The 288,358-nt window shown below is 38.1% G+C and overlaps 1 non-coding gene and 1 pseudogene across 1 annotated transcript; both read right to left on the bottom strand.

Annotated features, from left to right (window-relative positions):
• Positions 1-16,852: 16,852 nt before the first annotated feature.
• Positions 16,853-16,980, bottom strand: LOC136377983 (U6atac minor spliceosomal RNA). Its single transcript, XR_010746576.1, has one exon. It is a non-coding gene; the product is annotated as a U6atac minor spliceosomal RNA (small nuclear RNA).
• Positions 16,981-82,243: 65,263 nt separating this feature from the next.
• On the bottom strand, positions 82,244-82,341 carry LOC136377732 (small nucleolar RNA U3; annotated as a pseudogene).
• Between the last annotated feature and the right edge of the window lie 206,017 nt (positions 82,342-288,358).

Here is a 288,358-nt window from a genome sequence, read left to right as displayed (position 1 = left end):
CTCTCATCGTTGGACCCTGCAAAACGCCAACAAGCCTTGAGTACCAGCAAGACTAAAGCCAATTATAGGACCTTGCCATAGAATCCCATCAACTGCAAATCCCTACCTAAGGGTTACACAGGGGCAGAGCCTGGGGTACAGAGTCACCGACCAGGAAGAGGGAGAGAAAAGAAAAAGGAAGAAGTTAACCTCTCAAAATCAAGAAAAATCCACAGACTTTACAACTTGTTCCACTAATTGTTTTGTTGTTGTTGTTTGTTTCTTCTATCTTATTGCCTTTATTATTATTATTTCTATTTCCCCCACCTAGGTCCTTCTATTCTCTGCCCATCTTATGCTTCCCTTTTCTTGAACTACACTACCCATGATTGTTACATTTTATTTCTCTTCTTCATCCTCACCCTCCTTTAAGGTTATACTCCAAAACACTTAACTCTCACTCTCTCCTCTTTTATTTTTTTTTGTTTTCCTTTATTTTGTTTTTTTCTCTTCCTTTTTTTTTTCCTTCGTTTTTCTCTTTTTCTTATTTTTTCCTTTCTATTCGTTTTTTCTTTTCTCGTTTAACTTTTCCTCCCATTTAATCCTCAATCATGAACAAATTAGTTAATTTGGGACTCAAGGGGTTTTTTTGGTTTTATTTTTCTTTTTCGCTTTTGCTTTTGTTTTTTTTTTGTTGTTGTTTATTTGTTTATTTTTGTGGCAGTTTGGGTACTTTTTACGTTGCTTTTTAAGTCACTAGCATTCTTCCCAACCCAAGGTCTCCATTGTATTTAGTCTTCGCTCTACTTAATACAACAGATTTTTACTTATTATTTTTATTTTTTCTTCTTTATTATTCTTTTTTTTCCTCCTTTTTTCTGGTTCCCTCTTATCCCTCTCATTATATCTCTTAGACGACCATCACTTACAAGCAAATCATCTTATGCTTGTCTAAGATTTTATTCCTTTTTTTTTTTTTTTTTTGCATTTAGTAGGTCCCTACTCCCCTTTTTTTGCCCCTTGAACTCTTCACCCCAAATCAGGCCCTCCATGATAGGCAGTTTTTGTTCCATTTAGCATAATATAATTCACAGGTTATCACGATATTTCCCTGAGGAGGGGATAGGAGGGAAAGAGAAGAAAGAAAAAAGGGGGAAATAATAAATTATTACTGCTTTGTTGTTTTTTTTGTGGGGCGTTTTACCTTTTTTTTTTTTTTTTAGTTTTTACTCTTTATTAATTCTAATTAGTGATATCAACAAGACCACCCTCAGATGCCAATAAGAAAGAGGAAATCAAATATTATGAATACAAAAGAAAGAGAGGTAACACAAAGAGATGTGGAAAAATCTATGGAGAAAAGACTTAACATATTGGAAGCCTTGGAGCTAAATGACAGAGAATTTAAAATAGAAATCTTAAAAATACTCAGAGATATACAAGAAAACACAGAAAGGCAATTTAGGGAGATCAGAAAACAACTCAATGAACACAAAGAATATATTACCAAGGAAATTGAAACTATAAAAACAAATCAAACAGAAATGAAAAACTCAATTCATGAGCTGAAAAACGACGTAACAAGCTTAGCTATCAGAACAGCCCAGACTGAAGATAGGATTAGTGAAATAGAAGACAAACAACTTGAGGCACAACAGAGAGAAGAAGAAAGAGACTCAAAAATAATAAAAAACGAGAAAGCCCTACAGGAATTGTCTGACTCCATCAGAAAGAATAACATAAGAATAATAGGTATATCAGAGGGAGAAGGGAAAGAAAATGGAATGGAGAATATACTAAAACAAATAACAGACGAGAACTTCCCAAGCCTGTGGAAAGAACTAAAGCCTCAAATTCAAGAAGCAAACAGAACACCGAGTTTTCTTAACCCCAACAAACCCACTCCAAGGCACATCATAATGAAGATGACACAAACCAATGACAAAGAAAAAATTCTCAAGGCAGCCAGGGAAAAGAAGAGTACAACATATAAAGGAAGGCCTATTAGATTATCATCAGATTTCTCAGCAGAAACGTGACAAGCTGAGAGTGGACCCCAATATTTAAAGCCCTGAAAGAGAGGAACTTTCAGCCACGAATACTATACCCATCAAAGCTATCCTTCAAGTATGAAGGAGATATAAAAACATTCACAAATACAGAAAAGATGAGAGAATTTATCAGCAGAAAGCCCCCACTCCAGGAAATACTAAAGGGGGTTTTCCAAACAGATTCAAAGAACAAAAGAAAACAACATCACAAGTAACAGCTCCAAGAAGAACACAATAAAACCAAACTTAAACTGTGACAACAAAGGAAAAAAAGGGGGGAGAGGATGGAGATTAACAGTAGCAAAGGACGATGAAGTGCAGAAATACGCATAAGATAGGGTACTACAATGAATATGGTAGGTACCCTTTTCATTACTTAATGGTAACCACCCTAGAAAAAACCACCACAAAAACACTTGACTTAAAAAAGGTAGCAACAGAGGAAAGAAGTATGGAACACAAACAAACAAAAACAAATGATAGAAAAACAAAAGAGAAGAATCAAACAAGATATAAAACTAACAGAAAGCAATTTATAAAATGGCAGTAGGGAACCCACAAGTGTCAATAATTACACTAAATGTAAATGGATTAAACTTACCAATAAAAAGACACAGAGTAGCAGAATGGATTAAAAAAGAAAATCCAACTATATGCTGCCTACAAGAAACACATCTAAGCAACAAGGATAAAAACAAATTCAAAGTGAAAGGCTGGAAAACAATACTCCAAGCAAACAACACCCAAAAAAAAGCAGGGGTAGCAATACTCATATCTAATAATGCTGACTACAAGACAGAAAAAGTACTCAGAAACAAAAATGGTCATTTCATAATGATTAAGGGGAAGCTGAATCAAGAAGACATAACAATCCTTAATATATATGCACCAAACCAAGGAGCACCAAAATATATAAGACAGCTACTTATTGACCTTAAAACAAAAACTAACAAAAATACAATCATACTTGGAGACCTCAATACACCGCTGACGGCCCTAGATCGGCCATCCAAACAAAGAATCAATAGAGATATAGTGGCCTTAAATGAAATACTAGAACACCTGGATATGATAGACATCTACAGGACACTTCATCCCAAAGCGACAGAGTATACATTTTTCTCTAGTGTACATGGAACATTCTCAAGAATTGACCATATGTTGGGCCACAAAGACAATATCAGCAAATTTAGGAAAATTGAAATTGTACCAAGCATATTTTCTCATCATAAAGCCTTGAAACTAGAATTCAACTGCAAAAAAGAGGGGGAAAAACCCACAAAAATGTGGAAACTAAACAACATACTTCTAAAAAATGAATGGGTCAAAGAAGAAATAAGCGCAGAGATCAAAAGATATATACAGACAAATGAAAATGAGAATACGACATATCAGAATCTCTGGGATGCAGCAAAAGCAGTAATAAGAGCAAAGTTCATATCACTTCAGGCCTATATGAACAAACAAGAGAGAGCCGAAGTAAACCACTTAACTTCAAACCTTAAGGAACTAGAAAAAGAAGAACAAAGACAACCCAAAACCAGCCGAAGAAAGGAGATAATAAAAATCAGAGCAGAAATAAATGAAATAAAGAACAGAAAAACTATAGAAAAAATCAATAAAACAAGGAGCTGGTTCTTTGAAAAAATCAATAGAATTGACAAACCCTTGGCAAGACTCACCAAGGAAAAAAGGCACAGGACTCAAATAAATAAAATCCAAAATGAAAGAGGAGAGATCACCACAGACATCATAGATATACAAAGAATTATTGTAGAATACTATGAAAAATTATATGCCACCAAATACAACAATCTAGAAGAAATGGATAAATTCCTAGAACAATACAACCTTCCTAGACTGAGTCATGAAGAAGCAGAAAGCCTAAACAGACCAATCAGCAGGGAGGAAATAGAAAAAACTATTAAAAACCTCCCCAAAAATAAAAGTCCAGGCCCAGATGGTTATACTAGTGAATTCTATCAAACATTCAAAGAAGACTTGGTTCCTTTTCTACTCAAAGTCTTCCAAAAAATTGAAGAAGAAGCAATACTTCCAAACACATTTTATGAGGCCAACATAACCCTCATACCAAAACCTGGCAAGGATGGCACAAAGAAAGAAAACTACAGACCAATATCTCTAATGAATACAGATACTAAAATACTAAACAAAATACTGGCAAACCGAATACAACAACATATTAAAAAAATAATACATCATGATCAAGTGGGATTCATCCCAGAATCTCAAGGATGGTTCAACTAACGCAAAACGGTTAACGTAATACACTATATTAACAAAACAAAGAACAAAAACCACATGATCTTATCAATAGATGCAGAAAAGGCTTTCGATAAAATACAACACAATTTTATGTTTAAGACTCTCAACAAAATGGGTATAGAAGGAAAATATCTCAACATGATAAAGGCCATATATGATAAACCATCAGCCAACATCATATTAAACGGCATAAAACTGAGGACTTTCTACCTTAAATCAGGAACAAGACAGGGTTGTCCACTCTCTCCACTCTTATTTAACGTGGTGCTAGAAGTTCTGGCCAGAGCAATCAGACAAGACAAAGAAATAAAAGGCATCCATATCGGAAAAGAAGAAGTAAAGGTATCACTTTTTGCTGATGATATGATCCTATACATCGAAAACCCGAAGGACTCCACAAAAAGATTATTAGAAACAATAAACCAATACAGTAAGGTCGCAGGATACAAAATTAACATACAAAAGTCCATAGCCTTTCTATATGCCAACAATGAAATATTAGAAAACGAACTCAAAAAAATAATCCCCTTCACGATTGCAACAAAAAAAATAAAATACCTAGGAATAAACATAACAAAGAATGTAAAGGACCTTTATAATGAAAATTACAAAGCATTGTTAAGGGAAATCGAAAAAGATACAATGAGATGGAAAAATATTCCTTGTTCTTGGATAGGAAGAATAAATATAATCAAAATGGCCATATTACCCAAAGCAATATACAAATTTAATGCAATTCCCATCAAAATTCCTATGACATTTTTTAAAGAAATGGAACAAAAAATCATCAGATTTATATGGTACAATAAAAAAACCCGAATAGCCAAAACAATCCCAAGGAAAAAGAATGAAGCTGGGGGCATTACAATACCTGACTTTAAACTATATTATAGGGCCACGATAATCAAAACAGCATGGTATTGGCAGAAAAATAGACACTCAGACCAATGGAACCGAATAGAAAGCCCAGAAATAAAACCACATATATATGGTCAAATAATCTTTGATAAAGGGGCCAACAACACACAATGGAGAAAAGAAAGCCTCTTCAACAAATGGTGTTGGGAAAACTGGAAAGCCACATGCAAAAGAATAAAACTCGACTACAGCCTGTCCCCGTGTACTAAAATTAATTCAAAATGGATCAAAGACCTAAATATAAGACCTGAAACAATAAAGTACATAGAAGAAGACATAGGTACTAAACTCATGGACCTGGGTTTTAAAGAACGTTTTATGAACTTGACTCCAATGGCAAGAGAAGTGAAGGCAAAGATAAATGAATGGGACTACATCAGAATAAAAAGTTTTTGCTCAGCAAGAGAAACTGATAACAAAATAAACAGACAGCCAACTAAATGGGAAATGATATTTTCAAACAACAGCTCAGATAAGGGCCTAATATTCAAAATTTACAAAGAACTCATAAAACTCAACAACAAACAAACAAACAATCCAATAAAAAAATGGGAAGAGGACATGAACAGACACTTCTCCCAGGGAGAGATACAAATGTCTAACAGCTATATGAAAAGATGCTCAGCTTCATTAGTTATTAGGGAAATGCAAATCAAAACTACAATGAGATACCACCTCACCCCTTTTAGATTAGCTATTATCAACAACACGGGTAATAGCAAATGTTGGAGAGGCTGTGGAGAAAAAGGAACCCTCATTCACTGTTGGTGGGACTGTAAAGTAGTACAACCATTATGGAGGAAAGTATGGTGGTTCCTCAAAAAACTGCAAATAGAACTACCTTATGACCCAGCAATTCCTCTACTGGGTATATACCCCAAAACCTCAGAAACATTGATACGTAAAGACACATGTAGCCCCATGTTCATTGCAGCACTGTTCACAGTGGCCAAGACATGGAAACAACCAAAAAGCCCTTCAATGGAAGACTGGATAAAGAAGATGTGGCACATATACACTATGGAATACTACTCAGCCATAAGAAATGATGACATCAGATCATTTACAGCAAAATGGTGGGATCTTGATAACATTATAAGGAGTGAAATAAGTAAATCAGAAAAAAACAAAAACTACATGATTCCATACATTGGTGGAACATAAAAACGAGACTAAGAGACATGGACAAGAGTGTGGTGGTTACCAGGGGTGGGGGGAGGGACGACATGGGAGTGAGGGAGGGAGAGTATTAGGGGGAGGGGGAGGGGCACAGAGAACTAGATAGAGGGTGACGGAGGACAATCGGACTTTGGGCGAGGTGTATGCAACATAATTTAATGACAAAATAACCTAGACATGTTTTCTTTGAATATATGTACCCTGATTTATTAATGTCATCCCATTACCATTAATAAAAATTTATTTAAAAAAAAAGTCTGTATTACCCAAAGCAATTTATAAATTCAATGCAATACCGATTAAAATACCAATGACTTACTTCCAAGATATAGAACACATATTCCGAAAATTTATATGGAACCAAAAAAGAACACGAATAGCCTCAGCAATCTTAAAAAGGAAGAATAAAGTGGGAGGTATCACACTTCCGGATATCAAGTTATAATATAAGGCCATTGTACTCAAAACAGCCTGGTACTGGCATAAGAACAGGCACATAGATCAATGGAACAGAACTGAGAACCCAGAAATAAACCCACACTTTTATGGACAATTGATATTTGATAAAGGTGGTAAGAGCATACAATGGAGTAAAGACAGCCTCTTCAACAAATGGTGTTGGGAAGATTGGACAGCTACCTGCAAAAAAATGAAACTCGACCACCAGCTTACACCATTCACAAAAATTAACTCAAAATGGATAAAAGACTTAAATGTAAGCCGTAAAACCATAAGGATCTTAGAAGAAAACAGGCAGTAAGCTCTCTGACATCTCTCGCAGCAATATATATGCCGATTTGTCTCCACAGGCAAGTGAAATAGAAGACAGGATAAACAAATGGGACTTTATGAAACTAAAAAAGCTTTTGCATAGCTAAAGACAATAAGAACAGAATAAAAAGACATACTACACAGTGGGAGAATATATTTGACAATGCATCTGATAAGGGGTTAATAACCGAAATTTATAAAGAACTTGTAAAACTTAATACCAGGAAGACAAACAATCCAATCAAATCTGGGTAAAAGAAATGAATAGACACTTCTCCAAAGAGGACATACAGATGGCCAATAGGCATATGAAAAAATGCTCAACATCACTAATTATTAGAGAAATGCAAATTAAAACCACAATGAGATATCACCTTACACCAGTCAGAATGGCGCTGATCAATAAAACAACACAGAATAAGTGCTGATGAGGATGTGGAGAAAAGGGAACCCTCCTGCACTGCTGGTGGGAATGCAGACTGCTTCAGTCTCTGTGGAAAACAGTATGGAGATTACTCAGGAAATTAAAAATCGAACGGCCTTTTGACCCAGCTATACCACCGTTAGGAATACATCCCAAGAACACTATAGCACTGTTCCAAAAGAAGAAATGCACCTCCATGTTTATGGCAATATTGTTCACAATAACAAAGATCTATAAAGAGCCCAAGTGTCCGTCAGAGGATGAGTGATTTAAAAAGCTTTGGTATATATATACTTTGGTATATATATACTATGGAATACTACTCAGCCATAAGAAATGATGACATCGGATCTTTTACAACAACATGGATGGACCTTGATAACATTATACTGAGCGAAATAAGTAAATCAGAAAAAACTAAGAACTATATGATTCCATACATAGGTGGGACATACAAATGAGACTCAGAGTCATGGACAACAGTGCTGGGGTTACAGGGTGGGAGGGAGGAGAGGGAGGGGTTAGGGGAGAGGAGGGGCACAAAGAAAACCAGTTAGAAGGTGACGGAAGACAATTTTATCAATGTCACCTCATCAAAATTAAAAAAAAAATGTGTCTCATGGCTAATTCAGGCAGTTAGAAGAATAGTATAAGGATGCTAATTCTGCTTCTCAGGCCACATCCTGCAAAAGGGGCCTCAAACAAATTGGTGATTTAGCTCCTCTGATTTTGCCAATTGGATTTAAAAATAAAATAGCTCAGGAATGCCCTGAAATGGAACTAACAATACATGAGCATAAATTTAAAGGACTTTTAGATACTGGAGCTGTTGTATCTGTTATTGCTAAGCTACATTGGCCTCCTTCCTGTCCCACTCATGCAGCAGCCATAGAATTACAAGGTATAGGGCAGAGTAAATCCCCTCAACAAAGTTCTAGTTTTATACATTGGGAAGATTAAGAAGGTCATTCTGGATCTTTTAAGCTTTATGTGCTCCCTTGATGGCAGTTAATTTGTAGGGTAGAGATGTTTTGAAAAATATGGGAGCATCGCTTGTCAGTCCTAATGGTACTCAGATGCTTGATTGGGGATTTTTGCCCATCAAGTGACTAGGGAAAGAACAGTGAGGAATTCTCACCCCCATAGAAGTGGCACCCAATACCAAAAGGTGTAGATTAGGATATCAAAATTTAGCATAGGGCCTTAGTAGCTCCTGCTACCTCAATAATGCATTGTGCAGACCCAATTACTTGGAAATCAGATAATCCTATATGGGTAAACCAATGGCCCCTTTCTCAGGAGAAACTTAGGGCAGCTGCTCAATTGGTACAAGAGCAGCTACAGCTTGGGCACATTGAACCATCTAATAGCCCATGGAATACACTTCCATATTTTGATCTTGTTGCCCCCTAGATTATCAAGGGGCATAGGCGACCCTTACAGCTTATCGGTTTTGAGCCTCAAAATTATTGTTGTTCCTTTTTTCAAAGGATCAACAACAATGGCTTTGGGAAACTTCCACTAAATGGCAAATCGCTCTTGCAAATCAATGGACAACTTTATACTGAAACTGTCAACTTAAAATCAGCTCAAAGTCTATAATTATATGCCATTACCATGGCTTTTCAGCATTTGCCATATTCCCCCTTTCATCTATATACAGACAGCGAATATTTACTTATGGTGTTTCTACTATAAAGACTGCTGTCTTAGGGACAAATGCTGATGAAATATTTCAGCAGTTCCTCCTTCTTCAAAGACTTGTATGTCAACATAGAGCTCCATGTTTTATAGGACATACTTGAGCTCACTCCATGCTCCCTGGAGCTTTAGCACAAGGAAATGCCCTTTTTTTTTTTTCTTTTCTTTTCTTTTTTTTTTGTATTTTTCTGAAGCTGGAAACGAGGAGGCAGACAGACTCCCGCATGCGCCTGACCAAGATCCACCTGGCACGCCTACCGGGGGGGATGCTCTGGCCATCTGGGGTGTTGTTCTGTTGCAACCAGAGCCATTCCAGTGCCTGAGGTAGAGGCCACAGAGCCATCCTCAGCGACCGGGCCAACTTTGCTCCAATGGAGCCTTGGCTGCGGGAGGGTTAGAGAGAGAAAGAGAGGAAGGAGAGGGGGAGGGGTGGAGAAGCAGATGGGCACTTCTCCTGTGTGCCCTGGCCGGGAATCAAACCTGGGACTCCTGTTTGCCAGGCCAATGCTCCACCACTGAGCCAACCGTCCAGGGCCTAGGAATGCCCTTCTTGATCAAGCTACCCAAAAGAAAATTATTTGGAGCAACCATGACAGATCAAGCAATTCAGTCTTATACTATTCATCACCAGAACACTGCAGCCCTGTGTAAACAGTTTCAACTTTCTTGGGAAGCAATACAGCAGATTGGGAAATCCTGTCCAAGGGGTTCTATACTACAATCTGCCCCTTCATTTGGAGTTAACCCTCAAGGACCCCTACCAGGACAACTTTGGCAAGTGGATGTTACTCATATACTTTCATTTGGTAAGCAGTTTTATGTCCACATTACAGTGGATACATATTCTGGATTTAGAGTAACCTCTGTCAGAACAGGAGAGGCTGCTAAGCATGTTATAGTTCATTGTCTGTATGCATGGTTCTATTATTGGATTTCCTAAACTGGTTAAACTGACAATGCTCCTGCATATGGAGCAAAAGCGTTTACTGTATTTTGTCAAACCTTTCAAATTATGTGTATTTCTTACAATCTTTAGAGTCAAGGTATTATTAAAGTGTACCCAGAAAATATTTTAAGGTTAATTTAAAAAAAATTAAAAAGGGGTAGTCATATCCTGGAACTCCTATGGGTCTACCATATCATGCTTTTTACTTAAAAAAAATTTAAATTTCTTTTGAATGCTGATGAACAGGAGACATCAAATCTTTTTCTCCTGCAAACTACTACCTTCTTTATTTGATCCATTTAATAACACTCTTTTTTTCTTTTTCCAAATAGCTCCAGATATACAGAAAAGATTTATATAGGCAGATGGGGATCCTCAAACCCCTCAGCGAGATCTTCTGAGCATGGCTATTAAGATACCAAGAAGCAGAAAAAGCCCAATAGAGATCAGGGGAACTACCAGCTTTTAGGATATGTCCTTAAAGGCTCCAATGCCCCAAAGGGGTCTCTTAGGATGCCATCTGGGCCCTGCTTTAATAGTGGAAAGGAAGGTCATTGAGCTAAAGCCTGCCAGACTTACATGCCTCTGCTGTGAGGAAAAAGGGACACCGAAGGTAGGCTTCCCCCTCGCTCCTCTAAGGGAGGGTTCAGTCTCTTCCAGCCCTGCTCCAGCCACCTATGACCTAACCTTGCACAGAATGCTGGGATTTGCCACTGAAAGCTGAAGGTGCCCAGGGCTGTCAGCCCCATCTATGACACTGTGGACGAGCCTAGGGTATTTCTTCCAAGAAGCAGGTAAACTGATCTCATTTGCACAAGGGCCACTTAACTATGTCTTGCCTGCATAGTCAGGTTTTTTATTCTTTTCTCGAAGATCTCTGTTGTGGGTGTTGACAATCCTATTTTCTGCTGCCTAGGGGAATATATAGTGTTTTCTTTATTCCTCCTACCTCAATGTCCCACTCATTTCAGGCTGGGACCTACTCCTAATTTAGAGCTCTCTTTCCCCCTTTTGCTAACTTCTATTATGAATCTACCTTTGCCACCCAGCTTAGTGTATCCCAAGGTTCTCTTTACCAAGCCACAGAAGCAGAGCTCCTGGGAAAAGCAACCTGGTCTCATCTCTCCAGGCAGAGGAGAACATAAGCTCCATCTCCACACATGCTGCAGATGGCCTTTCCAGTCTACCTGAATCATTACCAGGTAGAGGCAGCGGTCATTGGGACTTGGCCATGAGCTGCAAAGTATAGAATTTTGACAACAATTCCAGTGCCATGCGGACTTTTCTTGGATGTGGACTTTTTCTGGATTCCTGCTCCTTGTGACAGCTCCTAACAGACTGAACTGGTGTTGGGTTGCATTTTTCAGGGATTTGGCATGTTGTTGGGGCCAACTTGGACTTGGTGAACATGATAAGGACAGTACTCTTTTATGGATTCTTGCTGTATTGGCCAAGATTTTGCTTAAAGGCTTTAATCACTGTAAAAAAAAAAAGAAGACTGGATAAAGATGTGGCACATATACACCATGGTATACTATTCAGCCATAAGAAATGATGACATCGTATTACTTACAACAAAAGGGTGGGATCTTGATAACATTATATGGAGTGAAATAAGTAAATCAGAAAAAAACAAGAACTGTAGGATTCCATACATTGGTGGGACATAAAAGCGAGACTAAGAGACATAGACAAGAGTGTGGTGGTTACGGGGGGGGGGCAGGGGAAGGGAAGGAGGGAGAGGGGGAGGGGGAGGGGCACAAAGAAAACTAGATAGAAGGTAACGAAGGACAATCTGACTTTGGGTGATGGGTATGCAACAGAATTGAATGACAAGATAACCTAAACATGTTTTTTTTGAATATATGTACCCTGATTTATTGATGTCACCCCATTAAAATTAATAACAATTTATTTATTTAAAAAATTTCCTACTATGAATGTATTACTGTCAGTCTCTCTCTTTATGTTCATCAAGATCAGCTGTATATATTTAGGTGCTTCCATGCAGCGTGCATAAATGGTTTCAGGGTTATATCCTCTTGTTGGATTGATCCCTTTATCATTACATAATGATTTTCTTTGTCTCTTATTATGGTCTTTGTTTTAATGTTAATGTTTCTTAATATAAGTATTGCTACCTCAGCTTTCCCCCCCATTTTCATTTGAATGAAATATCTTTTTCCAACCCTTTACTTTCAGTCTATATATGTGTAAGAGATCTAAAGATGGTCTCTTATAGATAGTATATGTATGTTCTTTTTCTCATTCATTAAGCTACCCATGTCTTTTGATTGGAGCATTTAATCCATTTTCATTTAAAGTGATTATTGATACATACATAGTTATTTCCACTTCATTGTTCATATTTAGGTTCTTTTTTCTTCTAAAAAAGTTTTTATAAAACATGTATTTTTATACTGGTTTAGTTGTGATAAACTCCTTTACCTTTCTTTTGGCTGGGAATCTCTTTCTCCTTTAATTTTAAATTATAGCCTTGCAGGGCAGAGTAGTATTGGTTGTAGGTCCTTGCTTTTTATGACTTTGAATATTTTGTGTCAATCCCTTTTGGCTTGCTAAGTTTCTGTTGATAAATCAACTGACAGTCTTATAGGAGCTCCCTTGTTATTAACTAACTGCTTTTGTCTTGCTGATTTTAAGAGTATCTTTACCTTTGGCATTTTAATTATGATGTATCTTAGTGCGGGCTTCTTTTGGTTCATTTTGTTTGAGACTCTGCTATCCTGGACTTGTATGTCTATATCTTTTGTCAGGTTATAAAAGTTTCTAGCCATTATTTCTTCAGGTAGGTATTCAATCTTGTGCTCTATCTCCTCTTCTGTTAGTACTCCTATAACACAAATGTTAATATGTTGTCCCAGAGATCCCTTAAACTATTCTAATATTTTTATTCTTTTTCTTTCTTTTTGCTGTTCTGATTCATTCTTTTTTCTGCTACCATGTTTTTCTAATCATTGGTTTAATTCTCTGCTTCATCTAATCTGCTGTTGATTCTTTCTAGTGTATTCTACATATCAGTTAGTGTGTTCTTCATTTCTTACTGGTTCTTTTTTATGGTTTGTATGTACTTTTTTATGCTACTCTCTCTTATTGAAGTTTCCACTGGTTCATTTATTTCTTCCCCTAGTTCACTAAGCATCTTTATAACCAGTGTTTTAAACTCAGCATCTGGTACATTGCTTGTCTCCATTTTATTTAGTTCTTTCTCTGGAGTTATCTCCTGTTCTTTCATTTGGGACATGTTTGTCTACTCATTTTGGCTGCCTTTACATTTGTTTTTATATTTTAAGTAGATCTACTATATCTCCCATTTTTGACAGGGTGGCCTTATGTAGAAGGTGCCTCTAGGGCCCAGTATTGCAGTCTCCCTGATCACCTGAGCCAGATGTTCCAGGAGTGCCCCTTGTGTGGACTGTGTTTGCTCTTGTGCTGTAGTTGAGTATTGACTGTTGTTGGCATATCAGTGGTTAGGATTGACTCTCAGATTGACTATAAGGATTGACCTAGACCACAGCATATAAGCTGCTGTGCAGAGGCTGACTCCACAAAGCTGAATTTGCCCCAGTGGGCTCTGGTTCCTGTTGAGACCATCATTTGGGTGTGCTGCTTGTGTAGCTAATCAGGCAGTGATCTGTTGTGGCCTTAAGTTGGCTATCAGTTTTGTTGGTTTGGGGGCCTCTTTAGAGAGACTCCAGTGCAGGCCAAGGTCAGCCACTGACTGTGACAGACATGGAGCTACCTGGCAAGAGTGTTGAGCCTGGAGACATGGGGGAGGAGCCATACTGCAAACCAAGGTCTGCTGCCACCAGTACCATGCCTGGGGCTTCTTAGCAAAAGGCACCAGCCACTTTGAGGCCTGCCGCAACCTGAGAGTTGCCCATAAGGCTAAACCACTGAAAAAATGCCTCTGTTTTTTTGTGAATTGGGTGAGGCAGGATATCAAGAAGTCACCAGGGTGAGGTGAGTGGTGTTTACCAGGTCAATGCAGATTCAGATTTGGTGACAGTACTGAGCCTGGGGGCACTAAAAAAAAGGCATAGGATACACTAAGGCCAGCCACTGCCTGACTGGGGCATGAGGACCTTTGAAAGTTTATTTTTAAGAAAGACTTAAAACTTTTAAGAAACAGTTGGTGTAGGCCAAATCTGGTTATCTGTCTCTGAAAGATCTCTGGAGGTGTAAGTTGAGTAGTGAGTTAACAGTCTCTGACTGGAGTGATCAGGGCGGTGCAAGTGGTGTTCACAGGCTAATGTAGATTCAGATTTGGTTGTAGGCGGGCAGGGCTAAGTATAGAAAGAAGCCCCTACTACATCAGTTCTATTGGAGAGGGCTCAACATAGGGAAAATGGTGGTTATCCCTCCAGCTCTTGCCCTGAAGCCACACAACTCAGATTCTCCTTGTATGTCTCTGGTACCTCCTGAGCTACTGTCCCTTTGCTTGAGCCCAGAGTGAGTGACTGGGAGTGAGTTTGTGTGAGACCCTTTAAGGGGATGCTCAGTTTCCAGCAGCCTTGCATCTCACCTAGTCAGATGGAATCCTTTCTGATTTTCACAGTGAGATCTTGTGGGAGCTCTTTTTCTGACATTGGTGGTCCCAGCTGGGGAAACTGTTATGTGCCTGGGACCACTTCCTCCTCAGTGGAGACCTCTGCAACTGAAATATCTTTCCCAGTTCTCAACCAACACACACGGTTGTGGGACCAGCTGGTTTCACGTCTCTGCCTCTCATACCAGTCTCAATGTGACTTCTTCTTTATATTCTTAGTTATAGGACTTCTGTTCCACTAGAACTTGATAGAAACTTAGGAAGTAGAAATTACTCTCTTCTGTGTATTAAATAGTCTGACAGTAGTTTGAAAATAATACTAAGCCTCTAAGAAGTAAGTGATTTATATTCTTTATATTCTTAGTTATAGGACTTCTGTTCCAATAGCCTTCAGATGGTTCTCCAGGTTGGTTGTTCTATAATTTAGTTGTAATTTTCCTGTGGTTATAGAAGAAAGTAATCACAGCATTTACTTTCACTGCCATCTTGGCTGGACTCTCAAATCACACACTTTAAATTTATGTAGTTTATTGTAAGATAGTTATCTCTCAATACATTTTTTTAATTAAAACAAAACAAAGACATTTTCAGACAAAAACTGAGATAATTCATTGCCAGCAGATGTGTGCTACTAGAAATGGTAAAGGAAGTTTTTCAGGTAGGAGAAAAATAATACCAGATGGGAAATTTGGACCTTCACAAAAGAGTAATAAACAAACAAAAAAATGATAAGTATTTAAACAAATACAACAGATTTGTTTCTTATTTAAAAATATAAAAAAATAATTGCTTAAAATAAAAACAATTACAATATAGTACATGTGTAGAAGTAAAATATGTATGTGATAATTGCACGAAGGATGAAAAGAAAGTAAAAATGTACTTTTGTAAGGTTCTTACCATATATGTGAAATAGTATATATTTTAAGGTAGACTTTCATAATGTAAAGAACTAAATTTGAAAGCCTAGAGAAATGACTCAAACAAATAACCCAATGTGTTATAGTTATTACTACAAGTACAAAATTTATTTTAAAAACTACTCAATCCAAAGGAAAAGAAGAAGAAAAGAAACAAAGAATATAGGAGATAAATAGAAAATTTTCAAAATAGTATATTTATACTCAAATAGACTGATAATTACATTAAATGTAAATTTTCTACACATTTCAATGAAAAGGCAGAGAATGTCAGATTGGCTAAGAAGACAAGATCCGACTTTATGCTGTCTATAAGAAACATACTTTAAATACAATGACATTTAGAGACTAAATATAAACAGAAGAAATAATATACTATGCTAATATTAATAAAAAAAACTGGAGTAGCTAAATAATCTTAAGAAAGTAGACTTCAGGACTAGGAAAACTATCAGAAATACAAAAGAGTATTTCTTAATGATAAATGGATGACTTTATCAAGAGCATATAAAAATTCTAGTAAATGCCAACTGCCAACTATAAACTAGATTCCATCCCAATTAACCTATTCTAGGGCAACATTTAAACAATTATTACCTCTCCAGTAGCACCAATTTTTCTTATTTACTTGAATTTTTACATTAGTATACAAAAATCTGTCATTTGTACTGTTAAAAAAATTATTCTCTTGACCCAAGATCCTCCTTCAGCTAACTCACAACTCCTGTTTTTCTTTATATAAAATTTTATTAAATGTTATTTATACTTGTTCTTTCTAAACTTTTTCAATTTATGTATAGTTGACATATATTATTTGTTATTTTCAAATGTATAGTATGATTTGACATTTAAATACCATACAATGTGATCACCCCTATAATTCTAGTAACCATCTGTCACTGTGCAAACTTAGCACAATATTATCGACTTTGTTCCCCTTCACCTTTGTCACCCACGCCCCATCCCTACCCCTCTGGCAACCATCCCTTTGGTCTGTTTCACGAGTCTGTTTTTGTTTTGTTTGTTGGCTTGTTTGTTTTGTTTTAGATTACATATATAAGTGAAGCCACACAGTATTTGTCTTTCTTTGTCTGACTTATTTCACTTAGCATAAAAATATGGCATTTATATATCACAAAGTAGGCATCAATGTCTTAACCATATGCGTATTGTCAGGCCCAATGGACTCTTCCACCCTTGCCAAGGAGGAGTGCTGAGCTTCTCTCCTCATACAACACTCTTCAATTCTTTTTTTTTTAACCTTCTTGATAGATCAGAAAATGTATTGTTGAATGAAAACAGTTCCAGCTCATAGATTCTATGCTGTAGTTCTCCTTTTCCCATTTTGACCCAATCTGCTTGGTCCTGGGCTTTCTTCCATTTTGGCAAGATGTTCCTGAGGCAGGAAGACTTACCACAGGTTTTTTCTGAGTGTGGCCCAAGTATCAGGAAATAGACATCAGTTTCCAGTAAAAGCCCTGAAGCAGATGGGGGTCTTCCACTTATCACACCCGGCTATTCTGGAGTCTGTCTCAAGAGAGATGTTAACAGTCCACTCAACCAAGTGAAGAATTCAGGGGCCATACTGTTTAACAGTCTTTACTATGCTCCCAGATGCCCAGTTTTGTCAACCAGTCAAAGGCCCACCACATATCTCTTTACCTGTATGCCTTCCAGCTGATCCTGGCTGCCCTGTGGTCCAGGAAGAAGGAGCCTAGCTTAGTCCGAAAACTTTATCACTACTTTTTACACATTCTGAGCCATCTGGGCTTAGAGATGCAACGTCAGAATTCCAGTCACTCTTACATCTACTTCCATCAGACTTTTGCCTAACAACTCTACTAAAACTATTTTGTCAAAGTCACCAATGATCCTCATTAAATCTAATAGTCAATTCTCAGGCCTTACTGACTTCTTCTAACAATAGGACTTGACAGAAGTGATCACACCCTTTTCCTTTATAAGCTTTCTTTTCTTGACTTTCAAGAGTCCATACTCTCTTGATTTTGTTCCTGCCTCCTTCTCAGTCTTGTTTCCTTTTCTGGTTTGTTCCTGGCTTTGTAATATTAGAGTACTCTTGGAGTCAGGCCTTAGTCCTCTTCTCTTTCACATCTACACTCCTTTCCTTACCGAGTCTTGCAGTTTTAAATGCCATATATATGTTTGCTAGTAACTTGTAAATCTATATCTCTAACCTAAATTTCTCACTTGTTCCAGGGACTTATATACAGTATTTACCTATTCCTCATCTCTAACCAGATGTTTAATGAAATCTCAAACTTAACATGTAAAAACCTGAAAAACATATTCTCTCTCCCAGTCTTTTCTGTGTTAGTAGTGACACCTCTGTTCTTTCTAATGCTTTCCTCAAAACATTGATGTCCTCCTTTACATCATTCTTTCTGTTACATGTTACTGCCAATCTGGCAGCAAATTCTTTCAGGTCTACTTCCAAAATATATCTAGAAGCCAACCATATCCTCCAATCTCTACTGCTAACACTTTGTCTAAGTCACAATTCTCTCTCACCTAGATTATTGCAATAGCTTCTAACTGATCTCACTGAATTCACCCATAACTCCTTTCCATCTAGTTTTGACATCAGCAACCAAAATGATTTTTTAAATATCTAATTTATTTTACTTTTATTTTCTCAGAACTTACCACTAGATCCCCATATTACTTAGAATAAAGCCAGTAAGTCACTTTTACTTTAAAAATCTCTACTTTGGGCTCTGCTTCTAGGGCAAAAAAAGAAATAAATAAATAAGGTAAGCCAAATAATATCTGTAAGGTACTAAAAGAAAAAAAAGCTGTCAATATTATATACCAACTATAAAAACTGTAGAATTATATACCAGCATAGGGAGATATTAAATTTAAGAGAGGGTGATATCAGTATGCATTATACCAGCATAAGACATTTCTCATTTTGTCACACCCATTAACAAAAGTTCAGCTTAGGGAGCTGTGTGATCTAGCTCCATACATCATGTGACCCAGGAAAGTCTTATCCACCTTTACCTGTGGGCAGATAGACCTGGGTCCTGGCTATGGACCCTGTAGTAGCCCATGAACTGCCTCTTCTTGGTCATAATCTGAGAGCTCTTGGTAAATACTGACTTAAGACAATTATTCATGGAGCAAAGAACCTTTGTCCAGGTTTAGAAAAAATTTTCCACCCCAACTGGAGGAAAAAAAAGTTAGAATGCACTAGAGAGGGTAAGAAGAACAGAATGAATTTTCCTCCATGACCCCTCACCAAATTGACACAGTATAGTTGATTTATCTCACAGGTAAAGGGGAGAGCATGGGAGTGAGCACCCTACTTCCCCAGCTGTGCCTGCCAAATGGGCTCCCTTTTCTTTTGCCCCACCCAGATATTTAATCAGAAGCCCTATAATTGGGAAAGTGGAAAGAGGTCAGAGGAGTGGCAAATAGAATACTTGGAGGACATTAAAGGGATATAGATCCTAATTGCCTTGAGGATTACTACAAAGCGCTTGCCCACAAGCTGCTGGGAGCGCCTCACCACAGATCAACTCCAATTGGTTCATGGGCACACACAGGGCTCTGCATACCTCACCGCCCCTCCCCCACATGGTGGCCAGCTCTGTATGTGCTCCTGACAGTGGTGTGAACAGGTTGTGGCAAACTGCCGATGAGCACACACAGAAATCTGGGAATCTGAAGGCCAGGGAGAAATCTCACACTTGAGTTTTAGGGTCACGTGTGGGAAAACAAAAGAAAGGCTGTGAGCAGGGTTCCTCTACATTGTGGGATCCAGAGAAAACCTACGAGTTTTAAAATTCTGCCACAAGAGGGAGCAAGAAGTATGGGCACATGTACTTATCCGTCTGAGAGAGCCTCAAAAATCTTGCAGGGCTAATGGAAGGAGTTCTCTCCCAAGTGCAGTTGGAAAGGTGCAGGTGACTGAGAACACATCTATGCGAAACTTCAGGGTAACATGGCACCACCAAAGAATCACAACAATTTTCTGGTAACTGAACCCAAAGACAAGGAGCTTTATAATTTACATGACAAGAATTCAAAACAGCTGTTTTAAGGAAACTCAATGAGCTACAAGAAAGCACAGAAAGACAACTCAATAGGAAATCAGGAAAACAATACATGAACCAATTGAGAAGTTTAACAAAGATATAGAAATTATAAAAAAGAACCCAGCAGAGATTGTGGAGCTGAAGTTTTCTCAAACTGTTCTAAAAAATTGAACAGGAGAGAATACTTCCAAGCTCATTTTATGAGGCTAGCACTATGCTGATACCAAAATCAGATAAGGACAGTACAAAAAAGTACACTAAATTCTAATGTCCCTGATAAATATAGATACACAAATTCTTAACAAAATATTAGGAAACCAAATTCAACAATACATTGAAAGGATTATGTACCATAATCAAGCAGGATTAATTCCAAAGATGCAAAGATGTTTCAACATATGCAAATAAAAGTGATATATCACATTTATAGAATGGAATATAAAAATTTTATAATTATCTTAATGCATACAGAAAAAGCATTTCACAAAAAAACTACATTCTTTCATGATTAAAATATCACTCAACAAATTGCCTATAAAAGAAATATAACCCAACATAATAAGGGCCATATATGAAAAGCTTACAATTAACGTTATATGCAATGGTGAAAGGCTGAAAGCTTTCCTTCTAGGATCAGAAACAAGACAAAGCTGCCCACACCCACCACTTTGCATTCTGGCTAATAATGGAAATCCCAGCCAGAGCATCAGGGGTAGAAAACAGAATAAAAAGTATTCAAATTGGATATAAAGATGTAAAATTGTCTTTATTTGCTGTTGATATAATGTTTATTTTATATAAAAAATCCTAAAAACTCCACCAAAAACTGTTAGAATTAATTAACAAGTTCAGTAAAGTTGCATGATACAAAATCATCCTAAAGAAATCATTGCATTTCTATACTCTAACAATAAAATATCTGAAAAGATTTTTTTTGCCTCTCTTTCCCTTTTCTCTGCTTCTGAGATTCCAAGTACATATGTATTGATATGTGTGATGTACTACAGGTGTTCAAAGCTGTTCTTTTTTCTTCAGATTACATAATTTCTTTTTTTTTTTTTTAAATAAATTTTTTTTAATGGTAATGGGATGACATTAATAAATCAGGGTACATATATTCAAAGAAAACATGTCTAGGTTATTTTGTCATTAAATTATGTTGCATACCCCTCGCCCAAAGTCAGATTGTCCTTCGACACCCTCTATCTAGTTCTCTGTGCCCCTCCCACTCCCCCTAACTCTCCCCCTGTCCTCCCTCCCCCCACCCCTGGTAACCACCACACTCTTGTCCATGTCTCTTAGTCTCATTTTTATGTTCCACCAATGTATGAAATCATGTAGTTCTTGTTTTTTTCTGATTTACTTATTTCACTCCTTATAATGTTATCAAGATCCCACCATTTTGCTGTAAATGATCTGATGTCATCATTTCTTATGGCTGAGTAGTATTCCATAGTGTATATGTGCCACATCTTCTTTATCCAGTCTTCTATTGAAGGGCTTTTTGGTTGTTTCCATGTCTTGGCCACTGTGAACAGTGCTGCAATGAACATGGGGCTACATGTGTCTTCACGTATCAATGTTTCTGAGGTTTTGGGGTATATACCCAGTAGAGGGATTGCTGGGTCATAAGGTAGTTCTATTTGCAGTTTTTTGAGGAACCACCATACTTTCCTCCATAATGGTTGTACTACTTTACAGTCCCACCAACAGTGAATGAGGGTTCCTTTTTCTCCACAGCCTCTCCAACATTTGCTATTACCCGTCTTGTTGATAATAGCTAATCTAACAGGGGTGAGGTGGTATCTCATTGTAGTTTTGATTTGCATTTCCCTAATAACTAATGAAGCTGAGCATCTTTTCATATATCTGTTGGCCATTTGTATCTCTTCCTGGGAGAAGTGTCTATTCATGTCCTCTTCCCATTTTTTTATTGGATTGTTTGTTTGTTTGTTGTTGAGTTTTATGAGTTCTTTGTAAATTTTGGATATTAGGCCCTTATCTGAGCTGTTGTTTGAAAATATCATTTCCCATTTAGTTGGCTGTCTGTTTATTTTTATATCAGTTTCTCTTGCTGAGCAAAAACTTTTTATTCTGATGTAGTCCCATTCATTTATCTTTGCCTTCACTTCTCTTGCCATTGGAGTCAAGTTCATAAAATGTTCTTTAAAACCCAGGTCCATGAGTTTAGTACCTATGTCTTCTTCTATGTACTTTATTGTTTCAGATCTTATATTTAGGTCTTTGATCCATTTTGAATTAATTTTAGTACACGGGGACAGGCTGTAGTCGAGTTTTATTCTTTTGCATGTGGCTTTCCAGTTTTCCCAACACCATTTGTTGAAGAGGCTTTCTTTTCTCCATTGTGTGTTGTTGGCCCCTTTATCAAAGATTATTTGACCATATATATGTGGTTTTATTTCTGGGCTTTCTATTCGGTTCCATTGGTCTGAGTGTCTATTTTTCTGCCAATACCATGCTGTTTTGATTATCGTGGCCCTATAATATAGTTTAAAGTCAGGTATTGTAATGCCCCCAGCTTCATTCTTTTTCCTTAGGATTGTTTTGGCTATTTGGGGTTTTTTATTGTACCATATAAATCTGATGATTTTTTGTTCCATTTCTTTAAAAAATGTCATAGGAATTTTGATGGGAATTGCATTAAATTTGTATATTGCTTTGGGTAATATGGCCATTTTGATTATATTTATTCTTCCTATCCAAGAACAAGGAATATTTTTCCATCTCATTGTATCTTTTTCGATTTCCCTTAACAATGCTTTGTAATTTTCATTATATAGGTCCTTTACATTCTTTGTTATGTTTATTCCTAGGTATTTTATTTTTTTTGTTGCAATCGTGAAGGGGATTATTTTTTTGAGTTCGTTTTCTAATATTTCATTGTTGGCATAGAGAAAGGCTATGGACTTCTGTATGTTAATTTTGTATCCTGCGACCTTACTGTATTGGTTTATTGTTTCTAATAATCTTTTTGTGGAGTCCTTCGGGTTTTCGATGTATAGGATCATATCATCAGCAAAAAGTGATACCTTTACTTCTTCTTTTCCGATATGGATGCCTTTTATTTCTTTGTCTTGTCTGATTGCTCTGGCCAGAACTTCTAGCACCACGTTAAATAAGAGTGGAGAGAGTGGACAACCCTGTCTTGTTCCTGATTTAAGGTAGAAAGTCCTCAGTTTTATGCCGTTTAAAATGATGTTGGCTGATGGTTTATCATATATGGCCTTTATCATGTTGAAATATTTTCCTTCTATACCCATTTTGTTGAGAGTCTTAAACATAAAATTGTGTTGTATTTTATCAAAAGCCTTTTCTGCATCTATTGATAAGATCATGTGGTTTTTGTTCTTTTTTTTGTTGATATGGTGTATTACGTTAACCGTTTTGCGTATGTTGAACCATCCTTGAGATTCTGGGATGAATCCCACTTGATCATGATGTACTATTTTTTTAATATGTTGTTGTATTCGGTTTGCCAGTATTTTGTTTAGAATTTTAGCATCTGTATTCATTAGAGATATTGGTCAGTAGTTTTTCTTTGTGCCATCCTTGCCAGGTTTTGGTATGAGGGTTATGTTGGCCTCATAAAATGTGTTTGGAAGTATTGCTTCTTCTTCAATTTTTTGGAAGACTTTGAGTAGAATAGGAACCAAGTCTTCTTTGAATGTTTGATAGAATTCACTAGTATAACCGTCTGGGCATGGACTTTTATTTTGGGGGAGGTTTTTAATAGTTTTTTCTATTTCCTCCCTGCTGATTGGTCTGTTTAGGCTTTCTGCTTCTTCATGACTCAGTCTAGAAAGGTTGTATTGTTCTAGGAATTTATCCATTTCTTCTAGATTGTTGTATTTGGTGGCATATAATTTTTCATAGTATTCTACAATAATTCTTTGTATATCTATGATGTCTGTGGTGATCTCTCCTCTTTCATTTTGGATTTTATTTATTTGAGTCCTGTGCCTTTTTTCCTTGGTGAGTCTTGCCAAGGGTTTGTCAATTTTGTTGATCTTTTCAAAGAACCAGCTCCTTGTTTTATTGATTTTTTCTATAGTTTTTCTGTTCTCTATTTCATTTATTTCTGCTCTGATTTTTATTATCTCCTTTCTTCAACTGGTTTTGGGTTGTCTTTTTTCTTCTTTTTCTAGTTCCTTAAGGTGTGAAGTTAAGTGGTTTACTTGGGCTCTCTCTTGTTTGTTCATATAAGCCTGAAGTGATATGAACTTTCCTCTTATTACTGCTTTTGCTGCATCCCAGAGATTCTGATATGTCGTATTTTCATTTTCATTTGTCTGTATATATCTTTTGATCTCTGCGCTTATTTCTTCTTTGACCCATTCATTTTTTAGAAGTATGTTGTTTAGTTTCCACATTTTTGTGGGTTTTTCCCCCTCTTTTCTGCAGTTGAATTCTAGTTTCAAGGCTTTATGATCAGAAAATATGCTTGGTACAATTTCAATTTTTCTAAATTTGCTGATATTGTCTTTGTGGCCCAACATATGGTCAATTCTTGAGAATGTTCCATGTACACTAGAGAAAAATGTATACTCTGTCGCTTTGGGATGAAGTGTCCTGTAGATGTCTATCATATCCAGGTGTTCTAGTATTTCATTTAAGGCCACTATCTCTTTATTGATTCTCTGTTTGGATGACCGATCTAGAGCCATGAGTGGAGTATTGAGGTCTCCAAGTATGATTGTATTTTTGTTAGTTTTTGTTTTAAGGTCAATAAGTAGCTGTCTTATATATTTTGGTGCTCCTTGGTTTGGTGCATATATATTAAGGATTGTTATGTCTTCTTGATTCAGCTTCCCCTTAATCATTATGAAATGACCATTTTTGTCTCTGAGTACTTTTTCTGTCTTGTAGTCAGCATTATTAGATATGAGTATTGCTACCCCTGCTTTTTTTTGGGTGTTGTTTGCTTGGAGTATTGTTTTCCAGCCTTTCACTTTGAATTTGTTTTAATCCTTGTTGCTTAGATGTGTTTCTTGTAGGCAGCATATAGTTGGATTTTTTTTTTTAATCCATTCTGCTACTCTGTGTCTTTTTATTGGTAAGTTTAATCCATTTACATTTAGTGTAATTATTGACACTTGTGGGTTCCCTACTGCCATTTTATAAATTGCTTTCTGTTAGTTTTGTATCTAGTTTGATTCTACTCTTTTGTTTTTCTATCATTTGTTTTTGTTTGTTTGTGTTCCATACTTCTTTCCTCTGTTGCTACCTTTTTTAAGTCAAGTGTTTTTGTGGTGGTTTTTTCTAGGGTGGTTACCATTAAGTAATGAAAAGGGTACCTACCATATTCATTGTAGTACCCTATCTTATAAGTATTTCTGCACTTCATCGTCCTTTGCTACTGTTAATCTCCATCCTCTCCCCCCTTTTTTTCCTTTGTTGTCACAGTTTAAGTTTGGTTTTATTGTGTTCTTGGTGGAGCTGTTACTTGTGGTGTTGTTTTCTTTTGTTCTTTGAATCTGGTTGGAAAATCCCCTTTAGTATTTCCTGGAGTGGGGGCTTTCTGTTGATAAATTCTCTCATCTTTTCTGTATTTGTGAATGTTTTTATATCTCCTTCATACTTGAAGGATAGCTTTGATGGGTATAGTATTCTTGGCTGAAAGTTCCTCTCTTTCAGGGCTTTAAATATTGGGGTCCACTCTCTTCTAGCTTGTAGAGTTTCTGCTGAGAAATCTGATGATAATCTAATAGGCCTTCCTTTATATGTTGTACTCTTCTTTTCCCTGGCTGCCTTGAGAATTTTTTCTTTGTCATTGGTTTGTTTCATCTTCATTATGATATGTCTTGGAGTGGGTTTGTTGGGGTTAAGAAAACTTGGTGTTCTGTTTGTTTCTTGAATTTGAGGCTTTAGTTCTTTCCACAGGCTTGGGAAGTTCTTGTCTATTATTTGTTTGAGTATATTCTCCATTCCATTTTCTTTCTCTTCTCCCTCTGATATACCTATTATTCTTATGTTATTCTTTCTGATGGAGTCAGACAATTCCTGTAGGGCTTTCTCGTTTTTTATTACTTTTGAGTCTCTTTCTTCTTCTCTCTGTTGTGCCTCAAGTTGTTTGTCTTCTATTTCACTAATCCTATCTTCAATCTGGGCTGTTCTGCTAGCTAAGCTTGTTACCTCGTTTTTCAGCTCGTGAATTGAGTTTTTCATTTCTGTTTGATTTGTTTTTATAGTTTCAATTTCCTTGGTAATATATTCTTTGTGTTCATTGAGTTGTTTTCTGATCTCCCTAAATTGCCTTTCTGTGTTTTCTTGTATATCTCTGAGTATTTTTAAGATTTCTATTTTAAATTCTCTGTCATTTAGCTCCAAGGCTTCCAATATATTAAGTCTTTTCTCCAGAGATTTTTCCACATCTATTTGTGTTACCTCTCTTTCTTTGTATCCATAATATTTGATTTCCTCTTTCTTATTGGCATCTGAGGGTGGTCTTGTTGATATCACTAATTAGAATTAATAAAGAGTAAAAACTAAAAAAAAAAAAAAAAAGTAAAACACCCCACACACAAAAAAAAAACAGTAATAATTTATTATTTCCCCCTTTTTTCTTTCTTCTCTTTCCCTCCTATCCCCTCCTCAGGGAAATATCGTGATAACCTGTGAATTATATTATGCTAAATGGAACAAAAACTGCCTATCATGGAGGGCCTGATTTGGGGTGAAGAGTTCAAGGGGCAAAAAAATGAGAGTAGGGACCTACTAAATGCAAAAAAAAAAAAAAAAAAGGAAGAAAATCTTAGACAAGCATAAGATGATTTGCTTGTGAGTGATGGTCAACTAAGAGATATAATGAGAGGGATAAGAGGGAACCAGAAAAAAGGACCAAAAAAGGAATAATAAAGAAGAAAAAATAAAAATAATAAGTAAAAATCTGTTATATTAAGTGGAGCGAAGGCTAAATACAATGGAGACCTTGGGTTGGGAGGACCCAAAATGCCACAAAAATAAACAAACAAGAAAAAAACAAAAACAAAAGCGAAAAAGAAAAATAAAGCCAAAAAAACCTTGAGTCCCAAATTAACTAATTTGTTCATGATTGAGGATTAAATGGGAGGAAAGTAAAACGAGAAAAGAAAAAACGAATAGAAAGGAAAAAATAAGAAAAAGAGAAAAACGAAGGAAGAAATAAAAAAGGAAGAGAAAAAAACAAGATAAAGCAAAACAAAAAAAACAAAAGAGGAGAGAGTGAGAGTTAAGTGTTTTGGAGTATAACCTTAAAGGAGGGTGAGGATGAAGAAGAGAAATAAAATGTAACACTTATGGGTAGTGTAGTTCAAGAAAAGGGAAGCATAAGATGGGCAGAGAATAGAAGGACCGAGGTGGAGGAAATAAAGGCAATAAGATAGAAGAAACAAACAACAACAACAAAACAATTAGTGGAACAAGTTGTAAAGTCTGTGGATTTTTCTTGATTTTGAGATGTTAACTTCTTCCTTTTTCTTTTCTCTCCCTCTTCCTGGTCGGTGACTCTGTACCCCAGGCTCTGCCCCTGTGTCACACTTAGGTAGGGATTTGCAGTTGATGGGATTCTATGGCAATGTCATATAATTGGCTTTAGTCTTTCTGGTAGTCAAGGCTTGTTGGCGTTTGCAGGGTCCAACGATGAGAGAGTTTGCTTTCCTTGATTCTCTCTCCTAGTCCCCCCTTCCTGAATTAGCAGCTGGTGATCCAGCTATAAGGCTGCAACTGCTTCTGCCTGGGGAGTAAGAGGCTCAAAGAGTTGGGAAATCCCCACTCTATCCCCACTCAGTGCAAGGCTTTGGGAAAGGCTCTGGCAGTCAGGGCCTCCAGTGTAATCAGGCGGGGGTGGGAGTCAATTGTTTTCAAGGTGACTGTTCAGCGCCTAGCATTCAGTTGGACCTCTCAACCCAGGCTTTCCACACTTTGTAGCCTGTTTTGGCTGGGAAGAAGAGGCACTAGTCTCTGCTTGCGATTAGTGTAGTATAGATCTTATTATCTGCCAAGTCCTTCTTGTTAGCGTTTATCCCTGAATATGGAGGCTCTATCAATCAGAAGTTGCCCCCGCCCCTTTAGTGAGAGGCACTAAAAAATATCACGCCTGTTGTCTTGGGTCGCTGAACTGAGAGAGATCTTATCAATTAGAACCGAGGGTGCGCAGATTTCACGGGTTAAGCTAATTTCAGTGATTGGGTCGCAGCTGTGCTCCCGAAGGTATTTCAGGCTGCCTGCATGCGCCCCTCCCCCAACGCTTGATTGTTAGCTTGAATGGCTGGGTGAGGTGCCCCGCCCACGGAGAGAATCTCCCAAGTAGGGAATACCGCCCTGGGGCCTCTCCTGCTCCCCCCGCTGCTGGCGGCTGGGGTGCACCGGGCGCAGGATGATGGGGCACCCTGGGTGTGCGGGCCAGCAGGGCGCTCTGGGCGCGTGGAATGCCCAGGGTACACGCGTGAATGGGGTGCTCTGGGCACCGGTGGCTGGCGACTCTCACTCGCAGTGCGCGGGCCGCTGGGAACGTTAGCGGTGCTCGCTCTGCAACTGGACTGGGCGCGCGCCAGCAGCTGCTCGCCGCTCCGGAGTGTGGGCGGTGTTCGCTCTGCAACCGGACCGGGCGCGCGCCTGCGGCTGCTCGCGGCTGCTGCTCGCGGCTCCCGAGTGTGGGCTGACTCACCACAGGCGCACTTCCTCGCGGCTTGAATGAACGTCCCTGCGGTAGCTTCCTCCACACCCTCGTCTCTCAGATTCAAGTGATAACAGTCCTTTCGCTTTCAGTTTGTGTGGAACTCTGGAATGCTCCGAGGATAAATTTTCCTGTGTCTAGTTGATAAATTTGTTGTGATTTTGGGGAGATCTGTCGGACGCGCTGCTCACGGCGCCATTTCCGTGACTTCACTCCAGATTACATAATTTCTATTACTATATCTTCAAGTTTAGTTTCTTATATCCACTATCTCTAATTTACCATTGAGACCAGCTAATGACTATTTTATTTTGGTAATTATAATTTTTTTATTTAGAAAATTAAATTTAACATTTTGGTTATTATAATTTTTTATTTTAACATTTCCATTTGGTTCTCTTTTTATAGCCTCAATTTCTTTATTGAGATTCCCTATCTTCAAGTCATATCATATTTTCCTTTAAAGTTATTTATGCATAGTGTAAAGCTAGTAGCCATGGCCACCATCACAGCCGCCTAGCCCATGGAGGTTCGCATTAGATTCAACAGACGGTAATGAAACAATGGAGCCAATAACTGGTGGGCCATTAGCTTTAATCCTAGCTTGCACCTGGCGGGTAAGCAATACACATAGTGGGAAAACATTTCCCTTTCCATTCAGGGCTCCCAAAGCCACTGACTTATCCAAGTTTCCTAGAATCAAAGGTTTGTACTTCACCAGCCTTATTCACATCTGTTTCCCATCTCCTTCTCTCTGCACAAACTGGCTTCTTCCTCAGCATTCCACCATCTTGGCTGCCTTGCCTCTCCTTTCCTCCACGTGGCCTTTATCTGCTCTCCTACAGCATGGGCTTCTCCTAGAATGTAATCACTCTTCCCCGGAACAACGTGATCTCTCTTCCTTTTAAAATCTTTTGGCATGAAAGCCCTCCCCCAACATACATCAATACAATCATGCCCATCCCAAGCAAGAAGGGCAACTAATATCATCACTTGGGTGACAGGCTTCCACGTGGGCAGCGCCATCTTTAACAAAGTGGGCATAATATATTTTATCTGCCCAACACATAGTTTCATTTAATTCTTTTAGTCTATTTATAAAAGCAGCTTTGAAGTCTTTGCTGCTAAATTCTACATCGGAGTCAGTTTCTATTGATTACTTTTCCCCTCTGACTATGATCATATTTCCCGTTTCATTGCATGTCCAGTAATTTTTATGTTAGAAATTAGACATTTTATAGAAAATATTGTAGCAACCCTGGATTCTGATATATTGTTTAATATATTGCCTAGATTTAATACTGTCTCTCCTCTGCAATGTGTAACTGCTAATGTCTCTGCTCATTTTTTTTTTTTACCCTTTGTTGATTATTTTATTCTGACTTTCTGGTAGTCACACGTTTGTGCATACTTAGTGGTTAGCCAAAAATTGGCCACAGGTTGTGTCCAAACACTCCTGGCCTGTAAAGCTACTACTCTCGGTCAGTGGGGCTGGGAGTGGCTTGGACACTTCAGGCATTTCCTGCTTCACTTTTCCTTTCCATGGACTCTTTGAGTTTCATGAACACAGTCACAGCATCTCAGTCAGCCTGGGATGTATAGACAGTTTGTCTAATACTTCTTTGGTGCTCTCATTTCCAGTATCTCTATATATTTTTGGCTGACCAGACCACACCTTAGTCTAGCAGAGCTATGGATTTTTCCTATTTGCTTCTTACCAAGTTTGCTACTTACACTAACAATAACTTTGGGCATGAATTTTTGCTCTCTGTCCCCAATCAAACCAGTCCCCTCTGACTGCGAAGCTGCTGGAATTCACAGCTAGCTCTATTGTAGAAAAACTACAATTCTCATCCAACTGAGCTTCAGGAGATGGGAACAGCCCCAAGCAAGAAGGCTGCAAACTCCCACTGTTCTTACTCAGAGAACTAGGAGTATTTTGTGAATACAAGCTTCTTAATTTGTTGTTTGCCTTTCCAGAGCCCTAAGTGATTATTATTATTATAATTATTATTATTACTATATTTTGACATTTTTGGACCAAAAGGTTTCTAATCTTTTCACTCACAGTAGTTGGAAAAAAATTTTTTTACTACTACTTTTGGTTAAATCAATATTCGGCATATATGTACTGTAAATACATAAATGATTTTTATCTCTGAAGTAGATAGTAAACTATGCTTATTTTATTGTTCACTTTAGTTTTTCCTGAAGTTAAAAATAGTTCATTATTTCTTAAAATTTTATTTATTGATTTTAGAGAGGAAAAACAAGAGAGACAGACAGACAGACAGAAACATCAATCTGTTCATGTATGTGCCCTGACCAGGGACTTAACCCGGTAACCTCTGAGCATGGGTACAATGGTCTAACCAACCAAGCTATTTATCCAGGAAAAAATTGTTCATTATTTTATATGCCTAGATTAAATCTTCCCAGGCCATCATCTCAATGGAGTTTTACTATGATCAAACATATTGGATAAACTATCACTTTTTTCTCTGGAGATACCCTTATTAGTCTTTCATTCTTCTATGACAGTCTTGACTATTTTTCTTGGGTCTGTTATACATCCATTATTATTTCCTTTGTCTCATCCAAGAATTTCTTTTTTTTTCTTTTGACAGTGTTGGGGGCATTGTTTTCTGGGTAAAATTTGTCTTGGAGGCCATGTGAAACAGTGACCTAAAACATGAATTCTGGAGTTAGACACCCTGAGTTCAGATTTTAGCTCTGTATTATTAGAAGTGCCACCTTGGAGATACTGTCTAACTATACCTCAATATTCCCACCTGTAAAATGGTGGTAAAAAGAACATACTACCTCATCCAGTTGTCCAGAAGATCAAATAAGCAAACATAAATGTCAACTACTATCATCTTGGTGGAGCAGGTTTGGGTAGAGCATGTGGAGTTTTTGAGAAATGTGTAGAAGTATAATTTCTCAGACTTTAAATAGCTAATAATTCTACTAACACTTATTTATCTGGTTTGGCATAGAATTTTAGGATGAAAATTATTTGTCCTCAGAATGTTAAAGTCATTATACCTCCCAGCATTGCTGTTGCTAAGTCTGATGATATTCTAATTGCCATTCCTTTGTGTTACTTTGGGATTTTGGGGAAAGATTTTAAAATATTTTAGTCTTACTATTTTGAAATTTTAACTGATGTGCCTTGGAGTATTCTTATTTTATTAATTGTGATAGTTATTCCATTGACCTATTACTCCAAGAATGTGTGTGTGTGTGTGTGTGTGTGTGTGTTGGTGAGAAAAAGAGAGATGGACAGACTGGGATAGACAGGAAGGGAGACAGATGAGAAGCATCAACTCATAGTTGAGGCATCTTAGTTGTTTACTGATTGCTTCTCATATGTGCCTGACCGGGGGCTACAACTGAGCCAGTGACCTCTTGCTCAAGCCAGAAACCATGGGGTCATATCTATGATCCCACACTCAAGCCAGTGACCCCGCACTCAAGCTGGCAAGCCTGTGCTTGAGCAGGAGAAGCCCACTCTCCAAGCAGGCAACCTCAGGGTTTTGAACCTGGGTCCTCAGTGTCCCAGACCAACACTCTATCCACTGCACCACCATCTGGTTTTAGTGATGCACCATCTAGTCTCAATACTTAGGCTTGTATTAGTTCTTTGATAACATTGGGGAGCAAATTTTTTGTTGCATCCACAAAAACACTTGTTCTTACCTAATTCGAGTGGGCTGATCTCAAATCTGGCATTAGTTTTTTTCTGTAAGCTACAGATTTTTTGCAATTCAAGATTATGTTTTCATCTTATTATAAATTTTCAACATTTAGTTTAACATATTGAAGTAGAATGTCTTCTTGGGCATCATCTTTGTGAAAATATAATAATTTATATAATGCAGTAAATACACTCATACAATAAAAGATATGATTACATCAGAATTTGTCTACAATTTCAAAATAGAACATATTAAAACACTTATTTTAATCATATTAAAATAAACACTTTAACACTTATTTTAATCATAAAACTTATTTTAAATCTATTCAGGCAAAAATTTGTGTTTATAGCTCTTATGTTTGTGTACTTGTTGAGGACAATCTCGTTTGATGCTCTAGCAGTAATCTGCTCATCACTAACAGCTCCAAGATTTTTGGGAAACTTATCAAAGTGACTGTTCAAGAAGTGAATCTTAATGCTCATGTTACATCCAATGTCACAGAAAGCCAACAGCATCCTTTGAACCAGAAGTTCATAGATTTCTGCTTTTCTGTTGCCAAGGAAGTTCTTTGTAACTGCCACAAAAGACTGTCATGCAGCTTTCTCCTCCTTATTCATCTTCCTGGCAAATTCTTTGTCAAGTATGAGGGTTCGAATTTGAGGTCCATTGAATACACCTGCTTTTTCTTTTCTAAAGACAAGGCAGGAAAAGCAGAAATAATGTTTAAAGCGTTCACTTTCTCTATTCAAAGCCTGAACAAACTGCTTCATTAAGCCAAGTTTGATATGAAGTGGGGGAAAAATGATCTTGTCTCGATTAACTATAGGTTCATTCACAATATTTTGTATCCCTACTTCCAGAGCTTCACATTTCGGCCACTCCTTTTGTGTTCAGTGTTTCTCCCAAGCTCAGCTGTCCCACAAACACAGAAACATACTAAAGGAAATTTACCATTTTAAGATCCACACAAATGATCCAGTTATGCTCCTTATACTTCAGAAAGTCGAGGACAATTTTTATGTCATTCTTACTAAGTCATTCAATTCAGGTTGGCTAAACTGCTAAGGGGTTAATGACTGCTTGACACTAGAAGAAGGCCCTTCAGATTCTACAACTATTTCCTCATGCATCTTATCAAAATACACTTGATCACCATGTTCACTTTCTTTGTCCTTAGAAGAAATAAAACCATTGAAAACTGGAACCAGGAGTGTCTCAGAGTGTGCGATAGGTCATATTGCTGAAGAAATATTAGGATATGTGATCATATGTCATTTTTTCTTGCTGATGCCCTTTGTATGGATCAGACAGAAATAACAGCCACTGCTGTGGTCCTTAGGTTCATGCCAAACCATGGGAATACCAAAAGGCATTTCTTTGCATTTTCCTTTTATCCAGTCATGAAGCATTTCCTCACAATGATGACACACAAGGTGAGGAGCCCAATTATTGTCTTGATCGCCAAGGGGAACTTGAAAATAGGCAATATATGCACGTGTCACAAATGATAAAATATTGCACCTTTGACGTTGAAGTGTGTAACAGCCACATATATAACAGAAGGTGTCAGGACTATTCTAACATTTACACCTACTCAAAGAAGCCATGATTCAATCTTAAAACAAAATAAGAGATGTTTTTTATCAGATAATAACTTGTTACATTTAAAAACAACTACAATTATGTAAAAGTGATGTTTGTAAAACATTAATTGCCTTGTGGTTATGTTCAATCCAAGAGTTGTTGCCCTTTAACTCCAATTTAAAAACCAATGCATGCCATTAAGTGTAACAAAAATAAATTAAAATTGCATAAAAGCTAGAGCATGTACCAAAAAACGGATTTCAGATTTGGAATCAGTGATGCAGAAATATATAGAAAGAGTTCAAAAACCTCATGCAACATAAAATGAAAAAAAAAATTGTTCCCAATGTAATTGCTTTCCCTGTTCTTTTTTTCTGTTCAGGCTTCATGCAATTTGTATTACTTGGAGATTCAGTCCAGAGATTGAGATTCTGATTAGTTATCTTTCTACTCTTATTGTCTCAATGAAAAAAAAAATTGCCCATTTATGGGAAAGTTCTCTTTCAACCTTTCTTTTTCCCCCTACTTTTTATTTATTTATTAAATCAGTTTTTAAATTTTTCTTTATTTTTTTGAATTTATTGGGATAACATTGGTTAATAAAATCATCTAGGTTTTAAGTGTACAATTCTATAATACATCTTCTATATATTGCATTGTTCACCACCCCAAGTCAAGTCTTCTTCCATCACTATTTATCCCCCCTTTACCTTTTTCTATCTCTCCCCCATCCTCATTTTTTAATTTTTCAATTACAGTTGACATACTTTATTATATTATTTTCAGGGGTATACCCCAGTGATTAGACATTACATAACTTACTAAGTGATCATCCCAATAAATCTCTTACTCACCTGATGCCATATATAGTTATTACACTATTATTGACTATATTCCCTATGCTGTACTTTACATTCCCATGATTATTTTATATCATCCAATTGGTACTTCTTAATTCCTTCACCACTTATATCCATCTCCCCAAATGCCTCCTGTTGGGCAGATAAAATATATTATGCTCACTTTGTTAAAGATGGTGCTGCCCACATAGAAGCCCATCACCCAGTATTGGTCAAATAAGTTTGTAAATATGATATATATGTTTGCTTGCTTATAGTTTGCATTGGGTATGTGGGACAGGCTGTAAATAGGCAGGGATGTTATAGCCTAAGGCTTAGTTTTAAGACTAAGCCTTTCCCATCCTTTTTGTTGTAGGGTGGTGCACTCTTATGAGGAATCCCATTATGCCTCAGATAAGTAAATTTGTATCAGAGACTTCCTTGTTTGTATATTGGATTAAAGGTTTTGAATCTACTCTATAAAATGGGGCAGACCAGGAACTTGCTCTCTCTCGGTTCTTGAGATTAGCATTAGAGAGGAGAGCAGAGAAAGGCCATGTGGAGGAGGCCAGGAGAAGCAGCCAAGATGGTGGAGTGCTGAGTGAGAAACCAATTTGTGCAGAGTTTGTGCAGGGAGAAGGAAGGAGATGGGGAACAGGTGAATAAGTCTGGTGAGCTTGGAATCTTTGATTCTAGGAAACTCAGATAAGTCAGTAGCTTTGTGAGCACTGAATAAGTAGGTTTTGGAGCCCAGTGTGTGTTTTTACTTGCCCGCTGGGTGCAAGCTAGGATTAAAGATGATGGCCCACCAGTTCCTGGCTCCATTATTTTATTACTGTCTGTCTGAATCTAATGTAAACCTGCATATGCCAGGCAGCTGTGATGGTGGCCATGGCCATTGGCTTTACATTTGGTGTAGTCGGTGGGATTTGACACAGATCAGTATGGAGCCACCACCACCTTTGAGCGGTGGAGTAGAGGACTGGTTGCTGTTATGGTTCCCCATGGCTGTTCTTTTGGGGGCTGTAGGCTGGCTGACTTTTACAGCTATGTAAGAGGAAACCAAGAGTTCTGTGGAAGAGGCTGCTTGGGACCTGCAAACTGAGCAGTGGAAAGAGCTGGAGCAAACATGGGAGAAAGAGATGCCAACCCTGGAGCTGGATCAAGCACTGGAGGAGGCTGACCAGGTTTGTGAAATTCACCTGGAAATGGAGCAAGTGCTGGAGGAGGATTCACAGGTTCATGAGTTGCAGATTTTCCTGGAGGTTGTGGAGAGCCAGCAGTGGCAGGAGGCCAGGGCTGAGGCCAGGGTCAGGGCTGCAAGGCCCGCAGAGCAGAAGGTGGCAGTGGCCCGGGGCTTAAGCCTGACAGCAGGAGCTGATGTTTTCAGTTCCTCTTTGAAGGATGAGGAGAATCAGGCTGGAGTTGCAATCTGCAGTCACCAGATGGTGAGAGCCCAGCAGCAAGGAGTATCTACTATGCCCCTGGTAGGTCTGCAATTTTGGGATATAGAGGTGGGTGCCATCATGCTCTCCAGAGAAGAGATGGAAATGCTGACTGCCATTGCCACATGCTCCTCTTTGGGACTGTGTAAGACCTGCCAGGATGGCAGGGATAAAGGGGGTGGCTGAGGTACCATATGCATGTACTGATTCCTGGACTATGACTAGAGTGGGCACTGGCTCCTTTGTTTGATGGACTTATGGATTTTGGACAATGTGAAATACCCTGATGGGGGTGGAAGGCGGCTTTGCTGGAAGCACTCCCCTGCCCTGAGAAGCTTTTCTCGTGGCTAGAGAGAAGTCCGAGGACATTTTGCACTTTTGGCAAAGTGCTCAGGGACTGGTGAAGTGTACCTTTGTAATTGTTGAAATTGTATGATTTGTCATGTTGTTGTAATTTGTATAATGTGCCTCATTTCCTTTCACAGGGATGCCAGTGGTGTAGATAGTGGATAGTAAAGTGAGCATAGGGGTGGATTGTTGGGCAGATAAAATATATTATGCTCATTTTGTTAAAGATGGTGCTGCCCACATAGAAGCCCATTGCCAAGTGTTAGTCAAATAAGTTTGTAAATATGATATATATATTTGCTTGCTTATAGTTTGCATTGGGTGTAGGGGACAGGCTGTAAGCAGGTAGGGATGCTATAGCCTAAGGCTTAGTTTTAAGACTAAGCTTTTCCCACCCTTTTTGATGTAGGGTGGTACAGTCTCATAAGGAATTTCATTATACCTCAGATAAGTGACTTTGTATCAGAGACTTCCTTGTTTGTATATTGGATTAAAGGTTTTGAATCTACACTATAAAATGGGGCAGATCAGGAGCTTACTCTCTCTTGGTTTCTGAGATTAGCATTAGAGAGAAGGGCAGAGAAAGGCCACGTGGAGGAGGCCAGCAGAAGCAGCCAAGATAGTGGAGTGCTGAGTGAGAAGCCAGTTTGTGCAGAGTTTGTGCAAAGCGAAGGAGATGGGGAACAGGTGAATAAGTCTGGTGAGCTAGGAACCTTTGATTCTAGGAATCTTGGATAAGTCAGTAGCTTTGGGAGCACTGAATGAGTGAGTTTTGGAGCCCAGTGTGTGTTTTTACTTGCCCGCTGGGTGCAAGCTAGGATTAAAGATGATGGCCCACCAGTTCCTGGCTCCATTGTTTCATTACCATCTGTCCAAATCTAATGCAAACCTGCATGGGCCAGGCAGCTGTGATGGTGGCTGTGGCCATTGGCTTTACACCTCCCTTCTGGTAGCTGTCAAAACGTTTTCTGTATCTATGAATCTGCTTCTGTTCTGTATGTTTACTTTGTATTTTAGATTCAAATGTTGACAGAAATATATTTATTGTCATTTTATTGTTCATATTTTTTATATTTTTATGAATTCTTCTTAAAGAGTACCCTTTAACATTTAATATAACACTGGTTTGGTGATGATGAACTCCTTTAGCTATTCCTTATTTGGGAAGCTCTTTTTCTGTCCTTCAATTCTAAATGATGGCATTGCTGGGTAGAGTAATCTTGGTTGTAGGTCCTTACTTTTCATCACTTTGAAGATTTCTTGACAATCCCTTTTGGCATGCAGTGTTTCTGTTGAGAAACTAGTTGACAGTCTTATGGGAACCCCCTCTAGGTAACTAACTTAACTGCTTTTCTCTTGCTGCTTTTAAGATTCTCTCTTTGTATTTAATGTTTTATATTTTAATTTTGATGAGTCTTGTGTGGGCCTTTTTGTGTTCATCTCATTTGGGACACTCTGCACTCCTTTACCAAATTAGGGATGTTCCCTGTCATTATTGTTTTAAATAGGTTTTCATATTCTTGCTCTCTCTTCTCCTTCCAGCACCCCATGATGCAAATGTTGGTACACTTGAAATTGTCCCAGAGGCTCTTTACACTAGTCTCCTCTATGCTGAAATTCTCATTAAGTTCATTTTCTCTTCCTCTAAGTTCATTGAGCAGCCTTATAACCAGTGTTTTGAATTCTGCCTCTAGTAGATTGTTTGTCTCTGTTTTATTCAATTCTTTAATTCTTTTTATGGAGTTTTGTTCTTTTTTTCCCATTTGGTATGTGTTTCTTTGTCTCCTCACTTTGGCCACCTCCCTGTGTTTGTTTCTATGTATTAGTTAGAACTGCTATGTCTCCCAGGGTTGGTAGAGTGAACTCATGTAGTAGGTGTTCTGTCGTGTCCAGTAGTACAGCCTCCCCAGTACCTGAGCTAGGCACTCAATGCCCCATTGTGTGGGCTCTGTACACTCTCCTTTTATAGTCTTTTTTCTTTCTTTTTTTAAGAGAGAAAGGGCGGGGGGAGGAAAAGAGATGAGAAGCATCAACTCTTAGTTGTTGCACTTTAGTTGTTCACTCATTGTGTCTCATAAGTGCCTTGACTGGGGGCTCTAGCCAAGCCAGTGATCCCTTGCTCAAGCCAGTGACCTTGAGCTCAAGTGGACAACCTTGAGATTTCAAACCTGGGCCCTCAGCATCCCAGGTTGACACTTTATCCAATGTGCTATCACCAGTCAGACTTATTTGAGTCTTGATTACTGTTAATACATCAATGGGAGGGATTTACCCCCATGCCAATCAGTTTCAAAGGCTTCTATGAATATGACCACTGACCTCAACCATCATGGAGGATCAGCTGTGCAGGGGCCAACCCCATAGAGTAGGACCAGTTTCAGTAGGGCTCTGTTGCCTGCTGAATTTTCCCTTTGAGTGTGTCACTTGTGGAGGTGGTTGGGTGGCAGTGCTTCAACATGGTCAGAAACTGTCCACTGGGTGCACTGGCTATGGGGTCTCTCAGTAGGTGCAGATCCAAGTCAGTCATTGCCTGTGTTCGGCCCAGGCCACCGACTATTATCTACAAAGTGATATGCAAATTGCTGGTACTTGTGTTGAGTTTGGAGATGCCCAGGCAAGGTCAAACTGTGAACCAAGGCTGGCTGCTGCTAGTACCAGTTCTGGGTCCACTTAGCAAGAGGTACAGGGTTTGCTGAGGCCAGATTCTAATTGTTTGAGTGATTTTAGGAAAATCAGAAGGCTGAGCCAATGTAAAGCCAGGAGCCGAGGCCAGGGCCACCATCAAAGCAGCCCGGACCATGCAGGTTCGCATTGGATTCAGACAGTCGGTAAAGAAACCATGGAGCCAAAAACTGGTGGGCCATAGTCTTTAATCTAGTTTGCACCCGGCGGGCAAGTAAAAATACACACTGGGCTCCAAAACCCAGTCACATTCAGTGCTCACAAAGCTACTGATTTATCCGAGTTTCCTAGAATCAAAGGTTTCTAGCTCACCAACCTTATTCTCCTCAGTTCCCCATCTCCTTCCTTATCCCAGATACAAACTCTGTACAAACTGGCATCTCACTCAGCACTCCGCCATCTTGGCTGCTTTTCCTGGCCTTCTCCACGTGGCCTCCTCCCGCTGCTGGCTCTATTCTCTCTGCTCTCTCATGCTAACCTCAGGAACCAAGAGCCCAAGCTCCCACTTCGTCCCCATTTTATAGTGTAGCAATCCAAACTCTTAATCCAATATACAAAACAGGGAAGTCTCTAATACAAAGTCACTTCTCTGAGGCATGATTGGATTGTACCGCCCTACATCAAAAAGGGTGGGAAAGGCTTAATCCCAAAACCAAGCCCCAGGCTACAACAATCCTGCCTGCCCCCAACACACATTAATATCACCTGGGCGACAGCCTCCTTGTGTCATCTTTAACAAAGTGAGCATAATACATTTTGCCAAGATATGCCATTTGTATGGAAAAGCCCCTGGACATGGCTTGGGTGGGCCCAAATGTTGGGTGGGGTACTGCCTCAGGGAATCATCAGGTCAGGACAGCATTGTGAATCAAATTTGATGGAGACTCAGATATAGCATTCTTCTGCTGACTCCAAGGGGAAAGGGTTCATCAAAGGATCAATGGCTTCTGCCAGCACTTCTGTCTGGGAGAAAGCTGCTCTTTCAGCCCTTGTCCTGATGCCAGACAATTTGGTTCCTTCTGGTCTGTCTCTTGTGCATTTCAAGCTGCTTCCCCAGCACTGGAGCTCAGAGGGAGTAAGTCTGAGTAAGTCCATGTGTGGGCCCTGTAAGAGAAACTTCCTGGGGTTCCAGCAGTCCTCTATCTCACTCAGCCTTAATATCCACTGGTTTTTACAGCCAGAAATTATAGGGACTTCTCTTCCTGGAACTGCAACCCTGATATGGGGGCCTGGTGTGAGGCTGGGACCCCTCACTTCTCAGGGGCCATTTCTTAAGCCAAGATATCTCTCCTGATTTTTATTCACCACACATGGGTGTGGGACCAGCCTGTTCTACATCTCTGCCTCCCTATCTGTCTTGATGTGGCTTCTTCTTTAATTTTCTAGTTGTATGACTTCCATTCAGCCAGAATTCAAATGGTTCTGAAGGACGGTTGTCCTGTAATTTAGTTGTAATTTTTATGTTGTTGTGGCAGGATGCAAGTATGATTACCTACATCACCATCTTGACTGGAAGGTTCTTCTAATCTTTTTATTGAATTATTTTTAGGTTTCTGCTATCATGCCTTTTATCTACAAGAGCTCTTTTTAAATTTTCTTTTTTTCAAATGCAACTTTCTGTTTTGTTTCATAGATACAATATCTCTTACCTTTTTGATGTGTAAATACTTTTATATTCTCTTGCTTCATGAATTATCTGTGTTTTTTTCTAAGTTTTTTTTTCCTATTGGCTTTGTATGTGGTCTCTAAAATTGGAGGCTTTCTCAAATATTTGGTGATACTTAGTTCTCCTTTGTCACATATCAGTGAAGTACAAAAATTCAAAGAAGATACGACTTGATGATTGAAGAGCAGGAAGACTTTATTATGTGATCTCAAAGAATCAATATAGATCTTTTCATTGAGGCTGATCAATCAATGTCATAATAGTTAGCTTAGCTAAGATATGCTAGGATAGCTGCAGTAATAAGTAAAAATTTTAAAATCTTAATGGCGTAACACAATAAATATTTACCAAGTCTACTATATGATCAGTGATGTTAGGTGATGAGGTTGGTTCTGGGTATAAAATTACTCCAAATCATCTTATGACACCACTATTTCATTATAATATTTCAAGTGTTTGTCACAGCAGGAAAAAAAGAAAACATGGAAAAGTTTGAATTGGCTCTTAAATGTTTCCACCCAGAAGAACCAGCAATAGTTAAAAGCTACACTAATGTTTACCACACTGACTGAGTCACTCCCTTAACAGTTTTATTCTTGGTTTCCTCATTCCTCCATAGCAGATTATTCAGAAACTAAACATCCACTTACATACTTACATAAGTATTGGGAAGTAAGTTGCTTCCTTTTTTCTGACTAAATTAAAGAGAACTCAAGTAAAGCCTGATGTAAACAAACAAAAAAGTGTTCCTCTACCTACTAAACTTCCTGCAGAAGTTAGGAAGCAACACAAAGCCTTCATTTTCTTTTTTTTTCCATTATCTGGTGTCTTCCTAAAGCCACTCTTGATCTTATCATAGCAACAATTAAGAGATGAAACCAGGGGGAAATAAAGGTGCAACAAAAAAGCTGGCACTCTGTCCTCCACCCTCTGCGTGTGTGCCCACTGGTGTGCCTTGTATCCTCCAGGGCCTGGACTAATTATATTGTTGGATAGACTTTTTATGAAGTCAGAAAAAGATGACCATAAGAGGCACTGTCAATGATTGCAAGGAATAAGTAATTTTATTATATTAGCAATTGATATAAAAATACACTTATTAAAAATCAATCAAGGGTGACGTCAGAGAAATGGCACCATAAGGAGCGATACTGATAAATCTCCCCAAAAATTCAACAAGATCTTCAATCAGAGACAGAAAAATCTATCCTTGGAGCCTCCAGCAGTTCCACACTAAATTCAAAGGCAGAGGCAGCAGCAACCCCATAGCTGGATCATCAGGCTGCTAATTCAGAAGGAAAGACTAGGAGAGAGGCTCCAGGAAAACGAACTCTCTCATTGTCGGAGCCTGCAAATGCTAATGAGCCTCGACTGCCAACGGGACCGAAGCCCAATATATGACATCACCATAGAGACTTATCAACTGCAAACCTCTACCTAAACATGCCACAGGGGCAGAACCCAGGGTACAGAGTCAGCAACCAGGAAGAGGGAAAGAAAAGAAAGAGCAAGAAGATAACCTCTCAAAATCAAGAATAATCCACAGACTTTATAACCTATCCCATTTTATTATATTTGTTTGTTTCTCTTATCTTCTTGTCTTGATTATTTTCTTCCTTTTTCAATTTGGTCATTTAATTCTCTGCCGGTCTTACTCTCTCCTCTCCTTGAAGTACACTACCCATAAGTGTTACATTGCTCATTACCTTTCCTTTCTTCTTCCTTTCTCTCTATGAGGGTTGCACTACAAAACCCTTCACTCTCTCTCTCTCTCCTTTTGTTCTTTTTTCTTCTTTTTGTGTTTTCCTCTTTCTTTTTTTCTCCCTCTATATTCATTTCTTCTTTTCTCCTTTACTTTTCCTCTCATTCAATCCTCAGTCATGAACAAATTATTTTATGTGAGACACAAATTTTTCTTTCTGGCACTTTGGGGGTTATTTAATTTGCTTTTTTAACTCACTAGCAGTGCTCCCAACCCTGGCTCTCCATTTCATCTAGTTTTTGCTCCACTAAATACAATAGTAATTTTTTTAATTTTTTTTCATTTTTCCTGTTACCCTCTTATTTCTCTCATTATATCTCTTCTTAGTTAATCATCACCTAAAAGCAAATCATTTTATTCTTGACCCAATTTTTTTCCTTTTTTGAATTTTGTGGGTCCATACCCCCCTTTTTTGTCCCTTTATCACTTCTCCCCAACTCAGGCCCTCCATTATAGGTAGTTTTTGTTCTATTTAGCACAATATAATTCAAAGTTCACCAGAAGATTTTCTCAAGAAGGAGGGGAAAAGAGAGGAGTGAAAAAAAAAAAACACAAGAAATAATAATTTTTTTTAAATTTTTTAATTTTTTACATTTTTAAACTTTTTATTCTTTATTAGTTCTCATTAGTACTATCAACAAAACCACCCTCAGATGCCATTAAGAAAAAGGAAATAGAATATCATGGATACCAAATACAGAGAGGTAGTACAGATAAATGAGGAAAAATCTATGGAGAAAAAATTTAATATATTGGAAATCTTGGAGCTAAAAATTTAAAATAGAAATCCTAAGAATACTCAGAGATATACAAGAAAACACAGAAAGGCAATTTAGGGAGCTCAGAAAACAACTCAATGAACACAAAGAATATATAACTAAGGAAATTGAAACTATAAAAACAAATCAAACAGAGATAAAAAACTTAAATCACGAGCTGAAAAACGAGGTAACAAACTTAGCTAACAGAACAGGCCAGATAGAAGGTAGGATTAGTGAAATAGAAGACAAGGAACTTCAGGCACAACAGAGAGAAGAAGAAAGAGACTAGGCCTGACCTGTGGCGGTGCAGTGGGATAAAGCATCGACCTGGAACACTGAGGTCGCTGGTTCGAAACCTTGGGCTTCCTGGTCAAGGCACATATGGGAGTCGAAGCTTCCTGCTCCTCCCCCTTCTCTCTCTCTCTATCTCTCCCTCTCTCTCCTCTCTCTCTAAAAAATCAATAAATAAAATATTAAAAAAAAAAGAGACTAAAAAATTTAAAAAAATAAGAAAGCCATAGAGAAATTGTCTGACTCCATCAAAAAGAATAACATAAGAATAATAGGTATATCAAAGGGAGAAGAGAGAGAAAATGGAATGGAGAACATATTCAAACAAATAATAGATGAGAACTTCCCAAGCTTGTGGAAAGAACTAAAGCCTGAAATTCAGTAAGCAAACAGAACATGGAGTTTTCTTAACCCCAACAAACCTACTCCAAGGCACATCATAATAAAATTGGCACAAACCAATGACAAAGAAAAAATTCTCAAGGCAGCCAGTGAAAAGAAAAATACAACATATAAAGGAAGGCCCATTAGATTATCATCTGATTTCTCAACAGAAACTCTACAAGCTAGAAGAGAGTGGACCCCAATATTTAAAGTCCTGAAAGAGAGGAACTTTCAGCCATGAATACTATACCCATCAAAGTTATCCTTTAAATACAAAGGAGAAATAAAAACATTCACAGGTACAGAAAAGATGAGGGAATTTGTCATCAGAAAACCCCCACTTCAAGCATTACTAAAGGGGGTTTTCCAACCAGATACAAAGAACCAAACAAAACAAAACTACAAGTAAAAGCTCCATCAAGAAAACAATAAAACCAAATTTAAACTGTGACAACAAAAACAAACAAACAAAAAAGGGGAGAGGATGGAAATTAACAGTAGCAAAGGATGGTGGAGTACAGAAGTACTCACAAGATAGTGCATTACAATGAACAGGGTAGAAACTCTTTTCATTACTTAATGGTAACCACCATTGAAAAAAAACAACCACAGAAGCACATGATTTAAAAAAGATAGCAACAGAGGAAAGAAGTATGGAATACAACCAAAAAAACCCAAACAAAGGATAGAAAAACAAAAGAGAAGAATCAAACAAGATACAAAACTGACAGAAAGCAATGTATAAAATGGCAATAGGGAACTCATAAGTGTCAATAATTACACTAAATGTAAACAGATTAAACTCACCAATAAAAGGGCACAGAGTAGCAGAATGGATTAAAAAAGAAAATCCAACTGTATGCCGCCTACAAGAAACTCATCTAAGCAACAAAAATAAAAACAAATTCAAAGTGAAAGGCTGAAAAACAATACTCCAAGCAAATAACATCCAAAAAAAAAGCAGGCATAGCAATACTCATATCTGATAATGCCGACTACAAGACAGCAAAAGTACTCAGAGATAAAAATGGCCATTTCATAATGATGAAGGGGACACTGAATCAAGAAGACATAGCAATTCTTAATATATATGCACCAAACCAAGGAGCACCAAAATATATAAGACAGCTACTTATTGACCTTAAAACAAAAACTGACAAAAATACAATCATACTTGGAGGCCTCAATACACTGCTTATGGCTCTAGATTGGTCATCCAAACAAAGAATCAATAAAGATATATTGGCCTTAAACAAAACACTAGAGCACATGGATATGATAGACATCTATGGGACACTTCATCCCAAAGCGACAGAGTATACATTTTTCTACAGTGTACATGAATCATTCTCAAGAATTGACAATATGTTGGGCCACAAAAACAACATCAGCAAATTCAGAAAAAACGAAGTTGTACCAAGCATATTTTCTCATCATAAAGCCTTGAAACTAGAATTCAACTGCGCCTGACCTGTGGTGGCGCAGTGGATAAAGCATCGACTTGAAATGTAGAATTCAACTGCAAAAAAGAGGAAAAATATCCCGCAAAAATGTGGAAACTAAACAATATACTTTTAAAAAATGAATGGGTCAAAGAAGAAATAAGTGCAGAGATCAAAAGATATATACAGACTAATAAAAATGACAATACGACATATCAGAATCTGTGGGATGCAGCAAAAGCAGTGATAAGAGGGAAGTTCATATCACTTCAGGCATATATGAACAAACAAGAGAGAGCCCAAGTGAACCACTTAACTTCACACCTTAAGGAACTAGGAAAAGAAGAACAAAGACAACCCAAAACCAGCCGAAGAAAGGAGATAATAAAAATCAGAGCAGAAATAAATGAAATAGAGAACAGAAAAACTATACAAAAAATTAATAGAACAAGGAGCTGGTTCTTTGAAAAGATCAACAAAATTGACAAACCCTTGGCAAGACTTACCAAGGAAAAAAGAGAAAGAACTCATATAAACAAAATCCAAAAACAAGAGGAGAAATCACCACGGACACCGTAGATATACAAAGAATTATTGTAGAATACTATGAAAAACTTTATGCCACTAAATTCAACAACCTAGAAGAAATCAATAAATTCCTAGAACAATACAACCTTCCTAGACTGAGTCAAGAGGAAGCAGAAAGCCTAAACAGGCCTATTAGTAGAAAAGAAATAGAAAAAAACATTAAAAACCTCCCCCTAAATAAAAGTCCAGGCCCTGATGGCTATACCAGCGAATTTTATCAAACATTCAAAGAAGACTTGGTTCCTATTCTACTGAAAGTCTTCCAAAAAATTGAAGAAGAAGCAATACTTCCAAACACATTTTATGAGGCCAACATAACCCTCATACCAAAACCAGGCAAGGATGGCACAAAAAAAGAAAACTACAGACCAATATCTCTAATGAATACAGATGCTAAAATACTAAACAAAATACTAGCAAATCGAATACAACAACATATTAAAAAGATAATACATCATGATCAAGTGGGAATCATCCCAGAATCTCAAGGATGGTTCAACATATGTAAAACGGTTAACGTAATACATCATATCAACAAAACAAAGAACAAAAATCACATGATCTTATCAATAGACGCAGAAAAGGCTTTTGATAAAATACAACACAATTTTATGTTTAAGACTCTCAACAAAATGGGTATAGAAGGAAAATATCTCAACATGATAAAGGCCATATATGATAAGCCATAAGCTAACATTATATTAAATGGCACAAAACTGAAGGCTTTCCCCCCTTAAATCAGGAACAAGACAGGGTTGTCCACTCTCTCCACTCTTATTTAATGTGGTACTAGAGGTTCTAGCCAGAGCAATCAGACAAGACAAAGAAATAAAAGGCATCCATATCGGAAAAGAAGAAGTAAAGGTATCACTTTTTGCAGATGATATGATCCTATACATCGAAAACCCCAAAGAATCCACAAAAAGACTACTAGAAACAATAAGCCAATACAGTATAATAGCGTTTCTATATGCCAAGAATGAAACAATTGAGAACGAACTCAAAAGAATAATCCCCTTCACGATTGCAACAAAAAAAAATAAAATACTTAGGAATAAACATAACAAAGAATGTAAAGGACTTATATAATGAAAACTATAAACCATTGTTAAGGGAAATCGAAAAAGATATAATGAGATGGAAGAATACACCTTGTTCTTGGTTAGGAAGAATAAATATAATCAAGATGGCCATATTATCCAAAGCAATATACAAATTTAATGCAATTCTCATCAAAATTCCAATGACATTTTTTAAAGAAATGGAAAAAAAAATCATCAGATTTATATGAAAATATAAAAAACCCCGAATAGCCAAAGCAATCCTAAAGAAAAAGAATAAAGCTGGCGGCATTACAATACCTGACTTCAAACTATATTATAGGGCCACGACAATCAAAACAGCATGGTATTAGCAGAAAAATAGACACTCAGACCAATGGAACAGAATAGAAAACCCAGAAATAAAACCACATATATATAGTCAAATAATTTTTGATAAAGGGGCCAACAACACACAATGGAGAAAAGAAAGCCTCTTCAATAAATGGTGCTGGGAAAACTGGAAAGCTGCATGCAAAAGAATGAAACTGGACTACAGTCTGTCCCCCTGTACTAAAATTAACTCAAAATGGATCAAAGATCTAAACATAAGACCTGAAACAATTAAGTACATAGAAGAAGACATAGGTACTCAACTCATGGACCTGGGTTTTAAAGAGCATTTTATGAATTTGACTCCAATGGCAAGAGAAGTGAAGGCAAAAATTAATGAATGGGACTACATCAGACTAAGAAGTTTTTGCTCAGCAAGAGAATCTGATAACAAAATAAGCGGACAGCCAACTAAATGGGAAATGATATTTTCAAACAACAACTCAGACAAGGGCCTAATATCCAAAATATACAAAGAACTCATAAAACTCAACAACAAACAAACAAACAATCCAATAAAAAAATGGGAAGAGGACATGAACAGACACTTCTCTTAGGAAGAAATACAAATGGCCAACAGATATATTGAAAGATGCTCATCTTCGTTAGTTATTAGAGAAATGCAAATCAAAACTGCAATGAGATACCACCTCTCACCTGTTAGATTAGCTATTATTAACAAGACAGGTAATAGCAAATGTTGGAGAGGCTGTGGAGAAAAAGGAACCCTCATTCACTGTTGGTGGGAATGTAAAGTAGTACTACCATTATGGAAGAAAGCATGGTGGTTCCTCAAAAAACTGAAAATAGAATTACCTTATGACCCAGCAATCCCTCTACTTGGTATATACCCCAAAAAGTCAGAAACATTGATACGTAAAGACACATGCAGCCCCATGTTCATTGCAGCATTATTCACAGTGGCCAGCACATGGAAACAACCAAAAAGCCCATCAATAGATGACTGGATAAAGAAGATGTGGCACATATACACTATGGAATACTACTCAGCCATAAGAAATGATGACATCAGATCATTTACAGCAAAATGGTGGGATCTTGATAACATTATACGAAGTGAAATAAGTAAATAAGAAAAAACCAGGAACTGCATTATACCATACATAGGTGGGACATAAAAGTGAAACTAAGAGACATTGATAAGAGTGTGGTGGTTACGGGGGGAGGGGGGAGAGGGAGAGAGAAAGGGGGAGGGCGAGGGGCATAAAGAAAACTAGATAGAAGGTGACAGAGGACAGTCTGACTTTGGGTGATGGGTATGCAACATAAGTGAACGACAAGATAACCTGGAATTGTTATCTTTGAATATATGTATCCTGATTTATTGATGTTGCCCCATTAAAAATAAAATTATTAAAAAAAAAAGAATAATGAAATGATCATGATTGATTTATACCAGTTAAGGTTCATAGTCCCCTTACTCCTAAGGGGACTGCTGAGAAACCCACCATCCTTAAAAAACACATAGTTTCTTAGAAGAGGATTAACCCATTCATGGCTGTCTTTGCAAGGAAAAAAGGAATGGCAACTTAGTAGGCAATCAACAGTGTTTCCAGGTCATCCACCAGCTATTAGTATAACCTTGGGCAAGCTATCCAATCTATTTGAGCCATCGTGTTTCAATCTGTAAAATTTAGATGATGATATTACCTCAAAATCTTCGGTATGCATGCAATAACATGACATATATTTTTAAAAACCTACTTACCAAATGTCAAGCTTGATTTTGGTGCTCCAATAATTTTGACTATTTCAGTTCAGTCATGGTTTTGAGATTCTTCTTTAGATATGTTCCAGTTGTTAAAGGTTCCTTTAAGCACAACAACCCAACTTCAATCTCAGTCCATATGTTGGGTATCTGCCTAACAGCCCAGACAGTAGGATGGTCAGTGTCCACCTACTCTTGCTTCTCAACATGCTTCTCTGTCCCCTGGAGAGGTGCCTCCAGGAAGACAGGCCAGCAGAGTATAAATTGATACCTATAGGGAAGACATTTTACCCCCCAAATTCATTGCCTCTGTTGCCCAAATTCTTCCTTTAACAATTTATTAATGTATTACTTTTCAATTGATGAAAGCATTTAGAAGTGAACCAGTGAGATGTAAGAACCACAGGATAGATACGACACATATTCCAAGTATGCCATTTTTACTAAGAGATTTGAAGTGGGTGCAGTGTAGAGTTAAATAATAAGATATATACTCAAATCAAGTTTAATGAAAGTAATTTTTATTTTAATACCAACATAAACATGAGATGAAGAAGAACACAAAACTTTTACAGATTTTACAAATAATGTGCAAGACGTGATAATGTCCATTAAGAATGGCTGATTAACCACCATCTTCTTTCTGCCTTTAGGGTCACTGCTGTAGGAAAGATTTGGAAGCATCATGCTTCAGATTAAATATACTTTCTGGACTGTTTAAAATGCAAATACTAGGAATCTATACTGAGTTTAGCAGAGATCTTTTCTCTTTGAATATCAGGAGTGATGGGGAAGCATGCTGGCAATAGACACCTGTAGGAGGGGTAGCAATCCCTAAAGAGCTAGGAAAAAATGTCTCAAGTGAGGGGCAGAAGGAAGAGTAGCCACTATTTTCTCTAGGGCCACTCTAGTAGCTTCAGTAATATCTCACATTAATAAAGCAATAGAGAGTAGAAGCTAAGAATATGGACAAATGCTTTTTGCTGTGCCATTTACAATTTTTATCAACCTGGCCAATGTAATCTAAGCCTTAATTCTCTCTATTTCCCAGTGGACACAATGTACCTTCATTATTGTGTTTAATGTGATAATAAAATTAAGGAAGTTGATGTAGGCAAAGTACTTAGTATAGTTCCTGACATAAAGTGTTTAATAAATGTGATATAACCTATAAGCCTACTTAAGCAACTCAAAAGCCCCCCCCCAAATTTTGTAATTATTGAAATTAATATCTATGAATGGTGCTTCTATAATCACTGAAATTTATTTCTCCCTCATCAGGGGACATGCCTAGTTGTAATAACCCTAACACCAGCAGCATATTTTGTGCAAGGAATTATCCTAACTGAGCAGTTCATTCTTATCCTTGGTCATTTAACTAATTACTCTTGGTAACCTGCTTCAAAACAGAAGGAGATAAGATGATTCCTTTGCTAGTTGGGTGGTATAACTAAGTGAACTGGATATAAACAACGATAACTCAGACATAGACCTTCTTTTAAACAAATTACCTTCTAGGAGGGGAAATGAGATATCTCAGTAATCACCAATGCAAGATAGAAAGTGCTAATGCCTCAGGTTACAAATAAACTACCATGCGAGTTATAAAGAAACTTCATATTGTCCCCACTCAAAGCCAGATTAGTTACCAAAGAAGGGTATCAAAACTTAATGGATGAATGCTTTAGTCAAACTCATTTGCTTTACAAGTAAGGCTGCTGTCTTGAAATTTTAATTTTTGAACAAGAAACCTCCCATCTTAATTTTTCATGGGGCCCTGCAAATTATATAGCTGATCTCCAATCAGAGCCACAGGGTCAGGAAAGTGGGCTGGAATCAGGTTGGGCTTCAAGGTCTGTCAGATTATAAGTGACAAGGTCGTTGTTCTCCTTGGTTCCTCCAAGTCTGCCTACAATTCTTGCTATCTTCAACTAATTACCTCGCCTTTACTATAGTTGTCTTTTGGATTTTGCTTAAGTAAGGCTTTTGATTGCTGACTTCTCAATGGCCTGTTGCCTCATCGTGTCTTTGCCTGTCATCTACTGTGTATCTACTTCTTTAGCTTATAGTAAAATTGCTTAAAAGAGATATATTTGGTCAACTGTGATCAGATCCCTGTTGGGCAAAGCTTTTATTTGCTCACTCAGAATCTGCTGGCTTGAACTTACCTCCCACCCAGTTTATCCACTTCGGAAACTTCAAGCAGAATTGGAATTTTAGGTGGAAATCCCCATAGAAGGGACTGTGGATGTCATGGGTGATCTATGACATCGCCTATTTGGTGAAGGAAGTTCACACTTTCTGATGACCTTTAAAGATCAATATGGAATGCACACATGCATATGGGTAGAGAACACTGCAAAGGTAGTCTAAGCGTGGAGACAGGAAAGCACAGCCTTGGGCAACAGGGTGACTGGAGCCAAGGGTCTAGGGGTGGCAGAGGGCCTTGACCACACTACTAAGGAACCTGCAGTATTTGAATGACAGAATGAATAGGACCTATAGTAAAAAAAAAAAAAAAAAAAAAAAGTTAACTTGATTTATATTTCACTGCCCCTGGATAAAGTCTCTCCAAAGCATAGACTTATCCCCTGGTGAGGAAGCTCACCAGGATGAGGGGTCCCCTGGCCCTGCTTCTCCTAGCTTCCCCCTCAATGTGAAGAACACAAGTCACCCGCCAGCTGAGGGGACAAAGGTGCAGTTTGGCTGCCTCTTCTCTAGACATTGAAGTAGACAAGCCCACAACACTGGGAGCCTTCTAAGCATGTCCCCAAGGGTTTCAGGGCCTCTTTGTTGATGTCTTGTCTGGCAGCTAACTGCAAGCAAGGGTCCAAGATGACTGGTGTTGGTGTTTGTAAAGCCAGCAGGCAGGGCCGGGGCCACTAACACAGCAGCCCGGCCCATGCAGGTTCGCATTAGATTCGGACAGTCGGTAAAGAAACCATGGAGCCAAAAACTGGTGGGCCATAGCCTTTAATCCTACCTTGCACCCGGCGGGCAAGTAAAAATACACACTGGGCTCCAAAACCCAGTCACACTCAGTGCTCACAAAGCTACTGATTTATCCGAGTTTCCTAGAATCAAAGGTTTCTAGCTCACCAGCCTTATTTCCCTCAGTTCCCCATCTTCCTTATCCCAGATACAAACTCTGTACAAACTGGCATCTCACTCAGCACTCCACCATCTTGGCTGCTTTTCCTGGCCTCCTCCACGTGGCCGCCTTCCGCTGCTGGCTCTACTTTCTCTGCTCTCTCATGCTAATCTCAGGAACCAAGAGCCCAAACTCTCGTTCCGTCCCCATTTTATAGTGTAGAAATCCAAACCCTTAATCCAATATACATATCAGGGAAGTCTCTAATACAAAGTCACTTCTCTGAGGCATGATTGGATTGTACCACCCCACATCAAGACGGGTGGGAGAGGCTTAGTCCCAAAACCAAGCCCCAGGCTACAATGATCCTGTCTGCCTCCAACACACATTAATATCACCTGGGCGATGGCATCTTTAACAAAGTGAGCATAATACATTTTATCCGCCCAACAGTGTTATAGCATCTGGGGTTCTCCAATTCTCTTAGCTTTATTCCCACTCAACAACCTGTCAAAACACTTTGCTGAAGCAGGAAAAAGTCTCCTGAATTTCAGCCTGTTTCTGCTCCTTCAGACATTTTCATGTGTGAGGAGGCACAGTGAGGGAACCAAATTGTGCAGTTCAGTTCTACACAGAGCTGCTGGGCTGGATCCCAGGCTGTGCGGGTAAGACCTGCCCCTTTTCCTACGGCTGTTACAGTCTGAGTGAGGACAACCACGATACTCACAACAATTATTAACACATGGTATAGTAAACTATGTACTGGTCACTGCTGTCATTGTGATGCAGGTGGGGTCCAGGGAGCAAGGGCCCATAAACCCACTGTGGGTTCTTGGCTTCCCAGAGGAAAAAATTCAAATGCTGGCCAGCATACAGTTTAAAGTGAAAGTGAGTTTATTAGTGAAGCAGTGAGGCAGAGAGTAGCCACTCCACAGGAAGATCAGTCCCTGTTTAGTGGAATTGTTTCCCTTATCGAGGTTTATTTAATCAGGGGATAGGGCATTCAATAAGGGGGATGGATATTCAGGATCTTTCTAGCAAAGGGGTAGAGATTTCTCAGAAGAGCTCCAGTCAGCAATTTTCTGTCCATATAAGAGCTTTCTGTGTCAGATCACAGTAATGTAGGATCTTTCTTTTAGCATGCTAATGCATTTCAACAAGCATTTCATATGATGAAACTAGGGGTTACCATAAGGTAAAATAGTGCCATGTTGGATCAAATTGGTCTCTGATTTTAAGCCATAAATCTGTATGGGGAGAGGATCTCACTTCCTTGTTGATGGTTCCTGTAGCTTTGATTGATTGCAGCTCTTTTGACATATATCCTATCTCAGTTATATATATATATATATATATATATATATATATATATATATATATATATATATATATATATATATATAATTCATTTAATCCTCACAACAGCTCTATGAGGTGCTATCATGATCTCCATTTCACAGATGAAAACCACTGCATTATTATACATTAATGATAAAAGCTAAACCACAGATATAAAAAGTGCTCTGAAAGCAAAGATAAGTCTTTGAATAATTACAAATTTGGTGGCTAAATTTATAATTTCAAGAAGTAAGTAACAACTAAGTGTAGGCTTGAAGGATCAAAAGGTTTTTCAGGCTACGAAGGACAAGGGATTATTCCAGGTGAAGGGAACAGCACAAGCAAAGACACAGAGTAACAGAATATATTCCTTCCAGACCAGGAACGTCTATAGTGCACAGGGGCTAGTCACGAGGAAGAGGTGGCAGGGGTGAAGAGATTGGGAATACAGCTTGAGGTTGTGCCTAGGAATTTGAATTGTCCTAAGGTATATCATAAAGTATTAGATATTGGAAGCAGAGTGGCATGAGCAGTTGTTTTCAAGAGAAAACTTCAACATAAGAAGAGAGTGTTGAAAAAGTGGGGCTGGAGGCAAGGAAGTAAAGAAAAAGGAAGAGGCAGTAAGGGCTTCAATGGTTTGAACTGGTGCAGTGAGAAAACAGACATAGCATATGGTCCCAGGGTAACATTGAGGGAGGTAATGAGCACCACAGAAGCACAAGGAAGACGGAATTCAAACTGATTCGGACCAAGGGTAGGCTCCGTGATGAAACAGGGATGGAGAAAAGTCAATGAACATCAGAAAGAGAGAAATTAAAATCAGTGTCTTTTTATGTTGATATCTACAAGAGAATCCTAATCAAAATATCAGCTTTGGCTGATGGGACAGGAAAATGGGAAGTGGTGAAAAGCAGAGGCCAGAATGAGGCCAAGGGATGAGGAAATGGGAGAGGTGGAATGTGAAGGGATGAGGTTAAAACTCGGTGAGTGCCGCAGGGTAAGCCCGAGCTGCTGCGGAGTGCAAGGGATGGCCTGAGGGGGGCGCTCACCCAGCCCCTCAACTCCTCCCCGCCACTGCCACTCAGACCGCTGTGCGTCCTCAAGGGCAGCAAGAGTAAGGAAGGAAAAGAAATGGGGACATAAAATAATAATTTTTTGGTGCTTTGGGACAAAGCAAGTAGAAAAGATCTCTCCACTCAGTAAAAAGTCAGCTAGCGTCCCCTTTTATATTACTTCTCCAATCTCAGCATTATTCTTTCTTTATTATTATAAGATGATAATGAAGAAAGGAGATAAAGAAAGAAGAAAATGAGGGAAGGCTTTTCATTTTTATTGTAATTGCATGTGGCTGATACACGGTGCATGTTTAAGGGACAAAGTTTAAAATAATAAACGTATTAAAGGAAATATTTAAAAACATAACACAGGTGTAAAGCCAGCAGGCAGGGCCAGGGCCACTATCACAGCCGCCTGGCCCATGCAGGTTCGCATTGGATTCGGACAGTCGGTAAAGAAACAGCGGAGCCAAAAACTGATGGGCCATAGCCTTTAATCCTACCTTGCACCCGGCGGGCAAGTAAAAATACACACTGGGCTCCAAAACCCAGTCACACTCAGTGCTCACAAAGCCACTGACTTATCCGAGTTTCCTAGAATCAAAGGTTTCTAGCTCACCAGCCTTCTTCTCCTCAGTTCCCCATCTGCATCCTTATCCCAGATACAAACTCTACACAAACTGGCATCTCACTCAGCACTCCGCCATCTTGGCTGCTTCTCCTGGCCTCCTCCACGTGGCCTCCTTTAGCTGCTGGCTCTACTCTCTCCGCTCTCTCATGCTAACCTCAGGAACCAAGAGCCCAAACTCTCGTTCCGTCCCCATTTTATAGTGTAGAAATCCAAACCCTTAATCCAATATACATAACAGGGAAGTCTCTAATACAAAGTCACTTCTCTGAGGCATGATTGGATTGTACCACCCCACATCAAGACGGGTGGGAGAGGCTTAATCCCAAAACCAAGCCCCAGGCTACAATGATCCTGTCTGCCTCCAACACACATTAATATCACCTGGGCGATGGCATCTTTAACAAAGTGAGCATAATACATTTTATCCGCCCAACAACAGGTATCCACAATCTTTATGAAAGTTTGCTTTATTCCTTCACTTTTATAAGAGCCCTACATTAGTACAGTGGTACCTTGACACACGAGTTTAATTTGTTTCATGGCTGAGCTCGTGACTCAATTTGCTCTTGTGTCAAATCAAATTTCCCCATTTAAATTAATGGGAATGAAATTAATCTATTCCAGCCCCCCAAAACCACACACATTTTTTGTTTTATATGCTTTTAAATAAGAAAATGTACTTTATAAATAACAAATACATACATACATATACACACACACTGTTGGGCAGATAAAATGTATTATGCTCACTTTGTTAAAGAGGCCGTTGCCCAGGTGATATTAATGTGTGTTGAGAATCCTTGTAGCCTGGGGCTTGGTTTTGGGATTAAGCCTTTCCCACCCATGTTTGATGTGGGTTGGTACAATCCTATCATGCCTCAGAGGGTGACTTTGTATTAGAGACTTCCCTATTTTGTATATTGGATTAAGGGTTTGGATTTCTACACTATAAAATGGGGACGGAGCGGGAGCTTGCTTTCTTGGTTCCTGGGATGATTAGCATGAGAGAGCAGAGGGAGCAGAGCAGAGAGCAGAAAGAGGCCATGTGGCCAGGAGAAGTAGCCAAGATGGCAGAGTATTGAGTGAGAGGCCAGTTTGTGCAGTTTGATGCTGGAGAAGGAAGGAGATGGGGAACTGAGGAGAATAAGGCTGGTGAGCTAGAAACCTTTGATTCTAGGAAACTCGGATAAGTCAGTGGCTTTGTGAGCACTGAATGTGAGTGGGTTTTGGAGCCCAGTGTATGTTTTTACTTGCCCACCAGGTGCAAGCTAGAATTAAAGAAAATGGCCTATCAGTTTTTGGCTCCGTTGTTTCTTTACTGACTGTCCGAATCCAATGCGAACCTGCATGAGCCGGGCTGCTGTGATAGTGGCCCTGGCCGTGGCTACTGGCTTTACACACACACACACACACACAAACACACACACATATATATATATATACTGATATATATATATATATACATAATAAAAGAGAATGTAAAGAAATAAACTGGTTTTTACAGTGTATTTACCTTCAAGGTCAGGTGAAGATGCTGGAGGAGGGGAAGGAGACATTAGCATAACAGTGGCCCTTCTCAAGTAGAAAGATAATTAGCAATATCACAGACAGCTGCCCAGCACCATTTTTAACATTAAAAGAGAGCAAACTCAAAAACACAAATTTTACAAACTCATTTTCTCAACATTTCACCCCTTTTGCTCACTTTGCAATTCACACCACAGACATTCCTGTGCAAGGAATTAGGCACATCACACAAACAAATTATAGCAATGGCATAAGTCATACAATTTCAACCAGACCTGCTCCCCCCTCCATCAGGGTCTCTCATATTGTCCAAAAGCCTCATGTCCATCCAACAAAGGAGCTGGTACCCCCTGTCGTCACAGTCCAAGATCAGTCCACAAACATGGGCCTCAGGCCTCCCCCCTCATCCCTGCCATCCTGGCAGCTCTTAAGATGCTGCCCCAAGGGGAAGCATGTGGCAATGGTGGCCAACATTTCCACCTCTGCTCCAGAGAGCATGCTGCCATCCACCCCTGTGTCCCATAATCTTAGCAAAACTACCAGGGGCTTAGTAGGTACTCTTTGCTGCTGGAATTTTACCTTCTGGAGTCTGCAGATGGCAACTTCAGCCCCAGTCTCCTCATCCTCAGAAGAGGAGCTGGAAACGGCTGCTTCTGCCAACTCAGAGCCACTCCACTGACATGGCTCCATCTTAGGCTCCTGGCTCTCCACAACTTTCAGAGATAACTGCAATTCACAAACCTGTAATTCCTTCTCCAGAGACTGCTCCATTTCCAGGTGCAACTTGTGAACCCAGTCGGCCTCTTTCTCCAGTGCTTGCTTCAGTTCCAGGATCTGCATCTCTTTCTCCCTTGTCCATTCCAACTCCTCCTGCTCCTCAGTTTGTAGGCCTCAGGCAGCCTTTTGCACAGAGCTCTTGGTTTCCTCTTTCAGGGCTGTAAAAATCAGCCCACCCACAGTCCCCAAAAGGACAACCATGGGGAACTATAACAACAACCAGTCCTCTACCCCACCTCTCAAGAGTGGTGGTGACTCCATACCAATCTGATCTGAATCCTGCCACAAACTATGCCAAATGTATGGCCAGTAGTCACAATCATCATGGCCATACACATGCAGGTTCCCATTAGATTCAGGCAAATTATAAAGAAACAGTGGAGCCAAAAAATGGTGGGCCATTCCTTTATTCAAGATTTGTACTGGCCAATGAGCAAATACACACAGGGCTCCCAAAGCCAGGAGAATCTTCTCTGGTTTTTCCTAGAAACAAAGGCACTCACCAGTCTCAGTCACCTCTGGTTCCCCATCTGCACACATTCTCCCTTCTCCTCTCTGCACAGACTGGCTTCTCCTTCAGCACCCTGCCATCTTGGCTTCTCTCTTTCCCTGCCATCTTGGCTCCTTCTTCAGCACTCGGCATGCTCTTTGCTTTTACTCTGCCATCATGGCTTCTACTCTTCCCCTTCTTCTTCCTCTTTTAAAAAAATTTTTGGTGCCAAAACCTCTCCTCCAGCCAACATTAGCATAACAATGGCCTTACCAAGCAGAAAGGAAATCCAAAATTTGCAATCAAATGCCCTGCTCTGAGGGCAAGCACACATATGGCTGCCCAGCACCATTTTAAACAATAAAAGTGAGCAAACTAAAAAACACAAATTTTACAAACTCATGTGCCCAACACTCATGATTCAAATATCCACTCATGACTTAAAGCAAAAAATCCCATGAGTGACTGCTCATCTCTCAAATTGCTCATGATTTAAAGTGCCTGTGTGTCAAGTTACCACTGTACTGGTTTTTGCTAACTCAAAGAAATCCGGAGGTGATTTTTGCTTTAATAAAAAAAGGTGAAAACCCAGAATAGTGTTAAGCATTTGCTTTGCCACGAGCCCTCCAACAGGCAGCACATGGGAACTACACTCAGCATCTTAGCAGCAAATTGCCCTAGTTTTGACCTGTGACTGGGAGCATCAGCCCTTTCTCTTGGTTTATTTTGTGCATCCATTAGCAAGATGTGCCCGAGGGTAATTGCTTCTTTATTTTACACCACTTTGGCTTATGAAAGTTTTCATAGGAAGGCTCTACTTTCCAATAGTGCAGACAACTTAAGTTCCCTACCTTCTTAAGCAGAAAACATATACATTAACCAAGAAATAAGAAATATATACTATATATATATAATATTTCTGGTAAATATCCTGATAAATGGAGGGTTTTCAATATTTTAACTTTTCTTGATCACTCAGCTTATGACTATGAAGTCAAATGGTTTTATCCTATAATGATGCCTATTGTTATGATATGGAGAATTCTGGAACACAGAAGGCTCAGTAACACTGGCCAGGCTAAAAGCCTGTACTGCTAGAGGTCTTGAGTTTTTTTTTAAATTACACATTCTGTCTTTGCCTTCCTATTAGCTTTCACTGTTGATAGCACAGCATGATGGGAAGAAGTATGGTGCAGCTGGAAAATGCATGTTGTAAGAGACTCTAGGCTCCAGAGAGAAGGGGAGCTGGCAAAAATATCAAGAAGTTGTTGACAGCCGTACTAGTCCATTGCCTGTTCTGCCTCTTCCCTAGCTCTGAAAGAACCAGAGGAATTAAATTCCTTTTCAGCTTTGATTTTCTTCATGCCCACAGAAGACTACAGTGTGCAAAGCACAAAGTCAGCAGGTCTGAGTTACAAGAAGCTGGGACACCCTGTTCTATAAACATCTGTTCTGAGACCAAAATAACCCATGTCTTTAGTGACCAAATTTTAACAACTATAAACTGCTTTCTGCTTTTAGTATGGAGTCACTAACAAAATTCTAATTTTTCAGGTTCTACTGTTTAAAAAAATTAAAAATAAAAATGACATAAATGTATTATATCTAATTAAAAAGATGAACTGTTAAGCAAAATAGAGATAGACTAAGCTCATACACAGAAAGCAGGCTGACAGCTATGAGGAGGGTGCTGGGCAAGGGAGGTGCAGGGATTGAGCAAAAAGGACAAAAAAATAAACTCATGGACATGGACAACAGTGTGGTGACTGCTGTGGTGGAGGAGGGTATGGGGTTATAAATGATGATGAATGAAGACTTGCAGGGGTGAAGACAGAATACGGTGTACAGAGACGTTGTAGGATTGGGCACCTGTAACCTGTATAATTATGTTAACTGATGTCAACCTAATAAATTAAATATATATAAACAACATAAATGTATTATAAAAAACACAAATATATATATAAAGAAGAAATTAAAAGTCATCTATAATCTCATTACCCAATGAAAACCACTAATATGTTATGAACATCCTTCTATATACACATATATTTTTCTTATATTTTGCAGTTGTGTACTCTAACAATTTTGCTACATTTTTTTCTTACCAATATTTTGTGTATACATTAACACAATGAATATGATTTTTACATTATTCTTTTTTTTTTACAGTGACAGAGAGAGAGTCAGAGAGAGGGATAGATAGGGACAGACAGACAGGAACAAAGAGAGATGAGAAGTATCAATCATTAGTTTTTTGTTGCGACACCTTAATTGTTCATTGATTGCTTTCTCATATGTGCCTTGACCATGGGGCTGCAGCAGACCGAGTAACCCCTTGCTCAAGCCAACGACCTTGGGTCCAAGCTGGTGAGCTTTGCTCAAACCAGATGAGCCCACACCCAAGCTGGCAACCTCAAGGTCTCAAACCTGGGTCCTCCGCATCCCAATTCAATGCTCCATTCACTGTGCCACTGCCCAGTCAGGCTACATTATTCTTGTTAATTATATAACATTCTCTTACATGCATGTCAAAAGTGATTATTTTAATCTGATTGTATTCGTTTATACTTTTCTCATCTTTTTTTTTTGACAGAGACAGAGAGAAAGTCAGAGAGAGGGACAGACAGACAGGAAAGGAGAGAGGATGAGAAGCATCAATTTTTTGTTGTGGCACCTTAGTTGTTCACTGATTGCTTTCTCATAGGTGACTTGACCAAGAGGCTACAGCAGAGCAAGTGACAATTTGCTCAAGCCAGCAACCCTGGGCTTCAAGCCAGTGACCTTTGGGCTCAAGCTAGTGACCATGGAGTCACGTCTATGATCTCATGCTCAAGCCAGCAACCCCACACTCCAGCTGGTGAGCCCATGCTCAAGCTGGCAACCTTGGGGTTTTGAACCTGGGACCTCTGCATCCCAGTCCAACATTCTATCCATGCCTGGTCAGTCTACACTTATCTTATGTTTGATTTTTTTTTCTTCTAATTTTGGAGAGAGGAGAGAAAGAAGGGGGGTGGTAAGTAATAGGAAGCTTCAACTCATAGTAGTTGCTTCTTGTATGTGCCTTGACTGAATAAGTCCAGGGTTTTGAACCAGTGACCTTGGCATTTCAAGTCAATGCTTTATAACTTAGTGCTCCACAGAAAATCTGTGCTTTTATTTGCCCAGGTCAACAGGACCTATATGTTTTATACATGAGTCAGTGCTTCCCTCTCCTTAGGAATGTCCAGTCTCACATTGACCTAGCTTGTGATATTCTCCTCCCCAGACCTCCCACCATCTGCCACTTTCCAACATTCTTCTAATTTCTTCCCACAGAATATGTTTACATTCAGTTACCTAGTTCTTTTAGGAAGGGCAGCTTGCTAATGAGATCATAGGTCTAATTTATATAAGGCCTGACAGAGAGGCAAGCCTTTCTTTCCCAGGCCTAATCTTTTTCAATCATCTCACAAATACATGCTCTGGAGAAAGAAAGAATAGAAAAGAAGAGAGGGGGAAAGAGGAGGACAAAAAGAAAAGCTGGCTAGTTCACAATAAATCCTATGGTGGGATTTAAATAATTTAACAACCGGTTTCCTGCCCTAATGACCATTTCAGGTATAAAAAACCAATATACTGAAAGGTATTTTATTATTTCATGCATTTAATACTTAAATAAGAACAATAAAAGAGGTAGACAAAACTATATTGTTATAAGAAAGTTATAAAATACTAATAAAAATATTAAATAATACCTAAAAAAAACAATAAAACTGTTATTTAAGATATTTCCATACTGCTTTTTTTTTTAATAAATTTTTATTAATGTTAATGGGATGACATTAATAATTCAGGGTACATATATTCAAAGAAAACATGTCTAGGTTATCTTCTCATTAAATTATGTTGCATACCCCTCGCCCAGAGTCAGATTGTCCTCTGTCACCCTCTATCTAGTTTTCTCTGTGCCCCTCCCCCACCCCCTTCCCCTCTCCCTCCCTCCCTCCTGTGTCCTCCCTCCCCCCACCCCTGGTAACCACCACACTCTTGTCCATGTCTCTAAGTCCATACTGCTTTTTGATTGGCATCTTCTCTTGCGATATTTTTCACCTATGGATGGAGTGAGTATTACTATAGGCACTTAGAATACACTCTTGCACAGATGAACATTAAAAAAGAGTAAGGACCACTTTCCCTCTGGTCCCTTTGATCCCGCCTCTGCCTCTGTCCCGTTGCTCAGTTCACATTGTTCATTGGATTCCTCAAATGAGTGAGGTCATATGATATTTTTCTTTCTCTGCCTGACTTATTTCACTCAGCACAATAGTTTCCAGGTCCATCCATGTTGTCGCAAAAGGTAAGATTTCCTTCTTTTTCATGGCTGCGTAGTATTCCATTGTGTATATGTACCACTGCTTTTTAATCCACTTGTCCACGGACAAACGCTTGGTTTATTTCTAGATCCTGGCTATTGTAAACAATGCTGCAATAAACATGGGGGTACATTTCTTCTTTTGAATCAGTGATTTGATATTCATAGGATATATTCCTAAAAGTGGAATAGCTGGGTCAAGGGGCAGTTCCATTTTTAAGTTTTTGAGCAGTCAGAGGGAAAGTGAAAGAGAAGATGGGATCAGAGAGGGGAAAGAGGTTAGTGAAATTATATATACATAACACAGCATTATAGAGAACAGGACAGTAAATCCTGGAGGAAAGGGGAAAAGGCATTGGGACAAGGGGGCAAAGGGAGGCCCAAGGGGAACACAGGGGTGGGGGGAGATATATTCGATGGTACACTTGAATCTATGTAAACACAATAAATTAAAATCATTAAAAAAACAGCTATCAAACACTGCCCCCCCCAAAAAAAAATAAGGAATGTAAATTTGTAATTTCCACATTGGGCAGCTGCCCAGGCAACCACCTTAAAGAGAACCCTGATTATCAGTGCCATTTTAACAACTGGTTCACCAAACTCAACAAAAAAATTAGGTATTGGTTCTACCAAACTGGTATGAACCTGCTGAATCCCACCACTGTGTAAACCTATTGCCACTATGAGAGGGAACATAAAGACCAGGCCTACTGTACTCAACCTCTAATACCAGCTTAATTTTATACAAAATTCACCTCTATCTTTAGTCAAGTCTTTAATTTGAGGAAAATGGAGAGCATAAAAACACTGTAATGTTAGGTGTTGGCAATTCACTGATGTGTCAGGATTGATGCCAGTGGGTAAGGAGAGGTACTAGAGAAGGCTATACAACATTTTCACATGGTGAACAGACAGGTAAAGATGAGTTACTAATAACTCCTCTACACATAAATTGCTGGATCTGTAAAATTGAGTGATATACAGGAAGCATTCAATAAATACAGTGTTGGATTCATAACACTTGATAAATTCTTAGAATGGATATTGATTGAATGTAATGATTGCTACTATGGCAAAGGTATAAGTGACCATTGAATAACACGTTTTTTGGGGGAGGGAGTTTGTGTGTGTGTTTTTTTCTTTTTATTTAGATGATTAAATTTAATAGGGTGACATTAATAACATGGGTTTGAACAGTGTGGATCCACTTACACACAGGTGTTTCTCAATAAATACTGTAAACGTATTTTCTCTTTTTTATAATTTTCTTAATATTATTTTCTTTATCTTACTTTATTGTAAGAATACAGTATATGTGTGTTCATTGACTTTTTATGATATCAGTAAGGCTTTTGGTCAACAGTAGGTTATTAGTATTTAATTTTGGGGGGAGCCAAAGTTATACATGGATTTTTAACTGTGCAAGGGGTTGATGTTCCTAACCCCAGTGTTTTCAAGGGTTAACTGTATTTCAAACTATTCCACAGTATAATGAAACAAAGAAACAGAAAACAAACAACAATTACTGTTATGATTCCACATTCTTTAACCATTTGTTAAATATGGGTTGTCTCAGGGAAGGCATGTCCAAGCATTCTGATTATTAGAAAAAAACAATCTCTCTTTAAAAATAAATGAACATTCTCTTACTTATGTTGGTGTAAATTAGTCCTATAAAACATGGTCAGTTCTTGGTGGATCACAGTGTGTGCTCAACAAATATTTGTTGAATAAATGAATATATTTAAGATTTTATATTTTGGAAGACAAAGCCATGATCTACTTTTGATTCCATATTATTATGGTTTTCTCTACCTAAAACAGAGATAAAGAGGAGTAGGCAGCCATGGGAACTCTCTGCAGACTGCATCTGGCAGCAGGTCAATTAAAGCAGCTACAAATATTTGACATACAATTCATCATAATTACAAAAGGTAGTTATTGATGAGATAGTGTAGGTATATAAACTATGCCATATTCAAGACAGGCATATATGTAGTTTTTTCCTCCTGAGGCTTAAAATGACTGATTCACAAAACAAACTTTAAAAGTCCATTCCTCACAAGATGGCAACAGAGTAGGCAGTCGTACCAACTTCCACCTCCCAGAACCAAAGTGGATTACAACTTAAATTTAAGAACAATCATCTGGAAAAACCAATTTTGGACTAAATTAAGAGGACTCTTTAACCAAAGATCACCAAGGAAGCCACACTGAGACTGGTAGGAAAAGCAGAAACACGGAGATGGCTGTCCGGCTTCCAGGAGCAAATGGCAGCCCAGAGGGACTTGCGTGGTGGGAAAAGAGTTTAGCAGAGAGGGGAGGGTCCTGGGCTGCAGGAATGAAGCCACAGCCTGCAGCCCCAGAGCCTAGAAGAGGCATACAGACAGTATTTTGCTGCAAAATAAGCCAGGACACTGTTTGCGAGAAAGAGACAGATTTCTCAGGCCCAAGATTCTTTGTAAAGTGACCGCATAGAAAACCTCTTTCACAACCATTCACCGGAGCTCCAGGGGTTAAGGAAAGATGAGAGGACCAAAGTAGTAGAAAGAGAGTGTAATCTAGGAGGGACAGGGAGAAACTTTGAGAGACAGCCACTCTAACCACTGAGCTGAGTCACTCCCCAAATTTAAAGTGAATATTTACCCTGGAATTAACAATACCAGCAAAGAGAAGCAGGTCACCAGCCAAACAGAAGCTCTCCTGCTGCACTCAGAGCAGAGTCTCGTAGAAGTAGGAAACCATCAAGGATACAGTATTAAGTGCTAAGGTCTGAGCTACATGGTCCAACCCACACTGCTAAGTGCTCATCCGAGGGTGGGCAGCAGCAGGATGCATAAGCGTGGTCTTGTCAGTGGGGGCAGAAGTTGGAGGCTGGCTGTGGCTACGGCCTGGGCATGAGCACAGTCCAGCCCACAGAGGTGGAAGCTGGGGCCGGCTGCAACTGAGACCCAGCACCAGCGCAGTCCCACCTGGCGGAGGCAGAAACTGAGGGCAGCAGCAGTAGCAGAAGGGGGGCATAAAAGCAGTCTGACCAGTGGCTGAGAACTGGGCAACTGAGAGCAGTCCTGTATGCAGTCCCATAAGCAGGGGCAAGGCAAAAGCCAGGGAAATGGCTGAGATCTGTGGGTGAGCACAGGAGTGCAGCAGGGTTGAGGCTTGTGGCCCAGACGTGCAGTCCCACCCCATGGGTACATTGCAAGGCCTGGCTGGCCAAGGCTTGCAGCCCAGGCACACAAACACAGTTCTGCCCATGGAGGCGAGGCAGACGCTGCAGCAACCACTGCAGCGGGCCGGCTCCAGCAATGCCTGAGGCAGCAGCAGAAGGGGTGGTGGGCCTGCAGACAGACCACACCTAGGGACAACAGAGGCCACACCCATCAGACACCTGTGGCCACACCCTTCCTATACATAGACAAAATGGGAAGGCAGAGAAATGCAACCCAAATGAATCAAGAGAAATCCCCAGAAAAAGATTTGAATGAGTCAGAAATAACCAAATTACTGGAGACAGTGTTTAAAATAATGATTGTTAGGATGCTCAAAGATCTTAGAGCAACAATGGATGGACATAATGAGCATAATGAGAGATAGCAAGTATAAAAAAAGGACATTGAAATAATAAAAAAGAATCAGTCAGAAATGACAAATACAACATCAGAAATGAAGACCATACTTGAAGAAATTAAAAATAGGATGGATGAAGCTAAGGATTGAATCAGCAAGTTAGAGGAGAAGATAAATGAAAGTATGGAAGTAGAGCAGCAAAAATAAAAGAGGCTCAAAAAGTCTGAGGAAACTCTAAGAGAGCTCTGTGACAACATGAAGAGAAATAATATCTGCATCATAGGGTTTCTGAAGGAGAAGAGAAAGAACAATGGATAGAGAACCTGATTGAAGAAATCACAGATAAAAACTTTCCTAAATTGACAAAGAAAAAGTCACACAAGTTCAAGAAGCACAGAGAGTTCCATTAAGGATGAACCCAAAAAGGCAACACCAAGACACATCATAATTAAAATACAAAAATTAAGAAATAAAAAAATACTAAAAGCTGTAAGAGGAAAGCAGTCTATTACCTACAGAGGAGCCCCCATAAAGGTTACATCTGACTTCTCAACAGAAACATCAGAGGCCAGACGGAAATGGCAAGAAATATTCAAAGTGATGCAATACAAGAGCCTACAACCAAGACTTCTCTATCTAGCAAGGCTACCATTTAAAATTGAAGGAGAATAAAAAGCTTCCTAGACAGAAAAAAAAAAAAAATCAAGGAATTCATTACAACCAAACCAATGCTACAAGAAATGTTAAGGGGCTTGCTGTAAACAGAAAAGGGGGGGGATCTAGTAAAAGAGAAATATAGATTTAAAAAATAAAATGGCAATAAACAACTATATATTAATAACCTTAAATGTAACTTAATTAAATGCACCAATCAAAAGACATAAGGTAGCTGTGTGGATAAAACAATAGGACCCATACAAGAGACCCAACTCAAAACAAATGATACACGTAGACTGAAGGTAAAGTGATGGAAAACAATATTTCAGGCAAATGAAAATGAAAATAAAGCTGGGATAGCAATATGTATATCAGACAAAATAGACTTTAAAACAAAGTTGATAGTAAGGGATAAAGAAGGTCACTACATAATGATAAAGGGAACAGTCTAACAGGAAGATATATCCATTATAAATATCTATGAATGTAATATAGGAGCACCTAAATACATAAAGCAGATTTTGATGGGCATAAAGAACAAGATCAACAGCAATACTATAACAGTAGGAGATTTTAATACCGTACTAACACCACAGGATCAATCCTCAAGAAAAAAAAATTAGCTAAGAAACAGCAGAGTTAAAGAACACACTAGATCAACTGGATTTAATAGATTTCTTCAGAACATTTCACCCTAAAGCAGCAGAATATACATTCTTTTCAATGTTCATGGTACATTCCCTAGGATAGATCACATGCTAGGACACAAAATGAGTCTCAACAAATCTAAAAAGATTGAAATCATATCAAGCATCTTTTTGGATCATAATGACATGAAACTAGAAATCAACTACAATGGAAAAACTGAAAAACACTCAAACACTTGGAAACTAAATAGTATGTTATTAAATAACAAATGGGTTAACAATGAGATCAAGAAAGAAATAAAAAATTTTCTTGAAACAAATGAAAATAAACATACAACAACTCAAAATTTATGGGACACAGCAAAAGCAATCCTGAGAGGGAAGTTCATAGCACTACAGGCATACCTTAAGAAGCTAGAAAAAGCTCAAATAAACAATTGAACCCTTCATCTAAAAGAACTTGGAAAAGAATAGCAAGTAAAACCCAGAAGTAGAAGGAAGAAAAAAATAAAGATCAGAGAGAAAATAAGTAACATAGAGACTAAAAGAACAATACAGAGGATCAATGAAACCAAGAGCTGGTTCTTTGAAAAAGTAAACAAAATTGATGAACCTTTAACCAGACTCACTAAGAAAAAAAGAGAGAAGAGTCAAATAAATAAAATTAGAAATGAGAGAGGAGAAGTAACAACTGACACATTAGAAATACAAAGGTTTGTAAGAAAATACTATTAAGAACTATAGCCATAAAATTAGACCTAGGTGAAATGGAACATTTTATGTTTCCTTGAAACATAAAATCTTTTAAAAATCAATGTAGAAGAATCAGAAAACCTAAACAGAATGATTTCATCAAATGAGATTGAAACGGTTATCAAAAAACTTTCAACAGACTAAAGCCCTGGGCCAGATGGCATCACCAGCGAATTTTACCAAATATTCAAAGAAGAACTAACACCTATCCTTCTCAAGCTATTTCAAAAAATTCAAGAGGAGAGAAGACTTCCAAACTCCTTTTATGAGGCAAGCATAATACTGATTTCAAAATCAAGCAAAGACACTACAAAGAAAGAAAACTATAGACCAAAATCCCTGATGAGCTTAGATGCTAAAATTTTCAACAAAATGTTAGCAAACCGGATCCAGCAATACATGAAAAAAAAATCATACATCAAGATCAGGTGGGATTTATTCTAGGGAGACAAGGCTGGTACAATATCTGCAAATCAATCAATGTGATTCAACACATAAACAAAAGCAAAAGGATAAAAATAACATGATAATATCAATGGATATAGAAAAATATTTGATAAAATCCAGCACGTGTTTATAATCAAAACTCTCAGCAAAGTGGGGATACAGGTATAATACCTCAACATGATAAAGGCTATCTATGACAAACCCAAAGGCAACATCATAATCAATGGGCAAAAATTAAAAGCAATCTCCTTAAGATCAGAAACAAGGCAGGGGTGCCCCCTTTCACCACTCTTATTCAACATAGTTCTGGAAGTCCTAGCCATAGCAATCAGACAAGAAGAAGAAAGAAAAGGCATCCAAACTGGAAAAGTAGAAGTAAAACTATCATTATTTGCTGATGATATGATACTATACATAGAAAACCCTAAAATCTCAGTCAAAAAACTACTGGATCTAATAAATGAATTCAATAAGGTAGCAGGCTATAAAATCAATATTCAGAAATCAGTGGCATTTTTGTATACCAATGAACTAATTGAAAGAGAAATTAAGAAAACAATCCCTTTCACTATTGCAACAAAAAAAATAAAGTACCTAGGAGTAAACTTAACCAAAAAGATTAAAGACTCGTACTCAGAAAATTTTAAAGTATTGTTAAAAGAAATCAAGGAAGATACAAACAAATAAAAGCATATGCCATGTTCATGGATAGGTAGAATAAACATCATTAAAATGTTTATATTATCCAAAGCAATCTATAAATTCAATGCAGTTCCTTTTAAAATACCAATGACATACTTTAGACATATAGAACAAATATTCTAAAAATTTATATGGAACCAAAAAAGAACATAAATAGCCTCAGTAATCCTGAAAAAGAAGAATAAAGTGGGGGTATCACACTTCCTGATATCAAGTTATACTACAAGGCCGTTGTACTCAAAACAGCTTGGTACTGGCATAAGAACAGGCATATAGATCAATGAAACAAAACAGAAAACCCAGAAATAAACCTGTACCTATATGGACAATTGATATTTGAAAAAGGAGATAAGAGCATACAGTGGAGTAAAGACAGTCTCTTTGACAAATGGTTTTGGGGAAATTGACATATACTTGCAAAAAAATAAAACTGAATCACCAACTTACATCATTCACAGAAGTAAACTCAAAATGGATAAAAGACTTAAATGTAAGTGGTGAAACCATAAACAGCTTGGAAGAAAACATGGGCAGTAAACTCTCCAATATCTCTCATAGAAATATTTTTGTGATTTATCTCCACAGGCAAGTAAAAGAAAGGACAGGATGAACAAATGGAATTATATGAAAATAAAAAAACTTTGCACAGCAGAAGGCACTATTAACAAATAAAAAGACAACCTACACAATGGGAGAATATATTTACCAATACGTCTGATAAGGTTAATAACCAAAATTTATAAAGAACTTGTAAAACTCAACACCAGGAAGATAAATAATCCAATCAAAAATGGGCAAAAAAAATGAATAAATACTTCTCCAAAGAGGACATACAGGTGGCCAATAGGCATATGAAAAAATGTTCAGCATCACTAATTATTAAAGAAATGCAAATTAAAACCACAATGAGATACCACCTCATAGCAGACAGAATGACGCACATTAACAAAACAATACAGAATAAGTGCTGGTGAGGATGTAAAGAAAAAGAAACCCTCATGCATTGCTGGTGGGGTGCAGCCACTGTGGAAAACAGCATGGAGATTCCTCAAAAAATTAAAAATCGAACTGCCCTTTGACCCAGCTATCCCTCTTTTAGGAATATATCCTATGAATACCAAGTTACTGATTCAAAAAAAGAAATCTACCCCCATGATTGTGGCAGCATTGTTTACAATAGCCAAGATCTGGAAACAGCCCAAGTGACCATCAGTGGTCAAGTGGATTAAAAAGCAGTGGTACATATACACAATGGAATACTATGCAGCCATGAGGAAGAAGGAAAACTTATCTTTTGGGGCAACATGGATGGACCTGGAAACTATTATGTTAAGTGAAATAAGCCAGGCAGAGAAAGAAAAATACTATATGACCTCACTCATTTGAGTAATCCAAGGAACAATGAGAACTGAGGAATGGAATTGAGACAGAGGAGGGATCAAAGGGAACAGAGGAAAAGTGGTCAGAGAGAAAGTAGAAGAGAAGATGGGATCAGAGAAAGGAAAGAGATTAATGAAATTATATATATATAATTATATATATAATTATATATGGTGTCACCATATATATAATGAAATTATTTATATATATATAATTTTATATAATTTTATATATATATATTTATATATATAACACAGCATTATAGAGAACAGGACAGCAAATACTGGCTGGAAGGAGTGAGGAATTGGGGGCAGGGTGTATGGGGGGACGAGGGGGAATAAGGGGATCGGGGGAGATATATTTAGTGGGACACTTGAACGTATGTAAACACAAATTAAAATTATAAACTTTAAAAATAAATAAACCAGAAATAAAGGATGGGTAGCTACACTAACGAAGTCTTTTGGATACAAGAAGAAGCATAAAGGAATCAATCACAAATACCATCCAATTATAGCAGTCCTCCCTTATCTGCACTTATGCTTTCCATAGTTTCAGTTACCCAGGGTCAATTAAGGTTTAAAAAATACTAAATAGGAAATTTCAGAAATAAGCATTTATAAGTTTTAAATTGCATGCCATTTTGAGCTGTATGATAAAATCCTGCTCGGGATGTGAATCATCCTCTTGTTGAGTGTCACCACAATGTAGACACTCCCCACTCATAAGTCACTTAGTAGTCTTCTCAGTTATTACATCAACTACTAGGTAAACAAGGCTTGTGTTTAACCCTATTTTACTCGATTATGGCCCCAAAGTGTAAGAGTAGTGATGTTGGCAATTCAGATATGCCAAAGAGAAGACACAAAGTATTTTCTTTAACTGAAAAGGTGGAAGTGTTTGACTTAATAAAAGAAACCACATTTAACGAAACTTTTAGTAAAGTTATGTTAGTAAAATATTGTTATAATTGTTCTATTTTATTAGTTATTATTGTTAATCTCTTACTATACCTAATTTATAAATTAAACTTTATCATAGAAGTACCATAGTATATGTAGGGTTTGGTATTATCCATCATTTCAGGTATCACTGGGGTTCTTGGAACACATCTCCTGTGGGTAAGGGGGGACCACTGTACAGAGTTGAAGGGAATAGTAAAGTAATTATGAATAATAATATACCCCTGTCTTCATGAAATTTAACATCTAAAGTCACTTTCCAGATATTGTTCAACATCATTTCCCTCCCCATACACATACATAACTTCTATTTCTACTTCCAAGCTCTTACACCAGCTTCTATTCTAATCTTACCAAAGAGTTCCCAAAATAAAACATATATTTTGAATAACTTTGGATGCAATCACAACCTTAAAGAGATTCAGAATTCGTAGGAATAGTATGTCACCTCAATTTTAGCATACTGATATTAGAAAAATGTTGCTACTTTTAATCCACATTATCTCACCTGGAAATCTTTTATAATAATGAACTCTACATCCAGGTGAACCACCACTCTTTCTGTTGTTATTCTGCATAGATCAATAAGAACTAAACTGAAATTTCTAAGTCCAGACAATGTTGGCTTGATGGGACTGGCAGAGACACAATTACTGGCTGTTCAGGAAAAGTAAAATTTACATGTAGGACAAATCATTCTATCATGATGTCATGCTGGTTTTTTGGAATAGGGCTTAAAAATCATAAACCTTTATCCATACCATTCAACTCATATCTTCTCCCAACAATGATTGGGTGATATGACTTTCAAGGAAATTGTAGACTCTGAAATTTAATGATCACATTTATATTTTTCCCTAAGATGTCCTTAAGTAATATAATGTAATTATATATTGATATGTAGGGGATGTGGGGGAAGGGACAGTAAAGAGAGAGTCACTGAGAGGAGATGCCCTTAGGTATGGGCAGAGAAAAAGAGAAGAATAAAGAAGCAGGAAACTATTTATAGCTTTAATGATGTTCAAACATTAGGACAACAAGAAGTATTAAAAATAATTTTAAAATTGTTTTTGTTGAAAGGCTATGTATTTTTACTCTAATGTAGCTCCAATACTAGAAAATATGGTTCAAGGCTTTATACGCATTACATTTATAAAAGAGTTAGAAAAATATTTGATAATAAGATAAATAGTTTAGTGAAAAGTCATGGATAGACTTCAGGGGACTGAGATATAAAAAGGACAAAATGATGATAATAATAAAATGATGACAATGGCTACTGTATACTAAGTGCCAGGCACTGTGTAGGACATATATAATTTTATTTAATCTTTACAACAGCCCAAATTACCTTCTTTTACAGATGAGATGACTGAGGCTTAGAGAGAGCTAGTAAACTATCCAAGATCTCATAGTTGGTAAGAGGTGATGCAAGAATTGTAACATACATTTATCTTCTTCAAAACACCCATGACTTTTTCACTATAGATGCCTCTTTGAGTCTTTGTTTGGCTACTTCCTGGCTTTTACCTAGAGTAAGTAGTAACAATAACTCTTCTTACCTGTAAAATGACCAAGATATCAGTGTCTACTTCATAAGACTGTTGGGAAGATTAAGTTAACAAGTGTATTTAAAGTACTGAAAACATGACTCTCGCAGCAAGTGTTAACTGTTACCCATCTTGATGGCATTAGCTTCCTGTGTGGGTAGAATAATCACTGAAACTTTATCAGCCTCATTTTTTCTCATGTATAAAATGAAGAAGTTGGGCTATGCAAAGGTTCTGACTGTTTATGATCATTTTTCTCTGATGGAGCAACTGTAGGAAGCCAGGAACAGCTCTAGCAGCAGCTGGAATGCGAAATGATGGAGAACTAGGCAAAGCATGCTCGCCAGATGACTCTTGCTTCTGGAGTGCAGGTCAGACTTAGACACTGAGACTCAAATTCATGGAGATTACCCTTAGCATCCAGGGTAAATTTTACGAGTAGTAAAGGAGACCTTTATCATCATTTCTATTTAGTTTCATCTTCACACTGGTTTGAGGGCTATTCTTATTTCCTTTTTAGAATTATAAACCACAAAGACTTTCTTGCTTAATTTTATATCTCCTTGCTCTTGATCCTGCAACAAGAAAAGAGATATTTAATAGTTCTACATTTATTGTATTAACTCCAAAAGAATATATATCCTACAAGTAGACTGATTTGTCCTATTTTGTCAGCTCTGAATATGTGGAATTAAACAGTTTCAATGGTTTGCTTCATTTTATTTGGTTTATATGTTCTTCCAGCCATAAAAATACATTTGGCAATGCTGTTATTCAGTCATAGTGACAATTTAATGTCAAAGAAAATTGAACCCATTTAATGCAGTGAGAGTTGACCCACCAACTTTGCCATTCAAAACATATTATTGTAGCAAGTTGTACTGACATATTTTGTCAATTCAGGACAACTATTTACTCAGTAGTTATCACACTTTTATCAACAAGGCTTTTGTAAAACCAATTCTGATCAGAAACATCAGAATTTATAAATTCCCATAGATCCCTTGAATAATTTGAGACAGGAACCAGGAAGAAAAGCTGAACGATACATTCAGCCGGGGGTCACAGGTGGAATGGCCAGTGTCAAGTAAACACTTTGGTTCCTTGTTTCTTCATTTAAAAGAGAGAGAGAGAAAGCGAGATCCTTCTAAAATAAATATCAGAGTTAATAAATTTAGTTTTATTTAATATGAATGTTTATTCACTTGCCAGAATGTTCTACTGTCCCTGGTTGGCTGTTCGCCTGAGGTTCCCTGTCTCCTGTGTTTTGATAGTGATTTATTTTAGAGATAAAGGTGTGAATAATTTCCTGATATTATAATAATAATTATGCTACCAAAGGCTTGGAGTGATTCAAGATAAAATAGAAACTGACAGTTTGGCTGTGAGCACGCTCGTCATCTTTATACCTCACACTCCCCCATGGCACAGCAACCCAAGCCCTGCATCCATGCTCTGGCTGGCCTCCTTGGCAAATGCCCCATCTAAACCCAAAGCCATCCCTCCTGGCTAAAGTATGACTTTTATTTTCTAAGAGTTGGAGAATTATATGAATCAAAAATGTTCTTGGATATAGTTTCCAGCTCCAATGATCTATTTACCTAGTTAGTCAATAGATATGTCAGAGTGCCTAGTCTCATCAGGTATCTTCTATATGTTTAAATACACTTTACACTTATGAAACAATCATTTATTTACATCTTACCTATTACTTATTAAGTACATATTTAGCCATATTTAACCAATTCCAAGGCTAAGGAGCCATATTTCTTAAGGTGACCTGTGGCAACTTTTGAAGACTCTATTAGAAATTGCTTATTTATATTGAGGCAAAATGTATCTTCCTGAACTTTCTGCCATTAGTATTCCTTTTCTTCCTTTTTTGTGGGGGTAACCCTTCAAATATTTGAAGATGAATATCATGCTTTTTTCAAGTTATCTCTGTACCAAGTGAATCATTCTTAATTCTCCCCACCATTTTTTATATGACAAGACTATGAATTCTTTCACCTTTGTCTGAATATGCTCCAAACTCCTTTTCAAGTGTAATGAGAAGCCACAACAATCCCTCATAATTGACCAAGTTACCTAACAAGAAGAGCAGAATTATGTCCTATCTTACTCAGTTGTTGAATCCTCAGAACTTTCCTCTCTTCTCAGTTGTGAGGTTACAGTAATAAACATGTAACAGCTACTTATTGAATACTAGAAATTATATTAAAAGAGAAAATTTTTATGACATGCTGTTAAGTAGGATTTTTTTTTCCTACCACCCCACAACTGGGGCTAAGACTTGAAAGCTAAGTCAAAGTATGATAAGTACCCTTCCCCCTACTGCCTTCTAGGGTCAATGAGCTTGGTGCTTTTTCTGTATTTTTCACTATTCCAAACTCACCTGATTCTACTTACCAAACTCTTACTCATTTAGTTATTAAGATCAAAGATTCAAGACTCCAGGGCCACCACTGTTTATCTATATGACCTTGGGCAATTCATTTAACCTCTCTCTGCCCTAATTCCTTAGACTTACAGAATGAGGATAATAACTTATTCCTATGGCTATGGTGGGGATTAAATGAGTTATTAAATTCAAAGTGCTTTATCAAGTACCTTGCATTTCATAACAGTGTCCTAAGAGTTCTCTCACATGTTACCTTATGTTTTTCATCATTATTATCTATAGATATATCTCTGTGAACCCTTTTCTTCCTCTTTTTCATATAGCTCTTGTCCAGTCTTCTAGGGAAGTGCTTTTTGACATTATTTATCAGCTTTTTTTCCTTTTAATTATTCTTTTTGAAAGTTAATAAATGAGCTGATGGTGGCTGATAAGAATAAAAGCATATTACTATTGCAACATCAAAGAAAAAAAATAACACACTTTAAAGAGAAATTGCACAACAAATAAATAAAAACTAGTGCTAAATTAACATTTATAGAGACCAGAAATAGTCTATGAACCACTCCATTTTCTCACCTCCACTCACTTCCCAAGATACTCCATCAATATCACCAAAACTGCTCCTGCAAGTTTCCCCGATGACATCCATTTTCATAAATCAGAGGATATTCTTCCTTTATTGCATTTGACCTCCTCAGTAGCATTCAATAGCAGTGCCTACTTCTTCCCTGAAACTTTTCCTTCCCCCAAGCTTCCATGAAACCATGATATCCTGGGTCATTTGTTGTTTTACTTTGGCTTTTTAAACCCCTCTACCTACTCATTCTCAATCTTCAGGGTCATCCTCCTCTCCTTGACATAAATATTGGAATTCCCCAGGAATTTGTCTTAGAACCTTTTATTTTCTCATTCTAAACTCCCATCCCAAAATACTATTATGACTGACGCTTTAGTAATAATGCAGACATTGAAGACCCTAATTCCTTTTGGATGTGCTTTCCACCACCTATCTATATACCCCTCAACTTTGATATCTCAAACTCAACATACCTAAGAACAACTTGTGACCTTCCCCCAGTCCCTGTTTTTCCATTGTTTCTTATTTTTATCACAGTGCCCCCCCTTATCCAAAGAGGATGTTTTCCAACACCCCCAGTAGATGCTTGAAACCACAGATAGTACCAAACCCTACATATACTGTTTTTTCCTATACATATCTACCTTTCAAAGGAAGCACTTTATGGCTCCTCTTTGGCATATTCAAATTGTCAGCATCACTACTCTTGTGCTTTGGGACCATTACTTTTAAAAAATAAGGGTGACTTGAAGACAAGCACTGTGATACTAGGACACTTAATCTGATACCGAAAACACTTCTTAAGTGACTAATGGGTATGGAGAGTATACAGCATAAACATACTAGACAGATGGATGACTCACATCCTGGGTGTGGCAGAACACAGCGAGAGATTTCATCACACTACTCTGAACAGTGTGGAATTTAAAACTTATGTATTTTTTTCTCCTGGAATTTTTCATTTTTCTTTTGGACTGCATTTGACTGTCAATAACTGAAACCACAGGTAGCTGAAACAATAAAAAGTGAAGTCACCAATAGAGGGGACTACTGTACAGGCATGAACATTCATTTAGTTGCACAAGACAGCAATCTCAGACTTCTTCTGTGATATCTGCTCTCTCCTTCAGACAGCAGCCTCCAAAGTATGTCTACAATTGGATTTCTTCTCACCATTTCCACTTCCCTACCTTGGCCCAGCTGGCCATCCAATCGCATTCACACCACTGCAAAACCTTCCCAACTGCTACTGCGTTTATAATATTTCAGCTACCCTGTTATCTGTTCACATTGCTACTAGAGTGATCACACACACACACACACACACACACACACACACACTCACTCACGTGTGTTAGGCTAAAGATCACCTCATTACACAAAGGCCCACAGAGTCTTGAGCCTTCTTTAGTCTTTTTGGTGTGTTTATGTGAAATGTGTTAGTAGCATCTTGCCCAGCCATAAAGCAATAAACTCCTCAATACCTAAATTTTGACATTTGAATAAATAATGAAAACTTTCTACTTTAAGGGCATGTGACCCACCAATTGAAATGAGAACCTTAAAAAGGCAGGTCTTGCCTGACCAGGCAGTGGCATATGGATAGAGTGTTGGACTGGGACCTGGGGGGCCCAGGTTCAAAACCCTGAGATCACCAGCTTGAGTGTGGGCTCATCTGGTTTGAGCACAGTTCACCAGCTTGAGCCCAAGGCTTCTGGCTTGAGCATGTGGTCACTTGGTCTGGTGTAGCCCCCCAGTCAAGGCACATATGAGAAAGCAATCAGTGAACAACTAAGGAGCCACAACAGAGGATTGATGCCTCTCATCTCTCTCCCTTCCTGTCTGTCTGTCCCTGTCTGTTCCTCTCTCTGTCTTTATCACAGAAAAAAAAGGCAGCTCTTCAATGAATAGTGATATAAAATATCTGATATAGGCAGTATTTTCATAAAATAGGATAGGCTGTAAATAAATCCCTGTGATTTTTTAAGATAAACTGAATTAGAAGGCCAGTTTTGCACCTTCATCATCTCCAGTCCTGCCACACTGGCCTTCCTGCTTCTCAACCAGAGAAGCTGCCCCTCCTCTTCCACAGATCCCTGTGCACGCAGCCCTCCATGAGTGCCTTTGTCCCCAGATATGTGCTGTCACACATCACTGAGACGATTCAGTCCTGATTTTAGTCCAAGCAGCAGCTGGAAGCTTTCCCTGACACCACCCCTACCCTAGTCTACTTCACATTCCTTTATTAGACACTTTCAGAGAATGTCACATCTTTTTTTTCTTCAGAGAATTTCACCTTGATTTGTGAATATTTATATTTCAGTACGATTATTTGATTAACATATGCCTCCCTCACTGCCTAAATTTTGACAGGAATGTTGTCTACCCATTGTGTCCTCCTATCTAAATTAGTGCCTGACTCTAGGTAGGAGTTCACATGATGTTTGTTAAGGGGATAAAGAAATTGCTACTTCTTTATTTTATTCTAGTTAAGTTTGCTTTTCAATGTACTCCAACACTGTGGATACTCTGTAAATTTATACTAAATATTGTTTTCTCTCAACTAAGAACTTTAATTTTAGTATTTTTTTAATCAACATATTTAGTATTTCAGTCCATTGTGGGTTAAATAGCCTTTATATTCTGTTTCTGTGTCACCTGGGGGCTTTATTGGAAAATGTAGATCCACAGACCCTCCGCGTAGCTGCTGAACCCGCACATGTCTGGGTGAGGTCTAGAAATCATCCTCTCCTCCTTCTCCTTCTCCTCCATCTCTTCCCTCTCCTCCTCCCCCCCCCTCCTTCTCCTCTCTTTCCTTCTTCTCATTCTTCTCCCCCCCCTCCTTCTCCTTCCCTCCTCCTTCTCCTCCTCCTCTTTCTCCTCCATTTTTTAAACTAGCATCATTACATAATCTAATCACTAAAGTTTGAGAACAAATGCTTTAGTAGTTTAGACTAGAAATCAAGGAGAAAATGTACTGAGCCCTGAACAACTTTTATACAGACTTCTAGAATAAAGCCTGCTTCTAAGTGGGAGAATGACTTGACTATGTTCTATCAAAAGGTCACATTTTTTGCTTCTATAAATAAGTAGGATCAAAAGCAATAAAACTCAAAATATTTTTGGCTTTCCATAGGCTTGTTCCTCAAATCATATGGCACAATAAGCCAAGTGAACTTCAACATGGCGTATGAGAGAATGAGCAAAGGATTTGGCCAGAAGTAATTCCTGAATATAAGTTTATATTAAAAAATCAAGCTAATTAAACCTTTTTTTTTTTGTACTTTCCAGCAGTTGAGAAGGTAGGCTCCCACTCACTTCCCTTTAGCATATTTTCAGGCTCCTTATTACAAATGACACAATTTAAACACTGTCTCAAGAAGAGCCAAACTGTTTCATACCTTGTCATGGAATGCAAGTAGCTAAATGTACAAGCAGAAAGAGATGCCAAGAACAGTATTTGTCCCTTACTGTCTTCAGTAGGGTGCCTGTCAGCCTAGTGGCCTACAGAACTAAGTGGCAAACACCTGGGGGGTATAAAATAGGAATGAGCAAAGTACTCAGGGTGGGTTTTGCCATGCTCTGAAGGGAGTCTTTTCTTCTCCTTCATGTTGGAGACACTTATGGGGGGTGTGAGTGAATTAAGGAGCAGTGGTCACCTGGTATTCCATAACTCTGAGCCTCCTTATGTGCTCTCTAGGATCACCTGTCAGTTATTTATTTACTCACTTATTTGTTCACCTCTGAACCCAAGTTAAAAAGTCCAAGAAATGCAAGACCAAGGGGGCAAGAATCAAAGTATTGTTATCATGGTCAGAATGATGACTTACAGCTAGAATGAGAGGTAATGACCTGGAAAGTGTTTAGGTGATTAAGTCTTGGCTAGTGATTCAGTTGAACTACATATTAGGAATTTCAGGAAAACTGTCCTTGGATAAATATTCAAGAGCAGTCATCTCCAATTTACAATCCTTGTCAGGGAAAGATTTTTGAAAAATTTCCCACCATATAGAAATATTTACTTATTTTAAAATTACATGTATGTGCTACTCTAGTTTTACATTATGAACATTATAATTATATACAAAAATAGACACTGAATTAGTCTACTAGAAAATTCAAATAGTAATTCCAATTTTTCACCATATCCCCAAATGTCGTCTTAGTGCACTCCAATCTGGTTTAGACAGAGTTGCTTCTGTCTGTGCTAAGGAAGTAGACAGAGTGTGGCCTCTATGACTGTGTCTCCCAGAAGTTCTGGCCATTAAGTTTTAGTTGGAATGAAACAATCAACCCATTCATGTTAGAGTGGGAGGGATCTCATTACAAATAATCAAAAGGGACACAGCAACATGAATTATAAGTGAAAAATAAAGCAGCAACTCAACTCTTAAACAATAGAGGACTGGTTAAATGAATGATGTTATATTTATAAAATGAAATATTTTATTTCCAATAAAAATAAGTTTCAAAGATGCTTTTATGCTATGGGTTGAACTGTATACTCCCTTCAAGCCTCTATGTTAAAGTCTCAATCTTCAGAACCTCAGAAGGAGATCTTATTTGAAAGTAGGATTATTGCATTTGCAATTAGTCATGATGTGGTCATACTGGAGCAGGGTGAGCCCCTAATCCAATATGACTGGTGTCCTTGTAAAAGAAGAATCTGAACATAAGGATAACACTATAAGAACACTGGAGAAAGCTAAGGAACATCAAATATTGCTGGCAAACCACAGGAGAGAGGCATAGAACAGGTTCTCCTTCACAGCCCTCAGAAGGAATCAACCCAGCTGATACTTTGATCTCAGACTTCTAGCCTCCAAATTTGCAAGAAAATAGACTTCTATTTCTAAAGCTACCCCATCCATGGCACTTTGTCATAGCATACCTACCAGACTTAATACAGGTGCTGTGCTCTGACATCATGTTAAACTGAAAAGACCTGACATAAATTACCCATGTAGGTTGATCCCAATTGTGTACACACAGTCACACACATATATGTACATAATGCCCTGGAAATGTTCTTGTTTATCTTTGAATTCTGGGCATTTTTTAATGTTCATTTATTTTTTCCCTATATTTTCTAATTTTTCTGAAAAACAATTTAAGTTTATGCAGATATCTATCCTTTCTAAGTTGCTCATTAATTTTATTTAAATTTTTTTATTAAGCAAGCAATTACTCCAGAGAAGTAAGTTATTTCTACCATTCCTAAGGTGGGTAATGGTGACTAGATAATTCAATACAAAACTCTTTGGCATGCGCACCCTCCCCTATGTGTGCCGTTGGAAGTTCTCAGTGGAGAGACATGAGTCAGCCATTACTGTGATGTTCAGCCCTGCTCAGTAGCTCCATCTCTCCTTGTTCTTCTGACCTGTGACAACTTCACATAAGTCACTGGACTTTCACAGTCACGGACTGTTTGTCCATAACCTGGGAAAACATGGTATGCTGGCTCCCTCCTTCCTAACAAGATAATATATGAAAGTGTACTGATGAAAGCTACAACCCAACAACCATCAGGTGCAAGTTGTGCTGGTAACAATGCGGTGGAAGAATGGTGATGAACCTGACTTGGGGACTCTCTAGTAAAGGGGGTGCTCCACCAGGTGGCAGCAGCCACCACTTCCTGCAGCTCCACACTGATCGACAAGCCTGGGATCACCCACCTGTCACTGATACTCAGAGTCTTTCCTAACACAAGACAGATGTGGTTCCCAGCATCTTGGCTTTAAAAGGCCTGTCTGCCCACTTCTCCTGGAAACCTCATTTCTTAGAATTCAGACTGTTAAATAAGGTTCCCTGCTTAGCATCAACACTTTTCCATTCTTTGGTTTCTTGGTCCTTATCTTTCCTTTACCAGCAGTGGCTGTGGTGATAACTAACAGTAGGTAAAGGGAAATGCTCATGGTATATTTTAATACTCAACAGTCTTCCTCTTGTCAGGACCAACTGTCATGGAGTCATGGCATTGGATGGTCCTTAGAAGGAACTCAGGAAGTACACACATGAAGAGCAAATTAATGGCTATATCTTTCTTACAAAATCTATTTCTCTCTCATGTCCCTCAAATATGAAGTATTCCAAAGGAATAATATTTTCAAAAGAGAGATCAAATGGAAAAGATAGAGCTGAGGAGAAAGTTGTTTCTCTGTTTACTAAGATCACTAACATCACAGAGATTGACCTAACAACCTAATGCACATTAATTTGGCTGCACATTCCAGGTTGTAAAGTTTTTCATATTTTTTTTTAACAAACTATAGAAATGATCCCTGAAAGTATAGTCTTTCATATATATTTTTTTATTTTCCTAATTCTATTCCTCTGCTCTGAGGTCCCATCCTATCTGGCTGGTAAAAAGTTCTATCATGGTCATTACAATGAGTCCCTTCCCCCCTTCTTCCCTCCCTCCAGGTTCACGTGAAAGTTGCCAGAGTTACCCAGATGAACGTGCTCCTGGAGGGTGTTGGGAGAAGTGTGTGGGGTGCACTGATGCTATCCACCGACCACCCACTCACAAACAGAAACACTCTTTCCTGATCTTTCTCCAAGCTCACAAAGCTCCCGAGACTGTTCACTTCCACCTCCTGATTTTTCTCAAAATAGAACCTTAGAACAGCCTGGCCTGTGGTGGTGCAGTGGATAAAATGTTGACCTGGAATGCTGAGGTCGCTGGTTCAAAACCCTGGGCTTGTCTGGTCAAGGCACATACAGTAAGCAAGTACAAGTTGATACTTCTCATTATTCAACCCCCATTTATCTCTCTCTCTCAAAAATCAAAAAAATCAAAAAAATAAAATAAAAAATAAATAAAAAGAACCTCAGAACAGAGACAAGCCTGTCATTCTAGAGCTAGTTCTTTGAAACAAGTCTCTTCCTTTCACCCTGAGGGTGAGGAAGCCCTGCAGGATGGGAAGCCCTAGACTGCCCTGTGGTTCAAGGGTGCCAAGGAAAGGGTGGGCTGGGAAGGAAGGGAAGGTACCTCTTATTCTTTTCTTCTATCTATCAGAACACAATACAAATTAACATCTCAGAAGGTCATCTTGCCCATTTTAAAATAATGAAGGATTAAAGGCCCAGGTGCTTTTAGAAAGGCAAATAAGGAACTTAGTCCTGAAGATACCCACAGTCCAAGGCATGGATATCAGTGTGAAGTGCCTGCCTTTGCTATGATTGACACCAATGTTTACCAGAGCATGAAAGTCACATCTTCCTGTTAGTCCCCAGTGACAGTCCATGTAGGGCAGACCACCAGGGCAAGGAGGTGGGTATGCCAGCACAGACAGGCTGGGACCTGGAAATCTGCTCACCCACACAGTCACCCAGCCCAGAGCCTGCCTCCTTGTTGCCTTTGCCTGCTTTACTCAAGGGCACTGCCCAGAGAGCTGGAATGACCGAAGGAACAAGAGGGATCTGGGCTCTCCAGAGGCCTGTGCTGTGTGATACAAATCACAGCCCTGGGACCTAGAGGACCAACAGCAAACATTTAAGAATGTGATTCTAAACATATTAACTAGAAACAGGGTTCAGTGATCCAAGCATGATGACGTGGCATGGCGCTGTGCCAGGCGTGACACAGTACCCTGTCATGCATCCAACTGTGGCACTCTCAGGGACTGAAATAGGAGCAGGAGACTGCACAGAGTTCAAGGCAATATAATTCGCCTGAAGTCTCCTCTGCAAGGCCTCTGGCCAAGGGGCCTGCTCGTGCTGCCTGCCTTTCTCACTCTTCCTCTGCTCTCCAAGTGAGAACCCATAAAAATTTTGGCTTTTTCTTTTGCCTCAAAGAAAAATAACTTTGTTTTTTTTTACTAAATATGAAAATTATATTACCTGTTTTCTGTAAAATGTGCAAGGAACATGGAAGAGTATCCAAATGATAAAATCCAGCCATGGTTAGGCCTCCTGTGTCCTCATACCCCTCAACATTTAGTCACCATTTCTTGATAGGGATGGCTTGATGAAAGTGACAGTGTTTATGGCCTTCCTTGTTTTATTCCCAAGGATACTGTTTCATCTGATGGGATAGACATAGGACCTCATGAGACATTCATCTGGTGGGATAAGCAAAGATCAATGGACATTTTCTTAATGAGTTTCTCTATTTTCTTAATGAGTTCAATGTGGGAAACTGAGTTAACTGATATCACATTTCTGGATGAATTCAACAATCTGTTAGTTGTACCATATGGTTTAATTTTTAATCAGTTATGACTCTAGACCATAGTAATACATGCTTGGTATATATTCTTGTATATTTTTGTCCTGTGTATATATAAATTTAGACACACACACGCACAGGGATGAGACTATACATACCAGTCTGGCTTTCCCTTTCAACTCTTGTTCTAAGAAAAGAGAATAGTAACCTGATTGGGAAAATTCTGTGACGCAGACGGGGTCAAAGTCAAAGATGGGTGTGACTGTATAGATACTTTTTTATGTGTCTTCTCTGTGTGGTTAGGCTACCTTAAGGCTGAACCCCTGGAGCAAGACAAAGGTCTTGCTCTTTCCTTTATTTCTCATATTTATTTGCTCCAATGCTTATTGTTTGATCATATGTGGTAACACTTAGACTTCTGAGAAGGGAAACATTCCACCAAACCTCAACTCTAAACCTCATAGTCCAGCCCAGTTTCCCAGAAAGCTCTTCATTAGAAAACTGATCATGAGCAGTGCTAACCGAGGGGTGTCTCATGGGAGATTTGTATTTGTTTTTTGAGGTTCTTGTTTTTTCCTTTGTGAGCATTAAAGTGAAAATGAGTGGTAGGCTAAAAAGGAGTTAAGCATTTTTGGGTCCCATGGTTGCCATCTTCCTGTTGTGAAACCTCACTGACATTCTTTACTGTTTTATTTATATTATACTATTTGTGGATGTTTTCCCACAGACTAAAAAAAAATGCTGGGGTTGAAGGATGGGGGTGTGTGGTTCACAGTGGAAATTTAAAAAAAATTTAAAGGAAGAAAGATAGAGAGAGCTCTAATCTAGAAACCCAAAACCCAAAGCCAGGATCTGGGAGCAGCAGCATCAGACCAAATTTCAGGGGCAGTGAGAGGTCGGCAGAGCTCCAAGGGCTCACACATTTATCAGGCCTTCAACATGAAAAATGGCTGCAAGTAAGAACTCTTTTTGAAACAAGAAACAATCATTCTCGATCATGTGACTTCTGATCTTGAAGCTTTCTTACCCTTTCCGACCTGGGAGACATGGAAGGCTCTGTCAGACTTTAAAATGTTAGAGCTCAAAATACAAGTCAAGTGGATACAGCACACCTCCTGGCAGGGAGCACACATTCAGTTAAGGTTAGTGGAGCATAATTTGTCCCGGATGAATGGTGCTTCGCAGAGGAACACTGCCCATGCAGATGCAGAGGCATAGTGCTAACCAGGGACCAGGGACAAAACACTAAAACAGACAAGTAGAGGCCCTGCTCTCAGGAGCCTTACATTCTAGTGGGACAACAACAAGAAGTAAGCAAACATAATAAATTCCAGACAGTGAGAGCCAGTGAGGAAAACAGAGCAGGTTGTGGACTAGAGCGTGCTGAGGGAAGACATGTGGACTCTCCTTTATGGAGAAGTCAGGGAAGAGTTCATGTGAGGAATGTGAGTGAGCTAGCTGTGTGAGTCTCTGAAGGAAAAGCATTCCAGGCTGAAGGAATAACAAGTGCATACCTCCAAAGGAAGAAGTGTTCTTTTTCTTGTGTCTAGCCATGTGGCTAGAGAGGATTGGCCAAGGGGAAGAATGTTCAGGAGGTGAGATTTGAGAGAGGTAGAGGAGTTTGGATTTTAGTTTCAGGGTGGGGGGAGGGGCAAGTTATCAGATTTCTGGTTTTCACCAAAAAAATTACTCTGGCAACAGCATGGGAACCATCAACTGTGAGACCTAGGAAAAAGTAATAGAGTGCTAGAGTCATAGAATGACTACTAAATCTTCAGAAATTTTGTGAACCAGTTGTTACATACAACCATCATTTAAAAATCAAATTATATTATTCACTGTGGCCAAGACATGGAAACAACAAAAGTGTCTCTCAATAGAGGATTGGATAAAGAAGATGTGGTACATATGTACAATGGAATACTACTCAGCCATAAGAAATGATGACATATTGCCATTTATGACAACATGCATGGAACTTGAGAACATTATACTGAGTGAAATAAGTATATCAGAAAAAGTTAAGAACTGTATGATTTCATATATAGGTGGGATATAAAACTGAGACTCATGGACATAGATTAAAGTGAAATAGTTACCAGGGGTAAAGGGTGTAAAAAAGGACAAATATACGGTTACAGAAAATGATTTGACTTTGGGCAATGGGCATGCAACACAATCAACATTTCAAATGGTATAGAATTGTTCGCCTGAAATCTATGTGCTATTATTGATCAAGACCACCCCACTAAATTTAATTTCAAAATAAAAAAAGTCAAATTCTGTAAACTTAAAATTAAATTATATTAAAAACAAAGTTCATAAACACACAAACTCATTGCTACCCACTTGTTTTATTATTTCACCACTCTCTATGTTCTTGAGGAGTAAAATGAATATCTTTTACTGGTCTGGTGGAAATACTATATAATGAGTCATTACTGTGCATCTCTTTCCAACTCCATGTTCAGTAAGGTCATGTTGGCAACTTGGAATCGGCCATGGTGGGAGTACTTACACCACAGAAATCGGCAAAAGCTACAGAGATTGAGCAGGACCTCCCACCTCCCCAATCCTCCAGAATGGCAGCTGCTAAACATTTCCCACTGCATGACTGGAGCAGGAGGACCAGAAGCACATGTGAGAGATGATGGTGATGTGGAGGAGGGTAGTGGTGGACGAGGTAATGACAGTGAGCGGTGCCATACAGGTGTAAAGGTGAAGTTGGCGGAACTTGCTATTGTATTGGATGTAAAAAGTGAATTAAAGAGAAGTATAAACAATGACATTTGAGATTATGAACATGAGTTTGGATATAGGTTTTTTAAATTTGAGAACAGAATAGAAAACTCATATGATAATGTAGAAATAGTAAATAAAGTTTCTTCTGAAATATCCTCTTCGAGGGCTTTTTGCCAAGGCTTCTAAAACAGCAATAATCACATGGTAAAGGTTGATGAAAACTTTTACTGTGGTAACTATATAAAGTCAGGGATTGTCTACTTTTCTAGGACTTAGCACAGTGCCTGCTACATAGGTGATCAGTGTCCAAGGCAGTCATACCTCTAGCATAAGATGACCCAATGTAGTTGGGGCTTGACATGTATTTGGAGATCTATAAGAAAAGCCATAGTCATTTCATCTGGATATAGCTATTATATCAATTTACTTGAAAGCTGTAGCTAAAAAGAAACCACAAAATACTGTCACTTTGTACCACTGGGTTCTCTAATTAACTAGCACTACATACCTGGTAGGCTATATTTACTGGCACTCAAGACTGCCTTTTGAGAGATTATGCACTACAGCAGAGACTCTTTATTTTCAAAGAAAATCAGGCCAGGTTTTGTTTGTAAATTAGTATTTCCATTATAATGCCTCGTGTGGTAGGAATAGGAACAGGTTTATTTCTTAGTGAAAAATTCAAGTTTAACTTTAAATATCTGCTAGCTGTCTTCTATAGCTGTCCTTCCTAATTTGATGTATTTTCTATTTGCACTTTTACTCCACTGCACAACTCAGGTTTTTTTTAAACACTTATCACATTTTTAATTAGCTTCATTATTTATTGGTTTCATTGGAAACTGACTGCCTCTTTCATTTGATTGTAAAAATAGGACAAAGACCTTGTCTGTCTTAGGCATTGTTGTAGTTATAGCAACTAGTGCAGTGATTGTCACATAGTAGGATCTCAGTAAATATTTACTAAATGAAAGGATTAGTTAAGTAATGAGCATAGAAAGGATATAAAGGCATTTGACAATTTATCTTGTGAGCAATACCTCACATTTTATCTAATAAATGTCTCCTCTACTGAAATCTATTAAACAGAGTTTTGTGAATGAAATACATCAACAGCTTGTATTTGACTCACTGAAGAAAATCTTGTTTAAGAGATATGAGATGGCAGCCCTCTGTAAAATTTTGGAAAGTCTTATTTTTTGTTGCAAATAGAAGAATCCACTCTGTTAGATTAGTGAAAAAAATAAATTTGTTAAAAGATATTACAGAGCTTCAAAGGTTCTCCAGTAGAGATAGAGAATCAGGCTCAAGGCGACCCAGCTGGAAACAATAGCCATAACATACATTCACTTCCTAAGATCCACTTTTCTTGTGGCTGAACACAAAGAAAGCAGCTTGCACCTATGAAATTATGCACTGGAGCTACACTCAGCTGATGTTGTCCCGCTAAAGCAGGACACAGGTACGGCCACCACCTCCAAAGCATGGATCCTAAATGGTGATTGTGTTTTATATCACTTTCTTTTAAAACTAAGTCTTAGTCTTATTTAGGTGTTAGAATTTAGGTCTAGGTCATGTGTAGGTCTCAAGGCAGGATTTATAATGTGAAAAATTACCCAAATCAGAATGATGGGCAAATAAGTTGAGTAGAAGAAACATGATACATGTCCATAGAGTCCTGTCTTTCTTCCATATTATAACTATGCCAACACTACTGACAGCAAAATGACCATATCAACATTACCTAATTATCCATTGTACCAACAAAACATACTATCCTCTCCTCAAAAGCAGAAAAGAGAAAGTCTTAGCAGCTACCACAGCCAGCTAAAGTCCAGGATCTCCATGTGAGATATTCTCCTCTAATTCTGTCAGTAGTGTATCTGTATATTCTGATTCAAATAAACTAAAACAAAAATTTAACCAATACATTCTATGTAAAACAAAATAGGAGAGTGAAAAAAATAGAAAATTATTTAAAATATATATACTTAAATAATACAGTAAAATATAGAAAGACTCCAGAAACCTTATTTCTACTTCTGTTCACAAGGCTCTGTGAACAATATCACCAATTAATATTGATGATTTCTACCTGCCATTATTTATTCCATGTCCTTTTTGTCCTCAATAAGCACCTCAAGTATTTGGGATTCTTCTTCTAGTTGATTAATTTATATCATCTTTCTTAAACAATTGAGTCTTAGATAGTCCTGCCTATGGGAGATTGGTATAGTCTTTCAATAATATTTATGACAAAATATGCTGTATTAAAAGAGATGAAACATAATATGTCTTGCTCCTCTTATATATCAACTACATCAGTGGTGGTATTCAACCAGTTCACACCAGTTTGGCAGAACTGATACTTAATTTTTGTTGAGTTTGGCAAACCAGTTGTTAAAATGGCACTTGTAATCATGGTTCTCTCTAAGGCGGGTGCCTGGGCAGCCACCCAACGTGGAAATTACAAATTTACATTAAAAGCAAGTTGTAGCTGATTTCAAGATAGGAATAAATTATAACTTCTCAATTTTTTGAAGCCAGATTACTGGAATATTGAAAAAGTACTAATTCCATGGAAAGCAGCTGAGGAACAATTGATTGTATTTAATGATACTTTTAATTACCAAATTGATATTAATGGTTATTGAGATTTTGTGAAAAATGTCATAAAAAATTCCCAGAACTATGCAATTTCTGAAAGTGTTCAAAAAACTAAAAATATTGTCAGAACAATTGCTGTAAATTCAGCAGAAGCAGAAAGGGATTTTTCAAAGATGAACACAATATGTTCAGAGAAGAAAAGTTGCCTATTTCTAATATATCAAATACAATGGCTGTTAGTCTAATCAGCCTACCTCTAAAGGGATGAGATCCTACTTCTACAGTGAAAAGATAGTTAAGGATAAATTATACAGTCGATGATGCTCAGATAAAAGCAAAGAAAATTGCAAGTGAGGGTGCCAATCAAGAAGCAATATGGGGAAATTCCAAGATGGCAACAGAGTAGGCGAATGATCCAACTGCCACCTCCCAGGACCAAATTAGATTATAACTTAATTTAAGACAATCATCTTGAAAAACCAACTTCGGACTAGACAAAGAGGAGACTATAACCAAGGACCACAGAAGAAGCCACATCAAGACTGGTAGGAAAGGTGGAGACATGGAAAGGGCTGCTCTGCTCCCAGGAGCCAATGGTGGCTGAGAGTACAGAGGGAGTCTCACTGCAGGGGGTGTGGGTCCTAAGCTTCAGACCAGGAACCCCAGCCTAGAACCCCAGAGCCTAGAAGAAACGCCCACACAGCATTTGGAGGTGAAAAGAGCCAGGTTTCTGTCTGCAAGAAAGAGATGGAGCTCTCCAAGACACAGGGTTCATCTTAAAGGTCCCACTCAGAAAATCTTGTTCACAGCCACTTTACACAGGCTCTGGTGAAGAAAGAGCTGAGAGGACTAGAGTTGCATGAGGGGACTGTAAAGTTGGAGGCCCAGGGAGAGACAATGTGGGGAACGGCCAATGAACCTCTGTGCTGAGTCATTCTCCAATACTGCAGTCACCATATTTCTTGGGTGAAACAGTACCCTCTGAGCAGCATCAACCTGGGAAAAGCCACTGCTCTGCCCTTGGAAGTCTCTCTTGCTCCAGTCATGTAGACTGGGTCATTCTGAGAAGCCAGGAAGCAGGGGACATGTAAGTAACACAGTATTTTGATATTGAGGTTGGAGCTTTCTCCTACACAATCCTGAGTCTAAAACTGGTGATTCGGCCTCATGGGAGACTCAGTAGACATTATTCAGACAATGGGCAGACCACACTTCTGGGTCTCTGAGGCCAAATCCACAGAACTCCTGGGGCCACACCCTACTGAGGTCTGTGAAAAATGTCTGGCCAGACTGATACATGGGCCTAGGGGCAGAGCCACAGCCACTACCTTTCCTAACCCCTGAATTGCTGCAGGCTCTAGACTCTACCAAAGATTTCTTCAATGGCTGAGCCCAACAAGCAACCAGAAGACAAAGGCTGCAGGAAGCAGGACTCAGGGAACCTTGGCCTTTTAATATTTTTAAAATTTATTTTAGAGAATGGAGAGGAAGAGAAGGAGAGAGTAAGAGAGAGAGAAGTGGGGCAGGAGAAGAAAGCATCAATTCCCATATGTGCCTTGACCAGGCAAGCCCAGGGTTTTGAACCAGCAATCTCAGTGTTCCAGGTCAATGCTTAAACCACTGCACCATCACAGGTCAGACAGCAACCTTGACCTTTTAAGCAGACTTTTGCCGAAGTCTAGTGTGAGTAAAAGCCAGCCTAAGTGTGTTGCTTGGTATTTCCATGAGCACCTGGGCCCAGCAGAGGAGGCCAAAAACTCTGGATTGCTGTAGCTCCAAGTAGGTTGCTGATGGCCAATCACGGGCAGTGTCTCCCACTGGTCTGCACCGGGTTTCTGCCAGGGAGGCCCAGGGCTGGCGCATTTAGTGGCCAGCTGCAGAGCACATCAGTTTAGAACCCAAAAACCCTTGCTAGAGTGGTATCCTAGGACGGTTTTCTTATACCTGGCCCAGATGAGGAGAATTTCACTCTCTGTGATCAGCACTGGCACAGCAGCTCATGTCCATTGGATAGGGTGGGGCTTCACAGTCTGCTGATCTGAGTGCTGGGTATCCTACCCTGCTAGGCTAGATTCCACAGGAGAAAGGGAGAGAGGCTTGGAGCATGGACATTTAAAATGTGGGTCCCTGTGAGAATATTGTTGGATCTGGTTCAGGGGCTTAGCCACTTTCTGGGCAGTAGAGGACTCTGTCAGTCTTCTTCCCTGAGACCCGAGTCTAACCAGCTGTAAAAGCTTCTGCAGAGGGGACTGTTGGACCCACCCAATCTGAACCTGTTGCTTACATTGTTGGGTAGAAATAAAATTTGAGTATCCAGCAGTAGCTGAGGGATTAGGCTCTAGATGAGGGGGCCACATTCCCCATACTGAGCTTCTGACCAAGAGACCCCTGAAGTAGAGTTCCCACTAACATTGTATTCCCAAACTCAGCTGCCGTAACCCACCAGGCTTGCAACATGAAGAGGGGTTGGTTGGGTGAGGCTAGTCTGAACCCATACTATAGTCTTTCTACAGAAGACTCTGTGGGAAGACCAGGCAGCTGCAAGAGGAGGTAGAGCAGCTGAAAAGTGGAAGCAAATCTTACAGAGCTAGGGGCTTTTATGGAACTGCTGTCATCTCTAAGCAGGAGGAAGCTGATCCTTATACACAGGTTGGTCCCTTTCACACTACCCATGCACAGAAAATACAGACACAAACAGCAAAAAGTGCAGTAGCTGCAGACAAGTAGCCCAAAGCAGGTTACAAAAAACAGCTGAGGCCAACCCAAGAAGATCTAGAGCCAACACAACTGGTAGTGGGTGGCAGACAGCACCAACCCTAGACACAACTAGATAAACAAGCAGCACACCCAAAAGAGGAGTCTAGCAGGCACCAGACACTGTGGAGAATAAATACACCAAACAGAAAAGACATTGCGCAATGTGTAATGCACATGATTTAGGCTGACCCTTACAGCCAGCCAGCCTGAAGGGATAACTGTACCCTTTAAAAGACCAACTGCATTCAATACTCACATACAACAGGATGGAAAATAGTACTCTCAAGAAGCATTCCTAGAGCAAAAAAAAAAAAAAGAAAAAAAAAAAACAGGTTGCCTGGAGGGAAGTACCACCAACCCATTGTTTTCATAAAGACACTACAATAATTTGAAAGTTAAACAGTGCTACCTAATACACAGAGAAAATAGGCAAAGAAATATGACCCAAATGAATCAACAAGAGGAATCCCCAGAAAGAGAACTAAATGAAATGGAATTAACCAAACTACCAGAAGCAGAGTTTAAAATAATGATATTTAGGATGCTCAGGGATCTCAGAGCAACAATGATGGTCATAATGAGCACTAAAAATAAAGAAATAGAAAACATCAAAAAGAACATTAAAATCATAAATAAAAACCAGTTGGAAATGACAAACACAAATCAGAAATGAAGACTGCACTAGAAGGAATCAACAGCAGGCTGGTGAAGCAGAGGACTGAATTAAAATTTAGAAGACAAGATAAACATAACAGAAGCAGAGCAGCAAAACAAAAAGAGGCTCAAAAAGACTGAGGAAACTCTAAGAGACCTCTGTGACAACATGATGAGAAACAACATCCACATCATAGGGGTTCCTAAAGGAGAAGAGAACAAAAAAAAGGATAGAATACCTATTTGAAGAAATCATAGGTGAATACTTACTAAAATTAGTGAAGGAACAAGTCACACAGGTTCAAGAACACAGAGAGTCCCATTACAGAGGAACCCAAGGAGGCCTACACCAAGACACATCATAAGTAAAATGCCAAAGTTAAGAGACAAAGAGAGAATACTAAAAGCTGCAAGAGAAAAGCAGTTAATTACCTACAGAGGAGCCCCCATAAGGATAACATCTGACTTCTCAACAGAAACACTTGAGGCCAGAAGGAATTGGCAAGAAGTATTCAAAGTGATGCAAAAAAAAGAATTTACAACAAAACTACTTTATACAGCAAGGATATTATTTAAAATTAACAGAGAAATAAAAAGCTTCCCAGACCAAAAAAAAAAAAAAAAGTCAAGGAATTCATTACAACCAAATCAGTACTTCAAGAAATGTTAAGGGGCCTGCTGTAAAAAGAGCAATGAAAAAAAATTGAGGAAAAGAGGACTGTAGATTTAAATAATAAAATGGCAATAAATAAATACATATCAACAATAACCTTAAATGTAAATGGATTAAATGCTCCAATCAAAAAAACAGGGTATTTGCATGGATAAAAAAAACAGGACTCATACATATGCTGTCTACAAGAGACCCACCTCAGAACAAAAGATACACATAGACTAAAAATATTGTTTCATGTAAAAAAAAAAAAAAAAAGCTGGAGTAGCAATACTTATATTTGACAAAATAACCTTTAAAACAAAGGTTATAGTAAGGGATAGAGAAGATCACTACATAATAATAAAGGGAGCAATTCAACAGGATGATATAACCATTGTAAATATCTATGCACCTATTATAGGAGCTTCTAAATACATAAAGCAGATTTTGATAGACATACAGGGTGAGATCAGCAGCAAAACTATAAAAATAGATTACTTTAATGCCCCACTAATATTAATAAGTAGATCCTCCAGACAGAAAATTAACAAATAAACAGCAGCCTTAAATGACATACTAAATCAAATGGATTTAATTAATATCTTCAGCACCTTTCACCCCAAAGCAGTAGAATATACATTCTTTTCAAGCGCTCATGGTACATTTGCAAGGATGGACCACATGTTAAGATACAAAACAAGTCTCAATAAATTTAAGAAGTTTGAAATCATATCAAGCATCTTCTCTGATCATGGAACTCTGGCATGGAACTAGAAACCAACTACAATAGAAAAACTGAAAAACATTCAAACATTATGGAAATTGCCTGAGAGGTTTTTTAACACCAATGTCTCTGATGCCATTCTGAAAACTCTTCCTTTTTCAATATTGCCCAGGGAAATCTAAAGTGAAGTGAAGCCAGGGTACACAACTAATCTTAACTTAGTGCTTCTCAAAGTGGACCAAAAAGTGATGGACCAGCACCACCAGCATCCCTTGGGAAATTGTTAAATAAGCAAATTTTCAAACCCATTTCAGACCCACTGAATTAGAATCTATGTGAGTGGAGCCCAGCACTCCCTGTTTTAACACAACTCTATGAATCCAATGCCCTGCTAAAGGCTGAGAAGTGCAGTTTTTAAATTTCTCCACCTGACAAAATCTTACACTTCATGGCCCAACCCAAGTGTCACCCCTATGCAAGGTCTTCTTACCTTCTAGTTAGAATCTTTTGCCCCGCCTCAAGGAACCTATGTTATTGTGGTACTATTTCTCTTATAATGCTTATCACTATGTTATTTCTTATCAAATTTTACATAGCAATATTTCCTAAGATCTTTGGAACTATTTAGGGTGGAGTTGATATTTGTATCCTGTTCCTCAGAGTGCAGGTGACACTGTGCTGTGTATGAAGCCACTTTAAAAATGTTAATTGAAGAGACCTTTTAAAATCTTACTAAGGAAAGAGTTGCAATAGTGAGAGAACTAGCCAATATTGAGAAAAAGAAAAAGAAGAAAGCTTAGTTCATAAAAAAATTTAATCTCTAATACTCTTCTTCATGTAATAGCTAATATGTAGCACTTGCTATACCCTAAGGCCTGAGCTAAGTCCTTTATTTGGATTACCTCATTTAAGTTTCACAGCCCTGCATGGTAGCTATTATTGTTATTATTATTATTTTACTGACATGGCAACAATACGCAAAGAGGTAAGCAAATTGCCCAAGGTCACACACCTTGTAAACAGCAATCAAATTTGAAATCGAGTAACCTGGCTCATCACCCAGACTCCTAACTACTCCATGCTACTACCATTTTTATGGGAACATATTGTTATTGATTCATACTATTATCAGTAGGCAAGCCTTCTATTTTACCTATATAAACTATAGACAATACTCAACTACCAACCTCTTTTTAAACCAGTCCTCCCTAAAATAATAATGACATTAATGACAGACATTTATATAATGCTTTCTATGTACTAGCTATGTTCTAAGTGCTTAGAAATAAATTTATTTAATTCTTCAAGAATCCTATGAGAAAGGTACAGTTATCACTGCCCATTTCACATATAAATGAGGCTAAGAAACCAGCCTACAAATAATGCATGGTGTGAACCCAGGCAACCTGGTTTCAGGGTCTGTTTCTTTACCACTCTGCTATGGAGGCTTTTTTTGTAGGGGGATTGGGAAAGATGGTCATAGAACTAAATTTTGTGGTTGCTTTTATTGTATTATTGTGTTCCTCATAAGGTTAGTGTGAGATATATATTGTCAATAAAGAAAGTACTCAAAACAGAGCTTAACACAAAGTAAGAACTATATTAACTAATAATTATTATTTTGCAATTTTGGATAGCCCATATGACTTATTAGATTATAAATCTGGCCTTTTAAGACCTGGTTCAAAGTCAAGATATTATGACCTTATCCCTATAGGATCCCATATACCAAGGCTATTGCTGGCTCTGTCAGATGGAGGGAGGCAAATCAACTTTTAGTTTTCTTCCAAAACTTCCTATTGGAAGTGATATGGGGTCTCACGTTCAGGACTTGAGCCAGGACTTATGTAATGCCAAAGTATGGTCATGGGCAGCACAGTGTGGGCCTCCAGTACAATGTAATTGGTAATTTTAACTACAGACATAAATCAGGGTATACAAATCCATGTATGCTCAACTGCCTTCTAAGTGAAATATCCCATTGCAATTCATGGCTTACCATGGCTAATTAACTAAGAGAGCTACTCACAGTAGTTATCCCTCCAAAGCTCAGCACAGAAGCAGCAGACTAAAATGGCTATCTCCCAGACTTACCCTGAAGAGGCAATTTGCTTATCTTAAAAACTGCAGCCTAAAAGTCATGTTCTTAATCTAACATAAATCTTAGAGCTAACTATCTAACTACAATCCTCCCCAGATACTTGAGGAAGCTGGTGTGTACCATTTTGTGCTGTCCCTCTGCTCAACTTGTGTACACATCCAGTGACCTGGCTTTTGCAGCTGCTGCCCAAGGGATGGACACCTTGATCACCTGGCTTGGGTGGCCAGTGTACTTGTGTTTATACATTTAACAAGAATATAGCAAACAAGAAAACAGTTCTTAACTGGTTGCTTTTCCAAGAATCAGCAGAGAGGCACTAGTCAGAAATGACCAAGTCCCAGTCTTTTAGTGTAAGATGGAAATGTCTTTCTTTTTGCATATCTTAAAAGTTGCAGCTTAAAGATCAGGCTTCTAGTTTAGCATATATCTAGAAGCGAACTGAAAATTTATTTTGAGGCCAGTAGGACCACATTTGGCCTCTTCCTCTGCCCACATTATGTCATCAGTATCTCCCTAAAAGGAATTTGTACTCATGTCTTGTGCCCTGGCTTCTGCAGCTGCCATTCAGGGATACACTCCTTAATCTCCTGGCTCCAGTGGCCAGCAGAGCTTGCATTCACCAGTTGCACAATACTGTACCAAACAGTTCTTAACTGGCTATTCCTCAAAGGCTCATTAAGAGGAATCAGAGATTTCACCATCTCTTAATGTTTCCCTAAAAAACATCTATTTGCATACTTTAAAAGATGCCGCTTAAGGGTCTGGATTCCAAACAGCCTGTGTCTACATGCTGATTGAGGTCTTCCCCTCTGGGACAGTGACAAATCTTAGCATTCCTTCAACATCTGGGAGCCACTAAGAATAAAGAAGGCTGCTTGGACAATCACAAAATTTAATAAATGATCATAAATGTTTTAGAGCTAGGAATAGGCTGAGCAACAAGATTCTTCTCCCATGGGAGCCCACCCCCTCAAGACTAAGAGAGCTAGTTATTTTATCTAATAAACAGAAACCAACAGAGACAATCAAGCAAAATGAAGAAATAGAAAAATAGTTCCAAGCAAAAGAACTAGATAGAAATCCATAAATAGATTTTAATAAAATAGAGATAAGAAATTTACATGATAAAAAGTTCAAAATAATGGTAATAAGTATACACTTCAAGGTTAGGAGAAAATTTATGAGCAAAGTAATAATTTTTTTTTACAGTGACAGAGAGAGAGAGTCAGAGAGAGGGATAGATAAGGACAGACAGACAAGAATGGAGAGAGATGAAAAGCATCAATCATTAGTTTTTGTTGTGACACTTTAGTTGTTCATTGATTTCTTTCTCATATGTGCCTTGACCATGGGCCTTCAGCAGACTTAGTAACCCCTTGCTCAAGCCAGCGACCTTGGGTCCAAGCTGGTGAGCTTTTGCTCAAACCAGATGAGCCCACGCTCAAGCTGGTGACCTTGGGGTCTCGAACCTGGATCCTCCACATCCCAGTCCTACACTCTATCCACTGGACCACTTCCCTGTCAGGAAAAGTAATAATTTCAACAAAAAGATTAAAAATACAAGAAAGTACCAAACAGAAATCACAGAGCTGAAGACTATAATAACTGAAATAAACAATTAAATAGAAGGGTTCAACAGCAGAATAGATGTAGCAGAAGAAAAGATCAGTGAACTCCAAGACAGGGCAGTGAAATTCATTCAAGCTAGGAGTAAAAAAGAAAAAAGAATGAACAAGAATAAAGATACCTTAGGAGACTTATGGAATACTATCAAGCACTGTAATATTTACATTATATGGGTCCTATTAGGAGAAGAGAGGAAAGGGCAGAAATCTTATTGAAAGAAATAATAGCTAAAAACTTCACCAAACTGAGAAAAGAAATAGCATCCATATCCAGAAATCCCAGAGAGTTTCAAGTAAGATGAATTTAAAGAAACCCACACCATGACACATTATAATTAAAATATTGAATGTTAAAGACAAGAAGACAGTCTTCAAATCAGTAAGAGGAAAACTGGTTATTACAAATATGGTAACCCTCATTAGAACTACCAGTAGATTTTTTAATAGAAACTTTGCAGGCCAGGAGAGATATATTCAAAATGCTGAAAGAGGCCCTGGCTGGTGGCTTAGTGGATAGAGCATTGGCCCAGCATATGGACATTCTGGATTCAATTCCCAGTCAGGGCACACAGAAGAAGAGACAATATTTTCCTCCCCTCCTTCTTTCCCTCTTCCTCTCCTTCAGCCAGTGGCTCAATTGGTTTGAGTGTGGCCCCCACCTCTGAGGATAGTTCCATTGATGTGCATCAGCCTCAGTCACTAAAAATAGCTCAGTATTTAATCATTGGCCCCAGATTGGGTTGCCAGGTAGATTTTGGTAGGAGTACATGCAGGAGTCTGCCTCTCTATATCCCCTCCTGTCATCTAAACAAACAAACAAACCAAACAAAAAAATGTTGAAAGAAAACAACAACAGAAACTGCTAACCAACAATATTCTATCTAACAAAGTTGCCCTTCAGAATTGACAGAGAGATTAGAGTATTCCAGGCAAGCATAAATTAATGTTCATCACCACAAGATTAGTCTTAAAAAAATGTTAAAGGGATTGTTTCAAGCTGAAATGGAAGGGTGATCATTAGTAACAGGGAAACATATGAAAGTATAAATCTCTCCAGTAGAGGTTAATATATAGTTAAATTCAGAATACTCTAATGTTTTACTGGTGGTGAGTAAATAACATACTAAGCTAGTGTAAAGATAAAAAGACAAAAGTATTAAAAACAGCTATAATTTTCTAATTTGCCAACAAATGCACAAGATAAGATGAGGTAAACTGTAACATCAAAGATAAAACTTGAGGAGAAAAATAAAAGTGTAGAGCTTTCATATACATTCAATCTTAAATTGTTATCAGCTTAAAATAGATTATTATAAATATGTTTTACATAAGCTTCATGGTAATCACAAAGAAAAAACCTACAGTAAATATATAAAAGAGAAAGAATCTAAAGAAACCACAACAAAAAGTCATCAAATCACAAAGGTAGAGAGCAAGAGAAAAAGAGAACAAAGGAGTAACAAAATAGCTAGAAAACAATTAAAATGGCTATAGTAAGTTCATACTCATCAATAATGACTTTAAATGTAAATGGAACAAATTCTTGAATTAAAAGACATCAAATGGCTGAATGGATCAAAAACAAAAACCAATTATTTGTTGCCAATAAGAGACTCACTTAAGCTTTAAGAATATACATAGGCTGAGAGTAAAGGTATAGATAAAACTTTCTTCTAAGTGGAAACCAAAGATATGGGTAGCCATACTTATATCAGACCAAATAGATTTTAATAGAAAGACTTCAATAAGATACAAAGAAGGTAATTATATACAAATATTGATCGACTTACGACCTATGCAACTTACAACCATTCAACTTTACAACCACAATCGCTAGCCACAACTGCTCCATGTCTAGCAGTGCAAGTGTTGCCCAACTGGGCATACAACAGTGCGGACTAGCTTCTGGCAGCACTACCATCTCCACGTGCACCATTTCAACTGTTATCCCAGACTTGGCACAGCAATTTGCGTTTTGTGTCTTGGATATTTTTCATCAAACCCCTCCCAAGATGGCTACCAAGAGGAAATTATCTTTACAAATATTAAACCAGTTGTACTGGTAATGCAGTGTTTTACTTAAACCGGACAAATGTAAAAATAAGAAACAAAATGGTGTAGAGACGATACAAATGGCATAAAATGAACAAATAAAATTATGATATATAACAATAATGAAAGAAAATTATGATGAAATATGACTTAAAGATTTTTATAACATCATTTCACAGTACTGTACATATAGCCTACTCAATTTACAACCAAATTGTGTTACGACCAGTTTGTCAGAACCAATCGTGGTTGTAAGTTGAGCACTAGCTGTAATGATTAAGTGCTAAATCCAACAAGAGGATATAACATTTGTAAACAGTATGCACCTAACATAGGAGCACTTAAATGTATAAGCAAATATTAACATACCTAAGGAGAGAAATAGACAGAAATACAAGAATAGTAGGGGACTTCAAAACCTACTTTCCAATATGGATAGATCATCAAGACAAGAAGTCAAAAAGAAAACATTGGACATAAAAAACACATTAGACTAATTGGATTTAACAGATATTTATAAGATATTTCATCCAAAAGCAGCAGAATACATATCCTTCAGTGTACATGACATATTCTTCAGGATAGAGCATATGTTAGGCCCCAAAACAAGTTGTAATAAATTTAAGAACACTGAAATCATATCAAGCATCTTTTCTAATTACAATGGTAAAAAATTAGAACTCAATTACAAGGGAAAAAACTGAAACTTTTACAAATATGTGGAGATTAAACAACATGCTTTTGAATAACCATGGGTCAAAGGAAAAATAAAAAAAATCTGAAGACAAATAAAAAAAACACTAATTAATGATCTTTAATTGCAGTAGCAGTCCCATAATCATCATATATTATGGGGAGCGATCCTATTAACTGAAATCTGTATTTCCAGAAATCTATCTGTCCATGACAGTTGGTGAGTCCCCATACTCAGAGATACTGTTGTGTGGGAAGATTATAAAGTAGAAAAGTAGTTGTATTAGTCCATATGTTGGTGTAAATAAGAATGAGTTTATCCTTGTAAATCTTCCAAGATAGCAGAGACAGCTTAGCAAAATAATATTTTGAAAGTTCAAAGATCTGAACTTGAAGCATCATGAATTAGAAAGATCTGAATCTGAATATTCATAAAAATTATTCCTAATAGTATACAAGACTCATCTGACAAGTCAGAGGCCCCAAGCAGAAAGAAAGTGAAGGGGTGTTCCATAGGTAAATGGGAAAGCTAGGACCCTATGGTTGATAGAGTGTCAGATAGCTCTGATCATCACTGCTCCACATTGGGGCCACATTCAGTGGGATGCATAAACCTATAATAGGCAGCCAAAGATGGATCAGCTCAACAAATAGCTTCTGTTCCCATGTGTCATGAACACCAAGCATGCTGCATTCTCATTCAATGACCTAAGGATATTAAACCTTTGACTATTTACAGAAAGTTTTTTTCCTTTTGCCCAGCACCAGGCAGAAAGATGCAAACTTACCTCTCCCCTTTCTTCTTTCTTCCAGTCCACAGTGTGGCAGGAGGAGAAAGAAGCAAGGAAACATTGGGACAGCAATAAGCTGCAAACCTGTGTCTCTTACTTGCAGTTTTATCTTGCCTAGCCTCCAGGTAAGAGCAAATTGCTACTGAGATATTCAGAAAACAGATTAGCAGACTGAAATTCCATTCAGACACCCTTAACCAGATGTGCTTGGTGCACAATAGCTCAGAAGCCTATACACAGTTGTAAAGGCTGAGAGTTGGGGGTTACTGAGTTATTCATTTTGCCAGGCTCTCCTGATGGGCCCTGCTTGGCTGAATCACAACCTGACCAACACAAAGTATCTTTCAGTTCCTTCAGTATCTTGACCAAACAGCTAATGTGCCTCTGCTGAAGATGCTTGGAGGCCAACGTCACACTGGTCCTGGTAACCTGCAGCTTGAAATCTCAGAATGTCTTCATCTCTGGGTTATGAACACTGGCCCAAGAAGGGAGAAAGGAAAAGAACTTGGACATTTTGGAGCCTACTCTTATTCCTCTGCCATGGCTGTTTGCTTTATTCCCTGCATGTGACGCACTGGAATTCTGTTCCTGTTGTGGTTTTCTCTCCCAGGAGGCTAGGTTTGCATCTCAGTTGTAATTGACATCTTGCAATGACTGTGCTCTTCATAAATGCTCTATTCAAATTATTCAGGATGCTGTAACTTCAAGTGGTTGGTTGTAAAGTTATAAAAATCTGGGAGAAGCAGCAATTTATCTTTCTAAAATGAAGTAACAAATTTTTAATTCTTTATTTAACACTTTTGGATAAAATTATATTAGAGCTATTTTTTGCTATGATATTAATGAGAAAGTGCTCTAAACCAACTTTTTTTGTCAGTGAAGTTATGAGCACATTACTGTATTGACAGTAATATTTGTGCCTTACATTTGTTTATAAATATACACATGCTTCAGTCTCTAAGACATTCTAAGATAATTAATTGACATTTTTTTAAGATTGATCTAATTGTTCACACTATAAATATTAATGGAACATTTTGCCTAAATTTCTCATTTTCCAACTGGTAACTTTTGTTTTCTGAAAGGTTTTTAATTACTGATTTAATCTCCTTAGTAGTAATTAGTCTATTCATATTTTCTATTTTTTCATGATTCAGTCTTGGTAGCTTATATGTTTTTAGGAATTTATTGATGCTTTGTAGGTTGTCCAATTGGTTGGCATATAATTTTTCATAATAGTCTATTAGGATACTCTGTATTTGTGTGGTATCAACTGTACTGTCCACTTTTTTATTTCATATTTTATGTTCTATTTTTTTGTGTGAGAGAATAGGAGATAGTGAGGCAGACTCCCATTTGTGCCTCGACCCAGATCCACCCAGCAACCTAGGTCCAATGCTGGAGTAAGTACCAAGCTACTTTTAACACCTGAGGCTGTCATGCTCCAAAGAAGTTTTCCTCAGCATCTGGGGACATGCTAGAATCAATTAAGCCACTGGCTGAGGAAGGGGAAGAGGAAGAGAAGGGGGAGAGAAAATGGAGAGAATCAGATGGTCACTTCTCCTGTGTGCCTTGACAGGGAATTGAACCTGGGATGTCAATCTGGGCTGGCCAGGGCCTTATATTTTATTTATTTGGATCATCTCTTCCTTTACTTGGTAAGTCTAAGTAAATGTATCTTTTGTTTATCTTTAAAAAATACAAGCTCTTGCCCTGGCAGGTTGTTCACTGGATAGAGCCACAGTTTGGTGTATGGCTATCCCATGTTCAGTTCCTGGTCAGAGAACACATGAGAGCTGCTTCTCTCCCCCTTCCTCTCTCCTTTCTCTCCCTCTTCTCCCTTCTCTTCCTCTCCCCTTTCTCTTCCTCTTTCTCTCCCACAGCCAGTGGCTCAATTCATTCAAGCATTGCCAGGGACACTGAGGATAGCTCTGTTAATTCCAGTGTCAGCCCCAGACAAGGGTTGCCTGGAGGATCCCAGATGGGGTGCATGCAGGAGTCTGTCTGACTATCTCCTCTCCTCTCACTTAAAAAATAAAAATAAATTAAATTTTTTTTTAAATACAAACTCTTATTTCATTGATCATTTCCATTGTCTTTTAAGTGTTTTTTACTTATTTCTACTCTAATCTTCATTATTTCCATCCTTCTACTCACTTTGGGCCTAGAATGTTTTAATTTTTCTAGTTCTTTGGGTATAGAGCAAGGTATTTATGTTCTATCTTACTTCTTGTTTTTGTTGTTGTTGTTGTTGGATTTTTTACAGAGCCCGAGAGAGGCAGAGAGAGGGATAGACAGGGACAGACAGACAGGAACGGGGATATGAGAAGCATCAATCATTAGTTTTTCATTGCACATTGCAACACCTTAGTTGTTCATTGATTGCTTTCTCATATGTGCCTTGACCGCGAGCCTTCAGCAGACCGAGTAACCCCTTGCTTGAGCCAGTGACCTTGGGTCCAAGCTGGTGAGCTTTTGCTCAAACCAGATAAGCCCGTGCTCAAGCTGGTGACCTCGGGGGTCTCAAACTGTCCACTGCGCCACCACCTGGTCAGGCAATCTTACTTATTTTTAATGTAGGCATTTATCGCTATACACCTCCCTCTCACCACTGCTTTTGCTGCATTCCATAAATTTTGGTGTGTTGTATTTCCACTTTTATTTGTCTTCAGATATATTTATATTTCTCCTCTCTAACCCACGGTTGTTCAGAAGCATGTTGTTTAATCTCCAAATATTTTTAAACTTCCACTTTTTTCTTATAATTGATTTCTAGTTTTCTACCTTTGTGGTTAGAAAAGATGCTTGATATGATCTCAATATTTTTAAAGTTATTAAGACTTGTCTTAAATCTAACATATGCTCTAGCCTAGAGAATGTTCCATGTACTCTTAAGACGATTGAATCATAAAGAAATAGAAAATATGAACAAACTAATTACTATTGAGATTACATCAGTAATTAAAAATCTTTCAAAAAACAAAAGTTATGAACCATATGGCTTTACTATGAATTCTATCAAATATTTAAAGAAGAAGAATTAATAATTCTACTCATTCATAAAATAAAAAAGAAGGTAACAGTTCCAAACTTATTTTAAGATGTCACCATTACACTGGTACCAAAACCAGGCAAGGACAGCACAGGAAAAAAAAGTACAGGCCAATATCCCTGAAAAATATTGATGCACACGCACACGCGCACACACACACACACACACACACATATATATATTATACATATATTATATAAAATATATAATATAGAACCTGAAGATGGCAGTGGAGTAGCAGACACACAGACTCCCAGCTCACAGCACTGAACTGGATTATAAACTAATTTATAAACAATCAGCATGAAAAACCAAATCTGGACTACAAGAACAGCTCTCAACAACCAAGAAGCAAAGAAGAAGCCACAACAAACCTGGTAGAGAGCACCTGAATCTCCCCTGCTTACAGAAATGGGACAGGGGTGAGGCTGGGTTCTAACTCCAAGAAAAAGAGCAGTAAATACTGCTCACAGCCACTTGCCTGGTGACCAGGGAAAGAGGTGTATTGAAAGGGCCTGCTTGTTTTCCAAAAAGAAAAGACAGAGAAAGAGACGGATGGTGAGGGGGAGAGGAAAGAAGGTGACGACCTAAAAAGCTGACTCATTCAGTGTTGGAGGCAGCCAAAACTGAGGGAGGGGCTGATCCTTCCACAAAGCAAAATACAAAAGTACCTCCAGGTCACAAAGATACAGACATCTCTCCAGCTACAATCAATGCAACAAGACACAGCTGAAAACAAGAAGTGGGGAGGAGGGGCAGTAACTCAGTTCTCCATGGAGATATGAGATACACCTCCCCCTACTGAAGCTGAGAAAGCAACCTGCTCCCAGAGAGATTAACTGGTAGAAGAGGACTTCAGAGCCTCAGGTCACACCAACTGTATTTCTGGATACAGTTTCAACTAAGCCCCCTGCTAAGATCAACAAACAAGACAATCACATGTTGAAAAAACAAAAAAAAAACAAGACATCAAAGGGGCCCAAATCGGAAAATGGATTACAAATAATAGCTGAGGCCAACCCAAGAAGACCTATAAATAACACAATTGAAAACTGGAGGCAGACACACCAAGCCTAGACTCAACCAGCTCTACAAACAAAACACCCAAATAGATACAATGAGAAGACAGAGAAGTGCAATCCAAATGAAACCACAAGAGAAACATCCAGGAAATGAACTGAATGATATGAAAATAACCAAACTTCTGGATGAGCAGTTCAAAAGAATGATTGTAAGGATGCTTAGGGATCTTAGAACAAAAATGGATGGTCATTATGAACACCTAAAAAAAAGAGCAACTATAAAAAAGGATATCAAAATATTTAAAAAAATCAGTTGCAGATGAAAAATACAATATCAGAAATGAAGTCCACAATGGAAGGAATTAAAAACAAAATGGATAGAGCTGAGGGTCGAATCAGTGAGTTGGAGGACAACTTGAATGAAGACAAGAAAGCAGAGAAGAAAAAAGAAAAGAGACTCATAAAGTGTGAGGAAAATCTTAGAGAGCTCTATGACAACATGAAAAGAAATAACATCCAAATTATAGGGGTTCCTGAAGAACAGAAAGAACAAGGGATAGAGACTTTGTTCAATCATATCATAGCTGAAAACTTCCCTAAATTAATGCAAGAGAAACCCTTGCAAGTTCAAGAAGCACAGAGAACTTCATCAAAGAGAAACCCAAAGAAACCTACACCAATATACATCATAATTAAAATATCAAAGCTAAGTGATAAACAGAAAATATTAAAAGCTGCTAGAAAAAAAAGGCTTTCACCTACAAAGGAGCCCCCATAAGGATGACATCAGACTTCACAACAGAAACACTTGAGGCCAGAAGGAAATGGCAAGAAATATACAAAGTAATGCAGAACAAGAACATAAAACCAAGACTACTTTATTCAGCAAGGCTATCATTTAAAATTGAATGACAAATAAAAAGTTTCCCAGACAAAAACAACTCAAGAAATTCATTACAACCAAACCAATGCTGCAGGAAATGTTAAGGGGCAGGGAGTAAACAGATCAAAGTGGGGGAAAAATATAGCAACAGAGAAATACAGCTTTAAAGAATAAAATGGCAATAAACAACTATATATCAATAATAACAATAAATGTAAATGGATTAAATGATCCAATCAAAAGACATAGGTAGTTGCATGGATAAAATAACAGGACCCTGTCTACAAGAGACACACCTTAAAACAAAAGATGCAAACAGGCTGAAGGTAAAAGGATGAAAAAAATATTACATGCAAATGGAACTGAAAAAAAGCTGGGGTAGCAATACTTATATCAGACAAAATGAACTTTAAAACAAAGAATAAAGTAAGAGATAAAGAAGGCCACTACATAATGATAAAAGGAGCAATCCAAAAAAAGATATAACTATTATGAATATCTACACACCTAATATAGGAGCACATAAATATATAAAGCAGACTTTGATGGATTTAAAGAGCAAGATCAACAGCAATACTATAATAGTAGTGGATTTTAATACCCCACTAATGTTACTAGATGGATCCTCAAGAAAAAAAATTAACAAAGAAACAGCAGATTTAAAGAACACACTACATCAACTCGATTTAATAGATATCTTTAGAACCGTTCACCCTAAAGCAGCAGAATATACATTCTTTTCAAGTGCTCATGGTAGATTCTCTGAAATAGATCACATGTTAGGGCACAAAAGTGGTCTCAACAAATTTAAGAAGATTGAAATCATATCAAGCACTTTCTCTGATCACAATGGCATGAAACTAGAAATCAACCACAACAGAAAAGCTCAAAAATTTTCAAACACATGGAAACTAAATAACAGGCTGTTAAATAATGAATGGATTAAGAATGAGATCAAAGGAGAAATAAAAGATTCCTAGAAATGAATGATAACAAGCCTACAACAACTCAAAATTTATGGGACACAGCAAAAGCAGTACTGAGAGAGAAGTTCATAGCACTACAGGCACAGTTTAAGAAGCTAGAAAAAGCTCAAATAAACAACTTAACCCTGCATCAAAAACAACTAGAAAAAGAACAACAAGTAAAGCCCAAATGTAGTAACAGGAAGAAAATCATTAAGATCAGAGTAGAAATAAATGACATAGAGATTAATGAAACAATACACAGGATCAATGAAACTAGGAGCTGGTTCTTTGAAAAGGTAAACAAGATTGATGAACTTTAAGTAGACTCACCAAGAAAAAGAGAGAGAGGACTCAAATAAATAAAATTAAAAATGAAAGGGGAGAGGCCCTGGCCGGTTGGCTCAGTGGTAGAGCGTCGGCCTGGCATGCAGAAGTCCCTGTTTCGATTCCCGGCCAGGGCACACAGGAGAAGTGCCCATCTGCTTCTCCACCCCTCCCCCTCTCCTTCCTCTCTGTCTCTCTCTTCCCCTCCTGCAGCCAAGGATCCATTGGAGCAGATGACCCGGGCGCTGGGGATGGCTCCTTGGCCTCTGCCCCAGGCCCTACAGTGGCTCTGGTCGCAAGAGAGCAATGCCCCAGAGGGGCTGAGCATCGCCCCCTGGTGGGCAGAGCGTCACCCCTGGTGGGCGTGCTGGGTGGATCCCGGTCGGGCGCATGCGGAAGTCTGTCTGACTATCTCTCCCCATTTCTAGCTTCAGAAAAATCCAAAAAAAATAAATTAAAGGGGAGAAATAACAACTGACACAACAGAAATACAAAATATTGTAAGAAAATATTATGAAGAATTGTATGCCAAAAACCTAGACAACCTAGATAAAAGGGACAAATTTCTTGAAACATATAATCTTCCAAAAATCAATCTGGAAGTATTAGAAAACATAAATAGACCGATTACACCAAATGAGATCAAAACAGTTAACAAAAAACTTCCAACAAAGAAAAGTCCTGAACCAGATGGCTTCACAAGTGAATTCTACAAAATATTAAAAGAGGAACTAACTCCTATCCTTCACAAGCTATTTCAAAAAATTCAAGAGGAAGGAAGGCTTCAAAGCTGCTTCTATGAGGCAAGCATAATTCTGATTTCAAAACCAGACAAAGACAACACAAAGAAAGAAAATTATAGGCCAATATCCCTGATGGATATAGATGCTAAAATCCTCAACAAAATATTATCAAACAGGATCCAACAATATATATAAAAAAATCATACACCTTGATCAAGTGGGAATTATTCTTCAAGGCAAGGCTGGTACAATATTTGCAAATCAATCAATGTGATTCCTCACATAAACAAATGGAAGGAGAAAAACCACATGATAATTTCAATAGATGCAGAAAGAGCATTTGATAAAACCCAGCACCCATTCATGATCAAAACTTTCAACAAAGTAGGAATACAGGGAACGTACCTCAACATGATAAAAGTCATCTATGACAAACCCACAGCCAATATCATACTCAATGGGCAAAAATTAAAAGAAATCCCCTTAAGATCAGGAACAAGGCAGAGGTGTCCCCTTTCACCACTCTTATTCAACATAGTCCTGGAAGTCCTAGCCACAGCAATCAGAAAAGAAGAAGAAATAAAAGACATTCAAGTTGGAAAAGAAAAAGTAAAACTATTATTATTTGCAGATGATATGATATTGTATATAGAAAACCCTAAAGTCTCAGTCAAAAAACTACTGGACCTGATAAATGAATTCAGCAAGGTGGCAGGATATAAAATGAATACTCAGAAATCAGAGGCATTTTTATATGCCAACAATGAACAATCAGAAAGAGAAATTAAGGAAACAATTCCCTTCACTACTGAAACAAAAAAAATAATAATAAAGTACCTAGGAGGACATTTAACCAAGGAGACTAAAGACTTGTACTCGGAAAATTATAAAACATTGATAAAGGAAATCAAGGAAGATACAAACTGGTGGAAGCATATACCGTGCTCATGGTTAGGAAGAATAAACATCATTAAAATGTCTATATTACCCAAAGCAATTTATAAATTCAACGCAATACCAATTAAAATACCAGTAACATACTTTAAAGATATAGATCACATATTCCAAAAATTTATATGGAACCAAAAGAAAACACGAATAGCCTCAGCAATCTTAAAAAAGAAGAATAAAGGGGGAGGTATTACACTTCCTGATGTCAAGCTTTACTACAAGGCCATTGTACTCAAAACAGCCTGGTACTGGCATAAGAAAAGACACATAGATCAATGCGACAGAACAGAGAACCCAGAAATAAACCCACAACTCTATGGACAACTGATATTTGACAAAGAAGGTAAGGAAATACAATAAAGTAAAGACAACCTCTTCAACAAATGGTGTTGGGAAAATTGGACAGCTACCTGCACAAAAATGAAACTAAACCACCAACTTACACCATTCACAAAAACAAACTCAAAATGGATAAAAGACTTAAATGTAAGACAGGAAACCATAAGCTTCTTAAAAGAAAACATAGGCAGTAAGCTCTTCGACATCTCTCGCAGCAATATATTTGCTGATTTATCTCCACGGGGAAGTGAAATAAAAGACAGGATAAACAAATGGGACTATATTAAACTAAAAAGCTTTTGCAAAGCCAAAGACAATAAGAAGAGAATAAAAAGACAAAGTACACAATGGCAGAACATATTTGAAAGTACGTCTGATAAGGACTTAATAACCAAAATTTATAAAGAACTTGTAAATCTCAACACCAAAAAGACAAACAATCCAATCAAAAAATGGGAAAAAAAAATGAATAGACACTTTTCCAAAGAGGATATACAGATGGCCAATAGACATATGAAAAAATGCTCAACATCACTAATCATGAGAGTAATGCAAATTAAAACCACAATGGGAAACCACCTCACACCAGTCAGAATGGCACTCATCAACAACACAACACAGAATAAGTGCTGGCGAGGATGTGGAGAAAAGGGAACCCTCCTACACTGCTGGTGGGAATGCAGACTGTTGCAGCCTTTGTGGAAACAGTATGGAGATTCCTCAAAAAATTGAAAATTGAACTGCCTTTTGACCCCATCATCCTACTCTTAGGAATATACCTCAAGGACACTGTAGAATCGTTCCAGAAGGTGAAATGCACCCCCATGTTTGTGGCAGCATTGTTCACAATAGCGAAGATCTGGAAACAGTCCAAGTGTCTGTCAGAGGATGAGTGGATTAAAAAGCTTGAGTACATATATACTATGGAATACTACTCAGTCATAAGAAATGATGACATCGGATCATTTACAATAACATGGATGGACCTTGATAACATTATACAGAATGAAATAAGTAAATCAGAAAAAACTAAGAACTATATGAACTCATACATTGATGGGACATAAAAATGAGACTCAGAGACATGGAGAAGAATTTGATGGTAACAGAGGGTGGGGTGGAGGGGTGGGGAGGGGGTGATGAAGGAGAGGAAGGGGTAGGGGGAGGGGAAGGTTATAAAGAAAACCAGATAGAAGGTGACAGAAGACAATTTGACTTTGGGTGATGGGTATGCAGCATAATCAAATGTCAAAATAATCTGGAGATGTTTTCTTGGAACATATGTACCCTGATTTATCAATATCACTGCATTAAAATTAATAAAAATAAGATAAAAAATATATAATATAGATTCAAAAATCTTCAACAAAATATTACCAAGCTGAATTCAACAATAAATTAAAAGAATCATACAGCATGATGAAGTGAGATTTATTCCAGGGATGCAGGGATAGCTCAACATTTACAAATTAATCAAAGTGACACCCTACATTACCAAAATTAATTATAAGAATCATAAGATCATTTAAATAAACTTAGAAAAACTATTTGACAAAATCAGTATTCATTCATGATAAAAAATTATAAGAAACTGGGTATAGAAGAATATATCACAACATATAAAGGCCATATATGACAAGGCCACATCCAATACAGTCAACAGTGAAAAGCTAAAAGCTTTTCTGTTAAGATTAGGAATAAGACAATGATGTCCACTCTCACCACGTTTATTCAACATAGTATTTAAAGCCCTGTCAGACAATTAAGGGGAAAAATAAATAAAAATATTCCAAATTGGAAATGGAAAAGCAAAACTGTTGCTATTTTCAGATGACATGATATTATATACAGAATACCTTAAAGACTCCACCAAAAAAACAAAACAAAACAAAAAACTGTTAAAACCAAAAACAAATTCGGTAAAGTTGCAGGATACAAAGATCAACATACAAAAATTTGTTGGGTTTCTATACACTAATAACAAAAGGTTGGAAAGAGAAATTAAGAAGACAATCCCATATACAAAAATGATAATATGTTTAGAAATAAATTAACCAAGGTTGTAAAAGATCTGTACACTGAAGAATAACTAGGCATTGATTAAAGAATTGAAAAACCACAAATAAATAGAAAGATATTCTGTGCAAGAAGAACTAATATTAGTAAAATCAAAAGTCATGCAACCTCTTTTAGACAAATTTCAGAAAGTTGTGAATATGCAACTTAACCTAAAAACCAATTGTACCGGGAGACCTGAAGATGGCAGTGGAGTAGGCAGACGTACAGACTCCCAGCTCACACCACCGAACTGGATTATAAAATAATTTATGAACAATCAGCGTGAAAAACCAAATCTGGACAACAAGAACAGCTTTCAAAAATCAAGGAACAAAGAAGAAGCCACAACAAACCTGGTAGAGAGCGCCTGAATCTACCCTGTTTACAGGAATGGGGGGGGGGTGAGGCCGGGGTCTCAATTCTAAGGAAAAGAGCATGAAATACTGCTCACAGCTAATTACCTGGCGATCAGGGAACGAGGTGTGAAGAAAGGGCCCGCTTGTCTTCCAAAAAGAGGAGAAGGAGAGAGATGGGTGGTAAGGGGAAGAGGAATATAAGTGATGACATAAAAAGCTGACTCATTCAGTGCTGGAGGTGGCCATAACTTGGGGAGGGGCTGATCCTTCCACAAAGCAAAATACATAAGTACTTCCAGGTCACAGAGATACAGACATCTCTCCAGCTCCAATCAGCACAACAAGATACAGCTGAAAACAAGAAGTGAGGAGGAGGGGCAGTAACTCAGGTCTCCTTGAAGATCTGAGATATACCTCCCGCTACAGAAGCTGAGAAAGCAACCCTCCCCAAGAGAGATTAACAGGCAGAAGAGGACTTCAGAGCCTCAGGTCACACCCACCGCATTCCTGGATACAGTTTCAAATAAGCCCCCTGCTGAGATCAGCAAACAAGATAATCACCTGTTAAGAAAACAAACAGTACGTCAGAGTAATGGCGGGGTAAGAAGCGATACCGATAAATCTCCCCCAAAACTCAACAAGATCTTCAACCAGAAACAGAAAAACCTATCCTTGGAGCCTACAGATGCTTCGCAATACACCCGAAGGTATGGACGAGTGAAAAATTGGCTAAATATATAACCAAACCCCGAAGCAATTAGGGACTAAGAAATGCTCCGCCTTCCTCACTAACCTAAACAGGGCGGCTTTCTCTGGTAACTGTGAATATAGAAACTGAGGCGGGCAAAGGGGGTGAATAGATCCAGGCCTTGGCACAAACGGCTGAACCAGGCTGTGGCACGGAGATCCAAGCCGAGGAAAAACTGATCCTGTGGCAACCCGGGCAATACAAGCTAACACTCACGCCAAACCCAAACAAAGAAAGACAAACGGGGCAACCATTTTACCCGATCTCCTGGTCGGTGCTCAGTTAGTGGGCAAGAGATTTCTTCCTAAGCCCCTGGAGTGGGTGCCCGTGTTACCCCACAGAGAAGCAGAGTCAGAGCCCTTTCTGTGGGTCGAAAGCAGAATCTCTGGGCAGCCCCAGCACCCTGGGAAAGCCGCGCACGGGAGGGAGCGAGAATTAATTCCAACGCTGCAACTTTTCCATTTGGTTGGGGGTTTCACTCAGAGCATGAGACTGCTGGCCAGATATCCTGGTCTGCGCACGCAGATACTGAGCGAGAGTTTCCTCCAAGCGAACCAGAACTGGGCTCCCGCCTGTGTTACCGGACAGAGTGGCAGAGCCAGAGGTCTTTGAGTGGGCGGAAAGCCCGCCTGATTATGCTAGCAGCTCTGACTGACTGAGCCTTACCCAGAGACCTGTGCTGAGTGGAAATAGAGTGGGGAGTTGCCAGCTCTTTGAGCCTCTAACTATCCAAGCAGAGGCAGCAGAAACCCCATAGCTAGATTATCAGGCTACTAATTGAGGAAGGAAAGACTAGGAGAAAGGCTCAAGGAACACGGACTCTCTCACTGTCGGAGCCTATAAATGCTAATGAGCCTCAACTGCCAACGAGACTAAAGCACAATACATGACATTGCCATAGAGACTTATCAACTGCAAACCTCTACCTGAGCGTGCCAAAGGGGCAGAACCCGGGGTACAGAGTCACCGACCAGGAAGAGGGAGAGAAAAGAAAAAGCAAGAAGATAACCTCTCAAAATCAAGAATAATCTGCAGACTTTATAACCTATCACATTTTATTATATTTGTTCGTCTGTTTCTCTTATCTTCATTCTTGATACTTTTTTTCCTCCTCCAATTTGGCCGATTAACTCTCTGCCAGTCTTACTCTCTCCTCTCCTTGAACTACACTACCCATAAGTGTTACATCTCCCATTATCTTTTCTCTCCTCTTCCTTTCTCTCTATGAGGGTTGCACTCCAAAACCCTTAACTCTCTGTCTCTCTCTCCTTTCCTTTTTCTTCTTTTAGTGGTTCCCTCTTTTTTTCTCTCTCTCTCTTTCTTTTCTCCCTCTATATTAGTTTCTTCCTTTCTCCTTTACATCTCCTCTCATTCAAACCTGAATTACAAACAAATTATCTTATCTGGGACTCAAACTTATGTTTGTGGCATTTTGGGGGGTTTTTAATTCACCTTTTTAACTCACTAGCAGTGCTCCTATCCCTGGCTCTCCATTTTATCTAGTTCTTGTTCCACTAAATACAATAGTAATTTTTTAATATGTCCCCCCATTTTTCTGTTTTCCTCTTATTCCTCTCATCACAACTCTTAGACAACCAACACCTAAAAGCAAATCATTTTATTCTAGACCCAAATTTTTGCCTTATTTGCTTTTTGTGGGTCCATACCCCCTTTTTTTTCTTTTTTTTTCTTTTTTTTTTTGACCCTTTATTACTTTTACTCAATTCAGGCCCTCCATCACAGGCATTGTTTGTTATAATTCACAGTTCACCACAAGATTTTCTCAAGAAAGAGGGGAGAGGAGAGGAGAGGAAAAAAGGAGGGGGGGAATAATTTCCTTTTTTTTTAATTTTTATTTTATTTTATTTTTCTTTATTTCATTATTAATTTTTTTTAAAAAAAAACGACTCTTTTCGATTTTTTATTTTATTATTTTTTTTAACTTTTTATTCTTTATTAAATCTCATTAATGCTATCAACAAAACCACCCTCAGATGCCATTAAGGAAGAGAAACTTGAATATCATGGATACAAAAGAAAGAGAGGTAACACAGCTAGATGAGGAAAAATCTATGGAGAAAAAATTTAATATATTGGAAACCTTGGAGTTAAATGACAGAGAATTCAAGATAGAAATCCTAAAAATCCTCCGAGATATACAAGAAAACACAGAAAGGCAATTTAGGGAGCTCAGAAAACAACTCAATGAACACAAAGAATATATGTCCAAGGAAATTGAAACTATAAAAACAAATCAAACAGAGATGAAAAACTCAATTCACGAGCTGAAAAATGAAGTAGCAAGCTTAGCTAATAGAACAGGTCAGATAGAAGAGAGGATTAGTGAAATAGAAGACAAGCAACTTGAGGCACAACAGAGAGAAGAAGAAAGAGATTCAAAAATTAAAAAAAATGAGATAGCCCTACAAGAATTATCTGACTCCATCAAAAAGAATAACATAAGAATAATTGGTATATCAGAGGGAGAAGAGAGACAAAATGGAATGGAGAATATACTCAAACAAATAATAGATGAGAACTTTCCAAGCCTGTGGAAAGAACTAAAGCCTCAAGTTCAAGAAACAAACAGAACTCCGAGTTTTCTTAACCCCAACAAACCTACTCCAAGGCATATCATAATGAAATTGACACAAACCAACAGCAAAGAAAAAATTCTCAAGGCAGCCAGGGAAAAGAAGAATACAACATATAAAGGAAGGCCCATTACATTTTCATCAGATTTCTCAAAAGAAATTCTACAAGGTAGATGAAAGTGGACCCCAATATTTAAAGTCCTGAAAGAGAGGAACTTTCAGCCACGAATACTATACCCATCAAAGCTATCCTTCAAATATGAAGGAGAAATAAAAACATTCACAGATACAAAAAATATGAGGGAATTTATCATCAGAAAACACCCACTCCAGGAATTACTAAAGGGGGTTCTCCAATCAGATACAAAGAACAAAAAAAAACAGAGCCACAAGTAAAAGCTCCAAGAAGAACACAATAAAACCAAATTTAAACTGTGACAACAACAAAAAGAAAGGGGGGGAGAAGATGGAGATTAACAGTAGCAAAGGACGATGGAGTGCAAAAGTACTCACAAAATAGTTCGCTACAATGAACAGGGTAGGGACCCTTTTCATTACTCAAAGGTAACCACCATTGAAAAAACCACCACAGAAGCACATGAGATAAAAGAGATAGCAACAGAGAAAAGATGTAGGGAATACAACCAAATAAAAACAAAAGATAGAAAAACGAAAGAGAAGGATCAAACAAGACATAAAACTAACAGAAAGCAAGATATAAAATGGCAATAGGGAACTCAAAAGTATCAATAATTACACTAAATGTAAATGGATTAAACTCACCAATAAAAAGGCACAGAGTAGCAGAATGGATTAAAAAAGAAAATACAAATATATGCTGCCTACAGGAAACTCATCTAAGTAACAAGAATAAAAACAAATTCAAAGTGAAAGGCTGGAAAACAATACTCCAAGCAAATAACATCCAAAAAAAAGCAGGTGTAGCAATACTCATATCGGATAATGCTGACTAAAAGACAGGAAAAGTACTCAGAGACAAAAATGGCCATTTCATAATGGCTAAGGGGACACTGAATCAAGAAGACATAACAATTCTTAATATATATGCACCAAACCAAGGAGCACCAAAATATATAAAACAGCTACTTATTGATCTTAAAACAAAAACTGACAAAAATACAATCATACTTGGAGACCTCAATACACCGCTGACGGCTCTAGATCAGTCATCCAAACAGAGAATCAACAAAAACATAGTGGCCTTAAACAAAACACTAGAGCACCTGAATATGATAGACATCTACATGACATTTCATCCCAAAGTGACTGAGTATACATTTTTCTCCAGTGTACATGGATCATTCTCAAGAATTGACCATATGTTGTGCCACAAAAACAACATCAGCAAATTCAGAAAAATTGAAGTTTTACCAAGCATATTTTCTGATCATAAAGCCTTGAAACTAGAATTCAATGGCAAAAAAGAGGAAAAAAATCCCACCAAAATGTGGAAACTAAACAACATACTTTTAAAAAATGAATGGGTCAAAGGAGAAATAAGTGCAGAGATCAAAAGATATATACAGACTAATGAAAATGACAATACGACACATCAGAATCTATGGGATGCAGCAAAAGCAGTGATAAGAGGGAAGTTCATATCACTTCAGGCCTATATGAACAAACAAGAGAGAGCCCAAGTGAACCACTTAAATTCACACCTTAAGGAACTAGAAAAAGAAGAACAAAGACAACCCAAAAACAGCCGAAGAAAGGAGATAATAAAAATCAGAGCAGAAATAAATGAATTAGAGAACAGAAAAGCTATAGAAAAAATTAATAGAACAAGGAGCTGGTTCTTTGAAAAGATCAAAAAATTGACAAACCCTTGGCAAGCCTTACCAAGGAAAAAAAAGAAAGAACTCATATAAACAAAATCCAAAATGAAAGAGGAGAAATCACCACGGACATCGTAGATATAAAAAGAATTATTGTAGAATACTATGAAAAATTTTATGCCACTAAATTCAACAACCTAGAAGAAATGGATAAATTCCTAGAACAATACAACCTTCCTAGACTGAGTCAAGAAGAAGCAGAAAGCCTAAACAGACATATCAGTAGAGAAGAAATAGAAAAAACCATTACAAACCTCCCCAAAAATAAAAGTCCAGCCCCTGACGGCTATACCAGCAAATTTTATCAAACATTCAAAGAAGACTTGGTTCCTATTCTACTCAAAGTCTTCCAAAAAATTGAAGAAGAAGCAATATTCCAAACACATTTTATGAGGCCAACATAACCCTCATACCAAAACCAGGCAAGGATGGCACAAAAAAAGAAAACTACAGACCAATATCTCTAATGAATACAGATGCTAAAATACTAAGCAAAATACTAGCAAATCGAATACAACAACATATTAAAAAAATTATACATCATGATCAAGTGGGATTCATCCCAGAATCTCAAGGATGGTTCAACATACGTTAAACGGTTAACGTAATACACCATATCAACAAAACAAAGAACAAAAACCACATGATCTTATCAATAGACGCAGAAAAGGCTATTGATAAAATACAACACAATTTTATGTTTAAGACTCTCAACAAAATGGGTATAGAAGGAAAATATCTCAACATGATAAAGGCCATATATGATAAACCATCAGCTAACATCATATTAAATGGCACTAAACTGAAGGCTTTTCCCCTTAAATCAGGAACAAGACAGGGTTGTCCACTCTCTCCACTCTTATTTAATGTGGTACTAGAGGTTCTAGCCAGAGCAATCAGACAAGACAAAGAAATAAAAGGCATCCATATCGGAAAAGAAGAAGTAAAGGAATCACTTTTTGCAGATGATATGATCGTATACATCGAAAACCCCAAAGAATCCAAAAAAAGACTACTAGAAACAATAAGCCAATACAGTAAGGTCGCAGGATACAAAATTAACATACAGAAGTCAATAGCCTTTCTTTATGCCAACAATGAAACAATTGAGAACGAACTCAAAAGAATAATCCCCTTCACGATTGCAACAAAAAAAATAAAATACTTAGGAATAAACATAACAAAGAATGTAAAGGACTTATATAATGAAAACTATAAACCATTGTTAAGGGAAATCGAAAAAGATATAATGAGATGGAAGAATATACCTTGTTCTTGGTTAGGAAGAATAAATATAATCAAGATGGCTATATTACCCAAAACAATATACAAATTTAATGCAATTCCCGTCAATCTTCCAATGACGTTTTTTAAAGAAATAGAGCAAAAAATCATCAGATTTATGTGGAACTATAAAAAAAACCCGAATAGCCAAAGCAATCCTAAAGAAAAAGAATGAAGCTGGGGGCATTACAATACCTGACTTCAAACTCTATTATAGGGCCACGACAATCAAAACAGCATGGTATTGGCAGAAAAATAGACACTCAGAACAATGGAACAGAATAGAAAGTCCAGAAATAAAACCACATATATATAGTCAAATAATTTTTGATAAAGGGGCCAACAATACACAATGGAGAAAAGAAAGCCTCTTCAATAAATGGTGCTGGGAAAACTGGAAAGCCACATGCAAAAGAATGAAACTGGACTACAGTTTGTCCCCCTGTACAAAAATTAACTCAAAATGGATCAAAGATCTAAACATAAGACCTGAAACAATTAAGTACATAGAAGACATAGGTACTCAACTCATGGACCTGGGTTTTAAAGAGAATTTTATGAATTTGACTCCACAGGCAAGAGAAGTGAATGCAAAAATTAATGAATGGGACTACATCAGACTAAGAAGTTTTTGTTCCACAAGAGAAACTGATAACAAAATAAACAGAAAGCCAACTAAATGGGAAATGATATTTTCAAACAACAGCTCAGATAAGGGCCTAATATCCAAAATATACAAAGAACTCATAAAACTCAACAACAAACAAACAACCAATCCAATAAAAAATGGGAAGAGGATATGAACAGACACTTCTCCCAGGAAGAAATCCAAATGGCCAACAGATATATGAAAAGATGCTCATCTTATTTAGGTATTAGAGAAATGCAAATCAAAATGGCAATGAGATACTACCTCACACCTGTTCGATTAGCCATTATTAGCAAGACAGGTAATAGAAAATTTTGGAGAGGCTGTGGAGAAAAAGTAACCCTCACACACTCTTGGTGGGAATGTAAAGTAGTACAACCATTATGGAAGAAAGTATGGTGGTTCCTCAAAAAACTGAAAATGGAACTTCCTTATGACCCAGCAATCCCTCTACTGGGTATATACCCCAAAAACTCAGAAACATTGATACATAAAGACACATGCAGGTCCATGTTTATTGTAGCATTGTTCACAGTGGCCAGGACATGGAAACAACCAAAAATCCCGTCAATAGACGACTGGAAAAAGAAGATGTGGCACATATACACTGTGGAATACTACTCAGCCATAAGAAATGATGACATCGGAACATTTACAGCAAAATGGTGGGATCTTGATAACATGATATGAAGCAAAATAAGTAAATCAGAAAAAACCAGGAACTGCATTATTCCATACGTAGGTGGGACATAAAAGTGAAACTAAGAGACATTGATAAGAGTGTGGTGGTTACGGGGGGAGGTGGGAATTGGAGAGGGAAAGGGGGAGGGGGAGGGGTACAAAGAAAACAAGATAGAAGGTGACAGAGGACAATCTGACTTTGGGTGATGGGTATGTAACATAATTGAACAACAAGATAACCTGGACTTGTTATCTTTGAATATATGTATCCTGATTTATTGGTCACCCCATTAAAAAAATAAAATTATTAAAAAAAAAAAAAGAAAACACACAAATCAAGACTTTAAAGCGGCCAAAATTCTAAAGTGGATTTCAAATAATAGCTGATGTCAACCCAAGAAGACTTAGAAACAACACAAATAAAAACTAGAGGCAGACAACACCAAGCCTAGACTAAACCAGCTCTACAAAAAAAAACACCCTGGGTAGGCACAATGAGAAGACAAAGAAGTGCAATCTAAATGAAACCACAAGAGAGACCTTCAGGGTATGGAAATAATCAATCTTTCGGATGCGAAGTTTAAAATAATAATTTTAAGGATGCTTAGGGATCTTAGAACAACAATGGATGGTCATCACAAACATCTAAATAAAGAAATAGCAAGTATAAAAAAGGATATTGAATTATTAAAAAAGAATCAGTCGGAGATGACAAACACAATATCAGAAATGAAGACCACAATGGACGGAATTAAAAATAGGATGGATACAGATAAGGATCGAATCAGCGAGTTGGAGGACAACTGGAATGAAGGCATGAAAGCAAAGAAGAAAAAGAAAAAAGACTCAAAAAGTCTGAGGAAACTCTTAGAGAGCTCTGTGACAACATAAAGAGAAATAACATCCAAATTATAGGCGTTCCTGAAGAAGAAGAGAAAGAACAAGGAATAGAGACTTTGTTCAATCATATCATAGCTGAAACTTCCCTAAATTAATGCAGGAGAAAATCTCACAAATTCAAGAAGCACAGAGAACTCCACTAAAAAGAAACCCAAAGAAACATACACCAAGACACATCATAATTTAAATACCAAAGCTAAGCGATAAAGAGAAAATATTAAAAGCTGTGAGAGAAAAAATGTCTATCACCTACAAAGGAGCCCCCATAAGGATGACATCAGACTTCTCAACAAAAACACTTGAAGCCAGAAGAGAATGGCAAGAAATATTTAAGGTAATGCAGAACAAGAACCTACAACCAAGACTACTTTATCCAGCAAGGCTATCATTTAAAATTGAAGAAGAAATAAAAAGTTTCCCAGAAAAAAAAAAACTCAAGGAATTCATTACAACGAAACCAATGCTGCAGGAAACATTAAGGGGCATGGTGTAAACAGATCAAAGTGGGAAAAGAATATAGCAAAAGAGGAATACAGCTTTAAAGAATAAAATGGCAATAAACAACTACATGTCAATAATAACCTTAAATGTAAATGGATTAAATGATCCTATCAAAAGACATAGGGCAGCTGCATGGATAAGAAAACAGAACCCGTACATATGCTGTCTACAAGAGACACACCTTAAAACAATAGATGCATATAGGATGAAGGTAAAAATATGGAACAAAACATTTCATGCAAATGGAAATGAAAAAAAAGCTGGGGTAGCAATACTTATATCAGACAAAATGGACTTTAAAACAAAGAATATAGTAAGAGATAAAGAAGGCCACTACATAATGATAAAGGGAGCAATCGAACAGGAATATATAACCATTATAAATATCTATGCACCTAATATAGGAGCACCTAAATATATAAAGCAGACTTTAATGGATATAAAGAGTGAGATCAACAGCAACACTATAATAGTAGGGGATTTTAATACCCCACTAACATCACTAGATAGATCCTCAAGAAAGAAAATTAACAAAGAAACAGCAGACTTAAAGAACACACTAGATCAACTCGATTTAATAGATATCTTCAGAACCTTTCACCCTAAAGCAGCAGAATATACATTCTTTTCAAGTGCTCATGGTACATTCTCTAGGATAGACCACATATTAGGGCACAAAAGTGGTCTCAACAAATTTAAGAAGATTGAAATCATATCAAACACTTTCTCTGATCACAGTGACATGAAACTAGAAATCAACCACAACAGAAAAGCTCAAAAATTCTCAAACACATGGAAACTAAATAGCAGATAGTTAAACAACGAATGGATTAAGAATGAGATGAAAGAAGAAATTAAAAAGTTCCTAGAAAAGAATGATAATGAGCATAAAACAACTGAAAATTTATGGGAAACAGCAAAAGCAGTACTGAGAGGGAAGTTCATAGCACTACAGGTACACTTTAAAAAGCTAGAAAAAGCTCAAATAAACAACTTAACCCTGCATCTAAAAGAACTAAAAAAAGAACAGCAAGTAAAGCCTAAATGTAGTAGAAGGAAGGAAATAATAAAGATCATAGCAGAAATAAATGACATAGAGACTAAAGAAACAATACAGAGGATCAATGAAACTAGGATCTGGTTTTTTGAAAAGGTAAACAAGATTGATGAACCTTTAACTAGGCTCACCAAGAAAAAGAGAGAGAGGACTCAAATAACTAAAATTAGAAATGAGAGTGGAGAAATAACAACTGATACAACAGAAATACAAAAGATTGTAAGAAAATACTATGAAGAACTGTATGCCAAAAAACTAGACAACCTAGATGAAATGGACAAATTCCTTGAAACATACAATCTTCCAAAAATCAGTCTGGAAGACTCAGAAATCCTAACAGACCGATTACACCGAATGAGATTGAAACAGTTATCAAAAAACTCCTAACAAAGTAAAGTCCTGGGCCAGATGCCTTCACAAGTGAATTCTACCAACTATTCAAAGAAGAACTAACTCCTATCCTTCTCAAGCTATTTCAAAAAATTCAACAGGAAGAAAGACTTCCAAGCTCCTTTTATGAGGCGAGCATAATTTTATTCCAAAACCAGGCAAAGACAACACAAAGAAAGAAAATTATAGGCCAATATCCCTGATGAATATAGATTCTAAAATCCTCAACAAAATATTAGCAAACCAGATCCAACAATATATGGAAAAAATCATACACCATGATCAAGTGGGACTTATTCTGGGGAGGCAAGGCTGGTACAATATTTGCAAATCTATCAATGTTATTCATCACATAAATGAAAGGAAGGAGAAAAACCACATGATAATTTCAATAGATGCAGAAAAAGCATTTGATAAAACCCAGCACCCATTCATGATCAAAACTCTCAGCAAAGTGGGAATACAGGGAACATACCTCAACATGATAAAAGCCATCTATGACAAACCCACAGCCAACATCATACTCAATGGGCAAAATGAAAAGAAATCCCCTTAAGATCAGGAACAAAGCAGGGGTGCCCCCTTTCACCACTCCTATTCAATATAGTCCTGGAAGTCCTAGCCACAGCAATCAGACAAGAAGAAGAAATAAAAGGCATTCAAGTTGGAAAAGAAGAAGTAAAGCTATCATTATTTGCAAATGATATGATATTGTATATAGAAAATTCTAAAGTCTCAGTCAAAAAACTACTGGACCTGATAAATGAATTCAGCAAGGTGGCAGGATATAAAATGAATACTCAGAAATCAGAGGCATTTTTATACACCAACAATGAACAATCAGAAAGAGAGATTAAGGAAACAATCCCCTTTGCTATTACAACCAAAAAAAATAAAGTTCCTAGGAGGACATTTAACCAAGGAGACTAAACACTTGTACTTGGAAAATTATAAAACATTGATAAAAAAAATCAAGGAAGATACAAACAAGTGGAAGCATATACCATGCTCATGGTTAGGAAGAATAAACATCATTAAAATGTCTATATTACCCAAAGCAATTTATAAATTCAATGCAATACCAATTAAAATACCAGTAACATACTTTAAAAATATAGATCACATATTCCAAAAATTTATATGGAACCAAAAGAGAACAGGAATAGCCTCAGCAATCTTAAAAAAGAAGAATAAAGGGGGAGGTATCACACTTCCTGATATCAAGCTATACTACAATGCCATTGTACTGAAAACAGCCTGGTACTGGCATAAGAACAGGCACATAGATTAATGGAACAGAACAGAGAACCCAGAAATAAACCCACAGCTCTATGGATAACTGATATTTGACAAAGAAGGTAAGGAAATACAATGGAGTAAAGACAGCTTCTTCAACAAATGGTGTTGGGAAAATTGGACAGCAACCTGCAAAAAAATGAAACTAGACCACCAACTTACACCGTTCACAAAAATAAACTCAAAATGGATAAAAGACTTAAATGTAAGGCGTGAAACCATAAGCATCTTAGAAGAAAACATAAGCAGTAAGCTCTTGACATCTCTCGCAGCAATATATTTGCTGATTTATCTCCACAGGGAAGTGAAATAAAAGACAGGATAAACAAATGGGACTATATCAAACTAAAAAGCTTTTGCATGGCCAAAGACAATAAGAACAGAATAAAAAGACAAACTACAGAATGGGAGAACATATTTGACAGTATGTCTGATAAGGGATTAATAACCAAAATTTATAAAGAACTTGTAAATCTCAACACCAGAAAGACAAACAATCCAATCAAAAAATGGGAAAAAGAAATGAATATACACTGCTCCAAAGAGGATATACAGATGGCCAATAGGCATATGAAAAAATGCTCAACATCATTAATCATTAGAGAAATGCAAATCAAAACCACAATGAGATATCACCTCACACTGGTTAGAATGTCGCTCATCAACAAAACAACACAGAATAAGTGCTGGTGAGGATGTGGAGAAAAGGGAACCCTCCTGCATTGCTGGTGGGAATGCAGACTGGTGCAGCCTCTGTGGAAAACAGTATGGAGATTCCTCAAAAAATTGAAAATCGAACTGCCTTTTGACTCAGCCATCCCACTTTTAGGAATATACCCCAAGGACACCATAGATCGGTTCTAGAAGAAGAAATGCACCCCCATGTTTATAACAGCATTGTTCACAATAGCGAAGATCTGGAAACAGCCCAAGTGTCTGTCACAGGATGAGTGGATTAAAAAGCTTTGGTACATATATACTATGAAATACTACTCAGCCCTAAGAAATGATGACATCAGATCTTTTACAACAACATGGATGGACCTTGATAACATTATACTGAGTGAAATAAGTAAATCAGAAAAAAACTAAGAACTATATGAACCAATGCATAGATGGGACATAAAAATGAGACTCAGAGACATGGACAAGAATGTGATGGTAACAGGGAGTGGGGCAGAGGGGTGAGGAAGGAACGAGGAAGGAGAGGGAGGGAGTGGGGGGAGGATAGGGGCACAAAGAAAACCAGATAGAAGGTGATGGGGGACAATTTGACTTTGAGTGAGGGGTATGCAACATAATCAAGTGTCTAAATGATGTGGAGATGTTTTCTCTTAATCTATGTACTCTGATTGACCAATGTCACCCTGTTAAATTGCCTAAATAAATAAATAAGATTGGCTTTATAGCTTTGGGTACTCCTATCTTGTATGCATAAATATTTACAAGTGTTATATACTATTGTTGGATTGCACCCTTTATTATTATGTAGTGTCCTTCTTTGTCTCTTTCTTTATTTTAAAGTCTGTTAGACTTTATTTTGAAATCTAGTTCATCAGATATAAGTATTTCTACCCTAGCTTTTTAAAAATTTCCATTTGTATGAAATACCTTTTCTTATCCCTTTACTTTTAGTCCCTGTGTATCTTTTATTTTGATATCAGTTTCTTATAGGTAGAATATATATTGGCCTCTTTATTTTTTCAAAATTTAATGGGGTGACATTGATCAATAAGAGTACATAGGTTTCAGGTGAACATCTCTATAGCATTTGTACTGTTGATTGCATCATGTGCCCATCACAAAAGTTAAATCATTTTCCATCACTGTATTTTTGTCCCTCTTTACTCCCCTACTCTTTGTCCTCCTTTCCCTGATAACCACTTAACTTTTATCTATGTCCACGAGTCTCAATTTTATATCCCACCTCTGTGTAAAATTATATAGTTCTTAGCTTTTTCTGATTTTCTTATCCATTTATTTACCTTATGTCTTTTGATTGTAGCATTTAATCCATTTACATTTAAAGTGACTATTGATGGGTATGTGTTTTTGCCACTTTATTCTTTATAACTGTGTTTCTCTTATTTTTTATTCTTCTTTAAAAAAGACCTTTAACATTTCCAATAATACTAGTTTAATAGTAACACACTCCTTTATCTTTATTTAGCCTGGGAAGCTATTTCTTCTTTACTTTAAAATGCTGGCCTTGCTGGGTAAAGTAGTCTTGGTTGTAGGTTGCTGCTTTTCATCACTTTGAAAATTTCATGCCAATTCCTTCTGTCCTGAAATGTTTCTGTTGAGAACTCAATTGACAGTCTTATGGGAGCTTCCTTGTAGGTAACCGACTGTTTTGTATTTCCCTGCTTTTAAAATTATCTCTTTGTATTTAACCTTTGGTGTTTTCATTATGATGTGTCTTGGTGTGAGTTTATCTTGTTTGGGTTATCTGTGCTTCCTGGACTTGTGTGTCTTTTTCCTTCATCTTGTTAGAGAAGTTTTCAGTCTTTCTTTCTTCAAGTAGTTCCTCAATCTCTTCCTCTCTCACTTTCCCCTCTGGTACCTCTATAATGCAAACGCTGTTATACTTCATGTTGTCTCAAAGGTCCCTTAAACTATTCTCATTGTTTCTTATTCTTTTTTCTTTTTACTACTTTGATTGGGTGTTTCCTGCTATCTTACCTTCCAAATTACAGATTTGGCCCCCTGCTTCATCTAACCTACTGTTAATTCCTTTTAGTGTGTTCTTCATTTCAGATATTGTATTCTTCAGTTATTTTCAACCATTTTACACTTAGGGACTGGTGAAAATAGGAGAATTATTTTGGGGACCACTAAGGCAAATTCAACTGAGATTATTGGGTCAATAATAATCTTCTTACAATGTCAGGATGGGTAACTCACAGACCAGCTCAAAATTTCTGGTGCACTGACCCGTAGACTGGCAGTTGAAAAACACTGGTATTCTTCACTTCCAACCAATTCCTTTTTATAGTTTCTGTCCCTTTTCATGCTTACCATCTCTTTAAATTCTCACAGATTTCAATAATTCTTCCTCTAAGCTCCCTGAGCATTCTTATAACCACTGTTTTGAACTCTCTATCTGATAGATTGCTTGACTCCATTTCATGTAGCTTTTCTTCTGAAGATTTTTTTCTGTTCTTTTATTTGGAGCATGTTTTTTTGTCTCCTCATTTTAGTTGTCTCTTTGTGTTTCTTTGTACTAAGTAGATCTGCTAAGTCTCCTAGCCTTGACAGAGTAGCTTTATGTAAGAGGTGTCCTATGGGACCCAGTGGCACTATCTCCTTGATTACCTGAGCTGGGTGCTCTAAGAATATCTCTTGTGTGGGTTATATTAGACCTTCTGCTGTAATTGAGTCTTGTTAGTGGTCCATTCATGTGTGGGCATGGAGTTATCCCTCAGACTGGCAAATTGTGAGGATCAACCCCAACCACAGTATACAAGCTGATGTGTGAGTGCTGACCATAGAAAGCAGAATTCCCCTCGGCAGTGTCTGGTGCCTGCTGAGAACTCCCCTTGGATGTGCCATTTGTGAAGCTAATTTCAACCTGCTCTGATGTTGTCTGAAGCTGGCTACTGTGTAAGCTGTTTCTGCGGCCTTTTGTGAGAGACTCTGGTACAGGTCAGTGTCAGATGCTCTTTATGACTGGCCCTGGACAACTTATTTGGAAGTACAAAGCAATTCACAGTTTGTGGCTGCCTCTACTGGGCCTAGGTATGGATGGGAAGAACCAACCTGCACACCAAATCTGGGAGCAAGTCCACTGAAGGCCCAAGGTACCCCACTATCCCTTTCCACTTGCCTCTGGCTGCTGGCTGTTAGGCTCAGTTACTGGAAGAACCTCTAGCAGTACTCAAGTTGTATGAGGTAGGTTCTCAGTGAGTTACCAGGTAGGAGCAAGTGGTGTTCATCATATTGTTACAGGCTCAAGCTCAGCATCAGTGCTGGGTCTGAAGCTACTCAGCAAAAGTCCCAAGGTACATCAACACTAGCTTCTACCTACTGAGTACTTGAAGACCTTTGTGGTAGGACAGGGATTCAGGGAGTTTTCAGGGTGAAGCCTGAAGATTTTATCAGGCCTAAACAAACCAAGCTTTGTAGGGCTCTGAACCCAGTTGGCATACAAAGGAAATATGGTCCCATCTCAGAGCCTCAAAACTCAGTCAGTGACTTCTCCTGACTCTGCCCATACCTCTGTACCTGGGCCCAAGCTGCTGCTTCCTTCATGTGAGCTCTTCAGGTTGGGGTAACTGAGTTGGAAGCTGATGCTATATGAAACGGAGTGCTCCACCCAAGAAAGATATCATCTGCTGTGTGGGAGACAGATTCAGCACATGAACCTTGGAGGTTATCCCTGTATCTTGTCCCCTGGAGCCACAAACCCCAGTGTCTCCTCACAAGACTCTACTGCTCTCCCTCCACTGGAGCCCAGGTTGAGGGGCTGCAAATGCGATTTTGTTCTTGGTCCTTTAAGAGTGCTCCTGTGTTTGTAACAGTTTCCCATCTTTCCTGGAGAAGAGAATTTCTGCTTATTTTCACAGCCAGATGTTATGAAGGCACCTTTCCTAGCTCTAGTGCCCTGGGTTGGTGAGTGAGGAGTGATGTGGAGACCTCTTGCTCCTCAAGGAAAACCTCTGAGGCTGAGATATCCCTCAGGAATCTCAGTTGTTGCTCACATGAGTGGGGCCTGCCCTTTTTACATCTCTGCTCTTCCTACCAGTCTTGTGGCTTCTTCTGTAAATCCCTGGTTATCAGAATTCTGTTCAGCTAGTCCTCAGTTTGTTATTCAGGTTGATTGTTATATATTTTAGTTGCAATTAAAGTTTGACCCTAGAAGGAATGTGTTAGATTCCCCCTACTCTACCACCATCTTAGATCTTCTCCTAGAAAAACTTTTTATAAACCAATACCAGGGAAGGCAGAAGTAGGTATACAGTTGTGAGTACATAAAACAGTTTATTCTTATATTATTATTTTATTATTGTATTGCTTTTCATAAGAAAAACTGTAAATCTACTTTTTTCCCCACCCTTGTATATAAATTTGATTTATAGCCAGTAGGAAGGGTGTTAGTCTAGGAAAAAATAATATATTTTATTTTGTTGCCTTCTTGATCCTTCACATTTTAGTTAAAGGCAATAATTAAATGGAGAGTTTTGTTTGGTGACCCATGTCCTAATTTTGCATTACCTAGTAACTCAAAAATCATAGACCAAAAGTTGTAGTTGTCATTTATTATATTTCTGTGAAAACAGTACTGGGATTTATGGCCAGAACTTGGGTAGAATTTTGTCTTCTTCCTCCAGTATTATCCCCACAGTTAGTCAATCTACCATCAGAGCACATAACCCTAAACACACACATAAACACACACACACTCACCACCATCACCATTACCTGGATTTTGCATCAGCATAACCCTATAGAGTTAATCAAGTCTTCCTTCTAATACTTAGAATTTCAATCATTCATCTGATAGATGATACAGTGAGATAAAACAAGGATTCCTTAAAAGTGTTAAGGAGAGAGCTGTCCAGAAACTCTGTGTTGTCAATTTACCTTCATATAAGTGGACTCAGATACTGATTCACCAAAAGTTGACAAGTGGCCCATAAAACTGCCCAGTAAGCAGAATGCCTGCAGGATCTAGACAATACTCACGGTATTCTCCTTATGGAGAAATCTATTTGGAGAGGAGACTTATAGTCAGAAGGTTGTTGGATAAACATCAAGTCTTAGCAAGAGGGGTTAGTCTTAGTGCTATTAATGATGGGTTTCAAGTTTGGTCACACAGGCTGCTATTGAAGGCACACTGCCACATTCTACCTTCTGATCCTCTTCTCCAAATTCCATAGGACACCTGACTACTACTGAGATAACTACCTTAATTCTTTCTTTTCAGTCACCAATTTCTTAAAGGGAGGTTACTTCTACTGATCATTAATTTCATCTTTTATATGTAGGTTCTTTCTAATTTCAGGCCAGAGAATAAATTTGTTCTTATTTGATATTTTGTTCACTTTTAATATTTTTGCACCAAAAAATAGATCAAAATGTTTTGTTACACAATGCAGGACCCTTTACAAAATTGTTAGTGGTAGTGTTGTACTGATTAAGTAAAGATAAAAGAGAATCAATCCTTAAACACCTTAATTCAGAATTCACCATCCAACAATTTTTCCTTTAGCCATCATGAGCTTCCTGTGATTCTCTCCTTAAGTTTGATTATAACAATGAGACATCCATTCAAATTAGCTTAAGTCAAAAAGGAATTTTTCAGGATGATAATTCACAGAGAAATCAATATGACCAGGCCAAAAGTAAACTGGAACTGGAACTAGAACAGGAAACTAGGTTCTAAATTTTTTTTCCCATTTCTGAGTGGTGTCTCATGATCAAGGGCTCCGTGAGCAGCTCATCCTGCAGCTCCATCTCCTCTCACCTTGGTCAGCTTCCTTTATTGTGTACGGCCAACTAGGCCATCAGTCTCAAGCTATAAGATCTAGGTAACCCTACAGCTTTATGTCCAGAAAATAATTTAAGATTGATATCAAGATGTATGTAAAAATGAGGGGCAAAATAGGACTAAAATAAATACCATAAAGCAAATCAATGGGATTGAGGTATAAATATGGCTCTGAATTTATAAAACTTTTGTTTGAATTTTTTCTATTTTAGATAGAAAAATTTTAAATCTGTTGTTTGATTTCTTACACATTATATTCATTACTTAGGCATGCTGTGACAAGTGTCACAAACTGGGGGCTTAAAACAACAGAAATTATTTACAGTGTCACAAACTAGGGGCTTAAAATAACAGAAATTATCTACAGTGATGTAACCCAAATTTTGGTGTAAGCTGAAACACAGCCTAGCCTAAGTCACTTACCTAACACAGTTGTAAAATCATATAAATAAAAATATAAATGTTTGTTTGTTCAAAATCTTAAATCTCTGAAAGTTCCTCACCAATTGCTTTGAAATTCTGAAACAGTGTTGCATTTGAATATGCACTCTTTTTTATATACGTACTATTATATAGATATAGATATCACACCTGTGACAGATAAAAACATGCTTTTTTTTTTTTTAAAAAAAGCACCATCTGTTGGATGTAAAAGCAACACACGCTATACTAAATATTTTACAATTCCATTTCAATGTTTCCAATTTATGATCCATTTATGTGCAGCCAGACTTGAGGATGCATGGTTGCAAGCACGGCAATAGCATTCTGCAGCTTCAGATCTGCTTCGTTCTCAACAGAATGGATAGGACAGGCTGAGAGTGGCTGAAAGACACCAATGAGAAACAGCAGATCACTGTCAAACATGACTCCATGCTCAGCAATCACATGATTACAATCAATCGCCTTGCATTCCGGTACAACCCAGTTGATGATTATTGTTTGAGCCAGCATGTTCTCCTTGGCCCTTTGACTGAAGTGTGTCCTTATTGCAAGGCTCTGAAATTTAATGGAGAAACAAAAGGAATGTGTTGTGCCGCCAGAAAAATTAAACTGCCTCAACTTGGAGAATCGCCAGAGCCATTAAAAACTTTGCTTGCCGGATATACCGCCAAATTAAAACATTTCCTATCTAACATCAGGAAATAGAACTCATGCTTCCTAATGATGTTGTTTGGTACAGAAATTATAACAGCTTAATTCATGCCAACTTTCAAAGTGAAAGGACAAATGTATCATAAAGCTGGCTCCCTGCTTCCATTCCCAGATGGTCAACATAAATTCCTACAAATGTATTTTATCGGTGATGTCAATGATGAATTAAATGCATGCTGCAGAATTTCTACCGGCATAAAAATGTCCATCATTTCCCAACTGCAAGAGCTTCTTCACAAAAAAAAAAACAATTTAGTGCATTTGTTCAAAACAGCAATTGACATGATGCCATCTGATACACACAAGATTGTTATTTGTGCTGATAAAATGGCTACTGGAGAACATGTGTGAAGATTCAATGATCCAACTATAGACGAAGTGGCAATTGTTATAGTCAGAGATCAATTCCAACCTAGAGATATTGTTCTTCATTGGAGAAACAATCAGTTGACAAAACTTACAGAAACTCATTGATACTACAATGCCCTGCAATATCCAATCATTTTTGGGATGGTGCTGATGGATATTACTTCAACATTAAGATGATAAATCCAGTCAGTGGCGAAGAAACAAATATGAAATGCAGTGCAGTGAACTATTATTCATACCAATTAATGATTCAAGAGAATGAAGACAATCACATTTTGAAATGCCGTCAATTGTTTCACCAATACATCATAGATATGTATGCAAAAATCGAAAAAGAATGTTTGATATTCATCTGTTTCAATCAGACCAAGCTTTGCTGTGAAGAATATGTTCATTTGTGAGATGCAGTTGTAAATGATGGTAATACACTAACGTTGGAAGACTAACGATTTTGCCATCTTCATATACAGGCAGTCCATGTCATATGCATGAGTATGCTCAAGATGCAATTGTGTATGATCATCACTACAGGTGTCCAGACCTATTCATTACATTCACATGCAATCCAGCTTGGGACGATATACAATACCTCTTACTTCCTGGCCAGTTGCCACTGGATAGGCATGACATCACAGCACATGTTTTCAGACAGAAGCTGAAATCGCTGATGGATTTCATGGTAAAATATGAAGTGTTTGGGTCTGTGTGCTGTAAAAAATTAATGAGCAATGTCGTAGAAGCAACAATCTTGACAAGACCTTTCAAAGGTGAAGATAGCCTGACCAGGTGGTGGCGCAGTGGATAGAGCATCAGACTGGGATGTGGAAGGACCCAGGTTCGAGACCCCGAGGTCACCAGCTTGAGTGCGGGCTCATCTGGCTTGAGCAAAGAGCTCACCAGCTTAGACCCAAGGTCGCTGGCTCCAGTAGGGGGTTACTCAGTCTGCTGAAGGCCCGTGGTCAAGGCACATGTGAGAAAGCAATCAATGAACAACTAAGAAGTCGCAACGCGCAACGAGAAACTGATGATTGATGCTTCTCATCTCTCTCCGTTCCTGTCTGTCTGTCCCTGTCTATCTCTGCCTCTGTAAAAAAAAATAAAAAAAAAAAAAAGGTGAAGATGTCCTCATTCCTCGCATTTCTATGATTCCAACGGACATGCCATTTCAACTTAAGTGATTGCAATTCCCAATTCAATTGGCATTTGCAATCACCATCAACAAAGCTAAGCTCAGGGCCAATCTTTAGAATTGTGCACTTTAGATCTACACACAAATTGCTTCTCACATGGACAATTAAATGTTGCGTGTTCTACACTCGGCAAACCCGATAATCTCTATAATCTGCACAGACAATGGAACAACAAAAAATATTGTATACCACAAGCATTGTGAAATTAAACATATTAAAAATGTGAGCTTTCTCTTTTCTTTCTTTTCCATTTAACCAGACTGAGCTACAGCAACGTGTGGCTGGGTACAGATAGTCTAGAACATAAAAACACAACTAAGCCACAGAAAAAGAAAAAAGACATAAATATACTGTACTGTACTGTACACTGGGGTGTAGTAACACAAAAAATGAGTCTAAAAAAAGTATGATGCTGATGGCATAAGCTGAAACACTAGTGTCTCAATTTTTTAAGTTTTTATGGGAGTGTCGTAAACTCAAAACATCCTATGCCGAGACTGTCGTATCCCAAGGACCCCATGTATTTGACTTCCTAACTTTAAAATGAAATATATTCTCCTTTATAGCATCTGATTTTGGTTTTCAAAGGCCTCTCCCACCCCTAAAATATACATGTAGCCTACAGATTTTTAAACAATCCCTTCATTGTTGTATTACTTACATTTAAATATTTAATCTATTTGAATTGGGGTTTTTCTTTACAGTATACAGTAGGAGTTTATGTTAATTTTCTTCCAACTGAAAAAAAAGTACATATTATGCCTTTTTTCCATTGTTACATATTAAATTTTTATTTATATTGGGATTTCTTTTATGAACTAATTCAAAGAGGAAAGACAAAAGACTAGATGGTTAAGTGACATTTTAATCATGGGAGCTTTTTGGTGGTAAGAATTTAGGTAACAATTAGTTGTCATTTGCTTAGTTGTATATTTGGACTTTTCCTATAATAAGCATGTATTACTGGAGTAACAAAAATAAACAAATAAAGGGGAAAAAGAGTAAACACCAATAGTTTTGTTGTCTTTACTGTCCTAGGACAAATACAAACTGCAACTAAGGAATGGAACAGAGCCATGAGAAGCTTTTCTCCCTGGTGGGGTTTGGGGAGGTGATGAACACACATAATAGGATTGTTCCCAGGAGACCCTGGAAACCTCTTTAAAAATCAGTTTGCCTGAGTTGGGGACTGATTAAGTTTTGGGGCATCAGTTCATTCGGCCTTTCATTGTGCAAAAAGTTGTAAGGTGGAGATTTCAAATTTAATTGGCAGGTATCACGTGTTCAAGCGCAATGAGTTTAATGGATTGGAAGAGCAGGTTGCTTGGAGCTGATGCAATAACTACTACAACCGAGAGTTGTTTAAATGTATGAAATGATGCAATAATTGCCTGCCTTAAACAGCAGCTGAATTACTGGCAGGAACTTAAATGCTTAAAATAGTACTTTGAATTGGTAATTAAACAGTACATTCAAATTGGGTATATTACCAGATTCCCCATAACCCCAGGACATAGCACCTGTCCCTAAATGATAAGGGTCAGTTAAAGTCCTAAAATCTCATAAAACAGTTCTTTGGCACTAGTGAACCCCGCCCCCCCCCCCCCCCGCAGTAAATTTGCAGTCTAGGTTGTCTTTCAATACCTAAAATAATGATGGCTGGTGGGGACTCCTTCTAGTAAATATGACCACCAGTGCACAAACCAAGTTAACCTAGATCGACTTCCAGGCTTCTCCACCTTGCACGTCACTCTAGGGAAAGTCAAAGTGCGACGGGCAGGCCAAAACCCTCTACACCTCCCTGCAAGGCCTGGGACTAGGGGTCTGTGGGAAGGCATACAATCTAAAAAGAAACTTGTTACAGGAATTCTAGTTCAAGAAGGGGCAATCCTGAAATGGTCATGAGTACTTTCTCCAAACTTGCTTACAATGAATGCAGCCTCAGTTTCTTGGCACTGCTCTTTCATACCCTCAGAGCACACACATGGTAGGATGCCAAAATTGGGTTCAGCAAAACTAACTAGTTGAGAAGCCAGACTTAGCGGTCTAGGTGGGCAGCTCTCTAAGGGTCTGCTAACCAAGGACAAATTTTGGTTTCAGGAGTGCATCTCCTTGAGATGATCCTCCTTAAAACAGCATTTTTTACAACTGCATCCTTGGTAATTTTTTAAATCACCACTCCCACCCCCATCCCACCCCACCCCCACCACTCCAGAATGTCTTTGGAATAAGACTGTTCCATAACCATGGTGAAATACAAAACTACATGGATTGGCAGTCAGCCATGCTTGCAGAAGAAGGTGGTGTAAGGATCAAGTAATTTTAGTCTTCCTGTGACCAAATAAATCTTCAGACTCTAGTTTTACTTTACCATAGTCATAATAATTTAAGTCTTGACCATTTTAAAGGAGGTATTCTCATATATCCACCTTGGCCATTAACCAGACAAAAATCTCAATAAAGACCCATAGGTCTTTTAACTTAAAGAAATAAAAAAGATTTTTCTGATGTACCTTCTAAGACAAATTGGCCAGGAGACAAGTGACTGTAAACTTTGTTTAAGTCCAGTATCCACAGCCACCATCACAGCTACCTGCCCATGCAGGTTCTCATTTAATTCGAATAGATTGTAATGAAACAATGGAGCCAAGAACTAGTGGTCCATCCTTTATTTCAGCTTGCAACAGGCGAGTGAGAAAATACACACAGCGGGAAAACACTTCCCTCTTGGGAGTAAGGGCTTCCAAAGCTACTGACTTTCTCCGGTTTTTCCTAGAATCAAAGGCCTCACCAGCCTTATTCACTTCTGTTCCCTTTCTCCTTCTCTCTGCATGCCTCCATCTTGCTCCCTGCCTCCTCTCCAACCATGTGACCTCTCTCTCCTGCAACAACGTGGTCTCCTCTCCCAAAATGGCCTCCTAGCTCCTCCTTTTAAAACTTTTTGGCATGAAAATCCCTCCTCCAACACACATTAGCATAATCAAACCCGTTCCCAAGCAGAAAAGTAATTATCAATAGCTGTATCACCTGGCTGATGGCCATTCATGTGGGCAATGCCATTTTTAACAATAAAAGTGAGCAAAACCAGAAAATACAGATTTTACAAACTTATTTGCCCAACACTTTGGTTTTGGAATCTCTTATACCAAATCCATTATTCATCTCAGAAATGGGTGATGAGCCCAAAAGGGCTTTAAGTTCACTTCCTGGTAGCTGCTTCTGGCTTATTTTTACATCCAAATATTTTACTTAAGGTTTTTCCACTTGTTTGTTGTTGGTTTTTGTTTGACTCTTGCCTTTTACTATATTTTACCTGTTAATCCTAATCCGGAGGGAGCCGAAACATTGAAGACACGAACAAAGTCCGTTGATTATGCACCAAAGCTTTATTGTCTAGCTTGGCCAAGCTGCGGCAAACTCCGACAGTGGTCTGAGGGAGCGCGCGTGCCAGCCCTTTATTCTACTTAGTTTTTATAGTTTTGTAAGTGGGAAGTACAGAAGCAAAAATTGTACTTAGGAGCCCCTTACCGCTATTGGTTATAATCATATGTCCTTTAACATGATAGGACCACGTTCAATTTGCAAGCCATACATACTTTTGGAGAAAACAAAATTTACAAATCAACACAATGGTATAAAGATGTCTCTTTACATATTAAAAGGCATTCCTATATTTTCTAGTGTTCATCTGCCATCTCTCTGTCCAGAGTCACATGTATTAATCACATGCATTTACATAGGAGAGGTCATTTCTGTGGGGACAAATGCCCGCAAATGGCTCATAGTTATAAGAAAAGGTTTATTTTGGCTTTTCTCTTCCTGTACCTGGCTAGCCATTCACCCCTTTCCCAACAGGTGTGGTGGAATGTCTGGGGATCCATGTTTTCCTCCACTTTGCATTTACAATACAATGCCAAGGGCCATCCTGGTTATGTCAATTACACAGTACAGAGACTATTCTCACAATTTCTCTGCACACCTTAACCCAAATTAATAAAATATTCTCCAAGCCTCTTAAAATATTAATATTAATTCTGTAGTTTTTGGTACCTTACAACACCTGTGGGTGAAGTGGTTCAGTGGCTCCTCATTACCCTCTGTTATGTTTATTTGCTAGTGGACAGTCCTTATCAAGTTCGTCACTTGAATCTTGAGCCCCAGGTATGCCAGACCATAATGCAGCTAAACTAGCTTTAAATTATTAGCAACAACCTTGAGACCAGGTGAAAACAGAAAGTTCTCTTCAGGACACACTAAGCAGACTTGTATAAAGTTCAAATGTGACAGCAGGACACCAAGGAAGTTTGTAAACTGCAGGGTCCCTCCTGTCCGGTGATCACAGCCTGTCCTTCAGGATTGGGAACTCGGAGTCTTACAAGGTAGACCTACAGAAGAAGAGGAAGGGGAGACTGTAAGTTGGCAGCACTGTGTCCAGAGCAGCTGTGCTGTATGAGAGAATGGAACTGATAAAATAACAAGGAACACGAAGAGGTGCGGCTGAAGATTTCTGTGGGGCCCTCACGGGGAACTGGAAACAGGGGAAGGGCTTCATCTATTCTGACCGCTTGTGCTCTGTTCACCTGATTATCACCCTTCCCCCTTCGTTGGTTAATCTTCATTAGCCTGATCTTCTGGGGGGCAGGAATGATCACCTCATCCTCAGACTGGGAGATGTAGTTAGGGAGCTTCTGACCTGTAGGCCCTTTCCTGGTTTAGGGGCAGCATGCAACTGTAGCTCAGCAAGTCAGCATCCTTTTCCCCAGTCATGGAGTTTGGTTCAGTGACAGCCAGTCCTGGAGTGTGCTAGAGCCACTGTGAGTGAGATTGCTTCCAAGTGGGTGGCTAAACTGTGGGCTGGGAACTGAGATTCTCTACCCACTTACTCTACCACCCCACCTTGGCCCTCAGAGCCTGGCAGAAGTGCTGGGGCATGGGGAGTAGTGGGGGGGGCAGGCTTAGACAGTGCCACTGGAAGGACAGGGATGGAGAGAAAGATTTCTAACAACAGAACAAATGTGAATCCAAGGGTGACTGAATCACTATCACTGCTGGCTTCTTCAGTCATTAAGTTCCCCTTCATTGTCTAAATTAGCTGATTGTGCTGAGGTTCTACCCCTGTGACCCAGAGTTTCCTAATTCAGTGCTGTTTGACCACCTGCTTTGGGGACTGAGTGACCTGAGTGTGAAATATACCTCTTGCAGCTTCCTCTCAGTGATGCTATTACTTTGGAACCAATAAAATAAATCTCTCCCTGAGACAGGTCACTGCTGTCAGTTTCTCTTTCTAGCTTTCTTTTCTTCAGTCAAACACTTCCAGTTTCTTTATAATTTTATGATATTTACTCATAGAACATGATGGTGAAAGATCAGATGCCAAGTTCTCTCCTCAAAAGGGCTTGGGGTTTCTTGTCTGAGTTGCCTTTCTTCTCTTTGGAAAAATGAAGGCTAGTCGAAGCTCCTCAGTGTTCATGTAAAATAATTTTTTGAAGGGCATTCCAAGCAAGCAGGGGCACATGAGCCACTAAATTAAAGGTTCCTGCCTACAAGTCACATCAGCATGACCTAAGTCATTTATTACTTATATATAAGTTTGCAAATAGTGTAATTTTAAAATAGTGTTTTGTAACTTAGAAAAGATCAAAGTTTTCTCTTGAATAATATTACTCTCACCCACTGGCCTTCTTGCAAGAGGAGCAGAAAGGGGAGTCCTCAGGACTACAACCAACAGGATGACAAATGAGTGAACAATCCTGCATCTTTTGTGTCAAGGCATAACAGGTGTAGGGACCACTGTCCTGGACTAGAGGCCTGTCCAGAAGGGCATTGGGTCTTGCTTGTCCCTGTGTTTGCAGAGCCTGGCAGTGGTAGGTTCTCTCTATATAAATAACGAATGAATGAGTGAATGAATGAATGAATGAATGAAGAAAAACAGATGAATGAAAAAGTGTGTGTATTCTTGGGCAATAAGAAGAGTAACCTGATCAAGGTCACCTTGAGTCATAGGAGAAGGCAGCAGTAGAGTCAGGTAATGAAGGGCCCCATCAGGCAGGAGCATTGCCAAGAAGAGCCTCTGCAGTGACAGGAGAACAGAGCTGAGGTGTTAGGACACAAGAACCCTAGTCACAGTTCAAGCACTAATGCTCTGTGTCACTTCCCCTTGCAATGTTTCAGTTTCCTCCTGGATGAGTAAGTCATAAATGGTTTTCCGCATCTAAAATTGTGCCCATGACTTACAGACATCTAGAAGGACATGGAGACACACTGGCAGCATCGCAGCCTCCATGCCAGGTGGTGCTTTCCTACACACTTTCTGGCACATGTGCCCCTTTGCTTTGAGTGTTAGTCTTCATTCTCCAGTCTGACCATTCTCAAAGTTGGATACTTTATCACAGTTCTTATGTGCCTCCATGATACCTACAATAGCAATAAACTGAGGATCACAAACTGGCAACCCATGGACTCCATCTAGCCTGCAGAGGCATTTAGTAGGCAGAGTAATGGCCACCCAAAGATGTTCAAATTCTAATCCCTAGAATCTGTAATATAATACCTTGTAAGATAACAGGGATTTTGCAGATGTGATTGTTAAATAGCAAAAATATTCTGCATCTTGGGTAGGCCCAATATAATTCTAAGGATCCTTAGAAAATGGAAGAGAAAGGCAGTAGACTCAGAACCAGGAGGATGGCATATGAGGACGACTTGACTGGCATTGCTGGTTCTGTAGATGGAGAAAGGGGGCCATGGCCAAGGAATGCACAGGTGGACTCTAGAAGCTGAAAACAAATTCTCCCTAGAGTTTCCAAAAGGAACAAAACCCTGTCAACACCTCAATTTTAGCCCTGTGAAATCATTGCATTACATTATTGACCTTCAGAGTGTAAGATAATAAATTTGTGTTGTTTTAGGCCATTAAGTGTGTAGTAATTTGTGATAACAGCAATAGGAAACTAACCTAGGAGGTAAATCTGAATGCTTTAGTCAGGACAGGCACTTTCCATGTCTGATCTACCACTTCTGATTATTCTCCACAAGGCTTGATTGGCTCATTATTGTCACATTTGTGACCTCTGGTTAAGCCATACTTATCACAGAAGTTACTAATTGGATACCAAGAATATAAGGCTGAGTATTAGGGGAAAATTGTGGTCTTTTTTCCAATAATCAGTGATAGGACTATGGACCCATTGGTTTACCTCTTTTGGTCTCTTTTCTTTGTTTGTAAAATGAAGGGGTTAAACTAGACTGTCTCTAAGGACTCCTACTTATGGTCTTATGGTTCTGTGGCTGATTAGTAATGGTTCGCTGCTCTATTACTATCATATAATTTGGGTTTCTGTGCTGCAGTGGCTACTACTGCCCTGGTGATTGGGATGAGAGGAGTTCCCAGTATTCTTTTTGGCCATACTGGGTGGCAGCAGTCTCAGCAAGGACATGCACCACCTGGGAAGAATGAGGACTGAGACTCTGGTCCCTGAACTTGCTATACAGATGCAGTGATAGAAAAAGCCAGTGACCAGATCTAGATTTTCAGCAGCACCAGAGACATAATATTTGTTAAAGGCAACTGACAATTGACCAAGTTGCCATTTTAACCCATTCTGTTTGTTCTTCTATAAGAACAGGAATGGAAATTCTTTGATAATCTGCCTCTCTGCTTTCAGTCTCTCCTATTCCCTGACATACTCCAGGGTATGGATATTGATCTTGAAATGTCATTTATGCTTTTCCTCCATTCTAGTAGGAGATAAATAGCAGTATGTATTAAAAAAATAAAGAATGTTTCAACTTTTTTCTCCACTTGACTTAGAAGAGGGAAGGAAGGTTAAGAGGGAAAAGCAGGAGACAGAACACAATGGATGGTATAAAAGGTAGCTCAGAATGTTCCCAAACTCAGCTCAAGGCACCAACTTGACATTCCCCACTCTGAGGGAAATTTTACTTTAGGGAGAGAGCTGTGTTGATGAGCTGTCCTGGGAGTTTGGCTTGATTGTATTCCTAAATAAGAGCCTTGCCCAATAAGGAATTTTAAAAAATTGTCTTGATTTTCCAATTCATAAAGTTGTATCTTATAAAAAAAGAAAAAAATATCATTTTATGGTCACGAAAAATGCCCCAGTCAGTAAAGCTAGCTAGGCTCTACTTCAGCGCACATATCCTTTCAGAGTGTGGTCTTCGGCCCATACCAGTCCCCAGATCTCCACTGAGGGGAGACTGTGAAAAAAATGTGAATGGCAAGTTCCTAGAGATGCAACTCACAGCTTCAAAAGAAGGAACAATCTAATCTTATCTTGTGACCCTACATATTTGTATAATGAGAAGGGAGTCTCCGAAGAGACAGTTTGAAGGGAAGAGAAGGAATTAGGGTTCTTTTTCTTACCTCTATTCTGGGATACTACAAAGTGTAAACTTGTCCAGAGTGGGAGACTCCAGGTGGCTCTTGACTCACTTACTGTCCAGGTCCATATGGGGCCATGTTCTGGTGAGTCTCTGCTGCTTGTGTCCCCTACCTGGGCCACAGAATGCTTTGACCAGGCTGCCCATAACTCCTGTGCCTAAGTGAACCATGCTCTACTCCTCTAAGGTCCTGGGCCCTCCTAAGGTGTTCCCCACTGTCTCATCTCTGCTGTGCCAGGACCTTCAGTCCTTTCTTCTCTCCCTTCTAACCCTGGAGGGGATGGAATTTTTCCAGTGTGAGAGTAAAGTTCCCAATTAACCTTGGCTCCTTCAAGATATTCTGTGTCTACCAGCAAATCTGGTTCTCCCTCTTTACTATTCCCAGACACCTAAAAATCAGACTTTTGGAAAATAAAACCTAGATAGAATTGTAGATCACTTCTGATTCCCAACCTGCCCTATTCTTCTTGGGGCAGAGAATGGAATAGACTGTCAGCTTGAATGAAGATAGAAGAAAATATATGGAGGAAGAAGATAAATACCTCACAATATCAGCTAGCCTCCTTAGGTGCTCTTCATTAATGGTACCCCAGAAACGGTTGCCTAATCCTGCATACAAAAGAGGGATTCAACAAATGTTTGCTTCTTCTTATCTTCTCTTGGGAATTCTACCCAAAAGTTAAAGATTTTTGCTCAAAGAGCTAAATTCCTCCTCTCCCGTATCTTAGTGTTTTGCTATATAACAAACCAAAAAAGCCCCTCCTCATTTCCAGTGTCAAGCTCCAAAATTCTGCACAATGTGTCAAGTGTTCGCTATTATGGCTCTTGAACTACAAATATCTGCTCATCATGTTCAATTCTTTCTATTTTAATAATGTTTTAATTAAGCTAATATATAAAAAATTATTATTTCAACATATAATCGATGTAAAATTATCAATCAGATATTGTACATAATGTCTTTTTTTATTCTTGGTAGTAAGTCTTTATAATCTGGTGTGTATTCTAATGCATGCCATATAACAATCTGTAGTGGCCACATGTAGTTAGTGGCCACTTCAAATGTTTTTTAAGCACTGACAAGCTGAGAAATGGATCTTTTGTTATCTTGCTAAACCCAATGTAAAAAGTATAGTGCATTGACCAGAACAGTTCAGAAATAGAATTAATTACTTGGCACAGCCACCTCAGTGAAGCTTCTTTAACAGGAATACTAGGATGAAGGTAGAGTACAATAAGTAAAAATAAGAAGTTCCAGTTGGGATGTCTTTGTTTCTACGTATTTCATGTAGAGATTTCAGAATATCAAGTGGAAGGTATGAGGGAATTCATCAGTCAGAGACAAGGTTCAAATTCTAAAGTACTGCGCACAGATATATTTTCAAATGAGTTGGTTCAAAGCTGCATTGAAGCCCTGGCTGAGTAGCTCAGTTAGTGAGAGTATCTTCCTAATACACCAAGGTTGAGGGTTTGAGCCCTGGTCAGGGCACGTACAAGAATCAACCAATGAATGCATAAGTAAGCGGAACAACAAAACTGCATTAGTCAGTCAACTGTTTGGAATTTGAAATGTATTTTTTTCATAAAAACATTACAAAGTATGGCCTGCTTCCCAGGCGAGCCCAGAAATATTGTGGCTAAAACAAAATAGAAAATCATAAAATTTTGTATTTCTCTTAATGCCATTTTAATAAAGAAGAAGCTAAGAAAGGAGTAGATTCAGTCATGTTTGTTCAGTTTCACATGGAACTGAAATGACATACTGGTTTTTCAAAGGTTTTAGATTTTTAGGAAACTAGTTTCTTTTATGATATCCATTTTTACTTTCTTCTTTGTTCTTAATTCTACAATAATCTTAGGGGATATCAGCCACAATTATATCCAATGGAGATAAGGCTAAAAACAGAGGAGTGAGAAACTTTTAAGAGAAGCTGAGTTAACATGGTAGAAATTAAAGAGAAATGAGCCCCTGGCCAGATGGCTTAATTGGTTAGAGCATCATCCTGATATGGAAAGGTTGTGGGTTCAATCCTCAGTCAGGGTACATACAAGAATAGATTGACATTTCTGTCTGTCTCTCTTCCCCTTCCTTTCTCTAAAATCAATAAATAAAAATTAAAAAAGAGAAAAGGAATAAAAGTGAAGGATTTGCTTTTGATAAAGAGGTCACTTGAGATGTAGTTAGTGGAGCTGAAGAAATATGCAAAATCACCCCAAGAAGGAGGCAGGGTAGAAATGTTCAGAAGTAAAAATCCAAATGCTTTAGTGTCTAGAAAGAAAAGTGAAAGGGGCAGACTAATTATAAAAAATAATAGGAAATAGTGGGGAGTGTTGCAAACTGGAAAGTTACAGGAAACTATAATTTAGTTCTTTTTAAATTTCAGTATAAGCCGAAGCAAATACAACTGTAAGCTGAGTTTTGCCTGCTGGCCACCTTTCAGTATCTTTGGCAAAGAGGTTAGAAGTAACTGATCTGGAGGCAGACTTCCAGGGTTCATATTCCTGCTTCACCACTTAACAGTTCTATGACCTCTGTTTGTTCCTACCTCAGAGGATTATTGTGCAGGTTAAGTAAGATGTCATCGGTAAGCTGCTTTGCCTAGGGCCTAGCACACGGGGAGGGGGGGGACCTATGGCTGGCAAGCCAGATGTAGCTCTTTTGATGGCTGCATCTGGCTCACAGACAATCTTTAATAAAAAAAATAATGTTAAAATATAAAACATTCTCATGTATTCAATCCATTCATTTCCTACCGCTCATGTTCATGGTTGCGGGTGGCTAGAGCCAATCACAGCTGTCCTCTGGGACAACACCAAATTTTTATTGGATAATGCATAATGTACACGGGTCATTGTGAGGTCAGGAAGTAAACTTCCCTCCTTTTAATCAAGTGGTCAGCTAGCTAATTGCAGAAATCCTTTTGATGAAGAAGATGACTAAAAGAAAAAAAAGATGAGGAATATCGTACTTTTCAGCAGGAATGGACAGAGGAATTTGCCTTTGTAGAGAGAGCAGGTTCTGCAGTGTGTCTAATATGCAATGATAAAGTTGCATCAATGAAACAGTCAAATATAAAGTGGCACTTCGACACATGCCAAACTACATTTGCATCGAAATATCCAGCGGGAGATAGCAGGAAGAAAGCATGTCCAGAGCTACTGTGCAGAGTGCAAGCTAGTCAGCAGCAACTCCGTGTTTGGACCCAACAAGGTGACTGGAATTCAGATAGCTTTGCTGGTGCTTTAGCAATTGTGAGAAATGGAAAGCCATTCACAGATGCGGAGTATGCCAAAACATTCATGCTTGATGTTGCCAATGAACTTTTTGATGACTTTTCGGATAAAGACAAGATAATCAAATGAATAGAAGACATGCCTCTGTCAGCCAGAACTGTTCATGATTGTACCATCATCATGGCAAATCAAATTGAGGCAACACAAGTGAAGGACATAAATGCAGCACCATTCTTTTCTCTCGCTTTGAATGAGTCAACAGATGTAAGCTATTTATCCCAGTTCAGTGTGACTGCAAGGTATGCTGTCTGTGACACACTACGTGAGGAAAGTCTTGCTGTTTTGCCTATGAAAGAGACAACAAGAGGGGAGGCTTTATTCAAGTCTTTCATTGAGTTCATTAAAGAAAAAAATCTACCAACAGATAAACTTATTTCGGTGTGTACTGATGGTGCTCCGTGCATGGTGGGGAAAAACAGTGGATTCGTAGTGCTTCTTTGTGAACATGAAAAGAGACCCATCCTAAGTTTTCAATGCATCCTACATCAGGGGTGCTTTGTGCTCAGATGTGTGGTTAGCAGCTTGGTGAGGTGATGTCACTGGTCATTCAGTGGTCTACTTTATTGTTGCCTGAGCTTTAAATGATCGCCAGTTTAAAACACTGCTGGATGAAGTTAGGAGTAATTATTCTGGTCTGCTTCTGCACAGCAGTGTGCGTTGGTTGTCAAGAGGGAAGGTACTCAGCCGTTTCGCGGCTTGTCTGAGCGAAATACGGACTTTTCTTGAAATGAAAAACGTCGAGCATCCTGTGTTAGCTAACACTGAACGGCTCCCGAAGTTCTACTATCTCATGGACATGACTGAACATCTGAACCAGCTCAATGTGAAAATGCAAGGCATTGGAAATACAGTCTTATCCCTTCAACAAGCAGTGTTTGCATTTGAAAACAAGCTGGAACTCTTCATCATCGACATTGAAACAGGTGTTTACTACACTTTGATAAACTGTGAGTTTAAAGATGCATGCACAGCAAGTGACCCTGCTCAACATCTTGATCTCCAGCAGCTAGCGGGCTTCACATCTAATCTCCTGCAGTCATTCAAAGCATGGTTCAGAGAATTTCATGAGTGTACTCATCTTTTTAAGTTCATCACCCATACACACAAGTGTGCAGTGGACAGCGCCGACCAGAGTTACATCCCCAGCGTCTCTGTCAGAGATTTTGAGCTACAAGCTGCTGACCTGAAGTCCTCAGACATGTGGGTGAATAAGTTCAAGTCACTGAATGAAGATTTGGAAAGACTTGCATGACAGCAAGCAGAGTTGATGAGCAAACGCAAGTGGGGAGAAATGAAAAAACTTCAACCCACAGACCAGCTGATTGTCAAAACTTGGAACGCGCTTCCATCACATACCACACACTGCAGCGTGTGAGTATTGCTGTACTAACAATGTTTGGCTCTACATATGCATGTGAGCAATCTTTCTCACATCTAAAGAATGTTAAGACCAACCTATGATCATGTTTAATGGGTGGAAGTCTGAACGCCTGCATGAAGCTTAACCTCACCACATATCAACCAGACTACAAAGCCACCAGCAAAACCATGCAGCACCAGAAGTTGCATTAATGGTAAGAAGTACTTTATTTGTCATTGGTTAGCAACAGCATAACAACGTTATTAAAAGGAATTCAGAGACTTATTGTACTTTAAAAGTGTTGGTCTTACATAAAATGCACACATTTATTTGTATTTAGTGTTAATCATATTGTATGGCTCTCACTAAATCACATTTTAAAATATGTGGTGTTCATGGCTCTCTCAGCCAAAAAAGGTTCCCGACCCCTGGCCTAGCAGGCTCCTAAGAAGTGTTCAATAAGCATCCATAGAATGTGACCCGCTGGTCAGTTTGTTTGTTGCTGTATCCCCAGTGCCTACCACAGTGTCCGGCCATTCTCATTATGGAATAAATACCTGGATGAACAACACAAAGAGAAGTAATTACAGGAAAGAAATGCAGGGTCATAAAATTCTCCACATTGACTATGAGGCACCTCAGCTTAAGGTTATTGTTAGGTTATATTTTAGGCATTTAAAGTATGATGATTTCATGAACTCAAAACTTTATAGAATTAGAATACAATGAGTCTTGCTTCTGATCTGTGATGGTTAATTTTACATGTCAACTTGATCAAGCCATGGGATGCCTAGATATCTGATTAAGCATTAATTCTTGGTGTGTCTGTAGAGTGAATTCTGGGGAGATGAGTATTTGAATCAGTGGATTGAGTAAAGTAGATTGCCCTGCCCCTGTGTGAGCAGGCATAATTCAATCTGCTGAGGGCCTGAATAGGAAAAAAAGGCAGAAAAAGGTTGAATTCACTCTCTTCTTGACTGGATGAACTGAGACATCAATTTTCTACTGCTTTCAGTACTCCTGGTATAGACTCAGACTGGAATCTACACCATATACTCCCTGGCTCTTAAGTCTTTGAACTATATCACCAGCTTTCCTGGGACTTCTCAGCATCCATAATCATATAAACCAATAGTTTATGTCTCTTCCTAAATTTTCATTTTATATATATATACACACATACATATATACATATTATTATAATTATAATTATATACACATAGAATTATAATCATATGTATAGGTATATATAATGAATATGTGTTCTATTTGTTCTGTTCCTCTAGAGAGCCCTGACTGGTCCATGGTCTAACTAACCCTATCATTTCACAAATAAGGAAACCATGACCCAAAGACACTAAGCTAGATGTGCAAACCAGGTAACCAATAATGAGGAAGTAACTGTTTTTGTATGTTTATATGATTCAAAATGCTATTACAGGAACTTTGGTCTCTGAACAACATAGAGCAACATGTGTCAGACTTACTTCTTACCTGAAACAACATTAAAAGTGGACAAAATACATCAAACAAAATTTCTAAGACTTGGACATCGGCAAGTAAGGACAGTGACCTAAAGATATGGGGTAAAATAAAGTGAGCCCATGATTGCTCCTGCTTGCTTCCTTGAGTTTACAGGCATGGCGCAAGGAGAGGGAACACAGACAGAACCCAGTAGACTTCCTGAGTTGAGAAGACAGAGTTGGGTCTGGGGAGATTAAGGTAGCTTGAGGCTGCAGGACAGGGTACTGGGGAGAAGAATGCTGAAGAGAGAGAGTTCTGGAAGTCTGAAAAGGGTCCTCCTTGAATATTCACTACATTACTCACATAAGTGAGACGAAACTCCTGAATCAGGGGAAAGAATCACCTGAAAGCATTAGAGGGACTCACACAAGTCCTGGACTAGTGCCTATTCATTTAAGTCAAACTGGAAAATATCAAAATTCATGGGTTAATGGGAGAATATTGAAAAAGTCTTGCCTCAGTAATGGGAAATAATTAGCTCTAGACAAAAAGCTGCTTTGGTCCTGCCTAAGAAAGCACAAGAGCCACAGGTGGTCATTGAAGGCCACGTGCTAAATGAACTGAGACAGAGGAAGACAGATAGTCTATGATGTCGCTTTTTCTTTCCCAGATTCCACATCGAGGAGAAAAATTGTTGTCAAGGGGTAAGCATAAAATCAGTGGTGGGATTCAGCTGGTTCACACTAGTTCGGCAGAACCCATACCTAAATTTTTGTTGGGTTTGGCAAACCCATTGTTGAAATAGCACTTGTAATCAGGGTTCTCTCTAAAGTGGGCACCCAATGTGGAAATCACAGATTTACATTCCTTACCCCTTTTATTGTTCATCTGCACTATAGCATATTCTAAGTGCCCGTAGTAATGTTCATTCCATCCATAGGTGAAAAAATTTGACAGAACTATGCCTATAATATTTATTTATTCGTTTCAAAAACTCATTATACCTTTGATAAAATACTATATTTTAATTCTCTCACTTATGTTACTTCAGTAAACAAACATATAACATAAAGAAAAAAGTGCCAAACAACCAGGGGGTGACAAGCTGTCATTTGTTTCAGCTTTGTGTTACACCCAAAATTCCCCTGAGATATTATGAGTATGCTGGTGAAGGATAAATCACACAGCCACTGATACTCGGATAAAAGTGAAGAGAATTGCAAGTGAGGATGCCAATCAAGAAGCAATATAGAAATATCTTAAATAACAGTTTTATTGTTTTAATAAAACCAATAAAATTATTTAATATTTTTCATTAATATTTTAAAACTCTTTCTTATAACATTGTTTTGTGTACCTCTTTTAATTGTTCTTATTTAAGTATTAAATGCATGAAGTAATAAACTACCTTTTGGTATATTGTTTTTTTATACTTAAAATGGTCATTAGGGCAGAGAACCAGTTGTTGTATTATTTGAATCCCACCACTGGATAAAGTGTGGGAAAAGAATACAAACTTTCAGCTATGAGATGAATAAGATCCTTTTTGGTTGATAACACTATATTACATAATTAAAATTTGCTAAGAAAGTAGAACTGAAATATTTCCACACACAAAAAAAATGTAAGAAGATAGCTATGTTAATTAACTAGATGGTAGAAATACTTTTGCAATGTATCAAATCACCATGATGCACATTCTAAATATCTAACAATTTTATTTGTCATTTATACTTAAAAAAAAGGCTAAAAATAATCTTAAGAGAAAGATATGAAAGATAAAGTTGTTTCCCAATAACACTGCATCCCAGAACAAACATCAAAAGTATTTATAAAAATACAAAAATGCCCAGCAACCAACAAGGTAAAATTTAAAATGTGCACTATCAAATAAAAATTAATAGGTAACCAAATGAGCAGGAAAATGTGACCTGCACTATAAAAAAAATCAATCAAAAACAACTCAGAATTGTCACAGATGATAGAATTAGCAGACAAAAACATTATCACTTGTACCATATGTACAAAATTCTAGAGGAAAGATTGAATATGTGAAGTGAATAAATGGATATTTTTTAAAAGATCCAAACTGTACTTCCTGAGAAGAAAACTACAATGCGTGAGAAAATTATACTTGATGGGAACAATAGCAGTTTAGGCACTGCAGTAAAAAGAATAATGAATTTAAAGATGCAACAATAGAAATGATCCAAAATGAAACACAGAAAAAAAAATTACTGAAAAAGTAATATCAGTGGGGTTTACCTCAGGTATGCAAGCCTGGCTAAACATTTTAAAATTAATTAATGTAATCCATTCTAGCAGTAGACTAAAGAAGGAAAATTATATGATAATATAAATAAATGCAGAAACAGCTTTTGACAAAATCTAACATCTGTTTATAATAAAAATTCTCAGTAACTAGGAATAGAGAAAAATCTTCTCAACTTGATAAAGACTATCTACAAAAAGTCCTACAGTTAACATCATACTTAATGGTAAGAAACTCGAAGTTTTCCCAGTAAGATCAGGTACAAAGGAGAATGTACCCTCTCACCACTCCTTTTCAACATTGTACGGAAAATTCTAGCTAATGCAATAAGACAAGAAACTGAAGCAAAAGGTATGCAGATTGATAAGAAAGAAATAAAACTGTCTTATTTACAGATGGTATGATTGTCAATGTAGAAAATCCACAGGAAATGACAAACAAACAAACCTGGAACTAATAAGCAAATATAACAAGGTTGTAACATACAAGATTAATATACAATAGTAAGTCATTTTTCTATATATCAACAATGAGCAAGTGGAATTTGAAATACCAATTATATCAACACCCCAAAAAGAAATATATAAGTATAACTAACAAAATAGGTATAAGATCTATATGAGTAAAACTATAAAACTCTGATGAACAAAAATCAAAAAAGAATTAAATAAATGGAGAGATATTTTATGTTCATAGATAAAAAGAGTCAATACTGTCAAGATGTCAGTTTTTTCCAACTTATTCCAGAGATTCAATACAATCTTTTTTTTTTTTTAAATATTTATTTATGTTTTATTTTATTTATTCATTTTAGAAAGGAGAGAGAGAGGGAGAGAGAGAAAGAGAAACAGAGAGAGAGAAGTGGGAGGAGCAGGAAGCATCAACTCCCATATGTGCCTTGACCAGGCAAGCCCAGGGTTTCGAACTGGCGACCTCAGCATTTCCAGGTCAACGCTTTATCCACTGCACCAGCACAGGTCAGGCTCAATACAATCTTAATCAAAATCTCAGTAAGTTATTTGGTAAATATAAACAAACTGATCTGAAAGTTTATATGCAGAGGAAAAAGACCCAGAATAGCCAATACAATATTGAAGAACTAAATTAGAATACTGATAGTACCTGACTTTAAGACTTACCATAAAGCCACAGTAATTAAGACAGTATGGTATCGGTGGAAGAATAGAAAAATAGATTAATGGAACAGAATAGGTAACCCAGAAATAGACCCATATAAATACAGCCAACTGATCGTCAGCAAAGGAGCAGAGTGATACAAAGGAGCAAAGATAGTCTTTTCAACATACAGTGCTGGAACAATTGGACATTCACATAGAAAACAATGAATCTAGACACAGACCTTATACCCATCACCAAAATTAACTCAAAATGATCATAGACCTAAATGTAAAATGCAAAACAATAAAACTACTAGAAGAAAACAAAGAAAAACCTGGATGATCTCAGATATGGCAATGACTTTTTAGATACAACACCGAAGGCATGATCCATGAAAGAAATAATTGATCATTGTACCTACACAAAGGAATGAAGAGCATCAGAAATTGGTTGAGTTTATTCTAATTTGAGTTTGGCATTTGTGGATTTGAAGCTTTCATCATTATTACCAGAACCAACATGTATATCCATATAGGTTGTACATTGTACAAATAAATGATTCAACCCTACTAATTCTTCCAAAGTTCAAAGATTTTTGTTTTGGGTGGTAATCACAAGGAAAGTCTCTGGGAAGATGGTCTTTTTTGATCTCTGGCTTTAATATAAATAGCCTATTGGCTGAACCAATTCATAAATTCAGGTTTTGAGCTTTATCTAAACAGAAGTATGTTTGAGAACATGTCACCTTGGAAATATGAGCCTGACTAGCCATTGGGTCAAGGAAACATATTCATGAAGTGTTTATTAGATTCATGGCCCCATGCTCAGTATTGTAAATACTGTAATTCCTTATTCCCACTGGAACATAGTAGATGGGCAGCTAAAACCTCCTGCACTGCAATTTCTTCATCTCTCAAGTTGGGATAATATAGTCTATCCTACTGAGTTGTAACCAGAATTAAACAAGATCGTGCACAGAAAGTCTTGGGCACAGTTCTTAACACAGAGTAAATATCACAAAGAAGAGCTTTTCTAATAACACTCACTGATCTGCTATTCAAGCAGCCTCTTCTACAGAGTGCGGTAGTAAAAGGCAGGAACACCACAGTCTAGAATCTTGCTATGCAGAGTCTAGTGCCAAGCACCAGCAGCAGCACTTGAGAGGTTTTTAGAAATGTAGAATTTCAAAACTCAACACAGACCTACTAAATCAGAATCAGGTGATTTGTATACATAGTTGAATTTGAGCATTGTTCCAGAAAATTGCCCTTTTCAGCATCTACCTATCTAGCCTGGTTAAGATCTCTAAAGCTCCAAAGTAACTCCATCTAGATAACCTTCCATCCCCCCGCACCCTGCTTCTTGAGTCTTTTGTGTTCCTCCCCAGTCATGTTCCCCAGCAGACAAAAAGAAGAAAAATTACTCAAAAAGGTGGTCCTCAGTGCCCATGTCCAACTTCTGTGAGTTGTAATCTGTCTATCAGGAAGGGAAAGAAGTATCACCTATCTGATTTTCATTTGGTTTAGAGCTTCCTTGCCTGTTTTTCAGGTCCAATTCTCTGTATTTTTGCAGCAAAACTATAATAATGGTTCACTATCAAGTATCAAATATAGAATGGGTAGGAATCTATGGTCCATGTAATAAATGCTTTCGAACCGATCAAGAAAAATGTCTAATTAATTCTGTTCTTTAACACCCTCCTAAAGAGCTTTGTATTAACAGAAAATTGCACCACCAGTTCCTGAAACCTCCATGTTGCTGGCTTAAACCTCAGCCTGTAGAATGTGAGGACACGGACTCCAAGCAGATAACAAAGTGTATTTAGCTGTTGCCATCCACTAGAAACAGAGTGTTTCTGACTCAAAGAACAGCATTTTTAAAAACTGCAATTACATAAACAACTAGAAATCTAATAAGTGAGAAGTAGGGTGAGGGCTTCAAGAGGCACCTAATCAGCATTCCCCCCAGGAGGTGTGGCTGTGTGTCACAAGTTGCACAGCACAAGAGTCCAGGGCTTTCTGGAAGAGATGGGAACAAGGATCTGGAGAAGGCTGTTATGACTAGAACTCTTGAAAAAGAGAATGACAAAGGACACAACCATGCTGGAGAGATTTCAGCCTGAAGCTAATGTCTGTCTTCAGCCTGAGCCACCAAGTTTATATTCAGAGTTACTTTGGGGAATGGCATTGTTTAGTATTTCTCAAGTGTCTTCCATCCTTAGAGAAGCTTTTTGTCCCCCACATCTCTAGAGAGAAGGGGAATATGAAAGTACCAAGGGTCTAAAAGACTTGAAATATCATGTCTACTGTGAGACATTCTAAATACAAGCCCATTCTGATGGAAGCCTTGTAAATAGCTTTGATCAGAGAGGATCTGTCATCACCTGAAAGTGACAGCCACTGGAGCTCCAAGAATGGCCCAGACAAAGGCACCAGATGGGTTGGTTTTAATACAACTCAGGAGCATAATATGGTCTAGACTGAGAAAATTGCTGGGGTCCATGGGGACTATTAGGAAAACAAGCATAGGACTAGGGGTCCCTGGGAATGTCAACACTGACCTGTCTCCAGAAAGAAACCCCCTTTGTCAATTTTGCCCCTAGAGTATGCCTTACACCTTGTATAGTGTTCCTTGTACCTACCACACTGAATTACTCTAGGTTGTTTCCATGTGTCTTTCTTTCTTTTTTAAATTGATTTTAGAGAAAGAGAGGGAACATGAGAGGGGGAGAGGGAGGGAAATGGGGGGAGAAGGACGGATAAGGAGGGAAAACAAGGGGGAAGTAGAAGGAGGGAGAGAGAAACATTAATTTGTTGTTTCATTTACTTATGCATTGATGGGTTGATTCTTATATGTGCTCTGACCAGAGATTGAATCTGCAACCTTAGAATATCAGGATGATGCTCTGAGCTAGCCTGCCAGCATTTCCATGTTTCCTTCCCTGGCTACACTAAAGCTCTATAAGGAGCTGGGCCAAGTCTTGAGTCATACTTATTTTATATCCCCACTGCCTAGCAAACAGACTAGACCTTTATACATATCAGTTGAATGAATAGTGGGGTGCAGAGGCAATAGTGGTACACTTTGCCACTTACACTGGTATGCAGACCCCTTGACTGCCATCACTTGGCTGGTATGATTTCAGGCTAATAAGGTCTCTGATTAGCATACAACTATAACACCAATATAATGCCAGTGAAGGAAATATCTGGGTAAGAAGATTAAACTAGAAACTCAGTGATAAAATTGTTATGGTGATTTGGTAGAGAACCTAAGAGCTAAAGCTGTAATTGTCTGATACTCTACTAAAAAGTCACACACTACTACTGTAGACTAAATGTCTGCATCCCTTCAACATGTTGAAATCTTATCCCCCAACACCATGGTATTAGGAGGTGGATCTTTCAGGAAGCCCTCAGGTCATGAGGGTCATAAATGAATGCCCTTACAAAAAAAAGGTTACAGTGAAAATATTCCAATCTATGAACCATAAGTGGGCTTTCACCAGACACCAACCCTGCTGCTGCCTTGATCTTGAGCTTTCAGCCTCCAGGACAGAGAGAAATAAATTTCTGCTGTTTATAAGACACTCAATCTACAAGGTTGGGCAGAAGTAGGTTTATAGTTGTTCATATGGAAAACACAATAATTAAAAAATAATAATACAAGAAAAAACTCTGTTTCACATACTTATAACTATAAACATACTTCTGCCCCACTCTGTGTAGTGTTCTATTACAGCAGTCCAAATGGACTAAGAAAACAATTCCATTCATCTATCCATGAAGGAAGTGATCTGCTTTCTTGGGAGTGTCCTGTGTGATCAGCACAACTGAATAGTTTTTATGCAAAAAACATACTGTGTTAGATTGGCTAAAAAATGGCCTCAATTCTTCAACCCCTCCCTGTGCTGGCACCTGTTGCAATGTGACTCTGCGGCTCTCATCAAGAAGGGGAGTCTGTGTGCCTTACCCCTTGAATCTGGACTGGCCTTGTGACTTACTCTGACATAGAATGTGATGAAAGTGATGGTGTGCTGGTTCTGGGCTTAGGTCTCTAGAGACCATGCATATTTCCACACTCTTGTGCAATCCTGCCACCACTGTGTAAACAAACTCAAGCCAGCCTGCTAGATAATGCAAGACATATGGCCTAGTCACCATTGACTCAGCTGACAGCTAGCCAACTGCCAGATGTGTAAGACCATCCGAGATCAGCAGCTCAAGGAAGAACTCGTGATACACGTAGAATGTTTAAAAGCTGTTTTTCACTCTGGTCAATAAATCTGCTAGTTACTTTCTACCTTCAATCAGACCAGACCCTCAATTACTTCCATATTTTAGAGTGATCACATGGGAAAAGGATCAAGTCATCATATCTTTCTTGACACAGACCTTGGGGATAAGTTCAAAAGAACTGACCCACTTGCAAACTTGATTGATTCTTTGCAGGTTTACTGGCAATAGGAAGCAAATGATAACAGAAATACTGGTGTTATAGTTGCATGTTCATCAGAGACCTTAGTAGCCTAAAACATTTTACACTAAAGAGATAATGCTTGCTTGTCAGGCTCATTTACAAAACTTAATTAGGTGCTGAGCTAACACCAAAATGGCAGGATCAGGTTTCTCACTATTAAGAGTTATGATAATAAATGTGTTTTAGTTAGAATTAGGCATAGACGTGGCAGAAAGCCTCACATGACTATAGTTTAAACAGGACTACAGTTTATTTTTCTTATATAAACATCCAGGATTTGATGCTTCATGGCATCAGGAGCCCAGGCCTCTTCTATCCACTTGCACTGCCAGGGTGGCCCTGACTCCAGCAACCAATGTGGCAGCATGTGCATTCTAAGCAGCCAGAAGGACCCCACATCAAATCCCTCATAATTAAGCATACATACACAATCAAGGAACACTAATGCCAGCATCTTTTTAGCCTATTATTCACCAGGCACAGCAAGCTGCAAGGGAGGCTCAGAAAGGGAATCTTAGGCCATGTGCTCAGTTAAAAATTAGATTACTATGAATTGGAAGTCAATTAATGGTCTCTGCCACAGAATGCTTAATATCATATTATAAATTTCTACTATATGTCACTAAGGGCTCTCAGATGAGTTGGGTTTTCAATTATGTTTATACCTCAGTTGTTTGTAAACCTGAAAGAAATTCCTCACAAAAATAATATTATTTCTGATGATTATATTCCCTGACCAATAAACAAAACCTATTTTAGCCTACAATGATTTTGAAATATGGTTTTTCATCTGTATTCAATAACCCCTTATTCCATTATTTGAAGGGGAAAAATACATTTTTAAGATTGTAGATCATCTATTTAGCTAAGAAACAGGTAGAGTCTTCTTGAAACAGCAAAGGCTCAAGGAAAAGGGGACCTCTTAGGTCAGGAGGGTGTCCTACATTTGCGTTAAAGAATATAAATCTTCCTGTCTAAGGCATTAGTCACTAATGCCCTAAGTTCTGATGTGGAACACAGGATGACCCACTCCAGCTCATTTTACACTATTCAACCATTATTTTAGGGGAGAAACTGTGTTCTTGGAATCCACATGCACATGGCCCTAGCCTAGACACACTTACAGGATACATGAAGGTGGGTGCAGCACTGAGCCAGCCCAGAGCCCAAGGCAGCCCTTTGCCTGCATTCTGCCCTGGCTGCAGGTTTCACCCAGTGCAACTGCAAAGACATTCAGCCTCCCATGAAGGCCAGTCTTTCCCAAGTCTACACTGGCCTCATCTGAAACATCCCTGACTTTGTGTATTGTGATAAACACATTCATCCTTCTAGAAACAGTGACTCCTAAGAAGTAGAGAACAGGGCAAGAAAAAAAGACAGAGTGATATTTGAAAATTAACAGCAGTTGAATTGTCATTTTATAGACAATCTAAATTGTGGAGGATGTAGACCATGAGGGATTTCCAACATATAGATCTTCAGAATTATTGAATTGTGATGTTTTTGTTATTTTCTGCTCCCATCAAGCAGTTCACCATTGCAGAAAGATATCTTTGCTGATTATCACTGGCAGTCTTGCTGCTTTGAAAACTATTGATTAATGTTTCCATCTTCCCAGCCTTGGAAACCTTTTCACTCAGCTGCTTGGGAAAGTTGATTAATAAGCCTTCTTTATATTTTCAAGCACTCTAAAAATCCTTATTCGGCTATATAGACCATATGGAAAACCAAGGTTTTCAGGGAAAGTTTTAAATGGGCTTAACTTCTTTAGTCAACTCTTCAGAAATTTGCTTTTCCAACTGGCCAAAGGATGTGTCTAATGATAATATAGCCTCCTTTTAACTCATTTTTCAATAGGTAAGGGTTAAGTAGTTTTTTTCTTGTTTTCTTTTTTAATATCATAAGCAGACTAAATTTCTTTCAAGAAGCTGAGTTTTGACTTGACTTCAATCACAAGGAAGGTCCCAGAACTTCCTTCCCTATGGCTATATACAAAATTACTTTTTCTAATGAGTTTTACTAAATTGATGGTCAGCAGGTCAAATATATTTATAACTCCTCCTGCCCCTTCCTATGGAAGGTTCAAGAATGGAAACAATTTGCATAGATATAGGATGAGTTGAGCTACACAGAGGTCTCAGAGAAACTGAGAAACACAATGTATGACCCAGGTTGCTTTCAGCACAGCTACACCTGCCTTCTCCTTCAGTAAGCAAATAAACACTAAGAACCCACCAAAGATAGTTCTTAACTTCCCTCTTTTTCCCAGCACTGAATATTATCCAAAAGCCCTGTCCTCAAATTCTGGTGCCTAATCCTCCTCTCCTCCTAAGGACATGGGAGTATTAAAAAAAACATGTTTTCTATTGATTAACTAAGGACTCAGAATATCCTGTATAGCATTTCTCACACCAATAGTATAGGTGAGTTTGTCCCCTCAGAAAAATCAGGGGGTGATGCTCACAATATTTGACAACATAAAGCATGGAAGTTATCAATCCAAATGATTGTTGGGCAGTTTGTAAAATCAGTACATACCCCAGAAGTTTGGCCCTATCATGAGTGGGGAGACTCCCCCTGGTGCCCAATCTCCAGTCTGGGAGACTCATTCTTTGTTTCCATCTTTTAAAAGGGGGGGGGCATAGCTCTTTGTAGCCTAGGGCTCTTTCTTGTAGCAGAGTCATCCTTCCATCTTCCAGAAGTTTGAGTGACAGTCTTGTTAAGACTTGATTAAGGCTGAGAATTTATTTGTAGATTCCAAATACATTCATCATTTGTAGAATGCCCCCTTCCTTCCAGATCAGTCAATAAGACCTGTCAATTCTACCTCTTAAATAGTCCCAAAATCACTTCTGCCTTTTGTCCCTCTGAGATTTAGCTCAGGCATACATCATGTCTTGTCTGGATTTCTCATAATTAGTCCCACAAGTGTGCCCTTCTAATCCAGCCTGAATACACAAACAGGGAGGGTCTTCTAAGCACAAATCTGATTGTGTCACTTCAGTGCTTAAAATAATTGCTGCTCTGTAGTGAGATGGGTATGTGGCTAAAGGGCTGTAACTGATAAGGGCTACAGGGACTGTCAAGGAGAGAGTAAGACCAACCCCACAGACTTATGGCTTAGAACCAGCAGAGATGAGCTCAATCCAACATTGTGACTAATTTCACTTTACGAGTAATCTCTAGCCTCATTATACACTCATTGTAATATATTAGCATACTAAACAACACACTGCAAGCAAACATAATTGGAAACAGAAAGCCCATATAAAGACACAAAATGGCCTTGGAGCTCTTCTGAGTCTCTACCCATTTCCCAGAAATATTTTGATATTCCTCCCTTTAATTGAATGCCCTACCCCTTCATTAAATGAGCCTAAGTGAGAGAAGTAAACCACACCGGGGAGGGCTGTTCTGCCTGTGGAGTGGCCACTCTGTCTCACTGATTAACTAGTAAACTTTCTTTCAGTTTAAACTCTATATTGGCTCAAGTTTAAATTCTTTCTTGTTTGAAGGTCACAAACTCTTGGATCCCTGGACCCAAAGACCTGCATCTATAGGATTATGAAAGCCTCTGTAATATTTTCAGGCACTTTGTAATGTACATCTACAATCTTCCCTCACTTCCCAATCAAAGGTCAAAACTCTAGCCAAGCCCAACTACTTCAAGTCCCTGGAGATACAGCTTCCTCACGATGGAGACTGCATGAGCTGCTCACCCTCCATCAGGAAGGTGGGCTGGAAGCCTTTCCGGATCTCTCCAGAACTCCTTTTTCTATACTGTCATAGAGCTGCACTTAAAGACTTTTACTGAAGTACTTTCTATAAATGATACCCTGTGTCTTTGTCCCAACATCTCACTTCCACAAAGTAGTGAGACCCCAAAGGCGGGCAACTTTAGCCATTCAGAATTAGACATTTACTCCCAGACTGAATGGAGCAGTAGAAAGAATGTGGGTTTAGGGTCTTAGGAGAACACATTATATAGGATAACCTTGGTTAATTCACTTAGGCTATTCATTTGTAGCATATGACATTGTCATTTTTGTATGTCAAAAATAATACAGTCAGCAAGTTCATAGAGTTAAAGTTACCATAAACCAAAATCTCCAGCTCTGTGAAATACAGCTATTAGTCTCCACTGGCTAAGTCTGCTGTGAGGTGTTCTAGTATAGAGGTTAGAGCTTGGATGGTGGATTCAGACCTGGGTTAGAGTTCAGACAACAAGCTATGCATGACCTTGGAGAAGTTATTTGACCATTTTGGGCCTCAGTTTCCTCATTTATAAAATTGGGGATAATAGTGGTTAGGGGAAAGCCCCAAAATTCTAAACTCAGGATCAATGCAAAAGAACTGACATACAGCCTTATCCTAAGAGGTTTTTTTATATCTTATTTTTATTAATTTTAATGCAGTGACATTGATAAATCAGGGTACATATGTTCTGAGAAAACATCTCCAGATTATTTTGACATTTGATTCTGCTGCATACCCCTCACCCAAAATCAAATTGTCTTCTGTCACCTTCTATCTGGTTATTTTGTGCCCCTACCCCTACCCCCTCCCTCTACTTCCTTGCCCCCTCCCCACCCCTCCATCCCACCCTCTGTTACCATCACATTCTTGTCCATGTCTGAGTCTTATTTTTATGTCCCATCTATGCATGGGTTCATATATCAATACTTCTTAGTTTTTTCTGATTTACTTATTTCACTCCGTATAATGTTATCAAGGTCCATCCATGTTACTCGGTTTTTCTCCTTCCTTTTGTTTATGTGATGAATCACATTGATTGATTTGCAAATATTGTACCAGCTTTGCCTCCCAAGAATAAATCCCACTTGATCATGGTGTATGATTTTTTCCATATATTGTTGGATCTGATTTGCTAATATTTTGTTGAGGATTTTAGCATCTACATTCATCAGGGATATTGGCCTATAATTTTCTTTCTTTGTGTTGTCTTTGCCTGGTTTTGGAATCAGAATTATACTATCTCATAAAAGGAGCTTGGAAGTCTTCCTTCCTCTTGAATTTTTTGAAATAGCTTGAGGAGGATAGGAGTTATTTCTTCTTTGAATATTTGGTAGAATTCACTTGTGAAGCCATCAGGCCCCAAACTGTTTTTTGTTGGGAGTTTTTTTATAACAGTTTCAATCTCATTTGGTATAATTGGTCTGCTTAGGTTTTCTGATTCTTCCAGATTCATTTTTGGAAGATTGTATGTTTCAAGAAATTTGTCCATTTCATCTAGGTTGTCTAGCTTTTTGGCATATAGTTCTTCATGGTACTTTCTTACAATATTTTGTATTTCTGTTGTGTCAGTTGTTATTTCTCCACTCTCATTTCTAATTTTATTTATTTGAGTCCTCTCTCTCTTTTTCTTGGTGAGTCTAGTTAAAGGTTCATCAATCTTGTTTATCTTTTCAAAGAACCAGATCCTAGTTTCATTGATCCTCTGTATGGTTTCCTTGGTCTCTAGGTCATTTGTTTGTGTTCTGATCTTTATTATTTCCTTCCTTCTACTACATTTAGGCTTTAGTTACTGTTCTTTTTCTAGTTCTTTTAGATACAGGGTTAAGTTGTTTATTTGAGCTTTTTCTAGCTTCTGAAAGTGTGCCTGTAGTGCTATGAACTTCCTTCTCAGTACTACTTTTGCTGTGTCCCATAAATTTTGAGTTGTTGTATGCTCATTATCATCCGTTTCTAGGACATTTTTTAATTCTTCTTTGATCTCATTCTTAATCCATTCGTTATTTAACAACCTGCTAATTAGATTCCATGTGTGTGAGAATTTTTGAGCTTTTCTGTTGTGGTTGATTTCTAGTTTCATGCCATTGTGATCAGAGTAAGTGCTTGATATGATTTCAATCTTCTTAAATTTGTTGAGACCACTTTTGTGCCCTAACATGTGTTTAATCCCAGGGAATGTACCATGAGCACTTGAAAAGAATGTATATTTTGCTGCTTTAGGGTAAAAGGATCTGAAGATATCTATTAAATCGAGTTAATCTACTGTGTTTTTTAAGTCTGCTGTTTCTTTGTTAATTTTCTTTCTTGAGGATCTATCTAGTGATGTTAGTGGGGTATTAAAGTCCCCTACTATTATAGTATTGCTGTTGATCTAGCTCTTTATATCCATTAACATCTGCTTTATATATTTAGGTGCTCCTATATTAGGTGCATAGATATTTATAATAGTTATTTCTTCCTGTTGGATTGCTCCCTTTATCATTATGTAGTGGCCTTCTTTAACTCTTACTATATTCTTTGTTTTAAAGTCCATTTTGTCTGATATAAATATTGCTACCCCAGCTTTTTTTTCATTTCCATTTGCATGAAATATTTTTCTCCATCTTTTTACCTTCAGCCTATGTGCATCTTTTGTTTTAAGGTGTGTCTCTTGTAGACAGCATATGTATGGGTCCTGTTTTTTTTATCCACACAGCTACCCTATGTCTTTTGATTGGATCATTTAATCCATTTACATTTAAGTTTATTATTGACATGTAGTTGTTTATTGCCATTTTATTCTTTAGAGCTGTATTCCTCTTTTACTATATTCTTTTCCCACTTTGTTCTGTTTACACCATGCCCTTTAACATTTCCTGCAGCATTGGTTTGGTTGTAATGAATTCCTTGAGTTTTTTTTCTGGGAAACTTTTTATTTCTCCTTCAATTTTACATGATAGCCTTGCTGGATGAAGTAGTCTTGATTGTAGGTACTTGTTCTGCATTACTTTGAATATTTCTTGCCATTCCCTTCTGGCCTCAAGTGTTTCTGTTGAGAAGTCTGATGTCATCCTTATAGGGGCTCCTTTGTAGGTAATAGCCTTTTATTCTTTTGCAGCTTTTAATATTTTCTCTTTATCACTTAGCTTTGGTATTTTAACTATGATGTGTCTTGGTGTAGGTTTCTTTGTGTTTCTCTTTGATGGAGTTCTCTGTGCTTCTTGAACTTGTGAGAGTTTCTCTTGCATTAGTTTAGGGAAGTTTTCAGCTATGATATGATTGAACAAAGTCTCTATCCTTTGTTCCTTCTCTTCTTCTTCAGGAACACCTATTATGTGGATGTTTTTTCTCTTCATGTTGTCACATAGTTCTCTAAGATTTTTCTCAGAATTTTTTAGTCTCTTTTCTTTTTTCTTCTCTGCTTTCATGCCTTCATTCCAGTTGTGCTTCAACTCAGTGATTTGATTCTCAGCTCTATCCATCCTGTTTTTAATTCCGTCCATTGTGGTCTTCATTTCGGATATTGTATTTGTCATCTCCGACTGATTCTTTTTTAATATTTAAATATCCTTTTTTAAACTTGTTATTTCTTTATTTAGGTGTTCATAATGACCATCCATTGTTGTTCTAAGATCCCTAAGCATTCTTACAATCATTATTTTGAACTCCTCATCTGGAAGTTTGGTTATTTCCATATCACTCAGTTCATTTCTTGGATGTTTCTCTTGTGGTTTCATTTGGATTCTTCTCACTGTATCTATTTGGGTGTTTTGTCTATAGAGCTGGTTGAGTCTAGGCTTGGTGTTGTCTGCCTCCAGTTTTCAATTGTGTTATTTCTAGATCTTCTTGGGTTGCCCTCAGCTATTATTTGTTGTTTTTTTGTTTTTGTATTTTTTTTAATAATTTTATTTTATTAATGGGGTGACATCAATAAATCAGGATACATATATTCAAAGATAACAAGTCCAGGTTATCTTGGCATTCAATTATGTTGCATACCCACCACCCAAAGTCAGATTGTCCTCTGTCACCTTCTATCTTGTTTTCTTTGTGCCCCTCCCCACCCCCTTTTCCTCTCCCTTTCCCCCCTCCCCCCTGTAACCACCACACTCTTATCAATGTCTCTTAGTTTCAATTTTATGTCCCACCTACGTATGGAATAATGCAGTTCCTGGTTTTTTCTGATTTACTTATTTCGCTTCGTATCATGTTATCAAGATCCCACCATTTTGCTGTAAATGTTCCAATGTCATCATTTCTTATGGCTGAGTAGTATTCCATAGTGTATATGTGCCACATCTTCTTTATCTAGTCATCTATTGATGGGATTTTCAGTTGTTTCCATGTCCTGGCCACTGTGAACAATGCTGCAATAAACATGGGGCTGCATGTGTTTTTACGTATCAATTTTTCTGAGTTTTTGGGGTATATACCCAGTAGAGGGATGGCTGGGTCATAAGGTAGTTCTATTTTCAGTGTTTTGAGGAACCACCATACTTTCTTCCATAATGGTTGTACTACTTTACATTCCCACCAACAGTGTATGAGGGTTCCTTTTTCTCCACAGCCTCTCCAAAATTTGCTATTACCTGTCTTGCTAATAATAGCTAATCGAACAGGTGTGAGGTGGTATCTCATTGCCGTTTTGATTTGCAATTCTCTAATAGCTAAAGAAGATGAGCATCTTTTCATATATCTGTTGGCCATTTGTATTTCTTCCTGGGAGAAGTGTATATTCATATCCTCTTCTCATTTTTTAATTGGATTGTTTGTTTGTTTGTTGTTGAGTTTTATGAGTTCTTTGTAAATTTTGGATATTAGGCCCTTATCTGAGCTGTTGTTTGAAAATATCATTTCCCATTTAGTTGGCTTTCTGTTTATTTTGTTATCAGTTTCTCTTGCTGAGCAAAAACTTCTTAGTCTGATGTAGTCCCATTCATTAATTTTTGCCTTCACTTCTCTTGCCTGTGGAGTCAAATTCATAAAATGCTCTTTAAAACCCAGGTCCAGGAGTTGAGTACCTATGTCTTCTTCTATGTACTTAATTGTTTCAGGTCTCATGTTTAGATCTTTGATCCATTTTGAGTTAATTTTAGTACAGGGGGACAAACTGTAGTCCAGTTTCATTCTTTTGCATGTGGCTTTCCAGTTTTCCCAACACCATTTATTGAAGAGGCTTTCTTTTCTCCATTGTGTGTTGTTGGCCCCTTTACCAAAAATTATTTGACTATATATATGTGGTTTTATTTCTGGACTTTCTATTCTGTTCCATTGGTCTGAGTGTCTATTTTTCTGCCAATACCATGCTGTTTTGATTGTCGTGGCCCTATAATAGAGTATGAAGTCAGGTATTGTAATGCCCCCAGCTTCATTCTTTTTCTTTAGAATTGCTTTCGCTATTCGGGGTTTTTTATAGTTCCATATAAATCTAATGATTTTTTGCTCTATTTCTTTAAAAAACGTCATTGGAAGTTTGATGGGAATTGCATTAAATTTGTATATTGCTTTGGGTAATATAGCCATCTTGATTATATTTATTCTTCCTAGCCAAGAACAAGGTATATTCTTCCATCTCATTATATCTTTTTCGATTTCCCTTAACAATGGTTTATAGTTTTCATTATATAAGTCCTTTACATTCTTTGTTATGTTTATTCCTAAGTATTTTATTTTTTTTGTTGCAATCGTGAAGGGGATTATTCTTTTGAGTTCCTTCTCAGTTGTTTCATTGTTGGCATATAGAAAGGCTATTGACTTCTGTATGTTAATTTTGTATCCTGCGACCTTACTGTATTGGCTTATTGTTTCTAGTAGTCTTTTTGTGGATTCTTTGTGGTTTTCGATGTATAGGATCATATCATCTGCAAAAAGTGATACCTTTACTTCTTCTTTTCCGATATGGATGCCTTTTATTTCTTTGTCTTGTCTAATTGCTCTGGCTAGAACCTCTAGTACCACATTAAATAAGAGTGGAGAGAGTGGACAACCCTGTCTTGTTCCTTATTTAAGGGGGAAAGCCTTCAGTTTAGTGCCATTTAATATCATGTTAGCTGATGGTTTATCATATATGGCCTTTATCATGTTGAGATATTTTCCTTCTATACCCATTTTGTTGAGAGTCTTAAAAATAAAATTGTGTTGTATTCTATCAAAAGCCTTTTCTGCGTCTATTGATAAGATCATGTGGTTTTTGTTCTTTGTTTTGTTGATATGGTGTATTACGTTAACCGTTTTAAGTATGTTGAACCATCCTTGAGATTCTGTGATGAATCCCACTTGATCATGATATATTATTTTTTTAATATGTTGTTGTATTCGATTTGCTAGTATTTTGTTTAGTATTTTAGCATCTGTATTCATTAGAGATATTGGTCTATAGTTTTCTTTTTTTGTGCCATCCTTGCCTGGTTTTGGTATGAGGGTTATGTTGGCCTCATAAAATGTGTTTGGAAGTATTGCTTCTTCTTCAATTTTTTGGAAGACTTTGAGTAGAATAGGAACCAAGTCTTCTTTGAATGTTTGATAAAATTCGCTGGTATAGCCGTCAGGGCCTGGACTTTTATTTTTGGGGAGGTTTTTAATGGTTTTTTCTATTTCTTCTCTACTGATAGGTCTGTTTAGGCTTTCTGCTTCTTCTTGACTCAGTCTAGGAAGGTTGTATTGTTCTAGGAATTTATCCATTTCTTCTAGGTTGTTGAATTTAGTGGCATAAAGTTTTTCATAGTATTCTACAATAATTCTTTGTATATCTACGGTGTCCGTGGTGATTTCTTCTCTTTCATTTTGGATTTTGTTTCTATGAGTTCTTTCTCTTTTTTCCTCGGTAAGTCTTGCCAAGGGTTTGTCAATTTTGTTGATCTTTTCAAAGAACAAGCTCCTTGTTCTATTAATTTTTTCTATAGTTTTTCTTCCTCTAATTCATTTATTTCTGCTGTGATTTTTATTATCTCCTTTCTTCGGCTGGTTTTGGGTTGTCTTTGTTCTTCTTTTTCTAGTTCCTTAAGGTGTGAAGTTAAGTGGTTCACTTGGGCTCTCTCTTGTTTGTTCATGATTGCCTGAAGTGATATGAACTTCCCTCTTATCACTGCTTTTGCTGCATCCCATAGATTCTGATATGTCGTATTTTCATTTTCATTAGTCTGTATATATCTTTTGATCTCTGCACTTATTTCTTCTTTGACCCATTCATTTTTTAAAAGTATGTTATTTAGTTTCCACATTTTTGTGGGATTTTTTTCCTCTTTTTTTTATTATTATTATTTTTTTAATTAAATTTAATGCAGTGATATTGATAAATCAGGGTACATATGTTGAGAGAAAATATCTCTAGATTATTTTGACATTTTATTGTGCTGTATACCCCTCCCCCAAAATTAAATTATCTTCTGTCACCTTCTATCTGGTGTTCTTTGTGCCCCTCCCCTCCCCTAACCCCTCTCTCCTTCTTCACCCCCTCCCCCCTCCCCCAACCTCCCGCCCCTGTTGCCATCATATTCTTGTTCATGTCTCTGAGTCTCATTTTTATGTCCCTTCTATGTATGGATTCATCTTAGTGTTTTTTTTTCTGATTTACATATTTCACTTCGTATAATGTTGTCAAGGTCCATCCATGTTATTGTAAATGATCCGATGTCATCATTTCTTATGGCTGAGTAGTATTCCATAGTATATATGTACCAAAGCTTTTTAATCCACTCGTCCTCTGACAGACACTTGGGCTGTTTCCAGATCTTCGCTATTGTGAACAATGCTGCCACAAACATGCGGCTGCATTTCTCCTTTTCGAGCCGTTCTATGGTGTCCTTGGGGTATATTCCTAAAAGTCGGATAGCTGGGTCAAAAGGCAGTTCCAGTTTCAGATTTTTGAGGAATCTCCATACTGTTTTCCACAGTGGCTGCACCAGTCTGCATTCCCACCAGCAGTGCAAGAGGGTTCCCTTTTCTCCACATCCTCGCCAGCACTTATTCTGTGTTGTTTTGTTGATAAGTGCCATTCTGACTGGTGTGAGGTGATATCTCATTGTGGTTTTAATTTGCATTTCTCTAATGATTAGTGATGTTGAGCATTTTTTCATATGCCTATTGGCCATCTGTATGTCCTCTTTGGAGAAGTGTCTATTCATCTCTTTTGCCCATTTTTGAATTGGGTTGTTTGTCTTCCTGGTGTTGAGTTTTACAAGTTCTTTATAAATTTTGGTTATTAACCCTTTATCAGACGTATTGTCAAATATATTCTCCCATTGTGTAGTTTGTCTTTTTATTCTGTTCTTGTTGTCTTTAGCTGTGCAAAAGCTTTTTAGTTTGATATAGTCCCATTTGTTTATCCTGTCTTTTATTTCACTTCCCCGTGGAGATAAATCAGCAAATATATTGCTCCGAGAGATGTCCGAGAGCTTACTGCCTATGTTTTCTTCTAAGATGCTTATGGTTTCACGGCCTACATTTAAGTCTTTTATCCATTTTGAGTTTATTTTTTTGAGTGGTGTAAGCTGCTGATCTAGTTTCATTTTTTTGCAGGTAGCTGTCCAATTTTCCCAACACCATTTCTTAAAGAGGCTGTCTTTACTCCATTGTATTTCCTTACCTCCTTTGTCAAATATCAGTTGTCCATAGAACTGTGGGGTTATTTCTGGGTTCTCTGTTCTGTTCCATTGATCTATATGCCTGTTCTTATGCCAGTACCAGGCTGTTTTGAGTACAACGGCCTTGTAGTATAACTTGATATCAGGAAGTGTGATACCTCCCACTTTATTCTTCTTTTTTAAGATTGCTGAGGCTATTCGTGTCCTCTTTTGGTTCCATATAAATTTTTGGAATATGTGTTCTATATCTTTGAAGTATGTCATTGGTATTTTAATTGGTATTGCATTGAATTTATAGATTGCTTTGGGTTATATAGACATTTTAATGATGTTTATTCTTCCTAACCATGAGCACGGTATATTCTTCCACTTGTTTTTATCTTCCTTGATTTCTTTTATCAATGCTATGTACTTTTCCGAGTACAAGTCTTTAGTCTCCTTGGTTAAGTTTACTCCTAGGTACTTTATTTTTTTGGTTGTAATTGTAAAGGGGATTGTTTCCTTAATTTCTCTTTCTGACTGTTCATTGTTGGTGTATAAAAATGCCTCTGATTTCTGAGTATTGATTTTATATCCTGCCACTTTGCTGAATTTATTTATCTGGTCCAGTAGTTTTTTGACTGAGACTTTAGGGTTTTCTATATACAATATCATATCATCTGCAAATAATGATAGTTTTACTTCTTCTTTTCCAACTTGAATGCCTTTTATTTCTTCCTCTTGTCTGATTGCTGTGGTTAGAACTTCCAGGACTATGTTAAATAAGAGTGGTGATAGGGGTCACCCCTGCCTTCTTCCTGATCTTAAGGGTATTGCTTTTAATTTTTTCCCATTGTGTATGATGTTGGCTGTGGGTTTCTCATAGATGGCTTTTATCATGTTGAGGTATGTTCCCTGTATTCCCACTTTGCTGAGAGTTTTGGTCATGAATGGGTGCTGGATTTTATCAAATGCTTTTTCTGCATCTATTGAAATTATATGGTTTTTCTCCTTTTTTTGTTTATGTGATGAATCACATTGATTGATTTATGAATATTGTACAGCCTTGTCTCCCAGTATAAATCCCACTTGATCATGGTGTATGATTTTTTCCATATATTGTTGGATCCGGTTTGCTAATATTTTGTTGAGGATTTTAGCATCTATATTCATCAGAGATATTGGCCTATAATTTTCTTTCTTTGTGTTGTCTTTGCCTGATTTTGGCATCAGAATTATGCTCGCCTCATAAAAGGAGCTTGGAAGTCTTCCTTCCTCTTGGACTTTTTGAAATAGTTTGAGAAGGATAGGAGTTAGTTCTTTGAATATTTGGTAGAATTCCTTTGTGAAGCCATCAGGCCCTGGACTTTTCTTTGTTGGGAGTTTTTTGATAACTGTTTCAATCTCATTTGGTGTAATCGGTCTGTTTAGGTTTTCTGATTCTTCCAGATTGATTTTTGGAAGATTGTATGTTTCAAGGAATTTGTCCATTTCATCTAGGTTGTCTAGTTTTTTGGCATACAGTTCTTAATAGTATTTTCTTACAATATTTTGTATTTCTGTTGTGTAAGTTGTTATTTCTCCACTCTTGTTTCTAATTTTATTTATTTGAGTCCTCCCTCTCTTTTTCTTGGTGAATCTACTTAAAGGTTCATCAATCTTGTTTACCTTTTCAAAGAACTAGCTCCTAGTTTCATTGATCCTCTGTATTGTTTCTTTAGCCTCTATGTCATTTATTTCTGCTCTGATCTTTATTATTTTCTTCCTTCTACTATATTTGGGCTTTACTTCCTGTTCTTTTTCTAATTCTTTTAGATGCAGGGTTAAGTTGTTTATTTGAGCTTTTTCTAGCTTCTGAAAGTGTGCTTGTAGTGCTATGAACTTCCCTCTCAGCACTGCTTTTGCTGTGTCCCATAAATTTTGAGTTGTTGTATGCTCATTGTCATTCGTTTCTAAGAATTTTATTATTTCTTCTTTGATCTCATTCTTAATCCATTCATTATTTAACACCCTGCTATTTAGTTTCCATGTGTTTGAGAATTTTTTACCGTTTCTGCTGTGATTCATTTCTAGTTTCATGCCGTTGTGATCGGAGAAAGTGCTTGATATGATTTCAGTCTTCTTAAATTTGTTGAGAGCACTTTTGTGCCCTAACATGTGGTCTATCCTAGAGAATGTACCATGAGCACTTGAAAAGAATGTATATTCTGCTGCTTTAGGGTGAAAGGATCTGAAGATATCTATTAAATCGAGTTGATCTAGTGTTTCCAATAAGTCTGCTGTTTCTTTGTTAATTTTCTTTCTTGAGGATCTATCTAGTGATGTTAGTGGGGTATTGAAATCCCCTAGTATTATAGTATTGCTGTTGATCTCGCCCTTTAAATCCATCAAAGTCTGCTTTATATATTTGGGTGCTCCTATATTAGGTGCATAGATATTTATAATAGTTATATCTTCCTGTTGGATTACTCCCTTTATCATTATGTAGTGGCCTTCTTTATCTCTTACTATATCCTTTGTTTTAAGGTCCAATTTGTCTGATATAAGTATTGCTACCCCAGCTATTTTTTCATTTCCGTTTGCATGAAATGTTTTTTTCCATCCTTTTACCTTGAATCTATGTGTGTCTTTTGTTCTAAGGTGTGTCTCTTGTAGACAACATATGTATGGGTCCTGTTTTCTTATCCACGCAGCTACCCTATGTCTTTTGATTGGATCATTTAATCCATTTACATTTAAGGTTATTATTGACATGTAGTTGTTTATTGCCATTTTCTTCTTTAAAGGTGTATTTCTTTTTTTGCTATATTCTTTTCCAACTTTGATCTGTTTACAACAGGCCCCTTAACATTTCTTGCAGCATTGGTTTGGTTGTAATGAATTCCTTGAGTTGTTTTTTGTGTGAGAACCTTTTTATTTCTCCTTTGATTTTAAACGATAGCCTTGCTGTTTAAAGTAGTCTTGGTTGTAGGTTCTTGTTCTGCATTACTTTGAATATTTCTTGCCATTCCCTTCTGGCCTCAAGTGTTTCTGTTGAGAAGTCAGATGTCATCCTTATGGGGGCTCCTTTGTAGGTGATAACTTTTTTTTCTCTTGCAGCTTTTAATATTTTCTCTTTATCGCTTAGCTTTGGTATTTTAATTATGATGTGTCTTGGTGTAGGTTTCTTTGGGTTTCTCTTTAATGGAGTTCTCTGTGTTTCTTGGACTTGTGAGAGTTTCTCTTGCATTAATTTAGGGAAGTTTTCAGTTATGATATGATTGAACAAAGTCTCTATCTCTTGTTCTTTTTCTTCTTCTTAGGAACCCCTATGATGCGGATGTTATTTCTCTTCATGTTGTCACAGAGCTCTCTAAGTGTTTTGTCAGACTTTTTGAGTCTCTTTTCTCTTTTCTTCTCTGCTTTCATGCTTTCATTCCAGTTGTCTTCCAACTCGCTGATTCGATCCTCAGCTGTATCCATCCTGTTTTTAATTCCTTCCATTGTGGTCTTCATTTCTGATATTGTATTTGTCATCTCTGACTGATTCTTTTTTAATATTTCAATATCCTTTTTTATACTTGCTTTTCTTTATTTAGGTTTTCAAACTGCCCCTCCATTGTTGTTCTAAGATCCCTGAGCATCCTTACAATCATTATTTTGAACTCTGCATCTGGAAGTTTGAGTATTTCCATATCACTCAGCTCATCTCTCAAAGGTGTCTCTTGTGGTTTCATTTGGGTTGCACTCCTTTGTCTTCTCATAATGGTGTTTTATTTGTAGAGTTTTTTGAGTTTAGGCTTGGTGTTGTCTGCCTCAAGTTTTCAGTTGTGTTATTTCTAGGTCTTCTTGGGTTGGTATCAGCTATTATTTGTAATCCACTTTCAGATTTGGGCAGCTTTGACGTCTTGATTTGTTTGTTTTCTTAACAGGTGATAGTCTTGTTAACTGGTCTCAGCAGGGGGCTTCCTTGAAACTATAACCAGGAATGCTGTGGGTGTAACCTGAGACGCTGAAAGTCACTTCCACCAACTAATCTCACTGGGGCAGGGTTTTTTCTCAGCTTCAGTAGGGGGAGGTGTATCTCAGATCTCCATGGAGTCCTGAGTTACTGCCCCTCCTCCCCACTTCTTGTTTTCAGCTGTGTCTTGTTGCGCTGATTGGAGCTGGATAGATGTCCGGAGATTTCTGATCCGGAAGCACTTCAGCTCTGTTTTGTGAAAGGTTCAGTCCCTCCCCCAGCTATGGCCGCCTCCAGCACTAATGAGTCAGCTTTTTTATTTCGTTTCTTGCATATCTTATCCCCTCACAGTCTGTCCCTCTCCACGACCTTTCCACTTGGGAGATAAGCTGGTCTTTTCAACCCACCTTGCTCCCTGGTTGCCAGGTAAGTGGCTGTGAGCAGTAGTTTCTGCTCTTTTTCCTCTGTGAAATCCTCTCTGGGCTCTCAGCCTCACGCCCCCCCCCCTTTCATTCCTGTAAGCAGAGGAGATTCAGGCACTCCTTACCAGAATTATTCTGGCTTCCTCTGTGCTCCTTGGTTTTTGAGAGCTGTTCTTGCAGTTCAGTGTTGGTTTTTCATGCTGATTTTTCCTAAATTGATTTGTATTCCAGTTTGGTGTTGAGAGCTGGGCGTCTGTGCGTCCGCCTACTCCGCTGCCATCTTCAAAAGCTTTTTTTTCCTCTTTTTTGCAGTTGAATTCTAGTTTCAAGGCTTTATGATCAGAAAATATGCTTGGTACAACTTTGATTTTTCTTAATTTGCTGATGTTGTTTTTGTGGCCCAACATATGGTCAATTCTTGAGAATGATCCATGTACACTGGAGAAAAATGTATACTCAGTCACTTTGGGATGAAATGTCCTGTAGATGTCTATCATATCCAGGTGCTCTAGTGTTTTGTTTAAGGCCACTGTGTCTTTGTTGATTCTCTGTTTGGATGACCGATCTAGAGCCATCAGCAGTGTATTGAGGTCTCCAAGTATAATTGTATTTTTGTCAGTTTTTGTTTTAAGATCAATAAGTAGCTGTCTTATATATTTTGGTGCTCCTTGGGTTGGTGCATATATATTAAGAATTGTTATGTCTTCTTCATTCAGTGTCCCCTTAGCCATTATGAAATGGCCATTTTTGTCTCTGAGTACTTTTCCTGTCTTGTAGTCAGCATTATCCGATATGAGTATTGCTACACCTGCTCTTTTTTGGATGTTATTTGCTTGGAGTATTGTTTTCCAGCCTTTCACTTTGAATTTGTTTTTATCCTTGTTACTTAGATGAGTTTCCTGGAGGCAGCATACAGTTGAATTTTCTTTTTTAATCCATTCTGCTACTCTGTGCCTTTTTATTGGTGAGTTTAATCCGTTTACATTTAGTGTAATTATTGATACTTGTGAGTTCCCTATTGCCATTTTATATCTTGCTTTCTGTTAGTTTTGTGTCTTGTTTGATCCTTCTCTTTTGTTTTTCTATCTTTTGTTTTATTTGGTTGTATTCCATACATCTTTCCTCTGTTGCTATCTTTTTTTCTCATATGCTTCTGTGGTGGTTTTTTCAATGGTGGTTACCTTTGAGTAATGAAAAGGGTCCCTACCCTGTTCATTGTAGCAAACTATTTTGTGAGTACTTTTGCACTCCATCGTCCTTTGCTACTGTTAATCTCCATCTTCTCCCCCTCTTTCTTTTTGTTGTTGTCACAGTTTAAATTTGGTTTTATTGTGTTCTTCTTGGAGCTTTTACATGTGGCTCTGGTTTTTTTTGTTCTTGGTATATGATTGGAGAACCCCCTTTAGTAATTCCTGGAGTGGGTGTTTTCTGATGATAAATTCCCTCATCTTTTCTGTATCTGTGAATGTTTTTATTTCTCCTTCATATTTGAAGGATAGCTTTGATTGGTATAGTATTCATGGCTGAAAGTTCCTCTCTTTCAGGACTTTAAATATTGGGGTCCACTCTCATCTAGCTTGTAGAGTTTCTGTTGAGAAATCTGATGATAATCTAATGGGCCTTCCTTTATATGTTGTATTCTTTTTTTCCCTGGCTGCCTTGAGAATTTTTTCTTTGCTGTTGGTTTGTGTCAATTTTATTATGATATGCCTTGGAGTAGGTTTGTTGGGGTTAAGAAAACTCGGAGTTCTGTTTGTTTCTTGAACTTGAGGCTTTAGTTCTTTCCACAGGCTTGGAAAGTTCTCATCTATTATTTGTTTGAGTATGTTCTCCATTCCATTTTCTCTCTCTTCTCCCTCTGATATACCTATTATTCTTATGTTATTTTTTTTTTGATGGAGTCAGATAATTCTTGTAGGGCTATCTCATTTTTTTAAATTTTTTAGTCTCTTTCTTCTTCTCTCTGTTGTGCCTCAAGTTACTAGTCTTCTATTTCACTAATCCTCTCTTCTATCTGACCTGTTCTATTAGCTAAGCTTGCTACTTCGTTTTTCAGCTCGTGAATTGAGTTTTTCATCTCTGTTTGATTTGCTTTTATAGTTTCAATTTCCTTGGACATATATTCTTTGTGTTCATTGAGTTGTTTTCTGAGCTCCCTAAATTGCCCTTCTGTGTTTTCTTGTGTATCTCGGAGGATTTTTAGGATTTCTATCTTGAATTCTCTGTCATTTAGCTCCAAGGTTTCCAATATATTAAATTTTTTCTCCATAGATTTTTCCTCATCTAGCTCTGTTACCTCTCTTTCTTTTGTATCCATGATATTCGATTTTCTCTTCCTTAATGGCATCTGAGGGTGGTTTTGTTGATAGTATTAATGAGATTTAATAAAGAATAAAAAGTTAAAAAGAAATAAAAAAAAATGAAAAAATAAAAAATCGAAGAGTTGTTTTTTTTTAAATTAATAATGAAATAAAGAAAAATAAAATAAAATAAAAATTTTAAAAAAAGGAAATTATTCCCCCCCCTCCTTTTTTCCTCTCCTCTCCTCTCCCCTCTTTCTTGAGAAAATCTTGTGGTGAACTGTGAATTATAACAAACAATGCCTGTGATGGAGAGCCTGAATTGGGGAAAAGTAATAAAGGGGCAAAAAAAAAAGAAAAAAAAAGAAAAAAGAAAAAAAAAGAGGGTATGGACCCACAAAAAGCAAATAAGGAAAAAATTTGGGTCAAGAATAAAATGATTTGCTTTTAGGTGTTGGTTGACTAAGAGTTATGATGAGAGGAATAAGAGGGAAACAGAAAAATGGGGGGATAAATTAAAAATTACTATTGTATTTAGTGGAAGAAGAACTAGATAAAATGGAGAGCCAGGGATCGGAGCACTGCTAGTGAGTTAAAAAGGTGAAGTAAAAACCCCCCAAAATGCCACAAACATAAGTTTGAGTCCCAGATAAGATAATTTGTTTGTAATTGAGGTTTGAATGAGAGGAGATGTAAAGGAGAAAGGAAGAAACTAATATAGAGGGAGAAAAGAAAGAGAGAGAGAGAAAAAAAGAGGGAACCACTAAAAGAAGAAAAAAGAAAGGAGAGAGAGAGAGTTAAGGGTTTTGGAGTGCAACCCTCATATAGAGAAAGTAAGAGGAGAGAAAAGATAATGGGAGATGTAACACTTATGGGTAGTATAGTTCAAGGAGAGGAGAGAGTAAGACCGGTAGAGAGTTAATCGGCCAAATTGGAGGAGGAAAAAAAGTATCACGAATGAAGATAAGAGAAACAAATGAACAAATATAATAAAATGGGATAGGTTATAAAGTCTGCAGATTATTCTTGATTTTGAGAGGTTATCTTCTTGCTTTTTCTTTTCTCTCCCTCTTCCTGGTCGGTGACTCTGTGCCCCGGGTTCTGCCCCTTTGGCACACTCAGGTAGAGGTTTGCAGTTGATAAGTCTCTATAGCAATGTCATGTATTGTGCTTTAGTCTCGTTGGCAGTCGAGGCTCATTAGCATTTATTGGCTCTGACAGTGAGAGAGTCCGTTTTCCTGGAGCCTTTCTCCTAGTCTTTCCTTCCTCAATTAGTAGCCTGATAATCCAGCTATGGGGTTGTTGCTGCCTCTGCCTGGATAGTAAGAGGCTCAAAGAGCTGGCAACTCCCCACTCTATTTCCACTCAGCACAGGGCACTGGGTAAGGCTCAGTCAGTCAGAGCTGCTAGCATAATCAGGCGGGATTTCTGCCCACTCAAAGACCTCTGGCTCTGCCACTCTGTCCGGTAACACAGGTGGGGCGCGCACTTCCGGGTTGCTTAGAGGAAACTCTCATTCACTTTCTGCATGCGCAGACCAGGATATCCGGCCAGCAGTCTCAGGCTCTAAGCGAAACCCCCAACCGCATGGAAAATTTGCAGCGTTGGAATTGAGTCTTGCTCCGTCCCCGTGCGCGGCTTTTGCAAGGCGCTGGGGTGGCCCGAGATTCCACTTTGGCCCACATAAAGGCCCCTGACTCTGCCCCTCTGTGCTATAACACGGGCGCGCACTGCTGAGGCACTCGGAGGAATCTCTCATTCACTGTCTGTGCGCGCAGACCAGGATATGAGGTCGGCCGTGTTTCCCTCTGAGTAAAACCCCTACCAGCACGGAAAATTTCCGCCGTTGGAATTAGTTCTTGCTCCCTCCCGTGCGCGGCTTTCTCAGAGCGCTGGGGCTTCCCAGAGATTCTGCTTTCGGCCCACAGAAAGGCCTCTGACTCTGCCTCTCTGTGGGGTAACATGGGCACCCACTTCCGGGACTTAGGAAGAAATCTCTCGCCCACTAACTGTGCACCGACCAGGGTAAAATGGCTGCCCCGCTTGTCTTTCTTTGTTTGGGTTTGGCGCGAGTGTTAGCTTGTATTGCCCGGGTTGCCACAGGATCGGTTTTTCCTCGGCTTGGATCTCCGTGCCACAGCCTGGTTCGGCCGTTTGTGCCACGGCCTGGATCTATTCACGCACTTTGCCTGCCTCAGTTCCTATATTCACAGTTACCAGAGAAAGCCGCCCTGTTTAGGTTAGTGAGGAAGGCGGAGCATTTCTTACTCCCTATTTCCTTCGGGGTTTGGTTATATATTTAGCCAATTTTTCACTCGACCATACCTTTGAGTGTATTGCGAAGCATCTGGAGGCTCCAAGTATAGGTTTTTCTGTTTCTGGTTGAAGATCTTGTTGAGTTTTGGGGGAGATTTATCGGTATCGCTTCCTACCCCGCCATTACTCTGACGTCATCTCAGCTATTATTTGTAATCCACTTTTGGATTTGGGCCACATTGAAGTCTTGGTTTGTTTGTTTTCTTAACAGGTGATTGTCTTGTTTGCTGATCTTAGCAGGGGGCTTATTTGAAACTGTATCAAGGAATGCACTTGGTGTGACCTGAGGCTCTGATGTCCTCTTCTACCAGTTAATCTCTCTGGGGGAAGATTGCTTTCTCAGCTTCAGTAGGGGGAGGTGTATCTCAGATCTTCATGGAGACCTGAGTTACTGCCCCTCCTCCCCACTTCTTGTTTTCAGCTGTGTCTTGTTGTGCTGATTGGAGCTGGAGAGATGTCTGTATATCTCTGACCTGGAAGTACTTTTATATTTTGCTTTGTGGAAGGATCAGCCCTTCCCCCAGTTATGGCTGCCTCCAGCACTGAATGAGTCAGCTCTTTAGATTGTCACCTGCATTTCTCTCCCCTTCACCATCTGTCTCTCTCTCTCTCTCCTTTCTTTTTGGAAGACAAGCGGGCCCTTTCAACACACCTCGTTTTCTGGTCACCAGGCAAGTGGCTATGAGCAGTATTTACTGCTCTTTTCCTTGGAGTGAGAGCCCAGCCTCACCCACCCCCCCTGTTCCTGTAAGCAGAGGAGATTCAGGTGCTCCTTACCAATTTTTTTGTGGCTTCTTTTCTCCTTGGTTTTTGAGAGCTGTTCTTTAGTCCAGATTTGGTTTTTCATGCTGATTGTTCATAAATTAGTTTATAATCCAGTTTGGTGGTGTAAGCTGGGAGTCTGTACGTCTGCCTACTCCACTTCCATTGTTAAGTCAAATTCGGAGGGACACGAAACATTGAAGACAGGGACAAGGTCCGTCGTTTACACATGGAAGTTTTATTGTCTAGCTTGGCCAAGTGGTGGCAGCTCTGACAGAAATCTGAGGGAGAGCACCGGCCCTTTGTTCTACCTAGTTTTTATAGTTTTGTAAGTGGGAAGTACAGAAGCAGAAATTGTAATTAGGAGCCCTTTACCACTATTGGTTATAGTCATGTGTCCTTTAACATGATAGGACCATGTTCAATTTGCAAGCCATACATCATTTTGGAGAAAACAAAATTTACAAGCCAACACAATGGTAGAAAGATGTCTCTTTACATATTAAAGGCATTTCTATATTATCTAGTGTTTATCTGCCATCTCTCTGTCCAGATTCACACATGTTAACCACATGCATTTACATAGGAGAGGTAGTTTTGGTGGGGTCAAATGCCCGCAAATGGCTCATTGCTGTAAGAAAAGGTTTATTTTGGCTTTTTTCTCCCTGGCTAGCCATTCACCCTTTTCCCCACAAGTGTGGTGGAATGTCTGGAAATCCATGTTTTCCCTCCCCTTTGCATTTACAATACAATGCCAAGGGCCATTTTGGTTATGCCAATAACACAGTACAGAGACTATTCTAACAATTTCTCTGCACACCTTAACCCAAATAAATAAAATGTTCTTCAAGCCTCTTAAAATATTAATATTAATTCTGTAGTTTTTGTTACCTTACAACACCTGCGGATGAAGTGACTCAGTGGCTCCTCACCATCTTCAGGTCTCAAATTAATAATTCTAATAGAAAAAACTTACATACACAGGCATAGCAGCTGCTCTGGTGGTGGCAAGCCAGGCAAAATTCACACTCCACTCCCAGAAGGATCTCCTTTTTTTTATCAGGATTAATAGCAAAACCATACAGTAGGTGGGCATATAGTCCCCCAGAAAGAACAATGTATTTTTATGTTAAAAGATAACATCAGGAGGACCTCTGGGAGCCCTATCCAGTGTCACAGGGTTACACCCAGTCTTCAAGAAGCCACTGCTAGACCTAAAGATGGCAGCGGAGTAGGCAGACACACAGACACCCAGCTCTTACCACCAAACTGGAATACAAATCAAGTAAGAAAAATTCGGCATGAAAAACCAACTCTGGACTACAAGAACAGATCTCAAAAAACAAGGAGCAAAGAAGAAGCCACAACAAACCTGGTAGGGAGTGCCTGAATCTCCCCTGCTTACAGGAATAGAGGGGGGGTTGAGGCTGAGAGCTCAGAGGGGATCTCACCCCAGGGAAAAGAGCAGAAAACACGGCTCACAGCCACTTGCCTGGCGACCAGGGAGTGAGGTGTGTTGAAAAGACCAGCTTATCTCCCAAGTGGAAAGGAAAGAGAGAGGGACAGACTGTGAGGGGCTAAGCAATGCAGGAGATGATCTAAAAAAAGCTGACTCATCCGTGCTAGAGGCGGCCATAGCTGGGGGGAGGGACTGATCCTCCCCACAAAACAGTACTGAATTGCTTCAGATCAGAGATCTCTGGACATCTATCAAGCTCCAATGAGTGCAACAAGACACAGCTGAAAACAAGAAGTGGGGAGGAGGGGCAGTAACTCAGCTCTCCATGGAGATCTGAGATACAACTCCCCATACTGAAGCTGAGAAAACACCATGCTCACAGAGAGATTAGTTGGTGGAAGAGGCCTTCAGAGTCTCAGGTTACACCCACCGCATTCCTGGATACAGTTTCAAGGAAGCCCCCTGCTAAGATCAGTAAACAAGACTATCACCTGTAAAAAAACAAACAAACCAAGACTTCAATGTGACCCAAATCAAAAGTGGATTACAAATAATAGCTGATACCAACCCAAGAAGACCTAGAAATAACACAACTAAAAACTGGAGGCAGACAATACCAAGCCTAGACTCAACCAACTCTACAAAGAAAACACAGACAATGAGAAGACAAAAAAAGTGCAATCCAAATGAAACCTTCAGGAGATGAACTGAGTGATATGGAAATAAACAAACTTCTAGATGCGGAGTTCAAAATAATGATTGTAAGGATGCTTTGGGATCTTAAAACAACAATGGATGGTCATTATAAACACCTAAATAAAGAAATAGCAAGTATAAAAAAGAATCAGTCAGAGATGACAATTACAATATCAGAAATAAAGACCACAATGGAAGGAATTAAAAACAGGATAGATAGAGCTGAGGATCGAATCAGCAAGTTGGAGGACAACTGGAATGAAGGCATGAAAGCAGAAAAGAAAAAAAAAAGAGACTCAAAAAGTCTGACAAAACACTTAGAGAGCTCTGTGACAACATGAAGAGAAATAACATCCGCATCATAGGGGTTCCTGAAGAAGAAGAAAAAGAACAAGGGATAGAGACTTTGTTCAATCATATCATAGCTGAAAACATCCCTAAATTAATGCAGGAGAAACTCTCACAAGTTCAATAGGCACAGAGGACTCCATTAAAGAGAAACCCAAAGAAACCTACACCAAGACACATCATAATTAAAATACCAAAGCTAAGCGATAAAGAGAAAATGTTAAAAGCTGTGAGAGAGAAAAAAGCTATCAGCTACAAAGGAGCCCCCATAAGGATGTCATTTGACTTCTAAACAGAAACACTTGAAGCCAGAAGGGAATGGCAAGAAATATTCAAAGTAATGCAGAACAAGAACCTACAACCAAGACTACTTTATTCAACAAGGCTATCATTTAAAATTGAAGGAGAAATAAAAAGCTTCCCAGACAAAAAAAACTCAAGAAATTCATTACAACCAAACCAATGCTGCAGGAAATGTTAAGGGGCACGGTGTAAACAGATCAAAGTGGGAAAAGAATATAGCAAAAGAGGAATACAGCTTTAAAGAATAAAATGGCAATAAACAACTACATATCTATAATAACCTTAAATGTAAATGGATTAAATGACCCAATCAAAAGACATAGGGTAGCAGCATGGATAAGAAAACAGGACCCATACATATGCTGTCTACAAGAGACACACCTTAAAACAAAAGATACACATAGATTGAAGGTAAAATGATGGAAAAATCATTTCATGCAAATGGAAATGAAAAAAAAGCTGGGGTAGCAGTACTTATATCAGACAAATTGGACTTTAAAACAAAGGATATAGTAAGAGATAAAGAAGGCCACTACATAATGATAAAGGGAGAAATCCAACAGGAAGATATAACTATTATAAATATCTATGCACCTAATATAGGAGCACCTAAATATATAAAGCAGACTTTGATGGATTTAAAGAGCAAGATCAACAGCAATACTATAATAGTAGGGGATGTCAATACCGCACTAACATCACTAGATAGATCCTCAAGAAAGAAAATTAACAAAAAAACAGCAGACTTATTGGACACATTAGATCAACTCGATTTAATAGATATCTTCAGAACCTTTCACCCTAAAGCAGCAAAATATACATTCTTTTCAAATGCTCATGGTACAATCTCTAGAATAGACCACATGTTAGGGCACAAAAGTGGTCTCAACAAATTTAAGAAGATTGAAATCATATCAAGCACTTACTCTGATCACAATGGCATGAAACTAGAAATGAACCACAACAGAAAAGCTCAAAAGTTCTCAAACACATGGAAACTAAATAGCAGGTTGTTAAATAACGAATGGATTAAGAATAAGATCAAAGAAGAAATAAAAAAATCCTAGAAATGAATGACAATGAGCATACAACAACTCAAAATTTATGGGACATAGCAAAAGTAGTACTGAGAGGGAAGTTCATAGCACTACAGGCACACTTCAAGAAGCTAGAAAAAGCTCAAATAAACAAACTAAGCTTGCATCTAAAAGAACTAGAAAAAGAACAGCAAGTAAAGCCCAAATGTAGTAGAATGAAGAAATAATAAAGATCAGAGCAGAAATAAATGACATAGAGTCTAAAGAAACAATACAGAAGATCAATGAAACTAGGAGCTGGTTCTTTGAAAAGGTAAACAAGATTGATGAACCTTTAAGTAGACTCACCAAGAAAAAGAGAGAGAGGACTCAAATAAATAAAATTAGAAATGAAAGTGGAGAAATAACAACTGACACAACAGAAATACAAAATATTGTAAGGAAACACTATGAAGAACTGTATGCCAAAAAACTAGACTACCCAGATGAAATGGACAAATTCCTTGAAACATACAATCTTCCAAAAATGAATCTGGAAGAATCAGAAAACCTAAACAGACCGATTACACCAAATGAGATCAATACAGTTATCAAAAAAACCCCAACAAAGAAAAGTCTGTGGTCTGATGGCTTCACAACTGAATTCTACCAAATATTCAAAGAAGAAATAACTCCTATCCTTCTCAAACTATTTCAAAATGTTCAAGAGGAAGCAAGACTTCCAAGCTCCTTTTATGAGGTGAGCATAATTCTGATTCCAAAACCAGGCAAAGACAACACAAAGAAAGAAAATTATAGGCCAATATCCCTGATGAATATTGATGCTAAAATCCTCAACAAAATATTAGCAAACCGGATCCAACAATATATGGAAAAAATCATACACCATGATCAAGTGGGATTTATTCTTGGGAGGCAAGGCTGGTACAATATTTGTAAATCAATCAATGTGATTCATCACATAAACAAAAAGAAGGAGAAAAACCATATGATAATTTCAACAGATGCAGAAATAGCTATTGATAAAATCCAGCACCTGTTCATGATCAAAACTCTCAGCAAAATGGGAATATAGGGAAAAGAACTCAACATGATAAAAGCCATATATCACAAACCCACAGCCAACATCATACTCAATGGGCAAAATTAAAAACAATCTTCTTAAGATCAGGAACAAGGCAGGGGTGCCCCCTTTCACCACTCTTATTCAACATAGTCCTGGATGTCCTAGCCACAGAAATCAGATAAGAAGAAGAAATAAAAGGCATTCAAGTTGGAAAAGAAGAAGTAAAACTATCATTATTTGCAGATGATATGATATTGTATATAGAAAACCCTAAAGTCTCAGTCAAGAAACTACTGGACCTGATAAATGAATTCAGCAAAGTGGCAGAATATAAAATCAATACTCAGAAATCAGAAGCATTTTTTTTATTTTTAATTTTTATTTTATTTATTCATTTTTAGAGAGGAGAGAGAGAGGGAGAGAGAGAGAGACAGAGAGAGAGAAGGGGGAGGAGCTGGAAGCATCAACTCCCATATGTGCCTTGACCAGACAAGCCCAGGGTTTCGAACCAGCGACCTCAGCATTTCCAGGTCAAAGCTTTATCCACTGTGCCACCACAGGTCAGGCCCAGAAGCATTTTTATACGCCAACAATGAACAGTCAGAATGAGAAATTAAGGAAAAAATCCCCTTCACTATTACAACCAAAAAAATAAAGTACCTAGGAATAAACTTAACAAAGGAGACTAAAGACTTGTACTCAGAAAATTACAAAGCATTGATAAAAGAAATCAAGGAAGATACAAACAAGTGGAAGCATATACTGAGCTCATGGTTAGGAAGAATAAACATCATTAAAATGTCTATATTACCCAAAGCAATCTATAAATTCAACACAAAACCAATTAAAATAGCAATGACATATTGCAAAGATATAAATCACATATTCCAAAAATTTATATGGAACCAAAAAAGAACAAAAATAGCCTCAGCAATCTTAAAAAAGAAGAATAAAGTGGGAGGTATCACACTTCCTGATATCAAGTTATGCTACAAGGCCATTGTACTCAAAACAGCCTGGTACTGGCATAAGAACAGGCATATATATCAATGGAACAGAAGAGAGAACCCAGAAATAAACCCACAGCTCTATGGACAACTGATATTTGACAAAGGAGGTAAGGAAATACAATGGAGTAAAGACTGCCTCTTCAACAAATGGTGTTGGAAAAATTGGACAGCTACCTGCAAAAAAATGAAACTAGATCACCAGTTTATACCACTCACAAAAATAAAGTCAAAATGGATAAAATACTTAAATGTAGGATGTGAAAAAATAAGCATCTTAGAAGAAAACATAGGCAGTAAGCTCTCGGATATCTCTCAGAGCAATATATTTTCTGATTTATCTCCACAGGGAAGTGAAATAAAAGACAGGATAAACAAATTGGACTTTATCAAACTGAAAAGCTTTTGCACAGCTAAAGACAATAAGAACAGAATAAAAAGACAAACTACACAATGGGAGAACATATTTGACAATACCTCTGCAAAGGGGTTAATAACCAAAATTTATAAAGAACTTGTAAATCTCAACACCAGGAAGATAAACAATCCAATCAAAAAATGGGAAAAAGAAATGAATAGACACTTTTCCAAAGAGGATATACAGATGGCCATAGGCATATGAAAAAATGCTCAACATCACTAATCATCAGAGAAATGCAAATTAAAACCACAATGAGATATCACCTCACACCAGCCAGAATGGCACTCATCAACAAAACAACACAGAATAAGTGCTGGCGAGGATGTGGAGAAAAGGGAACCCTCCTGCACTGCTGGTGGGAATGCAGACTAGTGCAGCCACTGTGGAAAACAGTATGGAGATTCCTCAAAAAACTGAAAATCGAACTGCCTTTTGACCCAGCTATCCCACTTTTAGGAATATACCCCAAGAACACCATAGAATGGCTCCAAAAGGAGAAATGCACCCCTATGTTTATAGCAGCATTGTTCACAGTAGCAAAGATCTGGAAACAGCCCTAGTGTCCGTCAGAGGACGAGTGGATTAAAAAGCTTTGGTACATGTATACTATGAAATACTACTCAGCCATAAGAAATGATGACATTGGATCATTTACAATAACATGGATGGACCTTGATAACATTATACTGAGTGAAATAAGTAAATCAGAAAAAACTAAGAGCTATATGAATCCATAAATCGATGGGACATAAAAATGAGACTCAGAGACATGAACAAGAATGTGATGACAATGGGGGTGGGGGGGTGGGGGGAGGGGGATGGTGCGAGGAAGGAGTGATGGGGTGGGGGAGGGGAGGGGCACAAAGAAAACCAGATAGAAGGTGACAGAAGACAATTGGACTCTGGGTGAGGGGTATACAGCACAATCAAATGTCAAAAAAATCTGGAGATATTTTCTCTCAACATATGTACCCTGATTTATCAATGTCTTTGGATGGCAGCACTCCAGCTTTCAAAGCATCTGGCCCAGAGTGGGTGGCCAAGTCACAGAGAGCACAGTGCAGAGAGCAGCAGCACTTCCCAGATGCCTCTGCTGCTGGAGCCACACTACAGCCCTGTGGTGAGTCCCCTGCACTACCAATGCCCTTTTCATTGAAAATGTGAGAATTCAATAATGTACATAAGCAGCTGAGTTCACAGTAAACTCTTTAGATGGCAGTTATTGTGGGCAAATACAATGATATATATGGCTCACTCTAAAATGCTCTAATTTCATTTGCTCTGTGTATAGCTTAACAATACAACTAATTTGTAATCTGATTGCTTTGTTGATGAGTACTAGCCTTAAAGCCTGTTACCTTCTCCATTCAAGTCTCCATTTCCATTTATATTGACCAGGATCCTTAGTGGCTATGTCTAAAGGAGTCCTTCTCTTTCTCCTCCCAGCCTGTATAGAACAGCTGCCACCATTTCAACCTCAATAGATTGGAACAGAATTACTGGGGACCCCAGTCCCTGACCCATTCCCTTTCTCAGACTGCCATTAACTCCTGAAAACAACAAAGAATTAGTGCTGGACAGGCATATGAAGAGGTTATTTTACCTGCCAGACATCAGTGAAACCATTCCTGGTCAGCAAGAGTTGTAAGATGACTGACCACGTTCCCCCGGGCGATGCTCCTGGCTGGGCCTCAGTGTTCACAGGGTTGCACAAAGCCCCAGGCCCAAGTCTGCTCAGCACTCCGCAAAGGAAGGTATCAGCTCCACAAAGAAAGACACCATGGAGCAATCTGGCCTGCTCAGATAGGTCTGGAATCTCAAGTCCCACTCATTTTATGCACATTTTATAAGCAGACCTTGGAGATATTGCAGTTCAGTCCCAGACCACCACAATAATAAGCAAGTACTGCAATAAAGCCAGTTGTAATATTTCTGCTGGTGGATCATCTTGCCTTCCATTTGTAAAAAGAGCAACATCTCTGAAGCACCTAAAAATGAAGCACAATAAAGCAGCTGCTATGTTTTTTTGTTTGTCTTTTAGCAAATGCTCATTGGGTTTGGGAACTGGGGCTCTCCTCTTGTTGACTTTGGAAATGGCCTGATGATAGCCAAGTGGTCTGGTTTGGATGAGAAGCTGTTATCTTTCTCAAAGACTTTTCAGTTCCCCCAAAAGAAAGACGCATTTTCCAAGGCAATCCAAAGCCAAAGAGGGGTACCACAGTGCTACCTGCACTGACCTGCCCTTCCCTCTGGGGCTTCCTCTGACTGCTTTAGAGGAGCTGCTCAAGGTGGGCGGAAAAGAGACCTCAGCCACAAAGCCCTGCCAATAGCTGGCCAGTCCCCACGCCACACCCCTCCCTCAGGGCTATCACTGCTATCCCCAATGGGACCATCCTGTGCCTGGGCAGATGGAGCCAGGGAGCCTGTGCAGTGGCCAAGGAACCAACTCCCTCCTTCTTGCTGCTCTAACTTTGTTCAGGTCTTCATTCTGATAACTAGCTTTCTCATAGTTAGAGTGCACAGTCTCCACCTGTTCCACTAGTGCTTTCTTGGCCTGACACCTCATTTCAGAGATGAGGGCCTGCCTTATCTTCCACCAGCCCTCCTGAGGACCACAGCCTCCAACTCTCAGTCCTACCAGAACTGAAGAGAATGCGCTGCTCTGTGACATGGTACAGTGCGAAGAGTGGCTGGTGCTCACTGCTGCTGGCAGGACAGGCTGGTCACAGAGAAGGGACAATAGAAGAGAGAGAAGACACAAAAGAGGAAAGAACATTTAGGGGGAAAAGTGGGGAGGACCGACAAGAAACCCAATGGCACAGCGGTTGAAACCAGTCCTCAGCTTTTCTGCTCTAGTGTTTTGGAATGTAACTTGATCTTACACACCTGACTCATCAGGGAACCCTGGGCCTCAGAGACAGCAACGTCAGTAAGAAACAAACAGAAAGCTAAGCTACACTAAGCATTCCTTCTCAGCGATTAATTTATTTTTAACACAGGGTGTGCACCTGTGAGGCAGCAAGGACACTCCTAATTACTGCCTTAAAAATATCTAGTTTGTTTATACATTGTTGCTTCCTTTTTTCACTTTGCCAAAATGAAAACCTTGGAGAAGTGTGCCTTCAGCCTGGTCAGTCACTGTGACATCCCAATTCACTAATGGTGCCCTTAGAGCTGTGCTCACTGAACCATAGCAGCTGGATAGGGTATCCCTGAATTTAACTGTAGGATTTCACCCTTTGTTCAAGAATTTCTCTTGATTGGATCAATTTTCTGAGTCTATTCAGAAACCATACTCGATACAGTATATCTTCAGTCAGTTATCACAGTCTGGTTAAAATAAGAATTTACCATTATCTCTTGTCTTTCTATCATGATTTCTGGCAGGACTCTCTTCCTGTAGCATGCCATTTTTCACCTCTGCCCCAAGTTGCTCACTGGAATCTAGGTATGGTAACTATAATAACAGCAAATATAGACAAAGAATGTATCTGGCAGGCAATGAACCAAGGGCTTTACAGGTATTCTCATTTTATTCTCACAATCTGTAGTTATTGTGATATCTAGACTTACATTTCCAATGATGTGGCAGAAGAGATATCCCTAAAAGCCATGTAATGCAGGTGGCCAAGGCCAGGCGGGTTCACACTAGATTCGAGCAGATGGTAGAGGAACTGTGAAACCAGAAAGCATTGGGCCATTCCCGTTTATTGGATTCTTGCAATGACGGGTGAACACACAGGCAGGGGGAAACTGCTCACGGCAGTGGGTAAGCAAAGAGGAAAATCCCACCTGGCAGCATTGGGTGACGAAACAGAAAAACAGCTCCTTGCAGTGATGGGCAAGCAATCTGCCCTGTGATCAAGTACCCTTAGCCTTACCTAGGCTATACACACATGGCTCTGACACATGTTCATGCACTAATCATGCAAAGTGCAAGTGCGCAAACCTAACACAGCTGTTTTCCCTACAGGCCACTTACTGCAAAACACCTACAAATGATTCATAAAATGTAACAAGCAGACTTGTAAATGCAGATCTGAGCTGGTGAGACAGAGAAGGAAATTTTTAGTAGTGAAAAAGAGTCAAAGGCCAGGGTGGCCAGCAAGCCCTGATGGTCTTGACTGTCCTAGGGTGTTGGCTGACCTTCCCAAACAAGGAATTTGGGTTTTAATAGCCACTTGGAAAGGAGGACTGTGATGCCAGTGGCTGAGGTCAGGCAGGTTCACATTGGATTCGGGCAGACGGTAGAGGAACTGTAGAGCCGGAAAGCATTGGGTCATTCCTGTTTAATAATGTCTCACAATGGCAGTTGAGCAAACAGGCAGGTAAAACTGCTTCTCAGGCAAATGAACACAAAAATGGCCCCTCACAGTGGTGGGAAGGCAATCCACAATCCACCATGTGCCCTGAAGGCAAACACCCTTAGCCTTACATAGGCTACACATATGTGGCATTGCCACGTGCTCACTCACTATCAGGCAAAGTACAAGTGACTAAGCCTAACACAGCTGTTTTTCCAACAAAGACTAAGCCTTGAGCTCACTCCAGGTAGAAAGGTGGAACTTAAATGTCTGTATTAGAAAAAAGAAAGGCTGAAAATCAATTATGTAAACATCTATGTTGAAAGCTCCATAAAGAACTGTCAATGAGCCTGACCAGGCGGTGGCGCAGTGGATAGAGCATTGGACTAGGATGCGGAAAGACCCAGATTCAAGACCCCGAGGTCGCCAGTTTAAGCACAGGCTCATTGGGTTTGAGCAAAAGCTCACCAGCGTGGACCCAAGGTCGCTGGCTTGAGCAAGGGGTTACTCGGTCTGCTGTAGCCCCACGGTCAAGGCACATATGAGAAAGCAATCAATGAACAACTAAGGTGTCGCAATGAAAAACTGATGATTGATGCTTCTCATCTCTCTCCGTTCCTGTCTGTCTGTCCCTATCTATCCCTCTCTCTGACTCTGTCTCTGTAAAAAAAAAAAAAAAAAAAAAAAAAAAAAAAAAAAAACTATCAATGAAATTTAATTAAAGTAGTAATAACGAGCAGAAATGAACACAAAACAAAACATGTGTGCCACCTAAAGCCAGAGCCCCTGAAGATACACCTTCAATGGAAAGAGGAGGCTAGAAAAAGCTCTAGCAAAGGGAGACTGCAAAGAAACTTGCCTATGTTGGCCTGGTTCTGGTGAAAAACCAAAAAGCTCTTAGAATTCATAAGCATCGGCCTCTGCTGGCTCAGGCTAAAGTAGGCAAACAACAGTGAACAAAGAAACATAAAAGGAGTCCCTGTTTGGCAGGGACCTTGACAAGGACATACCTCCACACAGGCCTAGGGCCTAGCACAGGGATCGGGAACCTATGGCTCGCGAGCCAATGTGGCTCTTTTGATGGCTGCATCTGGCTTGCAGACAAATCTTTAATAAAAAAAAATAATAACGTTAAAAATATAAAACATTCTCATGTATTACAATCCATTCATTTCCTACCGCTTATGTTCATGGTTATGGGTGGCTGGAGCCAATCACAGCTGTCCTTGGGACAACACCAAATTTTTATTGGATAATGCGTAACACACATGGGTCATTGTATAGCTCTCATGGAATTACATTTTAAAATCTGTGGCGTTCATGGCTGTCTCAGCCAAAAAGGTTCCTGACCCCTGTTTTGGCACACATACAATAGATGTAAGTGAAAAGTAATTCTGAGCACTGCTACAGGTGAGGAAGGGTTTCTAGGCATGCAGCCTGCTCTGCCCAAGCAGCCTTTGCTGGTGACTCAGTTTCATCTCCTGTTCTTTAACAACAGTCCTGAGGTTACTTCAAATATATTCTCTACTCTCCAGACCCAGTAGTCAAGTTGTCTGCTCCCATTGCAGAAGGTATTTGTCTCAGGAAAATTCTGGTCTCTGTCATTTCATCTTAACTGACAAATGAATGAGTTGCCATAAAGAACAGCTTCCACCAGAATCATATGCATCCCAAACACATCGCTCCTACCAATATCAGCATCTCCTTCAATGTCTTTTCCATACCCCTAATAGTATTTCAGTGAATCATGAACCACTACACAATCATTATTATTATTTTAAATACCATCACTATTTCCTAAATGCTAAGAAGTCGTGTAGTATGTTGGAAAAAAGAGCTCAGAAGTCAGGCTGAAATACTTTCAAATTACAGTGGTAGCACTCAGCCTTCATGAAATTTTGGGCAATTTCCTGTAATGCTGGTGTCTGAGGCCAGGCAGGTCTGCACTGGATTTGGGCAGATGGTAGAGAAACTGTGGAGCTGAAAGCATTGGGTCATTCCCGTTTAATACATTCTCACAATGGTGGGAGAGCAAACAGGCAGTAGAAAACTGCTTCTCATGGCAGCAGGATAAGGAACAGCAAAATGGCCCCTCACAGTGACAGGCAAGCGACCCATAATCCACCCTGAGTGAAAGTACATGTAGTCTTACATAGTCTATACACACGTGTCTCTGACACATGCTTATGCACTAACCATACAAAGTGTAAGCGAGCAAACCTAATATAGCTGTTTTCCCTATGTTTAGGGTTGCTCGCCTCACAATCTATGGAACAGGTATTTTCCACAATGGTCCCTGTGCAAGGAGTGAGGTACATTACATCACAGAAATAATACCAACTATAGCAATCAAATTACAAAGACATGCTATACCAAAAATGACAGTAATTACAAAAGTGCCCTTCAAAATGTCTCCCTGAACACTCTGCCCAGACAGTTAACTGGAGGCTCCCCTCTAGCCCCCTACCCCATAGTAGGTAGGAGGGCCTGTAAGCCACAAAGTGTCCTTGGTGCATATCTACAACTGGGTGAAAGTAGCTTCCCAGTGCAGGAGGGCTGCCACAGATGCCATGGCCCCCCCATCAGGGTCTCTCATACTGTCCACAAGCAGCATGTCTATCCAACAAGGGAGCCAGTGCCCCCTTCTTGATGCAGTCCCCGATTCAAGAGTCCATTATACTGCTCAATGATCAATCCACAATAGTGCAGCTGTCTGTGTAAATCACCAGGTAAAGGTCCATTTTGGGCAACTACCCATACAGTTCTCATTAAAAGACCTTAATGCCTTTCCATATGTGCTCTGTCCATTGCTATAAGCCCCTGTCAGCAAGCTCACAGGGCTTGGTGGGGTCAAACACATTCAAGGCCTCTGTCACCTTGACAGTTCTCTTAGCTGCTGATGCTGCTGCAGAAAGCACGTATTACCTTTTAAAGCCAACACCCTGCTGCATATTAGAAGAAGACCAGTAGATTGCCAATTTCACATGGAGCTTCTGGCCCCCTACCCATCCCCGTTGATCAGTCCCTCAACCTTCCCTCTAATCAAACTGGAACAACAGGTCTTGGGGATCCTCTACCACAGCTGTCTCCATCATATAATCCTGTAACTGTGCAACCCAAATGCCAGCCATTCTCTTGGCAGCTACTGGGACCACCCACTTTCTCTACTTTTTCAGTGGCTAGAATCTCTGTTCTGGCTTAAGCTGCTGCCAAAGCTCTAACAGGACTCTATTAGACCTGCCATCCAATTTCTTTTTATCTGCCCCAGTCACAATTAAATCTACCCACATTTGTGTTCCGGTAACCTTTACAGGCCCATTTCTCTTGTTAGTCGAGGTTTGGGGGGGAAGCACAGGTGGCAGCCTGCACAGACTTATTGTTCCATGCTGCCTCCACTTCCCACAAATATGCTACTGTCTCTGTAACAGTGTTGATAGGTTGCCCCACACAGGGGCTCAAGATAGCCACTAGTGACCCAAAAAGGACTGACGGGGCACTACATAGAATAAAGTCCCCCATCCCTACCATAAATACTTCTTAATCTGATTCACAGGACCTCAGGCTGAAAGCAGCATTACTCATACCCAAGTTCCCAAAGGACCTGCTGCAGCTCAGCATATGACCACCACCAACTCACTGCCCCCAGCAAGTCTCTAGCATTCTGCCAGACTATATGAATGACAGCTATCACCCATTCTAATAGGGTATGTTTTCCTGGGTTGTCATGGCAGATCTGAAGATGCTGCCTCAAGGAAAAGTGCATAGTAATGGCAGTTCATTTCTCCATCTCTGTTCTGGAGAGCATGATGGCATTTACCCCTGTGTCCCATAAGCACAGCAACCTAAGCTGCCAGGGACTCAGTGGATTTCTGCCTGCATTTTGCCCCTAACTCTATCGACTCTGTCTGGGTGTAGGGCCAGACCACAGAGTGCTCCACTACTTGTGGAGAAGATTGTGCCTGCCCCTGAGGCACTTTTGGGTGCTGGATTTTCATGTTCTAGGTGACCACTGACCAGGCTCTGAGTCTGCCAACAGCAGTTTTAGTGCAAACCTCCTCCTTCTTCAGCTACCACTTCAGCTCTTGGCCTGAAGCTGAAACTTGAGCTTTTGAACCTACAGCTGTGTTTCTAACAACTGCCAGTGCCAGTATTTGGCTCCTGGGGCAAACAAGCTCTTGAATCCACAATTTCTCCTCCATCAATTGTTCTAGTTCCAGATGCTGTTGGTGTTCAGCCTCCATTTCACACTGGAGTTCTTGAACTTCGCCAGTCTCTTTCTCCAGTAACTGTTGCAGTTCAAGCCACTGTCGATGCTCAGTCTGCAGCTCACCCTGGAGCTTTTGACCTCACACAGCCTCTCACACAGAGCTTTTGGGTTCTTCTCATAGGGCTGTAAAAACTACCCAGTCCATGGCCCCCACAAGGGTAACTACAGGGAACCGCCACTCCTCTATTCCACCCTCAAGGATGCTGGCGGCTCCATACCAGTCTGATCCAAATCCTGCCCACTATGCCAGATGTAATGCTGGTGTCCAAGGCCAGGCAGGTTCACACTGCATTTGGGCAGGCAGTAGAGGAACTGTGAAGCTGGAAAGGATTGGGTCATTCCTGTTTAATAGATTCCCACAATGGTGGAGGAACAGGCAGAGGAAAACTGCTTCTCAAGGCAGCAGGAAAACGAAGGGCAAAATGGTCCCTCATAGTGGTGGGCAAGCAATCCACAATACACCCTGAATAAAAGTACCCTTAGCCTTACATAGTCTATACACATGTGTCTCTGCCACATGCTCATGCACTAATCATGCCAAGTGCCAGTGTGCAAGCCTAACACAGTTGTTTTCCCTACATTTCCTTACCTTGCATGTTTTTTTTTTATCTGTAAATAATGGCGATAATACCTTCCTCACATGATATTTGCAAAGATTAAATGAAATCACATAATATATGCAACCTAGTAGGTGCTCAACAAATGTTAGTAATTTTGTATATTATGAGTACTCAATAAACACAGAACAAGTGACTGAATGAGTAAATAAATAAACAATCTTTCCTTAAATAGCAACAGGAATTGAATGTTCTTAAGGAACATTTTATCTAGGCTAGAGGTTTTCAAACATTTAGTTGTCAGTGGCGAAACAACTACCTTTCTTCAAGTAAAATCTTATGCAGAAGGTCAACATTGAAAACAAGCAAAATGGAGCTGCTTCAGTTAAAGCAGGAGTGTGGTTCTGTGGTTCTTATTCAAATCCATTTGTCCTTTTTTGTCACTTTTGACCTGAAACTAAAAATTTTATTATATCTTTTTTCTAGGTTCCACATATTTTTGTTAGTTCTGTTTTCTTTTTGTTAATAATATAAATGAAATCTTTATCATTATATACACTAACTTGTGTTGTTGCCTTTCTAGATAAGTATATTTTCTTAAAAATTCTTTGAGTATTTCAGTTTATTCTCCTGGGGTTTTCCAAGTACAGAATCACATTGACTATAAATGATGATTTTTATCTCCTCCTGGTCAATATTTTTATTTATTATTTGTTTCATGTTTGGTATATGTATCAGAATCTCCAAAATAATGTTATATAAACATTCTCATGGTACACATCCTAGTTTAGTTTTTTATTTTAATTAGCTTTCTTCTAGATGGCTTATTCTCTATTTTGTTTCTGGAGTCCGAACACCCTGAGATCATATTTAATTGGTCAGAGGTAGGGCTCAGGCATCAGTAGGTATCAAAAGCTCCCTAGGTGATTCTTATGTTCAGAGAATTGAGATCTTTAGTTCCATGTAACTTATCACAAAGTATGGTTTTGCCTCCTTGTTTTAATATTGATATTCTTTATTATGGTTAGGAAAGATTTGCTATTCTTAGATGTCTGAAATTTGTGTGTTTTTTAGTTTAGAAATAGTGTTGCAGTATCTATTGAGATGATTGCATTATACATATGTTCTTACTGGACATAGTAAAGTAATGAGCAAAACATCCTTGTATTCCTAAATTCAACCTGCCATGTTGAATCTTTTTTTTTTTTTTTTTTTTTTTTAGTGAGGCAGAGACAGGAGGGGAGAGAGATGAAAAGTGTTAACTCCTAGTTGTAGCACTTTTTAGTTGTTCATTGATTGCTTCTCATATGTGCCTTGACCACGAGGCTCCAGCCAACCCAGTGACCTCTTGCTCAAGCCAGCAACCTTGGGCTCAAGCCAGAGACTTTTGGGCTCAAGCCAGTGACCATGGGACTATGGCTATGATCCCATGCTCAAGCCAGTGACCCCACACTCAAGCCAGATGAGCCCACGCTCAAGCTAGTAACCTCGGGGTTCTGAACCTGGAACCTCAGCATCTGAGGTTGATGCTCTATTTACAGTACCACAACTGGTCATACTATTCCTTTATTGTTTTTGAGTTCAATTTGCATTTATATTTCAAATTTAAAATTATGTCTTTTTTTTCTTTTTGTGTACATATGTGTTCATTATTGTAGGAGGAGTCTAGAAGTAGAGTTGCTAGGTCATATGGAAGTCTATGTTTCATTTTTAAAGAAATTTTCATATTGTTTTACAAGCAAACTTGTTTTAAGAGGAAAAATAAAATTGTATATCATATGTATGTTCTCAGTTTGTATTTCCTTTTCTCCAAAATAAAAATCCATCAGACATTATTTGATCAAAAATTAAGTCTTTTATTGTTTTCAGGATTTAGTTTTGAAACTTTATTGGTAAATAAGCAATGGTTTAAAAAAAAATCTGATTACCTCAAAAGTGTTATTTCATATTAGATAAAGTAAAGTAAACCCTTTAAGAATTTGTATAAAATTGGGATGGGAAGTTTCTAAAAGGTTCTCAAACTCTTATAAATTATTACAGCTGAAAATATTGCCACCATTTCTGAAAAGGTCAGTAACTTTTCTTTATGAATGATTTGTCTATTAGTAACTCTTTCAGACTCCTTAGTCTGAAATACTGCTTAGAATTTTAAAAGAAAAACCCTAGTTTTCAGTATACTTAAATTCATGGATTTTTTTTGATATTTTAGGTATAAGGAAATTAAATTTTGTGTGTATATATGAATGATGTCATCTTATGTGTTCTCTGTACTGTTTTGGTAATAATAATAATAATAATTAATAATAGCAGCATTATGCTAAGGGTGTTTGTCACATTCCCTTCACTTCCTTTTCCATACCTACTGCCAACATCAACATTCCCATCAGTATTTTTTTCTTTTAATATTTAATTTTTTTATTTTTTTATTTTTTTTCATTTTTCTGAAGCTGGAAACAGGGAGAGACAGTCAGACAGACTCCCGCATGCGCCCGACCGGGATCCACCCGGCACGCCCACCATGAGGCGACGCTCTGCCCACCAGGGGGCGATGCTCTGCCCATCCTGGGTGTCGCCATGTTGCGACCAGAGCCACTCTAGCGCCTGAGGCAGCGGCCACAGAGCCATCCCCAGCGCCCGGGCCATCTTTGCTCCAATGGAGCCTTGGCTGCGGGAGGGGAAGAGAGAGACAGAGAGGAAGGCGCGGCGGAGGGGTGGAGAAGCAAATGGGCGCTTCTCCTGTGTGCCCTGGCCGGGAATCGAACCCGGGTCCTCTGCACGCTAGGCCGACGCTCTACCGCTGAGCCAACCGGCCAGGGCCCCATCAGTATTTTAATGAGTCATGAACATCTACACAATCATTAGCATTATTCCAATGCCATCACTGTTTTCTACATTCTAAAAAGTGGCATAGTATATTGGAAAAAGGAACTCTAAATTCTTTTATATAATTATTTCATTTGATTATTTTGTTTATACATTCTAAATTCTTTATATCATTATTTTATTTATTTCTCAGTCTTAAACATGGAAGTTAAATCACAAAAGAATTAAAAATCATGCCCAACTAAATTTTATTTGTGCTATTTCTAATAGAGCTAGGATATGGAAGGGTCACAATTTAGACTTGGGTAGGTTGGCAGTAGAAGACATCAGATTCCACCTGTGTGACCTCAGGTAGCAGACCAGTTCTTAACTTCTGACTTCTTCCATTTGCTCATCTGTAAAATGAAGATAATAATTATCTCTCTCTTATAAAGTTGTTAGGAGAATTATGTGAGTTACAATCTGTGAAATGCTCAGAATCACACCTGGCACTGAGTAAGAACTAAATAAGAGTTGGTTAATAGTTCCAAGCCAGTGACTTGATTCCTGGGCTTTATCTATTACCTCTGGTATCAAAGTTATGCTAGTTTTAAAAAATGACTTCAGTAGTTTCCATCCTTTTGCTACTTTTTCTAAAATCAATTTTAGTCATTTATATCTTTTACCAAATAATTTATTTTCTATTTTATTAGTATAAGTACATGAAAATTTTTTAATAATAGAAAACCTTATACTGTTACCACCTTTTACTTTTCTAATTTTGTTTACTTGAATTTTCTGTTTACACACACACAAAAAAAAAACCTAGTTTTGATTTTAATGATTTTGCTTTGGTTATTTTGTTCAAAAGCCAGTTTTGTTATTTATCTCTTAATGATATTAATTTTCTGCTTTAGAAAGAATAATTTCTGATTTTTAATGTCTATCTTTTTGAGTAAAAGACATTCTTTATCTAGTTTTAATCCAATCACTTAAAAATAAATTAGCCTGTGTACAGCTTTGATCATACCCAACTATTTTTTATTTGTGCTCTTCTAAAATAACCTGCTTTTGGGAAGTTATACTTCAGATACTTTGCTCACAGTCAGCCCTTTTCTCTGTCACATTTGTTCTGCTTTAGCTCTCTCAGGCTCTTCTGGTGCCTTCCTTCTAAAACAGGTATTTTCCTGACTCAGTTTATTATTTCCAAACATCTGGTGATTATACATAATTTCAGTGAGAGAAGGTAGATTGAAAGATTATCATTCATTATTCTGATCCAGTTACAAAGTTAAAAACATTTGTTATAAGAATGCTCAATAAATGTAGTAAGAATTTCAACAGAGAAATAATAATAAAAAGAACATAAAAACATTGTTAAAAAGTCAAAAATGAAGGATAAACTAACTTAAATGAAAAATAATTTACAGGGAATCAACAGTACAATAGATCGAGCTGAGAATCAAATCAGCGATTTGGAATATAAGGAAGTAAAAGCCACCCAATCAGAATGGCAAAAGTAAAAAAGAATCCAAAAAAATGAAGATAGTATAACGAGCCTCTGGGACAACTTCAGGTATACCAATATTCACAGCATGGGGATGCCAGAAGAAGAGAGAGAATAAGAAATTGAAAACCTATTTGAAAAAATAACAACAGAAAATGTCCCTAGCCTGGTGAAAGAAATAGACATACAAGCCCAGAGTCCCAAAGAAGATGAACCCAGAGAGGCTTACACCAAGACATATCATAATTAAAATGCAAAAGTTTAAACACAAAGAAACAATCTTAAAAGCATAAAAAGAAAAGCAGTTACCTACAAGGAAGCTCCCATAAGACTGTCAGCTGATTACTCAACAGAAACTTTGCAGGCCAGAAAAAAGTGGCAAAAAATATTCAAAGTGATGAAAAGCAAGGACCTACGACCAAGATTATTCTGCCCAGCAAAGCTATCTTTTAGAATCAAAAGACAGAGTAAAAGCTTCCCAGGCAAGAAAAAGCTAAAGAAGTTCATCAGCACCAAACTAGTATTATATGAAATGTTAAAGGGTCTTCTTTTAGAAGAAGAAGCATAAGAAGCAGGAAGAGGAGGAGGAGGACAAGGAGGAGGAAGAGGAGAAGAAGGAGGAGGAGGAGGAGGAGGAGGAAAAGAAAAGAAGAAGAAGAAGAAGAAATAAATATCAAAAATATAAACAATAAATACAACAATTGAATCTAAAAAGAAAAATCATAAACAAGCAGAACAAAATCAGATTCGTAGATACAGATACAGAGAACATTTTGACATTTGCCAGATGGGAGGGGGTTGGGAGAATGGGTAAGAAAGGTGGAGGGATTAAATATAAATTGGTTGTTATACAATAGTCATGGAGATGTAAAGTACAGTATAGGAAAAATAGTCAATATGTATAGTGTCAGATGGGTATAAGACTTATCAGGATGATCACTTAGTAAGTTATATAATGTTTAATCACTGGGTTGTACACCTGAAACTAATATAATACTGTATGTCAAGTGTAATTGAAAAATAATTTTAATGATTAAAAAATATATAATAAAAGAATTGCTACCATTTATTATAACAGAAGGAAGAGGAGAAGAAGGAGGGGGAGAAAGAGGAGGAGGAAAAGAAAAAATAAGAAAAGGAAGAAAGGGAAGGAGGATAAATAGAAATAAATAAGAAATATGCAGGAACTATATAAGGAAGGCTTTCAGAAAACTTTAAAACTCTTCTGAGAAACATTTATAAAAACAAACAACAAACAAACAAAAAAACAGCTTGATATCAAGATGGCCATGGAGTAGGCAGACGCACCAACTCCCACTTCCCAGAGCCAAGGTGGATTGTAACGTAAATCTGAGAACACTCATTATGAAAGACAAATTTTGGGCTGAACTAGGAGGATTCTACAACCAAAGACCACCAAAGAACCCATGCTGAATCTGGTAGGAGGGGCGGAGACGTGGAGAAGGCTACCGGCTCCCAGGGAGCAGGGACCAGCGCGGCACCCGGGAAGAATTTAAACAAAGGGGAGGGCTGTCTAGTGAATTGCAGGTGCTTATCACCAAAACCGGAATCCCAACCTAGATCCCTGGAGCCGGGAAGGGGCTGACGGACTATATTTGGCTGAGAAAAAAAGCCTGGATATGGTCTGAGAGAAGGTGGCAGGACTCTTAGACCCAGGCTCTGTATTCAAGTAACTGCACGGAGAGCCTTGCTCACAGCCACTTTTCCAGAGCTCCAGGAGGACACTCTAACTCCTGGGCTTAGTCACTCCCCAAATTTAAAGTGAACTAATATCACCAGCAAAGAAGAGAAAGCGCCCCGTCCACCTGAGGCTCCCCTACCCAACTAGAACAAAGGCGCTTAGAGCCAGGCACAATATTAAGGACACAAATAGGGAGTACAGAGGTCTAAGATACACCAACACTGTGCTGCTGAGTGCTAGCTGGGAGCAGACAGGCTGGAGGTGGCAGGGCATGGCTGTGGTTTGAGCGAGCAAGCTCAAGCCAGCCACAGAACTTGGGACCACCGTAGCTGTTGGGGAAGCCTGGGCTCACGCACACCACTGAGCCTCCAGTGGCCTGCCCTAGGTGGACATGGAGGCCTGAGAATCAATGCAGGGGTAGCATGCAGGCACACGCAAGCCCATCAGTGAGGGCAAAGCTCACCTGGCAGCAGCAGGGAGCCTGGCAGGCAGGCAAGAAAACCAGCCCTGGGCTGGGTGCATGCTTGGTAGTGATCCGAGTGGAGGCAGAGCCCCAGTGGCAACTGAGTGAGGAAGCACAGGCACGCAAGTCCGCCAGCAATGGTGGAAGTCGCGCCAGGAATCCGGGCCATGCGCTAACCTGCTTAGGGTACGGACATGCCCTCAGCAGTAATGTCAGCACGGGCGACCTCGGCAGAGATCCGAGAGGGTGCATGATCCCCCAGGTGGCCACTGAGAGCTGAGCCAACCGAGGCAGTCCAGAGGCTGTCCAGGCAGGTGCCCGGCACATGCGGCCCAATGAGGGCAGCGGCAGTCACAGAGGTGGGCTGGAGCCAGCAGCACCTGAGCCCAAAAGCCACGGCAGCAACAATGGTGGTGGCCGGGTCAAGAGACCACAAAATGGGAGCTAAAATGTCTGGACAGGAAAACACCTGAGGTGAAGAAGTAGGCCACATCTAACACCGTACCTAATCACTGAATTACAATACTAAGCCCAACAAGTAGCCAGCAATAAAAGACAATACAAAAGTGGAGTTTAGGGAAACTTGAACTTTTAAAGTAACTTCTCCCAGGCCAAGAGTAGATAAAAGCAAGCCTAGAAGTGCAGCTGATATTTACAATGGCACCTGGACCTAGCAAAGATAGCCACAAGATGCGGATAACCTGTAGCTCCCAAATAGTGGATAAGAACCAGTCACAGGCAGTGACCCCCGCCAATCTCCCCCAGGTCCCAGCCAGGGAAGTCCAGGGCAACACAGACAAAATGGGAAGACAATGAAGTGCAATCCAAATGACTCAACAAGAGAAACTATCAGAAAAAGTGCTGAGTGAGATGGACATGAGCAAACTACTTGAGGCAGAGTTTAGAATAATGATTATTAGAATGCTGAAAGATCTTAGAACAACAATGGAAGGTCATAGTGAGCACATAAATAAAGAAATAACAAGTATTAAAGAGGGCATTAAAATAATAAAGAAGAACCAATCAGAAATGATAAATACAATATCTGAAATGAAGACTACACTAGAAGCAATTAAAAGCAGGCTGGATGAAGCAGAGGATAGAATCAGCGATTTAGAAGACAAGATAATTAAAAACATGGAAGCAAAGCAGCAAAAAGAAAAGAGAATGAAAAAATCTAAGAAAACTCTAAAAGAGCTGTGTGACAATCTAAAGAGAAACAACATCTGCATCATAGGAGTTCCTGAAGAAGAAGAGAAAGAACAAGGATTATAAACCTTGTTCAATCAAATCATAGCAGAAAACTTCCCTAAATTGAGGCAGGAAAATGTCACACAAATTCAAGAAGCACAGAGAACTCTATTAAAGAGAAACACAAAAAAATCCACACCAAAACATCATAATTAAAATAGCAAATCTAAGATATAAAGAGAAAATATGATATTAAAAGCTGCTAGAGAAAAAAAGGCTATCATCCACAAAGGAGCCCCCATAAGGATGACATCCAACTTCTCAACAGAAACACTTGAGGCCAGAAGGGAATGGCAAGAAGTAGTCAAAGTAATGCAGAACAAGAGCCTAAAACCAAGACTACTTTATCCAGCAAGGCTATCATTTAAAGTTGAAGGAGAAATAAAAAGCTTCCCAGACAAATAAAACTCAAGGAATTCATTACAACCAAACCAAGGCTGCAAAAAATGTTAAGGGGTCTGGTATAAACAGAACAAAGGGGGGAAAAACACAGCAAAAGAGAAATATAGCTTTAAAGAATAAAGTGGCAATAAACAACTACATATCAATAATAACCTCAAATGTAAATGGATTAAATGATCCAATAAAAAGACATAAAGTAGCTGCATGTTAAAGAAAACATGACCCATACATATGCTGTCTACAAGAGACACACCTCAAAACAAAAGATGCACATAGACTGAAGGTAAAAGGAAGGAAGAAAATATTTCATGCAAATAGAAATGAAAGGAAAGCTGGAGTAGCAATACTTATATCAGACAAAATGGACTTTAAAATATAGGCTATAGTAAGGAATAAAGAAGGTCAATACACAATGATAAAGGGAGCAATCTAACAGAAAGATATAACCATCATAAATACACACCTATATACACTCCTAATTATATAAAACAACTTTGATGGATATAAAGGGCAAGATCAACAGAAATACCATAATAGTAGGAGATTTCAATACCCCACTAACATCACTAGATAGATCCTCAAGAAAAAAAATTAACAAAGAAAAAGCCGATTTAAAGAACACACTAGATAAACTCTATTTAATAGATATCTGTAGAACCTTTCATCTTAAAGCAGCAGAAAATACATTCTTTTCAAGTGCTCATGATACATTCTCTAGGATAGACCACATGTTAGGACACAAAAACGGACTCAACAAATTTAAGAAGATTGCAATCACATCAAGCATTTTCTCTAACCACAATGGCATGAAACTAGAAATGAACAACAACAGAAAAACTGAAAAATACTCAAACACATGGAAAGTAAATAGCATGTTATTTAATAATGAATGGGTTAACAATGACATTAAAGAAGAAATAAATCATTTCTAGAAGTGAATGATAATGAACATACAACAACTCAAAATTTATGGGACACAGCAAAAGCAGTAATGAGAGGGAAGTTCATAGCACTACAGGCATTCCTTAAGAAGCTCGAAAACACTCAAATAAACAACCTAACCCTACATCTAGGAGAATTAGAAAAAGAACAGCAAGTAAAGCTCAGAGGTAGTAGAAGGAAAAAATAATAAAGATCAGAGCAGAAATAAATGACATAGAAGCTAAAGAAACAATACAGAGGATGAATAAAACCAAGAGCTGGTTCTTTGAAAGGGTAAACAAGATTGATAAACCTTTAATGTGACTCACCAAAAAAAAAAAAAAAAAAAGAGAGAGAGAGAGAGAAAGACGTCAAATAAATAAAATTAGAAATGAGAGTGGAGAAATAACAACTGACACAACAGAAATACAAACTATTGTAAGAAAATACTATGAAGAACTGTATGCGAAAAAATTAAACAACGTAGGTGAAATGGACAAATTCCTTGAAACATATAATCTTCCAAAAATCAATCTGGAAGAATCAGAAAACCTAAACAGACCGATAACAAATGAGATTGAAACAGTTATCAAAAAGCTCCCAGCCCTGGCAAGTTGGCTCAGCGGTAGAGCATCAGCCTGGCGTACGGGGGACCCGGGTTCGATTCCCGGCCAGGGCACATAGAAGAAGCACCCATTTGCTTCTCCACCCCCCCTCCTTCCTCTCTGTCTCTCTCTTCCCCTCCCGCAGCCAAGGCTCCATTGGAGCAAAGATGGCCCGGGCACTGGGGATGGCTCCTTAGCCTCTGCCCCAGGCGCTAGAGTGGCTCTGGTTGTGGCAGAGCGACGCCCTGGAGGGGCAGAGCATCGCCCCCTGGTGGGCAGAGCGTCGCCCCTGGTGGGCGTGCCAGGTGGATCCCGGTCGGGTGCATGCGGGAGTCTGTCTGACTGTCTCTGTCTCTCCCCGTTTCCAGCTTCAGAAAAAGGAAAAAAAAAAAAAAAAAAAGCTCCCCAAAAACAAAACTCTGGGTCCAGATGGCTTCACAGGTGAATTCTACCAAATTTTAAAGAAGAACTAACTCCTATCCTTCTCAATCTATTTCAAAAAATTCAAGAGGAAGAAACACTTCCAAGTTCCTTTTATGAGGAGAGCATAATTCTGATTCCAAAACCAGGCAAAGACAACACAAAGAAAAAAAAATTATAGGCCAATATCCCTGATGTACTTAGATGCTGAAATCCTCAACCAAATATAAGCAAACTGGATCCAGCAATACATGAAAAAAAATCATACATCATGATCAAGTGGGATTTATTCTGGGAAGGCAAGAATGATACAACATTTGTAAATCAATTAATGTGATTCACCACATAAATAAAAGGAAGGAAAAAAATCACATGATAATTTCAATAGATGCAGAAAAGCATTTGATAAAATCCAGCACCCATTCATGATCAAAACTCTCAGCAAAGTGGGAATGCAGGAAACATACCTCAACATGATAAAGGCCATCTATGACAAACCTACAGCCAACATAAAAATTAATGGACAAAAATTAAAAGCAATTTCTCTAAAATCAGGAACAAGGCAGGGGTGCCCCCTTTCACCACTCTTATTCAACATAGTCCTGGAAGTTCTAGCCACAGCAATCAGAAAAGAAGAAAAAATAAAAGGCATCCAAATTGGAAAAGAAGAAGTGAAACTATCTCTATTTGAAGACGATATGATAGTGTATATACAAAACCCTAAAGTCTTAGGCAAAAAAGCTACTGGACCTGATAAACAAATTCAGCAAAGTGGCAGGATATAAAATTAATACTCAGAAATTAGAGGCATTTTTATACATGAACAATGAACTGTCAGAAAGAGAAATTAAGGAAACAATCCCCTTCAATATGGCAACCAAAAAAATAAAGTACCTAAGAGTAAATTTAACCAAGCATGTTAAAGACGTGTACTCAGAAAATTATAAAACATTGATAAAAGAAATCAAGGAAGACAGAAACAAGTGGAAGCATATACTGAGCTCATGGTTAGGAAGAATAAACATAATTAAAATGTCTATATTACCCAAAGCAATCTATAAATTCAACGCAATACCAATTAAAATACCAATGACATACTTCAAAGATATAGAACACATATTTCAAAAATTTATACGGAACAAAAAAAGAACACGCATAGTGTCAGAAATGTTGAAAAAGAAAAATAAAGTGGGAGGTATTACATTTCCTGATATCGAGTTATACTACAAGGCCATTGAACTCAAGACAGCTTGGTACTGACATAAGAACAGCCATATAGATCAATGGAACAGAACAGAGAACCCAGAAAGAAACCCATACCTTTATTGACAATTGATATTTGACAAAGGAGGTAATAGCATACAATGGAGTAAACACAGTCTCTTTAACAAATGGTGTTGGAAAAAGTGGACAGCTACCTGCAAAAAAATGAAACTAGACCACCAACTCACACCATGCACAAAATAAACTCAAAATGGATAAAGGACTTAAATGTAAGTCATGAAACCATAAGCATCTTAGAAGAAAACATAGGCAGTAAGCTCTCTGACATCTATGGCAGCAATATATTAGCTGATTTATCTCCACAGGCAAATGAAATAAAAGACAGGATAAGCAAATGGGACTATATCAAACTAAAAAGCTTTTGCACAGCTAAAGACCGTATGAACAGATTAAAAAGACAAACCACACAATTGGAGAACATATTCAACAATACATCTGATAGGGTTTAGTAACTAAAATTTATAAAGAACTTGTAAGACTCAACACCAGGAAGACAAATAATCCAATCAAAAATGGGCACAAGATGTCAAGCTTTTTAATTCACTTGGGCTGTTTTCAGATCTTTGCTATTGTTAACAATGCTGTCATAAACATGGCAGTGCATTTCTCCTTTTGGAACAGTGCTATGGTGTTCTTAGACTATATTCCTAAAAGTAGTATAGCTGGGTCAAAGGCAGTTTGATTTTTAATTTTATGAGGAATCTCCATACTGTTTTTTACAGTGGCTGCAACAGTCTACATTCCCACCAGTGATGCAGGAGGGTTCCTTTTTCTCCACATTCTTGCCAGCACTTATTCTGTGTTGTTTTGTTGATGAGCGCCATTCTGATTGGTGTGAGGTGATATCTTATTGTGGTTTTTATTTGCATATCTCTAATGATTAGTGATGTTGAGCATTTTTTCATATGCCTATTGGCCATCTGTGTGTCCTCTGAAGAAGTGTCTATTCATTTCTTTTGCCCTTTTTTTGATTGAATTGTTTGTCTTCCTGATGTTGAGTTTTATAAGTTCTTTATAAATTTTGGTTATTAACTCCTTATCAGACATTCACAATATATGGATGGACCTTGATAACATTATACAGAGTGAAATATGTAAATCAGAAAAAAACTAAGAACTATATGATTCCATACATAGATGGGACATAAAAAGGACACACAGAGACATGGACAAGAATGTGATGGTAACCGGGGGAGGGAGAGGAGGAAGGTGAGGAAGGGGTTGGGGGGAGGGGAGGGGCACAAAGAAAACCAGATAGAAGGTGACGAAAGACAATTTGACTTTGGATGATGAGTATGCAACATAATCAAATGTTAATAAATCTGGAGATGTTTTCTCTGAAAACATCTGATTTATCGATGTCACCCCATTAAAACTAATTTTAAAAAGTTAAAGGTGTTAAACTAAATGACAACTTTTTATGTAACCATTGTCATGTACATGGTTGAAATCTTCAAGAAATATATCTAATTTCATATTTTTATCAGTAAAAAAAAAAATGGGCACAAGAAATGAATAGATACTTCTCCAAAGAGGACATACAGATGGCCAATAGACAGATGAAAAAATGTTCAGCATCATTAATTTTTAGAGAAATGCAAATTAAAACCACAATGAGATAGCACCTCACACCAGTCAGAATGGTGCTCATTAACAAAACAATATATGATAGATGCTGGTGAGGATGTGGAGAAAGGGGAACCCTCCTGCACTGCTGGTGGGAATGCAGACTGGTACAGCCACTGTAGAAAACAGTATGGAGAGTCCTCAAAAAATTAGAAATGGATCTGCCCTATTACCCAGCCATCCCACTTATAGGAATATATCCCAAGAACACCATATCACCGACTGAAAAAAGAAATGCACCCCATGTTTATGGCAGCATTGTTCATAATAGCAAAGATCTGGAAACAGCCCAAGTGTCCGTCAGTGGACGAGTGGATAAAAAGTGGTGGTACATATATACAATGGAATACTATGGGGCTATGAAAAAGAAGAAAATATTACCTTTTGCAACTAGATGGATGAACCTGGAAACTATTACATTGAGGGAAATAAGCCAAGCAGAGAAAGAAAAATATCATATGACCTCACTCATTTGAAGAATCCAAGGAACAATGTTAACAGCGGAACAAAATGTAACCTGAAAGGAAGGGGGGGATCTGTAGTGAAGGGGGTATGGGATATGTTGAGGGAAATATGGGGGAGGGGGATGCTTTTGGGGAGACACTAGAATCTATGTAAACACATTAAATAAATTTATAAATAAATTTTAAAAACCAGCTTAAATATAAATTGAGAGATATTTCTTATATTGGAAGCTAATATTGTAAGAATATCAATTCTCTCTAAATTAATATGTAAATTTGTTGCAATAAAATAACAACTGAATTTTTAAAATTACAGCAGCTGGTTCTAAGATCTTTTACAAATATCAAAATTCAAACAGCCAAAAATATTTTCTGAAAGTGAGGCATATGACTTAAGTCAGTTGTAACAGATAAAAAAAAAGTATATTATTTATTTTTTTTATAAATTTTTATTAATTTTAATGGGATGACATCAATAAATCAGGGGACATATGTTCAAAGAAAACATCTCCAGGTAATCTGGTCATTCAATTATGTTGCATACCCATCATCCAAAGTCAGATTGTCCCGGGTCACCTTCTGTCTGGTTTTCTTTGTGCACCTCCCCCTCCCCCTTTTCCTCTCCCTCCTTCTCATCTCCCCCCACCCCCCCGGTAACCACCACACTCTTGTCCATGACTCTTAGTCTCATTTTTATGTCCCACCTATGTATGGAATCATGCAGTTCTTAGTTTTTCCTGATTTACTTATTTTAGTCCATATAATGTTATCAAGATCCATGTTGTTGTATATGATCCGATTTCATCATTTCTTATGGCTGAGTAGTATTCCATAGTGTATATGTGCCACATGTTCTTTATCCAGTCATCTATTGAAGGGCTTTTTGGTTGTTTCCATGTCTTGGCCACTGTGAACAATGCTGCAATGAACATGGGATACATGTGTCTTTACATATCAATGTTTCTGAGTTTTGGGGGTATATATCCAGTAGAGGGATTGCTGGGTCATAAGGTAGTTCCATTTTCAGTTTTTTGAGGAACAACCACACTTTCTTCCATAATGGTTGTATTACTTTACATTCCCACCAACAGTGGATGAGGGTTTCTTTTTCTCCACAGCCTCTCCAACACTTGCTATTACCTGTCTTGTTGATAATAGCTAATCTAACAGGTATGAGGAGGTATCTCATTGTAGTTTTGATTTGCATTTTTCTAATAACTAATGAAGATGAGCAACTTTTCATATATCTGTTGGCCATTTGTATTTCTTTCTGGGAGAAGTGTCTGTTCATGTCCTCTTCCCATTTTTTTAATTGGATTGTTTGTTTGTTGTTGAGTTTTATGAGTTCTTTGTATATTTTGGATATTAGGCCCTTATCTGAGCTGTTGAAAATATCATTTCCCACTTAGTTGGCTGTCTGTTTATTTTGTTGTCAGTTTCTCTTGCTGAGCAAAAACTTCTTAGTCTGATGCAGTCCCATTCATTTATCTTTGCCTTCACTTCTCTTGCCTTTGGAGTCAAATTCATAAAATGCTCTTTAAAACCAAGGTCCATGAGTTTAGTATCTATGTTTTCTTCTATGTAATTTATTGTTTCAGGTCTTATATTTAGGTCTTTGATCCATTTTGAATTAATTTTAGTACAAGGGCACAAACTGTAGTCGAGTTTTATTCTTTTGCATGTGGCTTTCCAGTTTTCCCTGCACCATTTGCTGAAGATGCTTTCTTTTCCCCATTGTGTGTTGTTAGCCCCTTTATCGAAAATTATTTGACCACATATATGTGGTTATATTTCTGGATTTTCCATTCTGTTCCATTGGTCTGAGTGTCTATTTTTCTGCCAGTACCATGCTGTTTTGATTGTCATGGCTCTATAATATAATTTGAAGTCAGGTATTGTAATGCTCCCAGCTTTATTTTTTTCCTTAGGATTGCTTTGGCTGTTCGGGGTTTTTTATAGTTTTATATAAATCTGATGATTTTTTGTTTCATTTCTTTAAAAAATGCCATTGGAATTTTGATGGAAATTGCATTAAATTTGTATAGTGCTATTGCTTTGGGTAATATAGTCATTTTGATTATATTTATTCTTCCTATCCAAGAATAAGGAATATTTTTCCATTTCATTGCATCTTTTTTGATTTCCTTTAACAGTGCTTTGTACTTTTCATTATATATGTCCTTTATATTCTTCGTTATGTTTATTCCTAGGTATTTTTTTTTTTTGGTGTAATCATAAAGGGGATTATTTTTTATAGTTTCCTTTATCTCTTCTTTCTGATATGGATGCGTTTTATTTCTTTATCTTGTCTGATTGCTCAGGCTAGAACTTCTAGCACCACGTTAAATAAGAGTGGAGAGCATGGACAACCCTGTCTTGTTCCTGATTTAAGGGGGAAAGTCATCAGTTTTATGCCATTTAATATGATGTTAGCTGATGGTTTATCATATATGGCCTTTATCATGTTGAGATATTTTCCTTCTATATTCATTTTGTTGAGTGTCTTAAACATAAAGTTGTGTTGTATTTTATTGAATGCCTTTTCTGCATCTATTGATAAGATCATGTGGTTTCTTTCTGTTTTGTTGATATGGTGTATTACGTTAACTTTTTTGCATATGTTGAACCATCCTTGAGATTCTTGGATGAATCCCACTTGATCATGATTGTTATTTTTTTAATATTTTGTTGTATTCGATTTGCTAGTATTTTGTTTAGTATTTTATCATCTGTATTCATTAGAGATATTGGTCTGTAGTTTTCTTTTTTTATGCTGTCCTTGCCAGGTTTTGGTATGAAGGCTATGTTGGCCTTATAAAATGTGTTTGAAATTATTGCTCCGTCTTAAATTTTTTGGAAGACTTTGAGTAGGATAGGAACCATGTCTTCTTTGAATGTTTGATAGAATTCACTAGTATAGCCATCTGGGCCTGGACTTTTATTTTGGGTTTTTTTTTAATTCATAAATTTTATTAATTTTAATGCAGTGACATCAATAAATCAGGGTACATATATTCAAAGAAAACATGTTCAGGTTATCTTGTCATTCAATTATGTTGCATACCCATCACCCAAAGTCAAATTGTCCTCCATCACCTTCTATCTAGTTTTTTTTGTGCCCCTCCCCTCCCCATCCCCTCCCCCCCATAACCACCACACTCTTGTTGTCCATGTCTCTTAGTCTCATTTTTATGTCCCACCAATGTATGAAATCATGCAGTTCTTGGTTTTTTATGATTTACTTATTTCACTCCGTATAATATTATCAAGATCCCACCATTTTGTTGTAGATGATCCAATGTCATCATTTCTTATGGCTGAGTAGTATTCCATAGTGTATATGTGCCACATCTTCTTTATCCGGTCATATATATATATATATATATATATATATATATATATATATATATATATTTTTTACTGTGATTAAAGCCTTTAAGCAAACTCTTGGCCAATACAGCAAGAATCCATAAAAGAGTAGTGTCCTTAACATGTTCACCAAGTCCAAGTTGGCACCAACACCATTCCAGATCCCTTTGAATGCAACCCAACCCCAGTTCAGTTTGTTAGGAGCTATCACAAGGAGCAGGAGTCCAGAAAATGTCCACGTCCAGGAAAAGTCCGCATGGCACTGGAATTGTTGTCACAATTCTATACTTTGCAGCTCACGTTCAAATCCCAATGACCGCTGCTTCTAGCTGGTAATGATTCAGGTAGACTGGAAAAGCCATCTGCAGCATGTGTGGAGATGGAGCCTCTGTTCTCCTCTGCCTGGAGAGATGAGACCAGGGTGCTTTTCCCTGGAGCTCTGCAACTGTGGTGTGATAAAGAGAACCTTGGGATACACTAAGCTGTGTGGCAAAGGTAAATTCACAATAAAAGTTGGCAAAAGCGGGAGAGAGAGCTCTAAATTAGGAGTAGGTTCCAGCCTGAAATATGAGTGGGGCATTAAGGTAGGAGGAATAAAGAAAACACTATATAATGAACAAAGCAGCAGAAAATAGGACTATCAACACCCACAACAGAGATCTTTGAGGGAAGAATAAAAATCCTGACTATTTAGGCAAGACATAGTATGTCAACATAGAGCTCCATGTTTTATAGGACATACTCGAGCTCATTCCATGCTCCCTGGAGCTTTAGCACAAGGGAATGCCCTTGTTTATCAAGCTACCCAAAAGAAAATTCTTTGGAGCAACCATGACAGATCGAGCAATTCAGTCTCATACTATTCATCACCAGAACACTGCAGCCCTGTGTAAACAGTTTCAACTTTCTCAGGAAGCAGCACCGCAGATTGGTAAATCCTGTTCAAGGGGTCCTATACTACAGTCTGTCCCTTCATTTGGAGTTAACCCTCAAGGACTCCTACCAGGACAACTTTGGTGTGGTTTTTAATAGTTGTTTCTATTTCCTCTCTGCTAATTGGTCTGTTTAGGCTTTCTGCTTCTTCATGACTCAGTCTAGGAAGGTTGTATTGTTCTAGGAATGTATCCATTTCTTCTAGATTGTAGAATTCGGTGGCATATAGTTTTTCATAGTATTTTAAAATAATTCTTTCTTTATTTATGATGTCTGTGGTGATTTCTCCTCTTTCATTTTGGATTTTGTTTACATGAGTCCTTTCTCTTTTTTCCTTGGTGAGTCTTGCCAAGGGTTTTTCAATTTGTTGGTCTTTTCAATGAACCAGCTCCTTGTTTTATTGATTTTTTCTATAGTTTTTCTGTTCTCTATTTCATTTATTTCTGCTCTGATTTTTATTATTTCCTTTCTTCAGCTGGTTTTGAGTTGTCTTTGTTTTTCTTTTTCTAACTCCTTAAATGTGAAGTTAAATGGTTTACTTGGGCTCTCTCTTGTTTGTTCATACAGGCCTGAAGTGATATGAATTTCCCTCTTATTACTGGTTTTGCTGCATCCCAGAGATTCTGATATGTTGTATTTTCATTCTCATTTGTCTGTATATATCTTTTGATCTCTGTGCTTATTTCTTCTTTGACCCACACATTTTTTAAAATATGTTGTTTAGTTTCCACATTTTTGTGGGGTTTTTTACATCTTTTATGCAGTTGAATTCTAGTTTTAAGGTTTTATGATCAGAAAATATGCTTGGTACAATTTCAGTTTTTCTGAATTTGCTGATATTATTTTTGTGGCCCAACATATGGTCAATTCTTGAGAATGCTCCATGTACACTAGAGAAAAATGTGCACTCTGTCACTTTGGGATGAAATGTCCTGTATAAATCTATCATATACAATTGCTCTAGTGTTTTGTTTAAGGCAAATATTTCTTTATTGATTTTCTGTTTGGATGAAAGATTCAGAGCTGTCAGTGCTATATTGAGGTCTCCAAGTATGATTGTATTTTAGTCAGTTTTTGTTTTCAGGTCAATAAGTAGCTGTATTATATATTTTGGTGCTCCTTGGTTTGGTGCATGTATATTAAGAAGTGTTATGTCTTCTTGATTCAGTGTCCACTTAATCATTTAGAAATGACCATTTTTGTCTCTGATTACTTTTGCTGTCTTGTAATCAGCATTGTTAGATATGAGTATTGCTACACCTGATTTTTTGGATGTTATTTGCTTGGAGTATTGTTTTCCAGCCTTTCACTTTGAGTGTGCTTTTATCCTTGTTGCTTAGATGTGTTTCTTGTAGGCAGCATACAGTTGGATTTTCTTTTTTAATCCATTCTGCTACTCTGTGTCTTTTTATTGGTGAGTTTAATCTGTTTACATTTATTGTAATTATTGACACTTGAGGTTCCCTATTGCCATTTTGTATATTGCTTTCTGTAAGTTTTGTATCTTATTTTTCTTCTCTTTTGTTTTTCTATCATTTGTTTTTGTTTGGTTGTAATCCATACTTCTTTCCTCAGTTACTACCTTTTTAAGTTATGTGCTTTTTTCTTATTTTTTTCATGGGTGGTTACCAGTAAGTAATGAAAAGAGTACGTACCATGTTCATTCTGGTACACTATCTTATGAGTGCTTCTGGACTCCACCATCCTTTGCTACTGTTAATCTTCGTCCTCTCCCCCCCCCCTTTTTTTTTTTTTTTTTGTTGTCACAGTTTAAATTTGGTTTTATTGTGTTCTTGGTAGAGCTTTTACTTGTGGTTTTGTTTTGTTTTTTTCTTTGTATCTGGATGGAAAACCCCCTTTAGTATTTCCTGAAGTGGGAGTTTTTTGATGATAAATCCCTCATCTTTTCTGTATCTATGAATGTTTTTATTTCTTCTTCATATTTGAACGATAGCTTTGATGGGTATAGTATTCTTGGCTGGAAGTTTCTCTCTTTCAGAACTTTAAATATTGGGGTCCACTCTCTTCTAGTTTGTAGAGTTTCTTTAGAGAAATCCGATGATTATCTAATAGGTCTTCCTTTATATGTTGAATTCTTTTATTCCCTGGCTGCCTTGATAATTTTTTCTTTGTCATTGGTTTGTGCCAATTTCATTATGATGTGCCTTGGAGTAGGTTTGTTGGGGTTAAGAAAACTCGGAGTTCTGTTTGCTTTTTGAATTTGAGGCTTTAGTTCTTTTTACAGACTTGGGAAGTTTTCGTCTATTATTTGTTTGAATATGTTCTCCATTCCATTTTCTCTCTCTTTTCCCTCTGATATACCTATTATTCTTATGTTATTCTTTTTGATGGAGTCAGACAATTCCTGTAGGGCTTTCTCATTTTTAAAATTTTTTTAGTCTCTTTCTTCTTCTCTCTGTTGTGCCTGAAGTTCCTTGTCTTCTATTTCACTAATCCTACCTCTATCTGGCCTGTTCTATTAGCTAAGCTTGTTACCTCATTTTTCAGTTCATGAATTGAGTTTTTTTATCTCTGTTTGATTTGTTTTTATAGTTTCAATTTCCTTGGTAATATATTCTTTGTGTTTGTTGAGTTGTTTTTAGAGCTCTCTAAATTTTCTTTCTGTGTTTTCTATATATCTGTGAGTATTTTTAGGATTTCTATTTGAAATTCTCATCATTTAACTCTACAATTTGCAATCTATTAAAATTTTTTTTATAGATCTTTTCTTATCTATCTGTGCTACATCTCTGTCTTTTGTATCCATGATATTCGATTTTTTTTTCTTTAATGGCATCTGAGGGTGCCTTTGTTAATACCACTGATGAGAATTAATAAAGAATAAAAAGTAAAAAAAGGACAATAAAAAAGTAATTTAAAAAATTATTATTTTTTTTCTTTCCCTCTCTGAGAAAATACCATGAAAAACTCAGAATTATATTGTGCTAAATGGAACAGAAACTACCTATAATGGAGGGCCTGAGTTGGGGAGAAGTGATAAAGGGGCAAAAAGGAGGTAGGGACCCACCAAATGTAAAAAAGGAATAAATTTGGATCAAGAATAAAATAATTTGCTTGTAAATGATGGTCAACTGAGAGATATAGTGAAAGGAATAACAGAAAAACAAAAAAAGAAAAAAAATACTATTGTATTAAGTGGAACAAAAACTACATAGAATGGAGAGCTGATGTTGGGGAGAATGCTAATGAGTTTAAAAAGCAAAGTAAAAAGCACCCAAAATGCCACAAAGAAAAAATTTGAGTCCCAAATAAAATAATTTGTTCATGAGTGAGGATCAAATGAGAGGAAAAGTAAAGGATAAAAGAAGAAACTAAGAGAGAGGGAGAAAAAAGAAAAATGGAAAAAAGAAAAGAAGAAAAAAGAAGAAGAGAGAATTAAGGGTTTTGGAGTGTAATACTCATAGAGAGAAAGGAAGGAGAAAAGAAAAAAATGGGAAATGTAACTCTTGTGGGTAATGTAGTTCAAGATGAAGAGAAAACAATAAGACATGCAGAGAATAAAAGAACCAAGGTGGAAGAAAAAAAAATAATAAAGACATGAAGATGAAAGAAACAAAAAAAAGTGAAAAAATTATAAAGTCTGTGGATTTTTCTTGATTTTGAGAGGTTATCTTCTTCCTTTTTCTTTCCTCTCCCCCTTCCTGGTCAGTGGCTCTGTACCCAGGTTCTGCCCCTGTGGCATGCTTAGGTAGAGATTTGCAGTTTAGTCTCTATGGCAATGTCATATACTAGGCTTCAGTCTCATTGGTAGTTGGGGCTTGTTAGCATTTGCAGGCTCCAACAATGGGAGAGTCCATTTTCCCGGAGCCTCTCTCCTAGTCTCTCCTTTCTGAATTAGCAGCCTGATGATCCAGCTATGAGGTTGTGGCTGCCTCTGCCTGGAGAGTAAAAGGCTCAAAGAGCTGGCAAATCCCCACTCAGCACAGGGCTCTGGGTAAGGCTTTGTCAGCCTGAGCCGCCAGCATAATCAGGCAGGGCTGAAAGCCAATTGCTCTCAAGTTGCCTTTCTATGAGCATCCAGGCATGTCCTGTATGCCTCAGCACTCTGTGGGACCACTCTCCCCAGGCTTTTTGCACTTTGTAACCTGTTTTGGCTAGGAAGAAGGTGCCCTAGTCACTGCCTGCAGAACAGGAGGTCTTAAAAGCTGCCAAGTTCCTCTTTTTAATGTATAGCCCTGAGTATGAAAGCTCTGCCAATCAGAGCCACCAGCTTAAGTAGGTAGGGGGGTGTGTTGACTTCTGTTCAGTTCCCCAGATATATCTAGTTAAATTTGCCTTAGCATTCCATGGGATTGTTTCCTGCAGGTTTCTTCCTTGTTAAAAAGCCTATAGCCTATCCTGTCTAACTTCTGCAGTGCTCTCTGAGGTTTGTTCCATAGGAATGTGTTTTTCACCCTGTATCAGCTGACAGGAAGTTGCCCCCGCCTCTATGTGCATATCAAGAGGCACTAAAACATATCATGTCTCTTGTTTTAGATCGCTGATCTGAGAGAGACCTTGTCAACTAGGGCCGCATAAGTCAGTTGGGAGGTGAGCAGACTGTGGGTTAAGCTAATTTCAGTGACTGGATCCACAGATCTGCTCCAGAGACAGACTGCAAGCAGCTTGTGTGCCCCTCCCCCAAGCGCTTCCGTATTTTTTCTTGCCCGGGATGTTAGCCTGAATGGCTGGGTGAGTGGCCCCGCCCACCTGGAGAGGTCCCGGCATAGGAAAGTTTGCTTTTGCACACTCCCCATGCACTGCTGGGGGTGCAAGGACCACACCAAGACTCTGATCACAGCCCACACAGATGCCTCTGACCCGACCCCTCTGTTGGGGAACATGGGCGCCCACTCCCTGGGTGATAGGAGGAACCTCTCGCACACTGTCCACGCTCCTCGAGCAGGATATCAGGATATCGGGGATAATGACAGCCACTGCTCACCCACCTTTACTGGAGTACAACACGGTGTTAGCTCGCGTGGGCTGAGTCGCTGCAGGCACACTCTTTCCTTGGCTTGGACGTCTGTGCCGCAGCCCAGTTCCCTCCATGCTCCCAGCCAGCCCCCACTTTCTCAGTTCCAAGTGAAAGCAGCCTTTGCTCAGGTTAGTGAGGAAGGCGAAGTGTTCCATTCTCCATCTTATTTCCTACAAGGTTAATTATATATTTAGCCAATTTTTCTCTCAATCATACCTTCGTGTTCAGTGTGTGGGACTTCCAGATGCTCCAATTATAAATTTTTTTCTGTCACTTGTTGAAGAAGTTCTTGAAATTTTGGGGAGAGGTATTGGGAGCGCTCCTTATGGTACCATTTCTCTGACATCACCCAAAAAAAGTATATTATAAAGCAAATATGATTAAGCTAGGTGAATAAATCATGATAGAAAATGCAGAGCTAAACTCAAATGCATATGCAAATTTAGTATATGACAAAGGTGACATTTCCAAGCAAATGCAATGTTCAAATAATAGTAATAATTATACTGTTTATGAAGTTATAATGCTTTTTTATAAATGCTTTAATTATTGCTCTTATGCATTTTTATATGTTCTATCATTTGTTATGAGTGTTATACATTTTTTATATAAATGAATTTGTAAAGTCTATGAGAAAACAGGGGAGTTATTTTTATGTTTTTGGATCAGGAAAGGCATTTTTGACATTTTTTTTATTTTTATATTTTTTTAATAATTTTATTTTTTTAATGGGGCGACATCAATAAATCAGGATACATATATTCAAAGATAACAAGTCCAGGTTATCTTGTCATTCAATTATGTTGCATACCCATCACCCAAAGTCAGATTGTCCTCTGTCACCTTCTATCTAGTTTTCTTTGTGCCCCTCCCCCTCCCCCTTTCCCTCTCCCTTTCCCCCCTCCCCCCCATAACCACCACACTCTTATCAATGTCTCTTAGTTTCACTTTTATGTCCCACCTACGTATGGAATAATGCAGTTCCTGGTTTTTTCTGATTTACTTATTTCACTTCGTATCATGTTATCAAGATCCTACCATTTTGCTGTAAATGATCCGATGTCATCATTTCTTATGGCTGAGTAGTATCCCATAGTGTATATGTGCCACATCTTCTTTATCCAGTCATCTATTGTTGGGCTTTTTGGTTGTTTCCATGTCCTGGCCACTGTGAACAATGCTGCAATGAACATGGGGCTGCATGTGTCTTTACGTATCAATGTTTCTGAGTTTTGGGGGTATATACCCAGTAGAGGATTGCTGGGTCATAAGGTAGTTCTATTTTTTTTTATTGAATTTTTTGGGGTGACATTGATGAATAAAATTATAGGTTTCAGGTATACAATTCTGTAATATTGATACATCATCTGCACCCTGTGTTTTGTGTTCACCACCCCATGTCAAGTCTCCTCAGGCCTGAGTACTTGCTGTCAAGAATTTTGTAAGCACTTTATTTATATATATAATCCTAACAGTATATTATTCCTTTTTTTTAATTCATTTTAGAGAGGAGGAGAGACAGAGAGAGAGAAGGGGGGGGAGGAGCTGGAAGCATCAACTCCCATATGTGCCTTGACCAGGCAAGCCCAGGGTTTCAAACCGGCGACCTCAGCATTTCCAGGTTGATGCTTTATCCATTGTGCCACCACAGGTCAGGCTTATATATTATTCCTTTTTGAGAGGAAATGAAAGCACCAAAAAGTGAAGTAAACATGGCTTTTGACCCATAGCTCAGAAGTGGCAGAGTGGAAGTACACAGGTTTAATATAGAGCTTGTGTTCTCAACCCTTATGATAACAGCTGACAACTACCTTAGTGGAAAACAAAGATTGAAGAGAAGAGAACACAGTGGTAAGTCCTTGTCCTGCTGGGTTCAGTCCCTCTCAGGCTTTGAAACATAGGCAGTATCTGACTACGTATCTCCGCAGATGGGTCATTGTTAGCAGTTGTATAAAAATATCTTGACCTTATTATCTAACCTGTGAACAGCTAGCAGGATGGTATTTGTAGCAGAGAAAGAAACTTGCCCACCACCAGGAAGTGAAAGCCAAGTGATGTGATATGTGAAAGGCAGTTTTGCAACCTAGTAAAGTAATTATGTTGGATTTGGTACTTTCCCCTGGAAATACAAAATGCCATTGTAAACAACTTATGTGTTTTCCACAAGAAAAGAGAAGCTAAGGAGGTAAGCTCACCCAACATCTGCATACCATAGCTCCTGGCATACTGTTTAAAATGCATGTATTGTGTGGGTCATAGTAAGATACAACTTCTGTAGAATTTATGTGTCAGAGGGCTCATTTTTGTCAACACTTCAATCCAGTTCTCTACAGAATTCTGGTCATCATTACCTCTTTGTTTACCCCAAGTTCAATTTCAGATGGAGGAAAGATTTTTGATATTAATCAATCTGTGAAGCCGTAGGGGAAAACATGGGGAAATTATTTTTACTGTCCACGGTGAGAAAGATCTTTCTAATATGGAAACATTAAACTCAGATGTTATGATGGAAAAGAAGAATCATTTCTATTATATTAAAATTTAAGATTTTTATATAGAAAAAATAAAGTCAAAAGACAAATGAAAATTAGAGAGTTAATTTGCACCACTCATAGCAGATGAAGGCTGATTTCCATAATACTTTAATTGCTTTCTGAAAACAAAATGAATATAAAGCAAAACAAAAACCCAATAGAATTAACAGAGGATAGAAAAAGGAAGTTCACCAGAAAATAGATGTAAATGCTTTTAAGAGATGTATAACCTCATAATTTTAGAAAGCAATTTAAAATAAAAATAAGCCCTGGTTGGTGGCACAGTGGATAGAGCATCCTCCTAGAGTGGTGAAACTGCCAGCTCCATCTGGGGTCATAAGCTCCATCCCAAGGGCACCATCTCAATTCTGAAGTATCGGCTCAACCCTTGGGAAGAGCTCCACCCCTGAGGTTGTTGGTTGGAGCCCTGGTCAAGGCACATATAAAAAATAATCAATGGCACAACTAGATAGAACAACAAATTGTTGCTTCTCTCTCTCTCTCTCTCTCTCTCTCTCTCTCTCTCTCTCTTTCTCTCTTTCTCTCCCTCCCTTCCCCTCTCTCAAAAATAAAAGTGAAACACCATTGTACTGGACAAAAATCTTAGCTAATGCACAGTATTGACAAGAAAAGTAGAAACATTTTCCGACATTGACTAGACTAATTGGGACATATTCTTCAGAGGACAATTAAACATAATAATAATAGTAATGGCTCACATTTGAGTGTTTACTACGTCAGACAGACATCAGCTATATGTTTAGGTATTTTAATTCATTTACTCTTCATAACAACCAAATAATGTAGTTTCTCTTATTCGCATGAGGAAACTAAGTCACAAAAAGATTATAAAACTTGTTCAAGATCACATGTATAATCAGTAGAGTAACTGCATTCAAACTCAGACAGTCTAAAAAGTTCAGACTGTTTAAAATGCCAAGCTTGGACCTGACTGGGTGGTTCAGTGGATAAAGCATCATTCTCACACAATGAGGTCATGAATTTGATCCCCAGTCAGGGCAGGTGCGAGAAGCAATCAATGAGTGAATACACAACTAAATAGAACAACTGAGGAGAACAACGAGTTGATGCTTCTCCCCCGCCCTCTCCTTCCCCTTCATACCCTTTTCTCTCCTTTCTTCTCTCTCTCTCAATAGAAAAAAGAATTTACAAAGTAAAATGCCAAGCTTAACAATATCCATAAAAATTCAAAATATTATCCATACCCATTCCCTGGGACTAGGTTTGGCTATCCAATACAGAAAAGAAATAAACTACAATTTAAACAAGATAAAAGTGTATTTTCCTTCCAAGTAAATGAAGTCTAGTGGTGTGTAGTTTAAGACTAGTCTATTCTGTACAGTGCTTAGGAATCTGTTTTCTTCCAGCTCACCATTCACTATCCAAAAGTTATGGCCCTACAGCCCATGGTCCAAAGCAGCATGTGAATTACAATGAGGAACAAATAATAAGGGACATAGGCATGGATCAGCTGTCTCTTAAAGAAGTTTCTCAGAAACTGCCACATGACAATTCCTCTTTAATTGCTTTTGCTGCAAGAAAGGCTGGGGAAAGTAGCTTTAATACTGAGTAGCTATAGGCCCAATGAATGTCGGTAATAACCATAGAAGAGAAGGGCAATAGATGTTGAGGGCTCTCTTCCCTTTTGACTAACAATACAATTCCGGTCCTAGGAAATTTTTCAACAACTGAATGGCACATTTGTGCCAAAACATATCATCCTGGTACTCTCTATCCTTCCAAATATACTTTTTACCTTAAACCCTGCCTGCCTGTATCCTGGGACCTGACCTCCATGGCCTGCATCAGCTGGCTTCTTGTCCTCTGGGTTCTACTTGTATTCAGTGGATGTGCCAGTAGAAAACCAGGCAACAAAAGGACAGAGCAGTCAAGCTATTTTCTCTGATGACTTCAGTTTCAGCAGTGGCTGCATTTCTTAGTCAATGGCCATATCTCCTGTTGTGTGGCCCCTTTCTCATTGCTCTGGGATCACTGGCTTGTACTAACACTGCTCCTTCCCCTTGTCCCTTTGTGCATATGGGAGGTGAAGGCTTCTCACTCTTGCTAGTTCCTGAGTACTTAACCTTTTATTGTTGGGACCATTAATCCTGCCAGCACCTGTGTCAATAATCTCTCCATTAAACTCTCTTCAGTTAAGCTTTGAATGTACCATCTGCTTCCTGCTGGACCCTGGCTGATGCAAATATGTATGAGAATTTTCATGGAAGCATCTCTTGAAATAGCAATAGAGTAGAAACAAATTTTATATTCATCAATAGGGGACTAATTAAATACATATAGTACAGTCAGAATAGGAATGTTATGTCACAGTTTAAAAAGTAATTTCTCACTGTACTATACACTTACATTTTGACAGGCTAGATCTCATATTATATATTGTTAACATAATTTTTTAAAAGTCTCTATAAGCTAAGCTGAAGAACTCTGATGATAGGATTCTACTGACTATATTTATACTACAAATGTAAATATATATTTTGATTTTTATATGTTTAGATGTATAATTATATGTACATGTGTGTATGTGTGTGTGCACGCACATGTGTAGAGGTTTATAGGGAAAACTAGAAAGTGATCATTGTGGTTACCTCGGGGGAAGAATAATGGGACCTTAGATAGGACAAAGATGTATTTTCATTGACTACACTTATGTACTGCATTTACCATTTATATATTTCCTTTAAAAAATAGTGAAAGCAATATTATTTTCCTCAGGACACATATAAAGAAGTATATAAACAGGAAAATAGCACTTCCTTGACATTCCTTTACTGTAACTGGATTCCAGCTCCCTCTCCTGTGCACTCTCTGTCCTCTCTAACTCCGCTCCTCCCCATACAGTGACCTCAGGACCCTCCCTCCTTTCCCTGGGGCTGTGATGGTCCTCACTGTAGCTCCCTTCATGGGGCCACTGCTCTCACTGCTCTCAAGCTTTACCATGACCCAGAATCTTTTCACCTACATATAGTTCTTGCAGCTAACCTTTGAAGGTCTGGCCTCAGAAAATTAAACTAACTTTCAGATCTCTTCAGAAGAACTTACTCTCTAAGCTTAGAGCTCTTGGGATAAGATGAATTCTTTTAGGATTGGCTGCAAGGATCCTCAGGTCAAATTCAAAAGCTCTGGTTTTCCTCTGGGTTGAATTTGAATTCACCAGTGCCCTTACTGAGGCTCTTGTCTTTCGATCCTATTCCTTTCTTCATTTTTGATTCAGCTTCAATTTATTAAGCACCTGCTCTATTTCAAAACTGTAGGAGGTGCTAGAAATTAAGAAAATGAATGAGCCTTTTTCTCAGAGAGATTAAGGCTTGTGAAGGGGACATAAAATGTCAGAGTTGTTGATAGAGTGATTATAAAGAGTAGAGTTGGAACACAGAGAGATAGTAGTTGATTGTAATTGGGGACTAGTATGGGTGACTGGAAGGACCTTTCTAAGAGTGTGTGAGAAGTGGATGGTGGCAATAAAAAATAAGTAGGAGTGCTCTAGAAAAACAAGGGAATAAGAAGGGCATTTAAAGCAACAAAAGCAATGTAACTTGAAGCAGAACACTTAAGGTAACTTAAGACTGTTGATGGAAAATTAAAATACGGAGTCAATCTGTTGAAGGCCATTGTGTCATTATCACCCTGGAGAGAATCAAAGGGGAAAGGTGGAGGAATGGATTAAGAGTTTCTATTATAGTCCTTAATTAGGAAAGTATAAAAATATAGCTAAATGTTTTATTGTTAAAATGTGTTCATATTAGAATGCTGCATCAAAATGCTCTCATACCTTTATGAATGGGGAGACATCGAGGCATGAAATAATAAGACATGTTAAAGAAAATGCTGATAGTTGATCATGCTGGAGCCTAAGAGGGTGAATGAATGACCAAATAATAATAAGGATGCACATATAGGGGCAGGGGGCTATATGGAAAAGACCTTTCTTGTCATGCTAGAAATATAGGAGAAGCACAACTTGGCTGGGCAGTGATGTAATTACTTGTGTGTGTTAGAAAGATCACTCTAGGGAGAGTACAGATGTGAGGACAATTATGAGACTAGTGCACTAAAGCTGAGCCAAGATGAAAAGGGAGATGCACAGAAAAAAATGTTGAGGTGGCCGAATCAACTGAAGTTGGGTACTAGTTGAATGGTGGGATAAAGGAGTGGGAGAAACTGAAGAAATATCCTAGGTTTCTGGTGACTCAATAAGTAGTGGTGTCATATACTAAGATAAAGACTAAATAAAGAGAAGAAAATGTGAGAGAAATATATTGACTTTGGCATTGTTTGTGGGATGGCCACATAATGAAGTCTAGGTAAGACAAAGTCAAGAATAAGAGTACTTCAATTTCATGCTTTTACTTATACCATCTTTCTACATTCAGTCTTACTTTTCCCTGCCTTCTAATCTTTGACCTTCCTGTCTCTTTCCTAATCTAGTTTTGCTTAGTTAACATCTACTCATTCTTTAAGGAGAAGCTCAGCAACCCCCTCAAAAAAGTCCCTCAAGATACTTTATCTCCTTTCCATGAAGGCTGAATTAGTGGCTTTCCCCCTCTCACTCTTGTAATGTTCTATGCATATTTATATCATTATATCATAATGCACATTGAATTATAATTCATTTATAGGTCTGTCTCTCCTACATGATTTAAAGCTTCTGTGGTAGAATCTACATCTTCTTCATCACTATTATTTTCAACATAGAGCACATTATTTATTAGGATGAAATAGGATCTCAGTGATTGTTGAGTGAATAAATAAGTCATGAGTGGAAGAAGGAACATTTCTGTCTCTTAGATTAGTGTGGGGGTATTGAAAGGTGTTGAAGGTTGTGACTATAGGGGGCTAGGTAAGAGTTCAAAGGTGTCTATAATCTAAATTATATCTGTGAACTAAGAGTCATTTCCTAAGAGAAAGGTGAAAAAGATAGGTTGAAAAAAAAATGAAAATTTGGAATAAATGATGTGGGAATGAAAATGGAAGGTAACCAGACCTATTTAAAGTTGTCAGGGACTCTTAAGTGTCCAGTTGACATTGATGACAATAAAGTGTCAACCAAAGGTCATTGGCATCATTCAACAGCCAACCATACTCCTCAATTTGAGGTGCAGTGAAAAAGAACACTTTATTCAATGCAAACAACTCAGTTGTGATACAGCATGAATGTGAAAACAGCACAGCTGTGAGGCAGCCCTGGGGTCCCTCCTCTGGCTAAACAGATCTGCTCTACTCCAGTGAGACATTTCCCATGTTTTAGTTCAGTGAGGGAAATGCAGTCTTTACCCTTCAGTGGAAAGCAACATGCACTCTCTAAGTGGGTAGCTGGCTTACTGGTTTATATAGAGAGAAGTTCCCGCCCCTAGTCCCTGACTGGTCTGTCCTCATGCAAATAATGACTGAAATCCTCACAGTTTGATTTGTTCCATACAGCACAGCCCTGATTGATCAAAATGGAGCTGCTCTGATTGGTCAATGAAGATATTGATGAGAATATAGCTACACAGCTCTGATTGAATGGGAAAAGCTTGAGTCCTATCGTTTGAAAAAGGATTCCAAGAACTCCTTTATAAGAGCTGGCTCAGAGGACAGAAAAACAGTGCAAGCAGGTAGATCAGTGCAGAGTCAGGTAGTTCAATGCAGGTTTCTACCTGAATTAAAATTTGTATGAGAGGACTCTGTGTAGAAAAGGCTGCTAGGCTCTTTTTTTTTTTAATTTGTGCCCAGTTAACCACCAAAAGCCCTTCTTAGTAGGTATCTTCTTTTTCATGATCCACAAAAGTATCGTGCCAGCAACTCCAATGACTGTGTGATAGGTTGAATGTGAGACAGGAAGGGGCTAATAGTGAGACTCATTCAAGGTTCAAGTACAGCAAGACAAATTCTGCAGAACACAAAGAGACTCTGACACAAAGTGACACATTGTGGAGTGTAGACCAGATTAGGAAGGAAAGTGAAGCCACAGGAAACAACAGATGGAGAAATCAGTTGAGCAGGTAAAGAAATACAGATCTCCATTAGGCTAAAGAAGAGAAGTTGTTAAGTACGGTAGTGGAACACTTCATCAGTCAAGGTTCTTTGAGATATCAGGTGTAAGTTTGAGATTCTAGAGTCAGAAGTGTGGGTGATGAAAAGCCCAGAGTGCAGCCATGGGAATTAGTTGCTAAAGGACCCTACAGTTAAGGTTTGGAAGTCAGAAAGTTAGAAAACTTTGAAGCTACTGTGAAGGAGCAAAAGTTTGCCACCCAAAAATGTGTCTCTTTGGCATGAGGACTATATAGAGTTTGATTATTTTTAGGAGACAAAAGACTCAGAAATAACTTTTGAGTCCAATGCCTTAACCACACAGCCACCACAGCCCCCCAGAAAGAACTTTTGATCTTCCCCTTAAATATCTAGAAATTCTTAAAGGGTCTGTTCCCAGAACAGAGCTATCATCAGAGATATCTATAAAGTATATGGTCTAGATGTAGTTGGGGAAAACTCATCAGGCCTAGAGATCAGAGTCTGCTCATTGTCCTGTTGTCTGAATGGCCAAGCAAACATTTGTTTACCAAACATTTGCTTTTCTATTTCCATGTGAATTGCCTTCCTCCCATTTAAGGTCCCATACCACTACCCGTTTTCCTTAGCACAAGATGGTATAAAAGCCTCACTTGCTCAATTTGTCCTCAGGCCTCCATATTCTTGTGATATGACTATTTATATAAAATTAAATTGGATTTTCTCCTGTTAATCTGCAATATGTCAATTTCATTCAAATGTCAGTCTGAAGAACATAGAAGAATAAAAGAAAATTGCTGCTCCCCTCACCCCTCAACATGATTTTGTTGAACCAATTGTATGGACTCTGAAATTTTCCAAAATAGAGGCAGGAGCAAGGTGAGAAGAAGGGTAGGAACAGGGTTCCAGAGAGTCCATGAGAAATGAATAGTGCTCAGGAACTGAATAGATAGAGTGAAGAGGATGCAAACAGAAATTTCAAGGGATGGATAAAAAGCATGCAAGTGGAAAAATAATGGTTTGGTGGTGGTGAGGAGCTTGTAGAATACTGACCAGTCCCTCCCTAATTCTGTGAGTTTTTTCTCTAATGGGGCAAACTCTTCAACCTCTATAGAAAAGACAGCCTTTCTCATCGTTCTGTTTGGCATAATGATTCTACTTTCTGGGATAACTCTTAATTTGAGTCCCCAGTTTTGTGCTCTTATTTTGTTTTCCATGGGCATCACTCCATGTTCCCAGAAAGTTCTGATGCCTTTTTTTGTCTAAACTAATATGTTCTGCTTTTAAGTCATTAATGTGACCAAAACAATCCACTGGGAGCAGGCTGAGTTTCCCGCTAGATGACAATGGACTAACAGGCTACTCCACCCAATAAATATATTTTCATCTCAGAAGATCCTTCCAGAAATATAATAGCATAACCCAACCAAACCTACAAAGTTGGCAGAGAAGGCAGCCTTCTTGGTGTACCTCAAAACACAATAGCTATGTATTTTCTATACTTTCTTTTATGAATTTAAATCTCACATGAGCACATAACCCAAAGACAATGCTGTAAACTATATATTTGAAGTGAGGACATGAAAGATAAATAGACTGCCATAAAAGTATTTTAAATTGTTGGGAATAAGGGGTAGAATAACAGTGTGCTAAGCCTATGGTCATTCATGCAGGACATCATATGTCCCCAGGATTTCAGGTTGAGGCCGGGTGAAAAAGCTCCATCCTTGCTGTCCTCCTATGCTCATCTTTAGCTGGTCACCAGGAAAGCTGACTGCCACCTACTAAAACAAGCCAATCAGAAACAGATGATAATTAAGTACCCATAAAATACTATACTAGGCATGTGTGGGCAGAGGATATAAAGTATAAAACATGGTCCCTGCTCTTAAGAAACTTAAAACTTAAAGGAAAGCTAAGACAAGTAGACAAGAATGATTAACTAAGAACCTGTGTTAAAGTAACACTACTTCTTGTCAGAATCAAGGATCAAATGATTTATTGCTTTGGAATTGTTAACATTGACAATATATTAAAAAGTTCTCTTAAGGGTTACAATTTTATGAAAGGTTGGCTTTTTTGGAGCACAGATCTGAGCTCCCAAACCTGAGCATTATAACACCCGCCAGTCAGATCAGCTGGTCCCTCATCCTCTGCTTCTGACAGAAGTGCTAGTACTTTTGTGTGTCTACAACACCACCTGGCTTAGCAAATAGGTCACGTTAAGGATCTTGGCTTAGAGGCAGTGAGATGCACTGGAACTTGCTGTAACTGAAAGAGATCATGGTTTCTTCCATAGAGACTTTGAAGAGGGGAAAAAATAACAAGAAGATTATAGTTATAATTATTCTTTTTATCTTTAATCCATCCTCTTCTTCCTTTGTTATACAGACTAAACTCTAGTAAAATACACAAATTCAACACCATTCTATTATCTTGCTGTATTGTAAGAAATATTATCTTCAAAACATTATTTTAAAAAATTGAAAAGGACACAATAAAATGGAAAAATAATCCGTGTTCATAGATTGGAAGAATCAGCATAGTTAAAATTGCCATATTACCCAAAGCAATATACAAATTCAATGCAATACCCATCAAAATACCAATGTTATTTTTTAAAGAAATAGAACAAAAAATCACCAGGTTTGTGTAAAACCATAAAAAACCCCAAATGGCCAAAGCAATCCTGAGGAGACAGAATAAAGCTGGAGGTATCACACTACCTGACTTCAAATTATACTACAGAGCCACAATAATCAAAACAGTGTAGTACTGGCAGAAAAACAGACATACAGACCAATTAAACATAATCAAGAGCCCAGGAATAAAACCATATATATAGGGACAAATAATCTTTGACAAAGGAGCCAAAAACACAGAATAGAGAAAAGAAAGCTTCTTCAAAAATAGTGCTGGAAAAATTAGAAAGCCACATGCAAAAGAATGAAACTTGACTACAGTTTGTCCTCCTGCAGAAATATTAATTCAAAATTAATCAAAGACCTAAATATAAAATCTGAAACAATAAATAATATAAAGGAAAACATAGGTACTAAACTCATGGACCTTGGGCATAGAGAACGATTTTGAAATTTGACTCCAAAAGCAAGGAAGTAAAGGCACAAATAAATGAATAGGACTATACCAAAGTAAAAAGCTTCTGCAGAACAAAAGAAACTGACAAAAAACAAATGGGCAGCCAACTAAATGGGAGATGATATTTGCAAACAACAGCTTTGATAAGGGGTTAATATCCAAAATATATGAAGAACTAACAAAAATTGACAACAAATAAATTAAAAAATGGGGAAAGGACTTGAACAGACACTTCTCCCAAGAAGACATACAAATGGCCAACAGATATATGAAAAGATGTTCAGCTTCACTAGTTATTAGAGAAATGCAACTCAAAACTACAATGAGATACCACCTCACAACTGTTAGATTGGCTATTATCAACAAGACAGGTAATAAAAAGTGTTAGAGAGGCTGTGGAGAAAAAGGAACCTTCACTCACTGCTGGTGGGAAGGCAAATTAGTACAACCATTATGAAAGAAAGTATGATGCTTCCTCAAAAAATTAAAAATAGAACTACCATATGACCCAGCATTCCCTCTACTGGGTATCTGCCCCCAAAACTCAAAAATATTGGTACCTAAAGATATATGCATCCTCATGTTCATTGCAGCATTATTCACAGTGGCCAAGACATGGAAACAACAAAAATGCTTCTCAAAAGAGGACTGGATAAAGAAAATGTGGTAAATATATGCAATGGAATACTACTCAGCCATAAGAAATGATGATATGGTGCCATTTATAACAACATGGATGGACCTTAAGAACAATATACTGAGTTAAATAAGTAAATCAGAAAAAGCTAAAAACTGTATGATTTCACACATAGGTGGGATATATAACTGAGACTCATGGCCATAGAAAAAAGTGAAGTAGTTACCAGGGGAAGGGGAATGTAGGATAGGGGGATAGGGTGAGGGGTTGGGAGGAGAGTGTAAAGATGGACAAATATAAGGTGACAGAAAATGATTTGACTCTGGGTGATGGGTAGACAATATAATCAGCAGTTCAAATGCTATAGAAATGTTTACCTAAAACCTATGTACTCTTATTGATCAATGTTACCCCGTTAAATTTAATTTTCTAAATAAAATTTAAAAATAATAGTATCTTAAGCTGTGTAGAACATTTGTATTTACAAAATTCTTCCACATATATGAACTCTTGATCTTTAAAGCAAACTCTATAGAACTATTATTGACCCAACTTATGTGGGCTTCATTTCAGGTTCAGGCCCAATTTCACTCCAACACTAGAACTGAGCAAGCAGGTATTTTACCCACCTTTGTGGGCAGGAGCTCCCTTCCTTGTAGAACAGTCAAGCCTGGTGCTAAATGCCACATTTCTTTCTCTAGACCCTACCTTTCCCAGTCACTATTTTTTTTTCCGATTAATCTTTCTGTATATTCAATAGGCAGTAATTGAAGACCAATAATGGACCCAAACCACCATACTTAAAACTGAGTTGACCAAATCAACACCCTCAAAGATTTGCTAATCTAACTGTGGAGACAGTGAAGCAAGTTATAATATGGCAATTATTACAATAGAGGGATGCACATGGTACCATGATAGTTCCAAGAAGGGAGTAATTAACTCTGCCTGGCAAGCTTAATTAAGTGGCATTTAGGCCAAAAGTCAAAAGATGAGTAAACAGGGTTGAGAGGGCATTCCAGATGAAACAGCCTGTGCAAAGGTAAAGGAATGGAGAATTGCAAAAAAGTCAAGTTAATTCACTTCTCACCCATGTCAACATCCAGTCTGATTGGAGAAAAACACACAATAGCTACTTCATAGCCACTGCCCTCAAGTGAGGTCAAAGGCTACTACACACAGTCCTGGATTAATACCTCACTTCTTTCGCTGAAAACTTCTAAATATTCCCAACCCCTTCTTCACTCTCATCTTATGATTTTGCTTATTATTACACTGAGCAAATTTAATTAGTGAAAAGAGAACTTACAAAATCACTTGCTGCTACATCTACCATTGCACCTGCATCTATTCCCATGCATTCTGCTCTCATCTTCATTAACGTGGGTGATCTGTTCATCCCTCTCTGAACCAGCTCATTATTGGACACTACACTTGAGGCATTCTTGCCTTCTCAAGGACATTGCTGCAAACAATTTTCCCTGACTCTCCCATAACATCATTTGTATATGCAAAATGGAAAGTGTAAAAATAATATTATTTCTCAAATCATTTAAAAACCCTTTTTTTAAAATTTTAATTTATTGTATTAGCATGGTTTCATGTTTCCCACTCAATATAATACCCTCACCTCATGCATCGTGCCCCCCATAACCTATACAAAGTCTCTTTCCATTCCCACTCACCCCCCCTCATCCCTTCCTCCCCTGCCTCCATCCTCCCTTTTCTTCTGGGTCTTGCTACCCTGTTATCTTTATCTATGTATTCTGTATATTTAATTTGACTGATCCCTTCACCTTCTCTGCTCCCATCTCCTCATCTCCCTTCCCTCTGACAGTTGTCCATCTGTTCCCTGTGACTCTGCCTCTGTTTTTATTTTGTTCCTCAGTTTATTGTGTTCTTTAGATTCCACATATAAGTGAGATAATTTGATATTTGTCTTTTTCTGCCTAGTTTATTTCACTTAGCATAATAATCTCCAGGTCCATCCACACCATTGCAAAAGGTAAGATTTCCTTCTTTTTCAGGGATGCATAGTATTCTATTGTGTAAATATAGCACAGATTTTTTTTATCCACTCATCCACTGATGGACACTTGGGCGGTTTCCAGATCTTCACTATTGTAAGCAATGCTGCAATAAACATGGGATGCATATCTTCTTTTGAATTAGTGTTTCAGGGGTCTTAAGATAAATTCCTAAAAGTGGAATTTCTGGGTCATAAGGAAGTTCCATTTCTAAGTTTTTGAGGCCTTGACCAGTTGGCTCAGTGGTAGAGCATTAACCTAGCATGTGGATGGCCCAGGTTCAATTCCAAGTTGGGGCACAGAGGAGAAGCAACCATCTACTTCTGACCCCTACGCCTCCCCCTTCTTTCTCTCTTCCTCTTTCTCTGTCTCTCTTTATGTCCCACAGCCATGGTTTGATTGGTTCAAGCAAGTTGGCTCCAGGCACTGAGGATGACTCCATGGCTTTACCTCAGGTGCTAAAATAGCTCAGTTTCCAAGCAATGGAGCAACAGCCCCAGATGGGCAGAGCATTGCTGGGTAGGAGGATTGCTGGGTGGATCCCAGTGGGGAACATGCAGGAGTCTGTCTCTCTGCCTCAACACCTCTCATTTAATTAAAAAAAAATTTTTTTGAGAAAATGCCATACTGTTCTCCACAGTGTTGACACAAGTCTGCATTCCCGCTAGCAGTGTAGGAGGGTTCCCTTTTCTACACACCCTCACCAGCACTTGTTTATTGATTGGTTTATGAAAGCCATTCTGGCAGGTATGCAATTGTATTGTGGTTTTAATTGGCATTTCTCTGATGATTAGTAACACTGAACATTATTTTATATGCCTATTGGCCATCTGTATGTCTTCTTTGGAAGTGTCTATTCACGTCCTTTGCCCATTTTTTAATTGGATTGTTTGTCTTCCAGTTGTTGAGTTTTAGAAGTTCTTTATAAATTTAGATTATTAACCCCTTATCAGTTGTATCATAGAATATGTTCTCCCATTGAGTGGGTTGCCTTTTTATTTTGTTAATGGTGTCTTTTGCTGTGCAAAAGCTTTTTAGTTTGATATAGTCCCATTTGTTTATTTTGTCCTTTATTTTACTTGCCTGCAGAGATATGTTTGCAAAAATATTGTTATGAGAGATAACAAAGAGTTTACTGCCTATGTTTTCTTCCAAGATTTTCATGGTTTAACAACTTATATTTAAATCTTTTATCAATTTTGAGTTTGTTTTTGTTTGTTTATTTTTTTTTTGCATGTACCTGTATAATTTTCTCAACATCATTTATTAAACAGTCTGTTTTACTCTCTTGTGTAGTCTTGCCTCCTTTGTCAAATATTAATTGACCGTAAAGGGGTGGATTTATTTCTGCATTCTCTAGTCTGTTCCATTGATCTGTATATTTGTTCTTATGCCAGAACCAAGCTGTTTTGATAACAGTGGCATTGTAGTAAAACTTGATATCAGGAAGTGTGATACCTTCCACTTTGTTCTTCATTTTCAAGATTGCTGAGGCTATTCAGGTTCTTTTTGTTGTTATTGTTTCATATACATTTTTGAAATATTTGTTCTAGATCTGTGGAGTATGCCATTGATATTTTAATAGAAATTGCATTGAATCTATAGATTGCTTTGGGTAGTATGAACATTTTAATGATGTTCATTCTTTCTATCCATGAACACAGTATATGCTTCCACTTGTTTGTATCTTCCTTGATTTCTTCTTTTTTTAAAATGTCTTATAATTTTCTGAGTACAAATCTTTTACCTCCTGGGTTAAATTTATTCCTAGGTAGTTCTTTTGTTGTTATTACAATAGTGAAATGAATTGTTTCCTTAATTTCTCTTTCTGTCAGTTTATTGTTGATGTATAAAAATGTCACTGATATCTGAATATTAATTTGATATCCTGTCACCTTGCCAAATTCATTTATCAGGTTCAGTAGATTTTGGCTAAGACTTTAGAGTTTTCTATGCACAATATCATGTCACTAGCAAATACTGACAGCTTTACTTCTTTTTTTTCCAGTTAGGGTGCTTTTTATTTCTTCCTCTTGTCTGATTGTTGTGGCTAGGACTTCCAAACTATGTTAAATAAGAGTAGTGAAAGGGGACACCCCTGTCTTGTTCCTGATCTTAAGAAGATTGCTTTTAGTTTTTGCCCATTGAGTATGATGCTGGCTGTTGGTTTGTCATATATGGCCTTTATTGTGTTGCGGTATGTTCTCTGTATTCCCACTTTATTGAGAATTTTAATCATAAATGGGTATTGGATTTTATAAAATGCTTTTCTGCATCTATTGGTATAATCATGTGATTTTTATTCTTCATTTTGTTTATGTGATAAATCACATTTATTGATTTGCAAATATTGTACCAGCCATGACTCCCTGAAATAAATCCCACTTGATCATGATGTATGATTTTTTTTTTTTTTGTATTTTTTTGAAGCTGGAAATGGGGAGGCAGTCAGACAGACTCCCGCATGCGCCCAACCGGGATCCACCTGGCACGCCCACCAGGGGGCGATGCTCTGCCCATCCGGGGCGTCACTCTGCCATGACCAGAGCCAGTCTAGCGACTGAGGCAGAGGCCATGGAGCCATCCCCAGCGCCCAGGCCATCTTTGCTCCAATGGAGCCTTGGCTGCGGGAGGGGAAGAAAGAGAGAGGAAGGAGAGAGGGAGGGGTGGAGAAGCAGATGGGTGCTTCTCCTGTGTGCCCTGGCCGGGAATCGAACCCGGGACTTCCGCAGGCCAGGCCGACGCTCTACCACTGAGCCAACCAGCCAGGGCCTGTATGATCTTTTTAATGTATTTCTGAATCCGGTTTGCTCATAATTTTTTCGAGAATTTTAGTGTCTATGTTCATCAGGGATCTTGGCATATAATTTTCTTTCTTTGTAATGTCTTTACCTGGTTTTGGAATGAGGTAATGCTTGCCTTGTAAAATGAGTTTGGAAGTCTTCTCTCCTGTTGAATTTTTTGAAATAGCTTAAGAAGGATAGGTGTTAGTTCTTCTTTGAATGTTTGATAAAATTCGCCTGTGAAGCCATCCAGTCCAGGACTTTTGTTTGCTGGGAGTTTTTTGATAACTGTTTCATTTCATGTGTCATAACTGGTCTGCTTAGGTTTTCTGATTCTTCTAAATTCAGTTTTGGAGGATTTTATGTTTCTAGGAATTTATCCATTTTGCCTAGGTTGTCCAATTTTTGGCATATAGATCTTCATAGTATTTGCTTACAATCCTTTGTATTTCTGTGATGTTTATTTTTACTTATCTTCCTTCATTTCTAATTTTATTTACTTTAGTCCTTTCTTTTTCTTGATGAGTCTGGTTAAAGGTTCATCAATCTTGTTTACCTTTTCAAAGAACCAGATTGGTTTCATTGATCTTTTGTATTGTTTTTTCAGCATCTATGTCATTTATTTCTGCTCTGATTTTTATTATTTTTTTTCTTCTACTTCCTCTGGGATTTATTTGTTGTTCTTTTTCTAGTTCTTTTAGGTGCAGGGTTAGATTGTTTATTTGAGCTTTTTCTTGATTCTTAAGATATGCCTGTTATATTATGAACTTCCCTCTCAGGACTGCTTTCACTGTGTCCTATAGATTTTTTGTTGTTGTTTTTCATTTGTTTCAAGGAAATTGTTGATTTCTTTCTTGATCTTATTGTTAACCTGTTTGTTATTTAATAACATGTTATTTAGCTTCCAGTGTTTGAATGTTTTTTTTATTTTTTTGTTGTAGTTGATTTCTAGTTTCATGCCATTGTGATCAGAGAATATGCTTGATATAATTTCAATCTTCTTAAATTTATTGAGACTTGTTTTGAAACCTAGCCTGTGGTCTATCTTAGAAAATCTACCATGAACACTTGAAAAGAATGTATATTCTGCTGCTTTGAGGTGAAACGTTCTGAAGATATCAATTAAATCCAATTGATCTAGTGTGTCATTTAAGGCTACTGTTTCTTTGTTGATTTCCTGTCTGGAGAACCTATTCATTAATGTTAGTGGGGTAGTAAAATCTCCTACTATTATTGTATCACTGTTGATATTACTTTTATGTCCACCAAAATCTGCTTTATATATTTAGGTGCTACTATATTGGATGCATAAATGTTTACAATGGTTATATCCTCTTGTTAGATTGCTTCCTTTATCATTATGTAGTGAACTTCTTCACCCCTTACTATACCTTTTGTTTTAATGGCTATTTTTTCAGATATAAGTATTGCCACCCCAGCTTTGTTTTATTTCCATTTTCATAAAATATTTTTCCATCCCTTCACTTTCAGTCTATGTGTATGTTTTATTCTGAGGTTAGTCTCTTGTAGACAGCACATACAGATCTTGTTTTCTCTTCCATGCTGTTATCCTATGTCTTTTGATAGGAGCATTTAGTCCATTTATATTTAAGGTTATTATATATATGTACTTATTTATTTTATTTTCTCTTCTTATAGCAGGTCCTTTTACATTTCTTGCAGTGCTGATTTGGTGGTAATGAACTCCTTTAGCTTTTTTTTTCTGGGAAGCATTTTATTTCTCTTTCAATTTTAAATGATAACTTTGTGAGATAAAGTAGTCTTGGTTGTAGGTTCTTATTTTGCATCACTTGGACTATTTCTTGCCAATACCTTCTGGCTTGAAGTGTTTCTGTTAAGAAGTCATGTCAGCTTTATGGGGAACCCTTTATAGATAATTCATTGCTTTTATCTCACAGCTTTAAAAAGCTCTTCTTGATCCCACTTCCTTCCCTCCCTACTACTGCCTCATTTTTCTTCTTCACTTTGTAATAAAATTTCTTGAAAAAGTTACCTTACCCATTTTCTACCATTTATCTCCACTAATTCTCTGTTGAAGCCACTCCAAATTGGATTTCTCCCACTGTTACTAAAACTCTCATCATTTGTCAATGGCTTCCACATTTCAAAATCCAAAGATCATTTTGATCGTTTCATTGATCTCATCCTACTTAACCTACCATCAGCATTTGACCCATTTGATCTTTCTTTTTGCAAAGCATGTTTTCCACTAGGTTTCCAGTACTTGATGGCCTCTTAGTAGATCTTCTCCTTCAGTGGTCATTCCCTCTGGTTTCCTTTGCTGGTTCCTCCACATCTGCTAGGACTTGAAGATATGGAGCCCCTACAGCTCAATCCTTGCACTTCTTCTCTTCCTTATTTCCTTTCTATCCCTAGATGATCTCATCCAATCTTATAGCTTTAAATATGAAATGAACCACACACGAGTCCTATATGAACCTCTCCTCTAATTACAAATGCCTATATCTAATTACATACTCAAAATGCAGTTTGAATGTCCGGAAGGCATCTCAAAATTGCTATGTTAAAAAAAATCTCTGACATTTCCTCTAAAACACACTCTTTTCATGATCTTTTTTTTTTTTTCTGAAGTTGGAAACGGGGAGGCAGTCAGACAGACTCCCACATGCGCCTGACCAGGATCCACACGGCACGCCCACCAGGGGGCGATGTTCTGCCCATCTGGGGTGTCGCTCTGCCGCAATCAGAGCCATTCTAGCACCTGAGGCAGAGGCCACAGAGGCATCCTCAGCCCGGGCAAACTTTGCTCCAATGGAGCCTTGACTGCGGGAGGGGAAGAGAGAGACAGAGAGGGAGGGGTGGAGAAGCAGATGGGCACTTCTCCTGTGTGCCCTGGCTGGGAATCGAACCCAGGACTCTCGCACGCCAGGCTGATGCTCTACCACTGAGCCAACCGGTCAGGGCCTCTTTTCATGATCTTTAAAAGGCAAATTGAAACTACCTCCATCCTGTGGCTCAGGCCAAAAGCCTTGGAGTCATCATTGATTCCTCTTTTTTCTCATACTCCACATTCAATTGACCAGCAAATCTCACTATTTTCACCTTTAAAATATATATATAATCATAATCTTTACCATCTCCACCACTTCAATCCTGGTTAAAGCCACAGTCATTTCTGGATTATTACAATAACTTTATTATTTGTCTCTTTGATTATACCTTTGTTTTCTATCTTTCCTTATCTCATTCTACCCTTCAGACAGTAGCTGGAATGATTCTTTTATAGCAGGCCACACAACTGACTTTGTACCTCAACAAAATAAAAACCAAAGTACTTTCAATTACCTATGCATGCTACATAATATATGGTATACCACACATACAAACACACCTCTCTGACAAAATAAAGAGAAAATGAGTGAATGGATTGAAGGGAAGAAGAAACTAGAATGTGTGACATTAAAGAATTATGTGATGAATAACTTTTTTAACCAAGCTAAGGAGTTCAGACTTTATTTGAATAGAATGGGTAGTTATCAAAGGTTAAGAATTTTAATAAGATAACTATTTCCAATAGACCCCCTCTATTTTTAGGATACAAGCCATATGTGACTTCTATACAAATGTTAACATAATTTGTCTACCAATTTCTCATCTTCATGGAAAATATCCAGCCACAGGAAACTCCTTTCTGCTCCTTAAATATTTCACATTTCCAATCCTTCATGCCTTTTCCCTCTCTGTTCCTTCTGCCTGGAATGCCCGCCCTTGCTTTGTCTGTCTGAAATGTGTGTACTCATCCTTTTTGACTCACCCCAATGCCATTATCCTTGTGAAACACTCCCTGACAGCCTCTGATAGTTATGTGTTTTCTTCTTTGGGCTTCCAGAGTACATATTACCTACCTCTATTCTAGATATTTATTTACACATTGGTAAGTCTTAGGAGGACAAGATCCACAATCACTTTTTGATGAGGCCCCTGTACTTAGCAAACACAGTGTCTTCAACAAATATTCAGCATATGATTGTTGAATAAAAATTAGCAAAATAGGATTCAAATTAATAGAGGAAATATGTAAGAGAAACCAGGCAAATGAGATGTCATCAAAATAAAAAGAGGAGAAATTTTCAAATAGTATAGAGTGGTCACTACTTTAGAGATGTAAGTAAGCTGATGTCACTGTATTTAAAAAATAAGTAATATAGATTTGGAGATATAATAATCAAGATTCAGTAGCATAAATAAAAATTATATTTAATTAGTGATCTAATATAAGGACTGGTGCTCAAAACATCATTATAATGGCTGGAGAAGGGAGGTTTAGGCTACACTCCTAGAATCCTGACAATACTGTAGAATTGTCCTGCAGAGAAACCCCAACCTTTGCCACAGTGAGAAAGCTGTAAGCAAGAAAGCCACACTGGAACTGCTGGCTTCATAGCCACTTTACCTGCTAAATCTTCACCAGCCAAAACACATTTCTTACACCTGCCTCTTCATACCAAAAACCAGTCCTTAAATCTCTGCTAATACAAGCACAGAAAAACACATCTCCATGATTATGTATATGGATTTTTTTGGCTGTGTAACAAATTACCTCAAACACTTAAAACAACATTCACTTATCCATATTCTTTAGGACCATAGTCCAGGCAGGTTCTTCTAGGTTCTCTAGAGTCTCACCAGATAGAATTCAAGATGTCAGCAGGCTGAGTTCTTACTTGGGAGCTCTGGGGAAATAATCACTTCCAAGTTAATTAGGGTTTGGCAGAATTCAATTCTTTGCAGCTATAGGACTGAGCACTTTGTTATGTGACTATTGACTAAGAGTTACTTTCAATTCCTAGAGGGCATTCACAATCATTTTCACTGGCCTTCTTATAGGCCCTCTCACAGCATCACAGCTGGTGCAAGATCCCTCATGTGGAACCCCTTCCACACTATTTACTTTGATCTCCATTACTGCCTTCAGCCAGAGGAAATTCTCTGCTTTTAGATGGGCTTATGTAATTAGTTTAGGCCCATCCAGACCATCTCTCTGTCTTAAGAGCAACTGTGCCATATAACATAATCAGGGGAGTGGTATCTCATCTTATTCACAGGTTCCCTGGGTTAGAATATAAAACCTTAGAGGCTATTTTTAGAATTCTGCCTATCACATTGTATAGCAGTATAGCCAATAGATACATCTTTTGCCTTATGAATTAGTTAATTCTCCAGAGAAACAGAACCCATAAGATGTATATCTATATATAAAGAGATTTATTTTAAGAAATTTGCTCACATGTTTTGAGAGGCTGACAAGTTCCAAGATCTGCAGCATGAGCTGTCATTAACCCAAAGAGTTAATGGTATAGTTCTTGTCCAAAGTTCAGCAGGCTCAAATCCCTGACAGAGCTGATGCTTCAGCCTGAGTCTGAAGGCAGGAAGAAACCAATATCCCAGCTTGAAGACAGTCAACTTGATTGGATGAGGCCCACTTGCATCAGGGAAAGTAATCTGCTTTCTTCAGTCTACTGATCCAAATGTTAATCTCATCCAAAATACCTTCACAGAACATCTAATATAATACTTAACCAAATATCTGGCACCCCATAGCCCAGTCTAGTTGACACATAAAATTAACCATCGCATCTTCTGAATTTTACACAACTACATTCGATTGGCTGAACCTAAGTTCTATCTATAACTTTTAAACATTCTCACCACAATCTACTGTATTGCATTACAGTCCACTTCAAGCATACACTCATAAATAGAACAAAATTTCATGAAACATTCATTAGTTATTCTTACTAAATGAAATGTACTCTGATATTTTCTTTATGATTCTATTTGATTTTAAACCATGCCTATCTTTTTTTTCCAAGTGAAAGGAGGGGAGATAGAAAGACAGACTCCCACATATTCCCAGACCAGGATCCATCCAGCAACCCCCATCTGGAGCCAATGTTCTGCCCATCTGGGGCCATGCTTGCAACCAAGCTATTTTTAGTGCCTGAAGCAGAGGCTCCACAAAACCATTTTCAATACCCAGGGCCTATGTGCTCAAACCAAATTAGTCATGGCTGCAGGAAGTAAAGAGAGAGAGAAGGGGGACAGGGAGGGGTGGAGAAACAGGTGGTCATTTTTCTTGTGTGCCCTGACCAGGAATCAAACCAAGGACATCCACAAGCCAGGCCAGTGCTCTACCACTGAGTCAACCAGCCAGGGCCTAAACCATGCTGATCTTGATCCACTAAATGGTTTAATGACCTTCAAAAAAACAAGGCATTATTAGGAAGGTAAACTGATTTTGAGGCTTGATCTATTTTACTTATCACAAGTGATCTTTGGAAAGTTATTTTTCTTCAGAACTCTGTCTCACAATGTCTGGTATGTAATACCATGTTTGTTAAGTTAAATTGAATATAGACAATGGACTTTTAATTATATCTGAAGAAACACTAAAAAAGTATGAATCCTTTTTTTATGGTTAGGTCCATAACTATTCAATAAAATCAAACAATGGACATCAAGAATGCTCATTTTCTGTCCCTCACCCTCATTCGGAAAGGCTAAATTTGCAAAGCCACTCAAATGTATGGGAGCCATTTTTCAGGAATAATAAAATGACTGCCAAAGGGGTGTTCGTGTGCAAGTGTGGACATGACTAAATATTATAAATAGGTGTTGAAGCATGTAGAAAGTATCCACTTCTGTGCCATAAACTCCTGTGTCATGAACACTATGACTCCCTTGGATTATTATGCCAATGAGTAAGGCACAATTTAGAGAACGTTATTCTTCAAATATACCCTTTCAACTACTTGAGTTTCATATCTTTGTTTCACACACCCCAGATAGTGAACTGTGCTTCTGCACTAGGAAAAACCCTAAAGAAGAATTCATCCATTTTGAACTGCTCAATCTCTCTTGCAAACTGTTCTCTAGTGAAATGACTCACTTGTTTAAACACTTGATTTGTGTTACTTGGATAAGCAGTAGACATATTTCTGAGTGCAGCTTTTCGATTTAGCTGTATCCATGCTTTAAGCAATTTATCAGGATCAGCCCAAAGAGTTCGACTTGAATTGATCCTTTCCCTCTGTGGCCACATCAATGGCAGAGTTTCACACAGTCAAATTTAATTGTCTAAGAAAAAATTAGAAATTTGGACTCCTTAAACGAAGATCGTACTAAAGAGTTTTCCTTATTCAGCCTGACCAGGTGGTGGCACAGTGGATAGAGCATTGGTCTGGGATGCTGAGGTCCTGGGTTTGAAACCGTGAGGTCACAGGCTTGAGCACTGGCTCATCTGGCTTGAGCACAGGGTCATACATATAACCTCATGGTCGCTGGCTTGAGTTCAAGGTAGCTGGTTTGAGCAAGAGGTCACTTGCTCTGCTGGAGCCCCTCGGTCAAGGCACATATGAAAAAGCAATCAATGAACAACTAAGATGCCACAACAAAGAATTGATGGTTCTCATCTCTCTCTCTTCCAGCCTGTCTGTCCTTTGTCTGTCTGTCTCTCTTTCTCAAAAAAAGAAAATAAAAGAGAAAGAGAGAGAGAGTCCTTCTTATTCAGTTGCTCAAGAGTGTGAATGGAAATATGAGCATTGTATAATACAAGAAGTGGAGCTTCAGGGCCGGCTTATGATGGTTATAAAACAAACAAACAAACAAATAATACATTGCTTAAAGATTAGAAAACCATGAAACCAGTGAAATTGTGGTGGTTTGGGGGCTTTTACCACTAGAATTGTCAAACATCTGGATATATGCTCTCTAAAAAACAATAAAACTCAATTATTCACTTAAGAAAGATGGAGTGAACACCTAGATGGAGTGAACACCTACTATGTGATATTTATAGCCCTGCTATAAACACAGAAGTGATCAAAGCAGACCAACTCCCTGCTTATAATGTAGCAGAAGGAAGCAGAGGACAACTTACTGGTAAACAAAGAGTTAAGGAACAGGCAAAGTAGCCAGTACACTGGGACTCAGCATCTAGGACATATCGCCAGCCCCAAGTTACCTAAATAAACACACTACATTGCCCACGCCATCTACGGACCACAGTTCCAAGAGCTGTGACATATTTCTAATTGCTACACATTATAACTTCCAGTGTGTTTTTCCTTTCTCCCAATTACATTTAGTTTAAAGAAATGGTGTGATTTATTAAATGATACCTAAGATTCAGAAGATCAGTGGATGCTGAAGGACCAGGTTTGAATAGCAGTCCTGGAGGTTGAGAAGCAGTAGATCTAATCGTGTTTTCTTTATAAACAGCTTTATCAAGGTATGACTGATATACAATAAACTATATATTTAAAGTATAAAATTTGACAAGTTTCGATATATGTCTATGCCCATGTACACATCACAACATCAACACAAAAAACATACCTGTCACCTTTAAAAATTTCCTTCTGTCCCTAGTTATTCTTCCATCCCACATGTCCCCAACTTGTATTTCCAGGCAATCACTCATCTGTTTTCTGCCACTATAGATTATTTAGCATTTCCCAGAATATCATATAAATTAAATTATACAGGCAATACTCCTTTTAGGGGGATTAAGGGAGGTCTGGTTTCTTTCATTCAGCATTATTATTTTGAATTTTATCCATGATGCTGTGTGTATCAATAGTTCATTCTTTTTTATTTATTAATATGTCAGTGGACATATGGCTTGTTCCATTTAGCCTATTATAAACAAAGTTTCTATGAACATTCATGTAAAATTCTTTGTATGTACATATACTTTGATCTCTTTTGAAAAAACACCTGAGAGTAAATTGACTAAGTCATACACTGGGTGAATGTTTAACTATTCAAGACACTGTCATACTTTTTTCCAATGTGGCACCACTATTTTTACATTTTCATCAGCAATGTGAGAGATTTTCATTTGTTTCATATCTTATTCAGTGGCTTATAACCTTTTTACACTTGGGGACCAGTAAAAATAAGAGAATTATTTCAGAGACTGGTAACTCAGAAATCACCCTGAGCGTAAGTGAATTCAACTAAGATCACTGGGCCTGTAATCTTCATACAACATCAGAGTAGTTAACTCTTTTACAGACCACAACAACATTTCTGACAGACCAGTTTTCAGACTGATGGCTAAAAAACACTTGGTAGGTTAGTTTTTTAATTTTAGACATTTTAGTGGGTGGGTAGTGTTATCTCATGGTATTTTCTTTCTTTCTTTCTTTCTTTCTTTCTTTCTTTCTTTCTTTCTTTCTTTCTTTCTTTCTTTCTTTCTTTCTTTTTCACCTTCCTTCCTTCCTTCCTTCCTTCCTTCCTTCCTTCCTTCCTTCCTTCCTTCCTTCCTTCCTTCCTTTCTTTCTTTTGACAGACAGAAAGAGTCAGAGAGTCAGAGAGAGGAACAAATAGGGACAGACAGACAGATAGGAAGGGAGAGAGATGAGAAGCATCAGTTCTTTGATGCAGTACCTTAGTTGCTCATTGATTGCTTTCTCATAGGTGCCTTGATAGGGGGAGGGGAGGGCTACAGCAGAGCAAGTGACCCCATGCTCAAGCCAGCAACCATAGGGTCATGTCTATGATCCCACACTCAAGCCAGCAAACATGCGCTCAAGCTAATGAGCCCATGCTCAAGCCGGCGACCTCAGGATTTTGAACCTGGGTGCTCTGCATCCCAGTCCAACATTCTATCCTGGTCAAGCTCATGGTATTTTTTATTTTCATTTGCCCATATGATGTTAAACAGATTCTTGGGTATTTATTTGCCATTCATATATCTTTTTTTTTTAATTCAGTGAGAGGAGACGAGGCAGAGAGACAGACTCCCACATGTGCCCCAACCAGTATCCACCTGGCAAGCCCACTGCTCTACCCATCTGGGACATTGCTCCCCACCTCCCCACCAAGATCTTCTTAGCACCTGAGGTGGAGGCCATGGAGCCATCCTCAGTACACAGAGCCAACTCACTCCAATTGAGCCATGCCTGTAGGGGAGGGGAGGTGGAGAGAGAGAGAGAAGAGAGAAGAGGAAGAGTGGAAAAGCAAATGGGCACTTCTCCTGTGTGCCCTGACCAGGAATCAAACCCAGGATATCCACACACCAGGCTAACACTCTACCACTGAGCCTACTGGCCAAGGCATATCTCTTCTTTGATATGTGTCTTTTAAAATATTTTGCCCATTTTTTATTGGATTGCTTATCTTTATAACAGTGAGTCTTAAGAGTTCTTTATATGGTCTAGATACAAGTCTTATGTCACATATATGATTTGCAAATATTTTTTCCCAGTATCTGTTCATCATCTTATCATCTTAACAGTTTTAATAAAAGCAAAACAGTTATTTGAAAAGCAAAATCTCTTGGTTTGACAAAGCCTTTCTTTTCTCTTTTAAAGAAGCATGCTTCTGGTGTTGTAGCTAAGGAATCTTTTCCTAATCCAAGCTCATAACAACTTTTTCTTTAGGTACTTTAAAAGTCCTGTTCTACTGAATTGTAGATTACATTGGTATTGATGATAAATTTGTTTTCATTTTTATTTTTCTCCTCTTAGTTATTTTAAGATTTTCTCTTTATGTATGGATTAAAGCAATTTCATTATGATGGGCATTGGTGCAGTTTTCCTCATGTTTCTCAAATTTGGGCATTTAGAGTTTTCATCAACTTGTAAAATTCTTGACTTTTATTTATTTGATTAGTTTTTCTTCCTGCCCTTCCCCTTGTGAATTCAATTACATGTGTATTAAGCCATTTAAAGTCTTATTTTTTCTGTGTGTTTTATTTTAGATGGTTTTCATTGCTATGTCTTCAAGTTCACTAATCTTTTCTTTTGCAATGTCTATATGACATTAATCCCATTCAGTAATCATAGAGTAAATTTTTAATTTTGGTCATTATAGTTTTAATTTCTGGAAGTTTGATTTGGCTCTTATTTACTACTTGTATAGCTTGATATAACATACTTAGTCTGTTTTCTAATTTCTTGAACATATAGACTATAGTTAAAATAACTATTTTAATGTCCTTATCTACTAATTGTATAATCTGTATAATTTCCAGGTCAATTTTAATTGATTGATTGTTTTCTCTCATTACTGATTTTATTTTCCAGGTTTTTTGCATTTCTGGTAATTTTTTCTTACATACCAAACATTGTGAATTTTACCTTATTGGCTTTGGGATATGTTTATATTATTATAAATATGCTTGGTCTTGATTCTGGGACCAAATTAGTTGGAAATAGTTTAATCCTTTTAGGTTTTTCTTTTAAGATGTGTTTTTAGGTAGGACAAGAACAGCATTTAGTTGAAGGATAATTTTTCCCAATACTGACACAAGAATCTCCAAGTATTCTTCCAAATGGCATATAATTTATGAGGTCTTCCACACTGGCTATTAGGAACAGGCATTATTCTTGGCTTTGTGTGAACCTGGATATTGTTTTCTCTAATCCTTGTGTTTCTTCCCCTGGCCTCAGATAGTTGCTTTATATACTTGGGTCATTACTCAATTGAATACTGAAGGCAAGTACTATTGATCTCTGGGGTTCTCTCTCTGAGTAACTTTCTCTCACTAACATTCTTCCCTGTGTAGTCTAGAAGCCTCCCTGAGCTAGTAATGCCATCTCCATAATTCAGGGAAAATGCTGGGCTTTGTGTGGTTTCTTTCTATCTCTACCACAGACTTGAAACTTTGTCTAGAAAGTAAACTGGGAACTGTAGAAATCACTTCATTTATTTCTCATTCTCAGGGTCATTGTCCTTCACTGATTGATATTTGATGCCTTAAAAACAGTTGTTTCATACATTTTTGTCTACTTTTTTAGTCATTTCCAGAAGGAATATAGATCCAGTCCCTGTTATTATATTTTGGTTGGAAGTGGATGTTGAATTTTACTTCTATAGTTTTGTTTTCAGATTTTTTTTTCTTCTTCAATTGTAGATTTAATGTGGTCATATGGGAATGACAAATTGCTACATCAGGGGAAAAATTAGAAGGATTGTGCTAACAGATGAGAAGTAGAATTTAAAAGAAAAAAAAAGAATTAAGAATAAAATGATACAATTCTTAACTTTTTCTGATTTACTTATTTCACTCAGTATAATGTTCCCACACATAGGTGGGATATAAAACTGAGACTCATAGACATAGATTAGAGTGGTTACCAGAAGGAAGGGACATGGGGGAGGGGGCAAGGAAAGGGGTGTAGGGAAGGGTGCAAAGAGAGAAAAATACAAGGTGATAGAAAATGATTTGACTTTAGGTGATGGGTATACAACATAATCAACAGTTCAAATGCAATAGAAATGTTTACCTGAAACCTATGTACTCTTATTGATCAATGTTACCCTGTTAAAGTTAATTTTCTAAATATAATTATAAAATTAAAAAAAATAAAAATTTAAAAAAGTAAGTAGTAAAAACAAAACAAGAATGAAATGAAAATAAGCAGTCAAAATTCTGGAGAGGCCCTGGCTGGTTGGCTCAGTGGTAGAGCATTGGCCTGGTGTGCAGGAGTCCAGGGTTCGATTCCTAGCCAGGGCACACAGGAGAAGCGCCCATCTGCTTCTCCACCCCTCCCCCTCTCCTTCCTCTCTCTCTCTCTCTTCCCCTCCTGCAGCCAAGGCTCCATTGGAGTAAAAGTTGGCCTGGGCACTGAGGATGGCTCTGTGGCCTCTGCCTCAGGTGCTAGGATGGCTCTGGTCACAACAGAATGACACCCCAGATGGGCATAGCATAGCCCCTGGTGGGCATGCCGGGTGGATCCCGGTCAGGCACATGCGGGAGTCTGTCTGACTGCCTCCCCATTTCCAACTTCAGAAAAATACAAAAAAAAAATTCTAGAGAAAGAAATTGATGGCGATTAGTTTGAAATTTCAAATCTCACCTTCAATAGGCCTTATATGTGGTTGAAGAAGAATTCAAGGTAGTTTCTTCAACTTGAAAACTTTAATCTGTCCATAATATTTACTAATTTTTACTGGTCCTCATAGCAGACCAACAAGGCAAAGCTTAGGAATTTGTCATCTCTGTTTCCCCTATAGAAAAACACCAAAACTATTGAGTAATGACAAACACAAAGTCACCCAGAGAATAATGCTTGGGTGAGATCTTAAAACCTTAGATATATCTTTGAACTACTGTGTTCAAATAATTTTCTAATATCATCCACTTGGGGGAAGAACTGGTTGTGGCACAGAGAACACACTGGACTTGTAGTAGGAGTCTAGGGCTGTAGTCCAACACCATCACAAATGACCTATGTGACCTTGAGGAAGACACTTTCACTTCTCAATATCTCAGTTGCTTCTGCTGGAACTGGGATAACTCCCCTGTGAGGGGTTACTGTGATGATTAAATGAGATGATACATGTCAAGTTTCACACAGTACCTAACCCTTAATATTACATGTAATATTTTGTGTATTATCTCTCCTAGAGGGATCTGGATCTACATTTTTTTCCTGAAAGGATATGTTAGCTAGAAAGAGATGAAACTGCAAGTAAGAGGTAGATAAGGACTGGCTTTACTGTACCACCTTTACTCATAGGCATCCTGGCCCTGGGCTTTCTCCAAATGAAAGAATCAAATTCAGAAGACCTGAAATTCACCTGCTAGGTATCTGACCTCAGACAGATTATTTAGCTCCTCTTAGCTATTAAATAAGGAAAATAAGTATTATTTAATGAGCACTTGTTCTGTGTTATCAGGTACTGCATTAAGAATTTTACACATATTATCATTTAATCTTCACAAACCTTTGTTATTATCTCCATTTTATTGATGAGGCAACTGAATCTCAGAGATGTTAAGTAACTATCCAAGATTACACGCAACATGAGTGGTATGGCTGTGATGGACACCAGCTCTGCTTCTATGCCAACATGCATGTTCTCATCCATAATGTTGTACTGCCTTCTCACTGTCATGTCAAGAATTCAGTGAACTAAGAGCTGTAAGTGTTAAGGTAGTGTGTGGCATGTTGATGCCCTGAGTTCTTCTTTCCTTCCATTACCCAGAACATTCTCACATTACTGAAATCTTACTCCCTGCACAACACAGCTTCCCTCAAATCATTCTCAAAGCAAAGTCTTTCTCACATAGCCTACCTATCTTAGAAGGTAATGTGGGCCTGCACATAGGATTCTGCTGCCACAGGTAGACTGTAACTCTGCCACTTTGAATCACTTTGAACAACTCTTTCTATGAGCATCATACACCAACTGATAGTCTTCATGCCTCTTCTTCCCATCTTTATCCTTGTGATCTCCTTCTATTTAAGACACTCACATTTATTCATTAAAACTTTGGCACCTGACTCATGCATTTTTTACCCAGACTCCTGTCACTGACTAGGTAATTTCAACATAGTCACTGATGCTCCATCTAACACTCAAGTCTCATGGTTCCTAGACTTCCTTCCTCTTCAGTCCACTTCATAAACCTATTTCAGGCTTCCGGTGTACCAAACTGTGGTAAGCCCACCACAACTTATTTGTCTCACTGATTGCAGTTATACTGCTCAAAACATAAGGAGCAACTACTTGAGAAACTGAAACTTAACGATAGCAGGCAAGTGGGGGAGTGAACCAAAACTCGAAGGATGATCAAGCGATGGTTATTGTGTGTCGAGCAGAGTGGGCCACGGGTGCACAGATTAGACATTATTTGAGGTGTATGTATGAGATTATTTTTGGAAAACATTAGCATTTGATTCAGTGGATTCAGTAAAACAGATGGCCCTCCCCAATATGGGGGAACATTATCCAATCCACTGAAGGCCTGAACAGAACAAAAGGCAGAGGAAGGAGTAACTGGCCCTTTTTCTTCTGCCTCACCACTTGACCTGAGATGTCAGTCTTCTCATGCCTTCCTGAAGTGACGTTGTTAGCCTGAGAACCTTCCACCTCAAACTGAATTGACCACTGACTCTCCTGGGTTGCCAGCTTGCAGACTGTGGGGCTTCTCAGCCTCCAGAGCTGTGTGAGCCAAATCCATATATGTTTATGTATACTGGTTCTGTTGCTCTGGAGAACACTGACTGAAAACCCTTACTGAAAAGCTTGGTTTTCCTTCTTTTGCCTCCTGTGTCTCAGTGGCACTAGTGTAAAACTCTGAAGTGGGGTTGGACAATAAAATGCAGAGCCAGACACTGGAAAGGAGGTTCCATTAACCAGAAAATGTGTAGGAAATCTCCTAGAGTTTTTTCCTTATTTTTTTCTTCTTTTTTCTTTCTTTGCCTCATCCCCAAAACAGTTTCAGTTGCAGAGTTATACCCAAGTGGAAGAAACACCTATAGCTCCATGAGAAAACCATATTTCTGGAAAGAACTAAGAAAGATAGCTCTGTGACTCAGAGTATGAGGGGAATCCTCACTCTCTTTTCATGATTTTCTTGCCACTTTGTCCCAAGGGCAGTTGAGTCTAGCAGAAGGGTGCTATAGCAGGCCAACTAAAACTACAAAAGAAATCCTAGCTTTCTAGGCAAAGGACCAGAAATAGAGGCCCTTTGAATGTGGAAAGTGTGAGAGAAATGAAGAAGCAAATCTCCTAATTCTGTGTATGAACCTGCACAAATCCTAGTACCTCCACTGAGTGCATACATGTTATGAACACAATGCAGCACAGGAAAGGCTTACAGATTGGAAAGAAAACATAAAGCCATCTCAACTCCCAAATGACGTGATTATCTACAAGAAAAGGGAGTTCACATAAAAAGTTCCTAGAATTGATTAATAGTTCATAGAACTGATAAATAAAGCCCTAGAATACAAGGTCAAAATACAAAACTCAATTTTATTTTTATATACCATACTAGCAATAAATAATTACAATATGAAAAAAATTTAAAGTACCATTTAAAATCACACCAATGAAATGCTTAGATTTAAATCTAACAAAAAATATGTACAGGAAATGTATGCTGAAAGTTACAGAAACCTAATGACAAAAAAAGAAAAATCAAGGAAGACCTAATAAATGCAGAAAGATGTCATGTTTATAGCTGGAAGCCTCAATATTGTTAACATATCAATTCTCTGTAAACTGATCTATAGATTCAACATAATCTGAATCAAAATTCCAGAATTTTTATAGAAATCAATAAACTCATTCTAAAATATGTGTAGAAAGACAAAGGAAATAAAATAGCTAAAACAATTTTGAAAAAGTACAAAGTAGACAACTCACATTACCCATATTTAGGACTTACTATAAAGCTACAGTAACAAGGCAGTATGGTATTCAGGAAAAGACAAACACATAGATCAAAGAGACATAATAGGGAGTCCAGAAATTGACCCTATACACAAGTGTAGTCACTTGATTTTTGACAAAGGTACAGAACCAATTTAATGGGGAAAGAATAGCCTCTAAAGAAATGTTACTGGAACAATTGAATAGTTGTAGGCAAAAAAAAGTAAACCTTGACCTAAATGTATACCTCATATAAAAGTTAACCCAGCCCTGGCTGGGTGGCTCAGTGGATAAAGTATGGAAACAATTACAGCATACCAAGGTTGCTTGTTCAATTCCTGGTCAGGACATATAAGAGAAGTGTGCAATTGTTTCACAACTAAATGGTACAAGTAAGTGGAACAAAAAGTTGATGCTTCTCTCTCTCTCTCTCTCTCTCTCTCTCTCTCAATGTAAAAAAAATAATATTAATAAATAATAATTAAATGGATTATAGGTATAAATATAAATTATAAAACTATAAAGCTTTTAGAAGAAAACATAGGAGGAAATATTCAGAAACTAGAGTTAGGCAAAGAGTTCTTAGACATGATACAAAAATGCATGATCCATACATGTTTTTAAATAGTCAATTGTACTCCAACAAAAACTTTTTTTTTTTTTTTTAGAGAGGAGAGGGAGAGACAGAGAAAGAGAGAGAGAGAGAGAGGAGAGACAGACAGAGAAGAGGGGAGGAGCTGGAAGCATCAACTCCCATATGTGCCTTGACCAGGCAAGCCCAGGGTTTCGAACCGGCGACCTCAGCATTTCCAGGTCACCGCTGTATCCACTGCGCCACCACAGGTCAGGCTCTCCAACAAAAACTTTTGAGAATGAAAAGATTAGCCACAAACTAGGAGAAAATATTGAAAATCACATATTTGACAAAGGTTTAATCCAGAATATATTAAGAACTCTCTAAACACAACAGTAAAAAAACAAACAATCCAAATAGAAAATGGGTAAAAGCTGTAAGAGCTATTTCACTAAAGAAAATGTACAAATGGTAAATAACAGATGTACAAATGAAGAGTTGCTTGAGTCATCAAGGCAATACAACTCAAAACCACAAATTCACACCCAAAAAAATAAATATAATTTTTTTAAAGACAAATATTAACAATTGTTGGCAAAGATGTGGAGAATTTAGAACACTTGTGTACCACCAGTGCAAATGTAAAATGGTGCAGTCACTTTAGTTTGCCAGTTTCTCAAAATGTTAAACATAGAGTTACCATATGACTCAGCAATTCCACTTCTATGTATAGACCCCAAAGAAATGACAATCCATATCCATATAAAAACGTGCACACAGATATTCATAGCAGCATTATTCACAACAGTGAAAAAATGTGGAAACAATCCAAAATTTCCATTTTAGATGAGTGGGTAAACAAAATATAATATATCATAAAATGGAATATTCTTTGATAGCAAAAATTATAAAGTACTGATACATACTACAACAGAGAAGAATCTTGAAATAATTATAAGAGAAAGAAGCCAATCACATATTATATGATTCTGTTTACATGAAATATACACAATAGAAAAAAATCCATGGCTATAAAAGTAGAATGGAGATTGCCTAGGGCTGGGAGGAAAGGCATGTGGGAGTGATTGCTTAGTGGGCACAGCATCTCCTTTCAGGTGATGAAATACCTCAGAATGAGACAGGAGTGATGGCTGTACAACACTGTGAAGATAATAAATGCCACTGAATCAGGCACTTCTTCCCTTCCTGCTTAACAAATGGTGTTCATCTTATAATACAAAGGAAGTAAAAACTATCAACTCTCTGGAACTTAGTAGGAGCTCAATAAATAAGTATTGCATGATGAATGAGCCCTCTCCACTCTTCCACACTTCACTACTACCAGTGTCAATATCTGCAGCTCTCGCTCCCTTTCTCTGGTCCTCATAAAATGTTGCTCATTGTCCTCCTTCCCTAGCTAGTCTCCCTGTCAACTTCTATGGTTTCTTATTGCCCGAGGAAGAGTTCATATTCTTTAACAGGACATTTCTAGCCTCATTTCCCCTCATCCTTGTTACAAGAACTGTTTGCTCTCCATTCTCACCTCTCTCTGCACTTTCTTCTACCTTAACTCAGTAAATTCAGTCAGTCTTCGATAGATACCTCAATGCCCAGGAAGCGCTCCCCAATCTCTCCAACTAATAAAACTTACCTTTGGATTTATTCACAATTAGGAGGTCATTGGTAACATAAAAACCTTCAGGGATCTTTGGGAAGACAGATTCAGTTCATGTGACAAATTGAAGCAGAGTGAAGGGTAAATTACTACTACTAGTAACATATATTAACCTTTTTATTCAGCCTCTCAATAGTTTTCCAGAGGTTACATGCAATGCTGTATCTCAACAAGTCATATGCAGAAGCAGATAAGAGAATCCAGCTGTCTTTTATTAAATCAATCATAAAAAATATTGGCAGATATAAAACAATGCTTCTCTTTTCACTGACTTTTTTTTGGGGATGTAATATATTTTTCACAAAATTATGTTATTTGTGTTAACATGTATTGGTTTTATTAGTGCTATTTTTAAATATTTAAATATTCTTTGAAATGTCCTGATTTTAATTTCTAATACAATAAACATCCATTGTTATTATATACAAGAACAAAAGCTCTTTAAGGTCCTCAGTAATTTAATAATAATAATTTAAAAAAGGTATTGAGGCCACATATTTCACTCCAGTATTGCTAAGCACAGCTGTCAGGATGCCTGAGGTTGGGCATCATTTATTTGCAGTGCAGCTGGTTTCTCCTTTTGAAACAGTGCTGTGGTGTTCTTGGGGTATATTCCTAAAAGTGGGATAGCTGGGTCAAAAGGCAGTTTGATTTTTAATTTTTTGAGGAAACTCCATACTGTATTCCACAGTGGCTGCACGAGTCTGCATTCTCACCAGTAGTGCAGAGGGTTCCATTTTCTCCACATCCTGGCCAGCACTTATTCTGTATTGTTTTGTTGATGAACACCATTCTAACTGGTGTGAGGTGATATCTCATTGTGGTTTTAATTTGCATTTCTCTAATGATTAGTGATGTTGAGCATTTATTCATATGCCTATTGGCCATCTGTATGTCCTCTTTGGAGAAGTGTCTATTCATTTCTTTTGCCCATTTTTGGATTGGATTGTTTGTCTTCCTGGTGTTGAGTTTTACAAGTTCTTTATAAATTTTGTTTATTAACCCTTTATCAGACATATTATCGAATGTGTTCTCCCATTGTGTAGTTTGTCTTTTTATTCTGTTCTTATTGTCTTTAGCTGTGCAAAATATTTTTAGTTTGATATAGTCCCATTTGTTTATCCTGTCTTTTATTTCACTCACCTGTGGAGATAAATCGGCAAATATTATATTTTGTTGTGAGAGATGTCAGAGAGCTTACTGCCTATGTTTTCTTCTAAGATGCTTATGGTTTCACATCTTACATTTAAGTCTTTTATCCATTTTGAGTTTATTTTTGTGAATGGTGTAAGTTGGTGGTCTAGTTTCATTTTTTTGCAGGTTGCTGTCCAATTTTCCCAACACCATTTGTTGAAGAGGCTGTCTTTACTCCATTGTATGCTCTTACCTCCTTTGTCAAATATCAGTTGTCCATAAAGGTGTGGGTTTATTTCTGGGTTCTCTGTTCTGTTCCATTGATCTATATGCCTGTTCTTATGCCAGTACCAAGCTGTCTTGAGTACAATGGCCTTGTAGTATAACTTGATATCAGGAAGTGTGATGCCTCTCACTTTATTCTTTCTTTTCAAGATTGCTAAGGCTATTCGTGTTCTCTTTTGGTTCCATATAAATTTTTGAAATATGTGTTCTATATCTGTGAAGTATGTCATTGGTATTTTAATTGAAATTGCATTGAATTTATTAATTGCTTTGGGTAATATAGAAATTTTAATGATGTTTATTCTTCCTAACAATGAGCACAGTATATGCTTCCACTTGTTTGTATCTTTCTTGATTTCTTTTATCAATGTTTTATAGTTTTCCTAGTACAAGTCTTAGTCTCCTTGGTTAAATTTACTCCTAGGTACTTTATTTTTTGTTGCAATAGTGAAGGGGATTGTTTCCTTAATTTCTCTTTCTGACTGTTCATTGTTGGTGTATAACTATGCCTCTGATTTCTGAGTATTCATTTTATACCCTGCCACTTTGCTGAATTCATTTATCAGGTCCAGTAGTTTTTTGACTGAGACTTTACGGTTTTCTATATACAATATCATATCACCTGCAAATAATGATAGGTTTACATCCTGTTTTCCAATTTGGATGCCCTTTATTTCTTCTTCTTGTCTGATTGCTGTGACTAGGACTTCCAGGACTATGTTGAACAAGAGTGGTGAAAGGGGGCACACCTGCCTTGTTCCTGATTTTAAGGGGATTGCTTTTAATTATTACCCATTGAGTATGATGTTGTCTGTGGGTTTGTCATAAATGGCCTTTAACATGTTGAGGTATGTTCCCTATATTCCCCGTTTGCTGAGAGTTTTGATCATGATTGGGTGCTGGATTTTATCAAATGCTTTTTCTGCATCTATTAAAATTATCATGTGGTTTTTCTCTTTTCTTTTGTTTATGTAATGAATCATATTAATTGATTTGCAAATATTGTACCAGCTTTGCCTCCCAAGAATAAATCCCACTTGATCATGTTGTATGATTTTTTTCATATATTGCTAGATCTGGTTGGCTAATATTTTGTTGAGGATTTTAGCATCTAGATTCATCAGGGATATTGGCCTGTAATTTTCTTTTTTTGTGTTGTCTTTGCCTGGTTTTGGAATCAGAATTATGCTCGCCTCATAAAAGCAGCTTGGAAGTATTCCTTCCTCTTGAATTCTTTCAAATAGTTTGAAAAGGATAGAAGTTAGTTGTTCTTTGAATATTTGGTAGAATTCACTTGTGAAGCCATCAGGCCCGGGCTTTTGTTTATTGGGAGATTTTTGATAACTGTTTTGATCTCATTTGTTGTAATTGGTGTATTTAGGTTATCTCATTCTTCCTAATTGATTTTTAAAATATCATATGTTTCAAGAAATTAGTCCATTTTATCTAGGTTGTTTAATTTTTGGTATATAGTTCTTCATAGTATTTTCTTGCAATCCTTTGTATTTCTGTTGTGTCAGTTGTTATTTCTCCACTCTCATTTCTAATTTTATTTATTTGAGTCCTCTCTCTTTTATTCTTAGTGAGTCTGGCTAAAGGTTCATCCATCTTGTTTACCTTTCAAAGAACCAGCTCCTGGTTTCATTGATCCTCTTTACTGTTTCTTTAGCCTCTATGTCATTTATATCTTCCCTGATCTTTATTATTTCCTTCCTTCGACTACCTCTGGGATTTACTTGCTGTTATTTTTCTAGTTCTTTTAGAAGCAGGGTCAAGTTGTTTATTTGAGCTTTTTCTAGCTTCTTAAGGTATGCTTGTAATGCTGTGAACTTCCCTCTCAGGACTGCTTTTGCTGTGTCCCATAAATTTTGAGTTCTTGTATGCTCATTATCATTCATTTCTAAGAATTTTTTTATTTCTTCTTTGATCTCATTTTAAATCCATTAATTATCTAGTAACATGCTATTTAGTTTCCAAGTGTTTGAGTATTTTTCAGTTTTTCTGTTGTGGTTCATTTCTAGTTTCATGCCATTGTGGTCAAAGAAAATGCTTGATATGATTTCAATCTTCTTAAATTTGTTGAGACCGCTTTTGTGCCCTAACATGTGGTCTATTCTAGAGAATATACCATGAGCACTTGAAAAGAATGTATATTCTGCTGCTTTAGGGTGAAAGGTTCTGAAGATATCTACTAAATCAAGTTGATCTAGTGTGTTCTTTAAGTCTAGTGTTTCTTTGTTTATTTTCTTTCTTGAAGATCTATCTAGTGATGTAAGTGGGGTATTGACATCCCCTACTATTATAGTATTGCTGTTGATCTTGCTTTTTATATCCATCAAAGTCTGCTTTATATATTTAGGTGCTCCTATGTTAGGTGCATAGATATTTATAATGGTTATATCTTCCTTTTGGATTGCTCCCTTTATCATTATGTAGTGACCTTCTTTATCTCTTACTATAGCCTTTGTTTTAAAATCCATTTTGTCTGATATATGTATTGCTACCCCAGCTTTTTTTTCATTTCCATTTACATAAAATATTTTTTTCCATCCTTTTACCTTCTGTCTATGTGCATCTTTTGTTTTAAGGTATGTCTCTTGTAGACAGCATATGTATGGGTCCTGTTTTCTTATCCATGCTGCTACCATATATCTTTTGATCAGATCATTTAATCTTTTACATTTAAGGTTATTATTGATATGTAGTTGTTTATTGTCATTTTATTCTTTAAAGCTGTATTCCTCTTTTACTATATTCTTTTCCCCTTTGTTTTGTTTACCACATGCCACTTAACATTTCTTGTAGCATTGGTTTGGTTGTAATGAATTCTCTAAATTTTTTTTTTTTTTGTCTGAGAAGCTTTTCATTTCTCCTTCAATTTTAAACGATAGCCTTGCTGGATAAAGTAGTCTTGGTTGTAGGCTCTTGTTCTGCATTACTTTGAATATTTCTTGCCATTCCCTTCTGGCCTCAAGTGTTTCTGTTGAGAAATCAGATGTCATCCTTATGGGGGCTCCTTTGTAGGTGATAGCCTTTTTTTCTCTAGCAGCTTTTAATATTTTTTTTTTTATCATTTAGCTTTGGTATTTTAATTATGATGTGTCTTGGTATAGATTTCTTTGAGTTTCTCTTTAATGGAATTTTCTGTGCTTCTTGAACTTCTGAGCGTTTTTCCTGCATCAATTTAGGGATGTTTTCAGCTATGATTTGATTGAACAAAGTCTCTATCTCTTGTTCTTTCTCTTCTTCAGGAAACCCTATGAGGCAGAGGTTATTTCTCTTCATGTTATCACAAAGCTCTCTTAGAATTTCCTCAGACTTTTTGAGTCTCTTTTCTTTTTGCTGCTTGGCTTTCGTGCCTTTGTTTATCTTGTTCTCTAACTCGCTGATTCAATCTTCAGCTTCATCCATTCTGCTTTTAATTCCTCCCATTGTGGTCTTCATTTCTGATATTGTATTTGTCATTTCTGACTGATTCTTTTTTATTATTTATATGTCCTTTTTTATACTTGTTATCTCTTTATTTAGTTGTTCAGTATGATCATCTATTGTTGTTCTAAGATCTTTGAGCATCCTAACAATCATTATTTTAAACTCTGCATCTGGTAATTTAGTTATATCTGACTCATTCAAGTCCTTCTCTGGGGATTTCTCTTGATTCAATTAGGTTGTATTTCTCTGCCTTCCCATTTTGTCTGTGTATAAGAAGGCTGTGGCCACTTAGTCCTATGGGTGTGGCCTCTGTGTTCCCTAGGTGTGATCTGTCTGCAGGCCCACCGCACCTTCTGCTGCTGCCTTGGGCTTTCGGGTATGGGTGTTGCCAGCGCTGGCCGGCTGCAGCTGTCGCTGTGGTTTCTGCCTCTCTTCCATGGGAGGGGCTGTGTTCACGTGGTCAGGTCTACAAGCCTCGGCATTTGCCCCACCACTGTGGGTGAGACTGTATATCATGCCCAGGGCCGCAAGCCTCAGCACCACAAGCCTCTGAAAATTTTTGCATTTTGAAAAACTATATGGATTCCATTTGACCAACAAAGGATCCCATGCTTGAGACACAATACATATGGAAGCGGTGGGAAGTATGAGAAAATCATAATAACAACATAGTGTTTCTTGAATATGATGTGCCTGGCTTCCTGTCACACCTTTCACAAGTGTTATCTGTAATCTTTCAACTATCCTGAGCATGGGTATTATAATCCCATTTTCAAGTGAGAATTGCAAACTCTGAAAAATGGTGTGCCCACAGTCATACAGCTAGTGAGCAGGAGGGACTAATGGAGTAATTCTTTAAAAAGTTGAATCACACAATGTAATCTCTGTAAAATTAACAAACCATTGTGAAATTTCCACCTCTATTGTTATTTTCCATATTGGTTAAAATGTTTACCAATGCTCATTTTGTTTTTCTTAAGAACCATAAGTTCTTAAGAACTTTTTCTTTATTTTGAACAATAAACAATATCCAGAAATAAATGTTTTCTGATCCTAAGGTTTCATTGGAGAGACTTTAGGGTAAAAAAGAAAACTAAAACCAAATTAAGGTATTTATAAATATGATGCAGCTGACCCAAACAATAAGAAATAGTTTTTGACCCACATAATTAGAAAATGCATGTGACTCCGTGGTATGTGTCAGGAAGTCCATAGGCTGTGTGAGCAAATATTTAAGCATGTGTAAGGGCAATAGTGGCTCCTTTAGAAGTCCTCCATGTACTAACATGCACTAAACTCATCAATATCCAAGGGGATACAGCACAATGGAAAGAGAAATCCAAGTTGACTTTGCATGCAGCAGGAGACTGCTTGAAAGATTTACAACATCTTCAAACTTGGCCATTGTGAGAATCCTGGAAGGGAGATGATGTGGAGAAAACGAGGAGGCCTGCCAGGGAACCCTGACTTGGGGTATACAGTTACATTCCTCTCTTTATGGACCTTACAGCAATGTTTTCAACAATACAGATCACTTTAGAGAGAAATGTCACATTCCTGTTAGAAGGAAAGATCTTCCTGTAAGAACAGAGAAAAAGAAAATTACTATATACAGTGGCTTTATATACAGGGTGGGGCAAAAGCAGGTTTACAGCTGCCCATATGGAAAATAACACAATGATTAGTAAATAAATAATACAAGAATAAGCTCTGTGCTTTGCATACTCACAGCTGAGGCCAAGGGACTCTTCAATGATATTCAGTCACGATTTTTCCCTAGTCTTTGTCTCTGGCATTGTCTAACACTCAGAGGGTATGAGTGCTGGGCCAAAGACACAGAAACTAAGGCAATCATTAGAACAGTCCATCTTTGCATTAGCCTCAGCTCCCTGTGGAGCAGGAAAGCTGTGACCAGGAACAGGATGGCTTTTCTCTCTCTGTCTGTCTCTCTCTCTCTCTCTCTCTCTCTCTCTCTCTTTCTCTCTTTCTCTCTCTCTTTCCCCTTCTATATCTCCTTCTCATTCTTCTTTCAACAGGAGACTCTGTTTACTTGCTGGGCATTGTGTCTGTAGACGGTAGGTTATTCTTTCCTGGCCAGGCCACCCTTATTCATAGTCTTTCCCAGGAGTGAATGTTCGATCCTGCTTGGGAAGAGCTTGAGAATTGCAGTAAATCTCATCTCTGAATCTTTTAGTGCTGAAAGGTTCCACATCATCAAACTAGAAGGGTGTATGTGACTAGTAATTCTTTTTAGTTATTAAGTGGAAACTGATATTTGCAAAAATGTTATGTTTATCAAATGGCAAAGCATGTGGGAAAAGTGACATGAGAACTAACCATACCGCGCTAATAGCTCCAGCATCCCAACTGTTTCCTGTTTGCTCCTGAGCAGGGGTGGGGGTGTGGCCATGACTAGATTCTGTGGGAGCAGTAAGGGCTTTTTTCACCATCAAATCAAGGAAGGAGCAGGCTGAAAAGAGGTGTTCCCTGTGCCCGCTCTGCCTGCACCTTAAGAAACAGAAGTAGGACACACTTTCTGAAAATGAGTGTCTGATTCTCAGTGAAGGTAGAGAACATAACATCCTGCAGGAAACTGAGAGGGAATTCACATCAGAAAATGGGAGAATTATTTAAAGGAGAAAATTACAATAAAATGGTTTACAGTGTGTGTGTGTGTGTGAGAGAGAGAGAGACAGAGAGACAGAGAGAGAGAGAGAGAGAGACTCTAAACCACATAATAATAAACTCTCTTCAGAACACCAAGAAAGATCTTCATAACCTTAAAGGCAGAAGAGAACCATTTCCAAGTTAATTCCAAACAGCAAATCATCTATAATTTTTTTCTAGGTTACTGCTTCAGTGGCACAACCAGTGCAGAAGTAGCACTGGGCCTGTAATAAGTTAAAGAGTGGCCCCAAAATGATATACCCAAGCCCTAATCCCCTATACCAGGGGTTGGGAACCTATGGCTCATGAGCTAGATGTGGCTCTTTTGATGGCTGCACCTGGCTCGAAGACAAATCTTTAATTAAAAAAATAATAATGTTAAAAATATGGAGATGACGTCAGAGTGATGGCGCGGTAGGAAGCGATACCGATAAATCTCCCCATAAACTCAACAAGTTCTTAAACCAGAAACAGAAAAACCTATCCTTGGAGCCTTCAGATGCTTCGCAACACACTCGAAGGTATGGTTGAGCAAAAGATTGGCTAGATATATGGTCAAACCCCGGGGGAAATAGGGAGTAAGAAATGCTCCGCCTTCCTCTCTAACCCAAACAGGACGGCTTTCACTGAGAACTGAGAATATAGAAACTAAGGTGGGCATAGGGAGTGAATAGATCCAGACCGTAGTACAAACAGCCAAACCAGGCTGTGGCACAGAGATACAAGCCACAGAAAAACCTGGGCAATTCAAGCTAACACGCGTGCCAAACCCAGACAAAGAAAGACAAGTGGAGAAAATGACGTCAGAGTAATGGTGGGGTAGGAAGCGATACCAATAAATCTCCCCCAAAACTCAACAAGATCTTCAACCAGAAACAGAAAAACCTATCCTTGGAGCCTCCAGATGTTTCACAATACACCCAAAGGTATGATTGAGCGAAAAATTGGCTAAATATATAACCAAACCCCAAAGAAAATAGGGAGTAAGAAATGCTCCACCTTCCTCACTAACCTAAACAGGGCGGCTTTCACTGGAAACTGAGAATATAGAAACTAAGGCGGGCAAAGGGGGTGAATAGATCCAGGCTGCGGCACAAACGGCCCAACCAGGCTGTGGCATGGAGATCCAAGCCGAGGAAAAACTGTTCCTGTGACAACCCGGGCAATACAGCTAACACTCGCGCCAAACCCAGACAAAGAAAGACAAGCAGGGCAGCCATTTTACCCGATCTCCTGGTCGGCGCGCGCAGATAGTAGGTGAGAGAGTCCTTCCAAAGCCCCGGGAGGGTGCGCCCGTGTTACCCCACAGAGAGGCAGAGTCAGAGGCCTTTGTGTAGGCGAAAAGCCTCCGGGCCGCCCCAGTGCCCTGGGAGAGCCGCACACGGGGAGGGAGCGAGAACTAATTCCAATGCTGGAACTTTTCCGTACGGGCGGGGTTTTCACTCAGAGGGTGAGGCCGCTGGTCTGATATCCTGGTCTGCGCATGCAGATAGTGAGCAAGAGATTCCTCCAAGTGCCTTGGCAGTGCCTGCCCATGTTATCCCACATAAGGGCAGAGTCAGGGGCCTTTGTGTGGGCCAAAAAGTGGAATCTCGGGCCGCCCCAGCGCCCTGAGGGAGCCGTGAACAGGAAGGGAGCGAGAGCTAATTCCAAGGCTGGAACTTTTCAGTGTGGGCTGGGGGTTTCACTCAGAGGGCAAGACTTCCGGCCTGACATCCTGGTCTGCGTGCACGGAGAGTGGGCAGGAGACTCCTCCCAGCACCTCGGGAGTGGGAGCCCGTGTTGTCCCACGAAGGGGCAGAGTCGGGGGCCTTTGTGTGGGCCAAGGGCGGAGTCTCAGGCTGCCCCAGTGCCTTGAAAAAGCCGCACACGGGGAAGGAGTGAGAGCCAATTCCAACGCTGGAACTTTTCAGTATGGGCGAGGGGTTTCACTCAGAGGGCGAGACTTCCGGTCTGACATCCTGGTCTGCGCACGCAGATAGTGAGTGAGAGTTTCCTCCAAGCGCCCCGGAAGTGGGTGCCCGCCCGAGTTACCAGACAGAGTGGCAGAGCCAGAGGTCTTTGAGTGGGCAGAAGCCCCACCTGATTATGCTAGCGGCTCTGACTGACTGAGCCTTACCCAGAGCCCTGCTCTGAGTGATAATAGAGTGGGGAGTTGCCAGCTCTTTGAGCCTCTTATTATTCAGGCAGAGGCAGCAGCAACCCCATAGCTGGATTATCAGGCTACTAATTGAGGAAGGAAAGACTAGGAGAGAGGCTCCAGGAACACGGACTCTCTCACTGTCGGAGCCTAAATGCTAATGAGCCTCGACTGCCAACGAGACTGAAGCACAATACATGACATCACCATAGAGACTTATCAACTGCAAACCTCTACCTGAGCGTGCCAAAGGGCCAGAACCCGGGGTACAGAGTGACCGACCAGGAAGAGGGAGAGAAAAGAAAAAGCAAGAAGATAACCTCTCAAAATCAAGAATAATCCGCAGACATTATAACCTATCCCATTTTATTATATTTGTTCATTTGTTTCTCTTATCTTCATCCTTGATTTTTTTTTTCCCTCCTCCAATTTGGTCGTTTAACTCTCTACCGGTCTTACTCTCTCCTCTCCTTGAAATACACTGCCCATAAGTGATACATCTCCCATTATCTTTTCTTTCCTCTTCATTTCTCTCTATGAGGGTTGCACTCCAAAACCCTTAACTCTCTCTCTATCTCTCCTCTTTTTTCTTTTTTCTTCTTTTAGTAGTTCCCACTTTTTCTCTCTCTCTCTCTCTTTCTTTTCTCCCTATTAGTTTCTTCCTTTCTCCTTTATGTCTCCTCCCATTCAAACCTCAATAACGAACAAATTATCTTATCTGGGACTCAAACTTATGTTTGTGGCATTTTGGGGGGTTTTTACTTCACCTATTTAAATCACTAGCAGTGCTCCCATCCCTGGCTCTCCATTTTATCAAGCTCTTGTTCCACTAAATATAATAGTAACTTTTTAATTTGTCCCCCCATTTTCCTGTTTCCCTCTTATTCCTCTCATCATAACTCTTAGTCAACCAACACCTAAACACAAATCATTTTATTCTTGATACAAATTTTTTCATTATTTGCTTTTTGTGGGTCCATACCCCCCGTTTTATTTATTATTATTTTTTTTTGCCCCTTTATTACTTTTCCCCAATTCAGGCCCTCCATTACAGGCATTGCTTATTCTATTAAATACAATATAATTCAAAGTTCACCACAAGATTTTCTCAAGAAAAAGGGGAGAAGAGAGGAGAATAAAAAGGAGGGGAAGGAATAATTCCTTTTTAATTTTTAATTTATTTTATTTTTTTATTTCATTATTAATTTAAAAAAACACAACTTTTTTCAATTTTTTATTTTTTTAACTTTTTATTCTTTATTAAATATCATTAATACTATCAACAAAGCCACCCTCAGATGCCATTAAGAAAGAGAAAATTGAATATCATGGATACAAAAGAGAGAGAGGTAACACAGATAGATGATGAAAAATCTATGGAGAAAAAATTTAATATATTGGAAACCTTGGAGCTAAATTACAGAGAATTCAAGATAGAAATCCTAAAAATACTCAGACATATACAAGAAAACACAGAAAGGCATTTTAGGGAGCTCAGAAAACAACTCAATGAACACAAAGAATATATGTCCAAGGAAATTGAAACTATAAAAACAAATCAAACAGAGATGAAAAACTCAATTCACAAGGTGAAAAATGAGGTAACAAGCTTAGCTAACAGAACAGGCCAGATAGAAGAGAGGAGTAGTGAAATAGAAGACAAGCAACTTGAGGCACAACAGAGAGAAGAAGAAAGAGACTCAAAAATTAAAAAAAATGAGATAGCCCTACAAGAATTATCTGACTCCATCAGAAAGAATAACATAAGAATAACAGGTATATTAGAGGGAGAAGAGAGAGAAAATGGAATGGAGAACATACTCATACAAATAATAGATGAGAACTTCCCAAGCCTGTGGAAAGAACTAAAGCCTCAAATTCAAGAAGCAAACAGAACTCCGAGTTTTCTTAACCCCGACAAACCTACTCCAAGGCACATCATAATGAAATTGGCACAAACCAATGGCAAAGAAAAAATTCTCAAGGCAGCCAGGGAAAATAAGAATACAACATATAAAGGAAGGCCCATTACATTATCATCAGATTTCTCAGCAGAAACTCTACAAGCTAGAAGAGAGCGGACCCCAATATTTAAAGTCCTGAAAGAGAGGAACTTTCAGCCACGAATACTATACCCATCAAAGCTATTCTTCAAATATGAAGGAGAAATAAAAACATTCACAGATACAGAAAAGATGAGGGAATTTATCATCAAAAAACCCCCACTCCAGGAATTAAAGGGGGTTCTCCAATCAGAGACAAAGAGAAAAAAAAACAGAGCCACAAGTAAAAGCTCCAAGAAGAACACAATAAAACCAAATTTAAACTGTGACAACAACAAAAAGAAACGGGGGAGAGGATGGAGATTAACAGTAGCAAAGGACGATGGAGTGCAAAAGTACTCACAAAATAGTGCACTACAATGAACAGGGTAGGAACCCTTTTCATTCCTTAAAGGTAACCACCATTGAAAAAACCACCACGGAAGCACATGAGATAAAAAAGATAGCAACAGAGGAAAGATGTATGGAATACAACCAAACAAAAACAAAAGATAGAAAAACGAAAGAGAAGGATCAAACAAGACACAAAACTAACAGAAAGCAATATATAAAATGGCCATTGGGAACTCACAAGTGTCAATAATTATGCTAAATGTAAATAGATTAAACTCACCAATAAAAAGACACAGAGTAGCAGAATTGATTAAAAAAGAAAATCCAACTGTATGCTGCCTACAGGAAACTCATCTAAGTAACAAGGATAAAAACAAATTCAAAGTGAAAGGCTGAAAAACAATACTCCAAGCAAATAACATCCAAAAAAAAGCAGGCGTAGCAATACTCATATCTGATAATGCTGACTACAAGACAATAAAAGTACTCAGAGACAAAAATGGCCATTCCATAATGGCTAAGGGGACACTGAATCAAGAAGTCATAACAATTCTTAATATATATGCACCAAACCATGGACCACCAAAATATGTAAGACAGCTACTTATTGACCTTAAAACAAAAACTGACAAAAATACAATCATACTTGGAGACCTCAATACACCACTGACGGCTCTAGATCGGTCATCCAAACAGAGAATCAACAAAAATATAGTGGCCTTAAACAAAACACTAGAGCACCTGGATATGATAGACATCTACAGGACATTTTATCCGAAAGTGACTGAGTAAACATTTTTCTCCAGTGAACATGGATCATTCTCAATAATTGACCATATGTTGGGCCACAAAAACAACATTAGCAAATTCAGAAATTCGAAGTTGTACCAAGCATATTTTCTGATCATAAAGCCTTGAAACTAGAAGTCAACTGCAAAAAAGAGGAAAAAAATCCCACAAAAATGTGGAAACTAAACAACATACTTTTAAAAAATGATTGGGTCAAAGAAGAAATAAGTGCAGAGATCAAAAGATATATACAGACTAATGAAAATGACAATACGACATATCAGAATCTATGGGATGCAGCAAAAGCAGTGATAAGAGGGAAGTTCATATCACTTCAGGCATATATGAGCAAACAAGAGAGAGCCCAAGTGAACCACTTAACTTCCCACCTTAAGGAACTAGAAAAAGAAGAACAAAGACAACCCAAAACCAGCCGAAGAAAGGAGATAATAAAAATCAGAGCAGAAATAAATGAAATAGAGAACAGTAAAACTATAGAAAAAATTAATAGAACAAGGAGCTGGTTCTTTGAAAAGATCAACAAAATTGACAAACCCTTGGCAAGACTTACCAAAGAAAAAAGAGAAAGAACTCATATAAACAAAATCCAAAATGAAAGAGGAGAAATCACCACGGACACCGTAGATATACAAAGAATTATTGTAGAACACTATGAAAAACTTTATGCCACTAAATTCAACAACCTAGAAGAAATGGATAAATTCTTAGAACAATACAACCTTTCTAGACTGAGTCAAGAAGAAACAGAAAGCCTAAACAGACCTATTAGTAGAGAAGAAATAGAAAAAACCATTAAAAAGCTCCCCAAAAATAAATGTCCAGGCCCTGACGGCTATACCAGCGAATTTTATCAAACATTCAAAGAAGACTTGGTTCCTATTCTACTCAAAGTCTTCCAAAAAATTGAAGAAGAAGCAATACTTCCAAACACATTTTATGAGGCCAACATAACCCTCATACTAAAACCAGGCAAGGATGGCACAAAAAAAGAAAACTACAGACCAATATCTCTAATGAATACAGATGCTAAAATACTAAGGAAAATACTAGCAAATCGAATACAACAACATATTAAAAAAATAATACATCATGATCAAGTGGGATTCATCCCAGAATCTCAAGGATGGTTCAACATACGTAAAACGGTTAACATAATACACCATATCAACAAAACAAAGAACAAAACCCACATGATATTATCAATAGATGCAGAAAAGGCTTTTGATAGAATACAACACAATTTTATGTTTAAGACTCTCAACAAAATGTGTATAGAAGGAAAATATCTCAACATGATAAAGGCCATATATGATAAACCATCAGCTAACATCATACTAAATGCCACAAAAGTGAAGGCTTTCCCCCTTAAATCTGGAACAAGACAGGGTTGTCCACTCTCTCCACTCTTATTTAATAAAGTACTAGAGGTTCTAGCCAGAGCAATCAGACAAGACAAAGAAATAAAAGGCATCCATATCGGAAAAGAAGAAGTAAAGGTATCACTTTTTGCAGATGATATGATCCTATACATCGAAAACCCCAAAGAATCCACAAAAAGACTACTAGAAACAATAAGCCAATACAGTAAGGTCACAGGATACAAAATTAACATACAGAAGTCAATAGCCTTTCTATATGCCAACAATGAAACATTGGAGAATGAACTCAAAAGAATAATCCCCTTCACAATTGCAACAAAAAAAATAAAATACTTAGGAATAAACATAACAAATAATGTAAAGGACTTATACAATGAAAACTATAAACCATTGTTAAGGGAAATCAAAGAAGATATTATGAGATGGAAGAATATTCCTTGTTCTTGGTTAGGTAGAATAAATATAATAAAGATGGCCATATTACCCAAAGCAATATACAAATTTAATGCAATTCCCATCAAAATTCCAAGGACATTTTTTAAAGAAATAGAGCAAATAAATCATCAGATTTATATGGAACTATAAAAAGCCCCGAATAGCCAAAGCAATCCTAAAGAAAAAGAATGAAGCAGGGGGCATTACAATACCTGACTTCAATCTCTATTATAGGGCCACGACAATCAAAACAGCATGGTATTGGTAGAAAAATAGACACTCAGACCAATGGAACAGAATAGGAAGCCCAGAAATAAAACCACATATATATAGTCAAATAATTTTTGATAAAGGGGCCAACAATACACAATGGAAAATGAAAGAAAGCGTCTTCAACAAATGGTGCTGGGAAAACTGGAAAGCCACATGCAAAAGAATGAAGCTGGACTACAGTTTGTCCCCCTGTACTAAAATTAACTCAAAATGGATCAAAGATCTAAACATAAGACCTGAAACAATAAAGTACATAGAGGAAGACATAGGTACTCAACTCATGGACCTGGGTTTTAAAGAGCATTTTATGAATTTGACTCCAATGGCAAGAGAAGTGAAGGCAAAAATTAATGAATGGGAATACATCAGACTAAGAAGTTTTTGCTCAGCAAGAGAAACTGATAACAAGATAAACAGACAGACAGCTAATTGGGAAATATTTTTAAAGACCTGCTCAGATAAGGGCCTAATATCCAAAATACACAAAGAACTCATAAAACTCAACAACAAACAAACAAACAATCCAATAAAAAAATGGGAAGAGGATATGAACAGACACTTCTCCCAGGAAGAAATACAAATGGCCAACAGATATATGAAAAGATGCTCAGCTTCTTTAGCTATTAGAGAAATGCAAATCAAAACTGCAATGAGATACCACCTCACACCTGTTAGATTAGCTATTAGTAACAAGACAGGTAATAGCAAATGTTGGAGAGGTTGTGGAGAAAAAGGAACCCTCATCCACTGTTGGTGGGAATGTAAAGTTGTGCAACCATTATGGAATAAAGTATGGTGGTTCCTCAAAAAACTGAAAATAGTACTACCTTATGACCCAGCAATCCCTCTACTGGGTATATACCCCAAAAACTCAGAAACATTGATTCGTAAAGACACATGCAGTCCATGTTCATTGCAGCATTGTTCACAATGGCCAGGACATGGAAAAAAACAAAAAGCCCGTCAATAGATGACTGGATAAAGAAGATGTGGCACATATACACTATGGAATACTACTCAGCAATAAGAAATGATGACATCGGATCATTTATAGCAAAATGGTGGGATCTTGACAACATTATACGGAGTGAAATAAGTAAATCAGAAAAAACCAGGAACTGCATTTTTCCATAGGTAGATGGGACATAAAGGTGAGACCAAGAGACATTGATAAGAGTGTGGTGGTTACAGGGGGAGGGGGGAGAGGGAGAAGGAAGGGGGAGGTGGAGGGGCACAAAAAGAACTAGATAGAAGGTGACAGAGGACAATCTGACTTTGGGTGATGGGTATGCAACATAATTGAATGACAAGACAACCTGGACATGTTATCTTTGAATATATGTAACTTGATTTACTGATGTCACCCCATTAAAAATAAATAAATAAATATAATAATAAAAATATATATAAAACATTCTCATGTATTACAATCCATTAATTTTCAACCACTCATGTTCATGGTTGTGGGTGGCTGGAGCCAATCTGGGACAACACCAAATTTTTATTGGATAATGCGTAATGTACATGGGTCATTGTATGGCTCTCATGGAATTACATTTTAAAATATGTGGCGTTCAGCCCTGGCAGGTTGGCTCAGTAGTAGAGCATCGGCCTGGCGTGTAGGAGTCCCGGGTTCGATTCCCAGCCAGGGCACACAGGAGAGGCGCCCATCTGCTTCTCCACCCCTCCCCCTCTCCTTCCTCTCTGTCTCTCTCTTCCCCTCCCACAGCCAAGGCTCCACTAGAGCAGGGTTTGCCCAGGTGCTGAGGATGGCTCTGTGGCCTCTGTCTCAGGTGCTAGAATGGCTCTAGTTGCGGTGGAGCGACGCCCCAAGATGGGCGGAGCATTGCCCCCTGGTGGGCATGCCAGGTGGATCCCGGTCAGTTGCATACGGGAGTCTGTTTGACTGCCTCCCGTTTCCAGCTTTGGAAAAATACAAAATAAATAAATAAACAAATAAAATATGTGGCGTTCATGGCTCTCTCAGCCAAAAAGGTTTCTGACCCCTGCCCTATACTTATGAATGTGACCCTAATTGGAAAATAGGTCTTGTAGACATCATTAATTAAGGATCTTGAGACAAGACCACCCTAGATTTAAGGTGGGACTCAAATCAAAAGACAGGTGCCCTTACAAGGGAAAGGAAAGGGAGACTAACACAGAGACACTGGGAAGAACAATGTGTGAAGACGGAGGCAGACACTAAGTCACACTGCCGAAAGCCAAGGGCAGCAGGGTGGTGGGCAGCCACCAGCACCCAAGAGAGCGGCATGGACTAGATACTTCCTCAGAACCTTCAGGGAGGACTGACACTTTGATTTTGGACTTCTGGCCTCTAGAATTGTAAGTGAATAAATGTCTATTGTTTAAACCACCCAGTTTGTGGTAATGTGTGGCACCAGCTCAGTGGTGGGATTCAAATAATTTAACAACTGCCTCTCTTCCCTAATGACTGTTTTAAGTATAAAAAAAACAATATACCAAAAGGTAGTTTATTATCTCATGCATTTAATACTTAAATAAGAACAATGAAAGACATACACAAAACTAAATTGTTATGAGTTTTAAAATATTAATGAAAAAACATTAAATAATACCTGACAAAAAACAATAAAACTGTTACTTAAAATATTTTTGTATTGCTTCTTAATTGCCAACGTTTTTCACCTATGGACAGAATAAACATTACTATGGGCACTTAGAATATGCTGTTGCATAAATGAAGGTTGAAAAAAAAGTAAGGAATATAAATTTGTGATTTCCACGTTCGGTGGCTACCTAGGTCACCCACCTTAGAGAGAGCCCTGATTACAAGTGCCATTTTAAAAACCAGTTCACCGAACTCAACGAACATTAGGTATCAGTTCTTCTGGACCAGTGCAAACCAGCTGAATCCCACCACTGCACCAGCCCTAGGAATGTAACACAGGCTCCTGAGCCTTAGGTCTGAGCACACAAGTGAGTAGGAAATATCTTATAGAAAATACTACTTTGGCCTACTGCAGTAACCTTTACAATACTTGAACATGAATGATTTCTATATTAGACAGAAGAATATGTTTAAATTCTAGTACTCTTGCCCAAAATTTTGATGACATTAAAGCAAGAGGGCAGCAGGAAGATCTATGCTCACATCCTTGTTGAATTCAGGATTCTTGAGTAAGCCCACCCAGTTTTATCTGCAAGAAAGCCCCCTAAGTCTTATGTGGACAGTGATTGGGTTCTTTTGGGCCAGCAGCCATTGGCAGGGTGAGGCTCCAGGTGGGTGGAAAGTGGTGCTGCTCTTTCTCTCTAGGACAGTAGCCAGCTAGGTAAGGGACTTGCAGCAAGGGAGGAGGAGGCAGGAGGAGGCTTAGCTTCCAAAGAGGGGCAACATTGGAGTGCAGCTCGATTTTGTATCTTCCACCTTCTTTTCTGGCCCTTCCTCTTATGTCATATAATTAAATAGGGAGCAGCCATGGACTGAAGTGCAAGACAAATGATTGGTTCAGAGCACCAGTGCACAAAGGCTACGGACACAGGCTCTGTTGGAAATTGACTGGCAGTGGGAGAAGGGCAGGTTCTCAAGCTCAGCTTGATGGCTGCTGGAGCAGAAAAAGAAGAAGCCTCCTGCCAGTGTGGGGACATCCTGACAGATGGCAGAAGTGGCCATTTTGGATATTGGCTCAACAATAGTATGACATCTAGGAGTGCTATCATAGCAGTGACCAGGAAAAAGCAAGGGCAAGAGCAATGGTATAAGCCACATCAAAAAACCTCATGGACCACCAAAAGGTAAGAAATGATTTGAGGGTTGAGGATGTAACTTTTTTAACTCATGGAAGCTGAAGCAAAGTGCTACTACTAAGCCACATGAGAGCCCAACTCACACCCTACTAATAGGATGACAACTATTAAAAACAAAACAAGACACAGAAACTAACAAGTATTGGTGAGGATGTGGAGAAATTGGAATCTCCTGTGCACCGTTGGTGAGATATAAAATGGTACAGCCACTATGGAAAAGAGTTTAATGGTTCTTCAAAAAGTTAAATGTAAAACTACTATATGATCCAGCAATATTTCTGAGTATATATCCTAAAGAATTGGAACAAGGTGTTGAAGAGATATTTGTACATCCATAGTCATAGCAGAATTATTCACGGTCACCAAAAGATGGAAGTAGCCCAAGTATCCGTCAATGGATGAATGGATAAAGAAAATGTAGTACATATATAATATACACTATTATTCAGCCATAGGAAAGAAGGAAATCTTGGCATGTGCCATTACATGATAACTCATGAGAACATTATGCTAAGTGAAATAAACTTGTTATAAAAATATGAATACTGTTATGATTCCACTTATTGAGGTCCCTAGAGCAGTCAAATTTATAGAGGCAGAAAGTAAAATGATGGTGTTTGCCAGGATATGGGGATATGGGGAATGAAAAATTTTTATTTAATGGGCACAGAGTTTGAATTTTGCAAGAAGGAAAGAATTCTGGAGATGGATGGTGGTGATAGTTGCACAAGAATGTAAGTAAACTTAATACCACTGAATTGTACACTTAAAAATGGTTAAGACAGTAAATTTTATGTTGTTGCATTTTACCACAATTAAAACAAAACAAAGCAAAGGTCATTAATTCATTTCCATATCCTGATTACCTATACACATATACTAGATACCTCTATTCTCACATCCATACATTTGAGGCTGGGGTGACCTGCAGAAACTCAGCTCACCTTCTATGCTGTCAAGCTAAGCCTGAAGATATCTATTCCTGTATGACTGATTCTATCAAATAAGTTGTGCTTCAGTGTTTAATACCTGATAGGTGTCATAAGCCATCTGACTGGTCAAATAAAAAACCTGGAAGTCAATTCAACTCCCGCTCTTTTTTTGAATCTATCAGCCATTGGTCAGGTCTTGTTTATTCTGCCTCCCTGACATATTTTACATGTATTCCTGCCTCTTTATTATTAGTTCAAGTCTTCCACTTGGGTTTGACAAAAGCCTCCTGCCTAATCTCCCTGCCTCCAGTCTCTCTCCTCCTAGACTCATCTTTCCCAGAGATCCTAAAAAAAGAAAGTCTGATCATGTCACAGCTCTGAGAACCCTCCAATGGTTGTCTGTCCACTCTAGGATGCACCTTCGGGGATTTGAAAAGTGGCACTATTTTTTTTCTTTTTCTTTTTTTCTTATAATAAAGAAACGTAAGAGAAGGGCTTTTACTTTTATTATTATTATTATTATTATTATTCATTTTAGAGAGGAGAGGAGGAGAGAGAGAGAGAGAGAGAAGTGGAGGAGGAGCTGAAAGCATCAACTCCCATATGTGTCTTGACCAGGCAAGCCCAGGGTTTTGAACTGGCAACCTCAGCATTTCCAGGTCAACGCTTTATCCACTGTGCCATCACAGGTCAGGCCACTACTTTTTTTTTTTTTTTTTTTTTTACAGAGACAGACAGAGAGAATCAGAGAGAGGGATAGAGGGATAGACAGGGACAGACAGACAGGAACAGAGAGAGATAAGAAGCATCAATCATTAGTTTCTCACTGCGACACCTTAGCTGTTCATTGATTGCTCTTTCATATGTGCCTTGACCGTGGGCCTTCAGCAGACCGAGTAACCCCTTGCTTGAGCCTGCGACCCTGGGTCCAAGCTGGTGAGCCTTGCTCAAACCAGATGAGCCCGCACACAAGCTGGCGACCCCGGGGTCTTGAACCTGGGTCCTCCACATCCCAGTCCGATGCTCCATCCATTGCGCCACCACCTGGTCAGGCCAGGTGGTACTATTTTTGAAGGCAGCCTGACTTTTCAGCCTCACTCCTATCTTCTCTCAACTTCCAACTCCTGCTATATCTCCCAAGTGTTACTCATGGTCATCTTCTGAACATGCTGTCTCATGTCTGTGATTTTTTTCATGCTTTCCCTGGGTCTAGAGATGTCCCCTCTGCCTGTCAGACTGACACACTCTAGTTAGCTTTCCAAACTCAGCTGAGACCAGAGCCTTCCCTTATCTATATATCAATCCCACCCCACCCTGAAAAACTCTAACATCTCCTCCCTTTCTACTACCTCTTTAATTTAAACATAATTCTATACAGGTCTATGTCATGCAGCATGAGAATTCTTACTTTCTTTTTTTTTTTTAAATGTATCACTTCCTTCCTCAACTGGTCTTTCTTTTCCTTCCTTCCTTCCTTCCTTCCTTCCTTCCTTCCTTCCTTCCTTCCTTCCTTCCTTCCTTCCTTCCATCCTTCTTTCCTTTCTTCTTTCCTTCCTTTCTTTCTTTAATTTTTTCATTTTTTTTTATTTATTTGAGGGAGAGAGCAAGAGGGGGAGAGAGAGAAAGGAGAAAGGTGAGAGAGAAAGAAAGGGAGAAAAGGCATCAACTCGTTCCACTTAGATGTACACTCACTGGTTGCTTCTCAGTGTGTGCCCTGACCAAGTACTGAACCTGTGACCTTGGCACACTGGGGATGACATTCTATCCACTGAGCCACCTGGCCAGGGCCCTGAACTGGAGTTTCTTAAGAGTAAATCTGTATCTTAATATGTGAGAAGTGTTTGCTAAATAAAATCTGTTAATTCAGTCCACTAAAATGGTCATAATTATGTCTACCATAATTATAAAATTAGATAATTTTTTAAATTAAAGTGACCATAAATATACTCAGTTTATTAAAAGTATGATCATAATTATAAAATTTATGCCAATTTTCAAGGAATGTCAGACTCTATCTAGTTTCTTTTTTCAGCCAACTACATCAGAATATCAGGATTTGGGCATCAGTATTTTTTTAATGCTGTTTAATTGAATAAAAGGACTTCAAAACCATTTTCAACCAAGTTTATAAAGCTCTGATCTTATTTATTTGTCTATGAGTAGGCAGCAATTTCTTATATTCATCCCAGGAAGCTATACATCTTATTATTTTTTAAAAAAAAAATTTTTTTAGAATCTCTGGAAACACAGTTCTCTCCTGCTTTATAGTGTTTCTCTTTAAAATAAATAAATAAAATCAAGTGTTAGAAGAAACTTGTATCTACCATAATTTATTTTTGAAATAAAAAATTGTTTTTATGATTTTTAAACAGTCTTCAAGTTCTTTTCTGGCTATCTGATCCTTTTCCTCTGTTTGGTATGATGTTCTCTTAATTTACTATGTCTTTGAATAATAATTCCAGCATTACTGTCTCCTAAGAAGTTTGGGGTCATGACAGAATGAGCTGGCTAGCAGAGAGCTTATTTTTAGCAACGAGACTCTGATCCAAGCTCCACAGCCAGTAGTTAGCACTCAGCTTCTTTGTCTTGCCCTGACAGTTTTCTGCGTTTGTGGGCAAATCACCCTTTCCAGGGAACATCTCACATATGAAATGTTTGTGTGGCTACAAGTCTTCCTTAGTTTCTCAAGCCGAAGTAGAGCCTTTTATACCCCTAGATACAAAACTTTGAGAGGTTCTTTCAACATGTTTGTGTTTTGCAAAGTAAACAGGGGCATCTGGGGGAGGTCATCTGGAAGGAGCAATGGTCATGAAGATCACTTGGGAGTGTTTTGAATATGAAAAACTGCATGTACATCCTAAGTTCTGTCATTAATTAAAAAAGAAACACCCACCACCTCTTTTCTACAAACTTAACTCATTTTTATTGAAAATTTTAGGCTGAAACCAGAATTTGTCTGTCTCTTTAAATTATCTCTGAAAGGATACAGCCTGTGGAAGAGCACAGGCCAACATGCCTCTGATTTCTCCTGGGGACCGGATGCACCCACAGCCATTCCTGCATGGTGTTCCTCGCATCAGCCCTCTCCTCCATTCCTCCACTGCTCACCCCTGCCCCTCCAGTGTCACCCTCCATTTCCTCTGCTTCACATACAGTCAAGGACTCACTCTGCCTGGCTGTAGCAACCAGTTTAAGCAGCTTTCGTCCTTGGATTAGCTTTCTTTGGCTGCTGTAACAAGTTACCACAAATTTAGTGGCTTAAAACAATACAAATTTACTCTTTCATTTCTGGGGGTCAGAAGTCTGAAATGACTCTTATGAGGCTAAAATCCAAGTGTCAATAAGAGAGTGTCCCTTCTGGAAGCCCCACAAGAATCTATTTCCTTTTCTCTTCCATCTTTTGGAGGTAGCTGCCATTACTTGGCTCACCGCCCTTTCTTCCATCTTCAAAACCCACCTTTCCAACTTCTACTCCTATAATGTCATCTTCTTCCTTTGCCTTTGACTTTCCTGCCTCCTTTTTATGAAAACCCTTGTGATTATATTGGGCATATTTAGTTAATTATGGATAACCTCCCCATCCCCAAATCTCTAATTTAATCACATCAACAAAGTTTTTATATGACATATAAAGCAAAATATTAATATATTTCAGGGATTAAAATGTGAATGCTTTGGGAAATGGGTGTCTGTGTACTACACATCCTAAAGCTTTCTAGCTGGCCACTATTTTAATCACTTTTTCCTTTCATTGCTAAAACACACTAAGTTGCATTGTACCCTCCACTCTTGCCAAATTCATGTCTTCCTGGGACCTCCGAATGTGATCTTTTTGAAATAGAGTCTTTGCAGATGAAATTAATTAAGTTCAGATCAGGTCATACAGGATTAAAGTGGGCCCTACATCCAACAGGACTGGTATCCTTATAAGAAGAAAAGATTTGGACACAGAGACACACAGGGAAGAGGCCATGTGATGATGAAGGTAGAAGTCAGAGGGATGGAGCTACAAGCCAAGGAATGCAGAGAATTTCTGGCAATCACCAGAAGTTAGAAAGAGGCAAAATAGGACTCAAGAGGCTCCAGAGCCAATACTTTGATTTCAGACATCTGGCCTCCAGAACTGTGTAAGAATAAATTTCTGTTGTTTTAACCTCCCAAGTTTGTGGTACCCTGTGGCAGCCCTAAAAAACTAATGCAGATACAATAGAAAAGAGGCACCCTATTTTGTTCATGTGCCAGGTTTTACTGAGACATAGTTTGACTGACAGGTCAGCTGACCAAATCCTAAAAGCTTTCTCTGTTCTTTTCATAATGTACAAGGTTCTCTGCAGATTGTTGGCTCTGTGCCTGGAACTTCCCCATCTGAGAACCTCAGATTGTCTTCTAGCAAACAGGAAGACAAAGAAATATAGGCCGGGGGGTTGCATAGGAATTTGTATATTGAGAAAGAAAATAAATTTTTGCACATTTTTTCCCAATAAAATTCAAAATGTAATAATAATTTAGTATGATTTTTTATAATATATGTCTGCAATGAAAATAATAAATTATTTTAGGGGTGATAGCATTTCATTTAATTGGGATTTAAATATAATCGGCCTGTCATCAACTGATTACCAATGTTCATTAGTCAATGCTAATTTGTAATGAGATTTTTACCTCATTGAGTATTTCAAGTCAAAGATGAAAACTGCATCTTTGAAAAAGTACTGTTAATACTGATACCAATTCATAAGCATTTGAGTTTAATTGAGCATATTGATTGTTTGCAAGGCATTTATGGTTCTATTAAATTTTTCTATTAAAATCCATCTTTTAGCATATCATTACATTGCAGATTAATCAATTCCAATTGAAGGCTAGATGGAACTCCTCAATTGCTTAGTTAAATGGATTTTGAAATAAGAAATTTTTCTTCGCATTTGCATTGAGGTCTAACAAGTGCTGTTGGAACAAAAGTGAAACTCAAAAAATATTTCTGCTGCAAATCTGCAGGGCAATGGGGCTCTCACTTCTTGTTTTACCTTTGTTACCAGCTTGACATTTAACTGATGTTGTCAAAAAGACTTTACAGCAGCGTAAGCGTCGCATGTGAATACTGTTTAACTTTGTACTTTTATTAAGAAACATCAGCAAAAAAGCTAATTTCCAAAGTCATTCAGTGTTGAACAGTAGTGATTGGAGGCAGTTCTTCTCATTAAAAAAAATTTCAATATTAAACCTCAATCTAAAAAAAAATGCATTAAAACTACTACTGTCTTGCCCTGCTATGTGGTAAAAGTCAGGATATTCAGCTTCTTTTTTTTGAGAAAAATTAATGGAACTAACTATGGTCATGTTCAGAAGAGCAAAAAAGTTCACCAATGGAACTAGTGAGTGGATCAGTGATGCATGTAGATGCTAATGTTTTCTGCAAAGTACCTGCTAATGAATAGCATAATTAATAACCACAGGCTGTAAACACCTTACATCTACTCAAGCTTTGTAAATTTGTTCAACTAAGTCTTTACTGCTCCACACAAACTTTTACTGCTCTCAACTTTGACACATGTTAGCAGATTCTACCTCAGCTTCTACTGAAATAGCTTTCTCAAATTCTTTGAAAATATTCTCACCTGCAGATAATTTATCGAGGTAAATTCTTGCCACTTCAAACTTGTCAGTGACTCATTGAAATAAGATCAACTGAGCAGTATCAGTAATATTTGTGGGCTCATTAGGAGCCAAGAAAAAACACTCCAGATTATTTATCTTATTTTTAATTGACTAGCGATGTCGCTCCTAATATCTTCAATTCTCTGAGCAACTTTTCTCACTGTAAGGTTGGAAGTCTTAAATGCATTTTTTTCTGGACCTATTTCTCTGACTGCTGCAATCAGTCACAATTTAGTTATTTCATCACTAGTAGATAGCTGACCTTGCTCAGCTGACAAATGAGCCACTCAGAATCTTCTTCTTATGAAGAAATTCTGCTGTGATGAGAAATTCTAAGTTTTTCTAATTTCTAACCATTGCTTTCATGTGAGTTGGAAATAGTGTGATGATTGTTTAGTCTGGTGATGTAGACATATATTGTATTCTTCTAACATAACTATAATGTCATTGTACAGTCAGCAAAATGCTTTGGCATCAAATTCTATAACAATAATACACACTCTTAAAGCATGAAAATCGAGATGACGTCAGAGTAATGGCGAGGTAGGAAGCGATACCGATAAATATCCCCCAAAACTCAACAAGATCTTCAACCAGAAACAGAAAAACCTATCCTTGGAGCCTCCAGATGTTTCGCAATACACCCAAAGGTATGATTGAGCCAAAAATTGGCTAAATATATAACCAAACCCCGAAGGAATTAGGGAGTAAGAAATGCTCTGCCTTCCTAACTAACCTAAACAGGGCGGCTTTCTCTGGGATCTGTGAATATAGAAACTGAGGCAGGCAAAGGGGGTGAATAGATCCAGGCCGCGGCACAAACGGCCGAACCAGGCTGTGGCACGGATATCCAAGCCGAGGAAAAACTGTTCCTGTGGCAACCCGGGCAATACAAGCTAACACTCGCGCCAAACCCAGACAAAGAAAGACAAGCGGGGCAGCCATTTTACCTGATCTCCTGGTCGGCGCGCGCAGATAGTGGGCGAGAGATTTCTTCCCGGGAGTGGGTGCCCGTGTTACCCCACAAAGAGGCAGAGTCAGAGGCCTTTGTGTGGGCCGAAAGCAGAATCTCTGGGCAGCTCCAGTGCCTTGGGAAAGCCGCGCATGGGAGGGAGCGAGAACTAATTCCAACGGTGGAACTTATCCGTGCTGGTGGGGGTTTCACTTAGAGGGAAACGCGGCCGGTCTGATATCCTGGTCTGCGTGCGCAGATAGCGAGAGATTCCTCCGAGTGCCTCGGCAGTGCATGCCCGTGTTATCGCACAGAAGGGCAGAGTCAGGGGCCTTTGTGTGGGCCAAAGTGGAATCTCGGGCCGTCCCAGCACTTTGCAAAAGCCGCGCACAGGGACGGAGCGAGAGGCAATTCCAATGCTGGAACTTTTCCATGCGGTTGGGGGTTTCAGTCAGAGCATGAGACTGCCGGCCAGATATCCTGGTCTGTGCGCGCAGATAGTGAGCGAGAGTTTCCTCCAAGCGCCTGGGAAGTGGGCGCCTGCCTGTGTTACCGGACAGAGTGGCAGGGCCAGAGGTCTTTGAGTGGGCAGAAAGCCCGCCTGATTATGCTAGCAGCTCTGACTGACTGAGCCTCACCCAGAGCCCTGTGCTGAGTGGAAATAAAGTGGGGAGTTGCCAGCTCTTTGAGCCTCTTACTATCCAGGCAGAGGCAGCAGCAACCCCATAGCTGGATTATCAGGATACTAATTGAGGAAGGAAAGACTAGGAAAAAGGCTCCAGGAACACGGACTCTCTCACTGTCGGAGCCTATAAATGCTAATGAGCCTCAACTGCCAACGAGACTAAAGCACAATATATGACATTGTCATAGAGACTTATCAACTGCAAACCTCTACCTGAGTATGCCAAAGGGGGCAGAACCCGGGGTACAGAGTGACCAACCAGGAAGAGGGAGAGAAAAGAAAAAGCAAGAAGATAACCTCTCAAAATCAAGAATAATCTGCAGACTTTATAACCTATCCCATTTTATTATATTTGTTCGTTTGTTTCTCTTATCTTCATTCTTGATATTTTTTTTCCTCCTCCAACTTGGCCGATTAACTCTCTGCCAGTCTTACTCTCTCCTCTCATTGAACTATACTACCCATAAGTGTTACATCTCCCATTATCTTTTCTTTCCTCTTCCTTTCTCTCTATGAGGGTTGCACTCCAAAACCCTTAACTCTCTCTCTATCTCCTCTTTATTCATTTTTCTTCTTTTAGTGGTTCCCTCTTTTTTTCTCTCTCTCTCTTTCTTTTCTCCCTCTATATTAGTTTCTTCCTTTCTCCTTTACATCTCCTCTCATTCAAACCTCAATAACAAACAAATTATCTTATCTGGGACTCAAACTTATGTTTGTGGCATTTGGGGGGGGGGGTTTACTTCACCTTTTTAACTCACTAGCAGTGCTCCCATCCCTGGCTCTCCATTTTATCTAGTTCTTGTTCACCTAAATACAATAGTAATTTTTTAATTTTCCCCCCATTTTTCTGTTTCCCTCTTATTCCTCTCATCATAACTCTTAGTCAACCAACACCTAAAAGCAAATCACTTTATTCTTGACCCAAATTTTTTTTCATATTTGCTTTTTGTGGGTCTATACACCCTTCTTATTTCTTTCTTTCTTTTTTTTTTTGCCCCTTTATTACTTTTCCACAATTCAGGCCCTCCATTACAGGCATTGCTTGTTATAATTCACAGTTCACCACAAGATTTTCTCAAGAAAGAGGAGAGAGGAGAGGAGATGAAAAAAGTAGGACGGAATAATTTCTTTTTTAAAAATTTTTTATTTTATTTTATTTTTCTTTATTTCATTATTAATTTTTTTAAAAAAAACCAACTCTTTGATTTTTTATTTTTTAACTTTTTATTCTTTATTAAATCTCATTAATACTATCAACAAAACCACCCTCAGATGCCATTAAGGAAGAGAAAATCAAATATCATGGATACAAAAGAAAGAGAGGTAACACAGCTAGATGAGGAAAAATCTATGGAGAAAAAATTTAATATATTGGAAAACTTGGAGCTAAATGACAGAGAATTCAAGATAGAAATCCTAAAAATCCTCCGAGATATACAAGAAAACACAGAAAGGCAATTTAGGGAGCTCAGAAAACAACTCAATGAACACAAAGAATATATGTCCAAGGAAATTGAAACTATAAAAACAAATCAAACAGATGTGAAAAACTCAATTCACGAGCTGAAAAACGAGGTAACAAGCTTAGTTAATAGAACAGGCCAGATAGAAGAGAGGAGTAGTGAAATAGAAGACAAGCAACTTGAGGCACAACAGAGAGAAGAAGAAAGAGACTCAAAAATTATAAAAAATGAGATAGCCCTACAAGAATTATCTGACTCCATCAAAAAAAATAACATAAGAATAATAGGTATATCAGAGGGAGAAGAGAGAGAAAATGGAATGGAGAACATACTCAAAAAAATAATAGATGAGAACTTTCCAAGCCTGTGGAAAGAACTAAAGCCTCAAGTTCAAGAAGCAAACAGAACTCCGAGTTTTCTTAACCCCAACAAACCTACTCCAAGGCATATCATAATGAAATTGGCACAAACCAACGGCAAAGAAAAAATTCTCAAGGCAGCCAGGGAAAAGAAGAATACAACATATAAAGGAAGGCCCATTAGATTATCATCAGATTTCTCAGCAGAAACTCTACAAGCTAGAAGAGAGTGGACCCCAATATTTAAAGTCCTGAAAGAGAGGAACTTTCAGCCATGAATACTATACCAATCAAAGTTATCCTTCAAATATGAATGAGAAATAAAAACATTCACAGATACAGAAAAGATGAGGGAATTAATCATCAGAAAACCCCACTCCTGGAATTACTAAAGGGGGTTCTCCAATCAGATACAAAGAGCAAAAAAAAACAGAGCCACAAGTAAAAGCTCCAAGAAGAACACAGTAAAACCAAATTTAAACTGTGACAACAACAAAAAGAAACGGGGGAGAGGATGGAAATTAACAGTAGCAAAGGACGATGGAGTGCAAAAGTACTCACAAAATAGTGCACTACAATGAACAGGGTAGGAACCCTTTTCATTCCTTAAAGGTAACCACCATTGAAAAAACCACCACGGAAGCACATGAGATAAAAAAGATAGCAACAGAGGAAAGATGTATGGAATACAACCAAACAAAAACAAAAGATAGAAAAACGAAAGAGAAGGATCAAACAAGACACAAAACTAACAGAAAGCAAGATAAAAAATGGCAATAGGAAACTCACAAGTGTCAATACTTACAATAAATGTAAATGGATTAAACTCACCAATAAAAAGGCACATAGTAGCAGAATGGATTAAAAAAGAAAATCCAACTGTATGCTGCCTACAGGAAACTCATCTAAGTAACAAGGATAAAAACAAATTCAAATTGAAAGGCTGGAAAACAATACTCCAAGCAAATAACATCCAAAAAAAAGCAGGCATTGCAATACTCATATCTGATAATGCTGACTACAAGACAGCAAAAGTACTCAGAGACAAAAATGGCCATTTCATAATGGCTAAGGGGACATTGAATCAGGAAGACATAACAATTCTTAATATATATGCACCAAACCAAGGAGCACCAAAATATATAAGACCGCTACTTATTGACCTTAAAACAAAAACTGACAAAAATACAATCATACTTGGAGACGTCAATACACCGCTGATGGCTCTAGATCGGTCATCCAAACAGAGAATCAACAAAGACATAGTGGCCTTAAACAAAAGACTACAGCACCTGGATATGATAGACATCTACAGGACATTTCATCCCAAAGTGACTGAGTATACATTTTTCTCCAGTGTACATGGATCATTCTCAAGAATTGACCATATGTTGGGCCACAAAAACAAAATTAGCAAATTCAGAAAAATCGAAGTTGTACCAAGCATATTTTCTGATCATAAAGCCTTGAAACTAGAAGTCAACTGCAAAAAAGAGGAAAAAAATCCCACAAAAATGTGGAAACTAAACAACATACTTTTAAAAAATGATTGGGTCAAAGAAGAAATAAGTGCAGAGATCAAAAGATATATACAGACTAATGAAAATGACAATACGACATATCAGAATCTATGGGATGCAGCAAAAGCAGTGATAAGAGGGAAGTTCATATCACTTCAGGCATATATGAGCAAACAAGAGAGAGCCCAAGTGAACCACTTAACTTCACACTTTAATGAACTAGAGAAAGAAGAACAAAAAAACCCCAAAACCAGCCGAAGAAAGGAGATAATAAAAATCAGAGCAGAAATAAATGAAATAGAGAACAGAAAAACTATAGAAAAAATTAATAGAACAAGGAGCTGGTTCTTTGAAAAGATCAACAAAATTGACAAACCCTTGGCAAGACTTACCAAAGAAAAAAGAGAAAGAACTCATATAAACAAAATCCAAAATGAAAGAGAAGAAATCACCACGGACACCGTAGATATACAAAGAATTATTGTAGAACACTATGAAAAATTTTATGCCACTAAATTCAACAACCAAGAAGAAATGGATAAATTCCTAGAACAATACAACCTTCCCAGACTGAGTCAAGAAGAAGCAGAAAGCCTAAACAGACCTATTAGTAGAGAAGAAATAGAAAAAACCATTAAAAACCTCCCCAAAAATAAAAGTCCAGGCCCTGACGGCCATACCAGCAAATTTTATCAAACATTCAAAATGGTGGGATCTTGATAACATGATAGGAAGCGAAATAAGTAAATCAGAAAAAAACAGGAACTGCATTATTTCATACGTAGGTGGGACATAAAATTGAAACTAAGAGACATTGATAAGAGTGTGGTGGTTACGGGGGGGGAGGAGGGAAAGGGAGAGGGAAAGGGGGAGGTGGAGGGGCACAAAGAAAACTAGATAGAAGGTGACAGAGGACAATCTGACTTTGGGTGATGGGTATGCAACATAATTGAATGACAAGATAACCTGGACTTGTTATCTTTGAATATATGTATACTGATTTATTGATGTCGCCCCATTAAAAAAATAAAATAAAATAAAAAAGCATGAAAATCAAAGTTTACTTTTTCTGTTTTGTTTTCACTTGACGGGCATTAATGTAAAGTAAAGTAAGTAAATGAGGCAGGAAAGAAGTGAAGGAGAAAGGGAAGGAGGGATGTCATCATATGACATTTGAAATGATATTGAATTACAACTACATCACTATAATTTGCAATGTGCCAAACATTAGTCCAAAGTGATGAGTGCCACACACAGTCTATCTCAACCCCTTGATTCTGCCATTATAGCTTTACAGCATACGTACACAAACATTATAGTGTACCGTGAATTTTTTAAGCCTTATTTTACTGATTTTAGAGACAGAGAGAGGAAAGGAGAAAGGGAGAGAGAGACAGCAATATCGATTTGTTCCTGTATGTGCTCTAACTGGGAATTGAACAGGCAACCTCTGTGCTTTCAGACAATGATCTAAGCAACTAAGCTATCCAGCCAGGTTGGCCAGTGAAATTTTAATTTCATATAACTTCAATGTGCAATAAAATCTTTTTTTTCCCAATCATTTATAAATATAAAAGTCAATCTCAGTCTGTGGGCCATACAAAAACAAGTGCTATGCCAGATGTTGTAGCTTTCTGAGTTGTATCTTGTTGACTCATCATTTTTAAAGTTCATCCAGCTCAGTAAGATTCCTTGAGGTACTGAGTAGTCATCTTAATTACTTCCCTTGCATAGAGCACCTGTATACTACTGTTCACTTGAATATTTCAAAGAAAGGGTTGTAAAATTTGTGGGTTTTTAAAAAAAAATTTTTTATTTTTATTTATTCATTTTAGAGAGGAGAGAGAGAGGGAGAGAGAGAGACAGAGAGAGAGAAAGAGAGAGAAAGGAGAGAGAGACAGGGGGGAGGAGCTGGAAGCATCAACTTCCATATTTGCCTTGACCAGGCAAGCCCTGGGTTTCGAACCAGCGACCTCAGCATTTCCAGGTTGACGCTTTATCCACTGTGCCACCACAGGTCAGGCCAAAATTTGTTTTAAAACAACTTTTAAAATAATTTTGTCTATTTTTTAACTTTTGCTGTATTTATTTTAACTCTATTTTATTTCTCTTTGTTATTTGCTTCCTGTTTTTGTTTTTGTTGTTGTTTTAAGTGACAGAAAGCACAGAATTGGGAGCCAGAGTGCACTATATCACCTAGGATTGACACAAACAAGATTTTTTTTCTGACCAATTAATGGCCAAAATATATATACCCCATGAAAGTGCCAGAGGGTTCTCAATCCTATAGAAGACTTAAAAAACTAAATTATAGAACATATCAGTAGCAGTCAGGGGTTGGGAGTGGGAGAGAGGCTGATCACACGGGATAGCTTAAGATAAGAGACTGTTTTTCAATCTTGATTGTGCTGATGGCTACATGATTCTTTGCATTTGTCAGAATATAAAGTTTTATACCAAAAGAATAAATTATACTGCATGTAAATTTTAAAAGTGAGTCATAAAAATAAAGTACAGTGAGGACTTTTGGGTTCAGCTTACATGCAAAGAACTTGGAAGTCATCACTCCCATCCTCACAACAATATAAAACTAAACAAACTGACAATCAATGACATTTATTAGATCCATGAGAATATTGAGATCACATGGCAAACTGCCACCCCCAAAACTCATAAAAACTGAAGAATAAAGAGAATCAAGGTTCAGTTCAGCATAGTGGGAGCAAAAGCCACTGAAGCCAGTAACTGACAGAAACAGTTAAACCATAACTGATGAATTCCTGGAGGCTGAATATAGACTAACTTGAAAGTTAAAACCCCTAAGCAGGCAGTCTTAGGGGAGCCACCACACATTTATGGGTTTTACCTGCAGAAGCAGGTTGGAAAGGTAAAGATTAAGAACAAAATCCTCTTATGCTTCCAGTAGAGAAGGGAAAAAGTCATCATTTTGAACTACACCCATAGTTCTTCCACACGAAGGCCTAAAGACTACTTCATCAGGGGCTTAGCCAACCCAGTCAGAGGGCAATTAGACAATTCCAGCCCTCTCTAGCCCTCCTATCTCACATAGGGGCAGGAAAAAAACTGCAAAGAAATGCTCTGAAGGTCATAACTCAGACACTCGGACCACTAAAAGTATCAAATTTTCCTCTCCAACATTATACCACCTTAACAGGGAGGGCTCCAGTATAATAATAGTAGCTTTCAACTGAGAGAGATGTAAGACCAAACTCTATTTAGGAAGAAATACTTAAGGAGACCCAAAGACAACAAGGGAGGGGTGTTGAAGCCCTCAGGACCTCCAGGTACAGCAAACATTAAATCAAGCTCAGGCGGTCTCCTGGCCAGATTCACACAGAACCTCACACAAAAGCCAGAGTGTTATACTTCTTATTACCAGTACAGCATGTCTGGCTTTCAACAAAAGATTATAAAGCATGCTAAAAAAAAAACAGAAAATACAAAGCAAATATCAGAAACAGACTTGGAGATGACACAGATTTTGGAATCTGAATATAGGGAATTTAACTATGATTAATATGCTAAGGGCTGTAATGGAAAAAAACAGACAAGATTCAAGAACAGATATATTTTGTAAACACAGAGATGGAAATTCTAAGACGAAAATAACACCGATAGAGAAAAAAGATTAAAATTACAGAAGACATCTCTTCAGAAATCATACAAGGTGGAGAAGAGAGTGGAATAAAACATTCAAAATGTTGAAAGGGTGAAAACCAACTCTGCAATTCTGTCCAGCAAAATTATCTTTCAAAAATGAAGGAAAAATAATGACTTTCTCAGACAAACAAAAATTGAGAGACTTTATCACTACTAGATCTACCTTACAAAAAATGGTAAAAGAAGTTCTTCAAAAAGAAGGAAAATTATAGAGATAAAAAAATCAGATCTACATGAAGAAAGAAAGAACATTAAAGAAGAAATAAATGATGCAAAATAAAGTCTTTTATGATTAGTTTATCTAATAGATAACCATTAGTTCAAAATAATAGCAGCATCATATTGGGTGAGGATAGCATCTAGATAAGTGAAATAGATGGCAGCAATGTTATAAAAGATGGGAGGAGGAATAGGGCACTCTGTTATAAGGTAACTGCACTATGTATGAAGCACTATGGTGTTATTTGAAAGTGGACTTAGATTAGTTGTAAATGTATATTATAGAATTGTGCACTTGAAACCAATATAATTTCATTAACTAATATAACCCCAATAAGTGTAATTTAAATAAATAGATGGTGTTAAAAATTTAAAGAAGTATAATTGATATGCTAAGAGGGGAAAGAAATGGAATAATATTAACTGCTCCATTAAAATCAGAAAAGGTATGAAAAAAGGGAAAATTAAAAAGAAGCAAAGTAAAGTGCAATGAATAGAAAACAGTTACAAATATGGTAGATGTTAATCCAACTATGAATAATCACATCACAAATGTGAGTGGTCTAAATATACCAATTAAAACTCAGAGACTGTCAGAGTGGATTAAAAAAAAAGACCGACTATATGTTGATCACAAGAAACTCATTTTAAATATAAAGACATAGATTACTACACAGAAAGATATACTATGTTATCACTGATCAAAAGAAAGCTAAAATAATATTAATTTTAGATGAAGCAGACTTCAGAACAAAGTAAATTCTGAGGGATAAGAGAAGCATTATATAATAATAGAGTGGTCAACTTTCTAAGAAGACACCAGAGTATCAAACAACAAAGCATCAAAATATTTGAAGAAAAAACATATAGAGCTACAAAAGGAAAGAGAAAAAGTCACTATTATAGTTGGAGGCTTTAGCACCCCTTTGTCAGTAATTGACAGTTCTAGAAGGTGGCAAGTCAGGAAACACACAGCTGATCTTGAACAGCACTGGTCTGAACTGCACAGGTCCACTTACACATGGATTTTTTTCAATAAGTACTATAAATGTGTTTTTTTCTTCTTTGTAATTTTTTTAACATGTTTCTCTAGTTTATTGTAAGATACAGTATATAGTACATATAACATACAAAATATGTGGTAATCAGTAAGGCTTTCAGTCAAGAGGTAGGTTATTAGTGTTAAGTTTGGGGGAGTCAAAAGTTATACACAAATCTTCAACTGCACAGGAGATCAGTGACCCTAACCTCCATGTTGTTCAAGGGTCAATTGTAGTTGAAACAGCAGCATCAATCAACTGGATCTAATTGGCATTTATAGAACACTTCCTCCAACAATAGTTGAATAAACATGCTACTCAAGTTCACTAAACATTCACCAAGACAAACCACATTCTGGGCTACAAAACACATCCTAAGAAATTTAAAAGAATGGAAATCATACAATGTAAGTTCTCAGGCCACACTAGAATTAAACTAGAAATGATTAACAATGATTAACAGGAAGATAGCTGGAAAAAAATCCCAAAATATTTGGAGATTAACAACATACTTTTAGCCTTACCAGGCAGTGGCACAGTGGATAGAGCATCGGACTGGGATGCAGAAGAACCAGGTTCCAGACCCCAAGGTTGCCAGCTTGAGTGCGGGCTCATCTGGTTTGAGCAAAAGCTCACCTCCTTGGACCCAAGGTCGCTGGCTTGAGCAAGGGGTTACTCGGTCTGCCGAAGGCCCACAGTCAAGGCACATATGAGAAAGCAATCAATGAACAACTAAGGTGTCGCAATGGAAAACTAATGATTGATGCTTCTCATCTCTCTCTGTTCCTGTCTGTCCCTATCTATCCTGCTCTCTGACTCTGTCTCTGTAAAAAGAAAAATAAAACACTTTTAAACAACACATGGGTCAAGGAAGAAGTCTCAAGAAAAATTTAAAAATACTTTGAACTAAACAAAATAAAAATACAGTCTATAAAAATGTGTGGGGTGCAGTGAAAGCATTGCTTAGAGTGAAACTTACAGCACTGAATACACAGAAGAAAGATCTTAGATTAGTGGTGTAAACTTTCACCACAGGAAACTAGAGGAAGAAGTACAAATGAAGACTAAAGCAAGAAGAAGAAAGGAAATAAAAAATAGAAAATCAATAGATAAAATCAACAGAGACCATAAGCCAGTTCTTTAAAAGAGCAATAAAATTGATAAAAATTCAAGCCAGGTTGTCAAAAAATGCACAAATTATTAATATCAAAAGTGAGGGAGGGGTGACCAATACTGATTTTATGAATTTCAAAAGAATAATAAAGAACTGTCATGAACAACTCTATGCCCCCAAATTTGATGTTAGATGAAATGGACCAATTCTTTTAAAAACACAAACTACTAACATTCACACAAGGAAAAATAGATTTTCTGGATAGGCTTATATTTATTAAATAAATTCAATCAATAATTAATAACCTTCCAAAAAAAAAGAAAGCAATAAGCCCAAATGATTTCACTGGTGAATTCTACAAAATATTTAAAGGAAAAATTATGCTAATTCTCTG

This window comes from Saccopteryx leptura, chromosome 6, assembly GCF_036850995.1.
Source record: "Saccopteryx leptura isolate mSacLep1 chromosome 6, mSacLep1_pri_phased_curated, whole genome shotgun sequence".
In the NCBI taxonomy this organism is placed as follows: Eukaryota; Metazoa; Chordata; class Mammalia; order Chiroptera; family Emballonuridae; genus Saccopteryx; species Saccopteryx leptura.
The sequence above is the reverse complement of the archived record's forward strand: the minus strand, read 5'-3'. Positions and strand labels throughout refer to the sequence as shown.